We start from the raw sequence: 270,870 nt of genomic DNA on the forward strand, positions 1-270,870 counted from the left end.
GACAGACCCACCTACTTTCTGCAGGGAAGCCAGAGCCCCAAAGTCTGTGAACACGTATGTCACCCACCTGCAACTCCCCACTGAGGGGTAGGTAGAGAGTCACACACAACACCCTGCCTGGGTTAGAATGGTCCTGAATAGGGAAGAGGAGACAGGAAAGAGAAAGTGGAGGCCGAGGAAAATTCTAACTAGCTAGTAGTTGGCTGCCTGCATACAGGAAGGCTCCAGCCACCTCTGGCAGCCCCAGGGCCCAGATGTTTAGTGTCATAGAGGCAGGACAGCTGCTTTATATGCTATTCTGGTTTCATTGCCCTGAATCTGGGAACTGGGGCCTCCTAGAGGGAAGAATGAAGAGATGAGATGAGCATAGGCTTGAGAGCCAGCCAGAAAGAGCGGTGTCCACAGGAAGAGGTTCATACACATGAGTGAGCCAACCAGAGCAGACTGGGAACAAAAAAATCCAGCCCTGCTGCTTCTTGTTATGTTCCAGCACCGCAGTCTATCTTCAAGGACTCCAGGTCCTGAGCCTCTGGTAACCCCTGAAACTGCAGGGTAAAGCCATCACAAGTGGCATCCAGGGGCACGAGTCCAGGACATGTGCTTCTTATAGCAACTGCTGCTTCCCCAGGTCCTCTCCATCATGGTCCTGTCTTTCTCTGTGTACTGTCACTGCCATGTTAAGTTCCACTTTTTGAGATTCCCAGTCTTCTACAGGATCCCCAAAGTTCAGGTGTCAAGTTCTACTGGCCCTCAAGCCCAGCCTACATCTTGTCTGACAGCAATGCCCAGGCTAAGGGCCAACACCCTGCCTAGCAGTTCCCTTTCTCCTTGTCTCCAGAGGCCCCCTCAAATCCACACTCTCCCCTTTCACTCTTTCAGGACCCCTGGAAGCAGCTGCATGCTGCTCCAACAGTGCCTAAAACCTCATCCTCCCAGGGTTCGTCCTCAGCACTCTGCTCCACCCTGACATTAAACATCCCAGGTCCACGTCCCATTTAGTCAGCATCCTTCCCCTTAGCTCCATGTCCACTGCATAAGCTCTCTTGCAGATGTGGCCAAGCCTCTTGTTCCCTGTCTCTAAGAAAGCCTAATCCGGCCCTCTCTAGTTGAGGACCCACATTATTAATGATGACTGCAGACCCCATGTGCCCTGCCCGCCTGCTCTGTATCTTCCAGAAACCATCACTTCCCAGCACCACACTTCCCAAGATCCAGCCTACTGTCTGCTCCTACCACCCCACCTCCAGCCAACCAAGCTATCATGGTGGATTAGGAGCCAGTGGCTCACCTCCCTCTACTGCCCACTGCCTTGCCAAGCCTCATGTGCCTCAGCTACTACCTCTGGGCAAATACTCTCTTTCCAGCTGTGCCCAGACCTGTGTTCTTGGTCCTCCCCAGTCCCCAGCAATCTTCCCTTGATTGCCTCACACCCTCAGCCACCAGTGGCTCCATCTCCATCTGAACGGCATCTGTGCCCTCTTCCTCATGGTCTAGCGCAGCCACAGCCGCCGCCACTTGGGTTCACTTGGGACCCAGGATCGCCCCCTGTTACCTAGGATGCTCCCTCCATCCCAGGCACACCTCAGTCGGGAGCTGCTGCGTACACTGCCCCCACTTTCCCACGGCCCATTCACTTCTCAGTACCCTTCTGTCTGGCTCCCACGTCTGCCAGTACCCTGCCAAATCTGCTCTTGCTATGTGTGGTGCTGCCAAATCCTAGATGCGTCTCCAGCCTCCTCCTGAAAGGCTGCTCAGCAGTGCTCAGACCCTTCGCCAGAAACTCCTTGCCACACTCTTTGTTTGGCCCCATAATTCCATGTTCATCTGCTTTCCCTCCCACCTCTCTGGCTGTTCCTTCTCAGCCTCCTCAGGAACTCCGGCTTCTCAGTCAGGCCCGGGAGGAAGTCATTCCTCATAAGGTGACTTCACCCATGCTCTTGGTGTTGAAGCCCAGTCATATTCCAGCCACCACCATCCCCCAACTCCAAACCTGATCTCTTCCAACGCTACTGCGCCTTGCAGCCCACCGGCCTGCCGTGTGTACATCACTGGAGGCTTCAAGGCTACCCCTATGGATCTGCTCAGACAAACCACCACTGTCTTCTAAAACTTTCTCCTCTCCGTCTCTGCACACACCAGGAAACCTCTGAGCAAGACTGCTTCACACATTAACTTCAACTGTTAATACCTTTTATGTCTGTCATTGTGTTTTACACCGCCATCTGCCTGGTCAGAGCCCCCGGTTTGGATCTCACTACCTTCGGTAGAGGTTTCTGCCTGAAATTCAATCTTCACACACAAGCTTGTTCGGAAGGGGAGACACTATTTTAAATGCATAACCTTCATTATTTCAGACTGGCCCTTCTCACTGTGGTCTTCTTCCCCCTTTCCTCACTGAAATTCATCTGTTATACCTACGGAAGCCTTCAAACAAGAACAACAAAATATCTCCATACCACATTTGGTCCTTCAAAGCCTTGTTCTCGCCACATTTGACTTTTCTTTTGCAGACTCATGGCTAACACAGTCATTGGAGTGGCCATTTGTCTCCTTGTGCTGAACATCTGTCACATTAGTGGTTGGCCAAGCTTTTTGGAATGACCTTCCTATGTTTGAGGCACTTGCTATACAAGGAAGACCCTGCCATGGTGCTAGCTACAACCTGCTGTCCCAGCCGTGCTGAAGTGAGGCAGCAGGGTCAGGACCTGCACAGCCAGGTCTGGGGCTCACCATCCTCCACGTTTCCTTGAAGCATGGCTCCAAGCACTGAAACCAGACACAGTCTTTAGCCACAGTCTTGTCACCTGGGCAGCAGAGGCAGGACAGACCCCTGTGTGGCCTAGCCAGATGGGTTCTAAGAGACATAGTCAAGCAAGCACTGGTTCCTTAGCCGTCCCTACCTTCACCGGTACCCTCACTCTAATCTTCCACGTCCAACATGGCTGCTCTCATAGCCAGCTTTCCACATTCCTAGGAGGGGAGGAGCCCAAGCACCAAGGAAAGCCCCTTCCTTCCTGCCTGCCTGCCTGCCTGCCTGCCTGCCTGCTGCCTGCCTCCTTCCCTCCCTCCCTCCCTCCCTCCCACCCTTCTTCCCTCCCTCCCTCTGTCCCTTCTTGTCCTTCCATCCTTCCTTTTCTTTCTGTCTCCATGCAAAACTCCTCTCAGGACCAGAAGAGAGGTGCCCTAGAGGAGCATGTGGATTGGAAAATGGATAAGGAATTTTCCACCAAAAAACTCTAGGTCCCCGGGAAATTCCCTGAGGCCTGACCCTTGCGCAGAGACCCAATGGAACACTGATTCTCCTGTCTCCTCATAGCTCTCTCTCCGTATTCAGTTCTTACTCAGCAAGGCTCTTCTTCCAGGGCTCTCTCTCCCCCGCCCTTCTTCCGCCAGCCCTCTTGGACTTGTTGAGCCCCAAGCCAGATCCTGGGAGTCCTCTGTCCTCCACATCCAGGAAGTACCAACTACCCAGGTCCCAATCTTGGCCACCATTCTTATGCCACCTGGTGGCCAGAATGAGCATTGCCTTTTCTGAGAGAGGCAGAGTTTGCCAGTCAAGAGATCTGTGGTGAACTTCCATGTACAGATATATTCTAAGTCTCCAGAGCACCTGCCGCAGAGTAGATTACAGAAGTGGTGGGAATTTAAAGTTCTATTATGAAAATAGAAGGGACCAATAAATAACCACAATAAAACCCCTAGAGCCAGATGCATAATTCCCAAAGCCAGCGTTTCCAGCACAGCTGACAGCATAAGCTTCATTAGGTAAGTAATACCTCGCCACTAACTAGCATTTACTGCCACTAACCATTAACTAGCAGCTAATTTCCCATTAACTACTAACACTCAGCATTAACATTGACTGATACGAGACTTTAACTGCTAACCTAACTAGCTGCTCATCACTAAGTAACCACTAACGTTAACACAGACTGAGCTAACACAGACCATTCACCAACACCACGGCAATAACTCTACCAATAGTGCCAACACCAACCAGAGTATTAGTGAAAGGTGTTTCCATGGGAACAGTGCAGGAAATTCACTACAATGCCACTGTCATGCAAGAAAGTACTAGACCACCTCTACCAGGGAGCAGTCTACATTTAATGTATGAATCCTGAGTCTAGGAAGGTTGACTCTGGAAGTCTCTGTTCATTCTGAATACCCCCAGGCCTTTCAATGTTCATGAAAGATAGTTTGCCACCACAGCTATTTACTTTATTTTAAAAAAAAAAGAGGAAGGGATAGAAGGAGCAGGATGAGAATAAGGGAGAGGAGGAGGGTAGAAGGAGAAAGAAGTAAAGAAGGGAAGGAAGAGGCAGAAGAAGACTTCACCAAAGACAGGTTCATAAATAACCATCAGCTAAATAAAGGACATCATAGAGACTTTGCAAACTTCATGGCAAGAAAAAAAAGAGTCTGCAAATGTGTTGCAGCAACATGCCATAATCACGGTGGCCATTTTACACACCCACCAGTAATGTGTGAGCTCCAGTCTCTCCATATCCTTACCACATTTGTTATTATCTGCATTTTCCTAATGACTACTGATACTGACCATCCTTCCATGTGATCATTGCCTTGGAAAGTTATTTTTAAGCACAAAGAAAAGAAGCAAACTGACAAATGTCTTATGACACCAAGATGTTTCTGAAATGCAGAGGGAAAAACACTTTCAGGAAACGAGAAAACTTAGGATGTTTATCTTTGTGTATGAATCTAGCTGACTTTTTATTTTATTATTATTTTAGAAACAGTCTTATTTTACATATCAATCCCCCCATTCCCTCATCTCCCATCCTCCCATGCCCACACTGGCCCCCAACCCACCACCCACCCCTCCCCAAAGATAGTGAGGCCCTGCACAGGGGATCATCAAAGTCTGTCATATCATTTTGGGGAGGGCCTAGGCCCTCTTCTGTGTATCTGGGCTGCAATAGTATTCCTCCATAGGGAATGGGCTCCCAAAGTCCATTTGTGCACTAGGGACAAATACTGGCTCCACTGTCAGAGGTCCCATAGACTGCCCAGGCCTCCTAGCTGGCACCCACATTCAGAGTGCTTGGTCCAGTCCAATGCTGATTCCCCAGCTTTACGACTGGGATCCCTGTGCTCTCACTAGGTCAAGTCAGCTGGTTCTATAGGTTTCTCCAGCCTGGTCTTGACCCCTTTGCTCATCCCTGCTCCTTCCCTACAACTGGATTCTAGGAGTATGAGTCAGTGCTTAGCTGTGGGTGTCTGCTTCTGCTTCCATAAGCTACTGGATGAAGGCTCTAGGATGGCAATTAAGGTAGTCATTGATCTCGTTATAGTGGAAAGGCAACAAAGACAGCCTCTCCATGACTGCCTAGATTCTTAGTTGGGGTCATCCTTGTGGATCCCTGAAGAATCTAGCTGCCTTTTATTTTATTTGTAACCCCTTCTGCATGCCCCAAATGGTGGCCATGATTGTTAGTTACTTAGGTAATCTGAGGCTAAAGGCAGGAACGTACAGTGGCTTTCAGACAGGACTACACCACTGATTCTGATATTTGACTGCCATCTGCCAAGGCAGAAGCCCTGTAGCAGGACATCGTGGGCTTCATACAGCAGCACCCTCTCAGGATCCCTCCTGAATGCGAGAGGAAAATGTCATCCTCCTCCATCAGACACATCTACATACCTGCAGGCTAGCCTTTCTGTTCCCAGTGCATAGGAAAGGAAGCCCAGATAGATGAGCAGATCCTTCCTACAACGAAGGATCACAGGGCATCCTTGAGCCACAAGCAAAGTCAGGAACAAAGGAAATGGAACCTGGCCATCAGTCCAAGTGGGCAGAGGCTAGAGCAGTGGTTCTCAACCGTTCCAATGCTGCCACCCTTTAAAACAATTCCTCATATTGTGGTGACCCCAGCCGTGAAAGTATTTCCATTGCTACTTCATAACCGTAATTGTGCTACTGTTAGAAATCATCAATCATAAATATCTGATATGCAAGACATCTGATATGCAGCCCGTGTGGAAGGGTAATTTGACTCCCAGGTTAAGAACCACTGGGCTAGACAGAAAGAGAAATCAGAGCTCTTGGGGCAGCAGGAGAAAGGAGAGGGCTGTGTAGTAGAGGCAGGGTTTCTGGCTAGGGTAGAGCTGGGCTCTGCAGAACATGGCTGCTGTGGTAGACCAAGTCGAAGAAGGCTTGTATGCCGACACACACTGTGTATACTTCTTCCTGTCCTAATAAATCCCCCACCCCGTCAGTCAGCAAAGAAGTCCCTGAGGACAGCGCCTGTTCTCTCTCTCTCTCTCTCTCTCTCTCTCTCTCTCTCTCTCTCTCTCTCTCTCTCTCCTTCCTCTTGTCAAGAATGGGCTGGAATATGATAGAGGGTGAGGATGTGTGGCATGGAGAGAGGGCAGCTGGCAGTAGTTTCAGACATAGAAGGACATACATTAGTATTTGAATGGGAAATACCCCATAAGCTCATACATTTGAACACCTGATCCCTAGATAGCACTGTCGGTGGCGAGTGGCGGGCTGTAGAAACTTCAGAGGGAGGCCTTGGTGGAAGTAGTGGCTCACTGGAGAATGGGTGTTATGGGTCACAGCCTGACCTGAGTCTCACTCTGGCCAGAGCCCCTGTCTTCCTGACTACTGGTGCAAAGAAACCAACCAACCCAGCTGTCCCAGGTAAGAACGTTCACTCCCACCATAGTGAAGCCTTAAACTGTCAGCGGAAATAAGTTCTCTTTCCCTTAAGTTGCTTCTTTCTGGTATTTGTTCATGGTGATGAAAAGAGTAACAAACTGGGACACAAACAGGAGAAAAAAGGAGAAAGATGTAAAGCTGGGGACACCCCACCTCTCCAAAAAAAGACAGAGATTCAAGCAATTTCCAGACCAAGCCCAGAGAAGGCTAACAGGCACAGAGCTGTTCACGCTTGTTTGACATCAGGGAAAAGGGACCAACAGTGTGCTGCCACTTTACACCCATTTAGCTTGTAAACATTAAAAGGAAGGGGAATGCCAAGTGTTCATGTGGCTGCAGGGATTGCCAAACAGCAAGGGCTGCTAGGGTGCTGATTCACAAGCCCACAATCTGGCAGTACTGAATCCTATCAAGAGGGGAGGGTGACTGATGCCCCAGGGCTCTCTTCCTGATGTGAGTCCCAGAGAAAGGCTTGTCTGACAGTCCTTGGAAGGACAGGCAGATGGGTGCTCACCTAGAGGGAGGAGGACTGGTTAATGCCATGGGCAATGGTGGCAGGTGGCATGGTATAGTCAAAATGGGGGACCAGATGTACACACAGAAATGCAGAGGAGCTCTTAAAAGCACAGTGCTGGGGGAAATGGCTAGTGGCAGGATGAGACACATAATGGATAGCATTTATTTAAATTCAAACACAGACTCGTAGCACACTCCACATTGGCGAGACACGCAGAAATGCAAAGATTCACGTCTTGGCCTGTGGAAGGCGTGGGATGGGAGTGGGGGTTAAGACAAAAGAGAGTGCTTTTACAAAATAAATAAAACATGAGAATTCTTGTAGAGACAAATGGTGATAAGGCAGCTGGAGCCAAAGGATGAGGAATGCACCGGAAGTGCAAATAATGGCTGCTATAAGAGCTCCCTTTTGGAACCACATTGACTCAACCACGGATCATTCGTGTACAAGCTTATTGGTTTCTCTGGGCCTTGGGCAACAGCCCTAGATGGCAGGAAAGAACAGATGGGGGCAAAGACAGTAATGAGAAAGTCAGAGGTTGACGTACAGGGACCTAGGAAAGGCAGATGCTGAGAACAGGAGGGAGCATCGCCTTGCCCATGGTGCCCATGGTGGCATGGCAGTTTGAGTACAGGGATGGCTGGTCTAGCACTCTGAGGTCAGCACCTTCACTCTCGATCGGGGAGGTGTGGTCCAATCAGTGCAGGTCCTACGAGCCGGCAGAAGTTCAGGATCGTGGCCATACCATTTGCGTGAAATCTCCGTCCTCACCTCCACAGACAAAGGAGAGAACGTTAGAAAGGTCCCACTGCCGCTGCTCAGCTGGACCCCAGAAGACTAAAGGTGCAGGGAGAGATGATAGAGGAGAAACAGTGTAGGCGAGGAAAGCCTGGTCAAGTGCAGCCTCTGGAGGACAGTGCTCCCCCCTTCCTTGGAGTATTTCTGGCATTTGCCTTTAACACTTTCTCTTTCTATCAGCACTGCTCTGTCTGAGGCCAGTCAAACACGTGGGTGCCCTCTGTGCCTCCTGACCCAATAACCAGATGGTCCTCTCTGAGTGACTTTGATCCACCCTTGTCTTAAAGTTCAAGTCCTGGAGAAAAGTGGATGTGGCTGAAGAGAGAGCGCTGGGAGGAGGGAGAGGGGCAGTTTGTATCTGTGTCTGGCTGAGGGATAGAGGGAGCAGAGAGACATTCTGCCTGATAGCTAGTCTGGGGCTGTATGAGGGAGAAAGGGGACACTGGTCCCTGTTCTGGGAAGAAAGAGCTTCCCAGAACTGCCCTGAAAGTAGAAGGTGTAATTGAAAGGAACTGAGTTCCCTGCTACCAAAAGTAAGTGACCACTCGTGTCCAAATAAAACAGAACCCATCACAATTTACTTTCTGTCTGAACTCCTTTCCCAGGCTGAACTCACCTCAGTGGGATTACTTCTTACCCCACCCCTTCCAGGGCTCCCAGGACCCATGGGACTGCTATATATCACAGATAAGGCTGAGTAAGCCTCAGAGACTAGGTTGGGTGTACTGAGAGTCAGAGAGGGAGAAGGTCAATTGGGGACAGAGGTGGCAGAAAGAACAGGATGTATAGACAGATGGATAGAAAGAAAGATGAGTGGGTGGGCAGATTAGAGGAAGAATAAAAGGGAGGGAGGAAGGAAGGAAGGAAGGAAGGAAGGAAGGAAGGAAGGAAGGAAGGAAGGAAGGAAGGAAGGAAGGACTTTCTCAACAGTAGAGAAATAGGGCAGGAGTTGGCCAGGTCTCATCCAATCAAGCACCCATGGCAAATACAGGGCCATCAGGAGGATCCGTGACCCTGCATGTGCACACTGCCAGAGTCCTGGAGGGTCTGGACTCGGCTGCATTCTCCCTGTCTCCATACAGCAAGGCTTTCACAGGAGGAGAACCCACAGTATCTTCGGGGTGACCGTCTCTTCTCAGCAGCCCGTCTTCTCCTGTAGTCCCACGTGTGCCATGGCCTTTATTCTGTCTTCTTGCTCCACCTCTGCCTTCCACTTCTGGCATCTTAGTCCAGATTCCCTTTCTTCTGAGTTTTTCTGTTTCCTGTTCTGCTCTGGCTCTTCCCATCTCTGTGTCTGATGCTTTTCCCCCCAGTTCCTTCTATATCAACCTCTGACTTTCCTGGTTCCTGTCTCTGATCTTTCATTCTCTGTCCACCAACTGAGTTACCTTGTCCTCCACCCTTCCTTGGCTCCTGAAAGGCCTCCTCCATGTCATGAGTTGGTAGTAGCACCTATCCCAGCTCAGAGTAGGGATGTGTACAAGGTGTTTAGACAGTATTCAGGTTCAAATTGATTCAAGAGCTCAGGACCTGTTCCCACAAGGGATCACAAGAGTGGAGGATTATGGGATTCAGCCTAGCTGGGATTTACAGGGCTGGGGGAAAAAAAAGAAGACTGAGGAGAAATTCTACATGTTGAGTAAAGGTGAGCCATTGGGAGCACACATACCTCTTGGTTGAGGAAGCAGTAGAGGACAGCAACAATGAAGCCCTGTGGAATCAAAGAGGAAGCAAGGACGCTTTAGCTTAACCTTGAAACTTGGCAGTCTATTGCTTTCTCCCTCACTCACCACTCACTGTGCACCAGACATGCCAAGTCATGTCTGCCGGGGTTGTGTAGATAGCCCCATCTCACTGTGCATCTTTATTTTTGTATCTGCATTAAAGAGTACACAACCTGATACATGATAGATACTCAGTTGAAAAGATATGATGGATAAATAAATGGATGGATGGATGAATGGACATATGGGAAAGAGGAAGGAAGGAAGGAAGGAAGGATGGAAGGAAGGAAGGAAGGAACGAAGGAGAGATGGATAGGTGGGTGGACATATGGATGGATGGATGGATGGATGGATGGATGGATGGATGGATGGGCAGATGAATGTAAAGAAGGATAACCATATGGCCAAGTGGACAGAATGAAGGAGGACTAGATGAAGGACTGATATATGGATGGATGTTAGACGGGAGCATGGGTGGGTAGATGGATGGATGGAAAGAAGGAAGGACAGATGGCTGATCAATGAATAGATGGAGAAGTGGGGGAGATATGGATAGAAGGCTGGATGAGCAGATGAGTAGAAAGAGGAATTAATGGGTAGGAAAGTGGACTGAAAGAAGAGGAATAAAGGGAATAATGGATCTAGGGATGGGTGGGCAGATAGATGGAAGGATTGATGAAGAGTGGGTGGAAAGATGCAGGAGAGAGTGGGGCAGGTGGAAGGAAGGAGGAAAGAAGGGAAGAAAAGAAAGAAAGAAAATGGAAGGATAGATGGGTGGGTGGGCAGATCAATCAATCAACTGATAATAAATGATGGATGGATGAGTAGGTGGATGGAGAGGTAGATGGGGCTGATTGGAAGGAAGAAATAGTGCTGAATTATTTAATGGATAATAGATGATGGGTGGATGGATGGGTACATGTGTGGGTGAATGAATATCTGGGGATAGACGGATGGATGGATGAGTAGAGAGATGAAAGGGAAAACAGAAGATGGACGGATGGATGGATGGATGGATGGAAAATTGAACCGATGACGTGTAATAGTAGGCCTCACCCTAACATGAAGTTAATCAAGGCCTGCTGTCACAGTCCTTGGAAGGAAGGAATGCCTGTGTGTGGGCGGGGGGGGGGGGTCTCACCTGGAAGGAGCCCAGTCCCAGCTCCAGGGGTAGGCGGATGCCAAGGCCAGCACTGTCAGGCAAGAAGTTGAAGATGATGTAATGAATCCCAAACAGTGGTATAAGGAGAAGTGTTGACTTGGAAAGTCGCCTTGGAGAGGACAATTTCCAGATCATGAGGCTGCCCACCACCATCCACCCTGGAGACTGTCCTCCCCACAAATCTCCGGGCTTCTTTACTTTAAGGCCCGTCCCACTGCTGTGGCCATATGGTTATTCCAGCTACTCCAGAGTCTACATACATCTTTAAAGTCTGGTCCTTCCAGGAAGCCTTCTCTAATTCCCTTTCCCCCATCTAGGTATAATCTCTTTCTCCAGGCCCCCATAGAGACAGATACAGCACTTGTCAGCCATTTGCCATGGTAACTGACAGTTTTGTGTCCCACTTTCCTACACTGTGATCTCATGGGAGGCAGGTGCCAGATCTGTTGTCTCTCTAGGGGACATAAGGAAGAGGACAGGACCAGGGTAATAAATAGCTGCCAGATGAGACAAAAACAAATGTCATCCCCTCCAAATACTTTCCATGAGGGTTCCTCAAATATACAACATGCACACACACACACACACACACACACACACACACACACACACACACACACACACACACAGTACCAGTACTGAGCCCGTGTGTGGAGGCCACCCTGTGCCGGCTCCAGTTTCCTGAGCAGGATGCAAATTATATTGAGAAACAGCCCAAAGTTCACCTGGAAATGAGGCACAGGAAAATGGATGCAAAGGTCAGAGGCAGCACTTGATGGCCCAGCCCCTTTGGTGACTAGGAACCTCAAGCCTGTGAGATGCAAGTCAAAGGAAGACTGAGGGCTCTCCTCCCTCTCTAGCCCTGGCAGCAAGGGTGAGAGTCAGGTCTGGCTACCCCCCTCCAGCCACCTCCCAGGGTCACTCAGGTATAAAGCAGCTGCCTATCACTGGGCAGTTCCTCAGTTGGGAAGAAATCACACAGTCACAGGAGCCATGCCACATCAGAAGTAGGAGCAACTGAGTGCTCACCTGTAGGTACCATCCACTATCACTTACCACCCAGCAAGAGATGCTCTGCAACCCAGACTCAAAGAAACTAGAAAACAGGTCTAGGACCTGTCAAACCAACCAGGGATTGTGGCCCACAGAGGCTGTCAGAGAAGCTAGGCACCAGTTTCCTGATTTCCTTCGGGTAGTCATACCGCCACCCATGCAGGACCATACAATGAAACCTGGAGGCTGTCTGATTAAGACAAAAGACATCAGAGACTGACCCCAACAGAGAGGACTATGGGCCCTTTGATGATCCACCAGTAGAGGGAGCTGTCGTCTAGGTCCCAGCACCTGGGAAAGAAAACAGCCTGTGCTTGAAGGCGCCCGTTTCCTCTCAGTGCTAAAGCCTTCAGCCTCACTCTATCTCACTCTCGTCTGATCTTCTCTCTTAGCCTTTCCATAGGAGAGCCCCAGGGAAGGCTATCTGACTCTTCTCATCCTTGTCCAGACATTCCCCCTCCCGTAAAAGGCCTGCTCAGGGCAGCTCTCCTGAGATACACAGCTCCAGCAGCCTCTCCTGCCTGAGCCCCTGCCCGCTCTGTACTACCAGCAGCCTGTGCACCTGTGACACTCTAAGCTAGGGTTTCTATCTTCCTCCTCTTCCTCCTCCTCCTCCTCCTCCTCCTCCTCCTTAGATGGTCTTCCACATGCCCGGCTGACAGCTTGGAGGTAAGGGGTTGCTCTACTCACGCAGTGTCCTCGAAAGCCAGTTTGCAGCCCACCCAGGTACCAGTGCATAGCACAGGGAGCCCTGCGGGTGAGCAACACTGGGGTGAGCGAGTGCCCAACATCCTTTGCTTTGAGTTTAGCCCCCACCTCCCACCAGTCTGTTAGCCATGTGCAGACGGCAATGGTGGGGACCAGACAATGGCTTAGGGAGATCTGGTCTACTTCCCAATGCTCAGTACGGGACAGTGACCCATCCCTTCCTCTCCCTGGGCCTCAGGGCCCCCCACAATGAGAAAGACCTCTTTATGAGCTCCTGGGCCTTCCCAGCCTCCACCTCTCCTATGGGGGCCAATGAGCCCTTGATGCTTACCCCAGCCAGCAAGAACCAGCCACCAGAAAGCTGGTTTGGACCTGGGCGATGTGGAGGCCAACAGGCAGCTCAGATAGACAGCTTCTGCCAGCAGCCAGCTGAAGTTGGTCATGGTGGCAAAATGGGAGATGGCCACAGAGACCTTACACAGGATCTGGAAGCAGGGGGCTGATGCTTCAGAGCTTTGGCCCCCACTTCAGTCCCCATTGGGGCTCTTTCACCCCAGTGAGACCCAAACCCACAGGTCCCTCCCCTCCACTCTGGGCTGGACCACTCCATTCCTTGGTCTGTCCCAAAAGGAATTTGACAGTATATTTGTGATGGACAGAGGACATACAGGTTCATGTGTACCCTCTGTCAAAAATGTAAACCACCTCAGCCTCAGTGTTTTCTGTGCAAGGAAGAACTCCAGGATCTCTCATGGCCTTGTCTCAGGGTCACTAAGACCTGCTCTCTTTCCTATGCCCTTCCTAAGCTGAAGTTCCTCTTTAGAGTGATAACCATGGCCTGGTTATCCATGCACAGCTCTGGTCTGCGAATATAGAATGTTGTCATTGTGCATGTGACCATCTGCATTGCTCCCTCACCTACCTATGTAGGCCACAGTATCGCCTCTGAGCCAGCCCAGCTGCCTCTATCCATTCCCTGACTGTGTGGATGGGTGACCTGGTCAGATGCCCCTTGTTAACAAAATGGGATTAAAGTGAGGCTTTCAAGGCATTTTAAGATCAAAGGAGATAATACATGCAAAGTACTTGGTGTGCTGCCCGGCCTAAATAAGAGCACCTCACATTCAGTAATCAATTCATTAATTAAATCAGACCACTTGTTGCTCTGGGAAGTCACTTGTCCATTCATTTCCAGAACACTTTCAAAGACCTTGAGCTCTGACCCAGTCAGTTTCCAATCTGTTCCTCTCCTCTCCTTCCCCTGCCCCTCCACGTGCAACTTTCAGTTCGTTGGTTCTGCCCCAGACTCTCCTGCCGTTGCGAGCGTTCTCCCTGTCTCTCCAAGGCCACCTCCTCCTTGAAGCCTTTTGTTGTCTTAGTTCTCAGTTTTCTCCACCCACTGGTCCCCAGATCTGGGTGCTTTCTGTCCCCTAGGTGCTCCTGGACACATTAAAGGCAATGAAATGACTGGATGGGCACAGGAGCTGCTGTGGCCAGCTCAGACGGGAGCATGGAGGAAAGAGGAATGGTGGCCCGGCAACAGGGAGCAGCTGAGACTGACACCGTGATCTTGAGTGTGTGGGGGAAACTTGAGGCTTCCTTCAACTGTCACTGGCCATGAGTACAGGGTCAGCCTGTGTGGCTGTGCCTGTGCCCTCTCCCCCCTGCCCCAAGGCCCTCCGGCCACAGCGTTTACAGTGGACAAGCCGCAGTGGTCCATGCTATCACCCTGGAAGAGGGCAGCATCCTTCAGGAACACAGCACTGGCCTTGAGGATGAAGGTGGCAAACAGCTGCATGTGGATGTAGTTCCGAGGGCAGTGGAGCCTCCTGAGGGGACAGGAGAGAGGAATAGAGGGGTCTGGCTGCAAAAGAGCTTCCAGCGCCCTATAATAGGCCTGGCATGGCTGGGTAGCTAGGCAGAAATGAGCACATTCAAAGCAGCCAATGCCACATCAAATAAAATCAAACCCAAAGAACTGAGTAGAAGCAAACAGTATGTCAGTCTGACCCCGAAGGTCAGCAGGCCGGCATCCTCCTGGGCTAGGTTCAAGTACAGGAGCAAGGTGACTAGAACCCCGCCTTCAGATAGCAATGTAATTGTGGGTGCGGAGGCGGCCACAGCCTAGCAGACCTAGGGAAGGCTCTAGGTAATCAGAGGCACAGCCCCATGGGAAATTCAGCCTTTCCAGGCTGGAAAGCCATTGCATCCAGTAGTAAGGGCTGAGCATGGGGCGTGGGCTTGGTGGTAGAGCCCATGCAGAGGACCCTGGATTCAATCCCCAATCCTGAAACCCAAACCAAAAGGTACTATACTGCTCAGAAGGTTGCAACCATCAATGGGTGTCATACGGGGACAAGGAGGATTCTTCCAGTGTTGGCAGAGTGAACACACCAAGAAAAAGAAGGCACTGCAAACAGACTGAGCTCCATATGAGCAAAGGTGTGGCCACAGAACTGAGTTGTGGCATGTGTGGAGATGACCCACACATTGGCAAAAAGGCAAGATGTCACCAGTGGTCCACTCGCCTAGATCTGAGCCCAGCTTTGAGCCCCTCCCGACCATCCAGGCAAAGAACTAGCCTTGGCCCCCAGACAGGAGGGAGTCAATGAAGCTTACCGAGCACGTGACAAGGATAGCAAACCTGAGAGCAACCAGGATGGCAATAGCCACGCAGAGGGCTACGATGGAGATGCTGTGGCCTGTGGTGTAGATGACCTTCACAGTGGAGAAGTAAGACTTCTGGGGACAATAGAAGCAGAAGGAAGGCTGTCAGTCAAGCAGGTGGTCTGCAGCTCACCACAGCCCAGTCACCGATGAGTAGCACAGAAAGTCCCATGTTGGACTGAGCCTGCAGGTGGAGGTGTGTAGCATTCATGGTCGCATTGGGAGTGGGGAGAGGAGGCAGAAATCGCCTCCCTGGAGAGTAACTAAAGCCCAAGAAGAAACTGGGCTTGGTTACTGACACCTGCTAGCTACCCGTTTGAGAACACAATCACCCCCAGGTAAAGGTGACATCCAGGATACCAGAAACAGCCACAGGCAGGCAGGAAAAAGGCTCTTTGGGGCCCAAGCGTTTGAATCAGTCAGAGCTGGGGTGTAATAGGGCCAGGTAGTGCCTCTACTCCGGCTCTGCTGTTCATGTCAGGCCACCCCTGTGCCTCTCTGTATCTACATCGGAAAGATAAGCACACCCATGCTTATGCTCTTACTTAGGGCTGAGGGCAATGGGATGGTGAGTGTGGATAGGCCCTGTGAAGACCCTGCTCTGTGGACAGTGTGAGGTGTGCTGCCCATGACACAGTCCAGTGCACTGTCCTACTGGCTGAGGACTAGAGAGAGCAAGCGCTTCTTGCCTAGCACAGCCAGCAGTCTTTGCTTCCTCTGAAATAACTAAAGCCCCTGCCTTTCTCCCTCAAAGCAAGTAGCCCAAGTGTCACCCTTGAGTTAATGGGTCACGTTCTCTAGGCACTTTACTGCCATCTGCTGGACAACTTCTGTAACTACTATGCTCACATGATGGCTTTGGTGGGAATGGCAGCCACCTACCAAGATAGTAATCCATCACCTTTACCAATATTTGTGGTCACCTTCCCCCAAGATGCTGGGAGCAGCTTACCTCCTCAGTTAGCAGCTCCAAGGGCACAGGGCAGGCTACAGGGTATGGCGGGAAGATATCAGACCAGCCAGTGATGGTGCAGTCCCTTTTCACAGCCCCTAGAGGTGAGCAAGAGTCTCCTCTCATTACAGAATTCCTCCCTTTCCCAGGACATGGTGGGAGGGCCTGGCTGTCAATCAAAGTGCCGCGGGTTAGGTGTGCACAAGGAGTGCTTAAACATGGGGAGAGAAGAGTCCTCCTCTCTAGAGGCCAGGGTTCCAGATCATCCTGGTCTGCTCTGGCCTCCAAGAAACCTGTTGAACAGTATTCATTGGAGGAACACAGAGTGGAATGATGGACCTCTACATCCTAAGGGTAGGAGGCAAGAAAACAGACACCCTCTGCCCCATAAAAAAGGAGGAAGACCAGGCTGTGAAGTAGAGGAGGTGGTGCCCCCAACTCTCTTCAGCATGATACCACCTCCTGGTAACAGCCACAGAGCGCTGGCTGGATGACAGCCGCACCCCCACCCCATGCTCTCACTGATGCTGCACTGAGAGGTTGGTGTTATCAGTCCTTATTCAAGATGACTTAACTTTTCAGGGTAACACTAGAAGAGAGAAGGTGACACTCAAATCCAGGACGTCTGTCACCAATCGGTGATGTGTTTTGGGTTCAAAAAAGGACCACCTGCTCCCTACCCCTGCCATCTCTAGGCCACTCACCTGGCTCTGAGCTGAAGTGAGAGAAGAAGTCGGGGCAAGGGAGGGCCACCCACTGGCCAGAGCCTGTCGGAGGCCAGCACAGCAGCCCATCCCAGGTCCCAGGGCAGCCTAGGTGGAGAAGAAGGAGATTCAGAGTGACCTCAGAGGGAAGCTGACATGGTATGCTAAAGGACAGCACTGGAGGAGATGTCAGCATCAGGGTGGATCCATCCCCCACCCCTTCATACCCAGGGAGGTGTTGTTGGTCCCCTCTGCCACCTGAAGACACGCAAGCTCATCCTCTCTCAGCTGTGTGATGAAGTCACATTCTGGGTGGAGGTGACCCAGTGCCTATGAGAAATAGTGACAGGGTGAGCCAAGCCCACTGGTGGCCTCCGGCTCTCTAGCTCTAGTGATATAAAGGCAGAGAGCAGGCCTGGTATATTGTTGTGCCCCGATTCTGAGGACCCATCTGTCCCAGCAGTATCAAGGCATATTTGATGGGTAGTGGGGCATGAAGAAGGAGGGAGTGGGAGAAAGAGGGCAAAAGTTCAGAGATAAGGGAGGAAAGGGAGCAAAAGAAAGGGGGACATGAAGGGAAAGAACAGAGGGGGGCAGAGAGAGGAGGAAAGAAGGGAGGGATGGATGCACTTTCCTAGCCCATGGCAGTGAATTCTAAGACACCTTAAAGAAAGCCATTTAGAGAATCCACAGATGGGACATTGCAGTCCCTAACATGGCCCTTTCTCCCCCCATCCCTCCATACTTCTAGGCCTTGCAAGTGTTTCTGCATAAGCAACCCTTGTAGGTAGAACAATGGTCCCCAAAGATGTCCATTTCCCAGTCCACAAAACCTGACACAACTAAGGCACTTAGCATATATGATCTCCAAGCAGGAAGATGTCCTTGATTATCTGAGCGGGACCAGAGCCATCACAAGGGGGCACAAAGATCAAGTCAGAGAGGACATGATGAAAGGAGCTATTGTACTTATTGAAGATGAAGAAATGCCTCAGCCAAGCAAGGAGACTCCAGAAGGACCACAGCCCTGCCAAACACTTGGGTTTAGCCCATTGAAAAGCATGTTGGGCTGTGGATGTGTCTCAGGCAAGTTACACGAGGAAATGTGTAAACTAGTAAGTGGGGAATATACAGGAGGCTGGGGGAGAGAGAAGACAATAGCACCTGACTGAGATAAAGGAACAATGAACAGGAAGGAAGGAGGTCCTGGGAGAGGGGGTACTAGCTGGAGGGCTGGTGGAGTGGATGAGTGTTCAGACAGACACACGGACAATGCGATAAGGGAAGATGGACACATATGGATGCATGGAGGAGGTATAATGGATGATAAGGGTCCTGTATCAGGGTGGCGGAGTTGATCATTAGATGGATAGAAGGATGCTGCCTTCATGTGTGGCTTGGTGATCATAAAGATAGAAGATTGGTACCTCCCGGAGCCTGGGAGACCACAAGGAATGGTCTCTAAGTTTATCTGGACATCTGTGTTTCTGAAGGGTGATTCAGAGGCCATCTGGAACCCAAGTGCTCCAGGCTAGGCAGAGATCTGGGGTATGACTAGGATTTGGCATTTGACCTTTTCTTTAGAGAGCTAGAATCCCTAATATCTCTCAAGACTTACCCAAATGCCTTTGCAAGATCCCTCCCTCCCTCCCTCCCTCCCTCCCTCCCTCCCTCCCTCCCTCCCTCCCTCCTTCCTTCCCCCCTCCTCTCTCTCTCTCCCTCTCTCTCTCTCTCCCTCCTCCCCTCTCTCTCTCTTTCTCTCTTCTCTTCCTCTCTCTCTCTCTCTCTCTCTCTCTCTCTCTCTCACACACACACACACACTGGTCCTTTCCCTGACCCGACTAACTGCTCACCTCAAGGTTTGGAAGAAGACAGTGGTCAACTCTAGTCCCGAATCTGGTATCTACCCTAGCTGCTGAACAACAGGTTTGGGTCTAGGGTTCCCTCCCCTAAATGAAGCTTTGGTGCTATGTACACAGAGTAGAGTGTGAGCCCTTCGTACCATATAGGGAGCTCGTGGACGTTATCTGCATGACACCCACGTGGCAGCCCTTGACAAGCCAGATCGCTCATCCCCCACCACCTCCTAGAGGCATGGCAGCCCCCTGTAGACTGCACTATAATTCTCAGTGTAGCCCAGACTAACATCAAACTCATCATAATACTCTTGCCTCTGCCTCACTCAAGTTTCTCTTTTTACAGAGACAAATGAAGTCTCAAGTGTCACACAATTCACTTCATGGTCCCCAGATGCCAGCATCTTGAGCAAAGGGCAGTGAGGTACTAGAATGGATGGTCACTCTGGCAAATCAGTAGAGGAAGAAGGCAGCCTCAGTCCCCATGTGCTCCTGCTAGTGTCTTGTGGCTCCTCCCCTCTGGGCCCTCGATGCTACTTTCAGCGACCCAGAAAGTCTGCTGGGAAGTTTCTGCACACTCAGGGAAACCTGTACTCCTGACTGGCCCACACCCTGATGCACAAGCCAGAGAGCAGTGGCTGGTTTCTGAAGCCTCTCCAATCCTGGCATCACCAAAGGCAGAGTCACCAACTGCCATAGCTAGAAGAGCTAATTCCTCAGGCCCCACAGAGTTCCTGGCCACACTCCCTTCAAGGAAACATCCATGCTGGAGGTGGCTGAGGAGACAGGAGAGAGGACAACAAGAAGGTGTTGGTTCTTTTTGAGAAGAAATGGTTGGCAGCCTGGAAGTGTGTGGCTTAGAGAAGGGACAGGCTCGGGTGTGACATGGAGGCCATATCTGGGCTCAACTATCCCAAGATGGAAACTCCCAGCATGTGTCTCTAGGGCCCCCAGAGGACACAGATACGACGTGGGCAAGGGAACAAGGAGACATCTCACTTCAAGGCAGAGTCTGAGACTAGTCAAGGGAAGAAAGGAGAAAGCCAGCAGACTGAGGAGTTCCTCAGCCACAGCCTGCCACCACCCAGCTGGAGAAGAAAAGAGAAGGAGGCCTGAGCTGGCTACTTACAACTCCCAACAGGTTCAGCAAGCAGAGGACGCAGGTGTCCCACAACAGGCAGTCCATGGCAGCGATGCCTGCGCTCAGCCTCAATGAGCCTTGGCCCTTTTCCCTCCCAGACTGTCTCTACTGATGCCACCTAGGTGCACCTTCTGTTACCTCCCCTTCCCAGGAACTGTGTAGGCAGGGCCAACAGCAGGGACACCCAGCTGAATATTGAGCAGAATGGTGGGACATTGTGTTACTGCTAGCTCTAGATGGGACTCTGTGTCCTCAGCAGGGGGTGGCTGAGCTCTGATACACCACCTCACTCTGCCTCTGTGTCTGAGTGCACCTGTCCCATGCCTGAATGTACCTGTCCTGACAGCAAGAATCCAGAGGGCACAGATAGGATACCAGAGAAGTGACAACCACAGGACACTGTTACACTTAATACACTTTCCTGTCATTTTCTGAGTCCAGTTCCCCGTGGTCTTACCTGGAAGTATAGGATGGTCCTATACCTGCACCAGAATGAAGGGACCTCAGAAAACAAGAAGGTGACCCAGATCTGCCTTTATGGAGCCCCAGGTCTGTTGACGCCCCCAGTCTCTTCTAAGGGTCTAGAGGGTGAGCTCAAAGCTGAGGGGACCCAGAAAAAGTGGGGCGGGTGACAGTGGAGCCTGGAATGTTTGAATGAGCCTTATGAAAAATGGCCATAAGAGTCTGGGGTGTGGCTCAATGGTAAAGCATTTGCTCAACATGTGTGCGGCTCTGGGTTTAAATCTCTGCCACCACAAATGAAGAAACTGTCATTAAACACAGTTTATGCTGACCAAGAATGTGCCACATTATTTACCTGATAGGGACACAAAGATAATGAGATCTTCTGCATCATCAAGGCTCCCAACTACACATGGGGCTAAACAAAGTTTCTCAATAATCCTCCTGTCCAGAGTGGAAATGGAAGCTAACTGGAGACCTCTTAAAGGGGTCCCTGGAGCTGGGACATTCAAGAGGGGCACAGCATCCATCTTCCATTGTAGGAGTGAAGAGACCCACTCTTTATTTTGACTTCAAAACGCAAGCGCTCGATTGGCCAGGCTAATAATGACAGTGTCCTAAGCCAGACTAGATCTTGCTCAGCATTTGCAGACTGAAAGTGAATGTCACCTTGAACAACCCTGAATGATGGGGGGAACTAAGGGGTCTTGATCACTGAGTGGCCATCTCAATTTACAGAGCTGCTGGGCTGTATGCTGGGGGTGCCAGATGTGTTTCTAGTGAATTTGTGTCATGAATGTGGAAAGCTTCCCGCCACCACATCTGCATTTAGGAGTCATTTGACATCAGCAGGGCTTTATTTTTCCACTCTTAGTCGTTGTCAACAAAATGCTGAAAATATTTTCTACACATGTTGCCCAGCGTGGGTGGCACACAGGAAGAAATCAAGGGCTATAGAGAAGGCATGACGAAAAGGGGACAGAGGCCACTGCACTGAGGAAATACATAATTATGAATCGTGTTTCATAATTAGCATCTCTCCCACCAGCATTAGTAGCATTAATTATTGATACCAAGAACTCAGAGCAGTTCATGTTATTTAAATGAGTGGCACTTAGCAGAGAAACTTTGCCCCCCGCCCCCCGCAGGGAGACATTTAACAATGTCTGGCAGTATGTTTTACTACCACAGGCACACAAAGATAAGCCCAGCCGGAAGGGTCTGCAGTTTCTGCTTCCCCACGCACTTCCCAGGACAGTCCTTAGAACACACTGGTGTTGTGCATCACCCAGGGTGTGAGTTGCCTCCATCTGCCATACATGCTTGCTGGGTTTCTGCCCTCCCCCAGTAAAAAGTGGGGTGTTCTAATTTGGGTTACTATTGCTGTGATGAAACTTCGTGACCAAAGCAACTTGGGGGAGAAAGGGTTTGTTTGGCTTACACTGCCAGGCAACAGCTCATCACTAAGGGAGTCAGGACAGAAACTCAAACAGGGCAGGAACCTGGAAGCAAGAACTGATGCAGAAGCCATGGAGGGGTGCTGCTTACTGGCTTGCTCCCCATGGTTTTCTCAGTCTGCTACACAGGGCTACTAACTGGGGGTAGCACCTCTCACTATGGGCTGGGCTCTCCCACATCAATCACTAATTTAAAAAATGCCCTTCAGGCTTTCCTACAGCCAGATCTTGTGGCAACATTATCTCAATGGAAGCTATTTCCTCTCAGATGACTTCAGTCAAGTTGAGATAACACTATCCAACATACAGACTTAACACTAGAACCTTTCATATAGACAGAGAGACAAGAAAAGACACGAAGAGCCTTCATCTAAAGCCTTGCTCTCAATGGACAATAACTAGCATGTCTAAGAGTGGACCATCAACAAAGCTGGCACAACAGATCCTTTGTATCAAAAGAGATCAGATCTCTAGCTCACAATTGTGAAATATAAATTTGAAAATATTTAAACCCCTAACTATAACATGGTAGAATAATAAGAACTTTGTGAAAACAGAAATTCACAACATGATTTAGAATAAGAAGACTTTCTTACATAATCAAATACAACTATAAGGGAAGTATCGGTAAAGCTGACCGTATGAACATTGAGATAAATGCATGCTCAAGAAAGGACACTGGATGAAAATGAAACCCAAATTCCACACCAGAAGAACACTTGCCAGCAATACTGACAAGTAGAAGCATAGCTTTCAAAACTTACACACCAGTAATAACAGAAATGCAACAGAAAACTGAGCTAAGGTTATATACCTTTGTTACAATAAATCTTTCCGCCAAAAGCTGCTGAGCCCCACCGCCACGTGTGTGCTTTACACCAGCCACCTGCCTGAGTTAGGGCCCAAATGAATACACAGCAACTTGTATTAGGTTCAAAGCTGCTTGGCCAATGACTAGGATTCTCATCTGTTAGCTCAGTCTTAACTACCATAAATCTATATATGTTATAAGACTTTTCTTATTGGACGCCTTAATGGCGTCCCTCCTTGCCAGTGGATCACATTGTGCCGCTGGAGCAGGAGCGGAGGGGAAAAGGGCATACTTCCTGTTTCCTCGCTTAGATATGAGTCTCCTTGCCATGTCACTTCCTACCTGGATCATCACTTCTCTACCACATTTCCCAGAATCCTCTTTGACTCCTAGTCCTTGCTTGCCATTGGCCGAACAGTATTTTATTTAACAATCAATAAGATAAGCATACACAGTACATTCCCCATCATACCTTGAAGGACCAAAAATTAAAATTAATAAGTTTAAAAACCTAGGCCCTGAAAAGGGAACTTCTAATGACCTGGAATGTCATGGCTGGCACCTGAGCCCTGCTCTCACAGAAGGAGAGGTGCCCCTCCACCACTTGGGTCAAAATTCCAATGTTTGCTAATTGCTGCTAGTAAGGCTGTAAAGATCCCTGGGCCCAGGGGATAACTGACAGACCCTGTGACCCTGTAACCCTGAAACACTGTGCCCTGTCTTATCTTATTCAAATGTATCTTGCTTAAAATATATAGTTACTGCTTTACACTGTATTTTGTATAACCTTAAGTAACCATGGAAACTCTGAAATTTGTGGCCTTCAACCTTATGGTCTGTCCTTTAAAAGCTTCTCTTTATGGCTGGTTGGAATCTCATTTCCCCACCATGGAGTAGATTCAAGCTGGCCAGCTTGAGAAATAAAAAGAAACCTTTGCTTTTGCATCAGAAGTGTCAGCTCCTTGGGTTGGTCTCTGGAGCACCACAAACCTGTCACAACAACCTATGTAATTGAGAAAAGTAAAACATATATACCACTGAACAGATGAGAAGAAGATATTAACGTTAATAGTAGAACTCAAGAAAATTAAAAATACTAAGTTACCCCTTATTTATATTGTCCTGATGGGGAATGTACTGTGTATGTTTATCTTATTGATTGTTAAATAAAATACTGTTTGGCCAATGAGACAGCAAGTTAGATGGGACTAGGAGTCAAAGAGGATTCTGGGAAATGTAGTAGAGAAGTGGTGATCCAGGCAGGAAGTGACATTGCAAGGAGACTCATATTTAAAGAAGGAGAAACAGGAAGCATCCCTTTTATCCCTTCTGATCCTGCTACAGAGGCATGATGTGATCCACCGGCAAGGAGGGACGCCAATAAGGCATCCGATAAGATAAGTCATATAAAATATATAGGTTTATGATAGTTAAGACTGAGCTAACAGATGAGAATCCTAGTCATTGGCCAATCAGCTTTGAACCTAATACAAGTCTCTGTGTATTCATTTGGGCCTAACTCGGGCAGGCAGCTGGCATAAAGCTCACACGTGGCGGTGGGGTTCAAGCAGCTTTTGGCAGAAAGATTTATTGTAACATTGTCCTAATCTTATTTTTAAGCTTTATTTTTAATTTGTATGTGTATTGTGGGAACAAGAGTTCCAGTGCCCACGGAGGTCAGAATAGGGAATTGGATCCCCTGGATCCAGAGTTCTATGTGCTTATGAGCCTCCCAACGTGGGTGCTGGGAACGAAATCCAGGTCATCCACAAGAACAGTACACATGTGCTCTTAACCACGGAGCCGTCTTTCTAGCCCCAGCTCAAAACTTTTATGTTTGATTATATACCATTATGGTGATGTGAGGAAATGAGTATCTCTATATCGTGTGTGTGTGTGTGTGTGTGTGTGTGTGTGTGTGTGTGTGTGTGTCTGTGTCTGTGTCTGTGTCTGTGTCTGTGCCTGTGTCTGTGTGTGTGTGAGAGAGAGAGTGTGAAATGGATGAAAATGTTATTGAACAGCTCTGAAAAATAATTTGGTACAACCTACTGACTCTATAATAAACATGTCTTAAGGGCAAAGAAATTCTAGTTCTGCATATTTTTATTCTAATGAAAGATTGCCTTAAAATGCAATCTACTCATATAATGAGTAAAGTATGAACCATGGGGCTGGTTACTGGCTTAGCCAGTAAAGGCACTTGCCACTAAGCCCAGTGATTTGAGTTCGACCTCTGGGACCCATATGGTAGAAGGGAAAAAACAACTACCACAAGTTGTCCTCTGACCTCCACACATGCACCACAACACACGCATGCACACACATGCAAATCCAAAATCAATCAATCAATAAATGAATAAGAAAAAATTGAAACATGAACTTGAATTTGGTTGGTAATTTGGATCAGTAGTTGAGTGTTTGCTTAGCAAGCATGCAACTCTTGGTTATGTCCTTGATGCTAAAAATAATGTATACAAAAATATGAGCTAAATTTTCTTATTTCAACATGGAAATATATCAGAAATGTTTTTTGAGAAACTGCTTCCAGTCACCATGGAGTACTGGGGACTCATTTACCCTTCCACCTTAATAACAAGAGATTTAGAAATCTGTCTAACACTAGAAACAAGGCAAAATGTGGCTGCACCTACCCAGCACTTGAAAGACAGAGGTGGGATTATAAATTTGGGGACTTTCCGGGCTACATGTAAACCCGAGTTATATAGACAAACCCATTGGTAAACAAAAACAAGCAAGCAAACAAGCAAAAAACCCTCCTAATCTAAATCACAGACACACTGATCCATTTGTACTGGATGTAGTTTCCAGGGCACAATTCAAAGAGGAAGAAGACAGATCTGTGCACCTGAGTGAAGGAGATGGAAACGGGCAATCAGGAGAAGGGTGTCAGAGAGAGTTCATGTCTCTCCAGGAAAAGTCACACAATACAGCTGGTGACCAAACCATGACCAAAGATGAGTTGGGAACAGTTGACTGTCCCTGGCAATGGGTGCTGAGACATGTAACTGGGCTGAACTGTGTGAACTGTCTGTATAGAGGAGGCAGTCTCACTGTGGGCTCCTTTCTTCGTGGTGTACCTCTTTGCTGTCGTGGTCATTGCAAGCTCCTACGATGAATGTGACAAGACATGCTAACAAGGCCAAGATAACAAGGAGTGTCACATCCTTGAGGAATTCCTAGGTGATGATGTTCCTCTAAACAGTGTAGCATGCCTCCTTGATGAAAGAGGTCCAGTGCACAATTATGGTGTATTCATAAATGGTTGATGGGTTAAAGAACATTGTGTACTTTCTGAAAGCAGCACATATATGAGACAGAACTGTAGCAGGCTGTGGAGTCAGTTTTGTGACCTCTGCTGTAAGTGAAAAGGTGCTCATCCGAGGCTTAGCTTTGGACTCAAAAAGAAGTTGCCCACATAAAGGAACAGTTACAATAAGAAAAGGCCGTGAAGATGCTATCTAGCTGTGGTGGTGTGAATAAGAATGGCCCCATAGGCTCATGTATCTGAATGCTTAGTCACCAGGCAGTGGCACTATTTGAGAAGAATTAGAGGCATGGCCTTGTTGGAGGTGGGCTTTGAGATTTCAGAAGCCCATACCAGGCTCAGGCTCAGTCTCTCTGGATGTAGCTCTCAACACCTTCTCCAGCACCTGCCTACCACACCTGTCACCATGCTCCCCACCTGAGGAGAATGGGCTAAGCCTCTGAAACTGGAAGCAAGACCCCAATTAAATGCTCTCTCTCTCTCTCTCTCTCTCTCTCTCTCTCTCTCTCTCTCTCTCTCTCTCGTGTGTGTGTGTGTGTGTGTGTGTGTGTGTGTGTGTGTCTCCTTTCTCTGTCTCTGTCCCTTCCTCCCTCCCTCCCCAACCCTCTCTCACTCATTCACTCACTCACTCACTCACTCACTGTATAGCCCTGGCTGTCATGGAACTCACTCTGTGGACCATGCCTATATTTTAAGCTGCCAGGCTTTTGTCTCAGGTCAGGAGGGTGAGGAAGAAGCTGGCCATCTTTCATGTTTACCATCTTTATTTCCTAGTCATGGCCCCTTTCCCTGTCTACCTACAAGAGAATTTGTTTAACACCTAGTCCTTCTCAGGGATGTGTGTGTGTGTGTGTGTGTGTGTGTGTGTGTGTGTGTGTGTGTGTGTGTGTTTATGCAGGAACAATTGTCAATGAGAAGAGATTCTTTGATTGTTGAGATGCCAACAAGTAGCCTAGACACCTCCAGAAATACAGCTTTCATGAGTTCATGAGACATCACCCATTCCATGTATAATGGGCTCCTCTCTCAGACTCCTCCTGTGTGCCTCCTACTCCTTCTCAAAGTCATAGTCTCTTATTCTTTAATTATTATTACATGTAAATGGAGTTCTTAATTGGTCTAAATAGTGGAAACTTTGAGTCAAACATAGAGTAAAATGTTGAGAGATCAGAGAGAAGAAGGAGCAAGCCACAGCTCCTAGCAACACTAATTATATCAGAGAGGAAGATGGGAGTTAAAAAAAACTCGTTATGGAGATTGCCTTCAACATGACAGGGATAGCCATTTTGGACAAGAAACTGCTCTTGCCTGGACTGCTTGAAAGCATGTTGTCTAAACTGGACAAGCAAGTTACAAAGGAAAGTGACTGATGAACTTCTAAGGGACAGGATGGTCCTTCAAGGTTCCTGCTTCATTAAAAAACCTGCCAGACATGCTGGGCTTGTAGGCTGAAGACGATGTCCTAATGTTACAGAGGAATTTTGGGTGACTGTCCAGGTAGTAAAATGTCTCTGCAAATTCTAGAATTTGTATATTATCCTTCTGGGGTCTTTGATGGAGTTGAAGACAGATAGATATGGTTATGGTTTCCCTCAGTTATGATAAAAGATAAGTTACATATAAAACTTTAGACTTAAAGATAAGATAGATAAAATATTTTCTTTAAATTTTGCCAAATGTAAATGGACTATTGTAATTATAATTCTTGCTTGATAACTTTTTGTTATATATAGTTTTATTATGTTAATGTTAAAACCTTTTTATTTAGACAAAAAAAGAGGAGATGATGAGTGATGTCCTTCTGTATTCTGTGAATATATGTTTCTCTTATTAATTGATAAATAAAGCTGTTTTGGTCAATGGACAGGAAGGATTTAGCCACGTGGGAAATCCAAACAGAGATAGAGAAAGGTAGCAGGCAGAGTCAAGGAGATACTGTGTAGCTGCCAAGGAAGCAAGAGTAAACCAATAAACCAAGATCACATGGAGATACACATATTAATAGAAATGGGTTAATAAGGTTGAGTCAGGGGAAGAATAGAAGATAACAAGAATGGAGATACCATAATAGAGGGAGACATTTTAGGTTTACAGAGAAATCAGGCACTAGGGAAATGTCTGGAGATCTATAAAGATGACACCAGCTAACAATCTAAGCAACAGAGGAGAGGCTACCTTAAATGCCCTCCCCTGATAATGAGATTGATGACTGACTTATATGTCACCCAATAGCCCTCATCCAGCAGCTGGTGGAAGTAGAAGCAGACACCCACAACTAATCACTGAACTGAACTGAAATCCAGATGCAGAGAAGGACGAGTGAAGAGCAAAGGGGTCCAGACCAAGCTGGTGAAACCCACAGAAACAACTAATCTGAACATCGGGAAACTCTTGCTCCCAAGACTGATAGCTGGGATACCAGCATGGGACTGATCCAGACCCCAGGAACATGGGTTTCTGTGAGGAAACCTCAGAAATCTACAGGACCTCCTGTAGTAGTTCAGTACTTATCCCTAGCATAGGTGTGGACTTTGGGAGCCCATTCCACATAGAGGAATACTCACTGAGCCAAGACACACGGGGGTGGGCCTAGGCCCTGTCCCAAAGGATATGATAGACTCTGATGACAACCTATGGAAGGCCTCACCATCCAGGGGGAACAGAAAGGATATGTGATAGGTAGGGTTTTAGTTGGGGGTGGGTGGTAGGGGAGGAGGGGAGGGAGAAGGGAACTGGGATTGTCATGTAAAACAATCTTGTTTCTAATCCAAATTTTAAAAATCTTAAAGAAAAAAAGGAAATTGGTTAATAATTAAGAGAGAGGTAGCCAATAAGAAGCCTGAGCCATTGGCCAAACAGTTTATAATTAATATAGCCCCTGTGTGTTTATTTAGGACTAAACAGCTGCAGGACTGGGAGATATAGAAACTTCTGACTACAATTACATATATTTTTAATATAATTTGCTAAATTTGTTTCCTGTTGCTCATATGGATAAGTGATTAGGGATGACTGTTTGGGATTGGATAATCTTTCAGGGTTCTCATCCCTAAAGAAGATGAATTTCCCCTCTCTCAGCAATCAATGATTTGCGGCTATTAATCCTGAGGTGGGGCCATGTGAGGGAAGAAATGGTGTGAATACCCTACTCATGTAAGAAACCTCTAAATAAATAAACAAATAATGTTTCAAAGCACTGCTGTTACTGTGAAAAATGACAAAAGGCTAATTCTTTTCCTGTAAGATAGGGATCCAAGAACAGAACATCTTTCCCAACACCTACTCAGTCCCAAAATGAAAGCCTGGAACTATAGATGTCAATGAAAAAAAATAAAGCTATATTTTCTTACTTTGTTTCGTTCTGGATTTCTTTTAGTAGACACCATAATTTGTAGAAAATTCAAGACATCACATAAAAGCTCCTAGAACTAGTACTGGTAGATTGTGTAGTGTCATAGGGGTGGGGGCAGTATCAGGAACACAAAAGACAACAAATGCTGGCATGGGTGTGGAGAAAGAGGAACTTTACACTATTAGTGGAAATCAATCTGCAAGTTCTCAAAAAACTAGACAAAGAACTACCATGTGACGGCCGTACCACTCCTGGCATATGCCCAATAGACATTATATCTTCCTACAGAGACACTGCCCATCCACATTCACTGTGTCTATTCACAACATTGAGGAAACGGAACCTCTCAAGCTGTCTATCAACTCATGAATAAATAAGGAAAATGTAGTACATATACACAATGGGACATTACTCAGTTGCAAAAAAAAAAAAAAAACAAAAAACAAAAAAACTGAAATCATGAACTTTGCAGAATGCAGTGGTTTTGATAAGCATGGTCCCATGGGGCTCATATATTTGGATGTTTGGTCACCAATTGGTGGAACAGTTTGAGAAGGATTAGGAGGAGTGAGTGCCCTTGTTGGAGGAGTTGTGTCACTGGGGGTGAGCTTTGAGATTTCAAAGGCCCATGCCATTTCCAGTCAGCTCTTTCTGTCTCATACTTGCAGATCAGCATATAAGCTCTCAGCTATTGCACCAGCCTCATGCCTGTCTGCCACCACAATAATTATGGACTCTAACCCTCTGAAGGTATAAGTCCTCAATAAACTCTCCTGTAAGTTGCCTTGGTCATGGTGTAATATCACAGCAATATAAAAGTAACTAAGATACAGGTAAATGGATGGTGTTAGAAAAAAAGGAATACTAAGTGAAGTCCCCCAGGCACAGAAAAAATAAATGTGGCATGCTTCTTCTCATCTGTAGTCCATAGCTTCAATACGTTTGTCTGGTATGTTTAACCAGGAATACAAGTGGAAACCAGGATGCCAGGAAATGGACCACTGGATGTGGACATCCAATAGTAAAATACAGAAATAGTAAAGCAGAAGCAAACTTAATAAAAAGAGGGTGGGGATACTGGGTGCAGAAAGTTTAAGCCTGGAGTGGTGTGGATAGGGAAATGAGATGCTTGAAAGAGCCTTAATAAAAATGAAGTGTGCAAGAAAAAGCTATATGGAAACTTCCAACCCAAGAAAAACTTCAGTTGGAAGGAGACACTACGACATATATGGCGGGAAAGGAGAGTGGGGATGTACTTGAGGTTAAAGGTCTAAGTGGAAAGCTGGTGAGAGGTGAAAGTTGAAGTAGAGCTAAAACTAAGGTCATATTAAGAAACCTTATGGAGACACATTAGTTTATAAGCTAATTTAAATATATATAACATATGTTTTTACTTATTATTTTCAAGCTTTATTAATAAAAATGTTGCCATTAAAAATCAACAGTCTATTTTTAAAATGTGTTTTAACAGAAGTACCTTCATGCGTAGACAATGCTGCTCCCAGAATACAAGGGCTATTAAATGAAAATCTCAGTGCCAGGTATTTGGGATGCATCCCTAGGAGCTTTTGATTAGGGAGGCCCCAGAGGCTGCCAAAACAATACAAGGCATTGCCATTATTCTTGGTTTCCCACTACAACTAGATGATAATACCCTATTGCTAAAGACAGCACCCACTTAGCAGGCAAAACAAAGAGAACTCAACCTGGAACTGCTCAGAAAACCATCTCCCTAGTGTCTAGTGCCAGAAGTGCTAGGTCTGTGCAGCCTTCTGGGGAAGAAAAGACATCAATGATCTGGAGCCTTTGTAATACAAACATTTATCTGCTAGCAAAATGTGCTCACTGGTGCAATAGTAGAATGATTGTTTTGGTGGTAACCAACTGCTTTTTGATTCGTAACCAATTACTTTCCATCCTAGTCAGATGCCCATGACTGGGAGATAATAGGCCCTAGGGGATAACCTACTTTTGTTGTTTTGATAAATGGTTATATTATCAAACTACCTTCTAGATATTAATAGTTATATCCATGGATTAGTGCTGCTCTCAACTTTGATCAGAGGAACTTCTTTTGCAGTGGGTAAAGTTAACACATTGACTCCTAACTATTTGAAGTGCTGGGTATAAATATCACTGAGTGCTCAGCTGTATCTATATCATCTATATCAACTTCCCACCTTCCAAAGCTCAGGGAATATCACAAAAGGGGGAACAGAAAGAATGTAAGAGCTGACAGATTGGAAGGAGAACGGTGGAATTCTAACTTTGGGGCTTGATACGTTTTTTTGCATGTGTCAACTCATAGCAAGCTGTGGTTGCTTGCATACTATCAAGTCAATCAGAATTCCAGCATGAGTGGTAGAGGGGTCCCCAAATCCCTAACTTATCAGAGGAGCTATAGGCAGGTGGAGGCTGTTAAGGGAAGGACAGTCACTCTCCATTGGGGATGTGGCCATAAGGAGTTGTTTATGACCCAGTCGATCGTCCTATGCCCATGTGCATACAGATAGCACTAATTGGACTCAGGAGTTATTAATAACATAACAAAATTAAATTAAAAGAAGACACAGATATTGGCGGGAAAATGAGTGGGGGCACTAGGGCGAGTTGGAAAGAGGGATGATGGATAACTATGATCAACATACATTCTATAAATATGTGCAACTTGCAAAGAATAAAAAAATTTAAAAAGAAAATGCTTCTTTTAGTTCTCTCTGATTTGAACTATAAAGTCAACATAGCTTCAGGTAGCTACTGTATCAACATATTTTAGTAATTTTACAGAACACCAAAGGAAGTAAAATGGGTAACATAACCTGGTTAAAGAAGGGAAGCTAAAGGACCCCACTGTGGTAGACACAATTTTAATCACTATGACAACACATCTGGCAGAAAGGATTCAGGGAAGGAAGGATTTGCCTTGGCTTGTGTTTTCAGAGAGTTTCCAGACTGCCACAATGAGGAAAGTATAGTGAATGGCTCTGTGATGACAGACAGGTGGCATTTGAAGGATATAAAAATATAGTGAGTATAATCTTCACAAGTCCTCCTGCTGTCCAGGCTCCACTCTCTGAAGGTTCTACAGCCTTTGAAACAATACCACAAGCTGGTGAGAAGCACTCAATATATAAGCCATGGGCAATCTAACATACTCAGATCCTGTTGCCCACTATCCAATTGAAAAACCTACCACAAACCCACAGTAAGCATGGGGGTGGGGTGTTGGCAAAAGGTCAGCCCCATAGAGGGATGGAACAAAACAGAGAGCCAGAAATAAGAGCCACACAAATTTAGGTATAGAGGCAATTCAGTGAGAAAAGAACATCCCTTTAATAAATACTGTGGCAACAACTGGATGTCCATACATGAAAGAAAATAGTAAACCCCAATATATACCTTACAGCATTTATAAACCTAACCTAAAGCAGATCATAGGCCTAAATTTAAACACAAACCCAATAAATAACCCAGAAGAAAGCTCAGGGCAATTTTCCTGTCCTTGAGTTTGTCCATATTAGAGGCAATTTACAGCACAACCAACATGAGAGAAAACTGAGCTCATTATTATCCAACAGAATAAAATCATATGATCTGCAAAGACAATAAGAAGACGGACAAAAATTTAGTTTATTATTGTTTAAAGGATTTACAGATGCCAGATCTTAAATCAGAATTATACCAAAAATATAGAAAAAGATTTCAAAGTCCAGTTAGAGAAAAACAAAGTAAAAATTGTAATGTGCCAACAAACCAAGCAGGGACTTCTCCAAGGAAGACACATCAACATCAAATGACATCTGAGAATATTCCCCACAAATGTCATTAAGAAAACTGAAACCACAAGCTAAAGAATATAAACTCTTATTTTATTATTAGTACCTAATAGAATGGATAAAAATTTAAAACTGATAAAACTAAGCATTTACGAAGATGCAGAACAAATGGAGCCCTTTGAAATAAGCCTTTATCAAGACTGTAAAACAGCATCGCTGTTTGAAAACACTCTATAATGAGAAAAATAGAAGGGACCACATCTCCTGAAGGATAGTTGGCCAGAGGTTAAACTTTAAGTATTGCAAAATCTCAATGTTATGATAAGTTCTTACTATAAGCACTCTTTGGTGCCTAGTTTTCCTTCAGATAAGCTAAGCTACTGTGGAGATGGGTTCTTTCTTGACCCTTTAGTTGACAAAATCTTCCCCTTGTGCTGATTGCCTGGAGCTAGGAGAAGTCAACCAAACAACTCCTCCTTGGACAATCAGCCAGACTGTCAGATGATAGCTTAGCAGATTTGAACACACCAGAGATGCACAGGGAGGCCCATACAGGTTGCAGGAACACCACAATCACAATTTCTGTTGGGTGGAGGGCTTCTTGCTCCAGTCACAACTATTCCAGACACCTTGCACAAGTCAAGGACACTTCTGTATCTGTAACAGGCTTTCTTGGACTGCCAGCCCCCAAATCAATTATGAATGCTTAACCTTATCCTAAGCTTGACTCATTAGCTCTTATACTTAATTTAACCTGTTTCTCTTCATTTATGTTTTGCCTTGGGGCTTTTTACCTTTCTTTCATTCTGTATGTCCTGCTCTGTGTCTAGCTGGCTGGCTCCAGGCATCTCCCTCTCTTTCTCCCTTTTTCTCCCTTCCCTACCACCCAAATTTCTCCTCCTACTTATTCTCTCAGCTCACCAGCCCCACCTATTCTTCTACTGCCTGGCTATTGGTTGCTCAGCTCTTTATTAGACCAATCAGGTGCCTTAGGCAGGCAAGGTGAAACAGCAACACATCTTTACATAAACAAATACAGCATAAACAAAAGCAACATTTATATAATTAAACAAATGCAGCGAAAAGAAATGTAACACATCTTTACATAGTTAAAGTAATATTCCACAACAGACTTCACATGGATCATTCGCCTCCTGAGGTAGATATGGCTTTGGTCATCCTGCAGCAGGACACCTCCTCAATAGCTTAGTGGAAAACCTGTGGTGGCTTGTGGGAGGCTTCTGATTGGTAAAACTGGAAGCTGTCAAAGGCTGTGCGTGCCCCTCTTCTAGCAGATAAGCTGGCTGGTTTTCACTGAGGATCATTTTGGTCCTGCAAGCTTATCTCAGGTGTGTCACCCCCAAATTAAAGACTTTTCCTTTAGTTTTTTTTCCTTTAGGTTTTGGTCTACTCTTGATCTTTGTTCCAAGTTGAGGAAGCTGGCCTGGTAACACTATAAGCAGGGGAATCCTTGGCTTCCAGTCCCAACAACCCAATAGCAGTAGCCAGGAGGTGGATATAAGGGATAGCCATGACAGCAACCCCATGGACCCCAAAGCTGATTGGTCTGCAGCCTAGTTAGGAGCCAGGGGGCCACTGGGAGCTCCAGAGAGTGACAGGAAAAGAGACTATGAAGGAAGGCATAAGCACTAATTCAATGAGCAAAAGCAGAAGGCTGAAAGAACAGAAGGTAAGAGACTGAAAAGCCACGACAGTGAGACGGAGTCATGAGAGTTCCAAAGGCCTGGGAATGGTATAGAGCCAAGCACACCAGTGACTGCAACTCTGGGGTCTTCATGACCACAAAAGGGTCACTAGCTTTGAGAGCACAGAACTTGTCTCTGCACTTGACAGTTGAGCTATAAGATTCCAGGTCTCAGAGTCCAGGCCGACAAGCCTAGGTTTAACAACCCTGGCCCAAAACCTCTGGCCCTCTGAAACTTGGGGTTGCCAGCACAAAAGAAACTACCCTATCTGTTCCTGACGCCTGTCCAAATGAGCGCATGGTTCCTGAAAGTCATATGATGTTTCTGTTAATGTTAAACGTACACTTGCCATCAGTCCTACTCAAGGTATATGTCCAGGTTAATTGAACATGTAAATTCACCTATACACAAATGCTTATAGTGGGTATATTTATTTCAAAAGCCTGGGTGTTATCTAGATGGCCTCCAACATGTGAATGCTTGCTCATGAGAAAATTATGCATCAGTGAAAAGGAACGCTTGATTTACATAACAGTGTAGATGAATTTAAATCCACTCTCACAGATTAAAAACATAAGAAGTCCAATCCCATAGGCTACACAACAAACCATTTCATTTGTATGACACTCTTGGGGAAGACAAAATGGTGGGACAAGAAGCAAGTTAATAATTACTACTGCTGGGAGAAGGAAAAGGGGCCAACACACACACACACACACACACACACACACACACACACACACACACACACAAGCACGCACGCACGCACGCACGCACGCACGCACACACTCCTCTGAATTGTAATGTGGTGTTGGATGTATGATTCAGTGAACCTTAAAGTCCCCATTTTACTGTCTAAATTATACAGTCTGACCAGAATGTTAGGAGTTCCCAGATGAGAGCAGGCTGTGGCAGATCAGCTTGGCTGGATCACAAATGTATGAGTTGTATCGGAGAGGATGTGGTCTAAATATGTCACTTGGATGCTGTGAGGCTAAAGACAAAAAGAACTGCACATATATTATGCTCTGTCAGTTTGTTTCTTGCCAAGGTGTAAGTCAAAGAATCTGAATGGTTACTATATGGTGGTACAAATACTATAGTTTGAAAACTAGGAAGGGTAATGAACAGTTTGTGCTGGACCAGAATCAGTGTTAGTGTAAAGTCAGTCTTCTTTTTAATAGATAACATGATGGATGGTGGGTTGACAGATCAATAGATTATCAATATACAGATTTGTCAGCCCATGAACAAGCATATGTGCACACATATTCATGTTCACAAATGTCCCAGTTCTGGCCTATGACATCACAGAAGCAGTGATTTCCCCAGAGCACCTGGCAGCTGGCTAGTATTTAAATACAATCTACAATATATGTCCTGCAGATGTTTAAGAAAGTGTTGGCTACATGCCAAATAATTAAAGATGAGCCCAGAGGAGACTTTCTGATGCCAGAAACAGCAAAAGTATTGGGCGGGGGGAGAGAGAAGTAACTGGGGAGAAAACCCAGGTGTCACGAGACCAGCCAAGCCTGGCAGAGCTCCCACTGCAAGGACTGGGCAGGTGAGTAGCCAAAGAGCAGAGGTGTGTGGAGTTATGATGTAAAGAGAAGAACAAACACCCACAGAGTGCTGTAAATAGATGGTGGAGAAGGCAGCACGCCCCTGCAGAAGGACACCAGTAAGTACAGGTAGCTGAAACAAGGAACTCAGAGCATCACTGTCAGAACATCATAGAGAAATCGCGGCCAGCAATTCCACCACTGAGTGCGAAAGTTAAGGAAGAATGGGATATTTGTCAGGGCTCCAAGTATCTCTCGCAAATGTGCATTATACATAAAGGAGGAAACAGTAACTTACCAGTAGAGAAAGCCATCAGCCATGAAACATTCAAAGCTATCATCTCCAGTGAGGAGCTGGGTGTGCCATGGTGTGATGTCATGAAATGTGTCATATTCTCCATGTCCAGGAGCCCAATCTAATGAGGAGAAAGTTTTGCACAAGGCACTTGAGGGCTGCTGAGAAAATACTGGACCAACGCAGGTTAGAGCAGATCAGGGAGACATAGCTGGATCTTGGTCTTGAGAAAGTGGGCAGCTATTTACAATGCAGCGTTAATGTTGATTCTTTCCATCGCTGCACTGTGGCTGAGATTTAGCATTAGCAGAAGTCAAATGTGACCTCTGCGATGGTTCTAAGTCTAACGTTCTTTCCAAGCAAAACTACTTAAGACGAGAAGGAAAGCTACAGGAAGGAAACATTTCTAAAGTATATACCTCATAAAAACCACCTACCACTTAATGATAAGGAAGCAAAAAGATTTTAGAAGAATGGACAGGCTCTTAACAGTTTGTTAGCCAAAGAAGCTATAAATAGCAAATAAGAGATCTTCAAGATATTCAGCATCACTGGCCTTTAGAGAAATATAAACTCCACCATGACATCCCACTGCACACCAAACTAGAAAGGCTAACTGTGCGTGAAGGTCCAGTGCAGGCATTGACAAAGACAGGAGCACCTACGATTCTGGAATACAATACGGAGCCTATCTAGAAAACAGGCTGGCAGTTAAATATAAAGTCAATCACACTTATACAAGCCCACAATCTTTTTCTAAGTACATATTTATCCAAGATAAACAAAAGAGGGATGATACAAAGACTTTTATTCAAATATCCAGAGATCTTTACCCATTGTAGCTCAAACCTGGAAGACTCCAGACACTCATCACTGGTGGGAGTCTGTATGGCATATGTTTACCACGGAATGTTACTTGATGATTAAAAAAAAAAATGGACAAAGCTCTTACACACCACAGAGGTGAATAGCAAGGGTATTGTGCTGAGTGAAAGAAGTCAGGCTCGGTATAATTCCTTCCAGGTGAAATTCTACAAGAACAAAATTGCAGCAGCAGAGAATCTGAGAGGTAGCCAGGACACAGTGGGGGAGGCATATAAACAAACAATGAAGGATTGGGAGGGAATGTTTGCGAATGCTAGTAATGTTCCAGGGATTCTGGCCATGATTATGCACACTGGGTAAAAATCCACCAAATCTTACAATGAGAAATAAGCTCTATGTAAATCATTACTTAATAAATCTAATTTGAAAACATAGATCTTCAGACAAAAACAGAAATACAGAAGTAATATTTTTAAAGAAAAACCCAATGTTTGTATATAAAAGTTTCTGCGTGGTAGTCTAGACGTTTCTGGGGCCAGGGCAGGGAGTACTTTAATGTGGGTAAACCGCCAAAACAAACATTATCTTTTATTTCAATATTCTAGTTTTTAAAAAATAATTTATCTACACCTCATATGCAATTACATTTAAACTATGGCAGTAGCGAATAGTAGAGTTTTTCTACTATGATGGGTGGGTCCTGGAGATAGCAAGAAGTCTTTCTGCCCATCCCATAAACAGGTGGACTCCTTGATAGTGAGCACTTGGCTTCTCCCTGGCACTGAGAGCGGCCTGGTGTCTGCAAAGCTGCTCTGAGACATTTGGTTCCGCCGGCGTCCATCGCCCCTAGTGGTGAGCCAGAGCAACTACATCACCTTCTAATAGCAGATTCCCAATGAATGCCAAGGGCCCCTAACACTTAGCCAGTCTGGGGCTGGGGCCTTAGACATGGACAGACAGTTCAGGGGGTCAAATGCCTCTGGATATATGGCTCAAGTGGCATTTTGCTGCGGTTGCAGTGTATACTCAGGGTAAGGTCGGGATAACTACAATCCTGAGGTTTTGCTCTCATATTGCCGTCCCTCCCGACAAAAGAAGCAATCTAGAACAGTGGTTCTTTTTTATATTATTTTTATTTTAATTAGAAAGAAAATTATTTTACATGTCAATCCCAGGTCCCTCTACCTCCTCTCCTCTGCTGCCCACCCCCCAACTAACACCCTACCTATCCCATACCCTTTCTGCTCCCCAGGGAAGGTGAGGCCTTCCATAGGGGATCTTCAAAGTCTGTCATATCCTTTGGGATAGGGCCTAGGCCAACCCCCTTGTGTCTAGGCTGAGGGAGTATCCCTCCATGTGGGATGGGCTCCCAAAGTCCATTCCTATGCTAGGGATAAGTACTGATCCACTACAAGAGGCCCCATAGATTTCCAAGGTCTCATCCAAGACCCCCACATTCATGGGGTCTGGATCAGTCCCATGCTGGTTTCGCAGTTATCAGTCTGGGGACCAAGGGCTCTCCCTTGTTCAGGTCAGCTGTTTCTGTGGATTTCGCCAGCCTGGTGTGGACCCCTTTGCTCATCAGTCCTCCTTCTCTGCAACTGGATTCAAGTTCAGTAGAACAGTGATTCTCAACCTGGGGGTCACAACTCCTTTGGGGTCGTAAACAGATGCCTTGTGTATCAGATATTTACAATATGGTTCTATAAAAGTAGCAAAAATACAGTTATGAAGTAGCTATGAAAATGATTTTATGGATGGGGGTCACCACAACATGGAGAACTGTATTAAAGGGTTGCAACACTAGGAAGCCTGAGAACCACTGATCTAGATGAAGCAGGGGCCCTGGTACCTCAGAATGGATAGCACAAAGGCAGATAGATGTCCATCCCCAGCCTTTCTTAGTCATAGCTACGCAGCCAGTGGCCACTTTCCTCTGGTGACCCGGCTTTCCTGGGTCACTCTCCAAACTGTTTCTGTCCAGGATTTATTTAGGGCGTCTTCTGGCTCAGAATTAAGGGGCAGAACTGGAGTCATGGCACGGGCTAGACTTTGTCTTCTATGGCAGTGTGTCCCTAGAGTTCATGTACTGGACATTGAATGCCCAGCGCCACCTGTGAGAAGTGATGAGGGCATGGGGGAAGAGAATTCCAGTTTCCCCAGTGGGCGTGGAAGGACCATGCTACAGCTTTACCTGTCCTGGGTCCTGCCCACCCAAGGCCACCCTGCCCAGACCCTGGTTCATTTCCGGGATGCTCTCTTCCCTTTCTACCAGAAGCAGTCTGGCTCCTCCAGGATCTGGTCAGGTCAGCTGCTAAGCAAGTGACCCAGGTGGAGGGCAAAGTAGGTATGAGAGGCAGGAGTGAGGAGGAGGGCTGGCCCCCAGCCAGGCCGGGCGATTGGGAACAACGTGTCACTTTGTTTTCCTCTCGCGGAAGAAGTGCTTTGATGTGTACATGGGTAACTCTAATAAACCTACAACTTCTCCACAGACTTTGCCCTCCTCCTTGGAGCAGGGGCTCCTGAGGGTTGGACAGACCCAGCTGTTCCATGTATGTAGCCTATGTGGATAATTGGCTTCAGTTTTCAGGAAAAAAGTATGGCATCCAAGATTCTCTAAGCGGGAACCCCCAAGAACACATCCCCATACCCATGCTGTCATTCCCTGTGGTGTCTTTATTCAAACCTACCAAGTCTTTGTTTGGGTGGTAAAGCAGTTATTGCATACTAGCTTAAAGAACACAGGAAGTGGCATCTGCAGAGCACTATGGGAGCACCCTGAGGGAAGTAAACCCAAGCCCCAGCTGAGAAGGAGCATGCAGTGCTACAGGCTGGATTCCAGCTTGGTCCTGACCCCTGAGCATGTCAGGTAAAGCACAGTGTCCTCAAGCTGAGGCAGGGTTGGAACCCTTTTACCTGTCTCTATGGTTAGAAACACTGAGAACCAGAGAGGATAGCAGACCTTTCCAGAGTCACATAGCTAGCCACAAAGCTAGGACTCGGGCCCAATGTCCCATGACCAGCACTCTGCTTAGAGCCATAAGTAGATGGAGGACTGGTGGTACCTACAAAATGGGCCCCCTCCAGACCAAGCCCTTGCCAGTAGCTCCTTTGGCCCCGGCTTCCTGTTTCTTTCTCCACTCTACTCTGTAGCCTCCTACTTGTTGCCTGGAGAAATAGTGACCCTGGCCCCATTTGGGTTTCATCCAGTTTTCAAAGTACAGGCAGAATAGAGCCAGGGCTGTAGAGTTTGGGAACTGAGGAGGGGTGAGACAGAGCACTGTGTTGGGGAGAGTCTACACCCACAATGACCTCTGGAGGTGCAATCCATTCTATAGATGGACCAGATGAGGCACAGGGATCCTTAAAAACCACATGGCTGCTATCAGACACCAGATTCTAAGCCAGGCTGTCTGACTCTGTCTCATGTTGCCTAGGGTGGCATTGAACTTACAATGGTTAGCTTTGAATTCTTGATTCTCCTACTTCCACCTCCAGAGAGCTAGAATTACAGAGGTATGCCAGAGTGCCTGCATATGTACTCTATTTTTTAATGAAAGAAATCATTGAAGTGTATTGGGAGAGCTGAAAGGGACAAAAAATGAAATGGCCACAGTATCCCAAGCAATAGGCAAGAAGCTTGAGAATGAACACTAGGGCACACACACACACACACACACACACACACACACACACACACACACACACACACTCACACACTCACACGCGCACACCTCCGTTACCTCCCTCCCTTTCCTGGGCACCTGCCGCTACTGAGCCGCTCCTTCCATTTACAAACCTAGACTGTGTCCCGGTGTGGTCCAGAAGAGTCTGGAAGACTTTGAGGAGGAAGCAGCTCTAACCCTTTTGGGAGGACTGGGGTTGGGCCGGGACTTTGCCCCTTGGGTTTCCTTCAGAGCTGCTGGAGTTGAGGCTAGTGCAGGGGTCTGACAGCCAGTTCTGATCTGAGGAGGAATCAGCTCCTTGGGGGAGGGATGTGAATCCAAGGTAGGGGTAGAGACCTGGGGCCTTCTGCCTCTCCCTGCAGCTCCCCACCCACTCCCTACCTGATTTGTCCCTGCCCTGCCCACCCTTATTTATAAACCACATGTCCCTGTGTCCCTGCCTGCCCTGCCTGTTTGTGAACAGCTTCAGCTGCTTCCCCTGATAACCCGAGGACCGGTTCTGGGGAACTGGGAGGGCCCAGGGCATGTGGAGTTCAGGGATGCTTTGGCATGTTCCTTCCACCGCGGGGAGTCATCCCTGCCTTCCTATAGATGTCAAAGAAGCTAATGCCTAGCTAGGCCTTACTCAAAGTGGACAGCTGTTGTGGTGTAAAATTTTAATTTCTATTGTTTCCCGGGAGCAATTCCTCACTGCTTGGCCACGGGCTTTGAAGTAAGCTGAGGAAAATGAGGCTCAAAACAAAAGGCGAGCTGCCCTGACTAAACAGCCAGGTAGTGGGAAGCCCTCTACTTCACCACCCTGCCTTCCTGCCCAGCCAGCACACAGATGAGAAAAGAACTCCATCTCAGAGCTCCCCAGCTCTGGCTCTGTATCTTAGTCTGCCTTTTCTAGCAACCTTGGGCTTGTTGCCTAATGTCTCTGATTTGTTCTTCATAAAATGTAAATGCTACTCCTTCTGGTTAGTGCCCAGCAGCCAGAATAGTACCTGATGCCTAGGAAGAGCTTGATGGAGATTTCTCAGATGTATTAAGTACGGAATCCCTCACTCTCAGCTCATTTACCTTCATCAAGCATGGCGGTGTTTATAAAGCCTCTCCCTGTACAATGCCACAGGCCGCAGGAGCCATGGAGGCCCTGCCTCACTACTCTGAGGACTTCAGTCAGGGATCCCCAATCTCCAGGCCCAGATTCCATTCTGAAATGCATAGCTACTGAGAACCCCAGACCCTCCCAACAGTTCCCACTGCCCTTGCTCCCCAGTTATCTCCCCACACCTTAGTTCCTCCACTTAGTACCAGGGAAAACAGCATTCCTGGCTCCCCACTTTGGGGGACATCCATCCAGTAAAATCTGAGCTCCAGACACCCTTCGTCTCTCCCAGGCCTCTGGGGGACTAAAGTGCCAAAAGTGGGTAGTTAAGGCTGGGAGGGCGAGAGTCTGGGCAGGACAGAAGATGTGGCGTTGCCTCTGGCCTGCAGCACTGTGTGGGGCGGGGTGGGGGCAGAGGGGACAGTCAAGGCTAGCTTAGGGCAATGGAAAGGTTCTAGGCCGCTGAGCCTCAGTTGACTTAGACCAAATCCCTTCCCACTGGCCTCGGTTTAGCCTGTCACCCTCAGTTGTCATCTAGCCCCCACCAATAGATGTGTCCATCCTAGAACCCGTGTGTCCCCAGGTACCTTCTGCTGCACTACACTGCTAAGGGCTCAACTACCCCTAGATCCATTAAGTCCCAGAACCTCACTCGTAGAGATTGCAAACTGATTGTCTCCAGGCAGGGAGAGGTGAGTGAGAGGTCTGGGGGACTGGGCTTTGCACATAGCCTCTGCAGGCCTAGGCCTTCAGAGGCAACTCTCTAGCAGCTTCCAAAGGTGTTGGGCTCAGGGGCTAACAAGACAGGGTGCTGTTTCCACCTGGATAAGCTGCAAGGGACATGGAATGACAGACAGACATGTGAGGGTAGCTGCCTGGAGTGGGTCTTATTTCTGTGGCCAGAATATTGAGGGGTTCTACAAAGTACAGCCTGTGATGATGGCCTTCTTCTCAGTGCTGTATTTCAGGGGACCTGAGACGGAAAGAGGCTGCCAGGGTAGCACAGCTAGGAAGTGGCAAGGTGGAGTGGAGGTTGATGGCTACCACAGCTCCCTGGGTGAAAGGTTGCCCTGCATCCTCCAGAGGTGGGCAGACAGAAGAGGAGGGGAGAGCCCCATGGTTGAAATCCCCAAGTCTGCTCAATTCCTTTCAGATCTAACACTCTAGGATATTTTTCCTTCCAAAGATCTTGCCAAGGGTGACCTGGGGTGGCTTCCCACTAGGAAGGATAGCAAGTAATGGGAGCAAGAGCTCTCAGAATCTTCTGGAAGCAAAGCCATAGCCCTCTGAGAGTTTCCAGTCTGGTGTCATCTCCGGGCCCCACATTCCTGGAGGCAGATGCGCTGCCCCTCCCAGCTCAGAAGGTCACTGGCAGCTGTGCAATTCTTGGAGTCCGTCTCGCGTGGCCAGTGCCCTGGACCGTCAGCCACAGTTCAGGGGATGATTCCGGGAACTTCATGAATGGTTGAGCAGTCATTTCATCTCAGGGCCTAGAAATCCACAGGAGTAGAGAAGTTTCTTTGGGGCTACATAATAGGAGAAAACAGTGCAAAGAGATGCAGGAGGCAAAGAATGAGGTGCAAGGGGACCCTGGAAGCTCCGACCAATCCATCTCTCCATCACTGAGGTCCCACTGTGCAGGTGAACATGCAGGATGCAGGAAAAACACAGCTTGGATGCTGACTCCAAGGCAGGGTGCATGTCAGGCCCCTGTTCATGTGGAGTCACCTGTTGGACCTGCCTCCCTAACTGGTCTGAGTGAAACACAGGACAGTCTAAGCCGTACCATCTTCAGTATAGATTGGCAGCTGAGGAAGATGCCAAAAGAAGATACAGATTGCCAATGTTGCTAGCAAATTTAGAATTTAGTATGTATTTCTCAGTGAAACAGAATTATACCGTGGACAGGAGCACAATGTCATTGCAAGATATCAATAGAGGAAAGAAGTGAGTTCAGAAAACACATCTGCAAAGAAGGTAGCTAGGGACATTGCTGTCACCTGACTTGGCAAAGCCACCCAGAGGCTTGCTTTGCTTGTTATGCACATAACACTGAGCGCCTTTGCTTGGAGGTGAGTCCTACCCTCACGTTGTTCAAAACTCAGGTGAAAGAAAGGTATCTTTGGAGTTCAAATAAGTGACCAGAAAGGTATGAGGTGGGCACGGCATATTTGGGCAAATGTAGCCCTCCGATAGATAACATAGTCAGCTCAGATTCAGTATGGGCATTCCGCATGTGGGCCTGGCAGCTCTCTGCAGTGAACTGAACACACACACACACACACACACACAGAGAGAGAGAGAGAGAGAGAGAGAGAGAGAGAGAGAGAGATAGAGAAAGAAACACACACAAACACAGAGGAGAGAGATACAGAGAAAGACACACACACACACACACACACACACACACACACACACACACACACACACACATCCCCCAAAATAACACTTGAGATATGACAATTCAAAGGCATGGATGCCCCCCATCAATTTTAAAATTAATTTAAATGCATCTTATCACTTTCTTTCGTTTGTTTTCTATTTGAGTTGCATTACAAGCAATAAGTTAAAAAAAATAGTGAAGTTCATGATAATAAAGTATAGAACACACCTGCCTCTCCAGAACATCAGAGACGGCCACCTCTCTTTATCAACGCTTTGGGTTCTTATCCCCCTCTTTGGATTAGACTCATTTACAGTCTTTCTTCCCTTGCCTATGTCATAACTGCAGACAAATTATGAGCTTGTCACTTACTTTGCAGCTTATTTCAAAACACGTGCTAGGCCCCCAGTGACCCGAACTGAGCTAGTTAAATGCAAACAGCAGGATGGAGGTAGGCAAACCAAACCTCACCCATGGATAGAAGAACTATTGGCAGATGATATTTCTGTGGCTTCTGCTTGTGTGGTAGTCTTGATCCTCAACTAGGTTGCAGATCCCCATAGATCTCCGTCTGTGTACCCATAAAGGCTTGAACTGGTCTTCCCGAGGACAGTCAACTACAGGGAAGAGGCTGTAGAAGGATGGATTAAAACAAGTTATAGCAGATGAATGTGTCCCCACTCGACACAAGGGCATGTACACATACACTCTAGCCCTTGACCTTTACTGGATGGACAACTTTATGAATGAAATGTGTTCTCCCACCTGAAAGAATTACAGTATTTAAAACCAGACAGGGAGACTAGGCATGGATGTACTTCAGATGATAAAGTATTTGTCTAGCATTCCTGAGGCCCCGGATTCTGCTCCCAGCATTGCATAAAATTGGCTTGGTGGCACAGCACTTAGGAGGTAGAAGCCGGAGGACTGGAAGTTCGAGATCATCCTTAGCTACATAGAGACTTCAAGGCCAACCTGGAGACTTTGTCTAAAAAAAAAAGAAACCCCAAATCAACAAAACCAAGTGCAGTGGATTTGCCCTATAGCTGCATATCAGTGGAAACCTCTCACTGTGCCCAGCCAGTGAGCTTCGAGAAGAGTGATGGCGCAAACTCTACCTGCAGCCAAAGTAGCGTGCCAGCATGAAGGGGAATCACCTAGGTAGACAAGTTTCTTGAAATTTCTGGACACCCTCCATCACAGGCCCCACTGAACGTTGGTCACAAAGTGCAAATGGGGACTGATGGTCCCATGGGGCAGATAAAGATGGCCCTGTAAGCAAGGGCTTCACTTCCCTTCCCTTTTGGCATTAAGAATGGTAAACACCAGCACCTTTGGTCCTTGGCTTCCCAAGAATGGCCTCACCCAGCCCCCTTTGCTAGGCAGCAAATTCCAATCATCGTCTTCATTGTATTCTAAACCTAAAGAAAACAAGGCATCATGCCCAGCAGCTCGTCCATAAAACATTAATCACTGTCCCCTCCTTGAGAAGCCTCTGACCAATGAAGGTATGCTCTACAGGAGCCATGGAAAAATCCTAATGGCCCCACACATGGCCTGGCCACATCGAAGGTGGGGGCCTGGCACCAGTCCCTCCAGTGCTTTTCCAGCTGGGTTTCTAGCTTTGGTTACAAGGATGCTGAGGACTAGCCTGGGCAACCTGAAGAAAAGAACCCTCCAGACATCTATCAAGTTCCCCAAAGGTACTATGGTCTTTAGGGTCAAGCGGCAAGGGGCTGCCTTAAGCCACCAGAGATTTGAGCTCACAGGTAACAGTGTGGGGACCAAGACCAGTATAATAGATCATATTAACCAGTGGGCGATCTAGCCCAGGATACCCTCATAGGTCGATCCTCTTTCAGACCTGTCCAGCACCCAGACAACAGAATCCCCCGATTCTATTGGAGAATTTGAGCTACTAAAAGAAGAAACATGGAGCTTGGGAGATGGTATAGTGGGTAAAAGCACTTGCCATGCAAAGCATGGTGACTTGAGTTCATATCCTCAGAATCCACACACAAAACAATTTAAAAATTAAAACAAACAAAAACCAAATGCAGTAGTATCTGTAAGCCCAGCATGCCCCTACAGGAAGATGGAAGCAGAGGCAGAACAATCTCCAGGCATGTTGCATCCAGTCAGCCTGGCACAAAGAGACCTTGACTCAAACAAGGTGGAAAGACAAGTACTGATATCTGAAGGCTGTCTTCTGACCATCACAAGAATGCTGGGGCATCCACCTACATGAACACACACACACACACACACACACACACACACACACACACACACACACACACGTCTGTAAAGATTCCAGATTTCTACATGTTTAGAAACAAAGAGGATTCATCCAACACTAATTCACTAATCAACCTCACACTGATAGGACACTGAACACAGGCCTCTAGCTGATTCTCTCTGTAAAGGGGTTTGGAAAAGCTTCTAGTCTGTTCCAGCCTGATCAGGGGCCTCTAATGGGGTGTGACAATTGTAGTATTTCAGCATTTTGTTCTTGTGAGTTTAATGGAAAGACAAATATTCTAGGATTCGGCGACTGCTAGAACACATCCTGCTTCCTGGTAGGCCAGGTGCAGAAGGCACGACTTTCCGTGCTAGCTGAATCGTCCTCAGATTAAGGTTGTGGATAGTTTTGATAAGGGTGGGTGACCTGTAGTCTAGTCTTGGCAAGGTCACAATCTAGAGGCCAGTGACAGGTGCCCCCCACCAAGGCACCTCACATGCTAGTCACCTGACTGTTCAGGAGGCTGGGGACAAAGGTAGAGTCCTGAAGGCTTTCAGGAAATGCGCTGCCTTTTTTTAAAATCTGATGAACAAAACAGACAAGGGCCTCTGCTTGCTCAAGAAGCCCTGTCCTATCCCAGTTATTTCCCAAACCCTCTCATCTGTGCTGGGCCAAGTAACACATAGGCAGAACAAAGTCTGAGGACCTTGAAGAGATGAATGCCTGGGGCAGTAATCCCATGGGCTAGAGGAAGAGTCTGGGACAGCCTGGTCCCAAAACTATTGAACCCAAGCCTACTTGGTTTTGAAGACTTGTCTTGGTGCATTATTGTCCCTCATGGCGCAGCATTGGCCTTCCCCTGTTCATATACTCTGTGAACAAGTTTATAATATTCCCTGAAAGTCACGAATAGGTACAGTTTCATGGAAGTAGCCTCTGCTGATGGGGCCTTGAGCCATCACCACATGAGTCTATCTAGAAGGAGCAGGCTTCTCAGACTGTTGGGGACTCCAGGGCCTGCCCTTTTCCCTTCTGTCTCCCTATTACCCTGTAGGAGTGGATGCAGCTGCAGCTCAGTCTGGCTTCTCTGCTGGCCCAGAGCTAACTCTGCAAAACTTCACAACAAAACAGGGAAGCATCACATGGCAGAGACAGCCAACTACTGAAGCCAGGAAGAGCAGGTTCAGATCTCAGTCCCACCACCATTCTGTTGTGTAGCCTTGAGAGAAAGATTTCAGGAACACAAGCAACCTCTGTAGATGCAGACGGCTCTATCTTCTAAAATTGTAAGCCCCTAATACTTCATAGGTACTCCAGAAAACCCAGTTTGGCTTCCTCTCCAGGACCTGCCTCTGTACTCTAGGATTCTAGAAATTATAACTTATAGAAGTCATACAAGAAAAGCTATATTGTGGAATGGAGTTTAGGTAGGAGTGGCTGAGCAGAACCCACAGTGGTTGGGGACTGAGGAGGACCTGAGCTCTAGGAGATGGAACAAATAGGAGGCAGGCACATACCTCTCCAGGAAGAAGCCAGGGAAGTTTGGATGGGCTGAGGCAGCTCCAGGTTCCATGCACAATGCAGTAACACTATTCCAGCATCACTAAGCCCTTTTCAATGTCACCTCTTATGTCATCACTGTGTCATCAGGAACCATGATGGAATGCTGAACCCTTCCCATGTATCCTTCCCTTCTTAGCCTATACTGCTGGTGACCCTTGTGCTTGTGGTCTGGAGAGCATTCCAGGAAGGTAAGAATTATTGCCTCCCAGAACAAGCCTCTGTGGAAGGAGCAGGCTTACCCACATCCTGTTCACAGTAGCTAGGTTCACAGTTCTCCTGAAGTGTTTTATGTGTCACACATGGGGCCAGTGTCAGGAACTTGCATCCAAATCTCAGTATAGCATAACACAGGAGGAATTTTCTCTGATAAGTCAACCCCCAAAAGCTCCCCTGGGAGTCCCAAGACACAAGTATAGGTGAGGCTTTCCGGGTGAGCTGAGAGAGGGTAGAGGCCTGGCAAAGCCTCTGCCCTGAGACTCTGCCCTGAGAACAGAGGGGCTAACAGGGGTATGACCTCAACCCTGCTTTCCCTAACTCTTCCATCTTCCAGAACCCAAAATGGCTCCTATCATGCCATTTAAATTGGCTCCAAATTTTCCTTCACTTCCCCCTAGTTGTCCCAAGATCTCCTCATCCTCAGAAGTCTCCCTATTAAGATTAAGACCCTGTGCCCCCTAGGGCCGGTGCTGTAGCTGTACCCATCCCCTTAGGACCCAAGGACATCTGCCTTCTTCCCAGACTGAGTGGCATAGCAGTGAGACCAGGGTAGGGATCACTTCCTCTGTGAGGATACAATACCAACATAGCAAAAACCACAGGGAGCCCGGAAGACCTTACAAGTCATTGTCCTTTATTTTCTTACCATAAGATGAAATTTCAATTGCAAAGAAACATGTACAGAGCAGACAGATGAGGGGTCCTTGATCATAGTGGTCAGAACCAGGTGGGATGGGCCTGCCCCGCCTTCTCCAGCATGTCCCTCCCTCACCACACCTTGGCCCTTAGCCATTACCCAGGCAGAAACTGAGAAACTGGAGGGGAGAGGAGACCACTTCATTGACCAGGGAGTGGACAGACAAGGCCTTGGCTGCTAAGATTGACCCAATATGATCTAGTTGGGCACATGGGTCCTCAGTGTCCTTATCTGTTAAGTGGGCTACAGTGCCTGCTAGGGAATGGAGAAGAGCGTGCAGCCATAGGCCTCCTAACTGTCCTGCCACTTCTAAGAACCTGAAGAATGTATCTCTCGGTTTATGTTCACAAGGTCAAGGGCACAGTGGTGGAGCCACTCTGGCCTGATGAATGGACCAACCTAGGGAGCTGAATTCAAGATGCCAACCCCTGAGCTGACTATGCTCTGAGTTGTCCTTGGGCTGAAGCACAAGCATCATCAGGTCAATAAGGAAAGAAGACTATGTGTAGGGTCACACAGTGAGCCTGTTCAGGTTGTCCAGGCTCTGACCAAATGCAGCCAGCCAGCATATCATAAGCCAGGGCAGGAATGGCCTCCTTGATCATGATGTGAACTAGGGCGAGCCAAGCCCCTGCATACTCAGCATGGGCGTCTGTCCCAGGACTGCTCCACATCCAGCTGCTTCCCTCCTTGGACACGGTGCTGCGGATAGCTGAATGCTCTTTAATAAACACATTCCTCAAATCTACACTGCAAGGGGAGCTGGAGAACTGAAAAAAAAAAACTATCCAGTCAAGGCCATGCTAGATGGGCAGACCAAGTAGAGCTAGATAATGGTGTGAACTTTTCTTCCACCACAAAACGGCCTTCATTCTGCTACAGCAAACCTACTAAAGAAAGCCTCTCTGGTGAACAGGCACTTCCAGCATCCTGAACTACATCTCTGCTTCAAAGCTCATCCACATGTGCTCATGGGCTTTGGATGTTGGGAAAGAGCTCAGGCCAGGTAGACACAGCAGTGCTGTCTACAATGTTCCTTCTAGAACCTGTGGTATGTCCACACTTAATGAGTCCCCGTAACTGTCCCTTCCTTGCCACTTGACATACGTGGTCACTGAGGCCCCAGCATTGGGACAATTTCAAGGTCCTATAGTGAGTCTAAGGGCATAGGTCCTGGAGATAAGTCAGACCAAAGGCAAATGTTGGGGGACCTCCTCTCCCTCAAAGGGTCTTTGGGGACAAGATGCCTACTCAAGGAAGGTCATGATCAAAGGCACAAAGCAACAACAGCAGAATCCCAGGCACCTGAGGTGGGTGACTTGCTGGGCAACTTTGGGATGAGGGGGACTTCCTAGCACTCTCTGAGGGGACAATAGCAGGTGAGCTCCTCCCTTTCACCCCTCTATGATGGGAATGGAATGAGGTGCTGAGTTGGTAAATCTTGATCCCCAGGAAGCTCTGAGACCAGGAAACAGAAAGAAAGACAGTGATATTGCTGCCCCGGACAAGGCGGGACCACTCAGGTCAGGCAGGTCTTGGGGAGTGACTTTGGTCAGCTTGTCAGAGCATCTACAATATGATTTCAGCCCTCCCCTCCCTCCGCCCATCCCTGCCCCACCCCCACATGGATGCCTAGGCCAAGCCTCCTCTATTTGGGCTTCATCTCCACCCTGGAGTTGAGGTCATCAGCATCCAGGTCATACTCCTCCACCTGGCCACTGGTCCACACCTTCAGGCGGTCTGTGAGGTCGCTGCTGCGTGGGGCCAGGATGAAGTCATAGATCAGCACTGCCAGGGCACCCCCAATGAATGGCCCCACCCAGAAAATCTAGGAAAGAAGCATGAGAGTTTAGAGGACAGCTGGCCACACCACCCGTCCTCCCCATTGGGATCTCCCTGCATCTGCCTTGAGTCAGAATCAGACAGACCAGGCCCCTACTTTTCTGATTCCAGTGCCTCTCAGTGTAGGCCCATATTGGGGTGCGTAGTAGGGACATGTCCTGGCCTCTGTACCCAGCTCAGGCATCTCTGTAGCAGCCTGTTCCTGAGGATGGCTAGTACTACTACTCCCTTCCCCCAGTCTCAGAAGGTTCCCAGAGATGGGCAAGTCTAATAGAAGGGTGGCCAGGAGCACACAGACCAACAGTAATTAGAGCAAAAACCTACGCAATGTTTCCTCTGCTCAGAGCTCTGCTTGCAGACATGGGTGCTCTCCTGATCCTAAAAGCCCTGGGAGAGACAACTCTCCTAAGTCTGCTTCATTCACAGCCTGAGAAACCAAGGCACAGAGCCTGCCTGAGGTTGTTAAATCCCAAGGTGACAGAGCCAGATTCGACCCCACTCTCCGCTGCGTTGTTAGGATAATAGGGAAGAGTAGCCCCCAGGGCAGTAGGTTTGAGCCCCCAAAGTGGAGAAGAAACACAAATCTTTTCATGATGTGAAGCCCCTGCCTCATCTCAGGCTTTGGTTTCTTGATTTCCTCTGCCCTGCGTGTCTCCCAGAATCCCAGTGAGGGGAAAATACGCCTCAAGGGTGGGGTAGAACTCTCTTGGACCATGTGCCTGGCTGCCCAAGGTGACTTACCCAGTGGTTTGAGAAGTTTCGGGTGATCACAGCAGAGCCAAATGACCGGGCAGGGTTGATCCCACAGCCAGTGTAGTCGATCTGGAGGGGAGCATATAAAGAACAAGAGTGTAAAGAAAGTGGCAGAGAGGCTATGGAGGAGAAAGAGTAGAGAAAGGGAAAGTCAACCCCCCCCAGAGGAGAAAGCAGCATGATCAGAGGTTCTTGTGTCCTTTTCCTGGCATCCCCACCCCCCTACTCATCAATCCCTGATGTGGGCCTCACCCCCACCATGGCACCAACCTAGGAATTGCCCTACTTACCGCCAGCAGGTGCCCCAGGGCCACAGAAAAACCAATGGCAAGCGGGGCTGAGCCACCTAAGTCACGGCGCCTCCGGTCGGTGGTGGCCAGCACGCACAGCACCAGCTGCAGGGTGCCGATGATCTCAATGCCCAGACCCTGGCCAGAGTTCACACCATGAGCCAGCTGCAAGGGAGAAAAGCAAGAAGGCCCAGTGAGTTGGGCAGGAGGCGATTGTAACAGGCACCAATAGACAATCTTCAACCCTTTCTTAGCGTTTTACTCAGATTCTGAGTGACTCCAGAGGGGGCCAGACATGTGCAACAGGTAATGAAAATCAGCCCTGGTACCCTCCGACACCTGTTGATCCTCTAGCTTGATCCTGTCTAGCCCCTATACATTTGGCTCAGAGGCCTGGCGTGAAGCAGGGCCTCCTTGTTGGCTACATGGAGTGCTCAGTATTACAGGTGAGAGGCAAGCCTCACACATGGGAGGTGGTCAGGGACACCCATAGAATAGAAGCATGGGTAGGGGGGCCCAACTGGAGATACTGCTTCATCCTTTCAAGTCCAAAGCTTTCCCTATCTCCTTCTCCTCTCCCCCTCTGTATCTTCTCTCTTTTCTGTTTCCTCTCCTGGCCCCGGCACTGCCTTCCCTCTCTTTGGCTACATGGGCCCCACCACTGTAGCCTGGCTGCCCCTGCGCTTAAGCCACTTTTGGAAACATGACTCATGGAAAAAGAAGGGAATGAGAACTGCCATGAAGTCACTGGAGTCCTACCATCCCTGAGGCTGCAGTGAGAAGACCCCTCCCAGGGGATCCATACAGCTGCTCCAGAAAGGGGCTGGGGCCAAGTGTACCCCACAGGGGGAGCTGGGCCATGTTGGTGAAGATGCCGGTCCAGTCCCGGTTTGCTCTGCCTCCCAGGAGGGACAGCTGAGTCCTAACAAGCTGACACTAAAGGCTCACTCCCAGTTTCCCAACTGAGTAGTGGTATCTCCCAGGCCACCAGGCATTCTTCAGGGTCCTAGGTGGGAGGCACACCTCCACTCCTTGAGGGGTTTTCCAAGTTTGGCCCTGAGGCCCTCTCACAAGAACAATTCTCTTCCCGCCTTTGTCTGCTGTGCGGGCTCTCAGGGAATGACTCACATCCCCTCCGCTGCCTTGAAGCCCCAGCTTTGGGCCTTTCCTGGCCAACCCCATATGTGTGTCCCCTATAACCACTGAGCCTTCTGGGACAATGCCCAATTATCATCCCACTGCTAAATCAAGCAATAGAGGCAGAATCCCTGTGTTCAGGTTCTTACTCTTCTACATGTTGGCTCCATAAACATGGCTTTCTCTGAGCCTCAGATTCTCCATCTGCAAAATGGGTTCAAGGTTTCAGCTCTGTCTAAACTCTAGATTCTAGAGCCTCCAGGAGACTCAAAGGCCACGTGGCTGTCTCAGGCATTTGGAGAGGGTGACAGAAGTGAGGTGGGGATGGGCATAAGGATAGCTGCATCAGCTGGCAGAGGCTGTCTAAAGCTGGGAAGTCTTGACGGAGGAACAACTGGAAGGCCATGCTGGCCATCTCGTCTTCTGCCTGGAAGGCTGTGGCCCTCATTTAAATTCATGGCTTCCCTCCCTCTGTCTCCTCTACTCTCTTGGGATGGCCTAATTGCTAGCTGGCAGGAGTACTGAGATGAGCACTTCCTCACCAATTAATGGAGCTGTCCCTAAGTCTCCTACTCATATCCAATCTCTACCCTGCCCTTCACAGATAAAGCAAATGCCAGTTCATCTATTCCCATTGTTCTTAACCAGGGTTGAATCCCAGGCCATACCTGAGGTACCACTTTCTACACAAAGCAGAGCAGGCCTAGAGGTCTGAGTCCTCAGGAAGCCTGGGAACTCCAGAAGGTACTCACTCCTGACTGCCGAAAGCCATGAGGCTGGAAGCCTTTCCTTCTAATGCCCACATCTACTACCAGCCCCAGTAATCACCAGCTCCCCCCATCCCACCCTCCCCCCCACGCCCACCTCGATTTCTACAGCAGCTAATGACCAATGCTTTTTCCACTGCCTAGTGCACTTGAACTGCTTACATCTGGGAAAACAGTAAGAAGGTTAGAAACGGTAAAGGTCTGCAGAAGCGGCATGTCCAGGAAAGAGCAGGTTAGAAAAGTCAAACCAAGGCATAGTGTACAGCCCATTACATTTCAAACAACTGCTTTAATAGTGCCAATCCCAGTGACGGCCATTTATCACAGGAAAGAACCCAAGCATGCACATGTGTGCAGAGTTTTGCCTGGATTTTCACTGGTTAAAGTTGAAACAGCAACCGAGAGTTTGGTGAATGTAGGTATGAGCAGCAGAAGAAGCCGTGCTGCTCTGCTGAAGCATCCAAAGGCTCCCAGTCTTTGGGCCCAGGTGAGCTCATGGCTAAAGCCACCATTCAGACATACCAGCTCTGGGTTTTCTATGGGACTTGGCTTCTTTCTGCTCCCACTTGTCACACCCTCATGGAATCACCTGAGCGGTTGAGAAGAGGAATTCATCTGCTACCTAGCTGGGTTTTGTCCCTCCTAGCCTGGGAAGCCTTACCAGGTCTCTGCAAACTTCCAAGGAAAGGCCCACTGTTCAAGACAAAAGGCGTTGAAAGTACACATTTTCCAGAACTTTCAGCCTCTTTAAGGCAGCTGACTCCACCAAGCTCTTAGGGTGAAGGGCCTACGATTTTCCTGTTTAGCTGGGAGATGGCCGGCCATCCAATATCCTTTGAGACTCACATGTAAAACGACAGAGCAAGCACCTATACTCGAGGAGGAGGCTGTAAGGCCAGGAGCCTCACCTCAGGGTTTGTCACCCCAAGTTCATAGGCTAATGTGCTGGCTACCAAGGGACCAGACTGCTCCCAGCTTGGAATGGGTTGCTGGCAGGAGGTGAGTATGTCCCAGTCCAGGATTGACCTTTCCATACCATGCTACCTGAGTCTTCCCTGCCACTTGCAGGCAAGCCACCCAGGACAGCTCACAAAGTCCCCCTGTGCCCCACTCTTGGGGAGCAGCAGAGTCTTGAGCTAGGCCTGGCCGAGGTTCTGCTCTCAAGGAACAGCTTAAGAGACATGGCTGTCTGCCACCACACTATCTCCAGTACTCTGCCCTGGCCTGCCAGGGAGCAGCGGGCACCACCTTGTCACCTCTCAGTCAGCACTTACAGGTGCACATAACTCAGTGTACAGCTACAGGGGTTTGTGGCCCATCTTGGGGTGTGTCTGCATGTACTCTGGGTGCTTCTCGTTCCTTCTCTTTTGTTAGACCTGAACAGGTTTATTACAGAATAATTAAATGATTGAAGAACTATAAAAATATTAGACCTATAGGCAATAAAATCATTGTTTAGACTAAAAGTTAATCATTAAAAAGTGGACAGTTACAAGAATCCATCAACCTATTCCCAAAGTGAATGTTTTTTTTAATAACCATCCCCTTGGAAACTGATAGACTGAGGCAGTCAAAAAGGCTAATAGCATAAACAGGAAGGAATTAAGCCACGTAGCTAGCAATACTTGATTAAAGTAGGGAAAACCCCACACCTTGGGATTAGTCTTTTGAAGTCCCCAAGGGAAAGAAAAGACAAGCACTCCCCAGCAAAGCCTGAGATTTGCAGTGACTCAAGTCACCATGTCCTCCTCAAGCATGCTCCACAGGGCAGGGGGCTCTGTGCAGCACCAAGTCCCAGATGGCTTCTGTGTGTTTGCACTGGTGTGTCTGAAGGCGTTGCTGAATGCGTCACTGTGTCCCTGCGTCCCTCCTCATGCTTCACACCCTCAGGGGTGGTGCCACTGCTAGCTGGAGAAGGGAGGGAAGTGGACGAGGAAGCGACCCCTCAAGTGAGAAAGCAGCTGGTCTCAAAGGCCCTTTATTTGCTCCCAGAACCATTTTATCTTTCTGACAAGAAACAATACACAAAGCAATGGTTTCCAACTTCCTCTCCTCCTTTTCCTTACTGCAGGGCAGGGAGAGGAAGGGGCTCCAGTGAGGAGCCTCCCCCCTCCCCCCTGGGCCCCCAGATCCGAGCAGTGTTGAGAGTATGTTCTGTGCCCCGTGTCATGTATGTGCATGGGTGTGTACATGTTAGTTCAGCATGTGTGCACTTTGGAGGGTTGGGAGACAGAAGGCTTGGAGCATAGTCCCTCCTTGACATTACCCCCTTGACAAGGGTCCACACCTTGGTTGGGTCTCAGTTTTCCCAACAACAGAATGGAGGCATTGGTCTAGACTTTAGTCCCAGGCAGCCTTCAGGTTCCTCCTTGCCTGAAATCTGTAGCCCTCTAGCCAGCACCCAGAAACTCGAGTACAAGTCTCCATTCTCAGTGTAACTCAAAGTCTGTGTCACAGAACATCTTGCCCACCACCTACACTGCACCTCCATACAGTCAGGCTCTGCCTGAGCAGAGCAGCTTCCTTGTCAGTTGAATCCAACCTACATATTTCTAGAGATAGGGGGACTCATCCGTTTGGAGGAAGCTGCTTCCTGAGTTTAAACCAAAACAAAACAAAACAAAACACCAAACAAGCAAATAAACAAACAAAAACGTCTATGTACAGAGCAGAACCTCCCCTCCGGAGAGGCTTGACTGGGATTTCAGGACCCTGGGATGGGGGTGGGGGCTGATCATGCCTGCCCATTGTCTTTGGTCAATGGGCTTTAGTCTGGGTCTCAAGGATTCTCAGGAACATTAGCTGCTTGGGTGCGTAAGGGTAGCCCCTGCTCATCCCATCCAGGCACCACCTTACTGTGGTGGAGGAGCCCCGCTAGTGTCCAAGAAAAGGCCCAGACGGAGGAGCCCCTGGTCACCATGGAGCCTCAAGGACATTTTCCAGCCAGTATCTGCAAGTATGAGGCTCAAGTGTCAACTGTTCAGGAGTCCTGAGACCTACATGCATTTCTAAATGGTAAGGACGGGAGTTCCCACGACCTGAGTTCCCAGGGGACTGCCGCAAGCAAGAACCTAAGGCTCTACTGTCACCATGAATGACACCCTGAGTGTGTGTGTGGCAGCACTGGGGTAGTGTGAGGCTTGGTGGTTTGCAGTTGAGGACACCCTGAGTGTGGCCCTAGAGAGAGTACAGCTGTGTAGCTTCCAGATGAGCTGCTGAAGGCTGCTCAGGCTAGAGAGGGGAACACCAGGGCAGAGAGGCTGAGGCTGGGGTGAGGGGGGTGGGGGCAGCTTTCCTCAGATGCCACCTGCGTATACTCTCTTGGAGTACTTTTTCTCAAATATTTGTCCCAGATAGACTCTGGTTTAGGACAGGTGGTCCACATCAGCTGTGCTGCTCATCAGATGCTGTGGAGAACCAGGCCTCAGAATTTTGTGAGCAGGGATGTCTACTCTGCCATAAAGCTCCACCTCTAGATGCTTTTCCCCACTGCCCTTTCTCTCCTAGGTTCTGGCTGGAAACAATAATTACAGGTCCCAGTTGCGCTGTTATACCCAGCCCCCAGCTCTGTCTCTGGCCACGCTGGACTCGGCCAGGGCATTGGGAATTCATACTTCTTTCCATAGCCCATTCCTATGTAAGTCCTGATGGAGACAGCAGGGGCCTCGTCCCTGGCAGGCCTACAGGTAAGAAAGATCCTCTCTCCTCATTGTTTGGGACACCAAACACCCAAGAAACTGGGAGAAGAGTGGAAATTTAGAGCCAAGATATATACATTCTAATATAGCAGGTGGCAGCATTTCCAAGCATTTGGGTCCTCAATCAATAGGACTAAGAGATGACCCTGAAGAGAACAGGGATGCCCTCTTCCTGAATCCTCAGGTAGCTAGACTGGGAGGCTCTGGGAACACAGTCCCCTCCAGACACACTCAGAAACCAGCCCGAGTCCAGAGCTCCTACCGCCTTCAGAGTCCAGGCTTCTATCATGCCCCAAGTCTCCCCAAACTCAATGGCCACCTCTCGTCCATGGCCTCCCTTGCCTTTTGCTTGAGTTCTACCCAGAAGCCCCTTCTCAGTCCATATTTGGGTTCTTACAGGACCACCTCCTTGCAGCTCTCCTGGCTCTCCCATCCTTCCAGTTCAAAAGTTTCCTGGCCCACCCTGACACCTCTTATCTTACCTGCCTCCTGCCTGGTATCACAGGCAGCTGTGCTGCTTATCTGGCCTCAGGCCCATAAGCTGCCCAGTGCAGGGAGCCTGGCTGACCCAACCTTACCCTCAGCACCCAACAGCCCCAGTCATTTCTGAAGGATGAGGGCCAGAGAGGGAAGAATGAAAACAGCCGGGATGCCAGGACTCTAAGGCCCCAGCATCCTCTACTTTCCAAAGCCATCCACACCCTTTTATATCCTGTTCATGGTTCACGGGTGGGAATTAGGGCCATCTAAGCCCCATCAATTTCATGGTGCAATATAGGGTGCAGGTGGCTGATCCTGGGCAGGGAACCTCAGAGCCTCCAATCAAGAGTGAAAATTAGGCTCCAGCTCTTTAACCCAGAAGGAACCAACAGACTTATAAGAGGCCTGTGGTCTCTCTAGGGCGTTTCCTGAGCCCCAGCTTAGTCAGGAGAGAGTTGTCCCCACCATGTCCTCAGGGGACACCCCCTGACTCACCCAACCACTTCCTGCCACTTTTCTCTCTATTTTCTTTGGAAATCTCCATGCCAACAACTCACCCCACCCAGGTTTTGGCAGCAGGGTGGGAGTAGAAGCAGAGGAGCTGCGAGAGCCTTCCCCTGGGACACAAAGGAGTGACTGCCACCTGTTCCACTGACTGCTTGTCCCTCTAAGGCATCGAGGACCATCCCCCAGTGTCTCCAGGTCCAGGATTCAGTGCCTAAGGAGAGCCATTTGGCTGGGGGCCAGACTATGAACTGCATGCCAAAGGTCCATGGTATGGACCGGTAGTAGGAACCGCAGCACAATGTTTGGTCCCTTCCATGTGGCATTTCACTGAGGATTCTCTTAGCCAAGGCCTTCTAGGGTTGGTAATTAGCTCCGACCAACAATATAAGCTGGTAGCATGTGTGTAGCAGAAACATCATCAGAACCTAAGGCCCATCTCGAACCTCAGGATACTCGGCTCCAAGAAGACTCAGTGGTTAACAACAAACAGGCTTCAGGCTAAGGTGACTGTCCCCAAGCTGTCCCCCCATGAGCCTGAAGCCCCTTCTCCTTCAGCTGTATCCTGACTGACACAGATACTGGGGCAACTCTGGAAAATAGAGGGTGCAGAAGCCGAGGTGGGGTTTAGCAGATTCAGGTGCCACCAAAGCAATCACATTCTGCCTCTGTTTTGGATGACATATTAGACAATGCAAAGCCTTTGTCAGCAAGGGCAAAGGTCTTGCCTGTCACTTGACTTGGAAGGGACAAGAGCTAGGAGTCTCTGTCACCTCTTTCCCACAGGGGCCCTTCATCACTTCCATCCTCCCCAGCCCCCACCTCAGTGAGAACTTGAGCCTTCTCAGAGGAATTCAGCAAGGCACCTAGCCCTGCTCCTATTGGAGAGACTGAAGTCTAGAGGGACACGGCCTGTCTAATGCTGCTCCCTGTGCCCGATGCAGCCAAGTTTTCTCCTGCTAAAGTCTAAACTCCAGTCTCAGGGCTAATCTTCAATCTCCAGTTGAGCAGAGGTTGACTTAAAAGTGTGATCCAGAGATGTCACTATGACACAGAAGTACTCATCCCTGCAGTGGGGCCACATCAGCTGCCCTCTGCACCAGACTTTTACCTCCATCCCCGTCTGCATCTCCAGGACCTGCACTTTAGCTGGAAAGTGAAAGGAGTCTACTCACCCATAACCATTCAACTCACGAGAGCCCTGGACCGCTCCCTTGCTCCTGTCCCCATGCACCTGCCCTGCCGGGGTCCAGCCAGCTTCGTTTCTCTGGGGCTGGTTTCTCTACTCTGCCTTTAGTCTTTGCCTCTAGTGAGGGATTCCAGCCTATTCCCCTCTGAGACACCTTCCACCCTTACTCAGACACTCCCACTAAACTTGTCCCCATTAAACCGAAGTGCACTTGGCATAGACACTGAGCTAATAAGAAGCTGGAAAAAAATCTGTGACCAGGCAGCCACCATCCGCCACTTAGCAGTGTGGAGTAGCCCAGGGGCAGTTATTTTGAACAGTTGTCACCATCTGCTTATCATTCAAGCCAGGAACTATGGGCACAAGTGGTTACACACTCAAATGCAGCAGCAACTTGAAAATGGCTTACACAGTTCAGGACCCAGGTGGGCATGTGTACCCCTCTACTTCCACCTCCACACATAAGCATGCACGCCACACCGTTCAGTGGCCAAGGACCGGAGACCTGAGCCTTCTCCTGAACTGCTATCTAGAAGACTCTTCCAACAACTCCGGAGAGTTTTGTTCCTTCACTTTTGTCTAATTATTGAGGGCAGGGGAATGAAAGGGGGCTGTCTCCCGTCTTTCTGGGAAAGTTGATTTGGAGACCTGAGTGCAGATCGGGGCTGCCCAGAAGTCCAGGCAACTTCACAAGGAGATCACACTCAGATTCTTGCAAAAAATGGCTTTCAAACATGTGGATCTGGAGAAAGTGGACTTGGGACAGTAGGTAGAGGTTGCCTCGGGCACAGAGCTGCCAAGGAGGGAAGTGGCTTCTTAGGTAGGACACAGGAGGGTCAGGAAACTCCAGAGGAGGGGTGAGGAACTGCTGGCACGCAGCTTGCTGCCCCCTCAGCTCATTCCTGGCAGTAGATACTCTGCAGGGGACTTTGGCACAACCATTAGTATCTAGCTCTCCCATGCCCACAGCACCTGGCAGCAAACAGACCCTACAACAGAGCTGAGTTCCAGCCCCAGCTCTCGGCATGACACCAGAAACCCTCATCTTTCTCTCTGTTCCTCAGTGTCCCCATTGCACAGTAGGCAAATTGAGCCAGTGCCTTCCTATAGACCACCCCCGAAGCCTGGGATACCCCACTCACGTCATTGCGGCCAAGTGAGTTCTCAGGGAGGGAGGAGGTGATGCCCGAGAGGATGGCAGTGGCGACGATGGCCCCCACACACTGGGCGATGATGTACATGACAGCCCTGAGGATGCTGATCTGACAGCTGAGCAGTAGCCCCAGTGTGACAGCTGGGTTGAGGTGAGCACCGCTGATGTGACCCACACTTTGGGCCAGAGTGGCAATGCTCAGACCAAAAGCCAGCGACACCTTCACGTTGTCCTGGACCAGTGTCTGGTTCCTCTCCAGTGGGTAATTGAAGCCTAGGGCAGAGCCGATACTGATGAAGACGAAGAGGGTCATGGCCAGGAACTCGGCCACGACAGCCCTCCAGAAGAGCTTCTTCTTGAATTCGCTGGCCATGCTGGAAGGGGGCTCGACTTAACTGCTGGATGCCTGGTGCTCAACTCCCTCCAAGCGCTGAGCCACAGCCTGGGCCGGGCCTATTTATAGGGCTGGGTGGGGGGGAGCACAAAGGGAGGAAGGCCTCTCCTTGCTCCTGGCCCGCCCCACACCACACGGGCCTCCTCTGCGATGGATGCAGACAGGGCTCTGCTGTCTGCCTGCCAACTTTTTCCTTCCTCCTCTCCCCCTCCTGCCCTCCCTTGTTCCCTCCACCCGCCTCAGCCCTGGGCCCTGCCCAGCCCGAGGAGGCAGGCAGGAGGCAGCCGTTGCTCTAATAGGCTTTGGGAAATTCTTCCAAGCTGGCCCTTCTCAGGGGGCCAAAGAAATCCAGGTGTCCCCGCCCAGCCTGCAAAGCTCAAGGGTGCCTGAGGGCAGAGCCAGGCACTCTAGAGGGGGTGGGGAATAGGGGTTGACTGGACTCTCAGGATGGACGTTGCCCTCCTTGGAGGTGGCACCCAAACCCGCCTGCCTGTCCCATCCCACTCTGAGCAGTTACTAATCTGAAGTCCCAAGGTTCTGAGAGCCAGTCTGGCCTCCAGTGTCCTGGCCTGGGCCAAGCAGCTGCATATCACTTTGGGGATGTCACCTCACCATCCAGGCCTCAATTGATGGGGGTAGGAAGCTTTCTGGGAGTCACCTAACATTCTGCAGACAAGGATAGGCCTGAGCCAGGCAGGGCTGTTGGAATGCTCCCCCAAATCCTCAAACAATTTTTTTCTCTAATAGGCAATGGAGCTGCCAGGTCACTGGGGAAATAGAAGGAATGGCAGCTGCACCTGAAAATAGGAGAAAGAGAAGCACACAAGGGCTATGGCTAAGAGACAGATACAGAGAGATGGGTGACAGACAGGGCAGAGGGAAGCATTATCTGAGTGAGAGTGGAAAGTGAAGGAGAGTTTTCCAGCCAGACAGGGAGACAGCAAGAAGAGCTAGGGATGTAGCTCAGGCGGTAGAATACGGTCTGGGCACCGGGTTCAAACCCCAGCAACACAGAAAACAAAAAACAATACTTGAGAAACAGGAAGAGCACAAACTGAGGAGGGGACATTTGGCTGAACCAGAGTTGAGATACAGAAACAAAGGAAGAGGGAGGCCAGAGGCACTTCCCAACAGCAGGAGGGGAGGAGGCCATGCTGCAGATCCAGCGCCCACCCTGCTCCCGGTGCACCCCCAGAATCTGGAGTTAAGGACCTGAGAACTGGTCAGTGACCTACTGTGTGAGTGTGCTAGAAGATGAGCCACACCCACAGCAGGGGGCAGGGGACTCTCTCTGTAGCCACAAGGCAAGGCCTGGGATGATCAGGTGCCCTCTCTTCCCACCTTAGTCCTTGGCTTCTCAGCCATTAGAGGTGGGAAACCAAGGCCCACTGAGAGAGGAGATCGTCTTGGAATCTGACCTCTGTCAAGGTAGAGGAGGGTCTTCTATCTGAGGTTCACCCTACAGAGAATAATGCTGTCTCCCAAGGGCAACCTTGTGTCTAGCTGCAGCCATGGTGCCGGGTGTGATCTGCAGGGATATGTGGTATGTTTATTGGGATCAGGTGGCTGGTTGGGAATGCATTCACTACCATGCACCTAAATTCTTACAAGGCCAAGGGAGGGGATGACACTCTGAGCAGAATGAAGGTATAGAGTCTGCTTGGTCCCCTCTGCCAAGGCAGTCTTGGCAGCTGTAGGTAATCAAAGGCTTATTAACCCTCTAGAGAGGCAGCCAGTATGATGGACCACCTCCCAGAAACACCACATCCTGTATTCTGAGGGGTTCCCTTGTGGCCTGACAGTGACATGGCCACTCAAGGAGCTCATTCTTCAGTTCCAGGTGCATCCAATCAAAGATCAGGCTGCAAGGCTGTGCAAAGATCAGATCTGATGCCGTCTGGCTCAGGGACCCAGCCAGGAGGATTCTAGGAAAACAGTAGGAAGAACACTTTCCAGAAGCTGGTGTGGCCAGGCAACAGAACAGTACGACAGAACCAAGTGAGGAAATATGAGCCTTTTTGGACCTAAGTATGTCCCAAGAAACTATGCACTATCTGCTGACCAGGTGTACTGTGGCTGAAGTATGTGGTATGCCTGTGTGTGTGTGTGTGTGTGTGTGTGTGTGTGTGTGTGTGTGTGTGTTGGGAGCAGTGTCAAGATTTCCTTGTAAACTACTAATATATTCTCTAGCACAGGTATTTTATTATCACTGATAGCATGCCAAATACCATTTTAGATACAGCTGGACAGCCATGGGCCACAGAGACCACCAGCCCCTTGTCTTCCTGAAGCTTCCCTTCCTCTGTATCACCTCTGTATCACAAACTCTGTGTAGACTCAATAACAACAACGAGCCTATGATCATAGCTTCATTCTTAGGACAAAGGCGACGATGTCATCTGTAGGAGATGTCATCAGAATGTAGGTATTGGCAAAATACCATCAGGGACCTTAACTGTCACTACCTCCCATGATGTCAAGGGACACTGCAATTCTGAGCAGGCAATTTGCAATAAAAAGTGGGAGGTTCCTGGCTGGATGTCAGACACAAAGGCCTTATAGGCCAACTTCTTTCTTGCTGCTCTGTCACAGTCCGAGCTGGCTGGCTGGGAGAGGCAGGCCGAAAGTAGGCAGTGTCTTACTGAGGCTGGGGTAGCCCTCAGTGACGTGCCACGGTAAGTGATGCTGGCATTATGATGCTCCATCACTTAATCCTGATCCCAGAGTCCAAGTACCAACTCCCAAAGAAGGGTCTCCAAAGCACAGGTTGCTCTACCCACTTCACTGGCCCAGAACAAAGGGCAAGGGCACTGAGCTACAAGCCTCAGGACAGACAGTGGTGCTGGTAAAAGTAGCTCCAGCTTCCATGCAGAGCTGGGGTAGGGAGGGCTGCAGTGATCTAAGGTCCAGTCACAGAGGAGCAGGGAGCAGCCAGAATCTGCTGAGCACTCAGCATGAGAACCTAGGTTCAAGGCCTGGTGCCAGCTGTGCTTCTAACTTCATGGTGTCCCAGTGTCCCAGGACTGGCTCATGTGTCTTTCTGTGAACAGGCTCCCAGGCTCAGGCCAGACTAAATAAAGCAGATTCCCTCCATCCTAGTGCTCAAGCTCCCGGCAGGACTTGAGGTCACTGGAACCCTAGTGACAGCCACAGTTTTGTCCCGGCAAGTGCTTTTCCAGATGTGCCCCACTCCTGACATGCCCAGTAAGGCTGGTGCCAGTCGGAGCTGGCAGTTCATAGGATGACCTAGGGCTGCCTTGTTTCTTTGGAGACCCCATCTCAGATGATGCTGACCAGAGCCTCAGATGTAGGCTAAGGACCGGATTACTTGGTTGTATGGGAAGGAACATCACTGGGTGTGGTTCATGCTTCAATGCCTAGCTTCTGTGACATGCTAGGCAGAGGAGATGAAAGGAGTGGACTCCACCTCTTGCCAGCAGGGATTTTCTCCATAAGCCAGCAAGAGAGAGCGACAACTTTATTCCCTCCAGAAGGCCCACCAGGAAGACAGTGTGGGATAGGAGGGGACTTGGCAGCACACAGTCACCATAAGCTCACCAACAGCTTGGATGCATTTTCCAAACTTGCTCCAGCTTTCCTGGGTTGGAAGCAAGAACAGTGAAGCAGGAGGGGAAGATAGGATATTCCCTCCTATACCTGAGGAAAGTGGGGCCCTTTCCCTTGCTGGCCTACCAACTGGGGCTCCCAGCTTTGTCTGGAAACTTTCCCCTGTGGAACACCTCGATCATACCCCTCTCTGGCTTTCATCCAGGACTTGTTAGCTGTGGCTCTCGGGACTCCTCAGGAGTTCATGGTCAGAGGTGCCAATCTGGAGCCATCCTCCTTCAATGAGATAAGGCCAGTCCCTCCAATACTGGGGAAGATAACTCAAAAAACCAGGGCATGGGATTTTTTCAGTGCCACAGAACCTCAGCTACGCTATTCAGTGCTCAGGTTCCTCACAGCCCAGTATGGCCTCGTCGGCCCCTCCCTTCCCAGTCTTGAGCTCTAGCTCATTACACCTGATGTGGTCATTGGCATTCCTCCTCTGCCACAGTGTCCCTCCCTCCTCCTTCCCTGACACCCCTGCAGACCTGCCACTGTGACTGCATCCTGGACCATCACGTGATGAGCCCAGGGTAAGGCTAGGTCCCTAAGGATGCTGAACAGAGAGCTGGGCAGGCATGGTGGAGGTTCTAGTTAGCATCTGTCCCTGCTGTCAAGGGAAGGACACCTGCCTCTCCCAGAGTATGAAGGGAGGAACCTCCTTGTCTAAGAGTCAGTGCCTGGGCATTTAGGCATCACAGGATCACTCTTAAATCAAAAACGGATTTAGCAGGTCCCCAGTGATTCAGCAGGGATGGAACAATTTAATAATTTTCTTGGCTACTGCCTCCCATTCACCCTGCTCCTTCCTACCCTCATCCTCACCCCTACTTGCCTTGAGCCATAAGCCAGGCTTCTTGTCTTTGGGGTGAGGGGCAATACCACACCCATTTCTGGACAGTGGGGTTTTCTATTTTAATGTTTTACCAGCAATTCTCTGGTGATAGTAAACAGTGCCTGAGACAGGATGGAAAAAAGTTGCCATTGGCCTGATGGAGTCCACAGTTTTGATCCTTGTCTCATATTCAGGATTAAAAACGGAAATTCAAGAATCAGGCTGAGGTCCAAGGAGGGCACCTGAGGAGACAGGGCTGACCCTGTGGCTACCCCTACCACTCAGGGCTGGCAAAGGCCACCATGAAGGAGTATAGTCACAATTTCTCCAACCCTGCTCTGCAATGGGAATCCCTGCTGGTCCAGGAGGGCGGTGTCCTCCTACTTAAAGAGAACACGGCTGGTGGTTTCTGAAATGGGCAGCCTGACCGCACCCTTGGAGAAGGCAGGACAGGACAGGGGCTCTGCTGCTCTGTGGGGCCCTGGGAGGAAGTGTCATGTGTGTAAGCGGTTTGGGAGGACTTCCTCACTCTGGGTTCCTTCTGTGCTCTGGGCCCAGCCTGGCTGCAGCTTGGCTTCCTGCTCCCTGCTGTCCTGGCCTTTTTTAGACATCTCCTGCCTTTGCCTTGTTGTGTTACAAAGCTTCAAGAGAAGAGATCCAGAAACCATTTGCTCCGAAGTCCTTGGAGAAACTGGGGCTGAGAGAGGAGAAGAAACATGGTCCAGACCTTGGGGAAGGGGCATCAGGATGGATCCATAGAAGTCTGGACCTCTGGATTCGTCTGATCTGCTAGCCATACCCAGCTTCCCTTCTTCCCTTCTTGAATGAAAGCCACCTCATCAGACACCTACATGGGCTTGGAAAAGAGCCTTTCTTGAAAGGCACCACAATACCTGGCAGAAGAAAGGTCTGGAACCACCAGGGTGGCTGTCAACATGCCCTCCAGGGCAGCAGCATTACTCCTGATTGTTCAGCTTCTGAGGGTTTCGCAAAGTCCCATCCATGCTGTGGCCTGCACTTCACAATCCCCAAGATTGTGCCCAGGTATTCACACCCAGGCCATGAGGCAGGGACTTGGCAGTGTCTCCCTGAGGTGCATCTCTTTCCTGAATACCCCTGGGCTGGCACTGGGGTCTCAGCCTTGAATGGGGCCCGACTGCCACTCCACTGCTTCTTGTTGGTTCTGCCAACTGCTGAGAACCATCACGGACATCACTCCTGAATCTCTCAGTAAATTCCATTTTCTGGGACCTCCTCCAGTGATGCTGCCTGGCCAAGGCCTCTTGGGCTTTTTTGGGGACTTCGGGTTTCTAGCAGGTCCCAGACACCTTCTCAAGAGAGCTGCCTGTTCTGGGGTGTAACACTGCTTGCCCATACGCACCAGAGCCTTGAGGACATTGCTCTGCTGAAGAACTCAGAGCCCACAAAAATGTAGTGTGGCTTGGCCCCCAACAGTCAGGAGCGCTCTTAGCAACCAAACACCTGCCCCATGTAGCTAAACGCTGGTTAGCCTCTCTAACAAGCTCCCATGAGTTGGTTTCTCTGAACTTGTCTGGCCCCAATCCCCCTTGACAGCCTATGAATATGCCCTACAACTACCATATGTCACATGATAGACCTCTCTCCCTTCTGCCTTTCCCTGACTATGCATACACACACACACACACACACACACACACACACACACACACACACACACACACGCTTTCACATGCATGGTCAAGCATACACGAATACAAACATGCACAATTTATACCTGTTTACCCACACATGCATATATCACAGATAGGTATCATGCATATGAACATGTACACAGAGGGACACTCACATGTATGCATGAGTAGGCCAACAAAGAATAAAGATGATAGCCCCACATACATCTGAATCTCTACCACAGACTCTGGCCCTGCTTCCCTGTTCTTCTGTCCCACGTCTCCTCCAACTTTTCACAACTATTACCACCTGTATGGTTCATACTCTAGGGATCTGACTCCTCATCCACTCACGGAGCTGAATTTAGTGACGATGTAGAGGACGGATATAAAAAGGAATACAGCAGTCGGACTTCCTGGGCTCACCTGATTCATGGTTTTTCTTTGGGGGATACTGTTTGCCACCTGTGTGCTTGCCTCTCTTCATCTCCTGGCAGGACTCTGCACCCTGGGTGCCCTCTGGCCACGGCCATGAGGGGAGCAGGCTCTGCAGACTGGACAGCTGGGGAACATTCTCAAAGCTGAATGGAACTAGACACCTCCTGCCCACCAGACAGCCTTTGCCAGCGTGTGTGCTAGGCCTGCTTGGAGCAAAGACAGGGCAGGGCACCTGAGACCATGCTTGTTCGTAATTTATCTCCTCAGGTGTCATGGAGCTGTGAGCCAGGCTGAATACTAGAGGTGGGAGGTAGAGTGAGCAGGGCCAGCCCCTGCCCCATTGCCTTGGACACCCCTCTCCCACTGTGTCCATCTAAGCATTCTATTCATGTGAAGCCAACATTCCGGGAGCCCACCGGGCCAGCAAGATCATCTCACACAGGCGATCGCTGTCTCATCTAATGAGAAAATGATGACACGGTCCCCTGCTGCAAGCCCTGCCCTCAGCCCAGCCTCCAGAGCCATACAAATTCTTCCTGCTTTGTGGTATTGTTCTGCTACTGTGGCCCACCAGGTCACTTTTCAAGGACTTCCTGGGCACATTGGGACATGTCACTTCATGATCCAGGAATGGTCCACTCGTTCCTTTCTGATTACCCTTATGGCTTAGGATGAATAGTCACAAGTAGAGACTCAAGCCCTGGTCTGCAAGCTGCAGAGAGCACACGCTCATAAGAAATATTGAAGAGCTGGGGGACAGCCAGATAGGCTGCTTGGTGAGGCAGAAGTCTTAGAGGCCTTCTTGGAGGAGGCAGGGTTTGAACCACAGATGCTTTGGAACTGGAGCCATAAATACATTATCGGATGGAAAATCCCCTTGGTAAGTCCTGTCCCCTGACTGACGTATCTTTCCTTCCCAGGCATCCTACCCCATATCAGGGCAGCTCTGAACAGCTCCTTTGATCCTTTCCTAGTTACTCAGCCACCTGGTCCAGGGCTGTGCTTCAAGGCTGTAGTCCAAGTGTGTTCTTCACCTCCACATAGTAATAACTCTTTAGAGCAGAACGGAGAGTCAAGGGTCTGTCTTTTCAAGCTGCAGCTTCTCAGAGGGGCCTCTCCAGGTCTCTGGAGCTGGTTGCCCTATCCTAGTAGCATTACAGCTCCCAAGTCTGGCATGATAGCACAGTGTCCCTGCCTGTTACTGAGGAAGGCCCAGAGCCACGGAGGACACCCAGTCTCTCCTGACCTGAGGCACTTGCCCACCACCTGCCTCATCGCTCAGAAACTACCATGTAGAGTGCCCTGTGTACAGACAGCCCCACAGTCCTCAGAACCCGACCCTGCCAGAGCAAAGTCGAAGAGTCAGTCAAAGCCAGGCTGAGCTTTCAGGTGGGTCAGACCTGCTGGTGATGAAGTCACAGAGGACAGAGAGGAAGTCTATCAGGCATTTCTGTATGGACCTTTCAGATCTGTTCTAGAAGCTTCTGTCTAAGGGGTTCCCCACACCTCACTTTTTCACAGGAACAGCTGAGTCTCAGATGTCTAAGTCCAACTGGGTAGAACCTACAAATTTTGTGTTCTAACCCACACCCAGGGATGCCAATTGGTCCAGAGTTACATCATGAACAGTAAGGGGTTGAATTGTCAAGACTCCTAAACACAGCCAGCTGTTTACTGTATCGGTGAATGAATACAACTGATGGTTACTTCTGCCTGAGCTGGTGTAGGCTGAAAGAACACAAAGAACCATTCACTAGTTCTTACCTTGAGATAACCAATGCAGCTGCTTGCTATCAGTGGAAAGCATTTTCCCTGATTCTGGCTGCCGGTGAGTTGACTAAACATATCTTACAGTCAGAGTCTTGAAGAGCAGACGGTGAACAGCCGGGTGTGCTATGGGAGGGACTCAGGCTTAGTGTCGTAATATTACTCTTAATCTCTTGCCTAGAGAGATGGTTTGGATATAACAGAGTGTCCCTGGTGCCCCTCCTGGGTGCAAACTGACAACCATACCCAGGGAAACACCTTCAGGCTGCACACGGGCTTGGACACCAGCCAGCCGAGCATCCCTGCTAACAGGCAAGATGGAAAGTACATCTGTGATGCTCCACCATGTAGCCCTGCAGGGCATGAGTGAGGGCAGCCGAGTCTCAGGGCTAAGGACAGGAAATGGCAACATAGGTCTGTGGGCAGCAGGAAAAAACCCAGTCTCTCCTCAGTCATCAGTAAAGGTTTCCCAGAGGAGGGAATACAGCATATAGATTTGTTTATATCAAGGAAGGGAGGTGGTGTAGGGAGAGGACGGTCCAAGCAGAAGAAGGGAAAGGGTGGCTTTTTAATCATGCCAGCTTCCCATGGGGGCATCTTTGTTTTGTCTGGGTTTGACTTTAGAGATGGACTGGTAGGATGGGATGGGATGTCCCCTGCCATCCCCAGTTCCCGCTATGTGAGTCTGTCTTCTTTCCCCTACCTGAACTCTGAGAAGTGGAGATCTCAGCAAACCCTTTTTCCACTACACACAGATAATGAGGCCTGAGCCAGTCTGGGAGCACCCTGCCGGAGAACAGGACATGGAATTGGAAAAGCTAGAGGCTCTGCAGGAGGGAGCCCTACTCCTCCTACCTGGCCAGTGGAGGGGGAGCAGAGCTGAGTGAGGACCATGCACAGTCATCCCTTGGAAGGTGAGCGTGAGCACAGGGTGGTAGGACAGAGAAAGACCTAAGCAGGCTCCCTGCCAAGAGGCCATGGGGAAGTGCTGTCTAGTCCCCATTTTCCTCTCTTAAACAGGTACACTCAAGTGACCCGATAGGATAATAGACAGCAGGTCCTAAAGACCCGGCTGTCCTCGGAACACACCCATCTTCCCTGCCTCCCTTGTGAAAGCAGCTTTCGGGACCCTAATGATTTTCCAGAAAAGGAAACAGGAAATGGAGATGATCAGATGTACAAACCCGAGCTGTGTGCACAGTGGCCACGAAGAAGGAACATGCTTAGCATTTTCTGCAAAGTTCTGCAGAAATTTGGGAGTGATGGGAAACAGGTTTACAGGTGCCTAGGCTGAGAGCTGCCACCTTAGCGAACTGGCTTCCTTCGGGGGTCTGTAGGCTGCTGACCTGTCGCTCCTTTGTGCTGCTGCTCATCTTGGGGAGAGGGCTGAATTGAAGGAAAGGTCAGGCTCCCACACAATAGGAGCTGGGTGTGGAATCAGGACACCCAGACACACAAGCTCTCAGAACCTCAGGAAACCAGGGGAGATAAGAGGGGAGGTGCTGCAGGAAACTCCACCCACCCTCAGCTGTGGAGATGTTCTGGAGTTCCCACTGCTTCTCCACAGAGCAGCCCAACAAGGAGGAAGGATGAACATCCCCAGACTAGGTTTCTGTAACTCTCCCCAGGATAACTGAGGCTGCTGCACCCAGAGCTTGTCCCAGTGGCCTCCATTCTCATTCTCAGAAGTGGTCACTGCTCAGGACAGAGGCCCGGCTTCACGGCCCACCATCTGGTCCATTTTCAAAACCAGAGGCCAAAGCCGGGTAGAGGGAGGACCAAGCAAAAAATAGGTATTTCTCCATGTAGCCCAGGAGAAGTCAGATGTGCCAAAGGGAAAAGGATATACCATTTTTCAGGGGATTCTGGGGGTGATGGGGTCAGCATCATCCAGGATTCGGCCAACATGGATGAGGTCCAGCCAGTCTCATTCTACCAAAACATCCCCTAAGGATCTTGCATCTCAGGCCCTCCATCCAGCTCACAAGAGCAAAGCCTGGGCACTTCTAATTGTCAGCTCTACTCTAAGCCCTCTGTGGGGTAGCCTCATACCAGAGGGCCAAGTATGTGCTACTATTATTGCCATCACAAGAGTAGAGAAACTGAGGCACAGAGTCATTTTACTTGCTTGTGTGTTCCTTTGCCTGTGTTTTCAGGCAGGATCACATAGTGTAGGCTGACCTTGTATTTGCTTTGTGGCCAAGGACAACCTTGAACTTTTGATCCTCCTGCTTCTACCTCTCAAATGTTGGGATTCCAGGACTTGGATTTAAGGCTTTGTACATGACACACACTTTATGAACTGAGTTACCCCCCAACTGGTTGTTTTGTGACACTAATGGGAGAAGTTGCTAAGAGCTAAACCAAACAAATTCTAAGTTCAAAATCATTAACACTCCAGGATCCCAACTCCCTACTTTCTCTGATAGCACAAACCCCGTGATTGATGTCCCCCAAACCCAGGGTGACAGCAGCAGGAGAAGACAGACTTGGGCCTTTGACCCATGGGTCTAGAAGAGGTCTTAGAGCCAGATACCAGACAAGGACACCAGAGTTCCATTCTGGGCTGGAAGTATGACATCTGACGGAAGCTCCCAGTTCTTGGAGGTTGAGCATTCTCCAAAATGGCCTCTGAAATCCCAAATGGCCAGAGAGGGGTCTCAGACCTTCAGAACACAGAGAGGAACACCAAGTCTTCCCATGGGAAGAGCCCTGCCCAAGCTACCAAGGGACTGAGAACTATTCTGCCAGCGCGGCTGCACTCTACAATGCTAGCCTATAGAGCCAAGCAATTCTTGCCATCTGGCCCAAGGTCGCCAACAGTAAGGGAAACAATGGGCAGCCGGTCCAGTAATGGCCAGCATCTAAACAAAGGCTTGGCACCTCCCAGAGCTGAGGCCCCTCCTTCATGGTTTGCCAAGGCAGGCGAGTAGCAGAAACCTTCATCTGAGGCTGGGAAGTTTTACAAATTGTTCCCCGGAGAACTGTGGCTGTCAGTGCAGCCAACAGAGGGGGCAGCTGCTCTAGGCCAAGTTCTTCCTGGCAAGAATTAGGGGGTGACAGCAGGACTCGAATCCAGGACATGGCCCCGCACACCTAGTTCCTCATTCTCTCCCACCTTGTCCTGTAGCCCCAGCTCTAAAGTTAGATTACTGTCCATATGTTTGACATCTTAGGCTTCTGAACATAGCTTGCAGCCACACTGCCCTAAAGCCTGATGTGGCTCCCCAGTACTCATGCTCAAAGTCCTTTTTGTTTCCATTCTGACATCTTTAACCTTCCCATTACCCCTAGATTCTCCAGATCCCTTCCATCTGCTATCTATGTCCCAAGAGTGTCCTCTGTGTCCTGCTCCCCCCACACCCTGAGCATCCTGTGTGTCCTGCTCCCCCCACCCTGAGCATCCCCTGTGTCCTGCTCCCCCCACCCTGAGCATCCTCTGTGCCCTGCTCCCCCCACACCCTGAGCATCCTGTGTCCCTGCTCCCCCCCCCTGAGCATCCTCTGTGTCCTGCTCCCCCCCCAACCTGAGCATCCTCTGTGTCCTGCTCCCCCCCACCCTGAGCATCCTCTGTGTCCTGCTCCCCCACCACCTGAGCATCCTCTGTGTCCTGCTCCCCCCACACCCCTGCTCCCCCCACCTGAGCATCCTCTGTGTCCTGCTCCCCCCACCCTGAGCATCCTCTGTGTCCTGCTCCCCCACCCTGAGCATCCTCTGTGTCCTGCACCCTGAGCATCCTCTGTGTCCTGCTCCCCCTGAGCATCCTGACACCCTGAGCATCCTCTGTGTCCTGCTCCCCCCCACACCTGAGCATCCTCTGTGTCCTGCTCCCCCACACCCTGAGCATCCTCTGTGTCCTGCTCCCCCCACCCTGAGCATCCTGTGTGTCCTGCTCCCCCCACCCTGAGCATCCTCTGTGTCTGCTCCCCCACACCCTGAGCATCCTCTGTGTCCTGCTCTCCCCACACCCTGAGCATCCTGTGTGTCCTGCTCCCCCCCACACCTGAGCATCCTCTGTGTCCTGCTCCCCCACACCCTGAGCATCCTGTGTGTCCTGCTCCCCCCACACCCTGAGCATCCTCTGTGTCCTGCTCCCCCCACCCTGAGCATCCTCTGTGTCCTGCTCCCCCACACCTGAGCATCTGTGTGTCCTGACCCTGAGCATCCTCTGTGTCCTGCTCCCCCCACCCTGAGCATCCTCTGTGTCCTGCTCCCCCCACCCTGAGCATCCTATGTCCTGCTCCCCCCACACCCTGAGCATCCTCTGTGTCCTGCTCCCCCCACCCAAGGAGTATCCTCTGCATCTCATCACCACACCCTAAGAACTAACGTTTACTCCTTCTCCCCTCTGCTCCATCCAGAGTCATCCAAGAAGGAATTGAGCTCAGGAATGTGTAGGGCAGGGGGAAGGAGATCAATAGTGAAGAACGCTTCCTAGGACAAGGTTCCCATGCACAGCAGTGGCTGTTTACACACTGTCCCATGTAATTATTAATCATGCCCCCGGTTCTTCCTGTGCTGGGGCAGGAAGGGGCAGGGCAGGGCAGGGCAGGGCTTAGGGATGGTATTGAACCCAAGTTTCTCCAGTGCCCTGAAAGTGAGCAGGCCACTGGGAGGTGGCTATGCATTGTGCTTATCACCAAGTACTCCAAGGCTCCCTAGAGAAGATGGTGTTTGTTAGACTTCATAGACTCCAAAGGACCAAAAAAAAAAAAAAAAAAAAAAAAAAAAAAAAAAAAAAAAGAAAGAGTACCAGATAAACACCCAGGATCCCTCTTATCAGAGGGGCCACAGGACAGGCACCAGGTTTAATCTCAGAACCACACCATGAACCAACGGTTTAGGTGCCCAGCCCAATGTTCAGTGACAGGCTGTTGGTGGAGACAGGCTGGGGACAGTGACACAGCCCATTTCTCAAAGCCTGTAGCTGCAACCTTCAGCTGGACCAGAACCTGGGGAAAGAATGAAGAGTCCTGGGTCCAGGGAGAAGGGAAGCATCATGATGTCTTAGACGCAGGCCTGCACATGGATGTGTGTATACATAGGTACATCTGTATATGAATCTGTATTCAAGGAGAGCCTGTTGACCAGGAGGAGCCCTGCAGGGGCTGCAATGGCAGCAAAGTAGTTAAGAGCATCATGGAAATCCCTTGGGGGCTTCCCAAGGGAGGGCTTTGGAGCCAACCCACATGATTGGTAGGGCATGACAGCAGGACATGGGAGCTGGGAGGCAGGAATCAGCCATACCAAGGAACACAAAGGAAGGCTTCCGTAGTGACAAACTCATAGAGAATCTGCAGCTGTAACTTCAGGTGGGTGGAGCTCACCTAGGGCTGGAGGGGAGGGAGGTGTGAAGTAGCAAACTGGACCCCACTCCACCCCCACTGGCCCAAGGACCGCCTGGTAGTCTGGCCTTCAAGAACCTGCCACAAAAGAAAATCCTCTCAGTTTTCCCATCTGCAGAGGCAAAGAAGGTCTTTAGTGACCCTCTTGGAGAAAGGCACAGAATGGGTATTTATGAGGCTGAGGGCAGGAGAGAGAGCATGGTCAGAGAGGCTACCTTCAGGCTATGGCCACCGCTGAACCCTCTCTGTGACCTCTAGGGCTACCTGAAGCTCAGATCGCTGCCCAACATAAAAGCCCTGGCCATATTACGCCTGGCTATGCCATTTACCCAACAACCCCCATCCTGCAGTGTGCATGAAGCAATCTCCATTATCACACATGCTTGGCATTTTTGCCTGATAATCACACCTCCCACAGCCCGGTGAGGATTAGGGCATGATTAGGGAGGAAGGAAAACTCTTTCGGGTGGAGCCAAATACCTGCCAAAAGATTTGGCAGCCCAATTTGATTGCCTCCTATAACTCTGAGGATGTCTGAGCGTTTGGTGGATGTGTTAGGACCCTGCACAGGGCTCACAGGACATATCCACCTTACCCATGCATGAGTTCCTATGCTGCCTTCCCTCCAGCAGCCCCCAGCTTCTGCCCTGAGTATCTGTTACATGAAGGGAAAGAGACCTAACACAGAACGCTAAGCAAGTCTCCTTTTCAAGGAAAGTGCCCCCGCACTGGTCCCATATGGGATCTTCATCTGCTCCTGACTATTGTAGAATATTAGTTGAAATATGTTACATTTATTTATGCTATGGAACACCTGTTTAATGATGCAAAGATGTGCTGTATCCTTTTATGTTTCAATTGTTTAACTCTGAAGCTGTGTTACTTTGCCTGTCTAAAACAACTAATTGGTCTACTAAAGAACTGAATGACCAATCGCAAGGCAGGAGAAAGAATAGGCGGGGCTGGCAGGCAGAGAGAATAAATAGGAGAAATCTTGGCACAGATGATCAAGGAATGAGAAAAGAAGGGGCCAGCCACCCTCGGATAAGAATCAAAGAAGAGATAGACAGAAATAGAGAAAGGTAAAAGCCCAGAGGCATAAGGTAGACAGGATCATTAAAGTTAAGAAAAGGCAGCTAGAAATAAGCCAAGCTAAGGACAGACTCCTGTGTGTTTATTTGGGATTGGGCGGGGGGTGGGGGGTGGGGCTCAAAGAGCCAAAGAGTAAAAACACAAACAAACAACTACACCTGACACTGGTCCTCTGGGAACCTCTGTTCACACTCGGCGAGGTAGACAGACATTGTGACAGGCATGGTCTATCTGGTCACACTGTACCTTCCATCTGGAATGGTCATTCATTCAATTATTCACGGGTGCTTTAAGGCCCAGGGTAGAAGCTTCCTCCAAGAAGCTTCTTCTGTGTCCACTGGAGAACCTGGCAAGAAGCATCAATCGGGCCCTCACAATGTGCTGGGACCTGTTCTAAGTGCTTTGGTGTGAGAACTCACTTCATCTTAGCTAGAATGCTGTGTGGCTGCCATTTCACACACAAGACACCAAAGCTCAGCAAGCTGAAGTCAAGTGCTTAGGGCTACATATAGGTCGGGTGGATGCTGGGCAGCATCTTCTTCCCAGACCTACAAGGAGAGTTCCTTTGTAGCCCCCTGTGCTTCATGAAAATCACAAGCTCTGTAGCTTGTGATTTTGGACTGGGACTGGTCCATCAAATTAGAATGCAGATGTCTTTTGAACGGGGCTGGGATGGAGCCTGGATGAGAGACTCCCAGCAGTGCTGCTGCTCTGAAGATCACTCTGAGTAGTAAAGCAGGCGGCACCCAGAACAGGGAAAAGTCCTGAGGGCACATGACAACTAGGTCTCTTCACTCTTAGCAGATTGGAGGCTCTGCTGTCCATTGGCCATTGCTGATCCCATCCCTGTGATACAGAGACACTGGGGGCAATCAGGCCAAGTCTGAATGACCCCTTACCCTAGGACATCTCTAAGCCCCAGCCTAGTTCTGACCCCTAGGAACTCCTGCTGTCCCGGTCCCTGCTCTGTGTGGCACTCAATGGGAATAGAGACAGTGTCCTACACTTGTGGCCATGAGTGAAGGGGATCAGTTTGAGTGCTCCAGTTGGCAAGGGTGTCTTTGTATAGAGGCATCAGCTGCAAGGACAGTAAGAAATTTGTCTTTGCTCCTAAGACCAAGTAAGACAGACCTCAGGACAATTCCTTGAAAGCCTGCTGTGAACTGCAGAGTGTGTCTCCAAGTAGAGGAGTAGACAGAACTATGGACCCTTAACACACACGTATGTGAGTATTAAAGATTTTAATACAGATTGGAAGAAGGCTATGAGCCACAGAAGCCTACCCGCTTCATCCCTAGAAAACAATGTGCCCAAATGGACAATGCCCACTTGTGATGGAAGGAATAGCCGTTGAGTCACCCGGGGAAGAGGTATGGAAAAAGCTGAGGCACTGAGCACACAGCCAGAGCTGATCCAGTATGTACAGGCAAAGCCATGTAGGGTTTCATCTCGCTCTCAGGTGGAGTTGAGAGAAAAGACTCGGGTGTTACACAAAGGGGATGGGGAGAGGTTGTCCCCCACAGAGGAGCTAGCCTACCCTAAGCAGTGGGTAGGGACACACATGCATGCACATGTATGCACGCACGCGCGCGCGCGCGCACACACACACACACACACACACACACACACACACACACGAGTCTAGAACAAGACATCCTGAGAAATGAAGGAGCCAGACCTATCTGGAGCCAGACCACTGGAGACAAAGAGCAGCATCTAGGATCTGTCTTTTCTGGAAGAGCCTATACAAACTACACCCCTAGAAAACAACAAGCCCATGTGGACAATGCCCACTTGTGATGAGGCATAGCCTCACGCGTTTGGTTCCTACAGCGCTGAGAGGGTAATGGAGAAGGTTTTCTGGCTTCAAAGTCTGGGAGTGGTGGTACCTGGCTCTGCTCACCTTCCACTCCAAGGCATCATTGGAGAATCTGCATTTGGGCTCCTAGAAAAGCAAGCTCTGTGTTTTGTTGGGTTAAACTTCTGCAGCAGTGCTGGGAATTGTTTGTTTTCTCTAGCGCTGCCAAAGAGCCCCTGGCAAGGAGACTAAGTGGGTTTCATTGAAAAGATACTTTTCCTCCCCAGGCCGATAAACAAGGCCACTGCAGGGAAACCAACTTCCTCAGTCAGGCACTCTGCAGCTGCCCATCCCTGGCCAAGGAAAACAAATGCATAAACATTTCAAGGAGATATAGGAAGCATTTCTACTGGGAACCTGCTGTGAATGGCCACTAAAGTTTACACAGCAAGCCCCAAGGGAGCTCGGTGGAGGACACAGCCATACCCGCCCTCCCATTCTCCTATGGCATGGTTGGCTCCTCCCTGTTCCCCCAAAGATCTGTAGTTGGGAGGGGACACAGTATGTGCCTGAGACACAGAAACATAAGGCAGACTCTGTAGTTGTTTCCACCAAACCACCAACTCCCCAAAGGAGGGGGTCTTTTTACAGTAGAGGACACAGCCCTAGAGCAGCTGGGCTGCTAAACCCCATGGGGACAAATGGAGGCCAAAGATGGCTGTCGTGGAGCAACTCCATCTCCTGTATGCGTCTCCTGACCCCTGTGTGTAAGCATCCATCTCTTGGTGGCCCCTGAGCTAGGGGTGGAGGCACTTGAAGGCTTTATCATTATTTTGGTCCTAGTTTCTTACCTGGATAGCCACATGACAGGGACTTTGAGGACTGGAGCTTTGCCTCTAGGTTCCTCCTGTGAATTGCTACAAGTGGCCCTGGACTCTGGTTTTGATCAGACACTCCCTCCCGTAGTTCTTCCCTGGCCTCCCAGCTGCTGTATCACACTCCTTGATGAAAGCCATAGGATATACACCGATGTAGCAAGTGAAATTCAGAACATACCATTTTCCCATCCAACCCGTCTCCTTACTCTGCAGTGTGAGTTCTTCCACAGCCCTGCCCACTCACAGAGGCCAAGTCCACACTTCATCCCTCTTCCATCTTCTTTGCTCACATGCATGGCTAAGCTCCCTGGGTAGCTTTCTATTTGCACCCATTACAGCTTCCTCCTAGGCCCAACCCATCCTCGTGTGGCCTCACAGAAGCAGATAGCCCCGGCTTGGGTTTTCTAGGAATTGGGCTTCTCTTGGACAACAGACTATGTAGCTTGTATCTTAGACTATGCTGCTTCTGCAGAGAACACAGAGACCAGGGAACCTAGACAAGGACAACCCTGAGGCAAAGGGCAGGGCTTGTCCTCAGATCTTGGCTAGGAGATACTTTGCCCCCTTGGAGGGCCTCCACCTCCCTGTCCCACCTTAGCCATGGTGGGAGCAGACCTGTGGCCTCCTCACACCAATGAACCACAAAGTCTTGGCCCTGGTCATAGGCTTGACTTTTGCTTTATGGAAGCTGTAGCAACAAGTGTCCAATATTCCCAAGGCCAGCCACACCAGAGGCCCTGGAAAGAAGGCTATCCAGGAGGAATGCAGACGAAAGGCAGAGTCTTTGATGGCTTTCCTGTCTTTGGCAGTCACAGCTGTATGGGGAGGGAACCTCAGCAGCACACTGGGCCCTACCACGGCCCCTCATGGAAGAAACTGGAGGCTCTGCATGCCTCTGTGGCCATGCAAACTCAGTCAGGAGGACTCCTCTAAGAGACTAGCCCCTAAGACCTGGGGTCCAGGGGTCATCCCATTGATGAGTGCTGAAATCATAGCGCTTGATGTATCCAAGGGTCACAGGATGGGGTCCGAGCCATTCCAGTTCACCGATGCCCCCTTCCATCTATGAAAAGAGTGACAGGACAGTGTTAGAGCTGCAGGGGCTCGGGAAGGAGGCTTTGAGGCTCCAACCTGCCCAATAGTTTTTCACACTCTCACCCAACCTAAACATCCATATGGCATGTAGAACAGACACCCAGGACCTGGGTAACAACAGGGAAGACAGAGGAGACAGGCAAGTTGTCTATTTGTGCCACAGCTGACTGTACCTGGTGCTGGCACAACAGCTTTCTAATGATTTATCTCATCCAAGTAAATCCGACTCAGTTTTTGTCCAGCAGTGCCTGACAATGGCCCTTAAGGGGCACCTGTTAGGGTTAGGGAAACAGATATTCTGTGTGTCCGAGGTCCAGGAGAGGAGTCAGAAAGGCAGGGAGAAAGATGCAGAGGAGGCTGGAGAGCTGAAAATAGATGGGGCATTTCTCCTTGTGCCGCAGGAGCTACTGAGGGCTGTGAGTTCCACAGGAACAAGATGGGTTTTGAAACCTGACTTACAAAGCTTAAGAAGAACAAGTAGGTGAATGGTAGTATCTCAGATCCAATAGGACAGTTATTGTAGGTGAGATGAGGGCATTTCCTAACACCTAATTCTAAGCTGTAGAATTGATTTTTTTCAAACAATTGATGGGAATCTTTTTACAGCAAATGGAGAATCCATGCAAATACCACTGGAGTTGTCTGTCTATATATGCATCCTTAAACAACATGAATTAGAATATGGGTGTTGCCAGGCAGCACTGTAGGGCAGAGTGGGAGACTGGGGCTTAACAATGTTTCACAGCGAATGAAGATTATTAGAGGTACCCAACATCATGTTTTCAAATCCAGAGGTCATCAAAATCCTAACTGCCACAGGCAAGGGAAAAAGAGAAGCTGTACTTGTTTTAATTTAGTGACTCTCTGGAAAAGCATAAACTCCCTAGACGGGAGCTCCAGCAAGAGAGAAAACAGGTTCACTCAGGGTCACGCTGCAGTACTGCCCAACCGAATGATTGGGAGCAGGAGGCCCTATCCACAAACATATGACAGGAATCTGAAATGCCCCCCATAGGCTCATGGTTTGAGTTCTTGGTGATGCCATTTTGGAAGGCTGTGGAACCTTCCAGAAGTGACGTCTCTGGTAGTAAGTCTCTGGAGATGATACCCAGCCCCTGGCTCCCGTCAGACCCAGTTTTCTGGTCTACCATGATGTGAAAATCCTCTGTAACATGATCCCTCCACTAAAACCAACTGCTTTACCATACATGTCCTCACCACCCAGATGGGCTGAACCCCCAAACCATGAACCTCTATGTTGTTTCTGTTAGATACTGTGGTCACAACACTATGATCACAACTCAAACACACTGTTTTCCCACCCACAGATTCAACCATCTGTAGATCTAGAAATAGCAGCAGCAAAAATGCACCCTCCCACAAGCCAAGAAACTAACCTGTACTAAACATACACAGGCTGACTTTTCTTGTCATTATTCTGTAAACAATACAGTATAACATGTGTTTACACATTAGATATTATAAGTACCCAGAGACTAAAGTACACAGAAAGATGTGTGGGCCATTTGTAAACAGTATGCTAACTTATAGAAGATATTTAAGCATCCTCAGATTGTATATCCTCAGGTGGTTCTGAAACCTCCCATTTTTATGGAGTGACACATGAATGGTTCATCTTGGGCCCAATGTCCCTCGCCCTTAGTAGCCCATCCTCCAACTCAACTCCTACTTCCTTCCTCAGAGGCTGCTCTTTGTCCTCTCCAGCTCTCTGCACTGCTGCCTCAGTGTCTCTAGTTTTTAGGCTGGAAATTAGACCACTCCAGAGGTAGCAGGAGTCACACTCACTCTGTCTTTTAACTCCCCTTCCTATAGGTTATAAGCAGCTTCTTGGTAGACATATACACTGTATTTCCCCTGTTCATCTTTTCTGTTTTACACCATCCCATTTCCCATCAAAGAAACAGAATTCTTGTCATTTGGAAAATAACAACAAATCTTAGTTACAATTCTGTGCCTCTTTCTCCCATTGAACACTCCAGTGTGGAAGACAGAAGTTGCACATAGGCACAGAGGACAACTAACATTACATTCTAGCCCCACCAAGGCACAACAAGGACAAGATACACTTCCCAAACCACTGAGAATGTGAGAATGGCATGTGTCCTAATGTGTACCCTAGTCAATGTTCTAGCAAATAAAAAAAAAAACAACAAAAAACAAAACCAATCTACTTAAAAAGGCGAGAATAGGTAGGTAGGGAAAACCAGCTTCGGCATAAATATTATTTTGAGGAACTGCTCCTAAAATTCTGTGTTCTCTCTGGTGTCATTTGGTGGCACCCAGCAACATTGATAGAGCTCACCCCAATGGGGTCATGCAGCTTTCCAGGAGTGGATCCTTCACTGTCTGCAGGAGAGGCATTTGGTTCTGTTTTGGTCACAGTTCTCAGAAACAATTGCAAAAGGAGGTCTTTCCAGAACCAGTGCTGGCAGAATCACCCTTGTAGGATCCAGCCTAACCTGTGCTGGAAACAAATGCCAATACACTCTCACATTCACCATTGCCTGCATCTTTCCTAGTCATCAATGAGAGAATCCCAAAGGTTGGTCTCTTAGTCTATGAGATGGGGTTGAACTGGGTAGCTCAGTGATCTCTGTCGCTCTAGACCACTTCCCAAGCTTCTTATGTATCAGGTAGAGCCAGGGGACTCTAATCAGGTTTGTCCACTTACATAGAACACACCCTCTTTGATGGAGGGCATCCACATTGTACCATTCCACTGTCTGAGTGGTAGACTTGGCCACAGTGCCGGTGGACAACTTGATAGAACTTGGAGAAACTGACCATTATATGAGAAGCCTTCTGTTGGTAAGATTTAGGGGTTGGAATCTCATCAAGTCCCAGGGGAGGCAGCATAGGTCTATGAGCAAGGGAAACGGCCCCGGCTGTGACTGGCACACTGAGCAGGTATGGATGGGGAGGCGCTGGGCCCAGGTTCTGAAAGCAGGCTGATCTGCTGCAGATACTGAGTTAGTAATGATTCAGAGATCTGTAACAATATAATGCTATTTGAAATCTATAATCATCTCTTGCTGATCACCTTTGTAGTCCAGAAAGTACCCCACTAAAAGTCCTTTATTGTTCTAGTAAGAATTGTATATTAGCATCAAAGTCTTGAGTACCAAGAACACATCTTAAGGGCCCAAAGAGATGACTCAGTAGGTGAGAACACTTGAGTACTCTTCTGGAGGTCCTGGGTTCAATTTCCAGCACTCACATGGTAGCTCCCAACTGTAGCCCAGTAGGATCTGATGCCTTCTTCTGGTGTATAGATGTACATACAGACAAAACACCTACATATATATATATATATATATATATATATATATATATATATATCTCTAAAAAAAAAAAAAAAAACCCAAACACACATCTTAAATAACGATGACAGAAAGGAGGCACAATGGAGAGTGACGGATCTGCCCTCAGCCTGGTCCCCAAGGTCTACACTGCCATTCTCTTCATATCCACTCAACCCCAGATTCTGCCTTCCCCATGAACAGGCAAACCTAAGCTCTCGACAGACAAAATGGGGTTTGGCTTCAGTGCACGGTGAGTCACATGAACATCTCTCTGTGTCACACCAGTCATGGAGCCTCATTGGCACACTGCTAGGTCTACAGTTGCTTTTGAAGCCATTCACAAGGAAACCAGCCCTCCCATCCCAGCCAGTTGCAAAGGCAGTGGAGAGAAGCACTTTGCTATGGTATGAGAAATCAGAGCCTTCTGAAATATGTAAAGGGCTGAGCAGGACAGTGGATCCGCATGGCCTAGAGGAAGAAGAGCTTTGAGAATGCTACAGCAGCAATGAAGGACGGCAGAGAAGTGAACAGGTGAGAGGGAAAGGTGCCTAAATGTGCCGCAGGAGTCAATGGCCAGGCTGCCATCAGCAGTAACTCAGGAGGCAGACACACAGTCCACTTCAAAGCAGCTTGGCACTGGCTAATTCTGGGGTGGGAGCTGTTCTGTTCACTATGGACATTTTTGTGCCCTTCCCCTGAATATAATTGCTGAAAGTGTTTCAAGACTGCCAAATAATCCCAAAGGTGAAAAACCACCCTACCAAGGACCACCGACTTAGTAGTTGAGCTTTGAGCTCAAAGTCAATAGCAACATCACAGAGAGGACCATGGCATGCGGATAGCCCCTCGCCAGCCTCAGGGCAATCACGGCCTTATTTATAGTCAGCTCCAGCCTGAGTGATTCAGACCATGGCCAAACCTAAAGGACTACATATAGGAAAAGAGCCCACATGAGGCAGCAGCAAAAGGCAGGCAGGCCTGGTTTCAATGCTCCAGATTGCTGAAGACATACCCAGGGGTCCTTTTGCTGGCCTTGCTCTTCCAGACAGCCTGTGCACAAGTTTCTGTCCCTTGGGCCATCCTGAATCAGATGTGGGTCTAAAACTAGCCCTACAAACTCCCTGCCACCTGTGTCCTTGGCCAGTCCTCCTCCTGGCCCACCCAACCTTCTCTAGGCTCAGATCCAGGCCCCTTGCAGAAGAGATATGGCTTGGAGGTGGCTCTCAGCATTTGTGCTAGGCTCAGGAAAAGGGCTGATATCACCTGTCACCCAGAGTTCTGAGGTATAGGGAAACTCCTCCATCCCAGCTCTTGTCTTATACATCTACTCTGGATCTCACTCCCCTCCCCCCTCCCCCGACCCACACACGGAAACCCAGGTCTTTATTCACTCTTTACATGACTCAACATGCTGTCCTGTACTCGACTCCATGCCTTCTCCACCATCCAATCCCTCTCCTGCCTGCCTTGCCCTCCGTGTTCAGAGCCCCTTTGTAAATGTCAGGGAATTCTTCCGTGGTTCTACTTTGTAACTTACAGCAGCTTGGCAAAGAGGGCAGACAGATGGGCAGAACTGAGTTCAGGAGGACAAACTAGACATACGTGACAAGCCAGGGCAGAACGAGAATATGCAGACAGCAGTACTCAAGAGTGTGGTTGACACAGACAGCAGGATGCCAGGGAGAACTCCTTCTGTGGCTAAGGGGCACTGTAAATTGGGATCCCAGGCAAGGGCATCAGCAGGAGGAACGTGGGGTACATAGGTGGGTAGGGCGTCCCTGAGGGAGGTGGGTGCTCTCCCAGGCCTCAGAGACACTGACCCTGGCAGGAACCAGTTTGCATCTCTTGTCTGAGCCTCCAAACAGAAACATCTGGGCCCTAGCTCCAGGCCCGGTTATGAGCTCTTTCCTCTCCTCGCTGGCTTGGCGACAACTGTTTCATTTTTCTCTCACTCCAGTGAGGATGGAGGCCTGGGAGAGGTCAGCGTGTGCTGTTAGAAATGACCCCCAAAGAGTCTGGTTTGGCTGGTGTAGTTTCAGAACAATGGCGGGGGGGGGGCGGGACAAGAGATGGACCCCACATTCCTGATACAGCAAAGGCAACAAGAGACCCTGTGGGGCTGTGATGTACATCACACCAAAGAGCAGGCACATCACAGAGGCCTCTGGGTGTTTCTAATTAGGATGCTCTTCTCTGAAGGCAGAACCCAGAGTCAGAGCTTGTGCAATGCCTCCGTGACAACAAAGCCAGGTGGCAGGAAATCACACTGTCTGCTCAGTGACCTACCACTGGGCTGGAACAGTGAGAGTCTAAGCCTCTGTTGACTCAAAGTGACCGGGAAACCTACACCTCCCCATCTATAAAGAAAGGGCTAGATTGAGGGGTGTCTACTGTGGACTAAGCCCATTGCCAGACGGCCAGATATATAGTAGGTATATCTTATAGAGCAAGGCCAGGCTTAAGGAGAAGAGATCGTCCTCCCTTGGGTTTGATCAGGGTCGAGTCTGAACTTGACTTCCATTTGATTGAACTGAGAGAGGGAACTAAGTCTTATCCAGCTGTTTCTTCTAAAGAATCAAGGCCAGGGCTTCCACGAGAGCTGGCACGATGAGAAGGAAACTGCACCTATCACTAGGTGCTCCAGCTAGCCACTCTTCTCATACATGGACAGGATGATTTTGAACATTCGGCTACATCTCACCAGGCATTTGAAATCTGACTCTGATTTTGGCAGTGGCCCAAGAATTGGCTATGGCACCATGTGTAGCCTAAGGCAGGTCTACAGGCAGCAGGATTTGTCCCTTCACCTCAACCCCATAGCCAAGACTATATTCCAGCAGGTCCTCACAGTGACCTCAGAGGCCACTTTCCCAAGTTCTTCCTTTGAGCTGCTTGAGAATCTGCAGCAAGAACAAAACACAAAGCCTTTGTAATTCAATCCCTTGGACTAAGATTCCTGGTCTGCTGTTTCCCATTACAGGGGCATGTTATCTGATGAATCGAGGGGACAGGGACTGGACCATTCCACTCTTCACTCACCCACTCAGCCTTCTGGCAATAATTCTGGGAAAAACTCTGGGAAAGAGCTCCCATGGTAACTGGCCAGGTAGACCCGCCATGGCAAATGTAGTGAGAAAGTAGGGCAGGCAAAAACCTGGTGTTAGGAATAAGTTCCCTGACTTCTGGTTATCATTGGTACCTCCCTTGGTAACTGACTTACAAAGGCAGGTTCACAAGGCAAAAGGACACAGATGGGGCTGGAGAAGGCCCTTAGCCACCATTAAACAGCACTTCTCAAAAGTAGTTCTAGGGCCTACAGAGATGGTTCCACAGTTAAGAGCAATAATGAGGACCAGAGTTTAAAACCCAGCACCAGGTACTAAGTCAGGTACCCCACACATGTCAGTAGCTCCAGCTGCAATGGGAGCATTGCTAGGGCTTGCTGGCCCCTAGACTATCCAAGGAAACACAAGCTCCAAACTCAACGAAAGATCCTGCCTCAAAGAAATTGGGTGGAATAGAGGGATACTTCCTGAGCCAAGACACATGGGTGGGCCTAGGCCCTATCCCAAAGGATATGATAGACTCCGATGACACCCTATGGAAGGCCTCACCATCCAGGGGGAGCAGAAAGGATATGTGATAGGTAGGGTTTTAGTTGAGGGGGTGGGTAGGGGAGGACGGGAGGGAGAAGGGAACTGGGATTGCCATGTAAAACAATCTTGTTTCTAATTCAAATTAAAAAAAAAGAAATTTAATGGAATAGGGGATTACCTGATGTCTTCTTTCAGCCTCCAGAGTATGTATTAATGCTCACACATACACACACACACACACACACACACACACACACACACACACACTGTAAACACAAATGAGTGAATTACTATTTTCTTAAATGGTCCTAGGGCTATAGCACCAGTAGCAGCTAGGAACTGCATCGAAATTCACATCCTCAGGCCTCATCACCACAGAAGCCCAGGTTGGCCTGGAGAGTTCAGTTCTAGCATATTCTTCAAAGGAAGCGGATGTCTACAAGCCTAAGGACCTAAGATATGGGGCAAGACTCCCCGGTGAGTAATCCAGAACTCACATGGCTTCCTCTAGTCTTCCTGGAGCTGGATGGGGTCTGGGGACTCATGTCCCTAACTCTGTATGCTATACAAATGGTGATATTTCTCTCTGTGACAAATACTGGAAAGCACTTCTGAAGATGCCAGGGCTCTGTCTCATTTATGCCCAGGACAGAGAGCAGAAATGAGTGATGGGTCAGAGACAAAAGCACCAGCAAAAGAGATCCAAGGCCACCCTTGACGACTCTGAACAGATCTCAGCAAGCTGAAGTCAAGTGCTCAGGGCTACGTATAGGTCAGGTGGATGCTGGGGCAGCATCTTCCTCCCAAACCTACAAGGTGAGTTCCTTTGTAGCCCTCTGTGCTTCATGAAAATCACAAGCTCTGTAGCAGAGCATTTTGGACTGTAACTGGTCCATCAAATTAGAAAGCAGATGTCGGTTGAACGGGGCTGGGATGGAGTCAGCCAACTCAGGGCAAGAAGCTACCTCAAGGCAGGCCACTCTCAAACAACCGCCCAACAGACTGAGCTCAGGAAGCCCAGTCAAGACTCGGGGCTGCTTGGTCAATCAGGAACAATCTATTGTCAAAAGAGGGTAGTGAAGAGATTAAGGGTTACTTACGACTGGTGGGGAGGGTACAAAGAGAAAGTCTAAAGAAGATATCAAGGAGCAACCCAGTGGTCTGGGAGGGTAGAGGCTGTGCCTAGAGGGCAGTTGGGGCCCTTCTCCTTCAGAAAGGTCACCCTGTGGCCTCCTATACTAGCCTGTACCAAGTGCCAAGGCCAGTGTCACCTTCTTTCCCCTTCAAAGCCCTTCACTCAACACCTTGAATGAGTGGCCCTTTGTACTTGAAAGGACAGCGACCTGCATGTGCCCCTAATCCTCTGATGGAAACAGCCAGCCTATGACCCCACAGGAATGCTGTATCCCTGTCGGGGAGGGCAGGGAACTGGCACAATGGGGATGTGCCTGGAGCCCTCCCACTTCCTCTTCCTGATGCTGCCACAGTGCCAAGGCAGTCCCTGCTCTCTTGCTCAGCCCTGCTCCAAGGCTTGCCTGCAAGGGGCAGCCTGCATGGACCCCAGGTATGCCGCATGTATCTCAGGTGGTCAGAATCTCAGGACCAGGCAGTGACTCTGGCCCCAGCCACTTCCAAGTCAGGGAAAGAGATTCCTCTTGAGACAGCACTTGTGATGGCGACAGTGAAAGCGAATGCTGGAAAGCTATCTATGTGGGCTACAGGCTACCATTATCCCCACTTTACAGATGACAGAAGTCCTGTGTATCACAGCCAGCCTGCATGCAGCCTGGCTCCAGAACTCATGCTCAGAACCACAATGACCTGCACTACATCCCTTGAAAAGCAACCAGAACCCCATCTCCTTCCCAAGATGTTCCTCACTGCTTCCCTACTACGTGCCAAGGACTCCTAGTCATCACTACGGAGTCTGAGAAGAACCGGCCAAGTGAACCAGAGGGTTTACCAACGACAGCTCACAGGCTCTGCAGAACACAGACCCAGCTTGGGGCACAACAAAACGCTTAGGAAGAAAGGGATGGGCTTTTCCCAACACTAGCCTGGGTGGCAACCTTCCCTGAATGCAGAGTCTGGATGAGGTGTCAAGGATCTACCCAGTGCCTTGGAGACAGGAACAACTCTTTCAGTGTTCAGACTGGCTATACCACACAGAGACTGCTGTTGTTGGCAGCCACCCCACCCCACACCAGGCCACCTCCCCTATACACACCTGACCACCCCATGCCCTCCCACCCCACCTGGCCATCCATGCCCTCTTCCAATTCTAGTCTATTTTCCAGTTCCTGCAAAGCAAGCAAACTAACCCTTGGCCCATGCAGACACCTGCCTAAGTAGAAGCCCCCAACCCAGTGTCTTATCAGCTGTGTGGTATTAGCCGACCCCACCCCTCTCCATCAGATCACACAGGAAGCTGTTTGTCTTTGTGTCTGCAGGCCTAACATCCCCAACCAATGCACACCCTAGCCTCAGGATGGGTTTTACAGTAAAGGGGGCCCACTCACTTGGTTCTGATGCAGAGCTCAAGGGGAGGGACAAGGTCTCTGCAGCTGTCCTCGGGACTGGTCTTGGTGGTATCTAGGGAGGAGGGAGAAGAATGCACTCACATCATCTCAGGTTCTGCACTCACCCTGAGGCTGGTACAGGCGGCTCCAGGGGGCCCGCCCAACCCTTTGAGTACCAAGCACTCATTTCCATCTCAACTGCAGCCACCCTCCTTCTTGGTCATTGATTCTTACCTAGACAGTACACTGGCCTCGCACACCCAGCCTCCACCAAACCCATGCCCTACTTGAGTTGCCACAATATTGTTTTTTCTGAAAACACATGTGGTCTCATTGTTCCTCTGCTCTAAAACCTTCCATGACACCCGACTTCCTTAAAAGCAAATCTAAACCTATCAGGAAAGCTCTCAGGGCACCTGCATATGGTCTTAACTTCACCTTCCACCTTTTGAGTGCTCAAGGCCCATCCCTGGCCCTCTTTTGCAGGATGGCTAGCATCACTCTCTGGCCCCCATGAGTAACCCCAGAAGGCATGTGAAGGCTGGTTCTGGAGCAGCCTGGGGGCTCCCTGAAAAAAAGACAGGTGAGGGTGTCTCACCAACAGTCAGCCGAATTTCCTCCTGCTGGTTGGCCAAGCCATCATAGTAATACAGGTCAAAGAGTCGCTCAGTCCTCCAGTCAGACAAGAGCTCTGGCTGTAGGCTGAAGAGGATGCTGAAGTGGCTCTCGCTGCACACCACCCAGATGGGGAACCTCGGCGTCTTCAGGAAGCAGCCGACCTGAAAGAGGGGAAGACCTGATGCAATGTGCTGACCAGCCGAGCTGAGGCTGACTTCCAAGACAGGGCTTGATGTGATGCTAGAAACCCCTCCTGCTGCCCAGATCCACCTTCTAGGGCTGGCTACGTCGCAACAAAGACCTCAGGGAATTCACACATCCATGCCATAGTACACAGTACTCTAACCCTCTTTTCCTCCAGTCTTTGCCACACCTCCTAACTGATTCTTGCTGTACTCCTCATAGCTACTAAGCTCGCCAACCCCGGGACCTTCCCATTCTTTGTCTTCCCTTGGGAAAACTACATCACCCCAACTTCTCAGTCAGTGAGCAGGCATCCCTGCCTCCTTCTGGTTCTCAGGGGCATGTCACTGAGCAATTGCCCCCTCAAACACAGCGCCATAGTCTGTCTGTCTACATGATGACATCAACACATGTGCCCTACCAAGAGCCTGCCCAATGTGTGACAAATAGTTGAAAAATGAAGGCCCTCAGGACCAACGATGGACTGCAACTAGAATTGCGCACTGAAGACAGTTAGGATCGGGGCCCCTGGGGAGCCAGGAGGGAAAGGTACGAGTGAGCAGTCTATGGTGTCAGGGTGAATGCCTGAGAAATTCAGGGCGCAATGGGCTGTTTGGTGAGGAAGCCTGGAGGATGAGGCCAGGGCAGCACCAGAACATGGAGCAAAAAGTCTCTCTGCAAGTCTCCAGCCAGGGACTCTCATGGCTGGCTAAGGATACATGGGGACAAACCAGAGACCCCAGCCCACTGGCACACTGCTTCCTGCAGAGATATCCTATTTATGACCCCTTAGGTAGGCCACCGGCTACACACTCTTCTATGAGTGCCCCAGGTGGCACTGGACAGTACGAGTTTATTCAGCTATGTTCAGCTGGTCCCACCTAATCCGAAGCCTCCCCCAGGAGATGAGATATTTGCTCGTCAGGTGTTTACAGCCTCTGTTGTGGATTAAGGAAAGAATGGGAGCTATTTTTCCAATGGGGAGAAGGGCATGTTTGCTCTAGGGCCCACCACACAATTGTGAGGCAGCTCCCACTTCAGAGGTGATGCTGGAGGTGCCTGGGACAGACGGGGTGCTCTTAGAATGTCCTCCATGAAGGACTCACCTATTAAAGTGGAGAGAAGGAGGACCATGTTGACCAAGTGCTCAACCCTGTGTGCTCAGCCCTGTGTGACATTGAAGCAAACTCTCTCTGCTCAGCTGTATGTGTCACCCAAATGGACTGCAAGCTTGCTCCTTCTGAGCTTGGTGCATTTGGGCATGCCTGCCTCCTGCCTATCCCTACTATAACCTTAGCTTCCTTTCTGTGCTCCAAAGAGGTTTTTCTTGGGAAGCAGGGCCTGGAACTGTACTTACTCAAACAGGCAGGGAAGGAGCCTCAAGCCAGCCATGGGCAGGCCTGGACGCCATCAGCTCCTGAATTTTCCAAAGGAGGAACAGAGGGCAGCTTGCCATTTATAAACAACAGTCAAAAGATTAAGAGCAAAACACTGCCCAGAGGGCTTAGAAATGAGTGGACTCATTCAAAAGCTTTTCCACTAGGAGACATTTTCCAGAGAAACTTCCTTAGGGGTCTTGGGCAACTGGGTGTGCCATTCCCTTAGTGCCGGCCAGGTTCTCTCCTGGGGGCCATGCTGCACCATCACAAGTTGCTTTTGTTTGCTTTTATTGTTCTGAACTTTTAAACTTATTTTTAGTGTTGAGGAATAAACTCAGGCGATTGTGGTGAGCCTGGGCCCTGCCACCGAGCCACACTCCTAGCTCCTGAGATTTTATTTTAATGCCATTCAAATTTTTCCCCATGGATGAGTATACATCTATACTATGAGTTATGACAAACACTGTCTAAGTCAGTAAGAATGGCCTGGTTCTGAGCATGCAAAGGGCAGCTTTTGAGTTGCAAATGTGCCATGGGATGTATTAGTCTCAGGAGGACAGCTTCCAGAGTCAGCATTTGGAGGTCAAGGATCATGTCTTCTAATTTCTAGAGCATGTCAAGTTTCCCTCCACCAGCTTGTATGCCTTCTACATCCCATTCTTGTGGATCTGACTAACAAACCATGAAGCTGATGCCATTTGCCTGTCTTGATTGCTAGTGTGTGTGATGTGAACGATTTTTCATGTATGTATTTGCCAAATGACTGGTAGACTTCTAGATTTTTATCAAACAAACAACCAATAGTTACAATAATCTCTGAGCTTTCCTTGTTTGGGTTTATTTTTTTAGTTTTGGGGTTTTTGGGGGAGGGTAGTTGCTTATATGATGGTGTTGTTGTGAGACAAGGTCTCCACATGTAGCCCAGGCTAGCTTTAATTTCCTGATCTTCCTGAGTGTTGGAATTACAGGCACATATCACAAGCCTAGGTCTCCTGTAATATTTTATATTCAGTGAACTAACCTTTCTCCATTAACTCAAAACCTAGCCAGTGTGTGTGTGTGTGTGTGTGTGTTTGTGTGTGTGTGTGTGTGTGTGTGTGTGTGTGTGTGTGTGTGTGTGTGTCTATTTCTGGCAATTTTTTCATTGATCCATTTGTCTATTCCTATGCCTTATGTTTTTTTTTTTTTTACTTTTTTTAAATTTGAATTACAAACAAGACTGAATTACATGACAATCCCAGTTCCCTTCTCCCTCTCTTCCTCCCCTATCACCCCCCCAACTAAAACCCTACCTACCACATATCCTTTCTTCTAATCTACACCTGACTCAACCTTTCTGCTTCCTCATGACCTCTGCATTCCATAGTCTTCACTGTATGTAGTGAGGGCTGCAAATTCCATTATGCATTTCAGAACTGCCAGGATCTTCCTAAGCACTTTCTCTTTCTTAGATAAACTATTAAAAACAAAACAAAACCCTTTGGGTCAGGTTATGGTGGTACACACCCTTAATCTCAGCACTTGGGAGGCAGAGGCAGGCAGGCAGATGTCTGTGAGTTCTAGGTCAGCCTGGTCTACAGAGTGAGTTCCAGAACAGCCAGATACACAGAGAAACTCTGTCTCAAAAGAACAAACAAAAAAACCGTTGGGATTTTTTTCCCCCTTGAAGTGCTGGGGTTTTAATTTAGTGCAGTGGTTTCCAACTTTCCTAATGCTACAACCTTTTGATATAGTTCCTCATTTTGTGGTGACCCCCACAAAATGAGGGGGTCATTTTGCCTTAGGATTTTGCCTATAAAATTTTGCCTATAAAATTACTTTCATTGCTACTTCATAACTGTAATTTTGCTACTGTTATGAATTTTAATATAAGTATCTGATACACTGGATATTTGATATATGACCCCAAGGGAGTCATGATCCATAGGTTGGAAACCACTGATCTAGTATCTTGATCCTGTTAGGCCAGTGCTCTACACTGAGTTTCTGTCCTAGTCCTATTTAGGATTTTTAATTTTCAGCTTAGGGAAAGCAATATCTTTATCACATTGAATCTCACTGCCCACACTTGATTTGTTACTCTGTCATTCTAATCTTTTATGCATTTCAGAAAAAATCATTTAGAAAGCTTGTTGTTGCCTTGGTTAAGTTTATTCTTTGTTGTTTTCACATTTTTGATTTTTGAAAAGGATCTTTTGGGTTTTCATTGTCTTTATCAAAATGTCTTGTGTGTGTGTGTGTGTGTGTGTGTGTGTGTGTGTGTGTGTGTGTGTGTGTTATACCCAGTATTCTTTCTAAACTTTCAAAACACAACTTATGACTTCAGTTTACTTATGTTTATTACTGAATAGGTCACTGCATCTACATGTCAAGTTTTAGGGGTGTTTTAAATTTTTCTTAAGCATTAAGTTATTTTGTACATGTGTGTGGGGACACATGTGCGATGACATATAGGTAAAAGTCAAACAACTTAAGGGGACTCATTACTTTCCTCCCATTACATGGGTTCTGGGATTTGAACATAGGTCATTGGGCCTGGCAGCAATCGCTTTTCCCTGCTGAGCCATCTCACTTGTTCTTGGGGTGTTTTTAAAGTCTGAATCTTAGTCTCTCACAGAAGTAGTGGATGGCCCCAGCAATATGGAAGGCCATATTCAAGCACTTGTTCTCAAGGATCAGCACTTGACTGCAAGCAGAATTACCTTCCTGTCTATAATGGTGACATTCATTTGATGTGATTACACTTTATCCTCAGTAACACAATAGATGATGGGGACACAGTGTTGGAGAAAAATACATCAGTGAAGACAGCAGAGAGCAACCAGTCAAACAAGTCTGAATGAGCTGTGCATCACCACCATTTCTCAACGGGCCAAGTGACCACGTCTAACTGGCACAATGTGCTGTCATCTCAGAAATGCTGAAATGTCAGGAAAATCCCATCCTAAGGCAATAAATTATGATGCTCAGATCAAAGAAAGGCCCACGAGGGAATCAGGTGCTTGGATGGAGGATGACAAGGTGAGGAGAAGAACTCTCTGGTCAGAGGGGTGGCAGAGGTGACAAAGGCCTCCCTTTCAGGCCAGGTGGAGGGAGCAGCAAGTGCAAAGCCCTCTGCAAAGGAACAGCCGTGCAGAGGCAGGTGTAGCTAAGGCTCAGCATCAGCAGGAGAGGACGTGAAGAGGGTTACGGCACAGTTCTTCGAGGGCCCATAGGTCATGGCAAGTTTGCAATTTTAGCCTGTGCATTAGTTTCTTGTGCCCAGGCCACCAAAGCAAACACCATGTGGCTTAAACAACATAAACATATTTTCTCAAAAAATTCGGAGCAGTCTGAAATCGAGTTGTTGTCTGAATTGTTTGCTGGATTATGTCTCTCTGGCTCTGGCTAACTTGTCCCTCTGTGTCTTCTCTCTGTGTGTGTCTTCGTCCTAATCTCTTCTTATGATGACACTGTTGTTTGGATTAGGGCCATCCTAGTGACCTCATTCTAACTTAATCACCTTCTTAAATACCATCACCAGATACAGTTCTGCTCAGGGGTACTGAGGGTCAGGACTTCACATAGGAATTTTAGGGAACACAATGTAACTCATGATAGTCCTGGAAAATGAATGGTCCTGGAGGGTTTTGAACACAGAGTGGTATGACTAGATATATTTTTAAAGATTACATTGCCTTAGTGAAGGGAGAGTACGGGAGGTGAGGGTCTCAAGATCAATGATATTCAAATACTGGGTCTTCCTTGTCGCTATCCAATAAAGGGGGCTGGCTAGGCCAAGAACTTACTCTGTCTAGACCTGGGCTTGAGTTTTTAGCTTCCTTGGGGCTGGCTCCTCTGTCCCATGAGACTGAAGGAGAGCCCTAGTGCCACAGGGACAGAAGGGAAGAGAGGTGGTATGAAGAAGATGAAGGCTGCCAGGCCCAGCCTGGTCTTTAGGGGAGGGAGAGGCCAACACCCATCCTTGATGACGTCTTGGGAGAAAGATAAGATGGCATCTAGAATTCTATCCTCAGTGGGCTTGTGATGGTACTACACAGGAAAGTATCCACTCCCCACAGGGAACAATACTCCCCAACTTGGCTAGCAAAGGGGCCATGTGGGTTCAAGGAATCTATGAGAAGACAGCCATTGGTCCCAACTTTTTTCCAACAGTCACTACATTCTAAGTGAAGGGTGGTCTTGGCTGTTTTTCCCATCATTTGCCCTCTACTGACCAAATCAAAATAGTTCATTTTTCACAGGCAGCCCGGACCATAGGAAGACATCAGGGATCGTGGTCAGCCTGCAGTCTATGAAACTGGCCACGCTTACCGTGTTCAAACCATGGGCTGTCAGGCTGGAGACCATTAGGGCCTCCCAGGCTCTGGATGCTTCTCCTTGGCCTTAGGGTCAAACTGCTGCCTTACTCCTGACAGCATCAGCCAGAAAGGAACTGTCCTCTTTCCTCTCCAGACAGTAGGACCCACACATCTGCATTACCTGAACCTGGCGTGTCACTCAAATAGGGGGTCAGGAAGAGGTCCATGAACAAGGGACAGCAGACCTAAATAAGAGGTCACACAGACCTTTCCGGACTCACCGCAGACCAGGTGAGCCACCCCCTGCTTTTACCCAATTCTTGTCCTAAGCGCCACCCACCCAGATCCCTCCAGGCTCGTCCCTGCTTGAAACAGACACGCCCAGGCAGGGTGGAGCTTCCTGAATCTGGCTTGGTTCAGGACACTCTTCCTTCCCTTTCCGTGGACTCACCGCAGACCAGGTGAGCCACCCCCTGCTTTTACCCAATTCTCGTCCTAAGCGCCACCCACCCAGATCCCTCCAGGCTCATCCCTGCTTGAAACAGACACGCCCAGGCAGGGTGGAGCTTCCTGAATCTGGCTTGGTTCAGGACACTCTTCCTTCCCTTTCCGTGGACTCACCGCAGACCAGGTGAGCCACCCCCTGCTTTTACCCAATTCTTGTCCTAAGCGCCATCCACCCAGATCCCTCCAGGCTCGTCCCTGCTTGAAACAGACACGTCCAGGAAGGGAGGAGCTCCCCGAAACTGGGTACAGGCCACTCTTCATTCCATTCCCGGCGACCGATCCACCAAGAGGCCTAACGCCATCAGAGTGAGGAGGCTACGAGGAGAGGCAAAACCATCCAGAGCTTCGGACATTGAATTCCTGGCCCACACACACTACAGAGTAACAAGAGGAGATAGAGAGATCCTACCTGCACTCACTGGAAAAAGATATGGGAAGAAGACAGAATAAGAACCCGCTCAACAACAGAAAGACCAATATGACACCACCAGAATCTAGGGACTCCACTCCAGCAAGATCTGAAAAGCCCAACACAGTGCATGAAGAAGAGATGGACCTCAAAAATTATCTGAGCAAGATGATAGAGACCTTCAAAGAGGAAACAAGAAAATCCCTTAAAGAAATAGAAGAAAAAGTAAGCAAAAAATTACACGATATGGAGGAAAAGACAAACCAAAATATTCAAGAAATAAACAAATCTCTTAAAGAAGCTAAAGAAACCCAAGATAAAACAACCAAACAAGTGAAGGAAGCTCTTGAAACAGTTCAAAACATGAAAGCTGAATTAGACACATTAAAGAAAACACAGAATGAAGCGATGCTGGAAATGGAAAGGTTGGATAAACGAGCAGGATCTAAAGATGTGAGTATAACTAATAGAATTCAAGAGACAGAAGAGAGAATCTCAGCTATTGAAGACTCGCTAGAGGATATACATTCATCAACCAAAGAAAACCTCAAGACCAACAAATCCCTAACACAAAATATCCAGGAAATATGGGACACCGTGAAAAGACCAAACCTAAGAATAATAGGTGTAGAAGAAGGTGAAGAAACACTGCTCAAAGGTACAGAAAACATATTCAACAAAATCATAGAAGAAAACTTCCCCAACCTACAGAAAGATATGCCTATGAAAGTACAAGAAGCTTATAGGACACCAAACAGACTGGACCACAAAAAGAAGTCCCCCCGACACATAATAATCAAAACTCCAAATCTACAGAATAAAGAAAAAATATTAAGAGCTGCAAAGGAAAAAGGCCAAGTAACATATAAAGGCAAACCAATCAGAATCACACCCGACTTCTCAATGGAAACTATGAAAGCCAGAAGGTCTTGGATAGATACACTACAAGCACTAAGGGAGCATGGATGTCAACCCAGACTACTGTACCCAGCAAAACTTTCAATCACTATAGATGGAGAAAACAAGATTTTCCATGACAAAAACAGATTTAAACAATACATATCCACAAATCCAGCACTACAGAAGGTTCTGGAAGGAAAACTCCAACTCAAGGAACATAACTACATGCACAAAAACACAGGCAATAGATAATCTAATATTGCCAAACACAAAAAGAAGCAGGAGAGCAAAATCCACACACAATGACACCAACAACAATAAATCCAAACCAAGCAAGAACCAACGAACAATGGACATTAATATCCCTAAATGTCAATGGCCTTAACTTACCCGTAAAAAGATATAGGCTAACAGAATGGATACGAAGACAGAATCCATCTTTCTGCTGTTTACAAGAAACACACCTCAACTTCAAAGACAGGCGATACCTCAGAGTAAAAGGATGGGAAAAGATTTTCCAATCAAATGGCCTCAAGAAACAAGCAGGTGTAGCAATCCTAATATCTAACAAAATGGACTTTAAACTAAAATCAATCAAAAGAGATGAAGAAGGGCATTTCATACTCATCACAGGAAAAGTCCATCAAGATGAAATCTCAATCCTGAACATCTATGCTCCAAATACGAAGGCACCCACATTTGTGAAAGAAACATTACTAAAGCTCAAACCACACATAAAACCACACACACTTATAGTAGGAGACTTCAACACCCCCCTTACACCACTAGACAGGACCACCAGACAAAAACTTAACAAAGAAACAGAGGATCTGAAAGAAGTCATGGCCCAACTGGGGTTAACGGATATCTATAGAGCATTCCATCCAAACTCAAAAGAATATACCTTCTTCTCAGCACCACATGGCACCTTCTCCAAAATTGACCACATAGTAGGCAACAAAGCAAACCTCCACAATTACAAAAGAATTGAAATAACCCCCTGTATCTTATCAGACCACCATGCATTAAAGCTAGAATTCAGCAACAATACAAATGGCAGGAAACCTGCAAACTTTTGGAAAATGAATAACACCCAATTGCACCATTCCTGGGTTGAGGAAGAAATAAAAAAACAAATTAAAGACTTCCTAGATTCTAATGAAAATGCAGACACAACATACCCAAACTTATGGGACACTCTGAAAGCAGTCCTAAGAGGGAAGTTCATAGCACTAAGTGCCCACATGAAGAAACTAGAAAAAAGTCACATTAGAGAACTGACAGAACAACTGAAAACACTAGAGCAAAAAGAAGCAAACTCACCAAGGAGGAGTAGACGCCAGGAAATAATCAACCTGAGAGCTGAAATCAATAAAGTAGAAACTAGGAAAACATTACAAAGAATCAATGAAACAAAGAGTTGGTTCTTTGAGAAGATCAACAAGATAGACAAACCTCTAGCCAAACTAACCAAAAGGCAGAGAGAGAGCACACTAATTAACAAAATCAGAAACGAAAAGGGGGATATAACAACGGACACTGTGGAAATCCAGAGAATCTTTAGGTCATACTTTGAAAATCTGTACTCCACAAAATTCGAAAATCTAATGGAAATGGACAGTTTCCTGGATAAATATCACTTACCAAAATTAAATCAAGATCAGATAAACAATTTAAATCGACCCATAACCCCTAATGAAATAGAAGCAGTCATCAAAAGCCTCCCAACCAAAAAAAGCCCAGGACCAGATGGCTTCACTGCAGAATTCTACCAGAAATTCAAACAAGAGCTGATACCAATACTCCTCAAACTGTTCCGCACAATAGAAGCAGATGGGATATTGCCAAACTCCTTCTATGAGGCTACAATCACTTTGATACCCAAGCCACACAAAGATAAGAATAAGAAAGAGAACTACAGACCAATATCTCTCATGAACATTGATGCTAAAATACTCAATAAAATATTGGCTAATCGAATCCAAGAACATATCAGAAAAATCATCCACCACGATCAAGTGGGCTTCATCCCAGGGATGCAAGGATGGTTCAATATACGAAAAACCATCAATGTAATCCACCATATAAACAAACTGAAAAAGAAAAACCACATGATCATCTCACTAGATGCTGAAAAGGCCTTTGACAAAATCCAACATCCCTTCATGATAAAGATCTTGGAGAGAACAGGAATAACAGGAACATATCTAAACATGATAAATGCGATATACACCAAACCAATAGCCAACATCAAACTAAATGGAGAGAAACTCAAAGCATTTCCTCTAAAATCAGGAACAAGACAAGGATGTCCACTCTCTCCATATCTCTTCAATATTGTTCTTGAAGTTCTAGCTAGAGCAATAAGACAAGATCAGGATATCAAAGGGATACAAATTGGAAAGGACGAAGTCAAACTTTCACTATTTGCAGATGACATGATAGTCTACATAAGTGACCCGAAAAACTCTACCAGGAAACTCCTACAGCTGATAAACACCTTCAGCAAGGTAGCAGGATACAAAATTAACTCAAAAAATCTGTAGCCCTACTGTATACAGATGATAAACTCAATGAGAAAGAAATCATGGAAACATCACCTTTCACAATATCCACAAGCAACATTAAATATCTGGGGGTAACACTAACCAAAAAAGTGAAAGACCTGTACAATAAGAACTTTGAGACTTTAAAGAAAGAAATTAAAGAAGATACCAGAAAGTGGAAAGATCTCCCGTGCTCTTGGATAGGCAGAATTAACATAGTAAAAATGGCAATTCTACCAAAAGCAATCTACAGATTTAATGCAATCCCCATCAAAATCCCAACACAGTTTTTCACAGACATTGAAAGAACAATACTCAACTTTATATGGAAAAATAAAAAACCTAGGATAGCCAAAACAACTCTTTACAATAAAAGATCCTCTGGAGGCATCACCATCCCTGACTTCAAGGTCTACTATAGAGCCATAGTTCTGAAAACAGCTTGGTATTGGCACAAGAATAGACAGATAGACCAATGGAATCGAATTGAAGACCCAGATATTAACCCACGCACCTACGAACACCTTATTTTTGACAAAGGTGCTAAATCCATACAATGGAAAAAAGATAGCATCTTCAACAAATGGTGCTGGCACAATTGGATTCGAACATGCAGAAAATTGCAGATAGATCCATACTTGTCACCATGCACGAAACTTAAGTGCAAATGGATCAAAGATCTCTCCATAAACCCAGCCACACTGAATCTTTTAGAAGAGAAAGTGGGAACAACCCTTGAACAAATTGGCACAGGAGAACGATTCCTGAACATCACGCCAGAAGCACAGACACTGAGGTCTGCAATTAATAAATGGGACCTCTTGAAACTGAGAAGCTTCTGTAAGGCAAAGGACACAGTCAGTAAGACAAAACGACCACCCACAGAATGGGAAAAAATCTTCACCAGCCCCACATCTGACAGAGGACTGATTTCCAAAATATACAAGGAGCTCAAGAAGCTAGCCACCAAAACACCATACAATGAAATTAAAAAGTGGGGTGCAGAACTAAACAGAGATTTTTCAACAGAGGAATCTGAAATGGCTGAAAGACACTTAAGAAAGTGCTCAAAATCCTTGGCCATCAGAGAAATGCAACTCAAAACAACTCTGAGATACCACCTCACACCTGTCAGAATGGCTAAAATCAAAAATACCAATGACAACCTATGCTGGAGAGGTTGTGGAGAAGAAGGAACACTCCTCCATTGCTGGTGGGAGTGTGAACTTGTAAGACCACTTTGGAAATCAGTATGGCGGTTGCTCAGAAAAATGGGAATCAATCTACCTCAAGATCCAGCCATTCCTCTCTTGGGTATATACCCAAATACTGCTTGTCCATACAACAAGGACATATGTTCAACCATGTTCATAGCAGCATTGTTTGTAATAGCCAGAACCTGGAAACAACCTAGATGCCCCTCAACTGAAGAATGGAAAGAGAAAATGTGGTACATTTATACAATGGAGTACTACTCAGCAGAAAAAAGCAATGGAATCTTGAAATTCGCAGGCAAATGGATGGAACTAGAAGAAACCATCCTGAGTGAGGTAACCCAATCACAAAAAGACAAACATGGTATGTACTCACTCATATATGATTTTTAGACATAGAGCAAAGGTTTACCAGCCTATAATCCTCTACCCCAAGGAAACTAGAAATCATGAATGACTCTAAGGGATAAATGGACCCCAGGAATGGGAAATGGCATGAACTCCCGAGCTAATTGAGAGCATGAGGGTAGGGAAGTGGGTGCTGCCACAATAAGAGCACAAGATGAAGAGTAGAGGAGAAGAAATGGAGGAGCAGATATATTGAGTTGGGGGAAGAATAGAGGAGAGAGAGCAGGATGAGAGATACCATATCAGAGGGAGTCACTATAGGTCCGAGAAGAGATCTGGAACTAGGTAGATCTTCAGAGACCTATAAGGATGACACGATCTGACAATCTGGGCAGTGGAGGAGAAGTTGGCCTAGAAACCCTTCCCCTAGAATGAGATTGATGAATACTCTCTATGCTATTCTAGAGTCCTCATCCAGTGGCTGATGAGAGCAGAGACAGACATCCACAGAAATACACTGAGCTGAAATCTGGAACTCAGTTGAAGAGAGGGAGGAATGAAGAACGAAGGGGTCTGTACCTGGTTGGAGAAACCCACAGAAACAGTTGGCCTGAAAAAGGGAAAGCATATCGACCCCAGATGCTCTTTGGGAGGACAGTACAGGACTAATCCAGCCCCCTGATCATGGATGCCAATGGGGAGGCCCCTGCACTCCTGGGATTTTTAGACATAGAGCAAAGGTTTACCAGCCTATAATCCTCTACCCCAAGGAAACTAGAAATCATGAATGACTCCAGAGGGAGGTGGACTGGCGTTTTGCCCTGGTGGGTGGGAGGGACTTCGAGAGCCCATCCCACTTGAAGGGATTCGCTCTGTCTCTGAACACATGGGGAGGGGCCTAGGCCCAGCACAGGAAGATTTGGTAGACTTGGTGGAACCCTGGTTGGGGGCCCTACCCTGCCTGGGGAGTGGTGGGTGGATGGGGTGGGGGGTAGGTTGGAGGTGGGGGAGAAGGAATGGGGGTGGGGAGGGAGAGGGAGAGGGAAAGTATATGTGAAAATATTAATAATTTAATAAAAAAAAAAAAAAAAAAAAAAAAAGAGGTCACACAGAAAGAGTGGGGCAAAAATCCCATCTCCCTCCCACTCTGATAACTGGCCCTGAAGCCAACTGAGATCCTCAGAAACAAAGACACAAGGAGCAATCAGCCAAGTGACAACAGAGGCAGGACCCGGGTGCTACAGCTATAAGCCAAAGAGACCAAGGGGTGCTGGGATACACCATCCGTCAGGGGAGGCTACTGCCATCTTCCCCCTGCCGCCTCCCAAGGAAGCCTAACCAGCTCACAACTTGGTCTTTTACTACCGGGGTCTAGCGCTGTGAAAGAGGCACCTCTATTGTTTTGGCCACCCAGTCTGTAGCATTCATTTTGTTACAGCAGCCCTAAGAAAGTAATACAAAGCCTAAGATGTGAAGCTCCTGTCTCCAGAGACATCCCTCCCTCAATACATCACATACATTCATACATTATGAATTCAAACACACACACACACACACACAGAGAGAGAGGGAGAGAGAGAGAGAGAGAGAGAGAGATGCAGTCACTCTGAAGCACAGTCACATTATGAACCATTAAGAGTTCTTTTCAGCTCCTTCCCTACACCCCGCCCTCATGGGCGAGTCCCCGGTACACCTGGCACCTATCTGGGTTGCCTGGGGCGGGGCTAGGGTGTCTCCCTACACAGCTATCCTTTCTGGACCCCAGAAACTGCAGTTTAAGTCTGAAATGTCTGTGGAAATGGCAGCAAAGTCGTGTTTCTTCTAATCTGCTCTGTATTCAGGCTGGACCTGAACTCCAGCCAGATCTGGGAACTAGAAACCAGCTTCCCTTCCTCCATGTCCCTCTATCCCATGCATCCCGGGAACTAGGCTGCCGAGGTTCCAGAGCACATGTGAGTACCTGACACACATTGTAGTGCTCGAAGAGAGACAAGAAACCGATGTCGCTGCGTGCCTTAATGCCTCTGAGGAGCATAGTGTTGCCATCGCCTGAGTCCAGTTCCACCACATCATTGAAAACATTGGACACAGCTCTCCCGGTCAGGAGAAGATTGACAAGTTCCTGTTGATGAGAGAAGGGGAAGCTGCGTCAGATCTCTGAAATCAGCCTTGGGAGAGTGGAGGGGAGGCCGAGAACAAGGGAAAAGGGTGGAGGAGGAAAGAAACCAAGGAAGGCAAGAAACAGAATGCAGAGTTGAGACTGTAGAGGCTTGAGTTTTCCACAGGCACTGATGGGGGAAAATCTTCCAACGGCTCCCACCAAAGCACCCCGAGGGACTCAGTCATCCAAGTCAAGCATTTCTTGAGCAAAGACTACACAGAGCCTGTCCTAAGTCTCAGTATTGGAGGTTGGGAAGACCTTTGAGTGGTTACAACACAGCTCCATGTTCTGGGCCAGCTGGGGATGGTCACGGATGTGTCTGTGCAGTTGAAACCTAACGGAGGAGATGAGTGGGACTATAAAAACCTGTGCACAGTCTCCCCGGCCTCACATAGACAGGAGTCACAAAATCAAGCAAGAACAGCTTTGTTGGAGAGTGACCGCTGGGGGAGTCTTCAAAGACAATGTTTTTTTTTTTTTTTAAATAAGCATTTTAATGTTTGAAATGACTTTAGATTCAATAGAAGTTGCTAAAATAGTCCAGAGAGTTCCTGTGTACCCTTTACCCAGCTTCCCTCAACGATAACATCTCACAGGACCCAGCACATTCCATAGCCAGGAAGCCAGCCAACCCTGCATACTGTAGCACCAAGCAGGTACCTCTGGTCTTCCGGGGGTCTCACAGGGATGGTAACAAAAGCAGGACTGGGCAAGAGCAGAGGCAGGGGGGCGGGCAGCAAAAGGTGGTGTTGAGCTTGCCTCAGATACTAGGTATCCAGCAGCCCTGTGGCTCACACCAAGCAGACACCAGAGGTGTCAAGTGCAGCATGCCATCTCTGGGAGTCTCCATCTCTGGTACTGCAGAGTATCACTGAGGTTGGACCCTCGTGTCCCACCACTGGTTAGGAATAAAGAAACTGAACCTAGCAGATGAGAAAGGACTTGTCCTAGCCACATATCCAGAAAGTGACTGAGCTAAACTTTCACCCACATCTTCTGAGTACAACATCTCTGTCACCCTTGCTACCCTGACAGCAACCCTATCTGGACACTCCAGTTGAAAGGTGGTAGCTTCCAAGGATGCTTTAGAGAAGAACTCTGATGAATCTACTCCTAGCATTCAGACAAGTATTCCCTCTGTTACCCTCCCCCAAGCAGGGCTGGCATTGCCAGTGAGACAAGCAAGCACGAAGCTGTCTCCTAGCTCACGGGAATGGCAGTGCCACCCCTACCCTTATGCTCTGCCGGGCAGAGTTCACAGCAGTGTTTTCCCTTGAATTATGAAATCGCTGTTCCGGGTACATAAACCTTCCATTGATGAAAACACCCCTGCCCCAGTGACAGTTAGGCCTCTATTGATGGCCACCAAGGGGCCCCCATTGGAAGGAGACAGTGAAGGGCCTCATTGTGTCCCTGCAGGGGAAATGATAAAAGAATTCAGAGGAAATAACTACTCTGGGATACTGTACCTCATGTCCAGAAGCTACCGAGAAAGGTACAGTCTTTTTTTTTTTTTTTTTTTTTTTTTAAAGGTGGAAACTTTTCCCATCTTGTTTGAAATAAGAATGAAGGCCCCCCGATCTTTCATCTGGGAGGTGTTCAAAACATTCCCCCCAGCAGGAAGTGTTCTTGAGATAGGAGGAGCACCACGCATGCCTCCTGCCCTTGGTTCGAAAACCCTGCAGTAGCAAAGCTCAGTCACCACCCAGTCCATTGCTACTTCAAGTGTACTGTCTCCATGGACTGTCTACTCCTGGGGGAGCATTTAGAAACTCACCCTCCACGGGCTTGGGTGCTGGGGTGCACAGCTGTAATCTCAGCACTAAGGGGACTGGGGCGGGAGGATCTGGAATCCAGAGTCAGCCTGGGCTATATTGCAAGACACAGTCTCAAAAGAAAAAAAGAAAAGAAAATGACGAAGAAATTCCCTAGCCCCAGCCCAGCCTGAGTCAGAGACTGCTTTCCAACATGACCCATAGGGATTGGTGTGCGATCCTCTTCCACAAGGGCCAGATGCCTCTTCCACAAGGGAGGAACTGGAGCCGGGGGTGGTGGTATCTCAGCTCCTTCTGCAAGTGCAGGCTTGATCCTCAGCCCAGGATGATGCTGGTACAGTTTGATTCCTGACCCCCGCCGCCCAGGCAGCTCCATTCTCCACTCTCCACAAGAGGAGGCTCCCTGGGGGTGGGGGAAGTATCCAAAAGGAGAGCGAGCCACCAAGCAGCCAGAAGAGGGGACATTCTCCATGGCCTTCTTCCAGGGAGGGGCAGAAGCCAGCCCCGCACCCCTCTGTGGGTGTCGGTTACACCACAGAACCTTGAACTTGCACTTGCATGGGACCAAGGTAGCTTTCCAGGGTTTGGCACAAGTGAGCCAATATCCCACAACTGGTTAGTCCCAGCCCGTCAGAAGATTCTGAGTTCTGGATCCTGCATACAGAGAGGGCGACACTTAACATGATCCACATGGCCTTTCTCAGAGGCCTTGGCACACTAAGAAAGGTGCACACTAGAGAGGACCTTGAACAGGTGTCTTTTTTGGCATTACCTGACAGGGAATACAAATGACAAAAGAGGACAGGGTCTCTCCTGTCCCTCTCAGGGCGTTTGCTGTAAAGACGCAGAAGGAAGTGTGGTTGTGAAGGCAATGTCCTCTGCAAGTGTAACCGACATACACTGCTGACCAGGGTTACCAGCCATGCTGGGGTGTGTCCCGGCAGCCTGGACTCTGTGCAGTCAGCACTCAAGTGGATCTACGTACCACCTCATCTGCGGGATCCCCATGACCCCAAGAATACCAATCCGCAGATAGAAAACAAACCGAGCTTTCCTCCCAGGTCACCAAGACAGTGAAGCTGGAAGAGGCGGGCTCATGACAGCAGCATGGAAGGTGTTTGATCAGATGAAGACGAAAGAAAGAAACTCAAGAGGAGGAGGGGCTCCCTGACTTCCCCTCCATGGACCCCACTCTCTCCTGACCTGTGTGCAGTATCCGTGAGCTCCAATCAGATGGCTGGTGGGGACATCGAAGTCCTGGCGGACACTAGGAAGCACAAAAGGCAGAGTCATTAGCATGCTTGTACCTCACTGAGGAGCCAGGTGCTCATGGGCCTGGGCTAGGGATTCGATTTGCTATGAACTTAAACATTTTACACTGGGACTCTGTGGAGATGCTACCACAAAATGGCCTCCATTTTGGCTACACCAAAATATGATAACAGGCCTTTGCCCTGGGAATCCAATGTCTAAAATTTATACCACAATTACCACTACTGATGGTGAGGATGGCATGTCTGTCCACACCTCTGGGCCTCGGGAAGCCAGTCGGTTCAACAGGAGGGACTGACTGGAATGGACTCTCTTGACTCTGCTGTGGTTTCAATATGGTCTGAGTCTGTCTCTCAGGGGATCGTGAGCTAAAATATAACTATCACTGTGAGGTAGCAAGAAGGGTTAAAAAGTTGTGTGCACGCATGTGTGTTTCTGATGTCAGCCACAGGCTGACGTTAGATAGTCTCCTCCAGAACCCTCTACCTTGTTGGTTTTAGATTTATTTTGTTTGTGTATGTGTACAGGTACGTATGCACACACAAATACATATATGCACATGTGTGCACCTGCCATAGCAAATCAGAGGACTACTTTCAACAAGAGTTGGTTCATTCCTTCTTCCCCGGGATTGAACTCAGGTCACTAGGCTTGGTGATAAGCACTCTTTCCCACTGAGCCATCTCGACGGCCCTACCTTATCTTTTTAAACATTTCCTTTGAGAATTTCACATACTTATACAATGAAATATGATATCTACCCCCTCTAACCCCAACTGCTCCCAGATCTCCAACACACTCTTGCCAATGTCATGTCTTTTTATCATTGACTATGTGGCCTAGAACCATTTGGCCAGCACATAGGAAGGCAACAGCCATGGCCACTGACCACAAGAGGAAGGAAGGACTTCCTATTTTTATAGATGTGGAAAGATGCTCAGGCAGCTGGGCACTGAGGACAGGTGAGGGGAGAGCCTGGTTCCTAGGCTGATACAGCTACACACGGACCTGGAAGCACACTGCCCACCTGGCAGCATGCCCGGGGCCCGGTGTGCTTCCTACGCTCATCTCCCAGAAACAGCACTGAGAAGGGGCCGAGGATAGGAAGGGCTCTGTGATGGAACATTTGTTTTTCCTTTTAGTGGAAGAGGAGAACCTTGTCTCAATAGATGCTTTAAGTTCAAGATACCCACACACTCAAAAACTCAAAACACACACCAGTCCTCTGTTCTTCCAAGATAACCCCAGAAACTCAAACTCCATCCTCCTTGACAGGAAAGTCTGTGTGTGTGTGTGTGTGTGTGTGTGTGTGTGTGTGTGTGTGTGTGTGTGTGTTTTTAACTGAGGGTCAAACGGGGAAGTGGTGATCAGGAGATGGGCCTCAGGCATAGCATCACAGAGACATGTAAACAACCACAAAGACCCAGGGTCTTCTGGAAAGGCCCAAGCCCACCAGAAGCTGACCAGCGTGCCTGGGAGACAGCCAGCAAGGGGTGACTCATGGCCAGCACAGTGCTGGGCTGGCGCTAGCTGAGGCAAAGAATTGATGGAAACGTTCTCTGTGGCATATCCAACATCTTCTGATGAGAAGAAAATAACCTCAAAGCAGCCCTGGGGGGACTGATAAGCATCGCTGGCCATCGGCCACCTGTGGCTTTCAGAAGCAGTCCGATCTTCATAAGCTCTCGGCCGCGTGTTCACCCAGCGGGCTAGAAAGCCTGCGTCAGCTGGGAGAAGAGGGACTAGCATTACGGACAATGGGAGGAAATGGTAATTGCATCCTTAGGTGCAAACACGATGGGAAATTCAGAAGTTGCTTGGATCTTAAAAGGGAGGGACATGTGTATTTCACATTAGGGCATTCAGGAGACGCCAAGGAGCAGCTTATGGCTTAAGAGATTTACAACTTTGGCAAATAGCAATGCCCAATCCTCCCCTGGGGAGTTCTGACAGGGCACACGTGTGAGGAGTCCTGGGGCAGAGGCCATCCTCTGCTTTGGCTATACAAGAGATCAGCTTACATAGAAGTCTGACCCAGCCCCAAGTTCTAGCTCCAGCCCACTGTGCAATTGCAAGCCTTTCTTCCCTGGGCCTCAGTCTCCCATTCTGGAGCAAAATGGTCTTGATCAGAATTATGTCTCTCCAAATCCATATACTGAACCCAGCCTGAAGGAGCAAATTGCCTATAATCCCAGTTAGTCAGGAGGCTGAAGCAGAAGGATTCAAAGTCCAACCAAGCCTGGCATGGGGATGCATGCCTTTAACCCAAGCACTTGCAGGGGCAGGCGGATCTCTGAGTTCAAGGCCGGCCTGGTCTACAAAATTAGTTACAGGACAGCCAGGACTACACAGAGAAGTCCTGCCTCAAAAAAAAAAAAAAATGCAGGAGGAGGGAGAAGGAAGGTCCAAGTCAGGAATAGATCAAAAATGTTTCAAGTTAAATGTTTCAAATTTTAAAATGGAAAAAAGGATTCACCCAGTGAATTGTGAGGCTGTCAGTTCAATCCTCAGTACAGTGTGGTGTGTGTGTGTGTGTGTGTGTGTGTGTGTGTGTGTGTACACCTATTCAGTACACTTTGAAGTCCCAACCAACCCCAAGGCCCTCAGAATATACATGTAGGGAAAATGAGAGTCTTTAAATGGGTGCTTATATTAAAATGAAGCCAGCAGGATGGGTCCTGATCCAATCCAGCCTGCAAAGTTGGAAGAATAAGGTTCTGTGTCCAAGGGTCCCTGGCCTTGTTAGCACCAGCCTAGGATACTAGGACAAATGACATCCAATGTTACTGTAGACTCAAAGCTCTTTCCATGACATCTTCTGTGCAGAAGCTGAGGATGGAGCTTCTATGGTGAAGGCAAAGATGGGTTTGCTCCATAATTCTCCCGAGAATACTGAGCCACAAGAGCTAAGAGGCCAGCGTCCACCTGAGCCACGCCACAGAAGCTGTCCTGGGTTTCAGTCCCTCCAGAAAACTGTATTTTCCTGCACTGCAAAGCCAATGAGCACAGAGTTGGAAAGCCTGCATAAACTTGACCATGGGAGGAGGACTCAGTACCAGATGCCCTGCTCCCAACTCTCAGCATCTGGGACCAGGATCCGGGGACCTCACCTGTGGGTGTCTGGGTCACCGAGTGACAAGAGGCAACAGAAAGCTCTTTTGGGGAGGATAGCAAGGACCAAGCCCCTCAAATCTTCTCATCATCTGGAGGTCCCTGAGCCATCATGCTACGCCAAAGAATAGAACAAGAAAACCTCAGGGCTGGGAGAGCCTTCCGGACTCAGTGTTTGGTGGACAGAAAATGCAGGCTCTGGGAGAGGCCTGGTTCAAGCTAGTGAAGTGTGCCATCCAAGATTCAAGGCCTGAAGCCAGTTTTAGACCTCTGTCCTTAGTCGCAAGTCTCACAGCAGCTGCTTCCGCCATGGAGCAAGCTGGCCACACAGGAGCTTCAGGTCTGCAGTTTCAGATTCCCCCAAATGTATTCTTCTCTCCAAGCTCTGAGAGGTCAGAAGGGCAGGACCCTCGTCTCTCACTGATAGGGAAACTGAGGTCCCAGGAAAGAACTGGACTTTGTACTTGTGTGGTCACATCACAAGCAGGACCAGTGTCCCACATGGCCTGAAATACAGCCAGACATTAGCCTGATCAGCCAGCTCCAGGCAGGCCAAAGCCCTAAAGTCCCACCCGGGTTCCACCAACCCTGGCTCCAGCCAACTTGCCCCTTCACCCAAAAGTCTCCCATGTGAACATGGCATTTGGCACAGAACCTTCTGAATAGAAGGAAAAATAATAGGCTCCTGTAGCCTAGAAACATGGCCCCATTTATAGTCACAACCATTTACCTGAACAAAGCAGGTTTGAGGCCAGCTCAGACTAGGTCTAACTAAATGACCCACCCTTCCTCCCTCACAGCCTGAATCCACATTGACAAAACAGGAGATTTGGGACAGGTAGTATTCTCAGGGAACTTCTGGGATAGGAACAAGGGCGGTTGGTCCCTGACTCTGGTCTTTGAAACACTAAGCTTTGTGTGGAAAGCAATCAGCCATTCCTTTTCCACCTGGCCACCAGTACTTGGGCTCTGCAGAACCAGGTCCCCTGGGTGAGCTCCTATGGCCCCTCCCAACAGCTGTATTCCTTCTACACCCCCAACCTACTTCAAGGAGGTGAGTTTCTGCAGTGGGAAGGCAGCTGTAATATAACAGAGAATCCAGGCCCTAAGTTGGGGATGTCTGGGTTCAAGCCCGAGTACTGCCATTTAAACTTGCCCCTTCTTGGGAGTTGGTTTCCCCAAGGCTGTATGAACATGGTGATGTCTCCTTCTATTATGGGTTACTGTGAGAACAGAGTGAGATAAACTATATAAAGCCTCTGGCATGTGGTAAATGTCACTTCCTTTTTCCTACAATCACAACAATTAAAAACAGGAAAACACTGACTGAGAGGTCGTGATTCCTGCAACCTCAACCACTCATATCACAGCCAAGAGCCTATGGCAAACCCAGGCTTCCAAAGGAGAAATACAGCTGAGGACATCTACAACGGATTTGGAGAGATAGTTTTTCCAGGAAGGCCCAGAGAGAAAGGGCAGTGGTCAGATAGTTGGATATCAGGCCTCTTCTTCCTCATGTGCTGTGTATGGTCCCCTGGGATAACAATAGCTACCCCACAGGTTTGTTATAGGGAGGAATCAGACCATGGATAAGCCTTGCAATATTGCAAGAGAGCACCATGGCAGGAGGTCTAGGCCCTTCCCATCCCCAGGCAGTGAGAAGAAGTAGAGAATACTTGGTGTAAGGACAGCTCTGAAGAGTAGAGAAGAGCCTGCCTGAAGGAAGAAAGAGAAAGCACAGGAACCCATGGCCTTCACAACTGCCCAGAGTACCCTGAGAGGAACCCATGGCCTTCACTACAGCCCAGAGTACCCCCCACCAAGCTGCCTGTGGTTCATGACTCATGATTTCTCCCTAGCTCTGGCGTCATTCCTTCCAAGTAGATCCCAAGCAGCTGACTTTTCTATTTGACAAGACCTAATTATCAATCCTCAGAGCCGTGCTGAGTGTCCCCTCCTCTACAGAGAACCCTTCTGTCGTCCCATCTCTCCTCTCCTTCCATCCATCTCCAGGGCCCATATCAACTGTTCTCATATGACCACTTAGCCCTTCTAGACAACAAGGGCTTTTAGGACCAGGTAATGACCTGTTGGGTTCCTCACTGCCCATAACTGGGCTCCAGACCCTGCAGATGCACAGCAAGTACCTGAGGTGCCCACACCATTGTGGGAGAAGCTGTGAGCACGAGATAACACCTAGATTCCAGGTGTCATGCAGAGCAAGGGATAACTAAGAAGCCCACTCTGGGTCCAGGTAACCCTTCTAGAAGGTTGAGTGAGTTACCCCCTCTCCTCCTACTGAGGCCTGTTCCCTTCATCTGGATACCTGAGCCATCAATGAAAGAAACAGGGAGAACTAACACACACACATGGGCCTGAGGGTCAGCAGGGCCTTCCACTCAGCTGTCAACTACACTGTGTCTTGGATCATAGAGAGTGGGCCCCTCTCATGAATCCCCGAGGCTCAGAGCCCACTGGCAGAACCACTGCCCGCAGCTAGCCCCAGGGGACACTCCCCAGCTACAACTTGCCAACTCTGAAGCCTGGGGACCTAGCTCAGACCCTGGAAGCTGGACATGAAAGTACAGAAAGCCATCAAGATCCCAGGCTAGTGTGGGTCTACCTGCTTTCCACTCCTAAGTCATCAAACACACCTGAGTAGTACGTGTCACCCCCACACTCAGGGAAAAAGACCTATGCACAGCCTATTAAACTTGGAGATACAAGACAGGTGACACTGCCAGCTGTGTCCCTAATTTATCCTTCACTTCTCAATGAGAAGAGGTAGAGTGGTCTCAGGCCTATGGTCTATTCCTTGGGTTACCACAAGATCACAAAACCTCAAGGTAGCAGCAAGGGCCTTCTCGTCTCCTCTACCGCTGGCTAATTGCCTCCAGACTGCACATTCTGTGCTGGCTAGATTTATGTCAACTTGACCCAAACTATAGTCACCTGAGGGGAGGGAACCTCAACTGAGGAAATGCCTCCATAAGATTAGGTGTGGTACACCCCTTTAATTCCAGCACTCAGGAGGCAGAGGCAGGTGTATCTCTGTGAGTTCGAGGCCAGCCTGGTCTACAGAGTGAGTTCCAGGACAGGCTCCAAAGCAATACAGAAAAACCCTGTCTCAAAAAACCAAAAAAGATTGGGCTGTGAGTCAACCTGTGGAGCAGTGGTTCTCAACCTTCCTAAAGTTTCGACCCCGTAATTACAGTTCCTCATGGTGTGGTGGTCCCCCAACCATAAAACTATTTTGTTGCTTTTTCATAACTGTAATTTTGCCACTGTTATGAATCATAATGTAAATATTTTTGGAGACAGAGGTTTGCTAAAGGGGTTTTGACCCACAGGTTGAGAATCACTGCTGTAGAGCATTTTCTTAATTAGTGATTAATGAGAAAGGGCCCAGCCCATTATGAATGGAGCCACCCCTAGGCTGCTGATCCTGGGTTCCATAAGAAAGCAGGTTGAGCAAGCCATGGGGAGCAAGCCCGTAAGCAGCGCTGCCTCACAGTCTCTGAATCAGCTCCTGCCTCCAGGTTGCTGCCCTGTTTGAGTTCCTGTCCTGGCTTCCTTCAGTGATGGACTATGATGTGGAAGTGTCAGCCAGATAAACCCTTCTCTCATCAACTTGCTTTTTGGTCATGGTGCTTTGTCACAGCAAGAGAAGCCCTAACTAAGACACATTCCTTGAGGGGAGAGGATGGAGGACCCTGACCACATACTTACAGGGCAGTAGGAAGGATGACTCAGCACAAGGAAGTCTGGGTGAGGCATTGGCTAAGACATGGGGACTTTCGGCATTTGGGTCTCCAGCAATTTAGCTCAAAATGATTGTTAGTGTAGCCTTCTCTTATTGGAAGCCCTGTTGTAATTCACTGAGGGACTTCTCTCATCTCCCAGCTGCAGTCTAAAGATCTTAACGGGTCCAGTACAAGTGCCCTTCCCCATCCTGGGCAGCCTTGCACATTATAGAGGAGTCCCAGGAAGGAGATGGCTGGAGATCTCTCCAGTGACAAGGAGCCTGTAGTTGTCTGTGGAGATGAGAGCCCAGGAGTTTTAGCTGTTGTTTCTCATTATCCAGGGCTGAGAAAGCTTAGGAACTCTGAGGACACTGCATTGGGCACATGACCGTAGGTTCCCTACAAGAGCTTCTTAACTCTTAGTCTCCCTGCACATGTCTCTGCCCCCCAGCTCACTTCAGGGGTTTTCAACTGACCAGCTTTGTGCTTGCCTTTCTCTGTTTCTAAGAGGAGCCTATGAGGCCACCACCAAACTGACCTTGTCTCTCCTAACCTCCCATGCTCCCCATGCTTCTACTTCCTGACCCAAGCCAAAGCATCCTATTTTAGTGTGACAGGTTCCCCGACCAGTGGGGTGAAGCTCTGGGTTGTGTCTGTCTTCCTGGGGACATACCAGGTTCCACACACTACGTTCAGTACAGCCAGGGCTGGCCACACAATATGAGGCGTGGGAGGCAAACTGTAGGAATCTGGTTCTTCTTGGGAACACAGCTGGTACATAAGAGATGGGTGAAGACGCAGAGGAGACACCCAAGTCCCAAAGACAGCATTTACTCCCAGATGTCTTTCTCCTACAGCCAGGCTTTTACGAGCATGTGTTAAGCTCTGGTTTCTGCTTCCTGTGGCTGGGACTGACCTTCTGTCACTTGCCTTCTAGCCAGTTTTCATGGCTGACTTTCATTTCAGGGCTATTTTCTCAAAGAAAGAAACTGTCCTGCTGGCACTGTTGCTTTTAATCTCAAGGGTTTCAAGAGCAAGAGTCACATGGCGGGATGCAGTGTGGCCAGGCCCTGGCCTTCAATGCCTGGCTCTGCTGCCCAACATTATGTTTTTGAACTTTCAAGATTGCCCTTGAGCTGCCAAAGATGCTGCAGTAATGAGTACTGATGTCTACTGGACAAAAAAATTCTTTTCAGGCCGCTGGCACAACCTTTTACCACTGACGGGCACTGCCCCACTGTGAGCCAGGCTGTGTTCCCCACAGCACCCTCCCTCTCCTCTTCCCACCCCTAGCCCTGGGTCACCCAGGCCTGACTTGGAGAGTCCCTTGACTGCAGGGCTCTGAGCATCCCTGGGAACTTACAAAAGCCCCCTGGGGAAATCTCTATCCACATGGTTCGGTTTATAGAAGCCAGGCGAGCATGAAACATAGCATGGGCTTTACTATATACAACTGCAGATCTTAAGAGAGAATGCGAACAGCTTGGCATCAGGTGGGAAAAATAATAACATACAGAAGCTTCGTCCTCTCTGGGGGAAGCAGAGCTCAAAAGCCTGCTACTCCTGTCCCTAGCAGCAGATGCTAGGATTGCATCTGCCCACAGCAGCTACCCCTAGCTCTGTTCTGGCTTAGAAATGACCTGTGGGTGATATTAGAGCAACCTCTGGGCTGGAGTGAGAACCCTGCCAGGAAGGGGACAGTGTGTGTCCCTACTGTCACCCAGTCACATCACACATGTCATCATGTTATCCTGTGCACGATCTCAGAACTATAGCCACCTCACTGCCTACCCAACACATGCATACACACACTCAACACACGCACACATACCCAACACACACACACACACACACACACACACACACACACACACACACACACACATACACACACACACACACACACACACACACACACACACACACACACACACAAACACACACACACACACACACAAACACACACACACACACACACACACACACACAGTGTTTGGAAGGAACTAGGAAGGTCTCATGGCTAAGCATCGTTTGATATTAGAAACTCTCTGGGCTCCTAGGGCCAAGTACCATCCAAAGTGGTAACAGACCATTCAGAAACAGCATCAAAGGATTCTGCAAGTTGCCGCAGAACCCAGAGCAGGAGAGCCCTTGGCCATCGTCTGCTGCCTACGTTTTTAAGCAGAGCTGGGATTTCTCCAAGGAAGAGCCATGCCAGATGTTAGGGAGGGGCAGGCAAGGGGACTTGCCCTCCCCACCACCTCCCCACTCACCAGTCACCTGACTGCATCTGCTTTACACAATGAGTTTTGTAATGGCTTTTGTGTGTGTGTATGTGTGTGTCTTTTGTTGTTGTATTTTTACATGCAGTTTTTGAGGAATAAATTAGATTTAGTTTCATTTCAATTCGAGTTTAAAAGGCACTATCCTATCCTAGTCGGCTAATGATAAAAAACTGAAGGTCCAGAAAGGGCCGGGCACTGAGTGGGAGTGGAGCCAAGCGCCTTTGATCTACAATGAAGCTGTCAAAGGTTTGCACTTGTGGTTTCACCAACTGGTCACCTGGTACCTGAGCTGAGAGTGACATCTGTACTTCTGTGTCCGAATGTCTATGAAGAAAGACCTTTGAGGGTTGCTGATCCCCAAGGTAGTACGTGGGAAGTGGGTTCTCCCAGTCCCAGGGCCACTACCCCACAGAGAACCATTGTCAGCAGGGCTGTCCCCCCAAAACTGGGGCTGTGGTCATTTCAACATCACTCTCAGAATCGGGGCAGCAGCACTGGGACTGCATGGGCTGCTCCTGCCATCACTGTTGCCCCATCCGGCCTCCGAACGAAGCCTCCGGATCACAGGTGGGGCAGGCAAGGTCAGCTCTGCTGGGATGTTCCCACTTCACGAAGCCTTCTGAGAGTATATGCAGATGCCACACCCGGGCTACATGGTTCTGCCCTGGTTCTCGAAGCCCTCAGTCTACATGCCTCATTGTACTTGATGAGATCAGAAATAATTGATGTCCCCTCAAGTTTACTTCATACTGGACACCCCAGGCCAGGGATCGGTCCTCCCGCTGGGCCACCTCAGGCCCCATGGTGCTCAGTCTGGGCAGGGAGCATAGATTGGAGGCTAGCACTCAGCAGGAACACAGCCCATCTTTCATGCTCCAGAGGGTTGCCCAAGGTGGGAGCATCCAAGCAGAGGTGACCTTGCCCTACCTGTGATCCAGGGGCCTCCTGTAGAGTAAAGACAGGGCAAACCATGGGGGATAAGTGGCCCAGGAAGCTCCAGCTCTTAGGGGAAGAAGATCCATCCCAGAGGAGCAATCAGTCCTGACCCTGAGTCTGTCTCTCACCCAAAATTCCCCCTGCATGCGGTAAACCAGAAAAGATGGGTGGGGCCAGCCTGCTTGGTAGCTGGCTGTCAGCTTGCCTTGCTGTGTAGCCTGGGCAAACCATTAACCTCCTAAAGGCGCAGTGACCATAGTGAACCTACCCAGTGGAGTGGGGTAGAGACTCCACATGCTCCAGTGTGACTGTCAAAGCAAAGGGTTGGGCACAGTGAAGCTGCAGGAGATGTTGGTTGCCATTATTCTCACTGCACATGGGCATGTGTTCTCTAAAGAAAGGTGAGGAGAGACCACTGGGGTGAGACAAAGCCCATCCCACAGCAAGTCCTATTCAGCTCCTTGGGAAGGAAGAACCCCGACCTATAGAACTACCCTGCCCAGAGGCCCTGGAGTCAGCTGGACTGCACCTCTGTGTCCATGGGACACATGTGCAGATCTCTGTGCACTATCTATCTATGAGTCAGTGTCTATGTGTCTGTGTGAGAGTGAGTGTGTGTGTGTGTGTGTGTGTGTGTGTGTGTGTGTGTGTGTGTGCGCGCGCGTGTGTGCGCGCTCATGTGCTCAAGCACATGCATATGTTGGCAGAACCACAACTGCTATCCTCACCCTGATGGATGCCCACAAGTAGCAAAGCCTGGATGGAGGCTGCCCTGACCTGCCTGGCAGGTTGGATGGGTCAGCAAGAGGTGGCAACAGCTCTCTGCTCTGCCCAATGGGAAGATCATTTGGATGCAGAGCCCTGAGCCCCTTCTGGAGGGACAGGGCTACAGAAAGGAGCTTGGCCGTGGCCAGGGTGCCTCCTCACTTCAGGCTGCTCCAATGAGTGCAGCAGCCAGTGCACCCTTAGGCAAGATAACCTGGAGCCTGGGCTGGAAGCTCCTGCACAGATGAGGAAGCTGAAGTGAGAACTACTAGGCTTGGTCCCCAAGAGCATAGCTCCTCTCAGGGAGGCTGAAAGCTCCCACAGGCAGCCCTCCCACCACCCAGGGATTAACAAGCCAAGCCCAGGAGAAGGCAGAAAGGCTTATGGGCTCCGTGCATGTGAGCCCATACCAGGAATGAATCATATCATTATGGCAGGATTAGAAATAAAATGCCATTAGAAAGTGCTGTGCACACTCGGGTTTAATAAAGTCAGCAGTGGCAAGCAGCAGGAGGGCCAGTGCATGAGGCTGCAAAGCCCCATGCCTCCTCCCACCCACAGCAGAGGCCCAGGGAGGCAACACTAAGCCACCAGCCCAGCTGACACCAACAGGGGAAAAAATGTGCTCTCTGCCAAGGCAACCCAGGCTCAATCCTTTCCCCAGACCTGCTAAGAGCTATTCCCCAAACCCCCCTCACCAGGTACTCCTAACCATACTCCCTCCTCCATAGCTCGAGCACACCCTAGACCTGCCTCTGCTCGGAAGGAATGGAGGATCAATGGATTGTACTTCACAGAAAATTCATGTGCTATTAATCTGCTGGCTCCCTAATGGCAGGGCCCAGGTCTCTGCCTCCATTATCCACCCCTGCATGCCTGTCAGGGGAATCTCACTGAGTTCTCAAGCCTGCTGGTACTGCAGTTGCATGGAAGCTCTTGGAGGGAGGGAGGGGCCTCCCCTGCTGTCCCTAGCATGCACACGGGAAGGCCACAGAGAAGGTAACCCCAGGAAGATGTATATATAGACTGTGACCACTCGTCTCCACCACAGCCAGCTCTCCCTCCTTGCTGCCATCAAATGCTGTCCAGGGATCAAGACACACAGCCCCTGCCCCGGGATGAAGGGAGATACTCACAGCTCCAAGGATCTGGACAGGATGGCAGACAAGGTGAGCAGGATGCAGCCATAGGGCCCCACTTCGAACTGAGGGAGGAAGAAAGAGGACCTGTCAAATACATATTGCCACCTCGAGGCACCTGTGCAGCCTTATCTCGGGGAAAGCCTGCCAGGGCCATGGCTTCATGGCTTCCAGCCCAGTCACAGAGGTTGGTCAGTAGCTATAGAGAATATGTCCCATTCAGACCTTCTCAGCCAAGCCTTCAAAAGCACAGAGGAGCACAGAGCTGAGTCCCAAAACCCGGGCAACACAAATGCCATCATGGAGACCGTATATGACCTCAGAAGCACCAAAGCCCAGATCTAGCAGTAGTGACAACATGTTCCATTCTGGGACTACTGTCACCTCTGACCCTGACAGAAGGGAGCTGAGTTCTGCTGTTATTGTTGTCTACCAGAGAATGAGGCCGCCCGGCTCCTGTGCAACGCAGTGAAGGCCTAAGGCCCCCCAGCTCCCTATACAGAAGAACTGAGCTATGCAGTCAGCAAGTAGACAGCATCTGTAGAACAGCGCTGGGATCCACCTGAAACCAGGGAGTGCCCAGCTTTGTTACAAAGTTACTATTTCAAAATGGTCTTAAAATACACAAGTTTGATTATCTGGGTTTGCCTTATCTGACACTAAAATGTTGCTGGTGCTGCATCTTGTCTATTTTGCATCTTAGTTTTTCTCCCTAGTCTCCTGGCTCTGCCACTTTGAGCCAACCACATGGTTGCAGAGGTGCTTCTGAACTTCCTGGTCCCTACCGTCTTTTCTACACTGTAAACTACAGGTAAAGTAGGAGTCTCTGCTTACAGCAAGTTGTAAAGCATTTAGAGCAGGGCATGTCTGGCACCCACAGTGACTCTGGTACACTATGGTTAGAGCAGGGTCTGCCTGGCACCCACAGTGACTCTGGTACACTATGGAACACTTCTGGCTCTGCACTACCTACCCATTACCCCTGGGACCAGAGCTGTGCTGGTTACTTTTGTTCATTGTTGTTACTGTTTTGTTTTGGTATTTGGCAATTTGACACCAGCTAGAGACATCTGATAAGAAAATGTTCAACTGAGAAAATCCCTTACCAGACTGCCTGTATGTAGCAAGTCTGTACGGCATTTTATTGACTGATGATTGATAACATATTTTATTATTATTTCTTAGAAGCCTGTTCTTTTCTAATGAGAGACAGACAGGGAGTGGATTCAGACGGGAGGGGAGGCAGGGAGGATTAGAGGGAGGGGAAACTGTAATCAGGATGCTGTGTGAGAAAATAGTATTTTCAATAAGATGGATAAAAGTAAAAATTTAAAATGTTTAAAAATAAAATAAAAAATCAGGAGGAGCAAGCTACGGGGAGGTAGCCAGGAAGGAGCATTCTTCTGAGGCTTCGATTCCTGCTCCAGCCTCCTGCCTTCAGTTCCTGCCCTGACTTCTCTCAATGACAGAGTATGACCTGAGAATTGTAAATCAAAATAACCCTTTTCCTCCCCAAATTGTATTAGTCATGGCATTTTATCAAAGCAACAGAAACCTAAGACAATGGTCTAGTAAGATGGAGAGTCAACAGTTCCCAGCCCCACACCACTATAAAATCTGACTCATCCCACTTAGGGCATGATCAACTGTGTCCGAAGATGCAGTTATAATAGTTAGTACTCCTTATATGTCAACAATAGTTTTTGGACTTAAAGCTAAAAGAAGAAATGGCTATTTCAACAAGAATGGTTTAACTGAGTACATTTTCATTTCTTCCTCAGTCACCAAGAAACTCAGAATCAAATATAGTATTCCAGTGTGGAAACTACGACAGCTCAAGGTTCTAATAAAGTTATCTTTCCTTCAAAGTACAGGCTTTGTTTTCAACCTGCAATTCAAATCGTCAGCTAACTGAACATAAAAACAGAGACTGAAGTTCCTGTACCACAAGCACATTCTGTCTAGGCACAGTGGTATACATCTGTGATCTCCGCACTGGCAGGTTGAGAGTAGTGCAAGCTCAGGCCCATTGTGGGCTATAAATGACTGTGAGGCCAACCTGAGCTATACAGAGAGAACCTGTTTCCAAAATAAACAATACAAGAGGCTGGTCTCTACTAAGGGGCTACCTAAGAAGCGGTGAGCATGTGTCTTCTCAGTGGGGGGTGACTCAGAAAGAAAGAAAAAAAACTTGGAAAGTGTGGAGAATGGCTTGCAATGGGTTGTAAGCTCCTCTGAAAACCTCAGGAAGGCCACACACGAAGCTGAATGTGGAGAAAGAAAGGTTCAGAGAGGGCTTTCTGGAGGTGTGGTGTCTAACAGGAGTCTAAAAGGCAACAAAAACGGAAGTGACCACTGCTTCAGACAAGCAAAGTGCAAAGGCCCAAGGGCCCAGAGAGCAAAGGCGCATATGCCGGCCAGAGGGGACCAGAGAGCCCCCCCCATTCTGTAAACACCACTCATTTTTATAAACAAACCAAATGAATGAGCATCACTCAAACTCATCTAAATCCTATGACCTCAAACCAGCACTTGGTGCTACGCCTTTCAGATTTCCTGCGTTATTTACAGTGCATGTTCTCAAAGACAATTCCTGTAGATGTGACAGCTGCAAAGTAATGCTGCTGTCCCCACTCAGGGGACACAAGATTGGCAGGACTTGGATGGCAAATCCTGTGTGTAGCTTTGATACAAACTTGCAGTGGCCTTAGGGGAGTCACCAAGATCACCTCTGTCTTCCCTTCCACGATGGCCTTACTCTTTGTGTAGGGGAGCTCAATCAAGCCTGTGGGGCCTCTCACCCTGCAGGGTTGCAGTATAGCTGTGACCACGAAAGCCACCGAAGCTGAACTCACAACGCACAGTGACAAGCTGTTTCTGTGCAGTGTGGCACGGTCCCATGTGGACATCTCAGAGAGTGCTCACTTTGGGCCCCCAAAAAGTAGGAAACCCAGTCCAACTTGGCCTTTTTGCCCTCTCAAGGCACAACTGAATGGCACCAATATTCCTTCTTGTTTTTAAAGATATTTATTAAAATTATCTCATCAGATTCAAGCTGCCAAGACATGGGAGGCCTCAGGGCATCATGATGGCATGAAAGGCAACCTGGGCCGGGAATCTTGGGTAAGGGTGGGAACAATGTCTGGTACCGCTTGGGAAGAAGGGACCATTCTCACAGCACAGCTCTGACCCTGGAAAGACATAAGCCCACCAAGGTATTCCAATGGGCAGTCGGATGGAAGCCTCCCACACTGGCTTATGGCCACCAGACACCTCTCAAGTGGTGAACAGCAATGAAAACAACATGGAGGCTGTTTATTTTGGGCCGTGGTGGCATGCATTTCCAAGCCTGGCACGAGGAGCCTCTTTTAAGCACAACCCATGAAAAATGGATTTGGTGTGCTCAGTGCTGAGGCAGCTCAACTGCTTCCAGCAAAAATACAAATTAAGCTGTGGGGGAAAGCACTGTTTCCAGAGGAATGGCGGCCAGGTACCAAGTAGACCGGCTGCCCCGAGGAACCACGGCTAGCAAAGAGGCATGCCTAGAACCTAAAGGTGGAACCGAGGAGGGGGCCCTCATCTGACAGCAAGCCCCTCTCTCTGAACTCTCTCATGGTTTCTGTCATGCACAGGCTTCACGGAAACCCCAGGACATGGGCTGAGGCATGAGATCCTATTTGCAGGCAAGGATACAGAGGACCTAGTGCTGAGGGCCATCACAGAGGCAGTGACTTGGCCAAAGAGCCTTTCATGGACTGCATTCTGGCCCCTCCTTGGTCCTCAGTCACTTTCCTTCTCTTCCATGCTCCATCTGCCTAATGGGACAACCTTTCATAGGCGTCCCCTAGGCACACTGCTATGCCATCAGACACAGGCAGCCCTGGTTCTGCTCACTCACAGTGCCTGCACTTTGTGTAGAAGGCATTTTCCCACAGGTGCTCAAGGGTCTTCATTGCTCTAGAAGCTATTCAACTGCTCCAGCTTCCATCTTTAGATGAGGAAACAGGGCTTCCCAAGGCCAAGGCCACATGCAACCAGCAGTAAGCCCAGGAGGTCTCTCAGACCTTGTTGCCAACACTCTCATTGCTCTCAGCAAGGTGGGGAACTGTGCCATTAGCAGACACCCTTCAGGATTATTCCAAGAAAAAACATAGACAGAACAAAGGATGGGGCAAATGACAGCTAGTCTGGGACCCTCTCTGCATACCGACCCCTCTGCTTAGACACAATGGGAAGATGCCCTAAACAAGATGACTGTGCAGGCTCCAAGATCTCCTGGGATGCCCAGAATGGGAAGTGACAGCTCTAGGACTAAAGGGCTTCAGCAGGGCCAGTGGCCCTTGACCACTCCTGTCGTCAGTTATTCTTAGAGTGGGACTGTTTCCTTCCCAGGGAACATCTGTCTGTCAGGATCAGGATGCCGATGGGGCTGTGCCAAGACCCTCAGGATCTTCAGGGAAAAGTGCTGAGAAAGGGCATCTAACAGTGGGAACTTCAAGTTGGGGCCACCTCCAGCCAATCTCCCTCCCTAGGCTCAACACTCAACACTCCCTTCCCCCACACCCCACCCTGAGCCTTTCCTGACCTTCTGGAGCAGGACTGCTTCAGAAAGGGCTTCCTTCTTCACACGCCCATACCATGAAGCCAGGGCAAGGTTGTTACCCAGACATGACAGATGAAGTAACTGAGGTACAGAAAGCTTTAGGATGGTGCCCAAGTCTCGGGGCCACTCAGGGTCAAAAGCAAGATCCAAAGCCAGGCTGACTACCTCCATAAGCCAAGTCTTTTGTCCCTGGAATGTAGGATATTCCTCCATGCACTCCCTAGTGCTTTAGCCCGTGGGAAACTACAAGACCCCCATGTTTCCTGCCCAGCTTAGCCATAGGCCAGGAGCCAATCTCTAGCCAGCAGTGAAGTGCAGTCCACTTGAGCAAACCAGGTGCTGTAGGGTCCTGCGTGGTCCAGCGCACCTTCCCACAACACTGGCAAGGTCCTGTCTTACAGCCCCACTGAGGAAGCTGCTTTCTTGTCACCTCCCAGCTTGTCCTAGAACCCTCTCTGCTGATTCAGAGTTCAGCCTTCCAGCATAGCTACTTGCTTCAGCAGAGGGAAAGTCCTAGAAAGCCAAGCCTCAACTTGGCTTCTAATCCCAGATGCAGCCCCGCTGGTACAGCTCCCTGGGCCTTGGGATCACTACCACGATCGCTGCAAGGATGTCATGGAAACTGTGTCTCCTACCCACACCCACACTCTGCAGCCTCCATCAGCATATGCTGCTCAGTTTATTTGCCAACCCCAGGGTGGAGGTGACCAGAGCACCACTCCACCTACCACCCTCTTCCATAAAGAACTTAGGAAGCCTAGCAATGCTCATGACACCAAGGAAACTGATGCTCATACCTGATGAATTCTCTGCTGCAGGAAAGTAACCAGGTCCTCAGAGCAGGTCAAACTATACAGTGTGAGCTGTGAAGAAACACACACAGGGTAAGCTATGTGTCCCCAGGGACTGTGCCCATCGCTGGGTCAGGCCCTGTATCCCTGGCTTTATTACAAAAAAAAAAAGAAAAAAAGAAAGAAAGAAAAGAAAGTGCATAGAGTCTTGTGATTCTGGGCTGTCCAGTAATGCTGGGTGAGCTCCTGTAGAGTTCCCCCTATTCCCCTGTCATTGTACACAGGGATAGGGGGTGGGACAAAGAGGAGGAGGGGCAGAAAAGAATCACTTCTCCATGTCACCATGCCAGGAGGCCAGGTCAAAACACAACAGGCTGTTCTCAAACAGGTAAGCAAAAAAGAAAAAAAAAAAAAAAAAACCCACATCTCTGGAAAACATCCAATCAAGCAAGGTCCTAAACAGGGGTTCAAGGGTCGAATGTGTGCATGGCTAGGTTATAGGAAACAAATCAGCTAAAATAAAAATAGTCAGTAAAGAGTTATCAGGTTTTGAGTATCTTCACTGTGTCTGCATTTTCAGTAACACACGTCTTCCTGCCTCTTCCCTAGCCTTGCACTGACGTTGGGCCCACGGCTGCTGCCCCATGCTATCAACTCCCCTCCCCATTTTCTACATCCCATTGCCTTTCCCCATCCCTGAGAATCCTAGAAAAGATACTAGAGGCACAGGAGGGGCGGGAGGCCAGTGTAGCAAGGGACATGGCACACAGGGTACTGGGGCACCGGGGGCACCTCTACTCTTGTGCACATGGAGGCAATAAGGAGACACTGAGCCTCTCAGCCATTGAGCCGGCTCTGACCAGAACCAGTCCCCCAAACTGCCCACCTCTCCCCTACCCCCCAAAGGGCAGGATTCTAGGGGCCTAGGGCTGTAGGGATGGCCAGCCAGCCCCAGCTGGGGGAGGATTTACTTAAATGAAAGGAGACAGTCCCCAAACAAAGCCAAAGGTGGCACGAGAGTTTTCCAGAAAGCCGTACTGTTTCTAAGACTCCATCTGCTTTGTATTTCCCTGTTGGACTGAAGTGTGCTGTTCCTGAAGCCCTAAAAAGGAAAAGAAGGTGCATAAGTCTTCCACCAGATGAAAAGGCACGCCCCTCCAGCCAGAAAGCCCACATGTGCCATGGACTAAATGACGACAGGAGTGACAGACAGCTCCAGAGAGAGCAAAGCCAAGGGCTTCTCGTTTTTCCTGCTATGAACTCACCCACAAGTCCTAGGCATGGAAAAAGACAGTGGTGGGTGAGCTTGGAACAACCACACCTATGTCTGGCAGGAGGAGACCTGACTCTCCCTTACAGTTGGCAAACCATCTGCAGAGGCAGGACTGCTGGCCTGCCACTGTCTTCACTCAGGGCAAGAATCCCAGCCATCCTCTTAGAAGCCTCCCCACCCTCTGAGACAACCCCTAGCAACCACAATGGGTGTGCAGCCCAGTGCCGTCCTGACTAAGAGTAGGATTTGGGTCAGGTCGGGACCCACTTGACTTCAGTTTCTATGTGGCCTGGAATATACCACCTTTCTTCTCTGGGCTCCTGTTCTTTAAGTTCTTGACCCTCTGCCCTGAGAGCTGCCTGACAGATATGTGCCAAGGTTAATAAGTTGCCTGGCATAAAGCAGGTAGCAGTAGCCGAGGACCCTAACTACAACTGGTACACAGATACTGCCCGAAGCACATCACATTTATTACCCACCATTTATTTACATTAATAAATGATTCATACTGATGACATTATTATACCTAATACATATCATTTATTTCTACTTACTCATTTAGTTCTCACAATCATTAAGTTATCATTATCACCCCCATTTTTTAAACAAGTCAGCAAATGAGGCATAGGGAGGGTGAGGTCAATTCCCAAGGTTACACATCCAACAAGTAACAGTTTGGAGAGTCTGCTTTAGAGAGCACCCTTTCTTAAGCATTATGCTAAAGTAACCAAACTGGTCCCCAAACCACCTCCTTTACCAAAGCTTAGCCACAGAGCTGGGGCAAAGTGATGTTTCCACCCTGAGGGGCAAGGCTGAAGACCCAGAAGACTACCTAAGGGACTGTGGGGCCAGATGGAGCTGTTGTCAAGGTAACAGAATCCAGCATCTAGGTTGCAGCCTTTGCTCACCTCTCTATCTCATCCTCACTGGCATAAGGTCCAAGTGAAACAGGTAAAAGTATGCTTTGGGGTCTTGGATGGTGGTACAGATTCATGATGTTACAGCTGAGCAAGCCTGTGGCCTCAGGATCAGGGAAATACTGAGGGGAACTGAGTGCCTGGCTCACAGACTTGGGCCTGTGCTTCCCAAGTCCTGGGTGGCAGGAAGGAAGGAGCACCTCCTCCTTCCTGAGTCTGGAGCTTGGACATCAGCAGAGCCCAGCATGCAGACTCTCTGTCCAGGACCAGGCCAGCCTCAGCCATCCATCAGCTGGGCCGGAACAAGTTGGAGAGTCAATGCAACATGACACCCAGGACCACTTACAGTGCGACCACGGCTTGCTCTTTGCCTCCAGCGCGCCATAGGATGTCTGCAATGGCCAGGGCAAGGCAGTGGGTTCTCTGGGCATCTGAGGGCTTCAGCCGGCTAATGAGAAAGGGTACATGTTTAGGTACATGAAGACACAGAGCACACAGGCATGCCCTATGGAATGTGTTTAGGTGGCTCCTCTTTCCTTGCAGGCCAGGGATCCCCGGCTAAGCTTCAGGGTCTGCAGGCTCTACAGAGGAGGACCATAGTAGGAGTCTTGAGGGAGGGAAAGAAATATTACCCACTGGAGCAATGAGGACCTCAGAGGCTTGGTGACGCCTGGACATGAACTACACGAGGATTTCTCATTCTGACAGGGCCAAGAATACGCCGGCACCACTGCCACAATAGGCAGATGTGAGATACTAACCTGCCCTGGCCTTGGCCAGTCCCAACAGCTGGGGCAGATGAGACTACAAGTGGTCAGAAGCCAGGACCCTAACTACCTGACTATGTAAATAAAGCTTATGGGTGAAGAAGTCAGACTCAGGGATGGCTATGGGGTGCTGCCATGCGTGTGACTGGCAGCAGTGGCCGTGCTGTGATGGGGGCTGCCCCTCTTCAGACCCCTTGAGAAGCTGTGAGATTCAATCAGGCAAAGTGGGCTGGCATACATTTCTTAGACGAGAAGGACTGATAGGAGGGACCTCCTCCGGGGCGTGGGGAAGACACAGGAGAGGAAGGTTGGAGAGAGAAGCAGGACACAGAGCAGCAACGTGTAGGCACAGGTAGTTTTAGGAAGCTCAGCCAGTCACCACATCCAAAGCCACTGAACCATCCTGCAATAAGAATGGTGACTAAGAGGTTCCCGGGGCACAGTGAGAATAAGAGGAAGGCAGCAGCCAAATATAGCCATTTCTTTCCACTTGACATTTCCAGGGCTCCTCTGTGCTGTGCTCCTGGCTTTCCTCTGTGCTCGGCGGATCTCCCTACATTCTTGCAGAAGCTGGCTCGAATCTCTTCCTAACCAACAAGATGAAGACCTACTGGGGGCAGGGCAAAGGAATGCACACAGGGAAGCCCAGGTTTTCACTCACCAAAAAATGTCTGACCTCCGCACTGAGATGTGTGAGTTGAGAGAGTGCTGGAATCTACCCCTCCTGCCAGGGCAAGAGGACAGAAAGAAACCAGGAGACCAATAAGCAGCTTCTATGGAGGGACCCAGAGCCATGCATCTACAGCCAGGCAGTTATTTAAATGAAAATCTAATTACTTTCAAATAAAAGGTGACAAGACACAGTGGTGCCTCCGTTTCCCCATTTAGAAACTGACAATGACACTGAGCTCCCCTCAATGTTGGGAGCTATAAACAAGACACTGCATGCATATGAGCCTGTGCACGGATGCATGGGGAGTTTTCAGCCACTGCTGCCATCACTACTGTCACCACTGGGCTACATCCACCAACTAGGAGTTCACCTGACACCTACTGACATGGAGCTCCTGCACTGGCAAGGCTGTGAAGGCAGCAAGATGAGCAATGAGGCTCAGCCTGGGAGAAAATAAGCCAGTGACCGCCTGATGCCTCCTCAAACTCAGGAAGCCTGCCATATTTCTCACAGGAAATGGGGACCATATCATCGCCAAACAGGATGGCCTAAGCTGTTGGGAGCACCAACCCAGGTCAGCACTTGCTAGGAAAATAACATTGAAAAAACATTTCTCTGGGTTTCAGGAGAGGCCATGCCAGGGGGCAAAAGCAGCCTGGATGGTAGAGATGGACGAACAACAGGCGGGAGGGTTAGATGTTGAGTCTTTGGACTCAGAAACTACAACCAGGCTTGGTGCTTCTCCAAAGGATAGCTATGCTTACTCATTGCATGCCTGAATCTCACGTCTACCTCCTCACCTGTGCTCCACGGTTACAGCCACTGCCCTCCTACCGTTGACTTTTATTCTCTCCTAGACCCTCGCCAGTCTCATAGAACACATTCGCCAGCACGTTCACGGTGGGACCTCTTCCCACAATGATCTCACCTCAAGCCAGATTAAAACCCTCACCTGGTAGGAGCTGTGTAAAAGCTTGCCTGAACACAAGCTCACTGCCTGGTATACCTATGGCTGGGAAACCTACAGCCATGTGGACCTCATCTGAGTACTGCACTTGAAGTGAATGACTGAATCGAGCAATCCTTGCTTGGAAACCTTTCAGTGCAGTGACATTCAAGATTTTTTTTTTTCTTGTGTACTGGTGTTGTCTGCATTTATGTCTATGTGAGGGTGTCAGATCCCCTGGAACCGGAGTTACAGACAGTTGTGAGCTGCCATGTGGCTGTTGAGAATTGAACCCAGGTCCTCTGGAAGAGCAGTCATTCAAGATTTTAAAAGGGGGCACAGGAGTCCTCAGCAAGTGCCTGGCACTGATGACAAGCACTCTCTATGTATCACTTCATGAGACTGTTAAAACAACCCCAGGAATTCAGCACTACATAGCCCTCTTTAAGAATGAAGACAAAGTAATGTATCCAAGTCATAGGGAGGAAAGAGGGAAGGAGAGTATGGGAAAGTCGAGTTAACCATGGTTTTAGGAAATGCCACCTGCCTTGCAGCCCATCTGTCAAGCATCTTGTTACACAATCAAGACAGCGTGCTCCTGGGCCAGTATCTCCCTGTTCCCACTGGCATTGCCTGCAGCCTCTCTGAGCTGGCCTGTTCCTAGAGTCCCTACTCTTCGAGTCAGCTTCCAGTCAGCAGCATCTGAAGCTCCCACCTCATCCTGACCTTCTCCATCTTTCTGAGGCATGGCTTCTTGAAGCCTTGAGACCTCACTTTCTAGATAAGACAGTAGATCACAAAAAATGCAGTGACTATCACTCAAGAGGTCTGGGGTCAGTATCTGGTCCCCAGGCAGCAGGGACTCACACTCTCCTCAGTCTTGCTGTTTTGCATGTAAGTTACCCACAGTTGTCAGGGCTCACAAACATGCACTTATCACAAAGATGACAGCAAAAAGATGGGTCACCTGTACCTGCCTACATAGCCAGGACTTGACCCTCTCCAGTATCTGGGCGATAGCTCCACTGGTGATCCCTTGGTGACAGAGAAGATCTACATTGGCTAGACATCAGACACACATTTAGCACATTTTCATCAGGAATCTGGCCCCCAGCCAGGCTCTTACAGTGGAAGTTTCTTCAAGAGTCTAATTCCTCCAGAAGTGCAGGCTGAAATGCCTAGGGAGGGCTGGGTGGGAAGCCTGTGTCTGCTCAAGTGTCTCAGAGAAAATGGGTGCTTCTACCCTAATTATCTCAAGACAATTGCACCTGCCCCCAAAAATGTACCCATGTGAACTACATCTAGAGAAAGTTCTGGATATAGCTGGAGAGTGTGCCCAGGCCAAGATTCCCTCATTTCTGCCCCTCTGAGGGAGGGCAGTGGGCTGGCTTGCTGGAGACCACAGGGACCCTGTGTCTAAGAATCCAAGACAAATGCTCCTGCTAGGGACTTCAAGTCCTACGGTTTCAGAAAGGAAGTATGGTAAGAGGACAAAATCCCAGATCCCCTCTCTGCATTCCTGCCAGCTTCTAAAGGCCTTTCCAGCCCCAGGGCTCTCCTGGGGCCTAGAGGGGATGAGCCAAGCTGCATAGCTCCAGTCCAGTGGAAAAACACCGCATCCTGCTGCCTGACTTTGTCGGGCTAACTGAGGCGAGGCAGCTGCCAGCCTGATGGACTGAGTCGTAATGAGGCCAGACAGCCACACAGAAAACACATGGCTTCGCCAAGCAGCACTTATTTCTGCCTGGCTTCCCTGAAAGGGGCCACCCACCCTCAGCTCTGCTCTCCTAGAACCTTGTCCCTTTCTGTGGATCCTTCAGACCCGGTGTGCAAGAACGCAGCCCAGGAGCTGCACGTGTGGAAGATCCTTGGGCTGGCAGAGCGCCCTGAGAAGCATCACAGTTCCAAGTCAAAAGAGGAGCTTGTCTTTCTCCCCACCCCAACCCTGCTCTTATTAGGCTGGGCAGTTTCTAAAAGTGTGGAAGTCCAGAGTGAAAAGGGGCCAGTCAGGCCTCAAAGACACCAAGCATACACAGCCCAGGCAGGAACACGGATGGCTCTAGCCACTAATACAAGGCACATAAGTCACTCAAGCTGGAGATCTGAAACATACATAACTGTACCCACAACCATACACACACACACACACACTCACACACACACTCACACACTATACATACTCACACACACACTCACACACACATACACACACTCACACACATACACTCACACACACACACACACACTCACACACACACTCACACACACATACACACACTCACACACACACACACACACTCACACACACACACACACACACACACACACTCACACACACACACTCACACACACACACACACACACACACTCACACACACACACACACTCACACACTCACACACACAAACACACACACTCACACACACACACTCACACACACAAACTCACACACACACACACACACACACACACACACACACACACACACACTCACACACACACACACACACACTTGTGCTCTTCTGCCCCAGTTTTACCACACTGGGGCAGAGGAGGCTCTGTTAAGGAGTCCTTTGTACACAGAGAACCTAAAGAGTACTGGAGCATCCATCAGCTGTTTCCAACTCCAACAGTCTTATCTCCTTCTGCTGTCTCTGGTCCCCACTGCTTCTAGTGTGCAGCAACATGCTATGACAGGCAAGATGTCACAGGCCAGTCTTGGCTCAGCAATGGCGCCAACTTTGACCCAGATCTAGCATCTCTCCATCTGTGGGCCTTGGTTTTCCCATCTGCACCATGATGGGCCGAGTTCAATAGACTACTCACTTGCATGATCCTGGAAGATCAAGAAGCTAATCTCCAAAACACCAAATATTGAGTTAAAAAGTGGGACACAGAACTAAATAGACAGTTCTCAATAGAGGAATCTAAAATAGGCTTATAGACACTTAAGAAAGTGCTCAACATCCTTAGCCATCGGGGAAATGCAAATCAAAACAACTCTGAGATACCATCTTACTTCTGTCAGAATGGCTAAAATCAAAAACATCAATGGCAGTTCATGCTGGAGATGATGTGGAGAAAGGGGAACACTCCTCCACTGCTTGTGTGGGTGCCAACTTGTACAGCCACTTTGGAAATCAGTATGGAGGTTCCTCAGGAAAATGGGAATCAATCTACCACAAGATCCAGCAATTCCACTCTTAGGCATAAACCCAAAAGAAGCACATTCATACAACAAGGACATCTGTTCAACGATGTTCACAGCTGCACTATTTGTAATAGCCAGAACCTGGAAGCAACCTAAATGCCCCTCAACTGAAGAATGGATAAAGAAAATGTGGTACATTTACACAACGGAGTACTACTCAGTGGGAAAAAACAATGGAATCTTGAAATTCATAGGCAAATGGATGGAACTAGAAGAACCCATTCTGAGCCAGGTAACCCAGTCACAAAAAGGCAAACATGGTATGTACTCACTCATGTATGGATTTTAGACATAGAGCAAAGGATTACCAGCCTACAATCCACACCACCAGAGAGGCTAGGAAACAAGGAGGACCCTAAGAGAGACATACATGGTCCCCCACAGAAGGGGAAAGAGACAGGATCTCCTGAGCAAATTGGGAACATGGGAGAGGGGAGAGGGAGCTAGGAGAAAGAGAAGGGGAGAAGAAGAGGACATGGGGGAGTAGGAAGGTCGAGTCATGGGAGGAATAGAGGAGAGCAAATTAAGAGATACCATCATAGAGGGAGCCATTATGGGTTTAAAGAGAAATCTGCCACTAGGGAAATGTCCAGAGATCTACAAGGATGACACCAACTAACAATGTAAGTAATAATGGAAAGACTATCTTAAATGCCCTCCCCTGATAATGAGATTGATGACTACCTTATATGCCATCCTAGAGTCTTCAGCAGCTGATGGAAGTAGAAGCAGACACCCACAGCTAAACACTGGGCTGAGCTCCTGGAGTCCAGTTGCAGAGAGGGAGGAGTGATGAGCAAAGGGGTCAAGACCAAGCTGGCGAAACCCACAGAAACAGCTGAACTGAACAAGGGGTAAATCATGGACCCCAACTGATAGCTGGTAAACCAGCATGGGACTGATCCAGACTCCCTGAACGTGGGTGTCAGTGAGGAGGCCTCACAATCTATGGGGCCTCTGGTAGTGGATCACTGTTTGTCCTTAGCATACGAATGGACTTTGGGAACCTATTCCACATGAAGGTATATTCTCTCAGCCTAGACACACAGGGGAGGGCCTAGGCCCTGCTCCAAAGGATATGACAGACTCCGAAGATTCCCGAATGGAAGGCCTCACCCTCCCTGGGGAGCAGAAAGGGGATGGGGATAGGGAGTTAGTGGGGGTCAGGGGAGGATGGGAGGGAGAGGGAACTGGGATTGACATGTAAAACAATCTTGTTTCTAATTTAAATTAAAAAATAGAGAAAAAATAAAAAGGCTCTGCCTGCATTTTCTCAAGGAGTGAAACTTGAGGGCAGTTTACTAACTCAGAGATGTGAGCCCTCAACCACCACTATAGCCCAGGTCCTGACCAGTTCCTGTGCTCTCTGTCACCTCACCCCCAGCACACTGACTCCCTCCCTCAGGACACACCACACCCACTGGACAAAGATGCCTACTGTAGCCTTAAGCCTGCACAACACTAGCAAACGGCTCTCTCCCACCTCCTCCTGCTCCCAGAACAGTGCCCTGCTTTGTGCTTCTATCAGTAGTGGGCCCTGTGTGCCCAGTGGTTTCCTCCCCAGCCCTAACTGTCTAAGTCAGCGGCACTGTTCCCCTGGTAGGAGACTGGGGAGTCCAGCAGTGCCCTTACCCAGAGCACTCTGGCCAGGAAGAGTCCATGATGGTCAGCTCGGAGGATCTTAGGGACTTTTACAGATCACCCCTCCACCATTTCTTCCTAAGTTTCCTTGGATTTCAGAGAGCTGAACCAGGTGTTCCTGCTTCCTCTGACTGAGTAGGAAGGAACACTAAGGAGCCTGGGTACCACAGAGATGTGGGATGCAGAGGGATAATGGGCAGCGTCCAGAGCTACCAGGCCCAAAGAAAGGGAGCTTCATCTTCCACAGACAGATTCTACATACATAATGTCACGTACTCACACAATATGAACCACACACAAAACCTACTCACACAACACAACCCTCACACAACATAACCAACACATACAAAATTACCCACCCCACACAGAATATGACCCACTGATATAACACAACCCACATACAACACATCCTCCTACAGTCATGACCCACTTAAATAACATAACCTACCCAAACACCCTCCAACACAACACAGCTTCAACATATAACACAGCTCCCATACAACACAACCCTCACACCACACATCCCACTTACAGTACAACTCTCACACAATATAATTTGTACACTACAACCTTCATGCTACATACCTCACACACAAGATAAAGAGAACACAATTATCCCATAAAACAAAATTCACACATATACAATACAATCCCACATATGATGTAACTTTTCTACATTACAAAGCTCCCATACAAATATAATCTCCATACAGCACAATCCCCTCAATGTAATACAACCCATACATAATACAACACACACACACACACACACACACACACACACACACACACACACACACACCACAGCTTCCCTAACAAAATATAACCTACATGCAGTAATTCAAACATATAGTACAGCCCCACATACAATATAACCTTCCCCCACACAAGCTGCATACAACACAAGGCCCCAACATTATAGCTCCCACCATGAGCACAATCCACATACACCACGTAACTCCCAACAGCACTTCCCTCCTCCTCCCCCTCCACCCCTCCTCCTCTTCCTCCTCCTCCCCCTCCTCCTCCTCACCGGTTTGCCTCCTCAAGGCCCAGCATGACCCAAGTCCCACATGCAAATACAACAGGCTCGGCCTCTGGGTTTTTGTCTAGGCGAACCCACTTTCTTTCTCGGGTCACAACACATGGGAGCTCTAAGCCACATTTCTTCCTGCTCCTTTCCCTAGCAGAGCTGTTACAGCCGCCTATGCAGCAGTGTGCAGATTAGGCCTAGGCAAAGCTTGGCAGGGGCTAAACAATGTGCCAGTGAAGGCCAGTGAAGGAGAGCATCACTTGACACAGAATCACCTTGGGTTCCAACCCGAGGGGCCTCCAGCCTTCACAACTCAGGCTCCCTTCTCCTGTGGGCTATAAGGAACTAACAGCTTACATCCAGGGCAGCATCCCACTTCTGGAACTTCAACACAGCGTCCTGACTACTGGGAAACCATCTATGCATAACTCCTCCAAAAGTCCAAAGGGAAGGATCTAAAGGGGCTCTGAAGGTGCTTTGGGCCAACATGAGTCATAAGATATCACTCACGAGAGCCAGGGCCAAGGCTCACCCAGAGTTGCTGGTAGTCCCAAAGGCCCATAGGCCCTTCTGGTTGCCTGGCCCTACCCCATCTCTGGCCACCTCAGGCAACCTCTTTCTCCCTGCCCTAGGGCCTTTGCACATCTTGTTCTCTTTACTGGAATACCATTCTGCCTCCACTCCCTGTTTGTCAGGACAGCTCATTCATTGTTCATGCACTCATTCAACAAAAATCCTAAGGGCCTGTCCTGTGGGCCAGGCACTTGCTGGATTCCAACACAGTAGATTGTCAACATACAGAAGGACCTCCCAAAATCACCAGCCTGGGGACCAGGCAGCTCAGGGAAGTAAGTCCCTGTTCTCATGGGGCTTGTATTCTTTGGGAGGAGGCAGACACCTAGTACCAATGAACAAAAGTACAGTGAGTGATGGTATATTTAGAGACAGGGCATGGGCTTACCTTCCCTGGAGTTCAGGGAAGGCCATCCTTGACAGGGTGGTGAAAGGGACCAGCAGACAAACCGCTTGGGCACATAGGGAAAGAACTGGATGGTATATGTTGAGTGGCAGGAAACTTTAGAAGAACTAAAGTATGGCATGCATGTATGACAGAGAATAAGGAGCTTCCTTCCTTCTGCAGACATCAGAAGGGTTCAAATGTACCTGCAGGAAGCCTGCTCTCCCACCTCTGGCAGCTGCATGACCCCCATAACCTGTCTCTTTGTCTGACTCTCACGTTCAATTCCAGCAGCCATGAGGGGAAGGGTACCACTATCCCAGCCCTATGATTTATAGTCCAAGCTAAGAAGGGAAGTAGGCAAGGCCCCTGCTGAGGGTGGCAGGGGTCCCAAATTCAGCAGATATTGTCACATCAGGCATGTCAAGTGCTTCTGGACAGCAGCGGCAGTGCTGGCCTCGCAGGAAATCAATAGCAAACCTCAAACCTCTCGGTTGGCACCTCTGGGTGGGAGGAGGGGGAGAAAGCACTTGCTTCCCTCACTGCACAGACATGTTCTAGGAGTGCTGACTCCATGTAGATGAGCAGGGACACCCAGGTACAACACATTATGTGTGAAATGGAAAATACACAGCCACAAACTGGAGAAAGTCATGCGCTGTGGAGCTGGCTGGAATGTGTAGTTCTGGATGTTGACAGAGAAGAGATAAGCAGGGAGCAAGGGGGGAGCCCAGGACCTAGTCAGGAGGGTCAGCAGGTACTTATGGGTGAGGAGGGGGTCTGAGGAGGTGGGTAACTTGCCATGTGGAGCAAAGCATGACTCCCTAACTTTGCCTGCTCCTAGAAGCAAAAGTACCATGTCCGTTTAATCAGGTCAGCAGGAGCCCTGCCAGCTAGATGCCTTCACCTGTCGTGACCTCCAGGAGATGGGAACTATCAGGGAACACCCAAGCTCCCTTGCTTATTTATTCTGGACACTCCAGAGAAGGCTTGGAAAGGGAAGATGAGCACCGACTTACAGATTAGAGTTGGTTCTGCTACCTTCGTCAAACAGGAGTTTCTTCAGCACACAGCCTTGAACAGCCGCCAGAACCCCACAGGGACCACCCTGCAAAGAAACACGTGTCACTACCAGTGAAATGGCCCCAAGAAGCTGTCCACTGCACCCGCCAGCCTCTAGCCCCAGTCACAGGGCATCTTCAGCAAGGTGACCTGTCTATATGTATATTGTCCGAGACAATCAGCCTGCTCCAAAGAAGAGGTCAGTTTTAGATTCTTCCTCATGGGATCAAAGTGACTATTTACAAAGTCAGGTGTGATGATAGGAACACCACCATGGGTTTTTCGATCACTCAGCCAGCTCCCACCATGCCCAAGGATTGTCAGAGCAATAGTACAGGATACCCTTGAAGCTGTGGTAAAAAAGGAGCTGAGCTTGGCCACACCACAGAGGGAAGCAGAAGCTGGTAGTCTCGGGGTCCTTCCTCAGACAGCAGAGGCAGAGGCAGCTCCATGACTGAGGAATGTGCCCAGTGGAGCTCTCCTGCAGCCCTTGGCCTCAGAGCGGAAACAACTTCATGTCTTTCTAGAGTCTATCCTGCTGAATATGTCCAGGGCAGGTGCAAAGCTTCCCCCACCTACCTCTGGCTCTGTAACAACCATTGCACTCTCTTCCTACTCCTGTTCTGCATACAGGATACCCTGGCATTTCCTGAAACATGCTTCCTACCCTTGTGCTTGTGTCCATTCTCTGAAAGCAACCCTCTCCAGCTCTCCCTGGGAAACCTCCAGCCCCTCCCAAGGGTTGTCCTATGAAGGCTCTCAAAGCCTCCAAGCATGTTCAAGGCCACATTCAGTTCTCTCATGTTGACATCCCAGTATCAGAGGAAGTTAGTTTGACTAGAATGTCCCCAGCAAGGATCACAATGGTCCTTCTCACTCTAGCAACCATATCTTAACTGCCCACACCAAGTGACATCCTGGTAACTGTGGGGTAGGCCAGATCATCCCACTGGTGCCCTCAGAGGTCACCATGTGAATGATGTCCCCACTTCATGTGGGAAAACCCAGAAGAATGGTCCTTGGGGATCCCAAGAGCAACCTGCCTTGTTCTGCACAATGCCGTATTTTAACGAGGCAGTGTCACTGAAGGAAAAGTTCTGAAGTTTCCATTCTTCACTGAAGCAGCAAAAGGTAGAGCCAAACAGAAGGGTCTTCATCTCCTGGGAGGGAAAAGCGTACCATTGACTGTTTGTAAAATAAACAATAACAAGGCTTGCAGCACAGGCCCTGCAGGAGTTGGTCATGGGTTCTAGAAAGTGCATTTTATCACAGTTGTCTCTATTTTGCAAGCCCATTCTTCTCATATTTGAGGAAGATAAACGTGACCTTAAGGGCCTCCTTACCTCTGGAGTAAATCACACAAGCTCATGCTAACATGGGCCAAGATTCTCCTTACACAGACCTTGAAATAGAAAACTTTGGCTTCACTAGGGATCCTGGAGGGCCTCGGATCCTCCATCAGAAAGACTAAGTTTTCCAGCCTGACCTCACATTAAAATTATCTAGTGGCACTTAAAAATAATCCTGATGCATAGGCCATGGGCCAGGTCAATTCAATCCACATTCCTGAGGATGAGAGGCCAGTATACATAGGTTTGTTTGGTTCTTTTAGTGTGCTAAGAATGAAAGCCATGGCTTTCTGTCTTAACCTCATTATCAGATTTTAAACTGCTCCAAGTGATTCCACTTTGTAGCAAGGTTTCAGAGACACAATTCTGGCACAAAGTTGGCAAACTATAGACCATAGACTAAATCTGGCACCTACCTGGTTTTGTAGACAAAGTTTTATTAGAATACAACAATTGGCATTGTTTACACTTTGTCTAAGGCTGCTTCTACATCATAGCAGCAGGTATGAGCAGTTGCAACAGAGACCAGAGCACTGAGCAAAGTCAAAAGCATGTTCTCTAGCTTTCTGTAAAAAAACGAATCCCCTCTAGGATGCTACCTGTAAGTGATCTTCCTTTAAATCTTATGGAGAATTCTACCACCCATAGGATCCTACCACCTCCTAAGGCCATGTCTCCATTCTTCCAGATCTCCAAAATCTCCAGATTTCAGAGGATATTCATTTTGTGGTACATCTTCTAGTAACCCAAGCACTCCTGTCCACTTTGCAATAACAATGCTTCATGCTGATGGGCCCCACCCTCTGCTACCCCATGATGGCTCATGGCTTTCAGTCACAGTTTTACAACCAAGGGTGGGGTACTCTGAAGCCCTAAGACGCCTCTAGGACTAGCAGGCTTGTCTCCAGCCCCTTCCTGGAGCCTGCTCTTAAGGTCAGGCTCCTCCGGTGGACCTGGATTACTGTCAACTACAATCAATTCTTTCATCTCTTCCCTTAGTACAAGGAATTTCCAGGACATAGACATGTGTCTACATGTCGTCATCAAATGTAGCTGACAGCACACTGGATAAATGAATTCATCCATCAGGGCTTGGTTCCCCAGCTGTGCCAAGAGAAACCATAAGTGTGCTTGGAATGCTCTTCCAACAGCCTGAGAACTACAGACTTGGGTCTTCTGGGTGGATGCTGTTGCCTTCTCTTAGCCAAAGAGTGACAGCTCCAGGACACCACAGCACGTTTAACAGCCCAGAAACCTGAGCCCTGTCCTCTTCCATCTATGAAATTAATTCTCTCGGGCTGGTTTGGGACAACTCTTGATGGGTAGTCTCTGGGGGCCTCCAAGGGCTCAGCACCAAGTGGAAGTGCTTGCACAGAGGCCCAGTGACTGTGGATGGTCAGAGCAAGGTACCTAGTTTTGGGGCCCCTTCCAAGTGTCTAGCCCTCTGTAGCTTCAAAAGCTGTAACAGAGAGAAACAAAGAAGGGAAGGGAAAACAAGACCTCAAGAAAAAGCTTTAACATCAGGATCTATGTGCTAAGTACACACAGATAAGTGGGACAAGAAAGAAGCTGGCTGTATCTCCAGCCGCTTCTGGATCCTGGCTGAAAGGCTGGTGTGTGACAGCAGGATTAACGCTTCATCCTGCAGGAGGGGTGAGCCACCCTGGCAATTAAGGGTCCTGAGGAACACAGGGAACCTATGCCAAGGAGGCCATAAGGCAGGGAACCTGCTGTCATGGGTCCATCTAAAAGGCCACAGGTTCAAACTTGGGTATGCTGATGAACTGCCAGCCTTCCGTCCTTCCAGCTCTGCAGTTGCCCAGAGCCTAGTGCATAAAGTCAGTGTAGGCACAGAGCCCGTCTCACAGGGCAACCACTCCATTAATGGCACGCCTCAGCAGGTGAGGCAGCTCTGGGCTAGAGAGCAGGGTCCTGCAGCATCTAGAAGAGGAAGACACAGTCCTCTCACTTTGTCTCGTGGAAGCAGGAGAGCAGCCAGGACTAAGACAGTTCTCCCGACACTTGGTTAGGTTTCTTATCCATCAGATCCCAGTTCCCACTTCAACAATATTCAAGGGATTATAATGAGAAAGAACCACCGAGCCAAAAATATCAAAGTTGTACAATTTGCAGTAGGTTGTTTTTAATGCAAACTCCTTACACCTCTGCATGGGCACCTACCTTCGCCAATGAGAGGTCAATTGGCTTTGACACAGCTTGCAGCTTGGGCATTGATGGAAGTGGGGATAGGACAATGTCTTCTTTTATCAGTTCATCCTCAACATCCTCTGGAAGAAAACATAGCCATGGTGTGGCTCAGGGAAAATGGAACGGGAAGTCACTTACACAGCCATCACACTGAGAACTTCAGAAAAACTCGAAAATGCCTCAGCCTGAATAATAGCCTCCACATTGGGCCCCAGTCCTCCCCCACCAGGAAAGAAGGCAAAGAGGGACCCCCCTCCTGGCCATCACCCCTCCCTTGCTGTGCCACAGGTAAACAGAGTGAATCTAGTGCCTTAGAACCTACAGCCAATGAGGCAGGCTCATCCAAACCCAGCTCTGATACATTCTTTACAAAAGGTGAGCAGGAGGCATACTGCTGTCACCCCAAAGACACATGAGAAGAGGCCAGTGTTAAAGAAGGAGTCATATTTATGCAACAATAATAGCATTCTTACTATCCTCAGTGCTATTTATTGGACATTTGAGTTGTGCCACCCAACCCCAAGTTGGTCTTTTGAGACCTTGATTCCTATAGTCCCCACTTACAACAAGGACATGAGGCATAGGCAGTGATGTAGCTGTCTCAGGTTGAGCAGGCAGAAAGTGGCAGAGGCAAACACTAACCAAGATGACTGTAAACCACTTGGTACCTGCCTTCCCTGGACCTCCAGCTAGAAGGGACTCCAGGACATCTCTTGGGTATATCATCTCACAGCTGTGATGATTAAGGAGGAGAAAAAATATCCTGCCCGAGTCTTCAGCAGCTCCGGCCTGTGACATCTCAGCTGGCAAGACCCTCTGGCCTTCCCCCTTCTGTGAAGCATCTACTAGAATGCTCAGATAAAGGACCCCAGGAGAAGGCACCCCTAGGTGAGCATGCTAGCAAGGCTGAGCACATGCTCCCCAGAGATACTGCCAAGGTGAGCCTGGCATGGAGGGGGCACAGAAGGGAATCTCAGGCCAACTTCCCACTTGTCCCTCACAACACCCTCCTTCCTCCATCAGGTATAGCAAGCTGCCACACAAGGAAAACTCATCCAGGGGATAAGAGCATAAGACATGAAAATGGGAGTGGGGGACTGTTAGGAGGGGTTTCAGCAAGCGGGGGGGGGGATGAAAGATGGCAAGAAGGGTGAAAATGACTAAAATTCATTCTGCACATGTATGAAACTGTCAAAGAATATTTTTTAAGGCTGAACTTTAAAGCTAGATTTAAAGGAGACCTTTCTTGGTTTGAATCTCTGTGACCATGGCCTTATAAAAATAACCAGAAATAGAAACCAGATGTTCCCAGCAACGTGAATGGATTTTAAAACATGGTGCTGGGTAGAAAAAAAAAAAAGAAGAAGAAGAAGAAGAAATCAAATGAGGTGGCAAATAAAGACACATGCATTCCAGGCAATGCCCAGACTGTGCGGGAACAGATGCAGCCCATGCCTAAGACCACGAGAGCTGAAGGGAAATGTGAGGGCAGACAGGAGAACATGGCTGACAGGCAGCCTTTGAAAAGGTACACAGTGAGAAACGAGACCAGAAACATATGGCTTATCTCACTGTGGGCACCAGAGGCCCCAGCCTTCCAGGCAGAGCAACCTAAGTGACTCTATCAGACCTGAAGGGCACCTTGCAATGCCTGGAGTTGGCCTGACTCCTGGGGGATGAAGGGAACAGTTTGAGCTCAGTTGGAGACCTCTGTTTGGTATATTGGGGGTGGGGGGGGGGGTTAGCACCATACTCTGCTCAGCCCATAAAGTGAATCTGGGACGGAGGCTGGGAGTTAGGAAGCAGGCCTCATGACACATTGGGGCGGGGGTGAGCAGTAGAGCAGGCACCTCCCTTATATTCTACAGGGTGGACCTGGCCCAGCACAGAGAGTTGGTTCAGGACCACATAGCAGGCCTCAGGACCAGATGTGGCAAGACCGCCATGCAAGAGAAAAACAAAGTGCTAAGGAATGACATGTTGGCCAAAGCACCAAACTGCAAATGCCAGTGGTTTGAGAATGCTATTTTTAAGGCTGTCATATGAATGTCTGGTTGAACAGGAGCTAGGGGTTTGTTTTCCCATTTCATATATGCTTTGGAGGGAAAAATTGTGGGGAGGGGTATACGGGTAGAGAGAGAAGAAGATTTCCCTTTAGGTGGAATGCAGAGAGCAAGAGGCATGGTGCTGATGCTGATTCCACAGAGGGATGGCCATCAGGCTCATTTCTGTGTGAACTCCTCAGATGCTTCCTAATGGCCCCAGGGTATCCGCTGGGAGCCCCCCATCACTTGACAGGCCTCCAAGACTTGGGTTTGATAAGGATCCCCTCCCCTCTCCCCTAGTGTCCCAAGATGGAACCTCAGTTCTCTCCACCCACTATGGCTCCAGACTCTGGATTTTTTCCATCTCTCAAATACCTCATGTCTACCCCTTGTGTCTCCATTGTCCCAGAAAGAGTGTTTTCTATTTATTCAAAAGCACATGTTTGTTTGTTTGTTTGTTTGTTTGTTTGTAGAACTGAGCACTGAAGCCAGGGCCTTGTGTATCTGCAGGTGATCTGTACTGAGCTTTATCCTTATCCTTCCCTGCTTTCTTTTTCACTTTTTATTTTGAACTCACTTTGTAATCCAGGTTGGCCTTGAACTCATGGTAAGCCTCTTGCCTTAGACTTCCAAGAAGCTGGAATTTCGGGTCTGTGCTCTATCAAACACCCATAGTTAATATACTAGAGACCAGCATAGGACAGAGAGGCCCAGAATTGGCAAAGGTACCATTGTGTTCTCCAAGAGATCCCAGCCCAGAGAAAGAGACACTGTCCCCAAACACAATGGTAAAGTGTGCTGGGGCAGGAACCTAGGCAAAGGTTCAGAAGCAGAGAATAAGACAATGAACTCTGCCATGAGACGTCAGAGAAGCAGCCTGTTAAGGTGGCCTGTGAGGTCCTGAAGTGCTCTTGAGGACTGACTAGGGACAAAAGACCCTCATCACTCTGCTGTGACTCTCAGGATCTCCGCACAAGTCCCTTTCCGGGGGTTCCTACATGGAAATCCAACCTGTGCCAAGTCTACACAGCCTAATGCATAGCCCTGGCACCTGACACCTGGCACCTGGCACCTGGCGGCACCTGGCACCCAGTGATTTGGTCCAAACCTTAACAAGCGTTTTCTCTCTCTCTCTCTCTCTCTCTCTCTCTCTCTCTCTCTCTCTCTCTCTCTCTCTCTCCTCCCTCCCTCCCTCTCTCTCTCTCTCTCTCCCTCTCTCTCTCTCTCTCTGGGTCTCTCTCCCTCTCTCTCTCAGCCTGCACCAGCCGCATCCTGACACCCTCTGCCCCATGGGCCCTGCTCCTCTCCATAGCCTCTTTCGTGCTCATCATTGCCTCTACTTGCACAGTTCCTTCCATAGCTCCCTGGGGCAAGACCTGGCCCATCCTTCAAAGCCTGAATGCCACTCTGTTACAAACCTTCCAGGGCCCATCACAAAACCTATCCCCTGTATCTCTTGAAGCTCGTGTGTTTCTGTGGGAGGACACCTCTCTCTTTGGGGCCATCCGGTTCTGCCCCCAAAGAAGACAAGATATCCTCCACTTGGCAGCCTGCCTTCAGCTAGGCTTCACCTATGTCTGCAGGGGCTGCAAACAAAGGCTCCTAAAGCCATCTAAAGGGAAACAGAAGGGAACAGGGACCCTCTCCCAGAATGTGCTGCCTCTTGCCTGCACCCCACCCCACCCCTTTTCCCTCAACCCTCTCTGTGCTTCTCTTCCCTATCTCTGTTCTCATCCTTTGCTTCCTTTTCCTTGTCTGAATCACCCTTTGAGCCAGCATCAGAGGGTCCCCTCCTTCCAGAAAGTACTTCAAATGGCTTCTGGGAACTGCCAAAAAGCCTCCCTTCCGAGAGGGGTTCTGAAGGCCGGGAACTATGTTGCTTTGTGTCTAAACACGAGTCACTTTCATCAGAAAAGCTTCAAGAGTTGCACAACCCAGAAGCTTTGAATGCCAGGGCTTCTTGACTCCATCCTTTACTCTGCACAGCCATAGACAGAAACCTGCCCTTCCTGGGCAGGGCCACATCATCCCCACCAGCAGATCCTGGTGATTTCTGAGGCTCTGGGACCTCTGAAGTGTGTTAGGCAGCATCAACAAGCCTGCCTCCATGATCAGAGCCCCGGCCTGTACTTTGAGCTAGACCAAAGCTCACTGTCGGCTGCACAGCCAACCCAGGAACTTCTAAGAGTACACCTCTCCTCCTACAGCTTAAAAAGGAATGTTTAAAAGGGAGAAAGAGTCAAAGTGAGTGAACAGCTTCTGTGTGCCAAAAAAAGGCCAGCAGGTAAAGGGGCTGGCTTCCAGGAGGAGAGCCGACTCAAGAGCACTCAAGCTCACCCTCTCATGTCCAACTTTGCCCTTTCGTCCTCCACTCGAGAGTTTCTACCAGACTCTGTCTTCAAGGATTACAGACAGAAAGAAACGGCTTCAAAGCTAAAGTGGAAATGAATGCTCTGTTTTGATGTGAGTGCAGTGACACAGATGGAGCCACTATGTGAAATGCACAGGCTGAGCGCGGGAGTGGAGCCCCTCTCCCTTTTCTATGCATTTACACCTCAACCATGCTTACAAACCTTTTAAATGGATATGCCTCCCCAGGCAGAGCTACCTCATATTTTGGCCTGGAACTGTCTTTCCAGAAACATTCTAAATGGACCAAAGAACTCCTATGCTCTGCAGGTCCAGAGACAAGCAACCTAGTTTCTGTTGGCTGGCCTGGTTTGGTTTGGGAAGACAATCTATTCTCTGTTTGGTGAGTTGGTTGGTTTGACTTGGTTTTGGACACAAGGTCTTGCCATATGGCCCAGGCTGGCTTCCAACTTGGGATCTTCCTGCCTCAGCCTCCAGAGTGCTGGGTTTGCAAGCATTTGTGACTACATCCAACTAGATAACCAATCCCTCTGTAAGAACTAGCTGTCCAGAGGAGAAAGGCGGGCAGTAGATGGAGACACCAAAGGAACAGAGCACCATGGCCCTGAGGTGGGTAGTGAGGAGCCTCCCACCAAGCCTGGAAGGAGTCCTGCCACTACCCAGACACAGCAGAGGGATGAGCCTCACCTACCTAGCCACAGGGCATCTGGCTTATCGCTGGCCTTGTCAGACACCAACTGATTTTTCCTGAAAAAAAAGAAAGAAAAAAAAATGTCAGTGTGGAAGAGAATGCCAAAGGAACATAAACAGTACAGATGGCCTCAAGGACTACCTGGACCTGATACCCAGACAGTGTCTAGAGCAGGCTGCATGCCAACGAATCTCGCTGATGTCACTGTGATACACTGGGGGTGGGAAAAGGACAAGTCTTATCAGTGAATCTGCCTCATCACTCATGGATTCAAAGTCGGGGTTGTTAGTGTGTTTCTTCTCTCCCAGCTTTCTTCTTGTAAACCCATGTTTAGTCATTTAAAAAAGACTTCTGAGATGTACGAATGTATGCAGAGGAAACTGAGCCTGTGGTTCTGATTTGTTATTTGTGTGTGTGTGTGTGTGTGTGTGTGTGTGTGTGTGTGTGTGTGTGTGTGTGTGGTGCATGTGTACCTGCATTCAGAACCCCCACCCATTAGTAGCCCCGCTTAGATTTGTTTTCCTCCATCATGCATCAATCTCAACTGAAGGAAATGGAACACATTGATAGTAACACCCTTACATCATTCTCCAAAAGCTCATTTACTATGTCAAAAATGACAGTTCTTTTGAACATGGCATTGAAATATATTTTCCTCCACCGTCTTTGCAGGCTAAGATATGACTGCAGTAACAATCATAGTCTCACCACGGTGCCTCCCATTGAACTGGCTTCCTCCTGAAAATGTATGAAGGGTGTGAGTGAAGACTGTAGGGGACACACAGTTCTCAGACCCTGTGCGTGCACTTTGTGGGACTCTGAGTTTCTCTGTGGCTCCTGAACCCACAGCTCCCTCACACCCCCTCCCAAGCAGCCTGTTCCGCACGGTACCCATCCCATTCAGGGAAGCCAAAGCCACTTTATTTCGTTCAAACCCAAAGAATCTCTGAGTTTTGTGGTACCAGGACTGGGCAGGTGTTTGTGAGGGGCATGGCGGAAGAAGGCTCCAGGAACTGGGAAGAGAGGTCCATGGATGCAGAGCATCCCACCAATACCATGAGGCAAATCTAAGCTGCACTGCCAACAAAAGCCTCCTCCCTCCCACAGACCCTCCCAGCTCATCTGCTCCACGGCAGGTGCTGAAGACCTGAGCACTGTGATGGAAGGGACAGGGCACCCAGGAACAGGCAAGGAACATGAGGCCCAGGCACTGATTCAAGATGGCTTCTATAGTCCTTGTGAAGCATTTCAGATGGGGACAGCAAAGGCATCTCCCAAGCACTCCAAGGCCACCAGGGCCTTCTTAGCCCACTTGGCTCTACTTCTTCCCCTCTCAAGGTATCTCAGCAGCCTCTTAGTGGCATTCTGACACCCAGAGTGGTTTGTCCATAGTCCTCACATCTTCCCAGGACATGTGTGCAGAGGTCAGTCTGAAGTGGCACTGCACCCACTACACAGTTACTTAAAGGCCCCTGCTAACCCTCATGACCATCACCTACAGCAACTCCATATTTACCAAAGTAACCACAGCATTAACAACAAATTCCTCCTGGCTCTTTGGACTATCCCAGGCACCAGCATATGTGCTTTGAAAACCTCAAAGGCTGTCTGTCTCTCAAAAGTGCCTTTTGAGGTCTCAAGAGACGTTCATCAGTTTTCCATGGTTTATATCAACTAAGTGGCAGCACAGGAATTTAACTCGAGCCACGACTCCAAAGTTAATGGCAGTAGCCATCTCACAAAACCCCATTCTAATATAAGAACCAGACCTCTTAAAAGGGTTCTGCAAAATTGAGAGCATGGGAAGAGGGGGGAGGGAGCTACGAGAATGAGAAGGGAAGAAGAGGAAGGATGCAGAGGTCATGAGGGAGCAGAAAGGTTGAGTCAGGTGTAGATTAGAAGAAAGGCTATGTGATAGGTAGGACTTTAGTTGGGGGGTGCTAGGGGAGGAAGGGAGGGAGAAGGGAACAGGGATTGTCATGTAATTCAATCTTGTTTGTAATTCAAATAAAATTCAAAATAAAAAAAAAAAGTGTTCTGCAAGTCTCCACATGACCTGCCACCAAGGCTCTACATGACCTGCCACCTTCTGCCCAGAGCCCCTCCTGAGCCAGCACACTCCACCTACCTTGCTGTGTGCTGAGTATCTCAGGACATGCATTGTCATACACTATGCCCTTTACACAAATACCCTCTGACAGATTCCTAATGCCCTAAAGCCCAACTGCAGTGCCCCCCACCCAAAGCCCATGAATTCACCTCCCTGCACAAATGAAGGGCTTTCTATCAGACCTGTCTCCCAGGTCCAAAAAAAAAAAAAAAAAAAAAAAAAAAAAAAAAAAAAAAAAAAAAAAAAACAAGGACAAGACAGCGTGGCAGGCTAGTCCACAAAGATGTCCTCATTCTAATTCCCAGAACCTGTAGTTATTATACTACAGTGAAAATGGGAATGCAAAGGACCTGAGGTAGAGATTGACCCTGGGTCTCCAGGTAGAAACAGTGTAGTCACAAGCAAAGGAGCTCTTGCCCAGAAGGGATGAGATGAGAAAAGCTGAACTGGGTTGATATACTCTGCAGATGGGAGAGTGAGCCACAAGCGAAATACAATAAACGCAAGAACATGGGCTCTCCCTCAAAGCCCTCAGAAAGATCCAGTCATTCCAACTCTTTGGCATTAGCCCAGTGAAACCGATTTTGGACTTCAGCCTTCAGAACTAGGAGGCATTAAATTCATGTTATTTTACGTAGAATGGGAGGGTTGGTACAGCATCAAGGAGGGAAACGGAATTGCAGAGTTCTCTTGTCCCACTGAGTCTTGGATGTGCAGCACAAGCCAGTGCTCCACAGAGGAAGCTAAGTGATGCAAAAACCCTCACAGAAACTAAGCGACTTACACAAGGCCGCACTATTCAGAACTGCCAACACCAGCACTCAAGCCCAGGCCACTGGTTTCAGACACTTCACTCCTTTAATTTGCACATGATGTCCCTGCCAGTAACTTCTATGGCATCCTAGGAATGGTGGGGACAGAGTCTCAAATGTTACTGGTCATGCAAGGGTGGGGACGGATGTCCACTGAGCGGGGAACAGCAGGGCCTCTCCCCAGTCATGGGACTTCCACCCAAGGGCTGGCTATCCGTCAGCTGCAGGAGGGGCTTTGTGCCCATGTCCCATAGATCTCCTCACCAAAGGAGACCTCAAGTGTGCTCACACATGGAGAATGTGCTATTGTTCCTTTCATGTGTCCCTTTGTGGCATAAGCATTGTAGAGTTTAAAGGGGCAATTTAAAAGTGTGTTCTTGCCTTTGAGTGAAAACTACTAGAAACAACAAAGACAAAAAGATAAATCAAGGCTTCAAAATGCTTTCTCCAAGTGCCACTGTGCAAATAACCCAGAGGCGTGTATCAAGGGCCAGTGGCAGACATGCATTTTGTCATACCTAGATGACCTCCACCCCATTTCTGTTCCATATTACATTCTACAGAGACAGCAAAGAGCCAGGGCCTGTGTTCAGAAGTACAGAGGACTAGGACTTAGTCACCAAGTAACTGAATCCTTGTCTGGGTAAAAAGAGACAAAGGGGTCTCATGGGAACCCCCCCAAACAACCCAGACTGCTGTCAAGACTACAGGTTGCTCTCCACAAACTGATGGCAAGGCCCCATTGCTGAAGACAACACATACACAACTCACTGAGCCGGAGAAGCTGAGCTGGTACCTACATGGAGCCTTTATCCCTTCATTCTATTACCTTTAGTACAGGAAGGTAGGTCCTCTGAAGACACCAACCCAGCCACAAAACCTCTGACCTATAATGATGTCTGGCCTGCAAGATATGCTAAGGTAATGCTGGCACAAAACCTGTAACCAACGAGTATCTGATTTGACTTAAGGCCCACTCCTTAAAATGGAACCATACCCAACACTGCTTGAGTGATCAAGAAACCAGAGACTAGATAAGCCCAGGGACCTAGGGTAAAATGAAATACAACTGTTCTTTGATAATAATAATTAATAATAATAATATTGATAAAGAGCAATAAAAATGACTCCTAATGACATTTTACTACACTCGTGGATCAGTGTCTTACTCAGCCATCATGATCAGAGAAGCTTTCTCCTACAGCATATGGGAACAAACACAGAGACACACAGCCAATATGCAGAGAGTGAGAGATGTTGGAACACTCTGAATGGGACATCTCCATCAAATGCCTCTCCTTAGGGCTCAGGGAACCCTTCAGAAGGGGAAACAGAAAGAATATAAGAACCAGGGGGAATAGAGGACACCAAGAAAACAAGACCCTCTAAATCAACAAGATCAGCTCACACATGAACTCACAGAGACTGGAGCAAAGAGTCTGTCAGGATACAATTATCTGAGAAAAAAAATCTATTTTTAATAAAAGGGGAAAAGAATTATATTAACTCTATATTTGGACAACTAGGTATGCCTAATTAAGTTTCCCTCCCTTTATTCCTCCAGTTCCTTCCCACTTGACCTCCCATCCTGGATCCACCCCTTTCTGTCTCTCATTAGAAAACAAGCAAGCTTCTAAGGCATAATTAAATAATAGTAGAGTTTTTTTAAGTGCCACCAAGAGAACTGGGGTTTTACACCTTCTCTGTCAAAATCTCTATGACTGTGGGCAAGGTGCTTGCACGATAAGGAAACACATTTCCTTGTTAGGGAAGGGAGTGCTGAGTGTCTCTATTCACTGGGGCAGGGAATAGATAGGGGGCTATGAAGAACTAATGTGTCCTAGTCTGAAAAACTCTTTCCTGCCCTGGCATCCCAACACCTTCGGAAATTACATCAGTTCCTAGCACAATGTCGAAAAAAGGTGCCCCATTCTTCTATGTCTGCCATTGGACTATTGGCCAGATTAGTGATGCTTTGAGGAAAAGTGTCTCAGGAGAGCAAGGAATAGTGACCACTATCATCCTTAATGAAATACCAGAACCAGTGCAGTTTATCTGGTCCCCACTCCCATGGCACAAGAATCTAAATTAACATAAAATTTCCCTCATCAGTGATACCCCAGCATACCTAAAAGAGGTAATGTAAAAGGATTTTTTTTAAGGCTGGGGGGGACACAATCTCTCAAACACATAAACTTTGTGCATGAATGGTGAAAGCCTAAGACACAAGCAAGCAGCATGCTCAGAGCCAAGACACCAGGGCAAACAAAGAAGCACTTCACATTAGAGAGAGTAGAGGGAGGGGCTCTTTAGCAGGATGGAAATCATGAGAATGAAGACACCACTGAAAAATCAGTGAGCTGCTTTGAAGATGCCTATGGACAGCCACATGCAACACTGGAAAAGAGCCATGAGCCTGTTCCAAAGGAGAAGGAGGAGGAGGAGAAGGAGGAGGAGGAGAAGGAGGAAGAAGAAGAAGAAGAAGAAGAAGAAGAAGAAGAAGAAGAAGAAGAGAGAGAGAGAGAGAGAGAGAGAGAGAGAGAGAGAACGAGAACAGAATGGAAAAGTTCTCTATAGAACACTCAACAAATCTGTGCAGTTGTAGTGAAATGAGAAAATCACCACTTTATACCAATTTAGTTATGTATATAAGAAAACCGCTGGGCTGTGGTGGTGCACACCTTTAATCCCAGCACTTGGGAGGCAGAGGCAGGCAGATCTCTGTGAGTTCGAGACCAGCCTGGTTCCAGGACAGCCTCCAAAGCCACAGAGAAAACCTGTCTCGAAAAACCAAAAAAAAAAAAAGAAAGAAAGAAAGAAAGAAAAAAAGAAAGGAAGGAAGAAAGAAAGAAAACCATTACCAGATGCTAATTCCATAGGATGGAAGACTCTTAGGAACAGGGCTATTTACATGGCCTGCAAGAGGATTACTTATTAATTGCAAAAGGGAAAGTTATCTCCTTGGTAATAGAGTAATTGATACACATTGAAGTGTGCCCCAACTTAGTGTTACCTGAAATAAAACAGTGACATTTCACTAATGATGTGGGGTAAAGGGCAGTATACACCTTGGACACACTGTCTCTAAAACAAGAATGCTTAGCAGAAACCCAATATTGAAGCAAATCTAGAAATGCTCAATGACAAATTGAAGCCAAACTTGTTTGAGTTAAATGAGGGCTAGCATGTTAGTCAGTACAGTGACTAACACTTTAGCAGATAGACTAAAGAAAATAAAGCCTGAAAGAACATTTTGGGGACATGTAAGAAAATCTGGTGGGGACCTATGCAGTTAGAAAGAAGTGCCTCCTTGGATCAACAATTAATAAATAGGACCTCACGAAACTGAAAGCCTCTGGAAGGCAAAGGACACCGCCATTTGGACAAAGCATTAGCCTACAGAATAGAAAAAGATTTTTACCTAATCTACATCCAAAATATATAAAGAACTCAATAAACCATGTATCAAAATAATAATAATCCTATTAAAAATGGGTACAGATCTAAACAAAGACTTCTCAATAAAGGAAACTCAAATGTCTGAAAAACACTTACAAAAGAAGTGTTGAACATCAGGGAATGTGAAACAAAACTACTTTGAGATTTCATCTCATACTTGTAAGAATGGCTAAGATCAATAACATAAGTGATAGTTAATGCTGGTGAGGATGTGGAGTAAGGGGAACGTTCACACACTGCTGGTGGGAGTGCAAACTTGTACAGCCACTGTGGAAATTAGTATAGTGATTCCTCAGAAAGATGGGAATGAATCTACCTCAAGATCCAGCTATACCACTCTTTGACATATACCCAAGAGACACTCCATCCTACCACAAGGACACCTGGCTCAGCCATGTTCATTGCTGCTCTATTCATAATACCCTGAAATTGGAAACCACCTAGATATCCAGCAATGGGTGAATGAATAAATAAAATGTAAAATTAAACAATTGAGTATTATTCAACTCTTTTAAATAATGACATCACGAAATTTGCAGGCTAATGGATGGAAACAAAGAAACAAAAAAAAAAATCATCCTGAGTGAGATAGCCCAGACCCAGAAACATAAACATGGTACATATTTGCTTATACATGGATATTAGCCATTAAATAAATGATAACCATAGATCCAAAGAGGTTAGGAATAGAGGAAGTGACAAGGAAGGACACATGGATCTCCCTGGAAAGGGGAAATAGAAAATATTGTATGGGTAGACTGGGGAAAGGACAGGACAGAGATCAGATGGGGAGGGGGGAGTTGGGTTAGGGGAGGGATTATAGGGACAGACAGCTAGAATTGAGGGGCCTCTGAGGGGTAATATGGAAACCTAGTGCAGTGGTTCCTAGAATACGTGAAAGTGATCCTAATGAATTCTCCAAATAATGATGGCGATTGAGTTCCAACTGGCCATCTCTTGTCACCAAATAAAGCTTCCAGTACTGGGACTGGGATACATTCAATTGAGTTGCTGGCCAAAGGAGTCCCATGGAAATCAACAAATAACCCAGGCTGTTGCCAAGACTCTAGGTTGCTCTCCACAAACTGACAGTGGGGCCCCGTTGCTGAAGACAACAGCCACATAACGCACTAAACATGGAGAGGGTGAATTGGTGCCTACATAGAACCAAGTGTCTTTGGTACGGGAAGGTACTCTGTGGGCCACCAAAAGAGAAACATAAACACCAATCCAACCACAAAACCTTTCATCTACAACGGTGTCCTGCCTGCAAGTTATGCTAGTGCAATGGCAGCACAAAGCCTGTGGGAGTAACCAAGAAATGCCTCATTTGGCTTAAGGCCCGTTTCATGAGATGGAACCCATACCTGACACTGCTTGGGTGACCAAAAACCAGAGACTAGATAGGCCAGGGTCCTAGGGGAAAACCAAATACTACTAAAAGAAACAATAAAATGACTCCTGGTAGTATTTTTTATATTAATAGATTGGTGCCTTATTCAGTCACCATCAGAGAAGCTTCCTCCTGCAGCAGATGGGAACAAATACAGAGACCCACAGCCAGATCTTATGCAGAGAGAAAGACCTTGGACCATACCGCTGTAAATGGGATGTCTCCATCAAATGTCTCCCCTCGGAGCTCAGAGAACCTAGTGGAAGAGGAGGCAGAAGGACTGTGGGAGCCAGAGGGGATGGAGAATACCAGGAGAACAAGGCCCTCTGCATCAATTGTGCAAGGCTCACATGACCTCACAGCCTGCACAGGTCCTCTGCATATATATCATAGCTTTCCGTTTAGTATTTTCATGGGAGTCCTGAGTGTGTGAATGAGTGGGTCTCTGATTCTTGTGTCTTTTCTTGGGGTTCTTTTCCTTCTGTAGGTTTGACTTGCCCAACCTCAATATGACAATGTTTTTGTTATATCTTACTATATCTTATTTTGTTCTGTTTGGTTATTATCTCTTAGAAGCCTGTTCTTTTCTAACGAGAGACAGAAAAAGGAGTGGATCTGGATGGGATGGGAGGTGGGGAGGTGGGGAGGTGGGGAGGAACTGGGAGGAGTAGAGGGAAGGGAAACTGCAATCAGGATGTACTGTATGAGAAAAGAATCTATTTTTAATAAAAAGGGAGTAAAAAGAAAGAGGTGCCTCATTCTCCTACTCCACCACTGGATACTTGGTCAGATTAGTTACAAGTTATAATAAAGGCTAGATTACTAGACTTATTTGACCTTCCCTGAGGGTGATAATGGCCCTGTGGCTGGGTAGAAAATGTTCCTGTCCTTAGGAAATTTATTTTCAACCTTTTTTTTTATTTGAATTAGAAACAAGATTGTTTTACATGACAATCCCAGTTCCCTCTCCCTCCTGTCCTCCCCTACCACCACCACCCCAGCTAAAACCCTACCTAACATATATCCTTTCTGCTCCCCCTGGATGGTGAGGCCTTCCATAGGGTGTCATCAGTGTCTATTGTATTCTTTGGGATAGGGCCTAGGCCCACCCCTGTGTGTCTTGGCTCAGGGAGTATTCCTCTATATGGAATGGGCTCCCAAAGTCCACACCTATGCTAGGGATAAGTACTGAACTACTACACGAGGTCCTGTAGATTTCCAAGGTTTCCTCACTGAAACCCATGTTCCTGGGTCTGGATCAGTCCCATGATGGTTTCCCAGCTTTCAGTCTGGGAAGCAAGAGTTCCCCGATGTTCAGGTCAGCTGTTTCTGTGGGTTTCACCAGCCTGGTCTGGACCCCTGTCCTTAGGAAATTTGAGCTGAAATGTCATGATACTGACTTTTATTTCCAAATGGATCAGTAAAACGGTGTGTAAACAGAAGCATGTACAGATACATTAGTAAAAAACAAAAGACAGCTCCTGGCAACTGCTGGGTTTAGGTCATGGGGACACAGGTGTTCATTTACTACGCTTTCCATTTTACTGCAGGTTTGAGCTTTTTTCATGTTCAGTGGGGAAAAAGACTTGGTGAGCTTAAACAGCAGATGGGAAACAAGCAGGAGAGAAGATACATGGAGGATCAAGTAAGAGACCCTGAAGAGGAAAATACTGCAGTTCATGGTACACTGCAAAGAGAAGGAAAGACAAAACAGAATGCAGGAAAATATTAAAAAGAAAATTGCTAAGAATTTCCAGATATGAATCTTCACATCATACAATAAGCCTCAATGAGATATGTAAACATAAATACACATCTAGACACGTCATAGTGAGATGACCAGAGTGCCACAGAGAACAAGAAAGACCTAAAGAAAACTAACAGAAGACTTCTCAATAGTAGCAACAGAGGTGGGAAGACACCTTCAGAGTGGCTAGAAAAATAACAATCGATCAAGAAATTCCCAGCTAAAATTAGCATTAAAGGTAAGACAAAGACAAAGACTTCCAAGTTTATTCATTGAGCAAATTACTGAAGAGCCTATTTCAGGAAAAAGAAAAGAGAAGAGAGCTATGAGAAACTGGAAAACACATAAGTAAAACTAAATGATAACGGACAATAAAAGTAGTAGCAACCACACCCACTGGGAACACTAAAAACAAAGGGAAAGACAACTACAGACAAGAGACAGAGAAACAGTATCTAAAGCAATCACCAGACTCAATCTTCTCCTTCCTGAGTGGTAGACTGATCAGGCTTGAGCTGTCAAACCTACCATGATAAAGATTTAGGAATAACTGCAGAGACTAAAACAACACCTTGTGTAATCTCCAAATCAAAGGAAAAGATCAGTGGAGTCGACAGAAGCGCCACCAGAAAGCATCTAGGCAGTTTCCTGTAGGGTTAGGTTGACCATCTGACTCTGCAATGATTACCTTAAGCATATCAGGCCAAAGAACTGGAGACAGGGACATAGCAAAGCATGCATAGGAATGTCCACACAGTAGCCCAAGGGCACAAGTTACCTAAATGCCTATCAGTAGGTAAGTGAAGAAACAATGCCACATAAAGGAATGAATTCTGAGCATGCTACAATGCCAATGAGCCACAAGGGAATCAGACAGACAGCAAAGGTCACATACCACACAGTTCCATTTGTGTGAAATGTCACACATTGTCGGTTGCCTGGAGCTAAGACAGAGGGAGACTGAGAGGAACTGCCTAATGAATGAATAAGAGATCTTACTTGAAGAGAATGGTTACATGGCTACTAAATGTTTACTTTAAAATAGTCATTTCAAAGAAGAAAAAAATAAGGAAAATGTAGTAAAATGAAAGCATACAATATAACAAAAGAAAGAAAAGCTATTATGCCTGTAACAAAGGAAGGCAAGCTGAATAACCTTGCACTGAAAACATGGACAGTTGGGCTGGAGAGATGGCTAGAGAGCCATCTGGCTTCTTTTCCAAAGGGTTCAAGTCCCAGCACCCACATGGTGACTCACAACCATCCCAAACTCCTGTTCCAGGGGGAAGCAGCACCCTTGGCTGGCCTCTATGGGCACTACACACATGTGGTGCACAGCCATAATAACCATACACATCAAATGAAAATAAATAAATCTTAAGACACTCAGATTGCATTTTTTCTTACTACCAGTGTGTTCTTTCAAGAGAAATGTCATGATACAAAAGCTTAACAGCAAAACACAAAAAATATGCCACTTGTATACTAGCTATTCTAGAGTTCCAGAGACAAAAATGTTACCAGAGGAAATAGATGTGGAATTAAACCATTGTTAATTATGAACCTATTTATTAAAGAATTAAAAAGTGAAAATGTGGCCAACATTAATCTCTTCTAACAGCAGTCCCAAAATAAAGGACCAAGGCTTTGACAGAGCAAAGGAAGAAAGTGTTCAACCTGTGACTACAGTAGGAAATTTTAGGATACCTCTTTCAAGAAATAATACCTCAAATGAAGGGGACAACTAAGAATAAAAAAATATTTGAAAGTAAAAATAACAGGCTTGATTTAACACATCCAATTATTAAACAATACATATTCTTGGCAAGTCCATAGGGTTTAATTATAAAAGCTGAACAAACATAAGCAAGCAGAAAATCTCAAAATATTCCAAGCTGTATTTCTGACTACAAAGAATTTTTTTAATCCAATAATAAAGAATAGCTCCTCTACACTCCTCCCAAAAAGAGAATCTGTGCATTGGCAATTCTAAAGAAATGACAGTAGAAATTGGAAACATTTCAAAGTGGTTTACGCTAACAGCTCAACTCTGGGAAGCAGTTAAGTGGTTAACAGTGGGAAATGAGAGGCGTCAGGAGCCTGTTACTGTGAAAAGTGTACAGCAAAGAGCCAAACCCTGAAACAGCAGGGTTCACCAGAGGAGAGCAGGCTCAGGGGAAGGACGCACAAGACTTAAAGTGAACAAAATCCTTGGCACAGCAGTCCCCAAAGCTAGTTTTCAGGAGAGACTAACAGAGACGCACCTGAACAGAAATGGTTCATCATAACTGACAAGAAGAAGGGACAGAATAAATAACAGCATTAAGAAGGCAAGAGGGTTAAAACTCAACATTTTAAACAGAATGTCTTCAGTAAGAAGAGAGTAAACAGTGTCAAAACAAAGCATTTAAAAACTAACAAACTGAACCATTTTCTAGAAATATTTCAAAATTGGGCTGATGAGATGACTCAGTGGGTAAAGGACTTGCCATACAAGCCTGATGACCAGAGCTCAGACCCACATAAAGGTGGAAGGAGAGAACCCATTTCATAAAGCTGATCTCTGAGCTTTGCATGAGTGTGCGTGCACACGCAGACACACAAAATGGACTTAAGAATGAACAGAAAATCTGAAGGCATAATCATTTTTAAAAACTGCTACAAGGCAGGATGCCTCATGCCTGTAGCCCCAGGGCACACACAAAGAGTGGCAGCCAGAGGAGTGCTCAAGCCAGAATTCAAGAGCAGCCTGGGTCTTGAAAATAAATACCTGCTTGAAAATTTTTAAAAAGCACCCATATTTTCCATTTCAGCACACAGGGGTCTTGCTGACTTTGCCACTAAATCAACAGAGCTCTCCCCAGTTTCCACTCTGAATGTAGCACCTTCTGATCCTGGACCCTGTGCAGGGGAGGCAGGTTTCTTGCTTCTGTGTGCATCAGTTTTCTCATTGATAAAATCTTCCCTCAAAGAAGGTTCTGGAAACTGAGTCACTGTGCCAAGTACATGCAAAGCACAGTGCCCACCATACACACAGCAGCTGCTACGAGTTAGCTGAGGCGCAAGAGGAAAACCTTGACTCCAAAAACTCACACATGCCCACATAAGTGCAAAATATGCCACAAAACCCTGGACAACTGCACTGGCCATGAGTTTGAAGAAAATTATGACCCCACAGCATGTAAGAAATTAATAGCAGAAAACTTAATAAGGTAATTCACACCAACACAAGTGCTGAAAAGACACTTACAGAAAACAAATAAAACAAATACCCACAGACAGTCCAAGAGAAGAGAACTCTGGGCAAGCTCAAGGGAGAGGATGGCTTTTTGAACCCTGTGTCCACATCCATAATACTAAGTGTCCCATTCAAGGTGCACTTGAGGCACCCAACAAGGGAAGGGACCCTGACATTGAAAGCCAGAGAGGAATCTGGCCAAGCAGTCGAAGACTGCACACACCAAAGACTGCCATCACTGGCTACGTACTAATCGAGTCTCATGCTGCCGCCATTTTATCTGAGGCACTCCAAGGATGCAAACCTGAGAAATCTCTGAGGTGCTCTAAGGATGCAAACATCTGGTGATCCTGGGTGCCAGCCCTTCAGACACATCCTACTCCAGGCCCCTCAGAGGTGGCCTCTGAGCACTGTGTGCTGCTCTTTTCCTGCATTTCCAGCAGAAACCTTGCACTTAAAGACTGCCCTGAGGAGAAGCAACCAGCCTTTGTGCATCCCATCCTCGGGCCAGCCAATAGGAAAGGCTTTCTTAAAACCTCCAAGTGCTCCATAGTAGTTTCTTTTTCTTTCCCCTTGCTGTCCCCATCTCTCTGGTGTCCTGTGTAGTCCAGCTGAGGTCCCTATAGGAAAGCGGAGGTGCAGTGCCCAAGTTAGACGCAAGCACAAGCGATGCTGGGAAGCCACCTGTTGGTGTTCCTAACAAGCTCGGGTTGTCAAGAAGTCATCGTGTGCCCTAACCATCATAATGTGTAGCGTAGTGACTTCAACAAGTCTCGACTTCACACTCTACTTGCCAGTTCCCAAATGTCAGCCTTCGGAATTGAGAAAGTTCTTTTCTCTTCCTCTTCAACCCTTTCTCTTTTCTCACCCCATCTTTTTCCTTTCCTCTTGAGGATGTGGAAAACCTGACTATAATTGGCTGGTCTGATTGTTTCCTGTAAGAAAACTCTGCTTGGAACACTATGAAAACAATCTGCCTTAACAATTCAACCCAAATAAATGATCTTCCTGCAACTGGTGAAAATCCCTAATTGGGAATTAGGCTGCATACCCAGGTCTCTCTCATCCGGGTCCATGATGACGAAGGTTGGACAAAGATAGACATCACTCGGTGATGACAGATTGGGGGTGGGGCACTGAAGGCCTTGCATCCTCCTGGAAAATCCATCGGCCCAGTATCTGGCTGGAGAGAACACACGTTGTACCCCGGCCTCCTGAACCATTGTTCTTGGGGTGATAATTTCTCAGCTTAACTCTCTTTCCGTATGTGTCCCTCCTGAAATGCTTTGGCACACACCCTTGACAAGAAGTATGCAAAGGCCGGGCAAGATCCAAGATCACGTCCAACATTTCTCCTTCCTGTATATCTATTCCATGAGTCAAGCTGGATTCTGGAACATTCCAGGAACAAAGAAATTTACTCTAGTCTCACGTTCAGAGGGTTCCTTCAAGGGCACACAGTTTGCAAAACAAAACTGGACTAGCTATGACCTTTGCTCATATTGTACTCCTTTTCTTCCACTTTGGCTCATGGCTTCTGCATACAGTTAGTATTGAATGAATGCTCCCTCTGGGAGTGCAGGCGCTCTCAGGGTTCACCTCGATGTGCCTCTTTTGTTTGGGAAGTGAGAAAGCCATTCCAGACCTTGTCTAACCTGGATGCCTTCCAGCAGTGCTTCTCAACCTTCCTAATTCTATGATTCTTTAATATAGTTCAAACTCATGTTGTGGTGATCCCAACCATAAAACCATTTTTATTGCTGCCTCATAACTGTCATTTTGTTACTGTTATGAATCATAATGGAAATATCTGATATGTAGGATATCTGATATGTGACTCATCCTAGGAAAGGGTCATTTGTCAGGCTGAGAACCACCACCTTAGAGGAATGGAGTTGGGTGGGAGGGAGTACAGTGTTTTCCCCAAGATCCTGGGAGCAGGCAAGGCCAGGCACATAATCCTGGGCTGTAGATGCTCTGGTCTATTCATTTTCAAGTATCCCATGCTAGAAGCTGGAGACCTTGCTTGCATCTTCTTACTACTTAAGTCACATTAGGGTAGATCCTCCTTCTGGGGACACCATTGGGCAAGGCTCTGTGGGACCTCATTTGGCTTACCCTTGTTCAGGACTGAAGTTTCTAGGTGTGGTTGAGTTCCACTGCACTAGGTAACTGGTGCCAAGAGGCAGGAATTCAATAAATAGTGACAAGAGGCTGGTGTGGTGATGCACGCCTTCAATCCCAGCACATGGGAGAGAGACAGGTGGAGCTCTGTGAGGTCAAGGCCAGCCCAGTCTATAGTAAGTTCCAGGACAGCCAGAACTACATAGAGAGTCTGTCTCAAAAAAAAAAAAAACTGTATATAGAACGAACATCTTCTTGGGGGGAATGTGGTCACTACAGATTGCATCTCTGGACCATGGCCAAGTTCATCAAAGCAACCAATCTTCTGACTGAGACAGACAGTTCACAAAACACAATGAGGCCACTCCATGATCCACTCTCACCATGGCCTTGCCACTGTCCCTCTGTCCACCACAATGGGCTACCAGGTTCAACCAAGCCCACTCATGATCATAAGCTGAATGGACCAAAAAATGCTGAAGAAATGATGAGAAGCCTGGCCCATGCAGCATCAGAGGTATTCCAGAGGTGAGCAGGGCCCAGCCTACACTGCCAGTCAACACAACCATTGAGGTTACCTGTGACTGGGACTCCCTGACTCCTGGTCCACCTCCCCAGTGGCATGAAGACCCAATAGAAATGACTTCCCAGGCCTGCCTCCCAAGGATGGTAAGAGAGCCTGAGATAGAGAGGATTATCTCCATAACCTTGCTCCTGCTACAGGGAGTCTAAGGTCATCCTCTGAGTTATAAAAGGTTCCAATAGGCTGCCTGGAAGGCACTGCTTAAATGGCTGGGATTTTGACAGTGGCTAGGAAGCTGTGTGGAGATGTTTGCCTGACTGTGAATAAAAGCCACTTTGGGGCAGCAGTCCTCCCCTTACTGTCACAATAAAGGCCAAAAAACATATCCAAGGAAGGAGCCATGCCAAGGAGAAAGGCCTACTTACCCTTGGTCCCATCAATCATTCAAACAACTTAGTTCCATTTGTTTAAGTATGCCAAAAAAAACAAAAACAAAAACAAAAAAAAACAGTGTAAAACAACTTCTAGGATGACATATTTTCATTTTGAAAACAGAGTGTTCTTGGCTGACCATATTCATTAAAGACCTGTGAGGGACAGGAGTGAAACAATGCTGTCTGGCCCACAGCAAACCAAACAGCCATTCAGAAAGAGACAAAGGAGAAAGCAAAGGCCTTCTTGTTAAATGACACTTATTTCTCCAAGTGGCCTTTGGATGATTTCCCCTGGACTGGCTCTCCTTTCCTGTGACAGTCTAAGTGTTCTAAATGCCGAGTTTGCCTTTATGATGGCCACTGTCTGCATTCCCAGGCACTTACAGAGCAATTCTCATCAAGTCCTGTGCGAAGTACTGAGACTCTCAGCCTTGTCTTTACAAATGAGGGCACTGAGGCTCAGATGTCAACTGTTCCCCCACTCCTAGGTCTGTGGTGACACAGAGGAAAGGGGAGTAAAATGTTTCACAGAGCCCTGTCACATGATAGGTAGTAGACTCCTTATTTCAAGATAACAATCTGTCTCAACTGTATGGAAGTGTATTAATTTCATCCAAAAATTATAAGAACTCAAATAGGGTCATCTATCATTAAATTCACACAGCTCCAGGAGCCCTCCTTTATAAAGAGGCCTCAAAATGTATACATGCCATTTGCTATTGTTAGAAATTTTGCAAAAATGGGATTACTTTTGTTCTTTCTCTTAAAAGTCCATCCATCTAGGTAGGTCTAATTATCCAAGCTTATAATCTCAACCACCCAGTAGGCTGAGGCAAGAGGACCACAAGTTCAAGGCATGGCAAAGGTACAGAATGGATGCCTTTGAATAAATAAAAATTTAAAAGAAGGGGCCAAGATTTCTCAGTTGGTAAAGTGCTTGCCATACAGCCATGAGTGCACAGTTTAATCCCCAGCAGTCAGGGGAAAGCTGAGCATAGAGCACATGCCTGCAATCCCAGAGCTAAAGAAGCAGACAGGATGATTCTGGGGGCTTGCTGGCCAGCCAGTCTAGCCAAGTTGGCAAGCTCTAGATCCAATGAGAGACCCTGTCTCAAGAAACAGAGTAGAGAGCAAATAAGGAGGATGTCCAATGTTGACCTCCGGCTTCCATACATACTAGCACACATGTATGCACAAACACACCCATGAAATCTTCAAAGGTGAAAGAAGTGAAAGGGAAGCTCAGTGGTCAGGAACCTGCCCAGCATGTGGACAGCTAGGGAACCTGCCTAGCATGAATAAAGCTGGGTTTAATAATCAGGAATTATTAATAATAAGAAAGAACTCTAGGGGGCCACCCAGACAGACACGGGCAAGTCTCGGGCCCATAGATTCTGAATCAGTCTCTGAAACTGACCTGAGTCCAGGATTTATTTGTGGTAGTGAGGATTAAAACTGTAACCTCAGGCATGCTAGGCAAGAGCTTTGCCACAGGGCTACATCTTCAGGCCTTTCCCAACCCTACTTTCACCCCCTTTTTTGAGACAGGGTCTCACTACATTGCTCTGACTGACCTTGGACCTTGAACACGTCTCTCAAGTAGCTGGAATTACAGGCCTTCCCCACAAGGCCGACTCTGCTGTCTTTTTAATTAATTTTTCTACTAATCCTTCAATCCCTGGAGTCCATGACCCATTGTAGTAGGTGGATGACCAGTTTTCTTTGGGCACAAAGGCCCTGGGAAGCCTCGTTCTTCCCCCGGTTTGGACAGAGAAAGGACACACCAAAGCTGGTTCCTCAGCTCCTCTGCCTTACATCCCACATTGCCTGTTAAGGGAAAAGAACCTCCAGGAAATTTTGACCTACTCTTACAGCACAGAGGACAAACTGTTTTCTGGATGTTTCTTAGAAGAAGGAGAAGGAAGACATTGCCTCAAGTTCATTAACCTCGTAAGACTGGGCATCATACCACTTAACACACATAAATCAGAGAGCTGTGGAATTTTCATGAGTAAGTCAGCCCCAACTTAGAACCAGCTCACCCTGGACTAAAATTAGATGTGTCCCTGAGCCAGCAAGGCTGCCTCCTGTGCCTCTCCTGGCAGCTAGTTTCACTAGAAACGAGGTGTGAATATTCCTAGGTTCAAACTAAGGATGCCCTCCCTCTCAGCTCCTCGGGGCTCTAATGAGAGTACACAGCTATGGGACACAGGCAGATCATGTGGGAAGCCTGGCAGGTGAGGTATTCATTGAGTAATTGGGCCATGGCTGAGAATGCAGCTATGAGATACATAGTGAGACCCTGTCTCAAAAACACATACACACATTTAAAAAAATAATAATAAGCAAAACCAAAAACTTGTCAAAGTAGAATGAAGCCCTTGCAAGACTCTGGCTTTATTGGATTCTGAGGATCTGAATCTAATGAGACAGATGTCTATCTCCCAAATCCTCAAGTCCTTGCTTCATCCTCCTGCCATCACCCCCCACCAGAGCAGGCCACTGTCCAGAGGCATAGACTAGGCTGCAGCCCCCAAATCATGTAGGCAAGAAATAGCCCCAATAACACAGCTAACAGGAAGAGCTTTGACCAATGGCATCTGGAGCTCTTTCCAGAATAAATATAAATCTTTTTGAAGCAGCTAGAACCACGCCAAGCAGTCTGCTGTTGGAAATGTCACGTTGAACCTCATGAGGTATGTCTAATCAAAGGGTCAGGGTTTTCATGAAAACACCCAGGGGGTGAGAAGTGGGTTCTCGGTCTTGCAGGATGAAGGGGGAGGGGTGGTGTGAAGGTGGAGGGAGGGCTGAAGCCAGCTTCCCAGGGACCAAAAGGACAACACTGAAGCAGACTGCTGTCTGGGTAACTGGTGCAAGCTGCCAGTCCTGTGATAGCCATGACTCCTTGGAGCCATCCTGCGTGGCAAAGGGGTTGCTAGGCCCCTGTCAGTCTTGTCAGCATGCATGGCTAGCCCGCTCTATGCCATTACCTCATCCAGATTGCAACATTTAATAACACACACTATGACCTCATAAGGCTTTTTGGACTTTTCTCTCATCTGCCATTCATTTTTTCCCTACCTGTTCCATGTGCTTTGAATTTGCCTTCACTAGAAAAAATATATATATAACCCACAAGAAAAGTGAGAGGATGCAACACATACTAGTGCACTTCCAATGGCAAGTCACATTTCCTATGTCTTCTTTCGACATATGCATATAGATACGCACATTCTTTTTAGGGAAGCTTGCTGAACCATTTGAAAATAACTTGCGATGTCAGACCATACCACAGCTAAGCACTTCAGCCTGCCTCTCCTAAAACACTCAACCTGAGAATTCTATGTGGCCTTCATTTAATATGATGATACTTCAAAGCCAGAATCCTTGTCTAAGGACTGCCACACTCCCACATTTAGGGCCTGTTCCCTTTGGAGTCATTTTCTTCAAAAGGAAGAATAATAAAACAGTTGTAATGTCTTTGCTGAATATTAAATGAGCTAGCAGTGCTTTTGTTTTGATCTAAATGGGATATGTTCAACTTTTCTTTATTTAATTCGCTTCTGGAGCTTTTAAGGGTGGCTAATTAGTCACATCTAGGATGGAGAGTGATTTGAGACTCATTGGGAAGCTCTGGTAGGGCACAGAGGTGGCTCTGGGCTGCAGTCTACAGTTGGGTAGATTTCCTTGGCAGTCTTAGGGCTGGCCCCAGGACACCTATCACATGCTCTCCACACAACAGCTTCTCCACTGCTTCATGGAGGTGGGTAGGAAATACTCAACCTTGTCTCTAGATCTCTTGTAGGGGCAGAGTGTTTGGCTCTCAAAGGTGACACTCTTGGGGTACTCAGTGGCCTTCTCTCTTTTCATTGAAAGGAAATTTTATGTGGAGAGAGAGAATTTAAACAAAGTGACCCTGGGGCCATAGGGAGCCATACTGTCACTTATAAGAATGCTCCTCCCAGAGTCTTCACACTTGCCTAAAGAAGCAACAATGGGGACATGCAGGACCACAATCATGTCAGCCCAGTAGGGGCAGTTCAGTGTGCCAGCCCATAGTACAGACCTGGCCCTGGAAGAACTGCAGGAAAGAAGTGAACAGTCACACCCATACCAACCTCCAGAACTGTCAGGTAGAGGGACCCTTCCACCTTGACCTTCATGACAGAGGGAGGAAAAGCTTCACCACAAAGCAAGTCCATCGTCATTACTGACTGTCATCCAGCCAAGCAGCCACTATCTTGGGGATATCATCTGTTCCCTTTTAACAAACATCATCCCAGGTGGGCTCGTTGTGGGCAGGGAGGAGAAGGTATCCAGTGCCTGCCTACCACCTTTGGTGTGCTGGAGGCCGGGGCGGGGTTTGAGCATACACAGGCAATGAAGAGCACAGTGGGGCTTTCATCTTAGCCTCTACAGAAAACCCCTCATCCCTGCTGGGTAAAGGCTTCCCAGGCGCAGCTTTTTTGGGGAAAAGAGCACCCACACCCCTGTAAGCAACCCTCACTGACATTCTATAAGGAAGCCCGATAAACTCATTGGTTTCCCAAACTGAACTTTGGTGGAATCACGCCTCCACCTCTCATTGGGACCTCAGAAGGAGGGACAGATATTGCTTATGTCAACACTTGGGAAGGAATTTTAGCAAAGCCATTCATCCACAAATGCACCAGAGGAACTATTAGCCTGATCCCTCAGGAGAGACTTGTTCCAGGAATAGAGGGACCCAAGAATAGAGGAAATCACCACCTTGCCTACATCCCTCACTGGGACTCTGATTTCTCATTAGCCATCACAATCTTGCATAATCTGATGCCACCTTACTTGTCCCGCTCAGAAAATTCCCATCTATTCAGAAATATGCCCATCTAAAAACGATCAACAGGGGCTGAAGTGATGCAGTTAGGATCACTTGCAGAGGAGCACGGTCAGTTCCCAGTATCTACACGGCAGCTCATAACCAGCTGTAACTCCAGTTTCAAGGGATCCAGTGCCCTCTTCTGGACTCCTGGTGCACCAGGCACTCATGCATACATGCATGCAGGCAGGCAAAACACTCACACACATGCATGCAGGCAGGCAAAACACTCACACACATGCATGCATGCAGGCAAAACAGTCACACACATACATGCATGCAGGCAAAACACACACATGCATGCAGGCAGGCAAAGCACACACATGCATGCAGGCAGGCAAAACACACACATGCATGCAGGCAAAACACACACATACATGCATGCAGGCAAAACACACACATAAAATAGAAATAAATAAATAATGTCTTTAAAAAACAACAAAAAGTGTTTTTGCCTAACCAAATGAAACGGGAAGAGAGTTATTAAAGTAACTTGTGGAGCGAATTCTTTATGGACATTATTTTATTTCTTTCTAACAACAGAACAATCCTACAAAGGTACTTCAGATGAATAAACTCATCTACAAAGTAGGGAAAATATTGCCCAAGGTCACCCTGTTAGTATGTGGCAGCGCTATGATCTATACCCAAATCTGTTCAGCTCTAAACTCAAGGCCCTTTCTTCTGCCTTGCTATGCTGAGTCCCTGAAGATGGAAAGTTGGGTTTCAAGGTCCTACCACCCTACCAAATGCAGCTTCCCACGTGGCAGTCCACTGTAAGTGGACTTCGCAAAGCTCAGCTAAATTGAAAGAGTAGCTCACAGCTCTGCTGAGCAGAATCAGCCCTTTCACTGGGGACTTAAAAGGCACTTTGGAAACTTGCAATGCCCGCAGGGGCCATCATGATAGACATCGGTTATTATCATGGAACATGGCAGAAAATGAATTGTGGGTACTGTTCCCCTGGCAGACCCAACCCTAGCACACACCCAGACTCCTCCAGGCTCTGAGGATAATGTATTTCTGCTCTCTGCAGCTGGACCCCAAGTCTTGGTTTGCAAACATACTCCCATCTTACCCGACTAGAAAACAGCCCCCTATCCCTTAATTACCCACACCTCCAGCTGCCACCCACACCCTAGGCTTCTCTTCTTGTTGAAAGTCCTTTGATCAGGATGCCTGGCTCTTTGGCTGTCCTTACCCCTCCTGTTTCTCAGTGCCATGCAACCCACCTTCTAAGCCAGCCTCTTACCCAGAGGACTCTCCCTGAAGCCACCGACGAATCCCACCACTCCATCCTGCCACAAATCAGCATCACCCCACCCTCCCTAAACTAAACTACCAGCACTGCCTCCTGGAGAGCATCGCTACCTCACCAGTCTCCCTGCTATGCCGACCACTCCTTTCTCTTGCCTCATGCCAAGCACATGGGTCTCCCACTGCAAGATTCTGGCCTTGATGCCTGTATCAGTCACTCTTGGCAATATCCACCCTGCAAGCACTTCACCAGCCAGAACCATGCCAGCACCGCCCTAATGACCCTCTCTCCCCACATCTCTTGGCAGACTTTGCACAGGATTTGTGTTCCGCTTGACTTGAAATATGGAAACAAAAGCTCCCCCATAAGTGTTCAAAAACAGGCATCTTCTTCCTGGTCCACACAGTTCTCTATCCTTGCAGCCCCATCCTCCAGGCTCACAGCCTTCCTTGCATCTCACAGCCTCAGGCTTCTTCTCCCTTGCACTCTGTCACTCTTTCAGTACTGCTCTACACTAAGCTTCCTATAGCATGGCTCTATCTGGTAAATGACCCAAGTCCCCACCCACAAAGGATGAAGAGGTGGAAATGGCAATTACCCTGATTTGTACACTGTACCCCAAAATATACAAAATTATTATACACTAATCAAAAGTGTGTAAAGTTTAAGGAGAAAGAAATACAATTTTGGGGGGTGGGGGAGGGGGGTTCAAGACAGACTCTCTGTGTAGTGCTGGCTGTCCTGGAACTTGCTCTGTATGCCAGGCTGGGCTCAAACTCAGAGATCCACCTGCCGCTGCCTCCCGAGTGCTGGGATTAAAGTCGTGCGCCACCACCACCCAGCCAGAAATGCTTTCTTGATTTAGTCATTTCACAAGATATACACGTTATACATGTGTCATGTGCCAAATCACTACATTGCACTACGTATATCTATATAACTAACAACCTTTGATTTAAGAAATCACCAGACCACCCAAATTACTTGGGATTTGTAGGGATACACCATAACCACGCCTCCTAAGGGCTGGCTACAGGTGTGTCCGACCACGCCCATCATGGTGTGGTCAAGGTGATGTCAGAGTGACGTGGTAAAGGTTTGAAGAGATACGGAACATACATGGTACCTCTCTTTTCCCTGCTGTTTTGGCTTGCTCTACTTGTCTGCCGGTTGGCTACCTAATAAATATTTATCCTGACCATCACAGGTTGTGTATTAGTAATTAATCGTGATAGGGATTTACTTCTTTGTTGCCAAGAAAAGAAAGTCTGGCCTTCAAGTCATCTGTCCAGTCCACCAGTCCACCAGTCCTCCTCCTTCTGGTCCCACACCAGTATCCCAGCTAAAACCACTGTCCCTTTCTTCTGTTCATAACATCTCCTCAGCATGGAATCGCCCACTCTCTGGAAACCCTTGCAGTGACAGAGAGCTCCTCAGAAAGCCTTCTTCCTTGGCCTGGCTTGGATACAGTGAGGAAGGAAGCCAGGCTGGCTAGTTTGATGTCAATTTAACACAGGCTAGAGTCATTGGAAAGGAGGGAGCTTAACTGAGAAAATGCCTCCATGAGATTACACTATAGGCCAGCCTGTGGGGCATTTTCTTAATTAGAGATTGATGCGGGAGGGCCCAGCCCATTTCGGGCAGTTCCAACTCTGGTCAGGGGGTCCTGGGTTCTATAAGAAAGCAGTCTGAGTAAGTCATGGGGAGCAAGCCAGTAAGCAGTGCCCCTCCATGGCCTCTGCATCAGCTCCTGCCTCCAGGTTCCTGTTTGAGTTTCTGTCCTAACTTCCTTTAGTGATAGACTACGTATATCTATATAACTAACAACCACATGGTCATGGTGTTTCCTCACAGCAATAGTAACACTAAGACAGAGGCCCATACATGTTGCCTATGTAGACCCACACCACTTGGTCACTTCAGTTTGCCCACTATAAAATGGATCCAATAGCTCTCCTAGTGCTGCTACCAGGATTAAATGGGGTACCTCATCTAAAGCTCTTATAATAGGGCCTATTAAATAATGAGTACTCAATACTGTCACAGCTTCATTATGCTTGACACAACCCAGACACTCTGCACAGGCTGCCATTCTTTTCACTTGTCTTTTTGGACCTCCCTCAGTCCTGTGGAACATCTGTACTTGGGTGTCTCAGCCTCTTAAAGGCGGGAACCCTCTTCAGCACACACTCCCCAAACCACTTGAACAGCAAGAGACACTCTGTAAATGCTTTGCTGAACTGAACAAAATTAACTACCGTGTATTTAGATTGAGATCAAAAACTGTTTACTCTGTCAGGAAAAGGCTCTGCTTCTAAGGGACACATGGCTCTGAGACTGTCTTCAACAGGAAATGAAAGAAATCCCATGGCTTTAGTAACTTCTTGTGGAATGAACAGAGAAAACAAAGTAGAATTTTCTGGAATGAGGTGCACACATGGAATCTGACTATACAGGAAGCTGTCCTGGCAGCTTCAAAGGCCATCTTTCCAAGGTAGGAGTGCCATCCCTAAGAGGGTGGCACAGAAGAATTCTGCTAGCCGGCTGCTACTAGGGAAGTCAGCCAGGGAGTCAGGAGGAAAGGAAGGAATGGGATTGATTGAAGCTCTCTCCACCCCAGTGCCTAAGCATTCCCCTCAGGAAACTCACAGGAGGAAAAAGGAGGTTGATCTTTTGTTTGAATCCTGGTCCTTAGAGGGGCTAAGTGCACGGACTCCGGTTCTTCTCCATGGCCCACCAGAACTGCATGTATCAGAAATACCTACAGACTGCAGTGCTCTATGCAGGCCCAGAGAAAAGCCAAGGAAGAGCAGGAAAGCTGCCTTCAGAGTTAGGACTGAGGGCCAGGCACTCCACACAACCTATTCCCCCAAACGGTGACTATGTTCTGGGCACAACAAGAGACCCTTCACTGATCCCACTCAGTCTTCAAGACAGCCCAGCCCTGACGCACAAAACCATCTCTAAGATCCTGTGATGCTTCAGTTACCTCAGCCCTGAGAGACATACTGTGGTGTTATTAGATGACTATTCCTGTGTAGGATGTCCCACTACCCTCTGAGGGGACAGCCTCACACTATACACAGAGATACACACACCACACACACACACACCACACACACACACACACACACACACACACACACACACACCATCGCCCAGCAATGCCAACAACCAACCTTCACTGTTACTTAGTGGAACAGTTCTAAGAATTACAGAAGGAGGTAAGGTCCTTCACGCCCACATTCAGGCAACAGGAGAAGCTAGTCAGTCTATCAGCTCTGCCTAGTGTGGTGTGTGCATGAGAGCTGTGAAGAGATAGGCCCAAACATAGGAGTAGGAAAGCAATCAGAAAAGTTGTCCTGCACAGTCAAAAAAAAAAAAAAAAAAAAAAAGGCAGCCCACAGAATGGAAAAAAAAAAATTCACCAACCCCACATCTGACAGAGGGTTGATTTCCAAATATACAAAGAACTCAAGAAGCTAGTGGCCAAAACACCAAATAATCCAATTTAAAAGTGGGGTACAGAACTAAATAGAGAATTCTCAATAGAGGAATATAAAATGGCTGAAAGACATAAGAAAGTGCTCAACATCCTTAGCCTCAACATCAGGGAAATGCAAATCAAAACCACTCTGAGATACCATCTTGCTCCTGTCAGAGTGGCTAAAATAAAAAACAGCTTATGCTGGAGAGGATGTTGAGAAAGGAGAACGCTTCTCCACTGCTGGTGGAAGTATAAACTCATACAGCCACTTTGGAAATCAGTATGGTGGTTCCTTAGGAAAATGGGAATCAGTCTACCACAAGATCCAGCAATTCCACTCTTAGGCATATACTCAAAAGATGCACATTCATACAAGGACATCTGTTCAACTATGTTCACAGCAACATTATTTGTAATAGCCAGAACCTGGAAGTAACTTAGATGCTCCTCAACTGAGGAATGGATGAAGAAAATGTGGTACATTTACACAATGGAGTACTATTCAGCAGAAAAACAAAACAAACAAACAACAAAAAAAAAACAATGGAATCTTGAAATTCATAGGCAAATGGATGAAACTAAAAGAAACCATCCTAAGTGAGGTAACCCAGTCACAAAAAGACAAGCATGGTATGTACTCACTCGTATATGGATTTTAGACATAGAAAAAAGGAATACCAGCCCTACAGTCCACACTGCCAGAGAAGCTAGGAAACAAGGAGGACCCTAAGAGAGATATACATGGTCCCCTGGAGAAGGGGAAAAGGACAAGATCTCCTGAGCTAATTGGGAGCATGAGGGGAGGGGAGAGGGAGTTAGGAGAAAGAGAGGGGGAGAAGAGGAGGGGAGAGGAGGACATAAGGGAGCAGGAAGATTGAGTCGGGGAAAGAATAGAGAGCAAGAAAAGAGACACCATAATAGAGAGAGCCATTATAGGTTTAAAGAGAAATCTGGCACTAGGGAAGTGTACAGGATCTACAAGGATGACACCAACTAACAATCTAAGCAATAGTGGAGAGGCTACCTTAAATGCCCTTCCCCAATAGATAATGAGATTGATGACTACCTTATATGCCATCCTAGAGCCTTCATGCAGAAGCAGATACCCACAGCTAAACACTGCGCTGAACTCCCTGAATCCAGTTGCAGAGAGGGAGGTGTGATGAGCAAATGGGTCAAGATCAGGTTGGAGAGGCCCATATAAACAGCTGACCTGAACAAGGGGGAGATCATGGACCCCAGACTGATAGCTGGGAAACCAGCATGGGACCGATCCAGACCCCCTGAACGTGGGTGTCAGGAGTTCTGGGCAATCTATGGGGCCTCTGGTAGTGGATCAGTACTTTTCCCTAGTATACGACTGGACTTTGGGAGCCCATTCCACATAGAGGATTACTCTTTCAGCCAAGACACTAGGGGGAGGGCCTAGGCTCTGCTCCAAATGATATGACAGACTTTGAAGATCCCCCATGGAAGGCCTCACCCTCCCTGGGGAGCAAAAAGCGTATGGGATAAGGGGGTCAGTGAGGGACAGGGGAAGAGGGGAGGGAGAGGGAACTGAGATTGACATGTAAAACAAGCTTGTTTCTAATTTAAATTTAAAAACAAGAAAAAAAAAACGGTGTCTTGAAGAAGGTGGCATTCTAAGTGACTAACGGCAAGAATACAGTTTGGATTAGTCTACATGATTGGCCTACCTGGTTCATTAGGTTGCTTGGTTCAGTGGGTAGTTTGGTTCAGTTGGTTAGTCAGGCTAATTGGCTTGATTGGTTGGTTGGTTGGGCTAGTTAGTTGGCTGGGTTGTTTAGATTGTATTTATTAGCTAGCTGGTTGGTTCGTTGGTAAGATGAATGCATGAGAAGAAATGAATGCATGAATTAGTGAACGCCAATAAGAAAACTACAGAAAGTTTCAATTGCTTCAATGTCATTAAAGGTTTTCAGTGTATGTTTCATAGCACTGATCAGTGTGATTTTCTCCTCTCTTCCCCTTCCTTAATTCATTTCTCATTTGCTCAACATTTATTATTGCCACACACAAAAACAGAAATGGAGAAAGACTACAAAATAAGGCCCCATTCCAGTCCCCCAAGGAGTTCAAAGTGAAGATGAACTCCCCTCCACATATATGAGGGCTTGTCATAACCCTGAGAACCAAAGAGAAGTATCCAGATTCTTCTAGCCAGGCCAGAAAACTGAAGTGCAAAATTTCAAGGCACCTCCTGGGTACCTACCTGGTTGTAGTCCAACAGCCTTAAGAGTGACCGCCTCCTCAAGTTCTGGACCCTAGATGCCTTGTTAGTCTCACCCTTATCTGGTCCCCAGAATATGAAGGCAGGCTAAGCCCCACTTCTATGTGGGTCTCTATTGGGGCTCTGGTAGCTGGGAACCCGTAGGAAGCTAGCTGCGAGAACAGCAGACTGGAGTCTCAGAATCAGAAAAGGCCCCGAGCAAAGAAGACCTGGACAACCACCCCTGCTCCCCCACAAGCATCTTCAGATTCTCTCTGCGCTCAAAGCCTCCTTCCATCAGACAGCAGCTACTTCGTCTACAGGAGACATCTTCCTGCTCTGCATTCCAGGACTCAAAAACACAACAGAGCTGGCAGGAGTCTACATGCAACCTCAGGAGGACTCAGGACCCTGCTGATGTCCACAGTTGGGCAAGAAGAGGAGACAGGTAGATAGTAGCCTTTTGAGCACACTTTCTTAGTCTTAAGAGAAATCTGCATCATGGAAAGCCTCTTTGCCCTGAAGAATGCACAAGATCAATGGCATGGAAGCGCTGACACTGTACCTTGGGGCCGCAGTGATGTCACCCCTTCTTGGAGACAGAGTGGGGCCTATGATGTGCATTATAGCCACTTGGTGACATTTGATTGCCAGTGCCCACTATGGAGAGGTCAAACCTTCGAAGGAAAAGGAAACAGTGGTGGGCTAGGATTAAAGTACATACAGAAGGTCAGAAGTGGTCCAGAATGAGACCTGGGGAGGTAGTGTGCCCAGAAGACAGATGTCCAGAGCAAAACATGGTGGGCAGCTGAGCTCCAAAAGGACATGGGGTCCTGTGGGGGGGCCAGAAGGCAGAAGGACATCTGGGTGTTGGGTAGGTCTCAAAGTGCAGCCAAGTTTGAGTTGCCAGAGTCTTACACGAAGTCCAAACAATGCAGAGACAAATTAAGATGGAAATTCAACCCACTACTTGTCCATGTGGTACACATGTCGTCAGCCTCAGGATGCTTGGGTGAGGGGAACAGTCAATAAACCACAAATACCACATCCTCCCCTAAGTGTCCGCCAAGCCTCAGCTGGCACAAGTCCCTCTATCTCAGAATGCAGACAGGATCTGTGGGTCTGAAGCCTCTGTTCCTGATCAGGGGGCTCTGGAGAGGGACTAGGGGGTCAGGGAAGCTTGGAATTGAGAGAACAATGGTGAGGGGGAGAAAGAGAGTACAGTACTTTCTGAATACTGCTAAATGTACACAAGTGGACAACCAGAAGATGGACAGGGTTGTGCTGCCATCTAGTGTCCATTCTGTAGAACCTGAAAGATCTACCAAGTCAGAGGAGCCAAGTCTCCTGAACCAACCACTGGCTTGGACAAAGGCGGGGCAGGGGGGCTGAGGAGTCTGAAGGAACTGTTTCCACTCTGCAAAGGCCTCCAGAAGAACAAGACAGGTAATCCTGCCCTGGGTCTGGGGACCAAACTCCCAGCCACTCCTTGCCTAGAGTGGCTGTTTCCTATGAAGCTTCAGCCCTCTGCATTGAACACACCTCTCGAGTCCTTCCACACCCCACCAGCTCCTGTCACCATTGACTCCTCGATACGGTTGCTCTTGCGTATCCACAGTGGGTTGTGGCTTACAGAGGGAGACAGATGACTCAACTTTCAGCATCTCTAGTGCCTGGCCGGGCTGGGGCACCAATGGGAGTCAAGAGTCTTGCCCAATGTGGAGAACAGAACATGGCCACAGAGCCCATGATGGGTTACCTGGATGTTCTCGTAAAGAAACCACTGGTGCTCTGATGGGAGAGGCCAAGCTCGAGCATGGCCTCTTCCCATTTCTCCTGCTGGAGTCTGCACTTTCCCTGGGACAGAACCCTGCTTGGCCGCTCTCACCAGAGCATCTATCCGCACACAGGCTCTGCAGTGTTCATTGTACATTTAACACCCTGGGGGCTGAGAGAGTCTGGGACTCATGAGAACTGTTGGTCACAGTGCTCCCCCAAAATGCACCACACTGGATACACCTATCCCATCTACCCTCCAGCCTCCAAGTACTCACAGATTCTCTTGGAGAGAATCATTCTTCCACAGATTTACCAGCCCACCCTAGGGTGGACCTGCACACTGCCCAGCTCACCCTGGGATGGGCAGCCTTATAGTCATAACTGGCACAGATTCCAAAAGCTCACCCCTTGCTTCTTGTAAGTAGGACCAACTGAAGCAGAGTTCGTGTTCAGCATCTCTCTATGAGATCAGGCTAAGACCCGACATCCTTGCTGAGTCTGTCCCCTGCCCTGGTCACTCTCCACCTTGCCCTGTCACAACAGCAACAGCACCTAAAGGAAGAACCGAGCCACAGGACAACTCTCGGCACATGTTAATGACTGGTCCCTGACCCTCAGGAAGCCACCTGGAAGAAAGACACATGCTGGACTGGGCATTTAGATGGTGGGTGATGCCCCGACCTAAACTTGCTTCATCCCATCTTCCTCGTTTCAGAAAAAGCCCCTCCCTGGAGCTGAAGCTGAGGTCTTCATTCTCCCTCTTCTCTAACATAACGGGGCAATCCATCCCACTCCCATGGCTTATCACCTTCACTGCCACCACAGAGAAAGCCACTGCTCACTCTCTTGGACTATGGCAAATACCTACTAGCTGGCCCCTTGCCTTCCATGCCTACAATCTTGAGTCTATTCTCAAGCCAGCAATCAGCTTGTTTCTCCTGGTTATAGCCATTCCCTAACCCCCTCTTCCCTGTTTCTTTTTTCTCAGAAATTTGAGGATCTGAAATGAAGTCCATGTAAAAGTGAGGGAGCGATCTTATGAAGAACAGGACAGAACCTGGATGTGGCAGCTGTGCTTGGGAAGGGGGTGACCACACACTCACAGCATATGTGAAACATTGACTGCAAATGTAGAAATGTCCCAAGAGCCAAGTGCCGCCTACATGCACTTGGGCAGGACTTCCATTCACTGGGGTTATTTCCCATCCCCATAAGAAGGTCTAAGGAAACTGACCCTGACAGTCTGTGAAGCCAAGAAGTTAAATGGGTTCTGAAGGAACATCTACTACATATATTACACCTATTACACTCTGCTTTCTTAAGTACCCATTTAAAAACCTTCAGGGAAAAAATTCAACTAAATTGAACTCCTCTTCTGTGGAGACCTTAATACTTCCAGGTTGCATCCAGAGAACCTATTCTCTTTTCTCCAAGTGAAATCCACTCACGTTGGTGATACTAACGTTCCCCCACCCCCAAGCTCAGGAATCTGCCATGGTCCCTGGGGATCAATGGCTGTAGCTGTGGGGTTTCCTGCTTCCCTCTTCATACAAGGCACACATCTTCATTTTTAAGAAAAAGGTCAACACAGGAAAATGCCAATTCCTGAAAGGACAGACAGACAAACTGATGACAGAAGACAATCTTTAAAAACTGTAGTGAGACCAAACAGTTTTGAAATGTTGCAAGAAATGCTGCAAGTAATGACCCCTTCCTCTAAAAATGCCCCCACACTAACCCCAGGCCTGCTGCACTAATGTCAGCCTATGCAGCACGAGCAAATTAAAGCTGTAGATGGTTGCTGGTCATGTGACCACAGGTGAGGCGAGCAGCCTCGCTATCCAGCAGGGCCCCATGTCATCACAGAATCCTTGCTGGTAGAAGACAGCAGCAGAAGAGAAAGCATCAAGGTGGCAGCCTCACAAGAACTCAGCAAATGTAGCCATCTTTGAAGGTGCAGGAACGGACCTGCAGCAAAGGACCACCAGCAGCCACTTGTAGCTGAAAAAGATGAGGAGACTTCCGCTGGCCCCCAGAGGGCAAGCTGTTCTTCCCAAAGCTCAGCATTAGTGAGACTCAGCTCAGACCCCTGACCTCTGTTTAGTGAGACGCTGTGCTGTCACCTCCCAGGATCATGGCAATTCTGAAGCTTGCAATAGGAAATGGACGCAGGCCCACACTTGCCTACACCATCAGACCATGCAGACCCCTGCTCCTAACCAATAGTCTGTGTGAGTCCAGAAAGGTCCTTAGTGTGGAGGAAGCCCACTGCTCCCCCCTCACAGGCCTTCTCCTCTCCTCAATGCTTCCTTAGGGGAGGAGGCAGTGGGACTGCTCTAATGGCTCAACTTTGTATAAATTAAGGGACATACTAGGGTCAACCCCTTCCCTTCTAGGAGTGAGCAGTTCTTCCAAGGGTGGCCTCCACACCAGGTGACCCTTCAAGGAAACTTGTCCCAGCCTACAATGAGTTAGAGAAGGCTCTCTCCTTAGGATCACCAACACTAAAGACTTCCTGATCTCTGCCTTTCTCATGAACAGTCACAAAGATGCCGTATCCAGCTCTCGCTGCCAGTGCCTTTTGATTCATTCATTTGTTGGGGGGGAGATTTTATCTAATGGAAACCTCTCCCATTAAAAAATCCAAAAGTAATACATGCCTCAATGGACTATTATGAAGAACAAATGAGAAAACGTGATGCACTTAATAGGATGCCCAGAAAAGAAGCGAGAGAAAGAAAGAGAAGAGGAGGAAGAGGAAAAGGAAGGGGGAGGAAGAGGAAAAGGAAGGGGGAGGAAGAGGAAAAGGAAGGGGGAGGAAGAGGAAAAGGAAGGGGGAGGAAGAGGAAAAGGAAGGGGGAGGAAGAGGAAAAGGAAGGGGGGAGGAAGAGGAAAAGGAAGAGGGAGGGAGGGGAGGAGGAAAAGGAAGAGGGAGGGAGGGGAGGAGGAAAAGGAAGAGGGAGGGAGGGGAGGAGGAAAAGGAAGAGGGAGGGAGGGGAGGAGGAAAAGGAAGAGGGAGGGAGGGGAGGAGGAAAAGGAAGAGGGAGGGAGGGGAGGAGGAAAAGGAAGAGGGGAGGTAGAGGGGAGAATGCCTACGCGGAGATGTATGTTGGTTGACTAACAGAAGTCAACACTACTCAGTACACATTGAATGTCCCTGGTTACACCTTGCCTGACACCAGAGGACAGGCATCTGTGCAAACATTCATCTCATCTCCTCTTCCTAGAAGATAACGATCACAGCATTACCCTGTGGTTTAATGACTGATTGTGGTGGCAGATGTTATAAGGACACAACCGGTGTGCCAAGCCAGGCCATCAGATTCCAGAACCGTCCCTCCAAAGTGGCCTCAGTGTACCTGCTTAAGTGTAAACAGTCAGTACTCAGAAAATGCCTGCTAATTCACACAGGGGCAGAATAACTCTGGAAGTAAGACTCTCTGGCCAGCAATATGTGGAAACAAGATGACTCTACAGCCAGAGGCTCTAAAGCCCAGGAAGAACATGAGCCAGCCAGGGAGAGTGGGAGAGGCAAAATGAAAACAAGTAAGAACTGTGGAGCCCAGGCCTCCACTCCACACCAGAGCCATCCTCCCACACCACCACAGCGCGAAGCTTCCCTGGCACTGAAGAACACATGACAACCCTGGATTAAACTAGAGGTAATCTGACTGGCTCAGAATGGAGAGGACTCTGATGGGCCACAGCATGCAAAGGTGCTAAAGGACAAAGGCTGTGGAAAGGATTTGAACTCAGGGACAGACATGACACATTCATGTGCTCAGCAGACTGCACTGACTCACTCGATGCATAAATGTGGGTAAATAAGCACCTCGGAGTGTTTTCCTCATCTGTGAAATGGGGCTTATCCCTTCCCAGACCTTGGACGATTACCCAGAACACTTAGAACAGTGCTATACACAACATGGGTCCACATCAAACAATTACTGACTTCCCGCACTGCGCTGTCAGCAGCAGTGATGCTTCCACTAAGCGACCATTCCTGGAGTGTCTCTGCATACCAGGGAACACAGAGGTCCCTGCCTTTGTGAAAGTAATCTTCATTGGAGATGCCAGACAATAGACAAGGAAGAAAATCCAAGAATCTCTGGCAATGATAAATGCTGTTCAAGAGAAAAGCATGGCCCAGGGGCCAGTCAAAGGAAAACACTCAGCATGAACACATGACTAACAAGAGTGGGACAGTGTGAGATGATGGGGAACAGGGCCTTTACAGAAGGGGCCACGCTGTCCCCTCCACAGGACCGGGTGGACATGTTGTACTACAGAAACAAATTCTGTGCAAAGAATAAAGACCTGAATACAGCTATGGAGGAGAAGGACTGGCCCCAGAAAGACACAGAGTTAGCTAGAAGGCCACAGTAACCAGACGTGTGACTTCAGGATAGAGGGAGGGCAGCAGACAGGTCAGAGGGAGTGGTGGAGGGACAGGAGGACACAGGGAAGAAGGGAGGGAGAGAACGGAAGGACAGTAGGAGGGAGGAAATGTGTCAGTGGGAGATTCTAGAGAGCCCTGCCTGAAGAAGACCTCAGTGAGAAGCAAAAGTGACGTCACAGGTCATTGTAGAAGGACAGATTACAGAGAAACAGCTCGAAGAAAATCTTCTCTTTTTATAAAGACAAAAATAAAAGAGGCTTTTTCACCCCAACAGCCTCAGACAAGTAAATACATAAACAGGAGAGTGAAGACCATATGTAAACAGAAAAAAGCATCAGAATATTGAAACATAAAATCAAGAAAGAGTTTAGTAAGAGCTTAAAATGAAAGATGTACACCAAACAAGACTGATTACACAAAATTAAGGATTATTATTCAAGAGAGGCACAATAAACAAAGTTCTTAGACAATGACAGAATTAGAGGAGGAATTCTGCAAAGTCTAAAGGCAACAAGAGACTAATATCCACTGGAAATTAAATCCCCCTTGGAACAAAATGACACGATGGCCCAGCAGACGAAGCAGCTGGCTGTCAAGACTGACCCCCTGGACACCTGAACCCCTGGACCCATGTAGTGGAAGGAGACAGTGGACTCCCAAAAGTTTTTCTCTGACCTCCATACCTACACTATGGCATTCTCTCTCAGCCAGGGCCAATGTAGTTATTATTCATGCCTAGTGACTAGAGTCTGGTCAAAATTACCCAAAAATGTATAGAAGTAGAGCAAAGATTCAATGGGAAACTAGGCAACAGTCTCTTGTTGCCTTTAGACTTTGCAGAATTCCTCCTCTAATTCTGTCATTGCCTAAGAACTTTGTTTATTGTGCCTCTCTTGAATAATCCTTAATTTTGTGTAATGATGGATCCTATGTTTGGAAATGAGAATCTTAAAGGAGCTGAAACCTGTTTTTTTAAGTGAATGAAAATTCTACAATGTAAAATAAATAACTAAAATTAAGAAGTTATTTGACAAGTTTAATAGCATATTATTAAACATGACAAAAGAGAAGAAACATGAACTGAAAATAGATCAAAAGAAAATACCCAGATAGGAGTAGAGCTGGTGGTATGCTCCTACAGTCCCAGGACCCTGGGGCCCAGCAGTGTGAAGCTAGTCTGAAAAGTAAGACCTCACCCTAAACAGGAAACAATCTCCAGATTGAAATACAGAGAGAGAATGACAGAAAAAAAATAAGGAAAGAATATTAAAAAGTCACACCACACAACCATGGTGAAAAAACTCTATGTGTAAGCAGAGTCCCAGACCAGAAAAAGAAAGAAAAAGAGTGAAACAAAACCAGTATTTAGAGTTAAAGGATGATGATTTTTCAAAACTGATGAAAAGTATCAATCCTTAATTTCAGAAAGGTTGATCTACCCCAGGAAGAATCACCAGTGAAAACCCCTCTGGGGTGTTGCATCCAAACTGCTGGAAGCCAAGAAAAGAAAAATGTCCTAAAAGGAGCTGAGGTCGGGGGAGCAGCAGAGGTGTTTAAAAGATGTGTTACTCTCAGAAGAGCACTGAAACCGTCAAACTGTGGACTGACTTGCCACCAGCCAGGAAGAAAGCCCATGACGATGGAAGGACATGTGCAAAGATACCACAAAAGAAGAAAGTCGAAAGTAAAATGTTAAAGATCCATAACAGTAAACTAGGAAACAATCACAAGGTAAACCAAAAGAAAGTAGAACAAATGAAATAATTAAAAGGGCCCTAATTAATGAAAAAATACACATAAAGCCAAAAGGCTTCCTAGAAATGATAAATGAGGCATGAATGCACACACACACTCAAGTGCACTAGGGGGTAATGACAGATCACTAATATATTAATTACAACTAATTAATAGTTTCATGAATGAAGCAGAGACATCACTGTGGATCTTACAAACTTGACAGTGAAAAAACATATTTAACTTATAATTTATATCCATAATCTAAATACAGATATAATTGTCAAAGTCCTTGAAAAATATAACTTGGCCAAACTTACAAAAATAGAAATTTCTAGTTAAAAGTGTTTTGACTGAATATATAATTTAAAACCCTTCAGAAGTCCTTCCCACTAAATTCTACTGTGTACTGAAGGAGACACAGCGTAAATCTTGCGCTCTCCAAGAGAAGAGAAGGAGGCCAGCATCCAGTGAGGGAGCAGCAACAGGAAAACCCCACCAGCCAGTCTCCTCCATGAATCTAAATCAGATATTAATGAGTTAAACCCAGTCATATCATAGCCAAGAGGCTCATTCCAGGTGAAGGACTAGCTGAGCATTCAAAAAATCAATTACCTCAGAAATCCCCTGTGGCTATTAGGAAAGAATGGAGGTTAAAAAAAAAAAAAAAAACAGGGTCAAAGAAATAAAACGTCACCCTCAAGAAGCTCTGGGGACTGATTTTTCATTAAATGCAGGGACCTCCTCTTAGCTACACCAGCCAGGTGTGCTGCTCCAGGTGTGCTGCCCCAGGTGTGCTGCTCATGGTGTGCTGCTCCAGGTGGTAGGCTTGGGGACCTCAACTAAAGCCTTCTACAGCTCAGACAATGGGAAGGGCAAAGAAGGCCTCCCCCAGAACATCAGAAGGCTTGACCTCTGGCTCCATTTGTTTTCCTGGTTAATTTTTTTTCCTGGTTAATCACAACCCTCTGGCCTTGCCTGCCTCCCAGGCTAGCAGTGAGAGCACCAGAGACCAAGAGAGCCCCATGAAAGCCACAAGAGGCTGGACCATGCGTACCAGGTGGTGCTTGGTTTGGGAAAGCCGGCACCTTGGGTCTGCATACTCACCTGAGAGATGGGGGCTGGCTGCCCTGCCGCTTAAACGCTCTTTCCGGCCTCTCCTGAGTCACCCTGGAATTCCCACCGGGCAAGTACAGCTTCAAAGATGTTGTGCTGGTTTCTGTGTGGCTGGACCCCAGAAGGCCATCCTCGGAAACCCTTCTTAGCCTGGCCCTGTCCCGCTGGGACGGCCCTTGGCTGCTGGGAGAGGCATTTGGCTTCTCCATAGGCAGTTCATTCAGCTGGCCCAGAGGGCTCCTGGAGACGGAGTCACTGCTGGAACTGGGGACCTCCTGTGGACCTGGACAGGCTGGGGTTTGGACAAGAGACTCAGAGGGCTGCTGACATTCCTCTGGGGCTTGGAGCTTCCTGCTCAAGGATGAGGACCGTCTCAGAGAGCGTTTGCGGAAAGAGTCCTGGAAGGGTAAGAAAGGAGACAGTGAGCTGGAGGGGGGGGGTGCTCATCTAGGGGAGCTGGGAAAACACTTTATTCCTTGTGATGCCCCCCAGGAAGGGCTGTTCATACCCCAACTCCTTCCTTTTTTTTTCCTTTATTGAAAATGAACTTTTTCATATAATATATTCTGATTACAGCCTTCCCTCACTCTACCTACCCTGTTCCTCCTACCTTCCCTCCTATCTGGGTCCACACCCTTTCTGTCTCTCCTTAGAAAACACAAGCACAAAGGAATAATAACAAAATAAAATGAAACGATAAAACAAAACCAACAAATTGGGACAGGACAAAACAACCAAACAAGAGCCAAAGAAGAAGCACAACAAATGCACACAGATGCAGAGATGTACGCTCATACACACGGAATCCCACACAACACACAATAATATATATGGAAAGGACCTGTAAGGTTAAAAAAGAAAAAGAAAATGCCCTGACTTAACCTGAAACAAAGATGCCACTGAGTTTGTTTTGTGTTGGCCTTCTACTGCGGGGGCATGCGGCCTACCTTTAAGAGTGGTTTGTTTCCCCAGTGAGATTCCCTTAAAGAAAAATAATTTTCATCAGGGCTAGGTTTAGGAGATAGGGCATGTGTCCACTTCTTCTTTCAGCTCCAGGGTATAGACCCATCTGGTATAGACCCATGCAGGCCCAGTGCACGCTGCCTCAGTCTCCATGAGTGAGAATGTGCACCAGCCCCGTTGTGTTCAGAAGGTCTTGATTCCTTGGTTTCCTTCATCCCTTCTGGTTCTTACTCTTTCTGCCTCCTCTTTCGTCGGGTTCCCTGAGGCCTAGGGGGACCAACTCCTTCCTACTCACTGATGTACCTTCCTACATAGATCCCAGAGGACCCGAGGTGGCAGGAAACCTATCACTTGAGTTTTTCCTTACGGTATCCTCACCTACAACTGTCATCTGTGGAAGCTATTCTACTTCTCTATCCCTCACATCCTCACCAGTGACACACGCTGTCCCCAATCCAGCTTGGCATTTTTAATGAGGATTCTTCAGTAATCCTGTGGTGAGTTGTTTCATCTGTTAGGATGGGGCTGCTGAGTTTTTAAGAGGTTAATATCCTCATGCTTAGCTATGAAGATACTTGGTTTTGCTCATGGAGCTATGTGCTTTGTGACAAATACACTATGATAACTTTCAGAAATATAATCAAACATTCTAAATCCAAAATACCTTTGGTCTCCAGGTTTGGGGTGAGGGAGGAGGGGCTTGTCGCCCTCCTCTTCTAACCATGCATAGGACAGGATACTGTCCTAGTGCACAGCAGGCCACTCTCACTCCCTGTCTCTCCTGCTGGTAGATCAGGATGGCCAAAGCCATTCTTCAATCACCCCTGGTGTCCATGGAGACCCCAGCTCAGCCTTAGCACTCAAGATTTGTCTATTTGGAAAAAAAGGGATCTAATAGAGTCAGGTGGACTACCCACCTCCTATTGGTGATTTGCTGAAGAAATGGGACCCTCTGCTAGTAAGCATTGGGGCAATGGATGGAGAAGTGCTGCAGAGACATGAAATACACCTGGGGGCTTTGCCTTGGTTCAGACTTCAGGATCCTTAAGCATTTCCAGAAACAACTCAGGGGCCAGTGGTAACCTGGGCTGGAATAAGGAGAGCTAATTTTGTAGTTTTCTGACCACGTGGAAATGACCAGGTTCTATAAATCTTCTCCAAAGCTGCCTATAGGTTCTATAAATCTTCTCCCAAGCTGCCCAGGGCATAGCTGAATAGAGCAGTGAAGACATTAGTCACCATTCCCAAGGAGACACACGAGGCCTCTTACCTCATCCACAACTTACTAATAAAAATTGCCAAATACCCAGCAGGTCTTGAATCCTTTCTCTCAAGCAACCAGCACACGTGGCCAAAATGCCAAACCCTACCAGAAAACCACAGCAACCACTATTCAAGGCGCTTCACAGAATTCATGTATCACAAAGGAACCCTCACTTCCCCCAAACAACTAGCAAAGAGCGCTGCAGCAACGCCCCTAGGAAGAGGCGGATCCCATCACATCCTTCTCATCAAGTCTCACCTGCACACTAAAGGAGTGAAGCATCTTGGTGGGAGACAGGACCCCGGCACCCCACTGAACCACTGGTTCTCAAAGTCTAGGGGTCCCCAGACCCTTTCAGGAGTTCAAACCAAATCTTAAAGTAACTAGATATTAGTTATGACTTGAGGGTGTCCTCCAAGGTGCACACGCTGTGAGGCTGGTGGCGTTTAGGTGACGGAGGCTGGAAATGGTGGGCCCAGCAGAAGGCAGCTGGATCCGAGGCACCGCTCTTTGAAGGGATCAATACTGACCTCACGGGACCAGATAAATTCCTAAAAGAATGGTTCGTTGCAAAAGAACCCGGCACCTCCCCCTGATTCCCTGTTTCATACACACAGCCTGCCTCTCCCACAAGTACTCCTGCCATGATGGCGTCTGCCATGCCATAATGTAGACAAAAGGTCTTCACGGGAGTCCGAGCAGACAGGAATCTTAAGACTCTGAGACTCCAACACTATGACTTAATCACCCTGTTTATGGGATAGTCATCCTCAGACACCTTGCTAGAGTGGCAGGCAACTAACTGACAGAGACAGTGGAAATGTGACCCAATTCACCTTTACGAAGTGTGACCTGCGTATGCACAGCAACACTAGGAAAAACTGGCTTTGTACACAAATCTAAACTTTAAGGAGCAACTATAGTACTGACTTGACTTAAGAACAGGCCCACGGAAGCTTTTATTACTAAGCATTATTAACCCCATTCAGCCTAGAGTGCACAGCACACATCTCTTCAGTATCCCATGCAACCAAACGGGAGGTACATACGCCCACTCCCCCAGGGAAGGATAGTGGCTACAGCTTGTGTAACCATCTAACTGTGAATGAAGTGAACTTGCTGTTATTTTCAGGGAATGGCAGACAGAACATGGTGATTCAGACTTGGAATTTGGCAGGCATTTCTTGAAAATAAACTGAGCCTGTCACACCAAGGGAAACAAATGCTGTACTGTTTTCAGCAATAAAATACAAGCTGCAGAGTAAGAACCAAAACTTTCGGGAATCCTACATACATCAACCATCAAGAACTTTGGGGGGGGGGTGTTGGAGGGACTTAAAATTCCTGAAATCTTTGGTGGTCACATCAACAAATGTGCTGTTTTTTATTTATTTTCTTCCATATAATGAACTGTGTGTCCCCATTTAAAAGATCTATATAACTCAGTAACCAATATATTTCAAATGACTGGTGCATCATGCTACTTAACACACAGGAATAAAAGATTCAACATGCATGCCAGACCTATGGGAACTGATAAAGTACAAAAAGCACATTTCCGTGGTTGAAGGTTCCACATTAAGGCAGGGGGTGTAGCTTGGTTTGACAGTGTACATGCCCAGCAAATGTGAAGTCCTGGGTTTGAGCCCCAGGGCCACATGTACCAGATGTGACACCCAGCAGTTGGGAAACAGAAGCAGGAAGGTCAGAAGCTAAAGATTATCCTCAGCTAGATAGCAAGTCTGTGGCCAGCCTGGGCTACATGAGGCCAGAAGAGGGGGGTCAGATCCCCTGGAACTGGAGTTACAGGCGGTTAACCTTGAGCAACCCAAGATGGGGGGTGCTGGAAATTGAACTCAGGTCCTCTGGAGGAACACCAAGTACACTTAAGCACAGAGCTATCTCTCCAGACCCAAGTTTTAATTTTCAGAATAGCAAATATCAAAGGATACAGTCCCATAAACAGAGTCTATAGGGATCCTCAATGTTAAATGCACAAGGAGATCCTGAGACTAAAAGGTCTGAAGGCCACTGCTGAAATCTATACTGTCAACTAGATAGGCCCCCTCTGACATGTCTTCAGCAGGAAAAATAACATCCTGTCCCCACTGAGGCCGTCCTAACAATACAATTCTCATGCTAACTTCCAATCAGGGGTACAGTAGTGCTTCCCAGAGCCCTCGGGAGACTCTGCACCACTCCACCCTGCAAAAGTCCATGAGCAAATACCATGTGCCACACACAAATGTGACAGCCCTCAGGAGCCTCAGACTAAACCTAAGATAGCTAATAGAGTCCCTCTCATGATGCCATCATATCACTCCACTGGTGGTAACCATTCAAGGTACCCAGAGAGATCTGACAGGAGAGAGAGAGAGAGAGAGAGAGAGAGAGAGAGAGAGAGAGAGAGAGAGAGAGAGAGAGAGAGAGAGAGAACAAGGTCTGACTAGTGATGCCTGCCAGAGCAAGGCATTCATTACAAGATGGCACCAATGTCTAAAAGACATATATTTGCCACTCAGGGATGAGACAGGCTATTCCTCCTTCCACATTACAAGAAATCTCTTACATTCTGCCAATAAGAATTATCCTTTCAAGATTCAACACCTCCAAAGACTAAGTTTTCTCCTGACTTCTCTCCAACCTTGCTAGCCACTTTCCTCTGAACATGGTCCAGTTTATGAATTTCCTTCTTTGACAGAAAATTTGCCTTAAGTGGGACGCAGCACCAAGGTATAGCATGGACCACACAGAGGGGAGCAGACTCTCACTCCTTCATCAACACACCAAGATAAGAATACAGAAATGCAGAGATTCCCCGGTGATTTCAGATAGCCGTCCAACAAGAACCTCAGCCAAGAGAAATGAAAACCTTGATCAAAGGTCCCATGGGCGTGGCTGAGGCAGGGAGAGGGTTGTGTCCTAACCCCACAAGAGTGGAAAGACTAATGCCAGCATCAACACATTTATCTGACATGGACACACAGCTAAGAGAGAAGGGGGTGGCATTCCACAGACAACCAGTGTTGGTCTACCTGGCCCCTTATGTTACTGATACTAGGTGTGATGCTGCTATTTTCCCATTTATTGTTTAGAAAACTTCTTCCACACTATTCTCTTACTTACTTGGTGTACCCTTCCACCTAATCATGATCCCTCCTTAAAGGAAACCACCAAGCAATCAATGAAATTTTTACAATTTTTCTGAAAGAAAGAAAAATGAAAGTAAATGATAGCTTTAGGACCAGGGTTTCTACTCCCCTTTAACCATGGTGGTAAGCAATGATATCGCCTAGTCTAGGGGAGTTATCCTACTCTAGAACTGCAAAGACAAAGCCAGGAACATGCGTCTTCACTCGCAGTTAGGGGAGATGAAATCAAAGAATCCATTTCACTAACTCAGGTAGAGGGCAGGGAGGTGGCAAAGCCTACTGGGGATCCACAGGGTCATTGAAAGTAGAGCCAAGGAGAAACAGACAGGCATTCTTCCTGTCCCCACATGCATCCCTTTCCCAGCCAGCAGTGCCTGAAGCCATATCTCACTCTCTAGTCTACAGAAAACAGAAAGAAGGGCAGTCCCACCTGTGGGGAGCTGGCGACGGGCCCAGCCATCATGCCTCGGACAATCAGGCCAGACTTTGGCCTGGTCCTCTCCACTGGCCTCTTCACATCTATGCATGGCTCTGATGAATGAAGCTGCTCCACCTTCTCCCATGCAGGAACCAAAGGGAGACTGTCACCAGCGACTGTGTGTACAGGCTTACTTTTGTATGGGCTTTTTTTGGGTGATATGAAATTACCAAGTGTGTCCCCATCAAAATTGTCATGCCTGCAAAAACATAATATTTCCATTAAGATGGAGCCTCCAAGTGGATGATAATAATAAACCCCACAATTAGTCATCATTCATGAATATATAACTGGAAATGAGCCAAGGCTCTGCCAGCAAGGTAAGGAATAGGAAGCACTTCTTTGGTGTCAGGGCAGGTGCAGCAGGGTACAGGAAAAGTCAGAGACGATGATCCACAAAGGGATCCTAAGTCCTAATGGCTGAAGACTGAAGAGCAGCTTGGCTCCTGCAGACTCAAATGATAAAGGAAGAAAACTGCAGTGCAGTGCTGAGCATGTGGAACTCGGCCTTTCTGTACATGGAGAGCAGCACACCTGGGGCCAACATTTCCAGGTGTTCAGGAAAGCTGCATAGGTGTGTAGATGTGTATTTGTGTGCTTGCAAGGCAGGAGGGGAGGGAAAGGATGCAAACGACAAAAGTGGGAAACTAAAAAGGAGCAAGAAGTGCCCTCTTTTGTGGTGCCTCCTAGGTGTCAGCAACGTTGAGATGAAACTGAGTATCACCTTCCCAACCACTGGCGGTCAGAAACTCACTCAAGTGGATGCTGAACACACACTTGGTGCTTTCTATGAGAAGCACAGGGCCACACACACTTCGGCTAAGTACCAGGTAAAGAGTGGAAGGGTTATGTCGTCCAAATTAGTGGAAATGACAAACAAGGTTTTCCCACGAAGCAAGGTATCTTGACCCAAGGCAGAATGCATCTGCGGTGGAGAAGGGCATTCTTGTTATAGACCAAGACCTGGAGAGAGGAAGCTCAGGTCTGTTTAGGGATGCATGCTGATGCCAATCTGAGTGTTCTCAAATGAGAGGAGGAGGAGGAGGAGGAGGAGGAGGAGGAGGAGGAGGAGGAAAGAGGAGACGGAGGAAGAAGAGGAAGAGGAAAAAAGAGAAAGGAGGAGGGAGATGAAAAAGAAGAGGAAGAGGAGAAAGAAGAAGAGGAAGGAGAGGAGGAAGAGGAGGAAGTCGATTCCTAGACTGACAGATTCTACTGTGTGCCTCAGCAGTTGGGGCCCCCAAGAGCTATCAGATTCCTAAAACCATTCAATCTCTCTAAAGAAGACCATGTCCTACAATATGTTGTCAGAAAGCCCTTAAACAAAGTAGGACGTCCAGCACCAAAGCACCCAAGATTCAGCACTCCACATGTCCTGCAACACAGATGCCAACACTTTGCTCTGAGGAAACAACACACTAAGACAAATGAGGAGACTATAAAATATGCTAAACTTGTGGCCAAGGAAGTGAAGGCAGCCAGTGAAAAAGGCCAGGAACAGATTGCCAAGAGATGTAGGTTGTCCTCATGGAGTGCTTCTACTTTGAAGTCTGAGACCAGTCAAAAACAAGTCTTTAAGAGTAACAAAGAAATGACCAGACTTTGAATCTCAAAAGAAAAATAAATCAAGAAGGATAAAGGACAGGATGGAGGTAAAAGGGAGCTTTGCCTGGGCTTCTCAGAGATCTGCACTCTGCTGACCCCAGATTTCTTCCCCTGGTCCCTGGTACACATGGTACCGACAGCTACACTATGCCATACCTCCCAGCAAGCCTTGGGTCACACATGAAAGCAGCAGTTGCTTGTGCCCTTGTTGGGGAATGCCAGGCAGAAGATAAGGCCAAGGAAGGGCAGAGGGATCTGGAGAGACTACTTGGGGAGTTCCTAAAACACAACACACAGGCCTGGGAGGGAACTAGCTCAGTGAACAGTGGGGGCTGGGCTGGGACAGACTTACAAAGTTATCCAAAGGTACTTGGGGTTTCTCCTAAACGCTCCAGGAAGTGCCTCTTGACCTTCAAGGAAGGAGTGACCTTCCCAGTGTGGACTGAGGAAAGCTCACACTGTCCAGGCCAGGGCAGAATCTGTGGATGTGCTGACCTCCTCATGGAGCCCAGGACAGCACTCACAAGAGTTACACATGGAAAAAAAGATGAGCATGTGAACAGAAGCCTTTGTCATCAGGTCTGGAAGGGCAGAAGCATTTAGCATGCTAGGAACCAAGATCTGACAGGATGGAGAGAGGCGGGGGAGGGCAAGGAAGCATAAATGACACCAAGGTGAATCAGGTTTGAGAAAATGGCAGGATTAAGACCTGGAGGCTTCAATTACCTCATTGTGATTTGGTCATTGTCTCAGAAATAATGACTTTCCCAACCAGGCAGCAAATGCCCTTGCAAAAGGAGCCACCTTTATGCCACCCTCCTGACTTTCATGTTTAAAGCCTCAGGTTACTTTTTTATAGTGGCCTCACCCCTTCTTAGCTTGACATTCATGCACTGAGCTTTTCCAGCCATCAGAAATAAAAGCTTTTCCGTCAGTGGAAGAAAAGACCCATTCCCCAGAAGCTAACCCACTATTGGTGACTTCATACAGTATGTGATCATGTAAGTTATACACACCATTGGAGACCACATGTACTATATGATCACTGCAAATCGGGAGAACTGTTCTCCAAAGACGGGAGGTTCAGTTATGAATACTATATACCTGTTTCAAAGAAAATCAAAGCAAGTCCCTGAACCTTGGGAATCACGGGATATAAAGTCAACCTCCTGAATCATAAGTAAACACCTTCACAAAACGGTCCTCTCTCATGGCCTTTTGGAGAAACTAGCATGGCGCTGTGACAGAGAATTAGAAACATATGGTATGGTAAACTGAACAGTGACACTCAAAGATATGCATGTCCAGATCCCTCGAAGTTCTAACTGTGAGATCTGTGTCAGTTAATCCTCATTGTCAACACGACTGGGAGACTGGTGAGGCACACCTCTGGGTGCATCTATGAGAGCATTTCCAGAAAGGTTTAACTGAATAGGAAAAGACCTACCCTGATTCGGGCAGGACCATCCCATGGGCTGAGGAGAACAAAAGGGGCCAAAATGAATACACGGACGCTGAATCTAAGAGAAGGCTGGGTGTTTCTGTGAAGGTGGTTTGTAAGAATGGCTGCCTTTTAGGCCCAGCTGACTTTAAGGAAGGTGGATATGGTTCTGTTTCCCAGAAAACACTCACTGGCATCAATCAACAAGTCACTGTGATTTGTTACAGCAGCAATACAAGCTGCTGGGCAGAGTGAAGAGGAGGAGGAAGAGGCAGCTACCTGGCTTTGCCTGCTTCTGACCATGAGGTTCGTCTTCCTGTGTCTTCATCTGAAAGATCGTATATATTCACCAATGTGGTCTCCAAGCAGCTTGAAGGCAATTTATTATTTGTCTTTGGAACTGGGAGTGCAGGGATCAGGGTTTCTTGACTTAAGTCGTCTGTGTTCCCAGAATGGTCCAGAAAATATCTGGTAATGAGCTCAAGGTTTGTTTTTAGAGGCTTTTCCTTTGCCTATCATTGGGAAGGAAAAAAAATACATTAATTGAATGTACAGCATTAGGAGAAGGGTGAAAAGATGACCATCCCAGTTCTTTGACGTAAGGGTACCAGCTTTTCCATCACACTACACACATCCAGCAAACACACATTTACTTATTCTTGTGTACCAGGCACTGTACTGGGTAGGGATTCAGAGACAAAGACACAATTTCTACTCTGAAAGAACTAACATCCTGTGATGTGAACAGAGAGCTAGCCAAAGCTAATCTCCTTTTGCATTCTTGCCCTAGGGAAACAACTAGAAGAGAGATATCCTTTAATTTAGAAAATAGTTTGAATTTAATTTTGCATTACACTTCATTATAAGGGGGGAATGCCACTGCAAGTGTGTGAAAATCAGAAGACCACTTAATCAATTCTCTCCTTCTACCATCTGCCTGGCCTCTGTAGAGCCAAGAAACAGTTGAGGCCTTAATATTTATTGCTGGGTGTTATTACTTAAACCTGGATGTCCCCCCAAAGTCTCATGTTTTGGGTACCTGGTTACCAGCTTGTGGCACTATTTTGAAGTTTGTAGAGTCTTTAGAAGTTGGGGCCTGGCTGGCAGAAATAGATGAAAAGGGGCAGGATTTTGAAGGTCTTGAAGGTCACACCTGCCCCTGATTCCAGCCTCACGTTCTTTGTTTCTGGTCTACAACATGTTATAAGCCAACTCACTCTCTAGCCACCGAATCTTCTCCATCGTGATGGGCCAAAATATCTAAAATCGTGATTCCCAAGGAAACTTTTCATCCTTTACATCATTTCTGTGAGGTATTTTGTCATAGCAAAGGCAAAGATAAATAACACAGTGGATGACCCTTCTTTAGCATTGACCACTACTGATTGGAGAACTTGGAGCAAGAGGTTAAAAGCAAAGAGTCATCTGGAACTGATTCAGGTTATACCCCAGGGATTAAAAAAAAAGAGTATGTGAAGGAACTCTTCAAGCAATAGATGGTATCAGTGTTTTCCAGCCTTGCCAGCATATGTATTTGCTTTAGAAGTTTTTTGGATTTCTTTTTTTATGTATATATACATGATCAACTGAGACTTACTAAACTCAAACAGCAAGAGTTAGAGGTTTGATTTCTCCTAAACCCTTCCTCCCAAATAATCTGAACAGATACCTAGTTGTCTAAGCAGTGATCCACAGGCTGGTTTCAGGAATCAGGCCATGTGTCAGTCCCACCCCAAGAGATGGGAGATGGGAGCACACGGTCCTGCTGAGCTGTGGCCAGACACAGGCTTGCATGTGGTGTATGCCAAGCCAGAGCAGCCAAGTATCTGATGAAGGGCCTGGTGTGGAGCCCTCAGCACAGGCCAAGTCCTTCCCCTGTTATTCCTCTCTGGCCAAGATCCATGACCAGTGGACAACTCTGAGTTCAACAGCCTTATCAGATAATTAAAGTCAGGAATAATGTGTTTATTTACTCAGTTTTTATAAGACCAAAGAGTTTATTTTGTCTTGGTCTAAGCTAAGATTACAATAAATCAAGTTGAAGAAAACATGCAATTTATTTCAAATGTCTTGCCTTTTCTCTCAGTGAAGTGCTCTGGGGTCCTGGGCTGCCCACTTTACACTTTTGTGAGTTTTTATATCACTAAGCTCACAGTGAACACAACCTTGAGGTGAAGCTAATGCCATTTCCCCAAACCTCAGTCTTACATAAGTTTTCCAATCTAGCAATTGTCAGGAAAAACGAGGAAGTGGAAACATTCATACTGAACTGAGAGCTTCCCTGGGGTCAGGTGAGCTCTGGGCTCAGTGAGTCTCAAAACTACCTGCAACAGATGACTAATAAGTATACTTTTCTTTAAAACATAGTATCCAATTTATTCTAGCCTGGCTAAAAACTGTGTATGTCAAATAACTGGGAATTTACCCAGGTCTGATGATACCTTGAGTTTTGAAGATAATGGTTAGACTATGGTGTGGTGAAAAAATAAAAATAAATGACATGATACTTCTGAGAAATTAGGTGAAAGCAGTTGTACATAAAATCCCAGGGAACCAAAACGGTTCTTTGGATTTTCTGGGCAAAGGTCCCAGTCCCCATTAAACATCTCCCTAACATGAATATCCCAGGCCCTTGCCTCCAAATCCAGCAACTGCAGGGCACATTGCTGCTAAGTCACTGCGTCCCTCATCCAGGACTGCACACATGACTGTATGGAGGACAAGAGGACAAATCCTTCGGGATGCCTCAGTCTCTGGTGGACCTCACTTGTCTCAAATAGATCACAAGGGGTCCTTCAGGCAGAGTTGCTATAAGCTGGGGACCAGTGGCTGGGGACTGCAGGCCAGCCTGAAAAACCATCTTGCACTTACACAGGACAGCCTGACCCAAGGTCCTCTCTGCCATACCATACACTGTGGGTTAGTTGTCAAGACACCTGGAGATTTCAATGGGTATTCCAAATAATCTTGTGTTCATTCCTACATGTCCATTCAATGAGTTAGGATTTCATTTCATGCTGTGGAATAATCCTCTCATACACTGTAAAGATTTGTCACTCCAATTGGCTTTTAAAAAGAGCTGATTGGCCAGTAGAAAAGCAGGCAGTATAGGTGGGGCAAACAAACTAAAGATAGGAAGGAGAAGGGCCAAGTGAGGAGTCGCCAGTCAGACGCAGAGAGAGCAGGAGATGAACATGCCATGCTAATAAAGGTACTGCCACATGGCCGAGCTTAAATAAGGTGTGCATGGCAGTTCACAGGCATGTGAAGGCTGGAGGGAATTATCATTGTCTGCCTTATTACCTTGAGACAAGGTATCTCACTGCACAGGAAGCTGGCTAGCCAGCAAATTCCTAGGATCTGCCTGTCTCTACCCCCTAATTCTGGTATAAGAGGAATGCACAGCCAAGCCAGCTTTTTAAGTGGTTGTTGGATACTCAAACTCTTACCACCAAGCCATCTCCCCAACCCAAGATTTCTTTGTTGTTATTGTTGTTGTTGTTGTTTTTCAGGTTTATTGGGGGGGATGGTTTTGTTTTTGGTTTTTTGTTTTGTTTTATTTTAGTTTTTCGAGACAGGGTTTCTCTGTGCATCCCTGGCTGATCTAGAATGCACTCTGTAGACCAGACTGGCCTCAAACTCACAAAGATCTGCCTTCCTCTGCCTCCCAAGCGTTAGGAAAGACTTCCTTTGAAAATCAATCTCTAGCCCAATGTTGAGCCTAGTAGCACACATACTTGTAATTCCAGTACTCAGAAAGGCATAGCAGAATTGCATGGTTTGAGGCTAGCCTGATCTACATAGTGAGTTTTGGCCCAGCCTTCGCTAAAGAATAAGACTATGTCTCAAGAAACAAAAAGAAAAAAAAGAATCTCTACCCTAGCCCATAAATGACTGTCAGATGTCAAATGGCTACTTTGGCTCACAGCACTCCCCAGAGGGCAAACTCCATCATATCACAGTCTCTGCCCATCAACTAAGTCAATGGGCATAAGTGAGACAGACATTACTGAAACAAAATGTTCTACTTCAAATATAGGGCATGGAAGAAGCCTCCAGGGCACTGTGACAGCAGCAGGTGGAGCAGGGGTCTGGGCAGGGGACCTTCCATACCTCAAGAAAACATGTCCCCTTGGCTTTCTCAACTCCCACACCCCTGGGTGTGCTAAACCTATCTTCCACCTCTGCTGACCTACATGTCACAAGATACTTTATATATACATATGTGTGTATACATACATATGGACGGATTGCATAATATATTCTTAAGCAGTCTTACTAAAAATACCATTGTGTGAGGGGAACGGGGAGCACAGAGAACAACTGTCAGAGAATAGACATGGCAGGCCCAGACTCAGTGTGACAAAGTGACTTCAAACCCACCAGGAGACACTCAGTTCACTCTGAGAGTTGTCATCTTGGCCACTCCCCAAACTTCCTGCCACAGCTGCCAGGCCCTGGGTGCAAGGACACCACCTCAAAAGGCACGCACCTTGTTTTCCCGGTAAAGAAACTCCAGATGTAGAACTTTCCGGAGATCGTTTCTGCTGTTGATGCTGAGTTCACAGCGGGGGCGCTCCTGGTCCATGGTCACAAACGTCTTCTTCAAACCCTGAGGGAAGAAGTCTGGGTCACTGTGGGCCATTAGAAATGAAAACCTTCCCTTCTCTGACGCACTGTAAACAGAAAACTGCTGGGACTCATTAAGATTGGGCTCATCTGCCTTCCTTACATGGCCATGGCAGGGGCCCAAAGCTGATTTCAGAATTCATTTTCATGAAACCAATGGGCTTGATGGCATTGTCAGTTTGGTGTGGGGTCAGCTAAGGCTGGGGTTAAGGACTCATTTTATAAGTAACAATGAAATCCAGGTTGCCTAAAGCCAGCTCGGGAGTTCTGTGTCTGGCCTACACTTGGGGCCATGAAAGACAAACCTTTAAAAATAAACGGAAGTTTAAAAAAAAAAAACCACAGTCAAAAGGCCAACAATTGTTCCCTTAACCTTTCAGCTGAGGAAGCCAGGAGACATGTTTGAAGTCACGTGACCCACATCAGTCTAGCCAGGAAACCCAACTGACACCCAGTCCCCTACAGAGCAACTCATGGATATTTGCCAAGTCACCAGCAAACTACCAGTCACCCCCATAAACACCCAAAGACTAAGGTCTGACGACAGTAACCTGCACCTCCGGGAGCCTGGCATCCTCATTTGAAAACAGACACAAGAGCTGCTTCCTCCCATCACAGGACACTATGACCACCCAATGCCTGCAAAAAGATGTCTCAACCCCTTCCTTCAGGGTCAGGGATATCCCTTGCTCCTGACAGATCCCAGACTCCAACTTTTCCCTCGGCCTTTGTGCTCTGAACAATATAGTAGCTCCATCTGCTGAAAAACAAAACCAAACTCACTGCTTGCCATGACTTTTGATGAAAAAGTGAATCTGGGAAAGACAAGATAGGCACACCGTGTTGAAGCAGAAAGGGTGAATGGGGGTCTTAAGGAATAGCAACAGAGAGAAACAAATGTTACTACGTGTTGGAGAAAAAATGGCGGGGTGAAGGAGGAGGCCAGCTCAGAAGCAACCCCCAGAGAAAAAGCAACAGGAAAAGTAATTACAACTGGACGGGTGATGTACAACTCATAATTCCAAATACAGGAGTCAGAGGCAGGAGAAGCAAGAGTCTGAATACAGCGTACGCTACACAGAGAGCTTGAAGACAGCCTGGGCTAGCTACATGGAGAGCTTGAAGAGAATCTGAGCAATGTAAACATGACCCTGTCTCAGAACCGCTACAACCACCAACACCAAAATCACAAGCAATTGCCCTAGCCCATAGTTCTGGCTCCCTGGGACTTTGTGAGTATCTTAGTTTGGGTTTGTATTGCTAATGATGAAACACCATGACCAAAGCAGCTTGTCGGAGGGAGGAGTGTTATTTGGCTTACACTCCCATTCACTATTCATCGCTGGTGGAAGTTGGAACAGAAACTCAAACAGGGCAAGAACATGGAGGCAGGAGTTTCCATGCAGAAGCCAGGGAAGATTGCTGCATACTGGTTTGCTCTCCATAGCTTGCTCAGCCTGCTTTCTTATAGAACCCAGGACCACCAGCCCAGATGGCCCTACCCATAATTGGTTGGGCCCTCCCCCATCAATTAATTAAGGAAATTCACTACAGGCTTGCATACAGCCTGATGTTATAGAGGCATTTTCTCAATTGAGGTTCCTTCTCTCAGATGACTTCAGCTTATATTGACATAAAACTATCCATCACAGCTAGTAAACAAAGATACACCTCTTTTATACTTTTAGACAAAACAATAGGATGAAGAGGAGGTCAGGCGGGTAGGTAGATGATTTCTGAGTGTCATCCAGTTGGGAGGTCTGCTTCTTGACCCTGTCTAGGAGGTGAGACAAGCAGTTGTGACAGCTCTAACGCAAGTACCAATGAGCAAACAGTCAAGGTGAGTCCAGGACCAATCCTCATTAATTCTGATCATGGGAGTGATCGGAAGAGCTTGGGAAGAAACAAACCCTGTTGCAGGGCAGAATAGATCAAGGGAAAGGTGAAGGAAAAGCTAGAAGCAAGAGTGGGAATGCAGGCTGGGGCCAAGTGGTGGGTCCCCGGATGTCGGTGAGGACTTTGGATTCCACTGAGGAAATTAGGGCTTCTCTGACACGTCTACACCTAGTGGCCAGACTTAACATCTGTGTCAGCCTCTGAGCACGCCACTGGTAATCCAACTCTAACTCAAGACTCGGTGATACAAAGTCAAAGAAGACACAATGAAGCCAGAAGCATCACAACTTTTCAAAATGAACATAAATCATTTTTTAAAAAGCATGCATTTCAAAACAGATTCAATCAGAGCTGGGGAAGCAAGTATAACATTGAATACCTATGTGCATATTGTATATGAGTATCGGACCTAATGCTTAGGTGCTGGTCGTATATCACTAACCCTCACTATACATACACATGGGTGGAATTTCAAAATTCCTATTTGTAGAGATGAAGTAACAATGTCAGACTTACATCTGACTTCAAATCCTTCCACTTTGTTCCATCCAAACATGGGTGTGTGTGTGTGTGTGTGTGTGTGTGTGTGTGTGTGTGTGTGTGTGTGTGTCAAATAAGTGACTTTTGGACCAGCTGAATATGGCATCACATGATCCCTTAGCGTATAGTCCTCAGCCACTTGGTGTAAAAATACAAACTGACTCCTGGCATCCATGACGCACCCTCCTTCTCCGAGACCCCACGGGGTGCCCAAGATACTCCTAACTTACAACTCTTTGAAAACTCTTCTAGGACGAAACAATGAGAGATTTGCATAATTCTTCTACAAAAGTTCATGCAGCAGCTGGAATTTCCACTTTTTATTAAAACGACCAAAAGGCCTGACTGCCCAGAACTTTCCTTTGGAGAAGTTCTTTCCTGAGGACACGTCCTGTGCCCCAGGCTGGGAGAACTTGCTCTGCCCTGCCCTGCCAACCTGGCACTGCGGTGACAATGGGTACCAGCGGAGGGCAGCAGACCAAAAGCCGGCCTGCCTTTATGGAGGTGTCCTCTAACTAAGAAGGACTGGCTTCTGGGAAATGTAGTTTCCCTGTCCCGGGAAAGGGGCTCTCTTAGGGGAGTCTGAGGCGAACAGAAGGGGTGGAACGCTCCCCTACCCACGAAGGTGCAAAGATACCGAGGGAAACCCAGGCTGCCCCCTTCCCAACACTAGAGCGGCCTCCTGGGCTTCGGAGTGTCCAGCCATTACCTTTCTGCTGAGAAACTCCCTGACCAGGGAGGCGGCCACCTCCTCCACGTACAGGCTGTCCATGCTGCTGGTGCTGCCCCCAGGCCACGCGGCGGCCTGCAGCCCCAGGACGCGCGGAATCCGTTGGGCCCAGTAAAGCGGCGTTGCCGTGGCGACGGTGGCCTCCGCGCCAGGAAGAACTCCTCCCCTTCCTGGGGAACCAGCGTTCCAGGGGCGCGGGAGGGAAGAAGGGAGGAGCATCCTTCGAGCGGTGAAGCAGTTGGGGGCGGAGCATAGCCTGAGCTCTGGGAACCGGACCGACTCTGGCCTCCTGTGGTGGGTGTCACTGCTCCAATCAAAGGTTCCATTTCTCCACACATGTAATGGGAAGCACACCTACCTCGTGGTTCTTAAAGGTCTGCACCGGCGGGAAAGTGTCCCCAACGATCCACCCTCAGGACTACAGTTGCCTCCTGGGCTCACTGACACAGACCTTAGTGGCCGGTCCTCTGTAGAGCAAGGAGGCCAAGACTCCAATCCCTAGCATCTAGAAGCCGGAAGGGATGAAAATGGGCAAAGCCCAGGTTTTTGACAGTCACTTGGGTACCACACCAACGTTCTTCACCTCTCTGTACTACCCCCGTTGTGCTGGTTTGATGGGGATGCCTTAATAAAATGCCACAGTTTGTGGCTTCAACAACAAGATTACTATCCTGTAGTCTTGTAGCCTCCAAGATCACAATGAAGGTGTCACTGGGGCTTTTATTCCTTGAGGCCCTTCTCATTGCCTCCCTCTTCTTTCTATGTCTTTACAGAGCCTCCCTCTCAATGTGTCTGTGTGCTATTCAACACTGGTCACAAAGAGTTGAGTGTCCACCGTAATGACCTCATTTTTATCGTACCTTACCTTCAGATAGGTCACATTCTGGATACAAGGCTTTAAGACTTCAAACTGTGAATGGTCTCAACTCAGCACATATCACCTATGCTATATATTATTTTCTTTAAACCAACATGTTTCTTATATTTTCCTAAAAGAGTACCCAGGCAGTAAGACCCACAAAAATTGTAGGCTTATATGATTATTAAATTCTAATAAACATTAAAACATTTATAAAATCAAAAAGGTATGTTTTTAATCCAAGATTGTCTCACAGCCAGTGTGGCACATGCACTGTGGTTGGGAGGCATCATGCTTCATTCCTATCAGTGTCCTGATGACATCACTGAATCAGGACAGTTTGAATTACAGTTTTCGGGCATCCGAACCTCCTAAGCTACCGCTGCACCTCCTAAGCCACCGGAGTTCTCTGCAAGGGCAATCTTGAGTTTTCAGAGCTGTAGGAACTTGAATGTGCACAGAATGAAGACGGCAGTCATTAGCCTTACCGGGGTACCTGCTCTTTCATATGCAAAGGCACACTAATAAATGTGTTATAATTTAAGAACACAGGGCAGACTTACATATACAGGTAAGAGCTGGCATATCAAAAATGGTAATTGCTTGTCTTAGTTTTTTAAGATTTTTTTATTATGTATACAACATTCTGCTTCCATGTGTATCTGCACACCAGAAGAGGGCACCAGATCTCATAACGGATGGTTGTGAGCCACCAGGTGGTTGCTGGGAATTAAACTCAGGACCTCTGAAAGAGCAGTCTCTTAACCACTGAGCCATCTCTCCAGCCCAGCTTGTCTTAGTTTTGTTTCCTGTTGCTGTGACAGAATACTGTGATCCACAGTTCCAGGTTACAGCTCACAAAAGTCACAGCAGCAGGACCTGGAGGGAGTTGGCCATATCACATCCATAAACAAGAATAGAGTGTAATGAATATAATTCATACTCAGCTAATCTCTGACAGAACACGGTCAAAACATGACCTGTGGTGAGCAATGCCTGGGGGAACTGTGAGAGAGGCTCTAGGGAAAAAAGACAGAGGGCCTCTTACCTCTGGTGTATTTTGTTCCCTGGATTGTTCTCAGACATGATTCCATGCCTCCTGTGACAAACATTTTCCTTTAATTTATAAGATATTGTTAGACCCCCGGAAAACTCAGGTATCCGGGGTCCCAGGCCACCACCGCAGTCACCCCAATCACCAGGAGGATTTGAGAGCTTGCTGCAAACTGCATGAGGCTTTATTGTTTTTTTAATGAGCTAACCCCATGTTCGCTCGGGTCTTTCACCCACCCTCCATGGCGGATGGCTAGCAAAGACAGTTCGAAGCCGCTGCTTACAGATCTTTATAGGGCAGCATAAGGGGAGTGTCTAGGGGTATGCACAGGCTCAGGATTGGTGTGCCTCCAGGCTTGGAGGGTTTGCCCTGTGTTGATTGGCCAACTGGTTGTTATGGCCCATAGGCCCTCCCAGGGTGGTTGCTATGCTCTGTGCATCACTGCTGTGCGCTTGTCTGTAAAGTACACCCAGGGTCGTAAACATAGCGCCACCAGCTAACTTCTGATTGGTTCCTTGTCACGAGGCAGGCATCTGACTTTCTAGTGTCTAGGACAAGGTCAGACAAGCACGTGTTTGGCCGTTATGGCTGCCGAAAGGGGAGCTGGTCCCTTCAATATGTTTACTTTTGTTGTCGGATGTCAGAGAATAGTTATAGAACCCAATCTGGTCAGTGTGCCCTGACTCTGGACATGGCCTTCTGCCTTGCTTTTGTGCCTTCCCAGATATAATCTATAGTACATGCCAGGCAATGGGATTTCAAGTGCTGTGTCCTGAGAAAATTCCAGGAAAAGGATTTTCTGTTAATATTAGTATGTGCTTACTGATGTTTATTTACATGCTTTCTGAACTCAAACAACCTTCCTTAGATCATTGCTTTCTTTTACATTCATGCATAAAAGCACACTGAAACTGAAGAAAGGCTGTCTGCAGCATTAGACTATGGTCCGCCCTGCTTTTTCAGGTCCTCAGATCCCAGGTCCAGCAGACAAGATCTGCACAGGTCAGCTAAGAGGTTGACAAACCACACTCTTTTTAAAGATGTATTTGTTTTTGTTCTCTCTGTGTGTGATTTTGCTTGCATTCGTGTATGTGTTCCATGTACATTCACGGTGCCCAAGGACACAGAAGAGAATATTGGGTCCCCTAGAACTGGAATTACAGATGATTGGGGCACAGCATGTAGGTGCTGGACACTGAACCTGGATCCTCTGCAAGAACAACACAGAGCAATCTCTCTAGCCCCACTTCTTCACTCTTACACAGTTCATGATCTCCTACCAATGGAATGGTACCACCCACAGTGGGCTGATCTTCCCACCTCTCGCCATACTCAAAATTATCCCCCACAGCCAACCTAATTTAAATAATCCCAGAGACTTTGCTCCTAGGAAACTCTAGACTGTGTCAAACTGACAATTAAAAACAACCATCACAGTGCTGTGTAAAAAAAAAAAAAAAAATCAAAAGATACTGGGTATGGTGGTACATGCCTCAAACCCAGAACTCAGGAGGCAGAGGCAGGTGGATCTCTGTGAGTTCCAGGCCAGCCAGGGCTACATAGTGAGACTCTGTCTCAGAAAAAAAAAAAGTAAATAAAGATATTCCTCTGTGGAGGTCAAGACCAAAGTCAAATCCAGGTGTGATGGTTAATCTTGCTTGTCAACTTTACTGAGATACACTGAAAAGGCAAGCCTCCAGGCAATCCTGTGAGAGATTTTCTGGGTATTAGTTGAATCACCTTCAATGAATCACCTTCAATGTGGGAAGCACCTTAAGTGGCATCCCAGACACAAAGGAGGTGGAAGAAGGAAAGGCTGCTTTTGCCAGCTTGTTTCTTTTCTGGCTGGCAAGTTCCTCTACTCGGTGGCTGCTGCTACTGACTCCTTTGCTGATAATAGAATCAGCTTCTTTCAGCTTCCAAAATAGACCAAAGGCCAGCAGTTCTTCAGGAATCCTCCGGGCAGTCAGCACTATAATGTGACAACTGCCACATCCAGGCTCACAGGACTGAGAACCTACTGAATTCTTGGCCTCCCCATCATGAAATAGCCATTTTTGAACTACCTAGACTACACTTTAGAAGACCATCTAATAAATCACCTTTTAATATATATTCATTCTATTGATTCTGTCCTGGAGAACCATGACTAATAATGGGGCAAAGAAAAACATCGTGCATTTATTCTTATTTATTCTTGACTTATTTGTTAATAAATACATGTTGAGCCGTGTCATATGCAGAGTTTACAGATGTTAATAATTTCACACTGTAAAATATGTCTTCATAGAGAAAAGAGAAATGGGAAAAATGGCAGAGATAGACAAAGGGAAAAATAAAATGAGCATGGCAGATATTTTTATGTCATAGATTTAAAGGAGAGAAAACAGAAATAAGAGGGCTTTGGGAAGGCAAAGATTACACTTTTTCAAAGTGCATCACAGGGCTGGGGAGATGGCTCAGTCAGTAGAGTGTTTAACATGCAAGAATGAGAAGCGGTGTTTGATCCAGGGCACCATGGAAAAAGGCATTGTAGTGCATGCTGGTAACCCTGGTAACCCTGGAGTGGAGAGAGATGGAGACGGACTGATCTCTGGGGCTTGCTTACCAGGCAGCCTAGGCTACCCCAGAATCCTGTCACATAAAACAAGGTGAACAGCTCCTGAGGATCAATATCCAAGATTGACCTCCAGCCTCTATGCATGCCTGTGCATACACACACACACACACACACACACACACACACACACACACACACACACCAGACAGGATCACCCCAATCCAAAAGAAGAGAACACATAAGCTCTGCAGAGACCTGGAGGAAGAACACTCCAAACACCAGTGCAAAAGACCCTGAGATGGCCTGACTGCTTGGGAAACAGCAAAGGCCAGAGGGCAGAAAGAAAAGGAGGAAACATGGCATAATGGTCTGGGAAGAAACAAAGATATTATAAAGAGTGACAGTGTGCCCCTCCCTTCGACTCCCAGACTGCTGAGACAATAGACTACAAGGAATTGGAATTTCTCCAGGAGTCTCACACTGGGGAAGGAAAAGGCTGGGGCCCTGATGCCAAACAGACAGGGAGCCCGTCTCCCAGGAAGACATGGCACACAGTTCTGACAACCTTCCTGGTCCACCTTTCTGAAGAGACAACAATGGGTGAATGATGGGCAGAGTCAACCCTTGACCAGAACTGCTGAGCTATGCATACCTCAGGCCCTCTATTTAAGCCTGAATCTCATGTTGGGATGCTGAAGATGATGGGCTCTCTCCTCGTCCCCAGGAAGTGTCACTGGACCTCTTTATTTGCTCCTCTTCCAAATGTGGAAACACTGAATAAATTGTTTACTACTTATTGAGTACAGATTATTGAGCCTAGCCTAGTCTCTAACAACCCTAGACCCCATCAGCCTGTGCCATCAGCAGAACTTATGTTCTTAGTCACAAGTGGGTACCCTTAGGAGAGTTAGGGGCAAAGGAAGGATTCAAGCTAACTTGTTTTGGCCGGATTCTTCTGGATCTTTTGTTGAGAATGGACTGCAGAGGGGCAAATCTGGAAGCAGGAAGACTAGGAAAGAGTTACAACAGCAACCTAGGGAAGGTCTAGTATGAGCACAGCAAGAGAAGGGAAAGAGAGGGAGAAAGAGCAAGGGAGGAAAAGAGGGACAAGGAGAGGGGATGCGGGGGAGGGAGAGAGAGAAGGAGAGAGAGGGAGAGGGAGAAAGGGAGAGAGAAAGTTAGAGAAAGTTAGGGAGGGAGGAAGGGAGGGAGGGAGGGAGGGAGGGAGGGAGGGAGGGAGGGAGGGAGGGAGGGAGGAGGGAGGGAGGGAGGGGACTATAAGTATTCACTCTGCCGTGGTCTGTCCAGGTGTGAGTCAATGGGTTCGATATCTGTCTCTAGTGCAGGGATGTGTGGAGAGCTGCTTGGATCTGGCAGCAGGAAGCATCCGGTGTGCTGGGAACTGGAACAAGGATGGGAGGCCTGCTATACAGGGGCAGTTTTATGGCAGCATTGTCTCCTTCACGGTGCTCTAGGAAGGACACTGACTATAAAGCCCTTCCAGTTCAAGACTCTTGAGGACAGTGCAGAGCTGGCTGTCTACCTCAGTTAGGATGTTTTCAGAAGACAAGCAAACACATTGTCCCCATCACCATGCCATGCCCAGAGTCAGGAGATAGAAACACCGGTCTGGTGAGGTCAACAAACTGGCCCAGTTCAGTGAGCAGGACATTGTGAAATCCTTTTGATGACTTGACTTTCAGAATTTCTCATCTGTTTAGTCACTCCCTCCAGAAGTCAGTGGGTCATCCCAGGCAACCATCCAGGCAGCATAAGAAACAGCTCATCCACACATTCCCTCATGGCCATATCCTGGCAACCAGGTCCCAATTTCTGTTCCTCGGCTATATCCCCATGGCCACCAACATGAACCTTTGAGATAATCACAAACCCTGAAGGCCCTAAAGGATGAGATATAGTCTCACACTCTACCTGGAGAAGCCCACCTCCACATTCTTGGGAGTCATGGTGACTAGCTGTCTGAGGGTCTGTGTGGGGCAGGGCAGGATATAAAGACATAGAAGTTTACAGAGACATGAGAAGGAGAAGGACCTCCCTCTCCAGGGAGTCTGGTTGGAGCCTTTAGCCAACTGACAATTAAGGATCCCAATAAAATTAATGTTTGATTAAGGTCTCTCTCCTTTCCAAGGTATAAAAATGTACAATTTTCTAGTAATCTCATTGGAAACCCATTGACAAATTATGACACCACCTAAGCTCGTTAATGCCTGTCCAGGTTCCTTGACACAGAACTAGCATTCTTCTTGAAGCAGGCCCTGTCTGGATTGGTTGTTAGTAAATCTGGGGCCAGTGTATTGTGAAACACCATCACTGTCAGAGAGTGTAACTGTCTTTACAACTTATACCAAAGAAGTTAGTGCTCTGAACTGCTGGCTTACACAGTGAGAACATTCTCCTTTTTGGACTGATAAGACCTCTAGAACCAAGACCCAAGCTACTGAGAAGAAGGGGCAGTGAGCCAGGCCGTGGTTGTGCACATCTTTAATCCCAGCACTCGGGAGGCAGAGGCAGGCGGATCTCTGTGAGTTCGAGACCAGCCTGGTCTACAAGAGCTAGTTCCAGGTCAGCCTCCAAAGCCACAGAGAAACCCTGTCTCGAACAACTGAAAAACAAAAAAGGGCAGTGAAGCCAGCTTAATTCATTTCATTCTCATTTGGGGTTAAACATCAGTTTTTCTTCAAATTTTTGAAAAAGGGAGAATTGGACAAGGGTACTTTGAAAAGGGAGATCAGGTAATAGATAAACTAGTACAAAGAATCCTTACCCAATAGGGGAGATAGATATAAAAATGTCTCAATTCCACATAAAATGTAGATGATAGAGAGTGGGTCAAAACAAGGAGAGGAGCCAGCATGATGGCTGAGGAGAAAGCCAACTGATCCAAAGAATCTCTCTCTCTCTCTCTCTCTCTCTCTCTCTCTCTCTCTCTCTCTCTCTCTCTCTCTCTCTCTCTCCCTCTCTCCCTCTCACTTATTGCTATCTGTTGTGTGTGTGCACATGCATGTGTGTGGCTATGTTTGTCATGATTATGTGTGGAGGTCAGAAGACAGTTTTGATAGCTGTTTCTCCCCTTCCACCTTGTACCCCAAGGCTTTCACTGGGGTCATTAGGCCCTGAAGTGCCTTCTCCTCAGCCATCATGCTGGCTCCTCTCTTTGTTTTGATCCCCCATCTCTCACAAAAGGGTGTCATTCTGGTCCTAAGAGTCTACATGAGCCATAAAAATCTCTGGTGAGAATCCATTTCCTAGGATTACCCTATTTTCTACAGTATTTCTTTTTAATAATTAAATCTATTTCTTGACAATTTCATGTATACATCTGTGTAATTCATTCTGATTATACTCAATATCAATGTCTCTTGTTGCCCCCCCCCATTCTTGTTAAACTCCCTCGAATCCTTGGAGGGCCATTCTCCTGCTTCCTGGGGACCTTTCATGTCTTCAAGACCACATCATATGGGAGACTCTTACACATTCCAAGTTCAGATTGATTTCTTTGTTTTTCAACCAAAATGGGTGTTGTCTTCAGCAATAGTGTCTTACCATCTAGTTCTGGTGAGCAAGCAAGAGCAAAGGCAAATGCCTGTGTTATTTTGGGGGGTAGAGGGACTTCCTAACCAGTGGCTATTAGGGGAGTACCGCAAATGTGACATTTGGATTGTCACTTGATTACCTGTGACTTCGTTCACTTGGAATACTTCTGTTCCAATTCTTTTTTTAAAATGTTTTCTTAGTTAACTTAAAGAATATTAGATTTCCCTATGATTTCTTCATGCATCTTTAGTTTTGGTCACATGACTCTCTCCTGCCCTCCTCACTTCTGTATCTAACCCCTTTCTCCATTTAACCCTAACCACGCCCTTTCTACTATCATTTCTCATCCAGTCTATCATCATCCTCTCCAAAATCAGGCCTCTTCCCCCAACTGCATGGTCTCTTTTCAATTTCCTGGTCTCCATGGACACTCCAAACTAAACACACAACAGTAAAAATTCAAAGCTTTGACCCACAAATTAGAGAGAACTATACTATTTTCCATTTCATTCATTTCCTGCAAATTCCACAATTTCCTTTTTCTTTTCATGTGGATAAAATTCTTTTTGCATATGTGCCACATTTTCGTTGCCATTCATCGGCTGGTGGACATCTAGGTTGGTCCCACTTCCTTGCAATCGCGCAATAAACATGGATGGGAGGGTGTCTCTGTGGAACGACGTGGAGTCATTTGGGGAAATACAGAGTGGAATATCCAGATCTTGTACTAGATATAATTTTTAGGTTTTTGAGAACACGCTACGGTTATTTCCAAAGAGGCTGCACCTCTGTGTACCAACAGTGTATGAGGGTTCCTTCTCCTCATATTCTCCCCAGCATTCGTTGTCATTTGTTTTCTTGGTGATAAAGACTGGATGGTGGCGAGACTGAGTCAATGCAGTTTTAATCTGCATTCCCCTGATGGCTAAAGATGATGAACATTTTTTTCTTGACATTTGTTTGCTATTTGTATTGCTCCTCTTGGGAACTCTATTCAGTTTTTCAACTCATTTTTTTCACTGAGGTATTCGTTTTCTCGGTGTTTAGTCTTTGGGATTCTTGTGGGTCACAGGCACTAATTTTATGTCAGATGTTTAACTGATGAGGATGTTCTCGAATTCTGTGGGCTGCCGCTTCAATTCATTGTTTCCTTTGCTGTACAGAAGCTTTATAGTCTCATGAGGTTCCATTCAACGACTCTTGGTCTTATTCCCCAAGTGATTGGACTTCTGTTCAGAAAGTCCCTCTTCGTGCCTATATCTTAAAGTGTACTCCCTACTTTTATCTCTGGAAGATCCAGAGTTTCAATACCTTTGTTCAGGACCATGGTCATTTGGAGTTTGTTTTTGTGTGAGGTGAGAAGTAAGAATCTAACTTCATTCATCTACAAATAGATACCCAATTTATCCAGCATTAATTTTTGAAGATGCTATGATTTTTCCAATGTGAGCTGTTGGCAACTATTGATGTAGGATATCCTTCTGTAGGCTGCAAATGTGTGTTGCTTTTATTGGTTGATAAATAAAGCTGGTTCGGCCAATGTCCAGGCAGAATAGAGCCAGGTGGGAAATCCAAACAACAAAGATACGAGAGAAAGAAGGCAAAGTCAGGGAGACGCCATGTAGTCTCAGAAGGAGTTACATTCCAGAACATTACTAGTAAGCCATGACCACGTGGTGATACACAATTAGTAAAAATGGGTTTAATTTAATAGTGAGAGCTAGTTAGAAATATACCTGATCCATTGGCCAAACAATCATAATAAATATTAAGCCTCAGATTGTTATTTTATAAGCAGCTGCAGGACCAGGCAAGCTTCCAGCTACAAAACTTTGCCAAAATTCAGGTGGCAGTAGTTGTGTGGATTTATAGCTGCATCCTCTAGTCTATTCCACTGATCTATGTATCTGGGATTTGGTCAATAAAATAATGATTTTATTACTATGGCTTCGTAGCATAACTTGAAATCAGGTGTGGTGACACCTCCAACTGTATTCTTATTGCTGGGGATTGCTCTCACTAGATGTGGTCTGTTGTGCTTCCATGTGAACTTTAAAGATTGTTTCATTCTGTCTGTGGAGAATTGTCCTGGTATTTTTTATTATGATTGCATTAAATGTATAGATTGCTTTGGGTAGGATGGGTACCTTCACAGATTCATTCTCCCAAGCCATGAGCATGACAGGGGCATCCCCAACTTCTAGTGTCTTCTTCAACTTCTTCCTCCAGAGTTCTAAAGGTGTTTTTGCTTTTGTTCCGTGTGTGTGTGTGTGTGTGTGTGTGTGTGTGTGTGTGTGTGTGTGTTTATTTGGATTTTTGTTTGCTTGTTTTTTGTTTTGATAGAGACATTTAATTTCTTTGGTTAAATTTATTCCAAGATATTTTTGTGACTATTATAAATGGGATTGATTCTCTGGTTTCTTTCTCAGTCTATCAGAGCCAGACTACAGGTTTTCACTGTTGGTATTGTATCCTGTCATTTAACCAGAAGTGTTCATCAGCCCTAAGACTTTTCTGTCATTAAGATCTCTTAACCTATTAAGGATACTTAAGACTTCTTTTCCTATTGGTATCCCTTTTATTTCCTTCCATGTTTTATTGTTATGGTAGTTTGAATGTAATTGGCCCCCATAATCTCACAGGGAGTGGCACTATTGGGAGGTGTGGCTTGGTTGGAGTGGGTATGGCCATGTTGGAGGAGGTGTGTCACGTGGGGATGGGCTTTGAGGTTTCCTATGCTCAGGATACCACTCAGGGTCTTAGTCAACCTTTTGTTGCCTGAAAGATGTAGAACTGTCAGCTATGGCTGCCTGCACACCACCATACTCCCACCATGATGATAATGGACTGGCCCTCTGAAATTGTAACCGAGCCACCCCACTTAAATGTTTTCTTTATAAGAGTGGTCAAGGTCATGGTGTCTCTTCACAGCAATAGAAACCTGATTAAGACAATGGTGTTGGCTTGAAAGGTTGTGATACCTTTAGGAGGTGGAAACTTGTAGAAAAAATGGGTCATTAAGTGTGAGCCTTGGGATTTTATAGCCTGGGCCCACTTTTGGTCCCCTCTCTGCTTCCTGACACAGTGTTCCCGGCTGTCTCGAGCCCATGCGCTGTGCATTCCCTACCATGATGAGCCCTATTCCTTCTTAAACAGTGAGCCAGAATGAACCCTTCCTCACTTCACTTGCTTCGTGCCATGTGTCTGGTCACAAGCAATGAGAAAAGTAATATAATAGAATTGAGAGACGCTAGTCACTAGTTCCTAGATGTTGACTTCAGGGAATTTTCAGAGGCAGTGTGAAGCAATGGTGTGCAAGACAGTTGTATTTTCCTCTTTTGTTCACTATCTGATGCAGTAGACGGATGTCACAAGCTGACCACACAATACTTTTCCTCTCAGCTGAGACTCAAAGGAAATCAATGTGAAGGCAAGAAAGAAGCCATATTTTATTAATATATCCATATCAAGTTTTATCCATTCACTACCAGTTGTCTCTTTTACTTATCCCAAGCTGCTGCATAGATGATTGCACTTCCTATGTGGCCCCTGACACAGGACATGTCCTGAAGAGACCTCCAATCTTTCCAACTTTACGTGTTGTGCCTCTTGCACTTCCCAGGACCCAGCTCTCTGACCTCTTAGTCTCGTGCTCTGGACAAATGTATGTGCCTTGTCCAATGGTTCTACTGGGGCCTTTCCCCCCATGGTGGTCAGAATGCTCATGATCCACAGATCAAGCTGATGTTCATGGAGGGTTTCTCCTCCTTCCATTTCCTAAAGTCTCCTAAAGGTTGTGATATATTCAAGCTTCAAGGAAGTGCTTGGGGATTGTCATGGGATTTGTCTCCTTCCAGCATTTCTTGCTGGAGCCATTTGTAAAGACAATATCATTTGGAAGAGGTACAAATCCACACTCTGGTGGAAGGGTCAATGCTTCATGAACTATCAATGCCTCCAGAATTCAAAGGCTAGACCTCCAGGAACAGAGCAGAAGAAGACAGCCTAAGAGCCCTGGTACCTGCCTCTTTGCTCAAGGCCTGGCTATACGGTTTAGGATTAAGTTTAAAAGTGATGGACATCCTGAATAAGAGAAACTTACTGAGGAAATACTCAAAAGCACTTCTTGGGTTAAAATGGCTCTTATTGACCATATCTGCTCATCAAATTCAAACAGCAGAGTGGTGAGTCATTAGTCCACTGGGAACAAAGCTGGAGTCTCTGAGTTCATATTTGTATAAGATAATACATGAAAGGGAAGGAACATTTGAATGTCAGCCAATAAATGTGGAAAGGATGATATAACTGGTGGATCAACATTTGGCAGCCATAATAATAATCATTCACTCCAGTAAGAATAATCAATAAGTGCTAAAACTAGCAGATACGCAATGTCTACAGACAAAAGATGCCTCTGAACTACAGGATGGAAAAATACTTAACTTACATTGGAGAAAGTTGATAGCATAAAGTTAATCAGTACAACATTCAGCAGATGATTGAATTAACCATTGCCTGTAGACAGAAGTTTCTGTCCCACTTGGTCCCACAGCCATTCAGTCCCAAATAAACACACAACCGCTTATATGAATTATAAACTGTTTGGCAGATGTCTCAGGCTTCTTATTGGCTGGTGCTCTTTTAATTATTAACCCATTTCTATTCATCTGTGTATCTCCACATGGTTTTGGCTTACCGGTGATGCCCAGGCCTCTTTCTTCCTTGGCAGCTACATGGCATCTCTCTCAAGACCCACTCCTCTGCATTCCTCCAAGATGGAAGCATCTGTATTCCAGGTGACAAGATGGAGGAAACGCTGAAGAGTCAATGTTTGACCAAGTACATAATTTAAAGAAGGGTTCAGAAGGGTATTAGGATGCCCACTTACATTCCATGGGTTATAACACATACCTGAGCTGCACCTGGTTACAAAGGAAGCTGGGAAATGTAGTTTTTATTTAGAGTAGCCTTTATTTTTTATTTTACGGTTTTTCTAGATAGGGTTTCTCTGTGCAGCTTTGGAACCTATCCTGGCACTCGCTCTGTAGACCAGGTTGGCCTTGAGCGCATAGAGATCTGTCTGCCTTTGCCTCCCGAGTGCTGGGATTAAAGGCGTGTGCCACCAACACCCAGCATGGGCAGCTTTCTTTACTCTAAAAATTATGGATCTGATGGACAATGAAAGGCAAACTCAGGCATATTGGAGGTTTAATGTCTTCTATTTCAAGTTCAGATGTCTCTATGTTTCTGGTTCTTTCTATGAGGACCTCAAATCATGACAGACTTAATACATGCACAGCACACCCATCTGCATAGTCACACACAACCTCATCCTGCAAACTGTCCCCAGATGGAAATGAGCCTATTTCGTGTCTATGCTCTAAGCCTTGATGTCTTCACTTCAGGGAAGGCACTGGGGAGTAGTGTCCCATGGGAGTATCTTCATTGCCTCTCTGCTGATTCCAGATGATGAACATGACCAGAACCACCAACTTTTGTTCCTTTCCTTTCTCGACAAGCAAGCATAAGATGCCTAACCTCTTCACCCGGGCCTTCCAGCAGGTGGAGGAAGAGGGCTGATATGGGATGTCTGAGATGAGTGTGTCTGCAATGCGTCCCTCTTCTCAGGACATCATCTATTTAGAATACACCAGGGTAAGAGCTGTACTCAGAAAAAGGAGGCAGTGATGGGGCACATGTCAGTTGGACTTCCTCCCCACAGCCCAACTCTGGTAAGGTTGGAAGATCAGAAGTTCATACTCCTTAGAGCCTGTGGTTCCTTCACACCACGATAGATAGAAGGGAGAAGGTAGCAAACCCACTGGGATCCTCTAGCTAGCATTTTCTTATCTGCTGAACGCTGGGCCCACAGGGACCTTGACTAGAAGGCATGGTAGATTCCTGTGTGGCCAAATACGGCACCCATTATTTTTCTCCCGGGGGTTCAAGTGAACCACTTGGTCATGGGCATCATAGGGCCTCCCTAGACCTCCTGAGACCCACATGGTACAGCACAGTCTGGCCAGGTTCACTCTGGTATCTCCCAGATGCTTCTGTCTCTACCTCTGGCTATGCTCTCCCACGTATCTACAACAAACCTCCACCGTCATATCCAGGAGCAGTCATGTTTCCTTTCTTTTCTTTTCTATTTCTTTTTTTCATTCATTTGGTCCCAGAACTTAGATAGAGATCTTGTTTATAAAACTAGAAGTTTTTAAACAGCAACCATGTTGCTGTCCTCCATCTTGGCACATAGCCTCATGTAAGCAACCACATGACTGGAAGCCATCTTTACTAAGGTTAAAGGGCACATGACATGCGATTTCACCATCTTAAGAAGTCCACGTGGTATAAAGCAACAATTATATCCTTCTCCACCCTTCTGAGCCCTCTATTTATCATTGTGTCTCTTTTTAGACTAGGGAAACAGCAACAGGTCTCAAATATTATGTATTGGTATAGACGATGATAAAAATTTAAGGTTGTTTGCTACAACATACTATATATATGATTCAACTCTGGTTTAGAATATACTAGTTTATAATATATGATGATAAAAATTTTAAGGTTATAAAGGTCTACAAAAGCTGACTTAAGATGTGTGTCTAACTACTCAATGTCTTTACTAACTGTTCAATACCAGGCTTCTAAGAGAATTTAGATAAGTAAAAATATATGTTTGATAAGTAAGATAATCTAAACTAAGGTCTACTCGTGTTCACAGTAATATTTGTCTAGTTTCATTGTCTTTGCTCACTCTGACATGCTAAGTAGGCACCTCAGCCATTTGTCCCAGTTTGAAACCTAACAGTACCCTTGGGGGCAACTGATTCGATGCTCCAGGTGCAGTTCTGTGTGTGACCTCCAAAGGCACTAGAGCTTAGTGCCCCAAGCTGTGAGGCCCCAAGCCACTCCCCTGGCCCACAAATACAATGGGTTTGAGTGCCTAGACATGTCCCCTTCTGCTCTCATGCTGGTCACTGGGGTTTAATGGCTCTTTGCAGACTAGGCAGTAGGCCAAGATTAGAGCTGAGACCTGGGAAAAGAGATGGATGGCTGAGCCAGCAATACTGTGGCCACTGGATGGCCAGAGCTCACCACACCATCTCCAAGAATGAGTACTCTAGAGACCTACCATGAACAGCAACCACAATCAAAAGAGCCTGACTTCCTGGCCATCGGTTTGCTATGGGTCCTGGCTAAGTCAACCCTGGACTTCAGTATCCTTCCATTTAAAATGAAAGTGAGTTGCAAAACCTCCCACAGCCAGAAAAATTCGGCCTCCTTTAGCCAGGAAATGGCTCTGACTTGGCCACACATGGGCAGATACCCATCAGCCCGAGCTGCGGTCCAGGCCTGCTGCCCTTGAAGTGGGAAAGACAAGAATGTTTTGCTTGGGTCTACATAAACAAACAGTTCTGAGTCTGTGAAGCCCAACAGCCTGGGGCCTCCACAAAGGCAGGGTCACCCAGCAGTCACTCAGCCAGCTTGAAGGAGCAGGACCAGGATTTCCCAGCAGGCAGGAAACTGCTATGCTCATGTTTCATAATTCAAGGGGACAATTAATAAGAAGATTGTGCTGGATGATTCTATGTCAATTTGACACAAGGAGGAGAGAACCTCAGTTGAAAAAAAAATGCCTCCAAAGACCAGTCTTTATATCCACAGACCCAGAGAGGCTGAGTAATGGGAAAGCTCAAGGAGGGGTGCATGGGTGCATGGTCTCCCTGGGAAAGGGAAATAGTCTAGATCTCAAGGGTGGACTGGGAGCAGGTAGGAATGAGATCAGGTGGGATCGGATAAGGAGGGGCAGGATGGAGGAAGAGAGACAAATAGAATGGGGGCATTTGAGGGGTGACGTGAAAACCTAGTGCAATGGAAACTCCCCGAATCGATAAGGGTGTCCCTATCAAAGTGCCCTAGTAACAGGGGAAAGGAGCCTGAGAAGGCCATCTTCTGTAACCAGGCAAGGTTTCTGGTGATGAGACTGGAACATCAACCCAGCCACAAAACCTATAATTTATTCTGCCTGCAAGATGTGCTGGGGTAATGATGGAACAGAACTTGTGGCAACGGCCAACCAATAGCTGGTCCAACTTGACCCTCAAACTGTGACATGGAGCCCATGCCTAACGCTGCCTGGATGGCCAGGAACCAGAGGCTGGATAGCCCAGAGACATAGGATAGAACCAAACATGACTGGCAAAAAAAAATAAATAAATAAGTCTGATATTCTCATAGGCCAGAGCCCAGCCCAATCGTCATCAGAGAGGTTTCATCCAACAACTGATGGCAACAGACGCAGAGACCAGAACCAAACATGAGGTGGAGAGGGGGGAACCCTGAGGAAGAGGTGGAGGAAGGATTGTAGGAGCCAGAGGGGTCAAGAACACCACAAGAACACACCCAAAAAACCAATTAAGCAGGGTTCATAGGAGCTCACACAGACTGAAGCACCAATCACAGAGCCTGTATGGGTCTGATCTAGCTCCTCTGCATATTATTACTGTTGTAGCTGGGTGTTCTTGTGGGACTCCTAACAGTGGGGGGCTGACTCTGACTCTTTTGCCTGCTCTTGGGACACTTCTCCTCCTACTAGGTTGCCTAGTCCAGACTTGATATGAGGATTTGTGCCTAGTTTTCCTGGAACTTGTTATGCTGTGTTCTTTTGATATGCCTGGGAGGGATACCTGAAGGGAAACAAAGGAAGAGTCTCTCTGGGGTGAGAGGGGAGGCGGTAAGTAAATAAATAAATATAATCAGGCTGTAGGTAAGCCTGTGTGGCATTTTCTTAATTAGTGAGGGATGGGGGAGGCCCAGCCCATTCTGGGTGGTACCACCCCTGGACAGGTGATCCTGGGTGCTATAAGAAAGCAGGCTAAGAAACCACGAAGAGCAAGCCAGTAAGCACTACTCCTCCATGGCTTCTGTATCAGCTCCTGCCTCCAGGTTCCTGCTCTGTTTGACTTCCTGCTCTGATTTCTTTCTATGATAAATAGTAATTCAGAATCATAAGCAAAATAAAATGTTTTTCCTCCAAATTGCTTTTAGCCATGGTACTTCATCACAGCATTAGAAACCTTCACTAAGACTCAGATAGTTCTAACCAAGAGCATTAACTGAAATCTTGGGGTGCCTGTATTAGTCAGGGTTCTCCTCATGAGTGAATGGGAGAAGTGTACATGGGAAGAGCTTTGTTTTAAGCTCTTAACTCACAAGTGGAGGGCAAGAAGACTTGGATGGTCTCCTATCCTATTCATGCATGCCTTCATCTGATTGGATAAGGTCCACCCACATTAGAAAAGTTTCCTGCTTTACTAAAAGTCTGCCAATGAAAATTTAATCTCATCCAAAACACCATGTCCCAGCCAAGTTGACACATAAAATAAACATCCTGACAATCAGGGCTAGTAGCAAAGGGCCACTATCACCCTTGCCTCACTCTATATGGTGAGATCTTGCACAGCACAGCCAGCAGCAGAGGGCTAGAGGCCTGATGCTAGCCCTCCCTAGCCAGCCTCCTGAAGGGGGTGTCCTTCTGTATGCTGTGAATAAATGTTTCTCCCATTGGTTGATGAATAAAGCTGTTTTGGCCAATGGACAGGCAGAATTTAGCCAGGTGGGAAATCCAAATAGGGTTAGAGAAATGTAGTAGTCAGAGTCAGGGAAATGCTATATAGCTGCCTAGGAAGTAAGAGGTCCAGGCATCACTGGTAAGCCAAGACTGGTGGAGATACACAGATTAATAGAAATGGGTTAATAATTAAGAGAGAGCTAGCCAATAAGAAGTCTGAGCCATTGGCCAAACAGTTTATAATTAGTATAAGCCTCTGTATGTTTATTTGGGACTAAATGGTTGTGGCACTGGGCAGGACAGAAACTTCCATTTACAGCCTCCCTCCCAGGTGCCACCTGAGCTAGCTACCCAGCACCTCATCCCATTTGCATTTACAGAAATGATGAATGTGGCTATATTATCCAGAGCCTACACCAAGGGATGGGACACCTCAGGGTCTATGTTCAACCTTCCCAGAACAATTTACTCTATTTGTCCCTTGTCCCTCCAGAGGCCTCTGCTTCTAGCTTTTACCTCCCTCCCCACCACCTTTGCCCTCTTGGTCTCTATGTATTCCATGATTCCAGCCCAGTCAGGTGTCCTCATAGAAGTAAGGAAATCTGCTCAGAGTTGGGTCTCTTATGGAAATTTTTTAAGTGATTCTTTCCATATCAGAACCACTGACACTGAACTTAACACTGAAGGATGATCAGAAACCCTGGCTTCTATCCCAAGATGCCAGTAGCTCCAGATCCCCACCTGGGGTGAACAAAAGTGACTGCAGACATTGCTAGTGACTCCCTGATAGGCAAAAATTGCTGCCCTCTGAGAACAACAGTCCCAAGGTTTATGTTCCTACTGGGACAGTTTCTGTCCCTTCTAAGAATACGGACATCATTTTAGACCTATTTGTATGTTATTTTTTGTGTGTTTTTTTGGGGGGGTTGTTGTGTTTTGGTTTTTGGTCTTGGTTTGGGTTTTTTTTTTTTTTTTGAAAGGGTATCTCTGGTTGTCCTGGAAATCGATCTATAAACCAGGTTGGCCTTGAATTCACAGGGATCTACCTGCTTCTGACTCCCGATTACTGGGATTAAAGATGTGTACCACCACCACTCTGAAATGCAAATGGGCAAATTTCAAGATGCCTGTGCAGATAATGGGGCCACCTGAAAATTCTAGTGAACTAGAAAAATCTCAGTGTTCACCATGTGAGAAAGCACAACTAGCCTCTGTGTTCCTAGGGCCAGCATTCCCTGCCTTCCTGCTCATGAATGTGGAGAGAGAATCCCATCCAAGAGAGGGGACCTGTGGAAAGGGCCTGTTTTACTAGAATGCCCCAGATCCAAAAATTAGTGCTCAATATCTTCTCACACACCAACACCAGTTGCCCCAGCCCTGGAAGGAAGTCAGTCCAAAGAGAAAGGAAAACTAATTCTTCTCATATTTTACCAGAGGGAAATTAAGCAGATACTTAGCCTACAATTTTCAAAGTCAAAAAAAACAATATGGCAATTCTTTGACTAAATTATTTGTACTGAACATTTCCAGGCCTTGACTTGGCAATCACATGTGTAAAAAGTCAATCAAATCTAGACCCAAGTCACAGATTCCATCAATCACAGCAGCTGTTAGGATTTCAATTGTTGGATACCAGAGAATGCAACTAACATATTCAGGTGGTCATCCCAGACACATGTGAGCACAGAGAGGAAGGGATCTTTGCCTAAGTGCTCAGGTGCAAGTGTCAGGAGCAGATGTGAGAAACCCTAGGCAAATGTCACACCTTCAGTCTCTCCATTCGTGTTAACCCACTAAGATTTAGCTTCCTCGGATCTCAGCTTCAATCCTTTTTAAATAAGTAGAGTAGGTGACTAATTGTGTTTTTTACAACTGATGAACAACTGTGCACCACCATTCTCATGGAGTAGAAACACCAGAGTCCAGGCTCTGTGAATTCCAGGAAAGGGGGAAAGTGTGCTTCCCACAACGAAAAGGGCAAGAATGATGACAAAAGATGGGTTCAAATTCACATATTGTGGAGATGTTTTCCCAAGCTCTAGATAGCCTGAGAGGAAATGATTGTCTTCCATTTTGGGTAGCAGGGCTCTTTCTTCTGGCTTGAAGGATGTTGTCTAAGCATGCTTGGAGATCCAGGGGTAGGATTGCATCACTGGGTCCCCAAGGGATTCCCTGAACTCACAAGGTAGTGTGGGAGTGAGTACATGAACCCCATAGCTGGAGCGCAGAGAGCTTGCAGGAGGGCTCAGGGTGATGAACAGGGTAAGGCTTGTCATTGGTCTATGTTCCCGCTTTGGGCATAGAGTCTTGAACATGAATCTGGAGCCTCTGCTGCTGCCCGAGTGACCTTGGACATCACACTGGCCCCTTCCTTGTTGTTGAGGGGGCATCCACCTTGCAGGTTACTATGAAGATGACAACAGACTTCTGTCACGTATTAAGTGATCAGTGTCATGAACTTTGCCCGTGCTATGTTGCCTGCAACCCAAGCTTGCCCTCTGGCAACCCACTCTGAACTTTACTGCCCAGAAGCTCTCACCCTTAGATGACTTTTAGAAAGAGATGGGGCAAGCTTTTTCTTTTCTTTTCTTCTTTCTTTCTTTTTTTTTTTTTTTCATCTTGTGATCATTGCAGAATCCCTGCAACGGTGTAAGAGTGTATCTATCCTTTATCAACTTTCCCTTTCCCTTTGTGGTAGCAGCCCTGCCAACCTAACTCAAACCAATCACCTAGGAAGTGAGGAATGGCCCCCATCATGCTGGTCTGTGGGGGTTTTCTTGATTAATGATTGATATGGGAGGGCCCATGGCCCTGTGGGTCATGCCACCTTTTGGCCAATAGTCCTGGGTTGTATAAGAAAGCAGGCTGAGCAAGCCAGTAAGCAGTGTTCCTTCAAGGTCTCCCCCTGGTCCTGCTTGAGTTCCTGTCCCCGACTTTCATAGAAGATGGACTGATCAGGAAGTATAAGTCAAAAAAATCCTTTCCTTCCCAAGTTGCTTTTGGTCATAGTGTTTACTATAGCAACAGAAAGCAGACTGGGCATCATCTTTCAAAGCAACCAGACCAGATCACACCAGACCCATGAAAGCTAGTGATCTTGGGCCAGGAGGGGCAATGTGCCCATGTGCACACACGTGTTCCTGGGTGTGTGAAGCTCTAAGCAGCGTGATGATACCTTCTCCTGCATGTCAGCACTTTTTCAATTGTTCGTCCAAATACAGTGCTTGGCCAACACAGGCCTGGTGATTTAGGGAGGTGCTATCAAAGTTTACTCCTGAGCTAATAAAAAATAAAACATTAAGCCAAGTGAGAAAACAAGATTAAAATCTCCAGGGAATCATTAACTCAGTTAAAGACAAGCTGCTTGCAAATGCAAATTCACTGAGTGCAGTGGAAAAATTTTGACAATCTCAGGTCCCACATCCCCATCCCAAGGAGCACTTCTGCTCTGCTTCTTGTTTTGTTTGCAGTTGCAGAAACGAAGCCCAGGGTGTTGAATGTGTTGGCCAGGGGACCTGGTCCTGAGTCCCCACCCTCTACTCTCAACCACAAGAGTGAAGAAGCATCCCTGAGCAGACCTTGATCTCTCTGCTCTGACTTTCTCTTGGTCCCTGTGTAATTCTCTCCCTCTCCCTCTCCCTGCAATACTGCCTCCAGCCACACCACCCTGGGGAACTAGTGATGAGACTGTCCCAGGACAGGAGCGGGTGGGGCGATGATAACACAGGACTCTAGCATTCTCATGCTTCATCACAAAAACCATATCGAGCCAGGAATCTGACACCAGCGCTCTGATAACATCCACCGGGACCCTAGCTCCTCCCTGAAGAGGGAGGCCTATTAAAAGAGGCTATAAAAGGTGTGGTGGGAGGGAATGGGCACTCTGCAGAGGCAAGAGGAGTACAGACAGCTGCAGTGGGCTAACCAGAATGGAGGGCAAAGTATACAAGGGAGGTGAGGACTATGAACAAGAGTTTGACCCCCGAGACTACCTGGCCACCTACTACAACTTCGACTCGGGCCCAGTGGCAGAAAAGGAAATCATAAAGTTTAGCCTGCAGAACCTCTACCAGACCTTCTCTTCGGGTGAGTGGCTAAGGTCCCCTGGGGGAGGGGCTGGAGCAGTACCAATGTGAAGAGCTCATTCTGTATATACAGATGCTACAGCGGTGGCCAGCCTGGCAGCCCACAGATGGCAATGTGTGTGGGTCCAGAGGAGCCATGCCTTGAGAGCTTGCAGCCATGGTCAGCTTCAGTTGCCTCACTTGTAGAATGCCTCACTTGTACCCCCAGATTTGTGGAGCTTCTAGGACACTTCTGGGAGAAGTGACAAAATGAGCCTGAGCACCAAAGCTGCTCCACCCTCCTCCTCTGGCAGAGGCCTTTCAGAGAGCTCTCTAGAATTTCTGGGACATTGCATTCTCTGGAAATCTGATGAAAATTCTTATACACACAAACATACATGTAAACAAGCGTCCAGAATTTTCCCCCGACATCTAAGGTGGGGGAGACTAAAGGTTAGCACTGTGGGAAGGGAGAGGGAGAGCCATTAGACCAGCAAGAATAAAGTATAATAGTTCAGACTTCTCAGTACTAGGAGAGTATGCTCTGTGAGATCCTGGAGGTTGTTTAGCAACACCACAGCCCCCCCCCAAGGGAAAAAGGGGCCTTCTTAACTAGACATTCTGTGCTAAGGAAGGTGTGGCAAGGGGCTCCCTCAGAATACAGAGGAAGGGAGGATACATGCTCCTGGAGAAAGCTGGGCAGAGTACAGGCACTGATGCTTGGCAGGGGCATAGCAGGTGTAAGAGGGGACTGCAGAAGGGAAGGGGCGGGGCTTAAAGGTGATACCCTGGTGCTGCCCTTGTCTTCTGATACATGGCTATCTTTTCTAGTATACCTGAAGGGCTCTTAAGAACACACTGGATTCCTTCTCAACCTTTATCCCAGACCCTGTCACTCTGTCGATATCTCCAGTTTTCTAAATCCACTGTTCTTAGAGATAAGCCAGTGTCAACCTACCAGCAATCAATCCTAAGTCTATCCAGAAGGTCAGATGTGCTTCCACTAATTTCCTGGGAGGGTTTTGAGAATGCTAGCTATACCCCAGTCCTAGCTTTGCTCCCCACTCCTGTCAACCAGAGGCAAGAGGCTACTGCCCTTCTCAGATGGCACATCCTAATGAGGCTTGGAGTTCCATGCTCTCAGCAGGACCTGCCCATTCTGTCTCCACAGGAAGTGTAAGGGGCGATCTCCTGATTGACATTGGCTCTGGCCCCACCATTTACCAGCTGCTTTCCGCATGTGAGGCCTTCCGGGAGATCATCGTCAGCGACTACACTCCACAGAACCTGCAGGAGCTGCAGAAATGGTTGAAGAAGGAGCCCGGGGCCTACGACTGGTCCTCCATAGTGCAGCACGTGTGTGAGCTGGAGGGAGACAGGTAACTGCCCTGTGTCGTCCATCGACCTCATCCTTCTCAGACAAGGTCACTCAGGACAGCACAGGGACCATTACCCACCTTACTTTCCTCCTGGTCTGCCTGCACCTCATGAACTTATAACCCTGCCTCTGGGTCTGTCCCACCTCTAGTCCCAAGGCTGCCCCAAACTGTCTGACCCTGCTCTCCCTTTCTCTGTACCTGCTCAAACCAGCTGTGACACTAGCTTCTATGTCACCTCCTCCAGGAAGTCCTGACGACTGTCCCAGTTCACACCACTCCTGCTTTGCTCTGGAGACTGGTTCAATGTCTCCGTTGATGCTGGCAGACAAACTTATCATGGAAAGACATGCTGGGAGGTATACCCCACACTTGTCCCCTCAGCACTGTGACAAAGCCCCAAAGACCAATTAGCAGTGGTCTTCTGCAGGCCCTGTGTCCACTTTGGTTCATAGAGGGTATTAGCCCCAACTGAAGCTGCAAGAGTCAGTGATTCTGATTATACTGCTGGGGAAACTGAGGCCCTGGCTTAGAGACAGTACTCTAGCCTTCCTCGGAACAGGGTAAAAACAAGTCAGTATTTCTGCCCTGATCTTGGAACAGAGGACTGACCCTGACCACCATAGGCTGTCCTGGCTAGAGGGACAGTAATTACAGGGGCCTTAGAGTTAGTCCCGTCGGGGTGTCACTCACTCTCACTGTGAGTCAAGAGCACACACATCCAGGAGGAGGGAGCCCCATGGAGCTCCTGTTACACGAAGAGACAGCTGCCATCATTGTAGCCTGAGACAGGTAGTGTGAGGTGAAAGGACAGGCTACAACAGGGACATGAGAATCCTCTTCTGAGCTGAAGGTGACCTCTCCCAGGAGCTGGGGCGCCTGAGGGAACAAGGACCCCATCTCAGGAAGACATGGCCAGGCATCAGGGAGGGCCACCAAGGCCACAAACGGGCACCCTCGAGAGGCTGTGATAAGAGTGACATAGTGGCAGAGCATAAGTGTTCATTGTGTGTGTGAGTGCATGTGTGGGTACATGTGTATGTGTGCGAATGCATTTATGTTTGCAATGTGTGGACGCAGCATGAATGTGTGCGTGTCAAAGTGCATGTTTGTTTGTATGTTAACATGTATATGTGTGTTATGTATATGTGTGCATGTATGTGTGTACAATGCATATGTTTAAGTGTGTGTGTGTGTGTGTGTGTGTGTGTGTGTGTGTGTGTGTGTGTGTGTGTGCATGCCATGTACACATGCACATAGGTACATGAATGGGGCACTCATTCCACAGTGGATGTGTGGAGGTCAGAAGACAACCTGTGGAAGTTGGTTCTCTCTTTTCTTTTTCTTTCTTTCTTTCTTTCTTTTTTTTTTTTTTTGAGACAGGGTTTCTCTGTGTAGCTTTAAAGCCTGTCTTAGAACTCACTCTGTAACCAGGCTGGCCTCAAACTCACAGAGATCTGCCTGCCCCTGCCTCCCGAGTGCTAGGATTAAAGGTGTGCACCACCAATGCCCGGGTTCTAGGGGTTATGAGGTTTAGCAGTAAGCTCCCTTACCAACTTAGTCATCTCACTAGTGCAGGACCTATGCCTTTGAAAGAACTATTCCATACACCCAGCCGAGGAGAGTGTCAAACCCAGTAAGAGCAGCAGGTGGCAGGGCAACCCCTAGCATTGACAATAACTAGAGAAATCATGGAGGGGGTTGGGGATGCTGGAGTCCATAGCCACTCTGTGGGTCTGGTTAGCCACTGACGAGTAGTTTAGATGCAAAGTGAAGTGAGGAGCCAAGGGTGACCCTAAGGTTCATGGCCACCGATGCAGGAAGGAGGTAGAGAAGGAGGGTATTCAGACAGCTGGTACAGCCGGAGCACGGTGTCTGGAGCTGTTTCAGTGACATGGCCATGGAAACTCGGGGGAAGCAACAGGATACGACTGGGAACTCCCTGGATGGCCAGAAGAGAGGAGGCTCATGACAGCAGAAGTCAGGAGGAGGTTGCCAAGGGAGACAGGAAAGTAAACACCATTATCATGCACCCCCCCCAGAAGCCAAGGAAAGAACACCTTTGCAAAAGCAGGGATCCCTAATGGGGGGTGAGCCTAAAGCCATTATGCTGAAAGTAAAGCATGCACGGAGAAAGGAGTGCTGCAGGTTTCGATGTGTCTATCTATCCCAAACTGGCAAGTCCAGAGACCACCATCAGATGGGTACCAGCCAGAGGCTGTGGCCGGCAGTCACTGGTTTATGCTGTGCAATGAGTTCAAAGATCCAGGAGTGAGTTTTTGCTTTGTTTTGCATTTTTGTTTGTTTGTTTTGAGACAGAGTCTTGCTGTGTAGCCCAGGTTAGCCTTGAACTCCTTCATGATCCTCCTGCCTCAGCCTCCCGAGTGCTGGGATACCAGCACCATATCCATGTGAAGCTCTGTAACTCTGTGTGAGGTAGAAGGGAAGGTTTACAAATAGTGACGTCAGTTACACAGCATTATAAGTGCAAGCAATGCCACAGAACTGAACACTCACACACACACACACACACACACACACAAAAAAAAAAAAAAACTGCCATACAAAACAGCACTCCCCTGAAAGCCCAGCTCTCAGGAGGCTAAGACAGGAGAAATATGAGTGTGAGGCCAACCTGAGCTACAGAGTGAGTTCTAGGCCAGTGTGGAGCACACCAAGAGGCCCTGTCTTCAAAACAGCAAGTTTTTTTTTCCAGCTTAAAAAACAAAGAATAGGGGCTGGAGAGATGGCTCAGTGGTTAAGAGCACTGACTGTTCTTCCAGAGATCCTGAGTTCAATTCCCGACAACCACATGGTGGCTCACAACCCATCTGTAATGAGATCTGGCACCCTCTTCTGGCCTGCAGGGACACATGCAGGCAGAACACTGTATACATAATAAAATAAATAAAATCTTTTTAAAAATTTTTTTAAAAACAAAGAATAAAGAGGATGGTGAGGCAAATCAGTCAAACAGGGCTTACCTTGCAAGCATGAAGATCTGAGTGCAATTCCTAGAACCCACATTTTTGTGTTTGTGTTTTTGTTTGTTTTGTTTTGTTTTAAAGCAAGATGTGGTGGGTAGCTTTGTGCTTATAATCCTAGCACTAAGCAGGCTGAAATACAAGATCCATGGAGCTTGTTGACCAGCCAGCCTAGCCTACTTGCCCAATGAGATATTCTGTGTCAATACAAGAAGAAAAACTAGACAGCTCCTGAGGAATGAACGGCTCCTGAAGTCGTACTGTGGCCTCCACACACATATGTAAATGTTGGCGTGCACATTTTCATACACGCATGTACCCACTCTCGTAGGTACAAACAAAATAACAATAATGAGATACACCAAAATGATTGAAAGGGTGTAAAGAAGGAAGGGTGAGTGGAAGAAGAAGAACTCAAATACCAAATCCACCATGCCTGGTGGCTCAGTTTCCATCTGTGTGGTGTGTCACTGGGCAGCTTGCACAGTGGGATGGTTGTGGGGTCAGAGAAAATTGCAACAACCAAAATAGATATTTTTCATAATTACTAGTTTTTATCCTTTATTATATTGGTCCACTGTAGTCATGTTACAGTGTTACCTCTCTGATCCTTTCACAGAAGCAAGTGGCAGGAGAAGGAGGCCAAGCTCCGAAGGACAGTCACTCGGGTACTGAAATGTGATGTCACCAAGACACCTGCACTAGGGTCTGCTCAAGTGCCGCTGGCTGACTGCGTGCTGACCTTTCTGGCCATGGAGTGTGCCTGTCTTGATGTGGATACCTACCGGGCAGCCCTGCGCAGACTGGCTGACCTGCTGAAGCCAGGGGGCCATCTGGTTACCATGGTTACTCTAGGTTTCCAGAACTATATGGTGGGCCCCAAAAAGTTCTCTGGGGTCTTCCTGGAGAAAGAGACGGTAGAGAAGGCTGTTCAAGATGCAGGCTGCCAGGTGCTGAAATGCAACTGTGCCCCCCTCAAATACTCACAGGCCTGCTGCAAGGGTCTCTGCTTTATAGTTGCCCGCAAGGGCTCCAGTGCCTGAGGTCACTGGCAGAGAAGAGCCTTCCCTGAGGAAGCTATAGCCAGTATTTATAAAATCTTGCTCCATAGCTTCCTAACACTGGTCATGCTGCTTCTATCTATTACCTGGTCACATGGTCACAAGGAAAAGCTCCAGGTTCTCTATTTTCAGCCCCAACATTCACCCCACTTGCTCCTTTTCTTACCCTAAGTAAAGCTAATTAAAATAAAGTGATTTCTCTGGATTCTGTCTTGGAATAGCGTTTCCCAGCAACAGTTGAGAATTTGACTGCCACACATGTATCTGGGAGCAGATGCTGTGAACACAACTGCAGGCCTTGGAGGGAGAGGAGGAGGGAGACAGATGGTGGCATGGGCAGCACCAAGCCCATTCCACTGAGGCAACTGGAGCTGGAGCCAGTGTGGGGCCTGCAGGGGGCGTTGCCTACTAAGGAAGTCGGCCATGCTTACCAATTTCCCTCATCATAAGTTCTGAATAATCAAGAGTACTTGAGTACTCTGCAAGTGGCTTCAACAGACTTGCAGACGCCAACCACAGTTATTCTGGCCACCATGCCCAGGCTCAAGAAAGAAAATGTATGAATGTGCTGGCTGGAGTGTGGATGCTTCTGGGCACCCTGGCCCTTCTGTGGGAGAAACAGAAGACTAGGACCTCAGATTTCATAGCCAGAAGGCACCTTTCAGAGCTGGGTGACTACATATAGGTGTGAGGAAGAGACTCTATATCTGATGGTTTGATGAGTCACAGCAGAGCCACATAGAGGCCTGATTCTGGAGGCAACAGAGCTTTAAGAGTGGCCAGCTGAGTCCAGCCAGTGGGACAGGGCAGAAGTAGGGTTGATTCATCCATATGGCCAAGAACACAAGCCATTACAAGCCTTCTGGGAAGGCCTAGAGACATATTTCTTGAGGAATGTTCACTAGGGAGTAAGTCCTCCATGGCCACTGTACTCACTGGCTCCATTGGAGCTGGTCCTAGCGTTGAGAGCAGTTGTGTTCTACAGAGGGAAGTGATATCCCTTCTTACCCTACTCTGGCACACATGAAGGCCCTGGTAGCTCTGTGAATGGAGCACAGCCCTTCCACAATATGTCAGCTCCAATGGTGCCATTCAACCCTGCAGAGAAGCTTCCCAATACAAATGCAGCCTTATTTCTACATTGCCTGAAATGTTGGCCTAGGGGGAGAAGGTTCCAGCTAAGCTCTTCGCTCCAGCTAACCAGTGTCAATTGAACCAGCAAAGCAAAGTTTTCACTTTAGGCATTCCTGTCTGTTATTAACCACAGCCCTGGCTGACTAGAACCACAGATCTAAACTCAAAGCATCACATAAAAGCAACAAAAGATCTTTGCTCCCCTCTGAACTTCACAAGCCGGGCCTCCATCATCTGCGTTGCTCTCAAAATCTTGTTTTCCAAGATCCCAGAGAACAGCCCACGGAGCTCCGAGCACTCAATGGCTTTTCCAGCCCAAAGTTCAAATGAAACCACATTGCCTCCTAAATACACAGTCAGGTTAGTCACAACACCCCATTCCTAGTACCAATTTTTGGCTTAGTAGGGCAGAAACCTAAGTCAGGAAACGAGCAGAAGCCACAGAGGGGCATTGCTCACTGGCTTGCTCATCCTGCTTTTCATATCATCCTGTGTCACCTTCACAGAAGTGGCACCTCGCACTGTGGACTGGACTCTTCCGTATAAATCATTATCCAAGAAAGTGCCCTATAGGCTTGCCCATAGGCCAATCTGGTAAAGACATTTTCTCTATTAAGGTCCACTCTTTTCAAGTGACTCTAGCTTGTGTCAAATTGACAACAACAACAAAAATAAAAATCTAGCCAGGATAACCTTCTACCAAATGGCCTTACTACACAGTGCTTTTCTGTCCCCTCCCTAGCCCATTCTCCACCTCTGAGCACTAAAAAGAAAGGGCAAGTAATGAGAAAGGCCAGACCAACAGCCACAGCCTGGGGAAGGGCAGCCTCCACTGCCGTTAAAACCAGTGTTTTCCTAAATGTTTCCATTGTGTTACAATAAATCTTTCCACCCCGCCACCCTCTTGAGTTCTGCTTACTGCATTAGGGCCCAAATAATACACAGAGACTTGTATTAGGTTCAAATGCTGCTTAGCCAATGACTAGGATTCTCATCTGTTAGCTCAGTCTTAATTATCATAAATCTATATATTTTATAAGACTTATCTTATCAAGGATGCCTTCCATTGGCATCCTCATCTCGGGATCACATGGTGACTCTGGAGGAAGAGAGAATAGGGGCCCATTTCCTTCTTGCCCTTGTTTATTTATGAGTCTCCCCACTATGTAATTTCCTGCCTGGATCATCACTTCTTTACTACATTTCCCAGAATCCTCCTTGACTCCTATTCCCGCCTAATTAGCTGCCTCATTGCCCAAACAGTACTTTATTTATCATCAAATAAGACAAACATATACACAGAAGCTCTTCCCTCATGACTATTGTGTTTGTGAAGTCACCCTGAGCCTTAGGTCAGAGGGCAGTAACAAGGGAGTCCTCCTATCAGTGCTGAGGATAAACTAAGTTTGATCCCTGTCCCTGCTTTAGAGCTACAGCAATGTGAGGCAGCAATGATTCCATTTGGCCATGAGAGGGCAGTGTAGGGCAGAGCATCCTCAGAACTCAGGCACTCAAGAGCTGTTTGCTCAATCAACTTTTTGACATTCTGTGAGATTTTTCCCCCTGCCCTCTGGGAGGTGGGCGAGAAAACCTGCTAGAAGACCCTTCTGCAAGCAAGGTCTCTGAAACCAGGACTCCCCCGGTCTACGAGGTCCCAGATTCGGCAGCTCCTCTGTGCCTGGAGGTGGTGGGAGAGGAAGCTGAGGCCTGGGGTGTGTTGGGACAAGTCCGACAGGGTTGGGAGCTCAGGATGGCTGGTGGGTGGAGTATCTTGAGGTGGGCAGCGCCAAGCAGGAGGTCTGGGGCCCATATTTCGGTGTCTGCACTTGTCACTGACAGCCTCCCACTAGCCGGGGCCTCTTTCCCATCCCGTCTGCTGGAAACGGAATGAAGGAGGAAGCATGCCAGAGTCACTAAGTGCAACCCAGGCAGCAGAGTCTGAGTCCAACGAACAGGTTTGCTAACTTTGAGCATCCTGGTAAGCTTTAGAAAATGCAGATGCCCGTGCCTCGCTGAGTTCTCCAGATAAAACCTTTGGAGAACAGACCATCAAGAAATCTGCTTTCAGTCTTCTGAGGACAACAGGAATGAGGAAGAGGGTGGGGTAGGCCCTTCCCAGGTACCTGGCGATGCTGGGCAGTTTCAGGTAAAGTGCTGAACTCTCTGTCTGCTCTCAGGGTGTCTTAGTTTGCTTTCTGTTGTTGCAATAAGGAAGGCACCGTGACCAAAAGCAACTTGGGGAGGAAAGGGTTTATTTCAGCTCATAACAGTCCATCGTGAGGGGAAGTCAGTACAGGAAGTCAAAGCAGAAACCTGGAAGCCAGAACTGAAGCAGAAGCCATGGAGGAGTTCTGTTTACCGGCTTGCTTCACGTGGCTTGCTCAGGCTGCTTTCTTACAGAACCTAGGACCACCAGTGCTGGGGTGGTACCACGCATAGTGGGCGGAGACCTCCCACACCAATCATTAGTCAAGAAAATGCCGCATGGGTTTACCTATAGGTCAATCTGATGGGGGCATTTTCTCAAGTGAGGTTCCTTCTCAAGTGACTTTAGCTTTGGTCAAACTGATAAATACTAACCAGCACACGGGGACTGAGCTCCAACTTAGTGGGGAAGTGCATGCTCCCAGGGTCTTGGATCACATGTGTCACTGCAGTTTGAGCAAAGGGCAGGGGGAAAGATGCATCCGGAATCCTTCCCTTGGTGGCTGTAAAGGCCAAACCATCTGCCCGAAGCTTTCTTATCAGCAACCACTCCTTGACCGGAACGAGGATCAAGTTTTTTAAGGGACACAAGGCCCTTCTGGCAGGTTGGTGAGAGCTGAGTGGAAGGAAGGATGGTGTCAAATGGAGCCTTCAGTAGCCAGGGATGTGCAGTCCAGGATGCCTGTGTTGGGGAAAGGAGTGTAATGGTGTAGTCATGGGCTGCCCCCAGAAAGAGGAAAAGGAACCCACCACTCCAAGAGTCTAGGAGAATCCTAGTGGCTGCTGGGATCTGGGATCAAGTGTCATCAGCTAATGGGGTGTTGAAGACCTAGAAAGGGGACTGTGGTTGAAGGCAGGAGGGGTGGATAGACTGCTGTGCACTGACCCTCTAGATTCCAGGGCTGTTGGCTGAGACTGGGCACAGTGCAGAGGGTCTAGAGAATCGGAGTTGAATGAAGAAGAGACTAATAGACGGTCATGTCTCTTAGAAGGTGGGTAGACAAGAAGCCAAGGAAGGCACCTGTGTGCAGGAGCACCCCAACGGGAGGAGGAGGCAATTTTAGGCAGCTGGAGTCTGAATCTGGGTAGGTAGATAAAGGTTTGTGCAGTGCCCAGGATGGGTGGGGCGAGCACCACCTGTAAAAACTTGTGGTGGCCCCTGCTGCCACGATCAGCCCGCTGAGACTGCCTAGGCTGTAACTGCTGGAAACAGAGCAAGCCGCTCCTGTAATTAAGAGAGAACTCTGTGATCCCCATTGTTGTTAGACTGGGAACTGACTTCCCTGTCTGTTGAAAAGAAAGATGTGTTTTCTAGTTTTTAATAACTGGGATCAGAGAGAGGTGTGAGTGGCATATTTTGCTGGCAGCACAGCAGTGTTCAGCCTCACCCTGACAACGAATTACTATGTCTGTTTAGATGGCAGAAGGCATGGCTTTCCTTCAAAACCCCAGATCAGTCCAGCAACAAAGGCTAAGAAAGCACTTCTGAAGGATGTCAGAGAGCCCGACCATTTGGCTCTCAGGCAGCCAGATGAACCCCACACAGACAGACCCATGGAAGGGAGGGCAGGTGTGCTGGGAATCCAACTGTCTTTGGAAGGAAGGAATTACAGACAGAGCCCTATACTCAGCTGTTCCAGGAATGTGCAGGAAAAGCAGAGTCCAGGACAGGTGCAGTGAGGGATTGACCAGCAGCCTGCAGGCTGGGGTTCTAGAACAGGACTTCCTCAGCTGAGAAATCCAAGGTGGGTGTACACGCCAACCTTGGATGTGTGGTAAAGAAAGATGTTAAGTAGTTTCCTTCTCCCATTCCAGGCTCTCGGCTCAAGCTGCTCTTCTGTGCCCAAGGGTGTGTCTTGATTTTTATTTCAAGACTCTGGGTGGGAAAGAAGGACTGCAGGCATCTGGGGCATGGACCAGGACCCAGCAATAATGCAAAAGTTGGGAAGGCCAGGAACCCATGGCTTCAGCACAGTGACAAGCTAAAACTGAGTACGTCTTGGCCTAGTTTTCCAAGCTTTACCAAGGAAAGAAAATATGTGGGCATCTAGGAAATAAAGAATATGGGCTTCATGAGAAAGAAACCACAGGAGGAGGCAGGACGCCCCCTCCTTTAAGCTGTGCTACTTCCTGTTGGCTTCCTTTTGCTTCTTCTGGCTCCTTTTGGAGCTGGGTCTCTGCTTCTTGACTGGAAATCTCTGTTTTCTTTCCACTGTGTAGACTCGCTGTACATTTTGCTATGCTATAAAGGCATGCTATAAACATATGTCTATTATACACTGAGCATAGTACTCTTTGCCCTCCTCTCCAATTCATTCCCTTGTTCCCCTAAACAGTTTTATTTCTACCTTCATACATAATTTTTATGTTCTGATCTAAAATCTAGACACCAAATATATTTTAGTTAAGTTTCTGTTGGTATGATAAACATTCTGAAATTAAGTAACTTGATGCAATAGGGCTGGGTTTGGTTTGCCCATCCTGATGGCAGTCAGTCGTTGAGGAAAGTCAGGAACAGGGATTTAATCAGGAGCAGAGCCAGGAACTTGGTCATCTACATTTCTTATACAGGCCTGGTCTGCCTGCCTAGGGATGGTGCTGCCCATGGTGGGCTGCCCCCCATATCAACCAACAGTCAAGACAATGCTCCACAAAAATATACTCATAGGCCAATCCAATGGAGACAATTCCTCAAATGAGGAACTCCAGTTTGTATCAAGTAAGAAAAACTAACCAGCATAGCATATGAGCAAAAACATATTTTGCCTTTCTGAGACTGGTATAATTCACTTACTATTATTGTGTCTGGTTGTACTATTTTCCTACAACAACCATACTACATTCTCTGTGTCCATCCTCTCATGCTGATAGCTTTCCTGTTTCAAGGGACAGTCTTGCAAAAGAGAAGCCATGAGGTCTCCATGTGGCTTCATCACCTCTCCCCTTCAAAAACCAAGCATGGGGCAGGGATTAGCTGCTTGGAAGGTTTGCGCATGGTCTCCATAAATGTAGAGATCACCGTGTGAGGCTGTGCTCCCTGAGCCCAATACAGGACCTGGCACATATTAGGTCTGCAGTAAATAACTGCAGAGTACTTGAAATAACTCCCTGTATTAGTTGGGGTTCTATGTAGGAAAAGAACTGACAGAAAGAATATGTATATCTTAGTCACTGTACTTTGGCTGTGAAAAGACACCATGACAAAGGTAACACTTACGAAAGAAAGCATTAAACTGGGGGCTTCCTTACAGTTTCAAAGGGTAGTCATGACCATCCTGGCAGGGAGCATGGCTGCACACATGGCCCTGGAACAACAGTAGCCGAGAACTTCACATTCTGATCCAAAGGCAACAGGCAGAAAGAGAAGCACTAGGCCTGGCATGGGCTTTTGAAGCCGCAAAGTCCACCCAGCCTCAGTGATGTACTTCCTCCAACAAAGCCCACATCTATTCCAACAAGGACACACCTCCTAATCCTTCTAAACCTTTCAAATCATTCCACTTCCTGGTGACTAAGCATTCAAATATAAGGAGCCTATGGGGGCCATTCTCTATCAAACCACCATCGACATATGCACATATGAGATTTATTTATTTATTTATTTTGGTTTTTCAAGACAGAGCTTCTCTGTGTAACCTTGGCTATCCTGGAACTCCCTCTATAGACCTGGCTAGCTTTGAACTCAAAGATCGACCGGCTTCTGCCTCACAAGTGCTGGGTTTAAAGGCCTGCACCACCACTGCACAGCTGAGGACTTAGTAGAGTGGCTTATAGACTGTGGTCTGGGTTGTCCACTGATGACCATCCATCTCCCAGTGAAGAATTCAGTAGTTATCATCGTTCACGAGGATGGATGTCTCACCTAGTCTTCAGTTTACATTGGAATCCCAAAGATGAAGGTTCTAATACCAGTAAAGGAATCCCTCAGCAGGGGGCCAAATAAATGCTCCAGTAAGAAGAGTAAGAGTAAGCAGGCAAAAAAGCAAATGCTCCCTTCTTCCATGTTCTTTATGTGGGTTACCAGCAGAAGGTGTGAGCCAGATTTTGGAAGGGTTTCCCACCTCAAATGATCCAATACAGAAAACACCTCACAGTCCTTCCCAGTTGCCTGGGTTTTAGTTGATTCCAAGTGTAGTAAAATTGACAAGATTAGCTACTGCACCCTCATTTTGCAGATGCATAAGCTGCACCTCAGAGAACTTAAAGTCTGCCTTGGGCCACATGGTAAATAAGGGGCAGCCCAGCTTTCCATCCTATCTGGGTCTGACTGCAGAGAGAGAGAGAGAGAGAGAGAGAGAGAGAGAGAGAGAGAGAGAGATTAGGAGATTAGGTGTCCTATTGTTCTGCCCAGGGCAGAGAGGTCAGCATGGTTGTCAAAGGTCTGCACATCTTCATCAACAGAAGGACTCATTGACAGGAACTTTGGTTCTGCCTCGTGAAAATCAGCATGAAGCCTTAAGTCTACATCTCTAGTGGTGAACAAAGGAACACCCCCATGGGACAGGGTTGTATACAGCACAAGCTTCTTCCAGGAAGTGTGCGGCCTGACATGGGGCCCTTGGTAGGGCAGGTGGCTTCATTCCTGAGCCTGTCAGAGCTCGGCAGTAGGAATCAACCAGCATCATGGTGGTGACCTTTCTGGAAATTGTCCCCTGTGTTTGTAGCATGGAGAACTTGCCACAGAATGGCTCTGGTTGACCCAGGAATGAAATCACGTGTCCCACCAATGGCCCTGTGCCAGGCCACACAAATTCCCGGAAGAAGTCTGTCTCATGTAAACCCCAGCCCCAGGGGAGCTCTCCTGTGCTCACCACAAGAGATGCAGACTTGAGGCTATATGCTCCATGAGGCAGAGCCAGGGTTCGTGCTAATGGAGATAAACAGACCCTGGGATCCACCTTGCTGGCCTCTCTGTCCTCAACACAGAGCACATGGGACACCTACTCTTGCCCCTGCAGAGCCTCTGTCAGCTATCGTCCCAGGGTGGGGATTGGTGCTCTAGCTTCAGGAACGTTCCACACATTGTCCACCTCAGGCCCCTGCTCTCTTAGCTGTCCCTCAGCCCAGACTCCCCTCCTTCTTCTCCTGGTCCCCACCAGCCCCCTGACCTACCCATATTGGAGCCCAGCCTGAGCTTTCCTCAAAATTCACAGTACTTGCTCCACAAAGTGAATGGTGAGTCACAAAACAAATATTGTGTATAGAAGATCTAATGTTTGCAGGCATTGAACACCAGGAACAAAACAGGTGAAACTCCTATGTTGGAAGAAACAGACAAAAAAAAAAGAAGAAAAGAAATCATTTAGAGTTCTTTCTGAAGGTCTTAAATTGGAGACAATAAGGCAGAGGGTAGAATGGGGTAATGGGAAAAGCTGGTGTGGTTGCAAGTCCTGTGAATTTACCAGTTCCTGGAAGTAGGAGATAAGGATTTGAGAGAGGCCCCTAGAACAGGCAAGGGAGCTGGGGTCAGGGAGGGGTATATCTTCAGCCTAGTCTCAGGAGCTCGGGGCATTGGGTTCACACACATTCTGCCTGGAAGCATCTCACACTGCACCAGCTAGGGTGGGATGGCCTCCGATCTAGTGACAGTTCCACCTTTAGGATGATTCTCTCCAGGAGAGGCAGTTCCTCTTGTCCTTTAATTGGATGAGAGCCAAGTCAGGCAAAGACTGTTTGCAGTGAATTGACTTACTGCACTGTACACAAAACCAGAAGCAAAAATAAAATAGGAGGAATAGATGAAAATACCGGCAAAAATAGGCTGTAAAAGTCTCTTGAGAATAGGGCACTACTAAGGAAACAAACAGTTCGTGCCCACAGAGGAAACTGCCAAAATGGCTCACAAGACCACTCTTCAAGGTGACAGTCTTATGGATCTGAGTGCTGTCACAGTGCCAGGGATGTAGACAAAGGATTTCACTGGGGAAGGGCCTCCGGTCACAGTGGACACTCAGTCTGAAGGTATTTGTATCTGTAGTCATAGAAAGTATTATCTGAGGTCTTGGGAGTCCATGTTGGAGGAAAGGCCCAGGTACCAACAATGTCATTTACATATTGAGGCATAGTTGTCAATGTGGCTGTCAGACAGTCATCAGGGTGACTACCAGCCATTTGGCTCAGAGCATTTGTTAGAAGCTCAAGATGGAGTCGGTGCTGTCAAAACATGATCTCATTAATCATAATTAGAATACCAATTTACTCAGAGTCACAAAGACCACATCACAGCAAAGGATGTTATCTCTAGGCCTCCACAGTCTGTGTCAATCAGCTGGTGGCTATGGACATTACAGACCTGGACCATGAAGGCAGAGGACCCTCTTTACATAAGAACAATATGCAGGAGTAGAAGGATTCGGGTGTAGGGAGTGCCCAGTATGGTTGGAAAGCATCTCTATGAAGCGACCTTTAAAGGAGGAGAGGAGAAAGTGAGCCAAGTATCCAGTGAGGCATCTTTGGGAGAATGGATAGTGCAAAGGCCCTGAGGTGAAATAGCATCCGGCTGATGTTATGTCTGGGGTCAGAACGAGGAGGGGAAGGACAGTAAGGTGTGCTCATACCCAGCCCTGTGTATCCCTGCAAGGCCCATCATCTTACTCTGGGTAAGACAGAGACAATGGAGACACGTACACTGAGGGATGACCTGGTCATGATAACCAGTCGATGGGGGGGGGGGTGACTAGAAAGCTATCCCCCAGGGGCACTGCTCCTTGGTGGGCAACTGGCTATCAGGCCTTTCACCCCCTGCTCCCACCCACCCAAGGTCTTGCCAGCTCTTTTATCTGAGGCAAGAGGAACAGGTACAGAAAGAAAGAAGGGAAAGATTGGGAAGGAGCCGATGGGCTCAGCCTGGGCCTTGGGTGTTTTATGGGGCATGTGATGATGGTGGAATCTGCACTCATGGAGAGGTAGAGCCATCCTGTCCCCAGCCTCAGCTCAAAGAGCTTTAGAAATAATACCCCGAATAATTAAAAAGAGACTTGCTCTCCCACCTCTGGCCTCCAGAGAGGGATATTCATCAGCAAATAAATTAAAACCAAATCTAACAATTTACATGACTCAAGCTAAGGTCGGGGGAGCTGCCAGAACCTGGCAGAGGAACCTGTGGATGCTCTGGTTATGCTAATGAGGCACAGCCCTGCCTTGGCATATCCTCCCAGCACTGAGGCTCCCTGGTCCTCTCAGAGCCCAGCTTCAGCTTATCCATGCAATGGAAGCAGAAGAAACCAGCCAAGAAATAGGTCTCAGCCATCATCCATGGCTGAGACAAGCTGCAGGGAGAGTACTGCCTAATGGGATGCCTCTCCGTATTTCAAGCCCTTCTGACCTGCTGATTTACCTCGCAGTTTACCATCTGGGAAACTGGAAGATGACTTCGGCAGATTTTCATTGCAGCAAAATACACTGGCATCGAATGGGTTGATATGACAAGGCTTCAAAAGGAAGAAGAAAATGGCTATGCAAATTCAAGGTAGATCTGCATTATACAACCTAAAAATATCCACAGATTCCAGCCGAGCCCTGCTTCCAGGCAGCCAGGAAAACTGTAATCGAACACTTACAATTACTGTCCTTTGGTGATATTTTTCTAAGGAGCCCTTTTGGTAAGTCCTATAAGAGGCTCTGGATGGCAAGGCCCCTCTGCTCTGGGCCTCCCCATGAACACTATATCACCACCACTATCTTTTAAAGGGAGCCAGGGGATATCTTGGGGCCTAGGAGGGCATGGTGCAGTACCCTGGTCTCACCTGCCTGCTCTCTCAGTAGTCGGGACAGAGTAACTCATTGTGATGCCACAGGTTGCAGCTTGCCAGCAACCATAAATGTTCTATAGTGTCCTGGCAGAGGTACTAAAATATGGAGTCAAAATTGTGTGTGTGTGTGTGTGTGTGTGTGTGTGTGTGTGTGTGTGTGTATGATGTGTGTGTGTGCGAGTGCACATGTGGTGCCTCAGGGTAAGGACATAGCCAACACAAAGGCTCCAGGGTTTCTGAGACAGAACAAAGGCCAGTCAGACCTCTCTACCTCCAGAGGTTAAAACCACTTACATTAGATTAAAAATAGACTGCCATTGGTTTAGGCCTGCTGGAACAGGATGCTACAGAGGTATGTTTAACCCTTTCTTGTGTGCTTGCACAGATAGAACTTTCTAGGATCCCATGCCGGCTGCATGCCTCCAGGGATCCGGGGCCTGATCAGATTGCATTAACCTGTTTGGAGAAGGATTATCGCAGTCTTGTTAGCAGATAAGGGTAGGCTTTGGCAGTCACAGCTGTCAATCATAATACACTGCATTAAGTACCAAGCAATTCATTTCGTCTATTATCTCCCTTAAGTTAGGCAAGATGCCAGTTACCTTGACTGCATGGAAAGCAAAGAAACGTTGGTGGAATTCAGAGATTTGCTGAACGCGACAGAGTTGATGAGCTAGGGCCCTGACCCCATCATCAGTGAAGAACTGAGCCTCTGGGTAGAATGTTCTGGGGCTCTAGGATCAAACAAAATGGGATGGCTTAATGTGGTGATATACTATTTATGATTTATTAAAGCTTGCCAGAGGGCACAGAAAGCAAAGCTAGCCACAAGCTACAGAGCCAGGCTGTGGTGATACACATCTTTAATCCCAGAAGCCACACTAGCAAGCCACAGAGCCAGTGAGTGGCGGCACACATTTTTAATACCAGGACTCAGGAGGTATTAGGACAAAGGCAGACAGATCTCTAGTAGTTCAAGGCCACACTGAGCTATACAAAATTGATTCAGTCCTAAAGAGAAACAGCTCACACAAAGGTGATCTCAGAACTTCGGATCAAATGCCTTTAATCCCAGGATTTGAGAGGTATAAAAGGAAGAAGCAAAGTCAGATTTCAGAGATTTATTCTCCAGCCATGCTGAGGACAGGACAGTCCTTTCTGTCTGGAGTAGATGTAAGAGCTGGTGATCAGCTGCTCTGCTTTCTGATCTTCATCTTGAAGCTTGAAGCTTGAACCCCAATATCTGTCTCTGGGTCATTTATTATTCGTGTTACAGCTTAACACTACAGAAAGTTAATTGTGCAAACTAGAGTCAAGGCATCTGTGGGGTCTTGCTCCCTCCTGCCTCCTGCGGCCCTTACAGCCTATGTGGGCTCTTTGGCTGGATCTGGGACCAAAATTAGTATAAAGGTTTAGTAATCATAGAAAAGAAGGATAGTTTAATAAATTTGGCACCCACATGGGGCTCCTCACCCTATGAGTGGACTCTAAAATGTGATGGTTGATACATGCTACTCAGACGGACCAGGAAAAGAACAGCAAGTGTAGGAAGAATGGCTGTCTTCTCTAAGACCGTGAGTCCTGGAGATGTTTCTGAGACATGGTGGGGGTTGAAGAAGCAGATGGAGCATAAGGCTCATATCAGAGTCTGTCGTTGGGGTTTGTGGCAGCCATGCCTCCCAGGCTCTGGTGATCAAGGCTGTTTGTCACTGGTATATGAAGGCAATCCCGATCCTGAGGAGTCATATGGCTTGCTTCGCATGGGAAAGCTAGGCCAGCAACCATTTCTGAAGAGCCACATTTAAGTGATTTCAGCTGGCAGTAGTCATTTTCAGTCTATTTTGAAATGACACTTCTGTTTTCTACCAGCTTGCAGCCATCATTTCAGCCTCTTCCCTACCTCTGCATGACTTCCCTCATGTGTCTGTCATATTCTGTCTCTTACATGATCCACCCTAATAATATCTGTGCCCAAGAATAGATGCTTCATGTCACAAAGTCCTCACTGCCAAACACGGCCGTCCTTTGTGGGTCTAGGGAAAGAGGGCATGTCTGATTTCACCACAGATCATGAATCTGTTCCAGAATTCATAACACTGTGTGATTCATAGCTAATGTCCAACAAATACCTTTATTTTTTACAATACTGAGATTAAATTTAGGGTATCTTCTTTGCTAGGCAAGCGTTTGACCACCAACTACACCCCCAGCCAACAAACACATCCTGGATAGATGAGTGCATATATGAGTATGGAGTAGATTCAGCATTGGCCTGCAACCCCCAAATTCTCTTGTGGGACCCTCCTCCATTTCCTAAACTCCTTGACCTCAAGAATGGATTGGCTTTATAATATTCTTGCCCATTCCAGTCACAAGGGAGTATCAGACTGCTCCTAATGGTGGGACTTTCTCCACAGCAATGCTTGAGGCTGTGCAAAAGCATTGATCATGAAAGATTACAGAATACCAAGTAACAACAGCCTTGATTAAAGTGGCATGACCACTAAATGCAAACACTGTCTTGGATCCCATCACAGACAAGAAAAAAAAATTTTTTTAAATGCACTCTTGGGACAACAGACAAATTTTGAATATGGAACATGGAACACACAGATGAACCAACTGTTAAGTCAATGCTGCAGTTGTAGCTGCTAGCTTCCATTGCTTTGCCACAAACAGCCCTGCCAGGCCTTGTAGCACAGACCTTGCAATTCAAGCCCTCCACAAGCTAAGGCAGAAGTATGGAGAGTTCAAAACCAGCCTGGGCTACATAGCAACACTTTCAGACAGGCTTTTATAGCCTGTCTGAAAAAGGCACACACACACATTTTAGAAACTATGTCAAACACTAAAGTATTCAAGGCATAAAATATACAATACATACATGTATGTGAGAGACATAGAGAATGAACAATATTTTAAATATGGAAAACGGTAATAATTGATTCACATAAGCGAGAATCATCTTTTCTACAACTTGAATTTATTTTCAAATGGCATTAAATTTAAGTAGGCTTTGTGTGCATATGTAACAAAATTCAAAATGGAGAAAAGAAGTTTGGATGTAGTTCAGTGGTAGAGCACTTGCCTTGCAAGTAGCAAGGTCCTAGGTTCAATCCCCAGCATTACAGTAAAACAAACAAAGATGGGAGAAATGAACCTCAGACATTTCAAAGCAAACACTGTGCCTGGCTCTTGATTGTCCTTGTCATCCATCCTTTTGCCTGAAGTGCCCCCCCCAGGAGACAAACTGTCATGCATAGCAGTAAGGAAGGGGCAGAGGGGAGTGTTCAGATTGGTCAGAACCCAAATGACATGTCAGACACCTCCTACCCCAGAGCCAGATTCCCTGAGCTTGCCTGGCCTGAGGTGAGGGCACAGGACTAAACCATGTCTCTTTCAGGCGTAGGTGAGCAGCACTCAGATGGGCCCAGGGCTGGGCTCAGCTTCCTCCAGGAGGGAAAGAGGTAATGGATATTGATGCAACTCCTCACCAGGACTGGTTTCTATCTATGTACTGGCCTCAGTCCCCACCCAGTGTCACACAAACAAGCTGGCAAGAAAAAGGAGTATAGTTCCCCACACAAGAGCTCTTCATTGAACATAAGTGGCCACCCCCTTTCTAAACTTTCTGGAGGCTGAGCAAACTTTCCTCCAGATGCCACCTATAGGCAGCAAGAGAACACAGCAGCTCACCTGCCCCCTGTGCATACCCGGCAGCCAGGAACCTCAGAGTGGATTGACAGCTAAGAGACGGCAGAGACACTGATGCCCAGAAAGGTCATGGGGCTGGACAGAGTAGAGTTGCAGTGGAATCTGAGGCTACTCTCTGGCTTCTGTTGCCATGTGCATGAAATGAAAAGTACCACCCAAATCAGCTGGGTCCCCTGCTCAGTATAGTTAGGTATATGGGCTTACATGAATACTGAGCACTTGGATGAATGGGTTGCTTAGAGATGAGAAGGAGGGAGTGAAGAGTGGGTGGCTGGGTAGGAGGATGTGTAGGAAGATGGATGGGGGTGTATTGATAAGCAGATGAGGAATGCGTGGGTAGATGGATAGGGGTATTTAGGTACATGGATGGACAGGTTGTGGGTGGTTGGGTAAGTGGGTATGTGAAAGATGAGTGGCAGAGTAAAAGGAAGGTTAGTGGTTGGGTGGTTTGATAGGTAGGTGAAAAGTGGATGGATAGGAGATGGATAAAAGATTGTTGTATGGATAAATGGTTAGATAAATGTCACTCATCTTCTGAGTGAAATTAGACTGTGCTGTACAATGTCATATCTTGAACTAAATGGAATAGAATCATAGTTGAGAAGATTCTGAGATGATTTATTCATTAATTCAAGATAGTGTAAGAGGTAGTCCAGAGTACAGCCTTAGGATTCGGGCTGCCTGGATTCAGATTCCTGTTCTGTGACTATTCATTGCTTTTCTGCTGCCGTGATGAAACACCATGACCAAAGGTAACTTTGTGAAGAAAGGGATTTATTTTGGTTTACTGTGCCAGAGGAACAGGGTCCAGCATGGCTAGGAAGGCTTGATAGCAGCAGCATGAAGCCAGTCTTCAGTCAGGAAGCCAAGAGATCACATTTCATTGCACACAGGAATCAGAGAGAAAAAAGGAGATAGAACAGGAAGTGGAGTGAGGCTATGAACCCTCAAACCCCACCCTCCAGTGATGGACATCCTGTTAAGTCTCCATCTCCTAAAGGCTCTGTAAGCTCACTAGATAGCACTACCGACTGGGAACCACCTATTCAAATACCTGATTTTGTGCAGGGCAGTCTTCATTCAAACCACCACAATTGCTTTATAGCTGTGTGACCTTGTAAATGTTACTAAATGTCCCTGAGTCTGAATCCCCTAGTGAGGATAATGTACCAACTCAAGAGGTGGCTATAGGAATAAGTGCCTAACGTAGTGCTTAGCAGTCAGGAAGAACTAAAATTACCAGAAGTAACTTCATTTCACAGTTGCTTAACACAGTTTTCTTTGTTAATAATAGTAATATAACAATGATTGCATCCTTCTCTTAAGAAGCCATGTCTCAGTATAAAAGCCAGTGTTTTTACAATAGCCTTCAAGGTCTCATTTCTTTACTGTCTCATCTTCTCCCTTCTCTTCCTCTTCCTCTTCCTCTTCCTCTTCCTCTTGTCTTCTCTTCTGTCTTCCTCCTATTCTTACCACTTCTTCTCATTCTATCTAAATATGTCATACATAGTTCTACCCCAGGCCCTTGAAACCCACTCCCAGGCAGACTTCTCCCCAGAGACCCTCATTTTCACACCTCACTTCCCACAAATCTTTGCTCGAATGTCTCCTTCAAGGAAAAGTCTTCTTCCCCTCTGAAATCACACCCTCCTGTATGTGATAGTTAGCTTTAATTGTCAAATTGACACAATCTGTAATTGCCTGGGAAATTAGTCTTAATGAGGTCTACAATGAGTTTACATATAGGCGTGTCTGTGGGGGGTTGCGTTGGTTAAGTTAATTCATGTGGGAAGACCCAGTCCACTGTGGGCAGCACCATTCCCTAGGTAAGGGGTCCTGAACTGTGTAAGAGTTGTATAAGAATCTTATAAAAAACTGAAGTGAGCACAAACAAGCAAGTAAATGAGCATTATGAATTCATTTCTCTCTGCTCTTGACGATGAGAGTGATGTAATTAGCTGCTTCAAGCTCCTGACACTGACTTCCTCATAATGATGGCATGGAATTATAAAATAAAACAAACCCTTTCTCCCCTAAGTGGTTTCTTGTTGGGATAATTTATTACAACAACAGAAATTAATCTGAAACACTGTTCTACCCTCTAAGCTCCCTTCCTAGCATCCTTTCACCACCCAGCAACTGCCTTTACGTGACTCATCATGTGCTCAGCTTACTCATCTTGCTTATTGCCTGCCTCCCACAGCAAAGCCTCTGTCTAGGACAGCAGTGGCTTGGACACTTCTGTTGCCTGTGCTACGGCAGCATCTGTGCGGAGCAGACTCTCCACAAAGAGTTGCTGGATGAATAAATGGTGCACCATGTGATTTGCTTGACCTTGCTGTCTGGCCTCAAAATTCCAGGGATGTCAGTTGGGAAGAGACAGACATCCAACCAGAGGTAGAACCTGTCCTCAGGCCTCTAAAATGGTGTCATGGAAACATAAGCCTTGCAGAGTAAGGATATTCTTAGGTATAACCTAGTGAAGAGGACATTCAAGGCTGTAGCTGCCGTCATCCAAGGCCCTTCTAGAAGAGGAAAGGTCTGGGACCTGAACAGGGGTCCCATGGGAAGGCAACCCAGTGTGTAACTACCCAGGCATGCAGCATATCACAGTCAAGTGTAACTGGCCTTATCAGAGTCACTGCAAGACAGCTATCCCACACCTTGGAGGCAGAGAAGCAAGTATCCCTGCCCACTTGGTACCATATCAGGCCTCAAAAACTCCAGTTTCCCACCTATGCTGCAAATAGAGTCCAGCTCCAAGGCAGAAAGTCAACTGACATAACTGATGCCCTAGCTATAGCTGAATTATCTTCTTAGGTGGGAGCACAGCTATGCAGATAGGATGATACTGTTCCTCCCAGAAGACCATATTTCTCTAGGAGGAGGTATCTCCAGAGCTGCACTGGACAGCATCTGATGCAGAAAGACAGAGCCTGGCAGGGCCCAGGGAAGCATAGAGAGAAAGTTGGCTCTGGAGTCTGATGGGCACCTGAGCTCAGAACTGAGCTCTCTTCCTGTTGGGGGCTATTGGGCAACACCTTCAACATCTCTGAGCCTCATTTTCTTCACTAGAGGAACAAGTGGTTCATTCCCAGGCCCATCTCGGGGTTTCATTTAGATTCAGAAAAACTTGGGATGGTTGAGAACTTGATAACTACGGTTCTTTTCTGGGACAATCTCATTTAGTTCTTGTGAAAGCAATCCATGCCACCGGGAGCCAGCAGAACCTCTAATAGAGGGGCCTATTGGGGTAGCCCCTGCTGAGAAGCAGAAAGCCTGGGAAGACCAATAAAGGCCACTGAGACTAAAACTGTGTTACTGATGGGTCTTCCTATTCCAGACCTTTCCATTGTTGTATCCTGGCCTACAGTTCTCTAAGACACCCATGTGCTTAACATAAGTCTCCATTTGTCCTGTTGGTTGTGGAGAGATTTCCACTTTATGGACTGTGGCTCCAGCCCTCATGGGTTTTTGCAAAGGTGATTCCCAACCCCTTTCCCCAAGTAATGGACTACACTTCCCCTCTACTGGTCTTGAGACTGCCTCAATCAATGAAATGAGGCATTGTGGGATTTCTGGGATATCCAAGTCCAGGTGTTATGTGACATTTTGGTCTTTGCGGGGGCCCAACACCCAGCTCCCAGATAAATCACACAGAGGATTATACTTTCTTATAAATGCCTGACCTTGGCTTGGCTTGTTTCTTGCTAGCTTTTCTTAAATTAACTCAACTACCTTTTGCTTCTGGGCTTTTATCTCTCTCTTCTGTAAATCTTAACTTTCACTCTTACTCCATGGCTGGGTACCTGGGTGGCTGGCCCCTGACATCCTCCTCTCCTTGTTCTCGAATTCCTCTTCCTCATTTCTCCTTCTATTTATACCCTCTGTCTGCCAGCCCCACCTGTCCTTGTTCCTGCCTCCCTATTGTCTGGTCAGCTCTTTATTAGACCACCAGGTGTTTTAGACAGGCACAGTAACACAGTTTCACAGAGTTAAACAAATACAACATAAACAAAAGCAACACACCTTAAAATAATAGTCTACCTATAGGAAGAATTCATTAAATTAGTTTCTAGAGCACAGCACATACAAGATATTTCCATGTTTACTATGACGCCATGTCTTCTGGCACCAAGTCAGCAGAGTCAGCTGCTCTTTACTTACATGCTAAATAATTGTTGACAACTGGTCTTATGGTAAATTATCATCTTTTAAAAAAAAAAGTAATAGTCTACCACACACAGGCATTAAGAAGTCCTAAAAGATTTCTACTATGTGCCTTAAGGGAGCTAGCTGCCAAGTAAAAGGGGCCACTTTCTTGAGACTTCCATGATCTGAGGAAGCCTGAGCTGAGTTATATGGAGAACCTACTAGAGAGATTCTTATGCAGGCTTCAGCTGGTCGAGCCATCCCAGCCATGCTCCAAACATGTGAAATAGAGTGAGAGGCCCGAGTCCCAGCCCAGAAGCAGCATCAGCGGAAGGCCCAAACTTCAGGCCCGAGAGCACCATCAGAGGTAGGCCTGAACTTCAGGCTAGGAGCAGCAGCATCAGAGGGAAGTTTGAGCTTCAGGTCCCGGGCCGCATCAAGGGATCCATGAGGCCCAGACCTGGGAGCAGCGTCAGAGGGAAGCTCCAACCTCAGGCCCAGGTGCGAGGAGTGATCACTGGGTGACGAAAAAGCAATGCTTTCCTGCAGCAGCCACCAGAAACTATCGCAAAAAGTTCCTCTGGGAAAGAGCACCTGTGCTCCAGCCAGCGTCCACTGACATTTCCCAGTTGGAGATATTCTGCCTCTACACTGAACACTGGACCCTCAGCCCCACCTACACTTCCAATGGGATGAGTGACCACTATACCCCCACCTGCACCTCAAGGAGCGACCACCTGAGCATTGGGTCCACTTTCACCAGGAGAAGCGTTCACCTGAAGCTCTGTTCTAATTGTACCTGAAGGAGCAGTCAATGGAGCCACAGCCCCCAACTATACCAATTGGAGAAAGAGAGAACCCGTGAAGCACAAGCTCCACCTATACCAATTAGAGGAAGGGACGCATGAACAGCAAGGTAAGAACACACTCAGCAATATAAAGAGCAACACGGTACCACTAGAAACTAGTGATGCTTACAACAGCAAGACCTGAGCATCCCAACACAGATGAAATAGAAGAAAATGACCTAAAAATAACTTTATGAGGATGATTGAGGCCCTTAAAGAAGAAATTAAAAATTCTTAAAGAAACGGAGGAGAAGACAAACAAAAGATTGGAAGATATTGACAAATACCTTAAAGAAAACCAAGAAAAAGCAATCAAACAAGTGAAGGAAACGATTCAAGACATGAAATCTGAAATAGAGGCAATAAAGAAAACATAAACCCAGGGAATTCTGGAAATGGAAAATCTGGGTAAACGATCAGGAACCTCAAATGCAAGCATAAACAACAGAATACAGGAGATGGAAGAGCAATTTTCAGGCATTGAAGATAGAGGAAATAGATTCATTGGTCAAAAAAATCTTAATCCAACAAATCCTTAACACAAAACATGCAGGAAATCTGGACACCATGAACAGACTGAACCAGAATAATAGGGATAGAAGAAAGACAAGAAGCCCAACTCAAAAGCACAAAAATATATTAAACAAAATCATAGAAGAAAACTTTCCCTACCTAAAGAAGGGCATGCCTATGAAAATATGAGAGGCTTACAGAACACCAAATAGATTGGACCAAAAAAAAATCCCCTTGCCACATAATAGTAAAAACAATAAACATACAGAATAAAGAAAGAATACTAAGAGCTGCAAAGGCAAAGGTCAGATAGCATATAAAGGCAGACCTATCAGAACTACACCTAACTTCTCAACAGAAACAATGAAAGCTAGAAGATCCTGGTCAGATGTCATGCAGACACTAAGGGACCATGGATGCCACCCAGACTACTTTACCCAGAAAAGCTTTCAATAACCATGAATGGAGAAAACAAGATATTCCAGGATGAAACCAAATTTAAATAATACCTATCCATAAACCTAGCCCTACAGAAAGTACTAGAAGGAAAACGCCAACCCAAGGAAATCACCTATGTCCACAAGAACACAGGAAATAGATGAGTTTACAGCAGCAAATCTCAAAGAAGGGAATTGAACACACAATGCCATCACCAACAACAAAAACAAAAATAATAGGAAATAGAAATCACTGGTCATTAATATCCATTAATATAAATGGTCTCAATTCACCTATAAAAAACACAGGCTAACAGATTGGATATGAAAACAGAATCCATCCTTCTGCTGCATACAAGAAACACACCTCAACCTCACAGACAGACATTACCTCAGAGTAAAGGGCTGGGAAAATTTTCCCAATCAAATGGACCTAAGAAAAAGCTAGTATAGCTATCTAACAAAATAGACTTCAAACTAAAATCAATCAACAAAGCTAAAGAAGGGCATTTCATATTCATCACAAGAAAAATCCATCAAGAGGAAATCTCAATTATGAACATCTATGCCCCAAACACAAGGGTTCCTGCATTTGTAAAAGAAACATTACTAAAGCTTAAATCACAAATCAAGCCCCAAACACTAATAGTGGGAGACTTCAACACCCCACTCTCACCACTGTACAGATCTGCCAAACAGAAGCTTAACAGAGAAGAAATAAGGGAACTAACAGATGTTATGACTCAAATGGACTTAACAGACATCTATAGAACATTCCACCCAAACACAAAAGAATATACTTTCTTTACAGCACCTCATGGAACTTTCTCAAAAATCAATCACATACTTGGTAGCAAAGCAAACCTCAACAGATACAAAAAAATGGAATAAACCCCTGCACCCTATCAGATCACCACAGCTTAAAGTTAGGATTCAACAGCTACATTAATTTCAGTAATCCGACAAACACATGGAAACTGAACAATGATCAACTGAACCACCACTGGGTCAAGGAAGAAATAAAGAAATAAATAAAAGACTTCGTAAAATTTAATGAAAATGACTGCACAATATATCCAAACTTATGGGACACAATGAAAGCAGTGCTGAGAGGAAAGTTCCTAGCACTCAATGCCTACATAGAGAAGATGGAAAAATCCCACACTAGTGAATTAACAGAACAACCGAAAGTGCTAGAACGAAAAGAAGCAAACTCACCCATAAGGAGTAGACAGGAAGAAATAGTCAAATTGAGGGCTGAAATCAATAAAATAGAAACAAAGTAAACAATGCAAATAATCAATGAAACAAAGAGTTAGTTCTTTGAGAAATTCAACAAAATGGACAAACCTTTATCCAAATTAGCCAAAAGACAGAGAGAGAATATTCAGATGGACAAAATCAGAAGCGAAAAGGGGGACATAACAATAGACACTGAGGAAACCCAGAGAATCATCAGGTCATACTTCAAAAACCTGTACTCCACAAAATTGGAAAACTTTAAGGAGACAGACAATTTTCTAGATAAGTGCCACATACCAAAAATTAAATCAAAGACAGATAAACAACTTAAATATACCTATAACCCCTAAGGAAATAGAAACAGTTATCAATAGTCTCCCACCCAAAAAAAGTCCAGGCCCAGGTGGATTCAGATGAATTCTACCAGATGTTCAAAGAATACCAATACTCCTCAAATTATTCCATATAATAGAAACAGGAGGAACATTGCCAAACTCTTTTTATGATGCTACAGTCACCCTGATACCCAAACCACACAAATACACAGCTAAGAAAGATAATTACAGACAAATTTCCCTCATGAACATAGATGCAAAAATACTCAATAAAATACTGGCAAGCCGAATTCAAGAACACATCAGAAGAATCATCCACCATGACCAAGCAGGATTCATCCCAGAGATGCAGAGATGGTTCAACATACGAAATCTGCCAGTGTAATCCACCACATAAACAAACTGAAAAAAAAACACATGATCATTTCACTAGATGCTGAAAAAGCTGTCTACAAAATTTAACACCTCTTCATGATAAAGGTCTTGGAGAGAATAGGGATACAAGGAACATACCTAAACATAATAAAGGCAATATACAGTAACCCAACAGCCAACCTCAAACTAAATGGAGAGAAACTCAAAGCAAGCCTACTGAAATCAGGAACAAGACAAGGCTGTCCAATCTCTCTATATCTATTCAACATAGGACTCAAAGTTCTAGCCATAGCAATAAGACAAGAAAAGGAAATCAAAGCGATACAAATTAGAAAAGAAGAAATCAATATTTGTTGATGATATGATAGTTTACATAGTGACCTCAAAAATTCTACCAGAGAACTCCTTGTCTGATAAACTGATAAACACCTTCAGTAGTGTAGGAGAACCCAAGATCAACTCAAAAAAAGTCAGTAGCCCTCCTATATACAGAGGATAAATGGGCTGAGAAGGAAATCAAAGAAACATCACCTTCACTATAGCCACAAATAACATAAAATATCGTGAGATAACTCTAACAAAACAAATGAAAGACCTGTATGACAAGAACTTCAAGTTTTTAAAGAAAAAAGTTAAAGAAGATATCAGAAAATAGAAAGATCCATGTTCTTGGATAGGTAGGATCAACATAGTAAAAATGACAATCCTACCCAAAGTAATCTACAGATTCAATGCAATCCCCATCAAAATCCCAGCACAATTCTTCACAGACCTTGAAAGAACAATACTCAACTTCATATGGAAAAACAAAAAACCCAGGATAGCCAAAACAATTCTGTACAATAAAGGATCATCTGGAGGCATCACCATCTCTGACTTCAAGCTCTACTATAGAGGTATATGAAAACAGCTCAGAATTGGCATAAAAACAGACAGTTGGACCAATGGAATAGAATTGAAGACTCTGATATCAACCCACACGCCTATGAACACCTAATTTTTGACAAAGAAGCTAAAAATATAAATGGAAAAAAGAAAACATATTCAACAAATGGTGCTGGTATAACTGGCTGTCAACATGTAGAAGAATGCAAATAGACCTATATCTGTCACCAAGCACAAAACTCAAGTCCAAATGGATCAAAGACATCAATATAAATCCATCCACACTGAACCTCTTAGAAGAGAAAGTGGAAATACATTTGAACACATCGGCACAGGAGACCACCAGTAAATAAAGACCAGTAGCACAAACACTGAGAGCAACAATTAATAAATGGGACCTCCTGAAACTGAGAAGCTTCTGTAAAGCCAAGAATACAGCAACAAGACAAAATGGCTCCCTACAGAATGGGAAAAGATCTTCACCAACCCCACATCTGACAGAGGGCTGATCTCCAAAATATACAAAGAACTCAAGATACTAGACATCAAACTAACAAATAATCCAATTAAAATGGGGTACATATCTAAACAGAGAATTCCTTTTTTTTCTGAGACAGGGTTTCTCTGTGTAGCTTTGGAGCCTATCCTGGCACTCACTCTGGAGACCAGGCTGGCCTCGAACTCACAGAGATCCACCTGCCTCTGCCTCCAGAGTGCTGGGATTAAAGGCGTGGGCCACCAACACCTGGCTTAGAGAATTCTTAACAGAACAATCTCAAATGGCAGAAAGACACTTAAGGAAATGCTCAGCATCCTTAGTCATCAGGGAAATGCAAATCAAAACCACTCTGAGATTCCATCTTACACCAATCAGAATGTCTAAGATCAAAAACACCAATGACAGTTTATGCTGGAGAGGATGTGGAGAAAGGGGAGCACTCCTCCACTGCTGGTGGGAGGGCAAACCTGTATGGCTGCTGCAGAAATCAGTATGGCAATTTCTCAGAAATTTAGGTTTCAACCTGCCTCAAGACCTTGCAACACCACTGTTGGGCCTATACCCAAAGGAGGCACATTCACACCACAAGGACATTTGCTCAACTATGTTCATAGCAACATTATTCATAATAGCCAGATCTTGGAAACAACCTAGATGTTCCTCAACTGAAGAGTGGATAAAGAAAATGTGGTATATTTACACAATGGAGTACTACTCAGCAGTCAGTAACAGTGACATCCTAAAATTTGCAGGCAAATGGACAGAACTAGGAAAAAAACATCCTGAGTGAGGTAACTCAAAATCAGAAAGACAAATACAGTACGTACTCATTCATAAGTGAATACCAGACAAAAAGCAAAAGGCACCCAGTCTATAATCCATAACCCCAGAGAAGCTTGAACCTTCTTCTAGAAACAGATGGAAGCAGATGCAGAAATCCACACTAACCATTGGGCCAAGCTCCTGGAGTACAATCAAAGTGAGGGAGGAGTGATAATATGAACAAAGGAGTCAAGACCATGATGGGGAAACCCACAGAATCAGCTGACCCGAGCTAGTGAGAGATCACTGACTCAGCTCTGACAAATGGGAAACCTGCATAAGACCAAACTAGACTCCCTTAATATAGGTGACAGTGGTGTGACTCGGACAATATATGAGGCCACTGGCAGTGGGTCCAAGATCTAACACTAATGCACAAACTGACTTAGTGGAACCCATTCTATATGGAGAGATACCTTACTCAGCCTAGAGACAGGGTTGTGGAGTTGGAGAGGTGCCCTGGTCCTGCCCCAATGAAATGATGGGACAGACTTAGTAGATTTCCTAGGGGAGGCCTCACCCTCTCCAAGGAGCAGATGGGAGGTGGGGGGGGATAGGGGAAAAGAAGGAGAGGAAGGAGAGGGAACTGGGATTGGAATGTAAGAAATAAATTAATAAAAAAATTTAAAAAATAATAAGTCTCTGTGTGATTATTTAGGAGCTGGCTCCAAAGAGCCAAAGAGTAAGAGACAACCAACAACAGAGAATTTCTCTGGTAGAAGTTCAGTTGCTGGAGGGGGAGGGAGGATACAAAGGCCAAAGGGTTTGAGAAGTTGCAGAGCTGTCTTTGCTGCTAGATGTTCACTGGATTGGCGATCGGGCCGGGCCAGCAATGCTGGGAGAGGAAGTAGGGACTTAAGGAACTTGGTCTAGAGCAATGGTCCCCAAACTTGAGCACTGGTCAGATGACATTAGGGGCATTTAAAGTGTCACCCCATTCTAGAGTTTCTGACTGGAGAATTTGATGTGGACCAGGGCATGTATGTGCTGCTAGTCCCTGTGCTCTTAGAAAGAGCCTGGGAGCTTGGAAGCTACCCAGGATCCTGGGCTGCTTATATACAAATCTTAACAGAAAGGACCTGGCAGCCAAGCATCTCAAAACCCATCCAGAGTGAAGGACCAGTTTTCATTTTCGCTTTTCAGGATTTTCTTTCTTTCTTTGCTTGTTTGCTTTTACAGGGCTGAGGATTAAACTCAGAGCCTCACACATGGTAGGAGATGCTTTACTGCTGAGCTATGAGCCTGATCCTCTGTTAGCCTCTACTGTTAATCAACTGTCAATGTTTCAGAGAGATACATAAGAAAGGTTTCTAGAAAAAAATGAAATAATTCATAGATCTACACAATACGTTCCACTCATTATATTCCTCAGGTTTACAAAGACAACCAGTGTTTACCTTCTGTCCCCACAGCAAGTCATCTCCCTCCCTTCCCTAGCCAAAGCCCTCAGACCTGGATGGATGTCAGACCCTGTCCTTGATCAATGTAGTCTGTCTCAACAAGGGCCAGAGTTGGAGGATGTTCTGAAACATTTTTTAAAGTAGTGCTCCTAAGGGAAGCTGTTATTAGAGGTGCTGTTTCCTTGTAGTCAGATCCCTGGCTGGAAAGCCAACAATGCTAGATCTCATTTTAGAGCTACATTTAACTAGCCAAGAGGCAAATATTTCTCTGGGAGCCACTTTCCCTCTCTAGGAAGAGTGCAGAAAGGCTCTCTCATTCCCACAGTGTGGTCATTGCTATTCTGAAGATCTGAAAATGCATAGGACCTTGGACTCAGGCACTAATGGGTGTGTCTGCTGGGAGCCACAGCGAGAACTTCGGCTCTAGGTTAAGCAGACACAACTAAGAGGTCCCATGAGTATATGGACAGCTGCTATCCCTCTCTTACAATGCACCCAAGTGCCTCTGAGCTGTTTGCTAACTTGAGTTGGAATCAGCTTCTCCCAGAGGCTGTTACAGAGTCCATGACCTTCAGACCCATTCCTGGGGCACACCTTGCAGGAAGAAATGAATCTGAAGCAACAGTGCAACCTCCCAGCCCAACAGACCTAAGTCCGGCTTCAATAGGTATTCACGAGCTAGCAAGATGATTCAGAGAAGCACTCATTGTCAAGCCTAATAGCTTGAGTTCTATCCCCAAGACCAGAGTGTTGGGAGGAAAGACCTGACTCTCAGAATTTGCCCTCTGATTTCCACAGGCATACACTGGTACTTTGCCAAGTATCACTAGGTTTTTTAATTATTGTGTAAACATCAAAGACCAATGCCATTTCTAACTCAGACCATCAGGAGCAGCTTGCCAGAGTGACCTCCTCTATCCCGTGCATTTCCCTTCAGTTTCCCACTGATAGCCTGCCATAGCAGCAGCAGACTTAGAGGCTATGCCTGGGCTGGGCACTGATCTGACCACTGAGCCTGAATTACCAAACAGAATCCTCAGGGCTAGCCAACAAAGTAGATACAGCCCCTCCCCAACTGCATCCACTTGTTCTGAAGCCTCTCAGTGATACAAAAGCTACACACATATAATAGACACCCATACCTTGACTTTTGAGGGAGGCTCTTTCCTTGTCTAGCTATTTGACAGCACAATGCTGCCTTGAGGTGCTGGGCAGTAGCAGGAACCATCCTCCACAGTCACAGGGTAGGCCACACTGCCAGCCCACATTGCTAAGCTAAGTCTGCTTGGTTGGACTTATTCATGTATTTTGACTTGCAACAGTTTTATCAGGGCATGATCACTCGGGGAACTGAAAAGCATCTGTTTTGTGATAGACACTATTCCCAGTCCCACTTTACATGGGGAATTGTCAGCCAGAGAACTGAAGTCACCCACCTGAGCTTGAGGCAAAAAGCAGACAGAATGCTCAGAGGCAATTTGGCTCCAATCAGCTTCTATTAAGACCTACTATGTGCGTGTGACAAAATCACCACACAGAATCAATATTTGGGAGCACGTGCGATGGTATTTATACTATGTTCAAAAATCAATTTCCCCCTTTTTCCTCAGAAGCCAGCAAGGGGTGGGGTGGGGAAAACATGGGCACTATTTGAATCTCCTTTGTCAATATTCTTTATACCTGCCAAAAAGAACAGTCTGTGGTCTTACAAGGAGATGCTGCTCTGGACACAATACCTCCTATTATCGCTGAATCAATGGCTCCAGGCTTGGGGCAAGAGCATTGTGTCTTTTTTTAAGGAAAGAAAAAGCTAGATCCTTTGAGGTCCGTAAGCATGCTGATTGGGATTTCATTCTATTGTGAGGTGAGCTTCCCTCCCGCCCCATTACAATCCAGCATATTACCCAGCTGATGTGGACCTAGGGGAAAGAAAAACAAATCTGTGGATCAGGTATGATTCTCCCTTCACAAATGGCCTTCAGTGAGAGCAGGGGCGGGGGGCAGTGCTGGGCAGGGGAGGGTTAGTGCTCTCACTTCACAACAAGTCCTGGGAAGCAAGATTTGCTGTTTCTAAGGTGGTTTGGAGCACAGATTCCTGGCTCAGAACTTCTGGGGACAACTCCCAGGGCCACCACACAGGGCTCTGTGACCTTGGGTTCATTGCCTAATCTCTCCGTGCTTCATTCCCTGGGTTATTACGAGGAATAAAGTTCACACAAACACCAAGGAAAATTGGATCCAGGACCTCCATGAACACCAAATTAATTCCACAGGAGCTCAGGTGCCTCATATAAAATGCTGTAGTATTTACATAGTGTTTACCCATGCACCTCCTGCTGTATGCTTCAAATCATCTTTAAAGTAAATTATTTATAAAGTGCACTCTGCGTGTTCTGTAAATAGCTGATGCACTGTTCTGTGAAGATGACAAGAGCCCTGTGCACATGCAGGACTGTTGCGGGTTCTAGCATTTTGTTTCTGTGGTGCTAGGGATTGGAGTTGGGGCTCCTTTGTGAATATTACTGGTCTAGGGTTGGTTGAGCCCATGGATGTAGGTCCCATAGATGCAGGTGATTTCATTGCTACAGGGACTGACATCATGCCCAACAAGGACCCAGGCTTTGTTTACACTAGCCACTACTACTCCAACATCAGATAACTCACAAACCCTAACGTTCAGAAACGCAGAAGTCAGAAAGTGGTGTGGGATTTCACTTCCCCACTAAACATACTACTTTCTAAAAATAGTGTTGTTGTGGCCTTCTGGGACACAAAGCAGCAAGATGACGCTCCCTTCTCTCATCCAATCACATCCATCCTCCAGATCTCCTGGGATCCATGACCGATGTTCCAGCCTCAGAACCTCCACTGCCTAGCCCAGCCCAGCTCATCTAGTCTCTGATGACAGGGGAGCCAGCCTGTTTGGGAACAGGGCCTGGCCCTTGAAGCTGTCCCAGCAATCTTCCCCTGAGCGGAGTTGCGGCCACACGCTGGAGTGCATGTGGCCACAGCTCATTTTCAGGCTTGGCCTCCACCTTTCCAGTGGCCTCTTCTGACACCCGCCAGTGCTCTCCAGGAGCACAGCTAGGGCAGGTGTGACTCCTGCTCCTGATCCACCCCCCACATCACCTCTCCCATCAGGCACCGGGCCTGTGAGAAGCTGAGTACTTGCTACTCCAAGTTCAGAATTAACACCCTGGCCTCACTTTCCCTGGAAACCTCACCCTTCAAGTTTCCCACTGGGGTAAGGAACCACTAGGACTGTGGGCCTCTCCCTGATAGAGGAGATGTCTGGCCAAGCACTTTGTGGCTGAGGAAAAACCACAGACCAAGACATAGCCCCTCTCTACCTCTAAAGGCGTTTTTTTTTTTTTTAATTTTTAAGGGTTATTTATTTATTAAGTATACAGTGTTTTGCCTGCAGGCCAGAAGAGAGCACCTGATCTTATTACAGATTTGTGAGCCACCATGTGGTTGCTGGGAATTGAACTCAGGACCTCTGGAAGAGCAGCCAGTACTCTTAACCTCTGAGCCATCTCTCCATCCCTCTAAAGGCGTTTTTAAACAGCTTTAAACACAATACTCTGTATTAAAATGTATAATATATATCATTTAATATGGGGGCAAAAAAAAAAAACCCAACTCAAAAGCACAGTGAAAAAAGTCATTGATAGTATTAACTACTTCTCTCATCATTATGACCAAGAGACCAGAAAGAAGTTTCAATAATGGTTATTTGGGTCCATGTGTTTCATGGGTGAGCACGGCCCTGTCAATGGTGGTGAGAGCTTGCAGGGGAAGTTGGTTCACATCTTGGCAGATCAGGAAGCAGAATGCTTGGTTGGAAAACAGACAGCTTAGCCAGAAGCAAAAAGTTCAGGCTAGAAGTGGGGCTAGGCTATATTCCTCAAAGTCCAGCCCAACGTTTCACCTCTACCTGTCATACTTCCTGCCCCAGAGGTTCCATAACCTCTCAAAATACAATCAAGAACCAAGTGTTCAAACCCTGGAGCCTGGGGGCACTTCAGAACATGACAGGAGCTTTCCACAGTCCAGAGTTAGTCAAATCTGACAATGTGGCTCTATTCTGTTCGAGGGGACTCATTAGACACATGAGCACAGCTACACTCACAGAGAGGAACAGCCATCCATTCTCACCTCCAGCTGGTAACACTAAGTATGGAATGTCTACTTTGTAATTCAGACACATGGGTCGATGAAATAGACAGGCATAGAACCTGGTCCTGGGAAACATTGTGTATCAGTTGGGCAAGGCTGTGGTGTCCTGCTGTTTGTCCAAATCCCCCATGATATGCCATAGTGATAGTGTTGTCTGGATGTGACTAGCTTCTCAATCAGTCTCTTTTAGGAAAGCTGGGTACCCTCCTTAATGTGGATGGGCTCCATGTAGTCAGCTAAAGGGTTAAGAGAAGGACTAAGGTTTTCACAAAGAAAGAATTGGGTCTCAAGACTTCCACATGGAGGCCCCGCCTATTCATCAGTTCTCCTGTCCGTCACCCCACCTGAATATTAGCCCCCTTAATCATAAGCTCTCCTGTTCACCAGCCCATCTGTGCATCATCAGTGCCAGTGTTATCAGCCCTACCCACATGTTAGACTTCCTGGCCTGGCCTGCAAATTGCAGACTCATGATTGCAACCATAACTCTTATTTGAATTCTGCTGTGACTGAAGGAGTTCAGACATGTCATATTCTACAACAGCATGAGCTGATCCCTTTGAAACATCTAATCATCTATCTTTCTATTGTCTATCTACCTACCTACCTACCAACCAACCATTTAGTTAGCTAGCTATCATCTATCTACCTACCTACCTACCTATATCTATCTATCTATCTATCTATCTATCTATCTATCTATCTATCATTTAGCTAGCTAGCTATCATCTATCTACCTACCTACCTATATCTATCTATCTCTCTATCTCTCTATCTATCTATCTATCATTTAGCTAGCTAGCTATTATCTATCTACCTACCTACCTATATCTATTTATCTATCTATCTATCTATCTATCTATCTATCATTTAGCTAGCTAGCTATCATCTACCTACCTACCTACCTGTATCTATCTATCATTTAGCTAGCTAGCTATCATCTACCTACCTACCTCTATCTATCTATCTATCTATCTATCTATCTATCTATCTATCATTTAGCTAACTAGCTATCATCTACCTACCTACCTATATCTATCTATCTATCTATCTATCATTTAGCTAGCTAGCTATCATCTACCTACCTACCTATATCTATCTATCTATCTATCTATCTATCTATCTATCTATCTATCATTTAGCTAGCTAGCTATCATCTAATTACCTACCTATATCTATCTATCTATCTATCTATCTATCTATCATTTAGCTAGCTAGCTATCATCTAATTACCTACCTATATCTATCTATCTATCTATCTATCATTTAACTAGCTAGCTATCATCTATCTACCTACCTACCTACCTATGTCTATCTATCTATCTATCTATCTATCTATCTATCTATCTATCATTTAGCTAGCTAGCTATCATCTATCTACCTACCTACCTATATCTATCTATCTACCCATCCATCTATCTATCTATCTATCCACCTTACTGGTTCTGTTTCTCTGGAGAACTCTGAGTCTGTGAAAAGCAAGATGCGAGGGCTTCTCTGAGAACTTTGAAGGAGTTACAGCAGGCCATAGATCAAGAGAAAAGAAGGAATGGCCACATTGCCACAATGACTCTGATCCTTTGGGGGCACTCCTTTCTATTGCAGTAAGTGTTTCACCAAACACACTCTGTAGCACTCCCTTCACAGGGAGCACATTGCAGTGCCCTATGTAGCCTAAACAGTGGGCAATGTGCTGGCCCCAGACAGTCTCAGTCCCCCAGCCAGAGCAAGTGGATCCTGTGCCTGGTAGAGGCAAGGTCACAGACAGCAGAGCCAAGAACAGCCTGTGAGGAGAAACAGGGCATTTAGCCAACAGGAAGAGGACAGTTTCGTGGCTCAGTTTTCTCACAGCAAGAGTGGCTGCACCCTATTTGCAGCTGAGGAGTTGGGGGTGGTCTGTGTGTAGGCTTATGTAAGCTACAGAGAAGAGATATGCATGGAATCTAGAAGCTGGGACTCTGCTCAGAGGTGATCATGAGAACACAAACTTCCTGGAAGATGTGATCGTTTGGCCTTCCCCTGGGAGGCAGAAGAGCATGCTCACAGCAACTTAGTCAAATCCCGAGGGACAGCTGCCACCACACTGTAAGAGATACAAATGGAAGAAGCTACAGGAAAGAAATTGCACAAGGCGAGAGCATGGCAGTCCCCTTGCATGAGCCACCTCATCGAAGGCTGGGTGGAGAGTAGGCACAGTACTCTGCTCAGTCCATAGACAGTACTGTGCTCAGGCCATAGGCACAGTACTGTGCTCAGGTCGTTCTTTGAGCTCAGGTTGCTTCCTTGACCCTGGCTTACTTCTAGCCTTCAGTATTGTTGGTGTCTTTGCCATCTTGGGAAGGTAGGCAATGTGAGTCAAGGGGTATTAGCTCCACCTTCATAGCCTGCCTGTCCCCTAAATGTACTTTTCAGTACTGTGTCCTATTTCAGAAGTTCTAAGGGCTAGAAAAAGAGGAGAGCAGAGTGCAAGGAAGGGCATTCTACTCTTTACTACCAGGTGGCTCAGGTCAAGGAAAAGAAGTAGAGAATCCACCAGCCAGTGGACCATGGTGGTGCTCTGTGTATCTAAGAAGCCATTAGCCCTCAGCCACAGCATGGCCAAGTGGCAACCAGGAGGGACACTGTGTAGGGAGGCTTGAGCCTTGAGAACCCCAAATTCTTCAGCCTCTTCCAGGGCCCAGGGTACTACAAGGCAGGCATTGAACAGATGAGAAACCCAAGGCCCTGAGAATGGAGCCACTTTCCAAAGGCTCCCAGGGAATATGTTATATGAAGGACTAGAATCCTTCATTTCTGTGCCCGGTCTAGGCCAAGGGAGTAGGCAGGCGATGAACCTACCAAGCTGCTGGCCTTATGGCCCCACCCCCTACTTAGTCTTACTGGCTACCAGTACAGCACACTGGTATGGCATGCTATCTTGTATTGTCTCCACACCAGACCTGGCAGTTTATGATGATTACAGACATTTGTTGGCTTTAGTAACTGGGAAGTTCAAGACTGAGGGATTCTCTCCTGTCTTCATACGCAGAGGGCATTGCATGGGAGAAAGTGAGGGAGCTTGTAAGCTCAGATCTCTCTTCCCATAAAGCCTCTAGTCCCAACATAGAGGTTCATCTCACAACCTCATCTAACTCTAATGACCTCCTAAAGGCTATTCTCCAAGTACCACCAACACACAAATGTGGGGATTATCTTAGCTAGGATTTCTATTGCTGTGAAAAAGATAGATATAACCAAAAGTACTCTGGGGAGGAGAGGGTTTATTTCATCTTACAGCTTGTAGTTCCATCATCGAGAGAAGTCAAGGCAGGAACTGATCTAGAGGCCTTGAGGAATGCTACTTAGTGGCTCGCTCCTCATGGCTTCCTCAGTCTGCTTTCAGACAGCAGCCAGCCCCGCCTGACAAGGGGTGGCACCACACACAGAAGCTGGGCCCTCCCTCATCAATCACCAATCAAGAAAATGCCCTACAGACTTACCTACAGGCCAATCCCAGGAAGGTATTTTTCTCGATTAAGATTCTTTATTCCTGGGTGACCCTAGCTCGTGTCAAGCTGACATGAAAACTAACCAGCATAATTAAGTTTCCGACGCACAAACTTTGGGTACAGTCAAACCACTGTGTGGTGACTGGCTTGGTTTCCTGTGGCTCTCTCCTTTGTCTTCCCATAGTCCAAGGATAGTGCAGTTTTCTAAACACAGCCAACTCCATTAGAAAAGGCAGCCCCCTGCCTGGCCATCTCATCCCATCTGCCTATAATCTTTAACCAACATCTTTCAGAAATGCCTCTGAGCCACTGGGCCTGGCATTTGCCCAATGAAGACCAAACCAAGGCCCTGCCAGCCACACAGAACTGTCACTTCTGTTGACCTGATGCCTCGGGTTCCTGTCCTCTGTTAGTCCCAAGTCCAAGGCCCAGTAAGTCACCACACAGCAAAGCCGGCCTGGCTGACAAAGCACAAGAGGCTATGTCTGGGCTCCTGTCACTGCAGGTGCATTGACCAAATGGCTGTGGAGGCCCTTTCCGGTTCATGTCCTCTGGAGAGTCGCACACTATCTCAGTTAGGGTTTCTATTTCTGTGAAGAGACACTATGGCCATAGCAACTCTTATAAAGGAAAACATTTAATTGGGGCTGACTTACAGTTCAGAGGTTTAGTCCGTTATCACCGTGTCCAGAAACATGGCAGCATGCAGGCGGACACGGTGCTGGAGGAGCTGAGAGTTCTACATCTTGATTCACAGGCAGCAGAAGTGAAAGTGACAGTAGGCCTTGCTTGAGCGGCTAAGACCTCAAAGCCCATTCCCACAGTGACACAATTCCTCCAACAAGGCCACACCTCCTAACAGTGCCGCTCCCTGTGGGCTAAGCATTGGAAGACATTTGTGTCTGAGTCAATGGCAGTCCTTCCTCTTCACCCACTTCACCCGTACTTTGGGCTGAATGTGTGTGCTCCCATGCAAGTCTCCTTGAGGAAGTCCTAACTGCCAAGGCAATGGAGTTGGAGGTGGATTATTCAGAATGCCATATAGATGGCATCCTCACAACAGGTTTAGTGCCTTTAACTTTACAGCTTGTCTACAGGTGAGGACACAAGAGAAACAGTCTACAAACCAGAAGTGACGTCCAGACCCAGGATCTGCTAGAACCTTCATGTTGGCCTTCTCAGCTCTAAAATCGAGAGCTGTCTGTGGCTTAAACTCAGTGGCTCTGAGACAGCTGCACCCATCCATCCAGGAGTGGCAGTAAAGCAGTGGCAGGTTCTGGCCTGTCCTCTTTATTTTTTTTTCAAGACAGAGTTTCCCTGTGAAGCCCTGACTGTCCTGGAACTAACTCTGTAGACCAGGCTGACCTTGAACTCATGGAGATCCGTCTAGCTCTGCCTTCTGAGTGCTGAGATTAAAGGCATACACCACCACCACTTGGCTCTGGCGGGTCCTCTTGACCCCAGTGACTTCCATTCTTCCATCACAACGTCCCTCTAACTGCCCTCTCTCACCTTTAAGGAGCCAGTTCCATGCAGCCTCCCCCAGCCCCTCACCTTCCTGATCCCCGTCTGGTGATTGCCCCCACTCCATCTTGTGGTCTTGGTCTGGGAACTTGTCTCCCCACCAAGCTGCAACAATCAGTGTCTTCTTGCCCTCCCTACATGCTGCACTTAAGAGATTCTCAATAAATAAACTAGTGCTGACTTGCCTGCCACTGTTCAAGCTCCTGCAGGAGTGCAGAAAAGGGGGGACACAGGCCTACTGTGTGATGGACTCCTGCAGTCAGTCCCCCTGTCCCTCAGTACTCCATGCCTCTTGCCTCAACAAACACCTGCTAAGGACATGCTGTGTTCTAGGCACCCATGACCATATGTTACATGAGGTCTTGAGCATAGTAGTTTCTAGTGTTTACTGGCTGTGAAAAGAAAAAAGTGACAGCCCTGCAGCATATATTGATGTTTCAGCTAAGAAGGGCCCATAGACCACTGTATTCCTTGGTGGCATTGTAGCCAACTTAGTATACATCGTGGGGACTGCACAACAATAAAATCACCTTGCCATGCATTTCTGAGCATGCTCCCATTATAAAGTAATTCATAGCCACAAATAACCATATTCCTTCACATTTCTTAGCAGCGGTATCCACAGAGGCTCCATCTTGCTCCTCCCAGTCCCCTCTATGAGACGTAGTCCTTTCTTATTTTATGGGTGAAGGGACTTAGGTAGAAGGAGTGGAAGAAACCCACAGCAGCAAACAGTAGAGCAGGGGCAGAGGCAGGTCCCACAGAGAGGATCCTCCCAGGGGCCAGCAGCAACCCGTCCTGCACTGCCCTTGGGATCCCTTCCATGGGTTTCTGCCAAGCCCAGCTTTTGGGTCCTGCTCCTAGGAGGAGCTTACACATGGGACAAGGGAGCAACTGTGAAGCCACAAATATGACAACTGGAGTCAGGCTTAAGTGCCACTCTGGGAGCAGAGTGCAAACCAGTCCAGAGAACAGAAGCTCTGCAGCTGTTCCCAGCCATGAAGTCCAAGGCTTCTTTGTGAGCTGGTCAAATCTCTGCCAAGGCTAAATGCATTGGTATTAATCAAAGATGGTGACTGGTTTATCTTTAAAGACAGATGTGGGCACAATTGCACCACAACTCATGTTTAGACCCAGTGTTCCTGAACCAGGATCTGAGAAGAAGGGTATTATTCCATGGGAACTTCAGGGAAAAATAAAAACGAGCAAAATCAGTGCCCATTCTCTCATCAGTGCTGTAGAATTATATCTGGAATTTCACAGCAGAGCAGCCCACGATCTGAGGTTAAATCTGTGTGATCCAACTAGAATAACTTTACACAGCTGTGCAGGGCACCTGTCGGCAGGTGGGGGCAAGGTGAGGGGGACTCCCTCAGTGTGACTCAGCTTCCTCCCTGCCTTGATGCCTGGTCCTAGAGAAGAGCTGGGCTAGTGTGGTGTCCTAGAAGCAGTCGGGCTTCTGGCTATCATGGGTCCTGCCTTTCCCAGGGCTCATTGTTGAGTGGGGAGGATCATTTGATGTCTTGCCCAAGCTGTCAACCAGCTCACTCAGCCTGCTTCACTTCAAGCTCTACCTTCAACCCTAGAACAGCCTGCTGCCTACTCGGGTGTCCTGAACACTGGCTGCCCCCTCTGCTCCAAGATATGTGCAACCCCAAGTCCTGAAGCCCCAGTTTTCAAAATAGCCTTTTCCTTTCATCAGTCATGCCCCCCATCTTCTTAACAGAAAGCCCACACTATCCTAAAAGTGCTGGTTCCAGGGCTTGGGGACATTGTATTGGAACATCTTCCCAGAAGCCTTTTACACTGGATTCTCCAAGCATTCCTCCACATTTCTCAGAACTCCCTAGGGGATGAGCACCCAAAACATAAATGAAACTACCCTAGCAACAGGGAAAACTCATTGGAAAGCTCCCTCACTGGGGGCGAGGGAGGCAGGACTGGCTTCTGGTCCAACTGAACCCAAAGGCTCAAAAGCCACACAGTCCTCTTGCCATTTTCTCTACTCCCCCATGTGGACACTCATACCGAAGACTTGACTTGGCAACACAGCCTCTGATTCTATGTGTGTGCATTGGGGTAGGGTGGGGAGTGGACCCTCTCTTTGGAGTCCCAAGCAGGACCTGACCCGGTGAATTCTGATTAGCTAACCAATTGTTCATGGTAAAGTAAGGCCTTCTCATTGATCCCAGCCCAGTCAGTGTACAGAGAGGACTACAGCAAGCCATCTGCCAGACAGATGACATAGTTGAGAAGAGTCTGCATTCCCAAAGAGAAGCACATGTTCTCGGGAGATGGGACACTCTTAGAACTTATGATAGTCATGGCTTTCCAGAAACCAGCTGGATATCAGATACATGGTGTGTTTGTGGAGTTAAAATATCACAGGGGGGAGTTAAGAAGCAAGTATCTAAGCTAGGCATGGTGGCACACCAGACAGTACTTGGGAGGCTAAGGTAGGACTGCAATATTGAGGCCAATTTGGGTTGCTTACACAGAAAGTCCCAGTCTCAAGAGGAAGGAGGAGGAGAGGAGTCAGAAGTGGAGAGAGTTGGAGGAGGGAAAATTAAGAGGCAAAGAAAAACTTGTAAGAGTCCTGGCGTGGTCCACTCTCCATTGCTGTGACAGAAACCCTGAGTCTGGGTAATTGATAAAGGATGGAAGTTCATTTCACTCACAGTTCCACCGTCTGGGAAGCCCTGGAGCCTAGCAGTGGTGTCTGGTGGGGCCTTCCTGCTGCACCATTACATGCATGACAGAGGGCATCCCATGACAGCTCACTGTAATAACAAAGTCATTTCTAATGAGGAAAGTCATCCCATGAATCTACTCATGGGTTAAGCCATGCCTTTCTGATTCAATCACTTCCCAGTCTGTCACCTTCAGAACCAAGTTCCACACATGAAATTGGGATGAGGGTCTAGTTAAACCACAACAGCTCTTTCTAAGAATACTCATGAAACTGAGCGGTGGTGGTGCACCCCTTCGATCCCAGCAGCAGGAAGCAGACACAGGTAGATCTCTGTGAGTTCATGGCCAGACTGGTCTACAAAGTGAATTCCAGAACAGCCAGACTGTTACACAGAGAAACCCTGTCTCAAAAATCAAAATGAAAAAGAATAACCACGAGGAAAGAGTTATGGTAGAGTACTTCCAGGAAGGCACCGTGCTGGGACAGCAATGTAGAGTCCAGCCTCCTACTTCCTGCCTCTGCTGACCTCTCCCAGCCCTGTAACCCCATGAGCACACTGTAGTGCCACTTCCTGGTTCCCCGGGTCCTCCCAATGTGAGCTACTGAGTATCAGGTAGTCTGAAAAATGAAGCTTAGTAAAGATCATTGCTCACATCCACTGACCATGGGCATCTCGCCATAAGCACTCCTTGCTCCTTACATGTGACTTCATTCCTGTCCCCTATTCTAATACTTTCTCTCTAGAGCACAGACACCAACACTCCACCCCTCGCCCCTCAGTCTAGTCCTTTCTGTTGCTTTGTGATGGGGAATGTACTGTGTATGTTTATCTTATTGATTGTTAAATAAAATACTGTTTGGCCTATGAGACAGCAAGTTAGACGGGACTAGGAGTCAAAGAGGATTCTGGGAAATGTAGTAGAGAAGTGCTGATCCAGGCAGGAAGTGACATAGCAAGGAGACTCATATTTAAGCGAAGGAGAACCAGGAAGGGCCCTTTTTCCTGTTCGCCTGCTCCAGCGGCACAATGTGATCCACCAACAAGGAGGGGCCCCAATAAGGTGTCCGATAAGATAAGTCTTATAAAATATATAGATGTATGATCATTGAGACTGAGCTAACAGATAAGAATCCTGCTCATTGGCCAAGCAGCATTGAACCTAATACAAGTTTCTGTGTATTCATTTGGGCCTAACTCAGGCAGGCGGCTGGCATAAAGCACACACGTGGCGGTGGGGCTCAGGCAGCTTTTGGCAGAAATATTTATTGTAACAGCTTTGCTTTATGAAGAAAGTTGAGAAAAGGTGGCTAAGACTAGTCAGGGAAACCTAGGAGGCACACAATTGTTTGTTTGCTATCACTGTAAATTGCTTCTTTTTGACATATTCTACACAGAAGGCCAAATTCAGACCTCTCTTCTCTGTGGCCACACAGGCTCCCCTGTGCAGTTATGTGGAAAGGAAGTGCCCCCAAGAAAGGCTGGTAAGAGAGGGGTAACCATTCACAATAGCCTCAAAGAAATTATATATCTAGGAATAAACCTAACTAAAGAAGTGAAGGACCTCTACAAGGAAAATTTTAAACCTCTGAAGAGAGAGGCTTCTGGTGTGGGATGTCTTTCTGTATGCTGAGACTATGTGTTGCTTTTATTGATTGATGAATAAAGCTGTTTTGACCAATGGACAGGGAGAATAAAGCCAGATGGGAAATCCAAACAAAGATACAGAGAGTCAGGGAGAGGCCATGTAGCCACTGGGGAAGCAAGATGTGAGGTAACAAGCCAGGAGCCTTGTAGTGAAATATAGAATAATTCAGATGGGTTAATTTAATTGTGAGAGCTAGTCAATAACATGCCTGAGCCATTGGCCAAACAATTATAATTAATATTAAGCCTCAAAATGATTATTTAATAAGTGGCTGTGGGGACTGGCAGGCAGGAGAGAAACTGATCCAATGAGACCCGGCAAGATGGGAACAAATACAGAGACCCACAGCAGTATATTACACACAGAGACATACCTTGGAACACACAGCAAATGAGATGTCTCCATCAAACCCCTTCCCTCAGAGTTCAGGGAATCCCACAGAAGAGGAGGCAAGAGTAAGGAAGACAGAGGGGACAGGGACACCAAGAAAGCAAGGCCCTCTAAAGCAATTAAGCCAAGCTCATATGAATTCACAGAGACCGAGGCAGCAATTAAAGTGCCTACACAGGTCTGCACCAGGTCCTCTGCATATATACTATAGCTTTCAGGTTAGTACTTTATGGGTTAGTATGAACTGAATGTATGAACAAGTAGGTCTCTGATTCTCATGCCTTCTCTGGGGTTTTTTTACTTTTTTTTTTGTTTGTCTTGTCCAACTTTGATATGATGAATTTTGTTTTATTTTATTCTGTTTATTTTTAAAAAAATAAAGCATTTTTAACAATAAAAATAAGTAAAACTCTGAAGAAAAGAATAGGGAAAGACACTAGAAAATAAAAAGACATTCCATGCTCACAGATGGGTAGAATTCACATAGTGAAAATGGCTAATTTACTAAAAGCTATTTATATATTCCATGTAATCCCAATCAGAACCTCCATCTCATTCTTCACAGAAATAGGGGGGGGAAAGTCCTAAAATTCATATGAAACCACTATAGTCCTCCAAATAGTTTTTTTAAAAAAAAAAAAAAAAGTCTTGTGTAAAAAGAGCAATGCTGGAAGGATTACCATTCCAGATCTTAAGATTTATTATAGAACCATAGTAATAAAAATGGTATAAACACAAAAATAGACACATAGACCAATGGAATAGAATTAAAGACGCAAACATGAGTACATGTAACTTTTCAGCTTTTAATATTTTAAAAAGATGTCAAAAACATATGCTGGAGGAAAGAAAACACCTTCAACGAATAGTGCTGGAAAATCTGGTTGTCTACATGCCAAAGAATGAAATTTAAACCTGTATCTATCTATCACCTTGCACAAAAACTAACTCCAACTGGACCAAAGATGAAACACTGAAACTGCTAGAAGAAAGCACAGTCAGTGCCCTGCAGGATATAGGTGTAGGGAAGGACTTTCTGAATAGGACTCCATTTCCCAAGAGTTAAGCACAAAAGTTGAAAAAGACATAAAACTAAAACATTTCTGCACCACTAGAGAAACAATCAACCAGGTAAATGAGATCTTATCTTTTCCAGCTATGCAATTGGCAGAGGATTAATATCCAGAATCCATAAAGAATTCAAAAAACAAATGACCTATTCAAAAATTGGGCCTGGAACCTGAAAACACAGACAGTTCTCAGAAGAGGAGGAGGGGGAGAAGAGGAAGAAGGAGGAGGAGAGGAGAAGAAGAAATTTGCTACGAAATATTTCAGAAGGTATTTGTCATCCTAAGCAATTAGGGAAATGAGAATCAAGGCAACTTTGAGATTTCATCTCACTCCAGTCAGAATGATAAAGATCAACAAAGCAACTCACAACAAATGCTGGAGAGGATGTGGGGTGAGGGGAGCCCTCCTCCCCACTCACTGTTGGTGGGATTGCAAACTGGAGGCACCACTATGGAAACCAGTATAGAGAATTCTCAATAAGTTAAAAATAAACTTACCATATGACCAAGCTGTACCACTCCTTAGCATCTGCTCAAAGGACTCAGCACCCTCCTCCACTGACACTTGCTCAGTCATGCTCATTGCTGCTCTATCATAATAGCTAGGAAATGGAGCTTTGTTTCTATAGTGTCGTGATTATCACATTCCCCTCACTATAGGTAGGAAATGGAAGCAACATAAATGTCCTTCAATGAATTGATAATGAAACCGTGGTACATACACACTATGGGACATTATTTAGCTGAAAAGAAAAACTAAATCATAAACCTTGCAGGTAAATGGAAGGAATAAGAAAGGATCATACTGAGCGAGATAACCTAGACCCTTAAACACAAATGTTGCATGTTCTATTTCATCTAAGGTCCTAGCTTCAAGTCTTCAGATTAAGTAACTATCCTGGAGTAATTGCAAAACCAGGAAAAAAAAAAGAGACCGTTTCTGGCATGGGGGGAGGGTAGAAAGAGGAATAGCAGAGTAGAAGTGACCTGATTGAGCAAATAGGAAAGATGGGTGGACTCTAATTAGAGAGAGGGATGGAGATAAATACAGAAGAAGGATGAAGGATATCTGGAAAAGTCTTAAGAAATCATATTATTAACTACTTTCATTAAGTCAGCATGTAAATACACACATGTGGCTTAAATTAAATTTCCCCATCTCAGCTGACAATGCTCCCTTTAGGAGCCAATGACCATCTAACAAAACCCTAACACCAAGCATGAGAAGCCCTCTATTGATGTTGGCCAGGGTTGTACAAGAGACTCCCAAAACATTCCAGACTCTTGCTATTGTCTTTGGCTACCCTTCAGTGACAGAAGGTATGCCACTATTGATGAAGACACCATGCACTTCAGACACAGAACCCAGAGGCCCCTGAGCTAAAACTGACCTAAAAGCCTCTTCTGTGAGGACCAGGTTTCATGGTACTAGAAGGTACCATGCAAGTTTCCAGACGCAACCAACAGTCCTACAGAACTGTGTCACCCATGAACAACCATATCAACAACAAGCACGGGCATTATAACTCTAAAGGTGCAGTAGTGGTACACATACCTTGGTGATAACCACCATCTCTCTAAGGAAGTCTGCTGAGCAAGAGGGAAACCATGCCTGGTAATGGAAACCTAGCCAACGCCCCAGGGCTAGTGACATCATGGATCTTGAAGGTGAACCTACAACCACCACTTTACTTAACCAACATAACCCCTAACTACATTCTAAATATCTGTCATTATACCCACGGAAAGGTGTGGCCTTCATCCCTCAGTAAGGAAATTTCTCTGTGCAACAGACTGAGACTGTGCTAGTTAGTTTTGTGAGTCAACTTGATGCAAGCTAGAGCCATCAGAGAGGAAGGAGCCTCAGTAGAGGAAATGGCTCCATGAGATCCAGTTGTAAGGCATTTTCTCAATTAGAGATCAATCGGGGAGGGCCCAACCCATTGTGGGTGGTGCCATCCCTGGGCTGCTGGTCATGGGTTTTATAAGAAAGCAGGCTGAGCAAGTCATTGTAAGCAAGCCAGGAGGCAGCACCTCTCCATGGCTTCTGCATCAGCTCCTGCCTCTAGGTTTCTGCCCTGCTTGAGTTCCTGTTCTGACTTCCTCCAATGGTGGACTATGATGTGGAAATGTAATCCAAATAAACCCTTTCCTCCCCAGCTTGCCTGTTGTTCTTGGTGTTTCACCACAGCAATAGAAACCCTGACTAAGACAGGAATCATTACAGAAAACCACAACCAATCAAAATGCAGAGTTTGGGAGTCCAGTCCCAACAGATACATCTACCGATCAACGCCTACATATAAGACTTTATGGGCTAGGAAGCCAAAAGATTGTGTGAGCTAGAGGATCAGGGAGTTTGCTATGTGACTGTGTCAAAGTTACCCCCATAAAGTCTCACCAACATAACTGCCTAAACCTGAACTGAACAATGACAACAACAAAAGACATACTAGAGTAGATGAGGGAAGGGCCAGGAGGCTCCAACCCTACACAAAGGCCTACAGGCAACTAAGAAATGCTGAGAGCAGGAGAAATTGTCTTCCCCAGACACTGATTGGTTATGCAGTACCAAATGATCAGCCCTGAAAACATATACATAAAAATAACATTATACAGACTGAACAGACTTTTGTATTTAAGAATGTATATGTATGTAACAATAGTTAATGGAAAATTGGCCATAATTTTGAAAGAGACCAAGATGAGGTATGTGGTAGGATTTGAAAGGGAAAAAAGGAAAGGAGAAATGATGTGATAAAAGAAGCAATTAAAAAAAAGAGAGGGTTGGACAGCCAATAGAAAGATCTTAGGCAATGCTTCAGCTTGGTCTCTTGGGGGAGCTCTGGAGAGTCAATAATTCCTCCAGGCAAAGGATCTTTTGTCAGTGATGCTAGGGCTGCCCTGGAGGTTGGAAAGGGACACGATGCTGGATACTTGGGGATTCTACCTGGTTAAAAAGCAAATTTAGTTTTTTTAAAGGCAGTTTGTCAAACAGTGATCCAGGTTGTGTATGGACATGTATTTGGAAATGCAGGAAAGCTTAGACAGAAACACTGCTAAGGACTGAGTGTAGATGTCCCCCATGTTCATGGATCAGGTTTTCAGGTTAGATGAAGTTGTGAGGATGTGGCCCCAAGAGAGGACTCTTCCTCTTATAAGAAGAGAAAACACAAGAAGATGGCCATTTACAAATCAAGGAGACCCTCTTTGGGACTGACAACACTGGCAATCACATCTCAGATTCCCCAGCCCTGGGAGCCATGAAGGCCCACCCAGCATGTGGCATTGTGCCCTAGCAGCCAAGTGACCAAGGCAAACCTGCCAGGAAGGAATGTGTGCTGAGTGTCACAACACCAGCCTGTCTCCCACTCTGGGCCACACCATCCCTACCTCAGCTAGATTCTGGCCACACTCCAGCCATCCTGC

The 270,870-nt window shown here is 47.3% G+C and overlaps 4 protein-coding genes and 1 non-coding gene across 10 annotated transcripts; 2 read left to right on the forward strand and 3 right to left on the reverse strand.

Annotated features, from left to right (window-relative positions):
* Positions 1-7,350: 7,350 nt before the first annotated feature.
* Positions 7,351-20,012, reverse strand: Ghrhr (growth hormone releasing hormone receptor). Its single transcript, XM_027429697.2, has 13 exons — positions 19,956-20,012; positions 17,198-17,300; positions 16,971-17,078; positions 16,267-16,364; positions 15,292-15,389; positions 14,344-14,476; positions 12,979-13,132; positions 12,630-12,690; positions 12,161-12,230; positions 11,520-11,611; positions 10,866-10,995; positions 9,670-9,711; positions 7,351-7,973 (listed from the first exon to the last, which is right to left on the reverse strand). Exons 1-13 carry the CDS (start codon positions 20,010-20,012, stop codon positions 7,848-7,850), a joined length of 1,272 nt encoding a protein of 423 aa, XP_027285498.1. The 3' UTR covers positions 7,351-7,847.
* A 29,280-nt stretch (positions 20,013-49,292) lies between these two features.
* Positions 49,293-61,701, reverse strand: Aqp1 (aquaporin 1 (Colton blood group)). Its single transcript, XM_027429696.2, has 4 exons — positions 61,179-61,701; positions 52,262-52,426; positions 51,960-52,040; positions 49,293-51,204 (listed from the first exon to the last, which is right to left on the reverse strand). The coding sequence occupies exons 1-4, from the start codon at positions 61,560-61,562 to the stop codon at positions 51,025-51,027; spliced, it is 810 nt and encodes a 269-aa protein (XP_027285497.1). The 5' UTR covers positions 61,563-61,701; the 3' UTR covers positions 49,293-51,024.
* A 17,447-nt stretch (positions 61,702-79,148) lies between these two features.
* Mindy4 (MINDY lysine 48 deubiquitinase 4) lies at positions 79,149-228,293 on the reverse strand. 6 transcript variants are annotated; one of them, XM_035448554.1, is made up of 20 exons: positions 226,572-228,293; positions 225,865-225,981; positions 195,751-195,870; positions 191,538-191,770; positions 188,168-188,414; positions 182,350-182,756; positions 145,658-145,713; positions 140,525-140,658; positions 138,038-138,154; positions 136,952-137,040; positions 128,132-128,194; positions 127,050-127,151; positions 125,552-125,615; positions 124,520-124,585; positions 119,117-119,184; positions 107,072-107,135; positions 103,893-104,054; positions 90,126-90,306; positions 89,528-89,600; positions 79,149-80,057 (listed from the first exon to the last, which is right to left on the reverse strand). In XM_035448554.1, the coding sequence occupies exons 2-20, from the start codon at positions 225,910-225,912 to the stop codon at positions 80,009-80,011; spliced, it is 2,343 nt and encodes a 780-aa protein (XP_035304445.1). In that variant the 5' UTR covers positions 225,913-225,981; positions 226,572-228,293; the 3' UTR covers positions 79,149-80,008. The 6 variants fall into 6 exon arrangements, with proteins under 6 accessions (XP_035304445.1, XP_035304443.1, XP_027285493.1 ...); XM_035448552.1 differs by lacking the exons at positions 225,865-225,981; positions 226,572-228,293 and adding an exon at positions 199,033-199,570; XM_027429692.2 differs by lacking the exons at positions 225,865-225,981; positions 226,572-228,293 and adding an exon at positions 199,033-199,558 and having other exon boundaries at positions 140,525-140,631.
* Inmt (indolethylamine N-methyltransferase) lies at positions 220,362-226,337 on the forward strand. The gene is made up of 3 exons (XM_027429690.2): positions 220,362-220,741; positions 221,891-222,098; positions 225,699-226,337. Exons 1-3 carry the CDS (start codon positions 220,585-220,587, stop codon positions 226,120-226,122), a joined length of 789 nt encoding a protein of 262 aa, XP_027285491.1. The 5' UTR covers positions 220,362-220,584; the 3' UTR covers positions 226,123-226,337.
* A 25,973-nt stretch (positions 228,294-254,266) lies between the features above and the next one.
* Positions 254,267-254,366, forward strand: LOC113837102. The gene has a single exon (XR_003487737.1). It is a non-coding gene; the product is annotated as a small nucleolar RNA U13 (small nucleolar RNA).
* Positions 254,367-270,870: the final 16,504 nt, after the last annotated feature.

Source organism: Cricetulus griseus, chromosome 8 (assembly GCF_003668045.3).
Source record: "Cricetulus griseus strain 17A/GY chromosome 8, alternate assembly CriGri-PICRH-1.0, whole genome shotgun sequence".
Lineage (NCBI taxonomy): Eukaryota > Metazoa > Chordata > Mammalia > Rodentia > Cricetidae > Cricetulus > Cricetulus griseus.

Coding starts and splice junctions, on each gene's coding strand:
- Mindy4 (XM_035448552.1), bottom strand. CDS start 199,272: ATGCTCCTCCCTTCTTCCCTCCCGCGCCCCTGGAACGCTGGTTCCCCA. Junction 124,586..125,551: donor CAGATGGAGTCTTAGAAACA/GTACGGCTTTCT, acceptor GTTTCTTCACAG/CTCACACTGTATAGTTTGAC. Junction 90,307..103,892: donor AGCACTACAATGTGTGTCAG/GTACTCACATGT, acceptor CCCCTCTTTCAG/GTCGGCTGCTTCCTGAAGAC.
- Inmt (XM_027429690.2), top strand. CDS start 220,585: ATGGAGGGCAAAGTATACAAGGGAGGTGAGGACTATGAACAAGAGTTT. Junction 220,742..221,890: donor CTACCAGACCTTCTCTTCGG/GTGAGTGGCTAA, acceptor CTGTCTCCACAG/GAAGTGTAAGGGGCGATCTC. Junction 222,099..225,698: donor TGTGAGCTGGAGGGAGACAG/GTAACTGCCCTG, acceptor ATCCTTTCACAG/AAGCAAGTGGCAGGAGAAGG.
- Ghrhr (XM_027429697.2), bottom strand. CDS start 20,012: ATGGACTGCCTGTTGTGGGACACCTGCGTCCTCTGCTTGCTGAACCTG. Junction 16,365..16,970: donor TCACTTCAGCTCAGAGCCAG/GTGAGTGGCCTA, acceptor GCTCACCTCTAG/GGGCTGTGAAAAGGGACTGC. Junction 10,996..11,519: donor CACACACGGGCTCAGTACTG/GTACTGTGTGTG, acceptor GTCCTCTCCAAG/GCGACTTTCCAAGTCAACAC.
- Aqp1 (XM_027429696.2), bottom strand. CDS start 61,562: ATGGCCAGCGAATTCAAGAAGAAGCTCTTCTGGAGGGCTGTCGTGGCC. Junction 52,041..52,261: donor CCCTGGGGCACCTGCTGGCG/GTAAGTAGGGCA, acceptor GCTCCCCTCCAG/ATCGACTACACTGGCTGTGG. Junction 51,205..51,959: donor GAAACTTCTCAAACCACTGG/GTAAGTCACCTT, acceptor CTTCTTTCCTAG/ATTTTCTGGGTGGGGCCATT.